This window comes from Anolis carolinensis, chromosome 2 (assembly GCF_035594765.1).
Source record: "Anolis carolinensis isolate JA03-04 chromosome 2, rAnoCar3.1.pri, whole genome shotgun sequence".
NCBI lineage: Eukaryota > Metazoa > Chordata > Lepidosauria > Squamata > Dactyloidae > Anolis > Anolis carolinensis.
In genome coordinates, this window is record NC_085842.1 from 236,493,136 (window position 1) to 236,773,922 (window position 280,787).

Below are 280,787 nucleotides of genomic sequence, written 5' to 3' on the forward strand. Positions count from 1 at the left end.
ATGCATTAATAAGAAAAAAGCAAAGCAAGCAAAAAAGTGAAAATTGTACATATAAAGGGATTCTCCTTGGTTAGGGATAGCTTTACCAAGGAATAGCTCTACTCAGTAGTTCCCAGCCTGTGAGCCGCAGTCCAGCAGTGGACCATGAGAACAAAAATCTGGTCTGCAAACCTCCTTCCTCTTTATTTAATTATTTAATTATTTTATTTCTGCTCCTTTCTGCAAAGCTGACCATTGCATTGTATAGACTACATCAGCTGACCATTGCATTGGATAGACTACATCAGGTCAAAGTGGTCCCTGGTCAAAGTGGTCCCTGGTCAAAGTGGTCTCTGGTCAAATTGGGCCCTGGTCAAAAAAGGTTGGGAATCACTGCTCTCCTGGAAGCCAGTTCTTAGATTTAATCTGTTTGTAGCACATTAATTCATGCTCTTCAGCGTTTCACAAATGAAAACTGGGACATGTGTGGCAAGCAACAATTCAGTGTGGTGGAGATGGCAACAAGCTGAGCCAACAATGAAGGTCAAAATTTCACTCTTTTCTCCTTTCTCACCTTAAGACTGAATTGAGTGCAGCCTACCTTTGCAATTTGAACTCTGTTTGCAGCAACTGATATAAGCAGAGGACAAAGGGAGAAGTGGGTGGAACAAAGAGAAACTAGGATATTTTACGCTAAAAGATAGGATGGCAAAGAATTAATCTGTCCTGTTCCTTCTAAATTAAGACAGTTGAAATGTATGTTGGTGCAACCAGAAAATGGATAGTGACATGATAAACTCAATAAGCCTTGTTCTTTGCTTTCCTACTGAATTTTAGACCATGGTGTTTAATGGCCACAGTCAAGAAGAATGCTGTGAGATGGACTAAATCTACTTATCCCACTGCAACAAGTTTGCTATTTCTTTAAAGTACAAGGTATTTCTGTCTTCAGAGTGCACAGAAGTACATTATGTTCTTTTTGGGAACACTGCAATATATGATCTTTTCTTTACATCTGAATATTCTGTCCTATACATATATTTTTAGTACATAAATGAAAATTAGTGTTCCCACAAAGAGACACCAGTAGAAATTCATCACCAGAAGTGCAATGCAATTCATAATGCATAACACTGCCAAGAAGTTTGTGCAGAATACAGATGAAATGTCTTTAGGCAAAACTTTCTATACTGTATTAATTGACAGAAGATTTATTATTTTTGCAATATCATCCCGCATAAAATGTTCTGTCTTGTTCTGTGATCTGTCACATTTTTGGCTTTCATGAGCAATTCTATAAATTACTCTTCTTCTGAAAATGGCTATATCCTTAGCAAGGAACTTTCTTTCTCACTTGAGAAAATACTTTGAACATAGAAGAATACAAAACCTTGATTCTCAACATGTTGGACTTATGGTGGGACCTGCAGGTTTATTTTATGGATAAAATTGTTCATGCATTGATTTGTGCAGCAGTCTGTACTATGCATAACAACGTATCTGATAAAGTTAAGTACTGTTATTTTTAGCAATATTTTCATTATCCATAAATGTATTACTGGAAAGAACTAACACCTTTGCACATGTGTATGTATAGTGAGGAAAAACTTTGCAGTAAACATGAAATTCCAGCCTTATGTATCATTCATTGGTTTTTTAAACTGTGAGCTGTTCATAATTTGGATTGTTGATACATTTGTGCTCAACAAGCCTACAGCAGGGTTGATTTTCAAAAACTTTGACTGAACCCTTTAAAAAAATCTTTGGTTATGTGGTTCTAGTGGATTACAGTTGGGCCAATGCCAGAAAGTTACAGACTCCAAGAAAGGTGAAAATCCCTCCCCACAAAAAAGAACGTAATTAATGCTGTCTCAACATTGTTAAGCTGCTCCAAATGTGTCTCTAAACAATATTCCCCTATTTCTCTGCTGGATGCCAATAAATGGGGGTCAACATTAATCCAAAGAATTTAAAATATACTGAAAGCAGAGGCTCATTTACTACATTTTATGAGGTTTCTGAGTCTCCAAGGGCTGCTTTCCTCTCTTTATAATGTGGAACTGCTTTGTTTTGGCCTACAGATTTACCGCTATTGAATTTGAAAAAAAAAAAGAGGGGGAGAAATTGAGTGCCAATTGCTGTTTGTTAATTTTGTGAAAATACGCTTAAGCTATCAAGGATTTGAAGCAGAATTCCAGAGATTAGTATTTGGGTCACTAATTTGAAACTTGCAGCAACTGCTCGCTGACCTAATTCTGCATCTACTACCCTATGCTACTTTCCTCTTTGTACCCACAGCGAGAGATGTGTGTGACAAATATTGAAATAGTACATGCCACTTGCTCCTTCAGAATCTTGTTAGAATCTTGTAACAGGCCAGTTTGTATAAATTAAGCAAAATTGCAGTCAATGTGAACATTCTTATATATACATGTGTAGGAGAGTTTTTATGCTGCAAAACCCTTTAGTGGGTGTGGTGTTTTAGTGTGCATTCTGCATCCCCTGGGGATGCTACAATATAACTGGGCCACACAAAATCAAAGGGTATGGGAGCAGTATTTACTTTTAACTTAACTGAGTCCCCAGTCACAGTCATGTCCCCAGCATGAATGAATAGTCCTGTCACACCTCAGAATAGTTCACCTTGCTGTTGACACCAAGTCACACACAACAATAGTCTTTTGTAATTTTATTAAGCTAAAGCAGAATATATATAATCAAAGCAGGCAGAAATAAAGATTCCAAAGTAGTTGCAAAAAGAGTCAGTAAATCCAAAAAACTTTAGTCAAAAAGCACGAGTCCATTTCCAAAGAAACATTAGTCCACTGGCTGCAAGGATTCAAAAACAGGAGAATTTCCAAAGCATGAAGACACATCCACTCTGATGAAGCGAGAATTTGCTTTGACCAAGAATCGTCTCTAAACACACACTTTTAAAAACAACCCAAAAATGCATTTCTCTTCCTTTTGGAGGCCTCCCATTTTCCAGCTAATCTCAGGCTGCGCCTAGGCATTTCTTTCCATTGCAAACGATCTGCTCTAGATAGAAATGGCACTCCTTGATTGTCAAGGTCAACAAATTCATTATCTTGCACCTGAATAGGAGCCTGAGACAAATCCAGCTCATTATTTCCCATGGGAATGTCTCCCTGGTTGTTATCTATGACAGCCTGTATAACTCCATGATTTCTCAGCCCCCTGACATCATCCTGGAATTCATCTTGCATCCCATCCTCTGGCTCCTGCATCTGAAACCCAAAATCCTCTTCCTCATCTTCACTCTGGTTCTGCTGCTGAGTCACAACAAGTTCATCCTCCTGGATGAACATGATTTTGGAGTGAATTTAATTGGCGGAATGGGGATGGCTGAAATGAGGTTTTGCATCAATCCTTGGCTATTCACCTCTGAAGCAATTCAATTTTGTCCCATATAGGGAAGGAAATCATTCCAGAGTTTGGAGTTAGGTTTCATAATTTGATTAATGATACCCAGCTATCTTCATCTGCTTGTGCCATGGAGGTTCTGCAAGACCTGAACCATCATCTAAAGCAGGCATGGGCAAACCTCACACCCCCCCCCCCCAGGTGTTTTGGACTTCAACTCCTAGAAATCCCAACCAGCTTGCAGGCTGTTAGGAGTTGTGGGAGTTGAAGTCCAAAGCACCTGGAGGGCCAAAGTTTTCCCATGCCTGGTCTAGATGCTGTGAAAAATTGGTTAACACTTGACAAGGGCTCCATCTGCATTGAGCATTTAATCTATCTTGAAGCAAGCTTCAAACTATTGTGGCCAGATAACAAACTCTCAGGAAAGTGTGCAAAAGAAAGCCTTTAATATGGAAGCTATAAAAATAGTTTTAAACACTAAAAATCTATTAACACACATAAAACACTACACAACACCCATGGCCCAATCTTAAAAATGTTCTACTGTATTGCTTTTAGTGTTGTTAGCCACTTTGGGCCTTTTTTTTTTTAGAGAGAATAAGACACATGAAAATAAATATAACAAATACCTGAGCCGAATATAAGCCGAGGCACCTAATTTTACCACAAACAACCGGGAAAACTTATTGACTCGAGTATAAGATGAAGGTGAGAAATGCAGCAGCTACTAGTAAATTTCAAAAATAAAAAATAGATACCAATAAAATTACATTAATTGAGGCATCATTAATTGAGGTATAGTAGGTTAAATATTTTTGAATATTTATATAAAACTGTAATTTAAGATAATCATAAGCCTTTAATAAGATAAGACTGTCCAATTCTGATTACCTATATACACGAGTATAAGCTGACCTGAACATAAACTGTCCAGGACCCTCACTCGAGTATAAGCCGAGGGGGGCTTTTTCAGCCCTAAAAAGGGCTGAAAACTCTGGCTTACACTCAAGTACATACGGTAAGCTGAAATGTGGGAGGGGGTATTCTTTCTCACTTACTGAGGGAGATGGAGTAAGGCACATCTAAGTATTCTCTCCTCCAGTAATATTCTTTTTAAATAACTTTTAAAAAAATTTCACAGACAAATGCTCACTTGCTGCAGTTCCTCATCTATAATTAGTCATAACTTTCCAAGAAAAGGGCAAGAACCTTCTTTTAAAGCATTGTTGAGCAAACGAGAGTTAAGCACAGGGTGGCAAGAAAGAGAGGCCAGGGTCAGAAGACTTGGGCCATAGAGATGAGTTTCCTCCTTCCTCCCATCTAGAACAAGGACAATAGAAAAGTTTTGCATAACTTCAGTGACATCACAAAAGCAGTCTGACTGGCTGAGTTGCCCTGTGAGATCATTTTGTGATCTCAGTCAACCAGGAATCATGTAGGAAGCAAGATGAAGAAACCTCATCAGTTAAAAAAATGGAGCCCATGCAGCAGCAGAAGGAGAACAGCCGGTTCAAAACAGCAACAAAATGTACAGAACAGCATAAGGTAAGATAAAGATTTTGAATATATATTTCCCTGCTGTGAAAGAGAAGGTTCATAATGAAGCCCATAAATTTTCAGAGTTGCATAAAATGTTGATGGCCCTCTTCTATGTTTCTATGATTTCCTTGGATCTGAGCATGTGTAGCTTGCCTGTTTTCAAGATGAAAAGATTTGGTGAAATATGAACTCCGCTTACATTGGGGAAGAGATTGGTCCCAGGAACCACATCATGTCAGGTGATGGCTTCCTCCACAAAGCCCAGGCTCCCGACATCATCTAGTCCATTCTGCTTTTCTCCACGCAGAGGGAGACATGAGGTTTCATGTTTCCTTTGTTGCTAAGGACCTGGCTAATATTTGGCGGATCTACTCTTCGAGGCACAGTTCAAGCTGTGTGCTGGCTTCACTTCCTGTTCGTTGCTCCAGTTGATGTGATGGGCAAAAGGAGTCAGGTGACTTCTCCAGAAGACAACTCAGTTGCAAAAAAGGTTACTTGTCAATCATCAAAGTATCATCTGAGGTTTGAGCTGGATTGCTCTGCCTATGCCTTCCACAGTCAGGGAAGAAGAAGGACTAGTGAAATGAATTCCACAGCTTCATTGGGAGTGCAAGGTGTGAATCCCAAAGTAGCTTCAATCTGAGAAGGAAGAACAAAACTGACAATGTTGAGACTGTGGTGTCCATCCTGTGGTACTCCTTTTCACTTCTGGGAGGGGTGGGGGACTCGACCTTTCCAAGATGGACATTCTCTTATCTCTTCAACTGTCAATATTAATAGCCACAAACTAAGAATTACCAAAATAGAGAATGAGATCATGAGATTTATAGGCATATAAAGCTTAGAGGCCTATAATATTATAATTTATAGGCTATAATTTATAGACATATAATCTTCATGGGAGAGGATTTGAAATCTAATGAACTGGAGGCAAACAAAGTATTGGAGAGCATTATGCAAGCTAGACCAGAAATTAGTTTTGCCTTAACTACTATCTAGACATTCTATGAGAGCAATGTATGTGCCTGCTTTCAACAAACATAGGCATGCTAAACTTTGCACAGACGTTTTGGAGATTTACTTTTAATGAGCAGAGCTTGGAGAAGATCCTTTTTTGGATCACAGTTCCCAGAATCCCCCAGCCCACATGCACACCCTATTGTACTTATGGGGATTCTGGGAGTTGCAATCCAAAACAGCAACTTTTACAATCTCTGGCAATAAGTTAAAAATCAGGGTATAGTGCCAAGCCTGCAATAAAGTTATACCAAGAACATATGCGGTTAACTGCACTACACTTCATCCAAGGTTCCTTTTCAAAGACGCTGGAGACGTGTCACCTGTGAGTCATGCTCATGGCTGGATGGCGGCCCATTATCACAGAGTGTTTGTTGGAGTCAGCACAAATGAGAGGACACTCTCGTCTGATTGATGGGAGCTCTCCTGGATGTGAACGAAATGAGATGCCTGCAGAGAGTCTCTCAGGCAACCTCTAGTTTTTTGTTTTAATTGGAAGAGGTCTCGTTGACAAAAAGTCCTCTGGAGGAGAATTATTTGGCTAGGCATTGAGACTCAGCATGTAGAGCAAGGACAAATGGTTTTCCTTTTACTATGTTTTACCCCTGCATTCTCAACACTGGTGAGTGCTTGGGGTGTTAGTCTTGTTTTATTCGAAATCCTTTTGCTTCTTAAACCAAGGGGGAAAGAATTGTGCTTTTCCTGCTTAGCTAGTCCCTTCTGCTCTTAATTTATTTTTCACTTCAAAGAGAACGCCACATTGAAGGTTGCCTCTGTAAGAGCTGTTTTGCCCAAGGTGTGTTTTAAAGACAGCTTGGGTAGTGTTTGCCACATCCTCGGATTGTCCTTCATAGGACTCCATTTCCAGAATTTGTAACCCTTATCCTGGAGATGTGAGTAAAGTTTGCTCACAATTTCCTCCTTGAGTAATTGGACCAGGTATCTCAAGATCCACTGGGCATTACCATAGGGAAGGATGGTTGAGAATTTTTCTTGGTTTATTTTATGGTAGGAACCTCATAAAATTAACAGATTTCTTCGTACATTCATGGAGACAATCTGAGATTTCAAAATGAAAATCCGCCCTATATGTTGGAGCAAGGGCAACAAATTGATTCACCCATCTAGACAAGAGAGGTTCACATGTTTACCAATTAAAATTCAGATTGTGAATCCTTATGCATGCAGCCATTCTTGTGGTGACATTCTACCCTCTTGAGCTCCTATTTTTGACCAGCTACATCACAGGCAAGTACATTAAACATGGTCCTCTCCTGCTTGAGAATGACTGTATCTATTGAATTTGGCTACTGATGATGCTCGAGACTTTTACCTGGTTTGTTTTTGGCAAGTACTTTCCCAAATTCTCTGATCTATTCAAAAATTTGATGGAAAAAAGACCCGGGTATTAAAAAAAAATGAATGTGGAAGAAAGTGAAACATAAAATCATAGAATTGGAAGAGACCACAAAAGCCATCCAGTCCAACTCCCTGCCTTACAGGAAAGTGCAATCAAAGCATCTATGTAGGATTATGGGTGACATTGCAGAATTAACATAGTTTAATACCATTATATTAGTAAAATTAAACTAACTACACCAAACTAACTAGCTAACACCATAAAAACAGCCTAACTAATTTCAAGCAAAGGAGTGAAATTTCTTTCATGATTTTTAAATTATCTAGGTAAATGCTAATGGAAAGAAAGAAGAAATGTCAAAAAGAAGCTGGTCTGATAGAAGGTGAGGTAATTTTAAATCACTTGTAAAGTAGAAGTGGCACTCCAGGGAACATGGGGGAATTGAGAAGAAATTAATTTCCAGGGTAAATGTCTCAGCACAACCACAAAATCGGCTCACTGTTGAGTAATGGCTATAACTGCAGGAGTGAATGGTGTGATTGTCATCAGTGATGTCACAGGCACTACCCAGCATTCCATACCACCATTGCTCCATTAGAGAATCCAAGTAAAAGCCCAACATTGTCTTTTCAATTCCCTGTTTGTCCCATTGGTCAGGTTATCTGGGATGAAATTAAATAAAAGTAGCTGATTATAGTGATGTCATTGAAACTACCGTCCAATCGCAAGTCTTCAATTTTTAAAAGGGACATGAGAGAAGCCTCCCACAAAGATGGTAAAAACATCAAAACATCAGGGCGTCCCCTGGGCAACGTCCTTGCAGACGGCCAATTCTCTCACACCAGAAGCGACTCAGGTTGCTCCTGACACGGAAAAAAAATTCAATGTTTTTAAATTAGTGGGTTATTTTCCATAAACAACAAACTAACAATGATAGATAGAAGGTAAATACAAATATAAGAAAGGGGAGAGGGAAGAGAAAAAAAGAAAAGAAAAAACACAGAACATGTTATATACATTTTGACTTCCATCTATTTTACGGTGTTATGTTACCTTTCACACATATCTAATATATTTTTAATTATTTCTTCAAGCATCCCTTAGCTTTGTCACTAATAGTTTTGGAACAATCATTTTCCTCCTATCTCTTTTGATTATTCAGATTGATATTTTAATATTTTCATTTTTTAAATATTCTTTGAACATACCAGTCAGTTTGTATTTTTTACTTTTCCCTGGTTTGGTGATATCAAATATGTCAGTCTGCCCATATTCATAAAGCCCATCATTTTCAAAATCCAGTGTTCCATTGCTGGTACCTCTTTTTCTCTCCAAAGTTTGGCATATACAATTCTTGCTACCATTACCATATAATTGAATAGTATTTCCTTGTTTTTATCTTTTTCTATATCTAGTAGCCCTAGAAGAAAGAATTAAACATATGTCTTCAATTTTTGATATTTCACCAGTTCTAGATATTGGGAACAAGAGATTCCCACAGTGTTACTGAAACACTGGCCAAGTGTGGCACTGATGACAGTTGATCAAACACAGTCCAAAATTGTAGCAACAGCAACCCAGAACAGTATATGCCTACTATAAAAGACTAAGATAGAAAGTCCATAAATAAAGTTGTTTTTTTTAACTGAGGTCTAAGGGTGTATCTTGATTGGCCAGAAACAGTGATGCAGATCCAGAGTGGGATATTCTAGATTAGCATTGCTGGAGGCTACACTGGAGGATGACACAACTAACTGCAAGCTAGTGGGTGGCCACATGGCTGAATGGTACAAGAACCAATCGAGTACCATTTGAACAGGACACTTTAACATGACAATTAAGCATTTGCGATGTTCACCAGGCATGAAAATGGCACTGGACACCTCTTGGCACCAGGAGTGACGACATGCAGAGCGATGAAAAGGAGCGATGCAGAGGAAAAGCATGAGAGGAGGAATCACTCTTTTCACTCCTCCAGTTGCCTCATTGCTCTGAGTTTTATTGCTCTAGGCACTGAGCAGCAATATCCAGCACCATTTTTGTGCCCAGTGGGCATTCATACTCCACATTGATGGTGTTTGTGACGTCTGTTAATATGGTTCAAGGCCCCCTTAAACTGAATCAGCTCTGTGCATTGTGCAACCACTAGTTTATTGCACCTGAAGTTAGTTTAAGTGAAGTGACATTCCACTTAACTCTGCAATAGATAATCTGCAATTTAGTTGATTGCTAAACTAAACACTGTTAGTTAAATCTCTCTTATCCTAAATGCTTGGGTACAGAACTATTTAAGATTTTGCAATATTTGCATATGCACAATACCTACTTGTACATGGGACCCAAGTCTAAACACAAATTCAGTAGTGTGATATCACAGAGCCAGTGTGGTGTAGTGGTTTCAATGTTGGACAAGATATCCCTGAAACCTGCTCAGCCATGGAAACCCCTGAGTGAGTGTGGATAAGCCATATCCTTTCAGCCTCAGAGAAAGGTAAGGGCAAACCTCTTTTGAAAAAATCTTGCCGAGAAAACCCCATAACAGGGCACCATAAGTTGGAATAAACTTGAAAGCCAAGATGAAGAATGAGGAGGAGGAGGGAGGAGGAGAAGATTGCAATATCTGCCTTTCTCTTGTAGAACTGAGTTAGCTTTGTCAAGGAATTGATTTAAAAGAGTACTGCAGTTATAAAGGGCATACTTAATTTAAATGCTACAAAAATAAATGATAAAATAATGCATGCATGATGGTAGACATTTACTTTTTTCAACAGCTGGGCTGTGGCGCAGGCTGGTTAGCAGCCAGCTGCAACAAATCACTCTGACCAAGAGGTCATGAGTTTGAGGCCAGCCCGTGCCTGTGTTTGTCTCTGTCTCTGTTCTATGTTATGGCATTGAATGTTTGCCTTATATGTGTGCAATGTGATCCGCCCTGAGTCCCCTTCAGGATGAGAAGGGTGGAATATAAATACTGTAAATAAATAAATAAACAGTAACAATACCACAGGCCAAAGCAAATATTCAGCAATGAATTACATTACATATTTTCTCCTCTCACACATTAATGAACAATATCAAACCATTTTTGTGGGTAATATTGTAAATATTTTTCAACATTGTCAGTGATTTTTCAATATATGTTTTAAATTTTGGAAATTTCTTTGTAAACAAATGTTTCACAAAATTCTTAATGCTTCTATAATAATCATGCTGGTTCAGAAAGTCCTCTTTTGCACAGCGGAAAGGGGGACAATGCAGTTTTTTTCTCCACAAATATTTTCCCAGAAATTTAAAATAAAAAACCTTGTGGTGACCATTTTCTCCCTGACAATTTTTCATCAAGAAAATGTGTGAACACAGCATGACCCTCATTGCTGCAGGAGACATGTTCTTAAACTTACCATGGAAGCAGAAATCTGTGGAAAAGTGAACCCTATTTGAATGAACAACTTCCACTGGAAATTGCTGTAGAATCTCACTCAAATTATTGAGGTCTTCCAGTGGAATTATATGGTAACTTGCCATGAAAGCATACTATAGAATCTCCTGTAAAACCTAGAAAATTCTAGGAGGACATATTTTGTAGGTGAAACTGTAATTACTGGGCCATACTGTAAAGCCTAAATACTCTAAAGCGGTGCTCCTGCAGGTGTTTTGGACTTCAGCTCCCAGATATCCCAGTCAGTTTACCAGCTGTTGGTAATTGTGGGAGCTGAAGTCCAAAACATTTGAAGGACCACAGTTTGAGAAATTCTGCTCTAAAGATTGCATATTCCTATTGATCTGAGAAGCTAAGCAGGGTCAGATTTGGTGCATATTTGGCAGGAATATTGCGAGGGAATTCCAGGTACTATTGGCTATAGTCAAAGGAAGACAATGGCAAACTTCCACTAAATCTACCTTGCCAAAAAAAAAACCCAAAACCCAATCATAGTTTTGCCAAATGTCAGAGTTGACTTGAAGGCCCATGACAATAATAATAAATTATTTACATGCACAGTTATGACAACAGTCAGGACATGCAGCTTTAGCTCACACATAGACTTCGCTGGGCCTGCAAACTGTAAGCTCCCTTTTTCCAACATAGGCAAGTACCACTGCAAATATAAATGGCCTCATACTACGAGTTGTTGATATTGCCCCTCTTATTGGACTCCAGTGGCTTTATTAAAGGAAAAAAACAAGTAAATTGTAACAAGAATCAGAGACTGGAAATTAAACCAAGATACAACGGTAATCGTGCTTACTTGAAATCAATTAAAAAAACAAAGAAAAAAATGTCAAGAATGAGAGTACTTATTTGAAATAAATTGTTCTTTATCTTTCAGAAAGCTAACATTTCAGAAGAAGCATTTTCCCTCAGAAACATCTTTCGCTCTTTCGGTGCCTCGTGCTGATATTTTGTTCTGGAGCCGCCACTACAACAGTTAACAAGAGACATGGGCATTATCAAGGAAAGCAAGAAAAGATGAAACATTGTAAAATTCAAATTCTAATAAAATGTAACCTCTTGGCCACATGAAGCCTTGACTTGAATAAAAATGCTTGGATCTTATCAAACAAACCAATTACAAGTTATATTTATTGCCTAAAAAGTCTCTCGAAGTAATGGTCACCTTAAATCAGTGTAGGCATTTTGTAATATCACTTACTATGTGAAGACATTTTCTGTTATTTCATAATTTAGTATAATGATTACAGTGACATCTACTGTTCCTAAATAAACATAAGTTTTGTACATTTTATTCTATAACACATGAACAAATTCTTGTCCTTATCTATTAATTTATTGGACAGATAATTCCCCTCTTCTCAAATGCATTTCATTTTATTATGTCAGAAAAGCTTTCTTGTTCCATGAAAAAGCATATTATTTTATGAGTTAATGTATTTATCTTATTGTGGTGCCAGGCAAAGAACGAAGGATTTTGTATGGTTGATGATTTCTCTAAATATTGAAATGATATCTCATTATTTGCAGTTTACTACTACAACATGTGTCTTTTCTTGAAAAGATTGTATTGCCTCCTGGCACAATCTAGTTAAGCCTGAGCATATTCATCCCATTTATCTCATGGGAGAAAATTAAACATCTGAAGATCTAGTGATCTGTGAGGAGACATTTTCAATATTGTAGAAATTTGTTTTTCCTATAGTTGTTCTCATTAGCATTCTCCCATGAAAGTATGTATATATTAAATGTTTATATGTATACATTTATGTTTGATTATGAAGGAGACTCTGGGCAGACAGAATGAAGGCAGGCTGTGAAAAGGAGCTATGGAGGAACACAATTCATAAAAAGGCAAAGGCTTTCTTTTGAGAGAAGACAGGGTTTGAAGTGGGCCTGGCAGGGTCTGAAGTTGACATGAAGAGGGTTTTGAGCTGGTAAAGAATTGGATTTCAGGAAGAAGGAATGGATGCTGATTTTGGGGTGCTAAAAGGATGGAGCATTATATGTTAATATATTGATCTACCTGTTCTTTTTGTTGCTTTGCAACTGTCCACGTGGTGAGGAGGGCCACCTTCATGGCAAGCAGAGACCTTGCTGTCGAAACAGGTATTTGATTATTGGTTATTGGAGGATCATATGGAGAGGAGTATATGCACTTCATTTTCTTAATCTGTCTTGTTATGCCTTTAAATGATTCTATAAATAATGATATTTTAAGATAGCAACTTGTTTAATTGCCATATTGTGGTTTCATTTCAGCCATAGGTTTCCTGCCTAAGTCATTCCTGCAGAATGAAAAGGTGGAGAGAAACCAGAACTTGGAAGTAAATAGTTACATATAACTTGTTACAAATATTAACTTCTGTGTAAGAAGTTCCTTTCTGCCATAATGGAAGTAAAATTACATGATGGTTTCAACTTGAGAAAATGACGTTGACATTGACATAGATCAACAATAGTATGAACAATATCAAGTTGCTGAGGGCAAACAATGCATACTAGGACTCTGGAAGAAAAATAAGGAAGTGAGGAGCAACAAAAACAGGGTTATAAGATTTAAGGCTAAATGCTACTGTTAATGCCTACTAGGATAGGCCAATTAAATCAATGTTAATTTGGTAAATCAGCTTGCATGTAACATTGGTTGACTGAATGCATCTACTCTAGTCTGGACTAACAATAGCATTCATGCTAGACGATTAAGAGAAGACTTGCAGTATTGTTGGAAACAATAGCTTGCTTAAAGTTGGAAGGAAGAGATCCAGAAGAGAGAAGTTTGGTGACGGAGTAACAGATGGCAGAATAAAAATAACAAAAGATAGGGTGGGAAGAAAATGTATGAAAGGGACACAAGCCAAGTTAATCATCTCCCCCCCCCCCCCAAGGGATCAAATATCCACACCAAATATTGGCACCCAATATACTGTCAACAAACAAGTGGGGGAGAAAAAGAAAGAGAGTGTTATGGCCATTTGAAGAAACAGGGATATTTATAAAAGAATGACAAGCAACAACCTGGTCAACAAAGCTGCGAACATACCATGAGAAAGTGATAAAGGAAAAGAAGAACAATGACAAATTAATGTTGGAAGCAGAAGGATAAGCAACAAGACAAATAAAATGAGCAAAACAAGATTGCTTAGTGCTAACAGAATAAGAGGAACCATAGTTTTACAATGAATACATTTCCAGAAAAATGAGATTTGTGCCAAATCCATTTGATGATGCTGATGATACAGAACACATGGTTCAGAAGAAAGTGCATAAGGAAAATGCAACTGAGAATAAAAAATTGTAGAATCCACCAGAAGAGGTATATAGACAAAGGACCATTGATCAAAGCAGAATGATTAAGGTTGTGAAATAAAGAAGAAAAAGCAAGATAGTTAAAAAGTAGAGGAAAATAAGATTCAACCAAGATTCAATAAAAGAAAAGAAAAAGCTTTGTGGGGAAAATGTAGCCCATGATATTACTTTGAACCTTATTTATATCATAGGATAAAAGCAAGAGAATCAAGGGAAGCATCTACATGGGCAGGAAAACCCAGAGCTGGTCCAGAGTATAGTACTCCGTCCCCACCCCAGGGACAGCCACACTGTTGTGATGGGACCAAGTCTTGGTCGTTCAGCAGGGCTGAACCTGAATCCCTCTCCAAATCGCATTGGCACACTTGCAAACATCAACAAATGTGCCCAGCAACAGCTAGGGGCTTTTTGGAGCTCTGTGGCTGCAACAATGGGCGCATCCACACAGGGTGGAAAATGAACGCCCTCCCACATTTTTACTTGTGGAATCCAAACAACACCTCAGGAAAACCCTGCTTTGTGCTAAAGTAATTTGAGAGCTGGAAAGGACCATGCCTTTCCAGATGTGGGCATTATGCAATTGGGCCTGGGGATCCCTGGGCCCAATCCACTCAGCTGTCTTGGGATTTTTGGGCTCCTGGAGCCCAGAAAAACTAAGACAGCCCCACCCCCTCTCAAAATTCTTTTTTAAAAGCCTTAAAAAGAAAAAAAATAACTTACATGTCCAGCATTTTCCTGCTGCCAGCCCTCTTCTGGCGCATAGAAATGACATGCCAAGAGAAAGGGGGAGAAGGAAAGTCACGCCTGCCCTCCCCCTCCTGGCGCATCATTTCTACATGCCAGGAGAGGGCCGGAAGCAGGGAAATGCGAGTCAGGAAAGTTATTTTTTTCTTTTGAAGCCTTTTCTGGGGCTTTTTGTTTTGTGTCCGGATGCTTTGCCGAAAGGTCTGGCAGGGCATCTGGACACTCCCCCCCTCCCCCCAGAAAGGCCTGAGTTTTCTGGGGCATGTGTAGACTCTAATGTGGGCCCAATCGGGTTTGGTTAGATTCTCCTAAAAGTAAGCATTCAGTTCAAAACTACAGTAGATATCATAATTTACTAATGAGCAATCAACCATTTTGCAGTTCAGATTTTGCCATGTTTAAGATTAGAGATCTAGGTATTATAGTGTTAAAAGTAATATGAAATTAGAGTTCTGACACATTTGAGTATCTCTTATAAAATAAAATAAGAGATTAAAAAGAACAAACTTAATGTAACAAATAATCAGAAGAGCCCCAGAATATCTTTTATATTTTATTGTTGATTCTTAGTGATAACTGTCAAGTAACAGATTGTTATGGTTAAATATGTCTTTGAAGTTAATTAGGAATTATTATGTGTAAGAATGGGTAATATTTTCTCTGTTTAGACTACTCTGAGTGCCAGATTGGTGTGAAGAAGCCCAGTTTGCTTTTTCTAATTTATTAGTCTATAGTAGATTTACTCATTGCCATAGCTAAGCTGTTTGTCTTCAGAATGGGTCTATCTTCATGAGTTGACTACTGGTAAATAAAATAGTTTCTTAGTGCTGCTGGGGCTGTACAACATACATTCAAATGAAATGAGTCCTGTCTGAAAATTGTTCCGCTTCTACTTTATTCATTGTACCATCTGCCAAATTTAATATGACATTAATCTTTTGCGTTTATTCTCTTTGGGTTTTCCCCAAAAGTCTATCAGATTTTTATTTTCATTTTTCTAATTGGAGACACACTTATAGAGCTTAAACAGATGTTTGAATTCTGTAATTTCTAGAGTTTGTGATTCCCTTTGCTAGCCTTAATGAGTTTCGCCAATACCACTGGGTTCCTAAAAATTGATTTTTTTTTTCACATCTCCCATCTAAAATGAAAAACAACTTCCCATCATAACTAATATTGAATTTTAATGGAAAATACTATTGTGAGGAATATGAATTTTATTGTCATGCTTAGATGCATATGGCTCAATAAAAGTATTAGACATGAAGTAAGTAAGGGAATTGCACATTAATACCATTGTGAGAGATTATTTTCCAAATGTCCCTATTTGATTCCCATGACAAATAAAACATTGCTGTACATTATGTCTCCACAAAGTTGTCCCTACTATATATATTTGCCTGCTTACAATATTAGCTGATTGTTTTAAATTCACTGATACTCTACATATTTTCTGCACATAATACGGTGGTTAAGACCATTTAGGCAGGCATACCCAGGTTAAAAAAAATCCACTGTTAAAGATGCTCCTTTCCACAAATTCGTTTTATGTATATCTCATTGTGGGAGTTCCTTTTAGTGGAACCTGGTTCAGCTGCACCATTTGTAGTTTTGAACAATAAGGTTCAGGGTAAATCTGACAATGAAAAATGTATGTGGTGCCCATCTTCCCTTACTGCCTTGAGCACGTGTTTCTTTTGTTTAATTGTTAATTCAGTCCTGTCACCAGGACACTTGAAAATGGCGGTTCCTTTGAAGAAATATGTCCCCATGTATACCTCTAAGGATACATCTTAACTTACTTTTTTGTGGGAGACTGATCTGCCTTGGTAGATGGCGGATCAACCCCCAAAAGACCCTCCACAGGGGCAGCTGGATCAGCTGTGGGGCTGATCTGGCTGTTGCAGAGATGGAGGGAGTCCTCACTCCACAGTGGTACTGAGCATGGTTTGGCACCACTGGGTGGTGCGCCTAAATGTCCCCACTCACCCCTTTTTTCCTGTGACCTCAGGCAAAGCACAGAGGGAGTGGGGAGTAGGGAGGAAATCCCCCCCCCCGGCTCTTCCCCTCCTTTTCCAGTGCTTCCCATCACCTCTGCCTGACATTGGGGCAAGTGACAGAGATTAAAGTGACATGTGAGGGCAGCAGGGAAGGCGACTGCCCTCCAATTTCCCCAGCCTGCTCTAGCTTGTTACCATTTATTAGTCCCATGTGGCCACTGTGGGGCTGATCAAAATCTACGTCAACCTAAGTGGTTAGTGTAGATCGGGCCTAAGATTTCACTGTGTGCTCAGAACTGAAGTGCAGGTTGCAATGCAGATATTACAGATGTATGAACACCCAGTAGAGAACATGATGCATATTAAATATTAGAAGCACAGGAAATGTGGAGGTGGGCAACTATCCAATAAGGGTGTGTAATTTGCGGTATATACCTCACAACCTCTGAGGATGCCTGCCATAGACGTGGGCAAAATGTCAGGAGAGAACACTTCTGGAACATGGCCATACTGCCTGGAAAACGCACAACAACCCTGTGATCCTGGACATGAAAGCCTTCGACAACACGGCGTGTAATTTGGTTAAACCCTGCTCTGTTTTCGGTATCCGGATTTTGGTGGATGTCTAGATCCATTTTCGGAAGCCTCCCAAATTCGGTTGGGAAAAAAATAGTTTTTCAAATAAATATTTTTATTAAAGGTTTTCATTCAAAATAAAATCATAATAACAAAAATGGGGAGATGGGGAGGGCAGGAGACATGAAAGGAAGGAAGAAAAAAGGGGTGAGGGAAGAGGGGGGTGAGGGAGGGTAGGGGGGGGAATTTGGCTTCCATTCTTCCTTTCAGTTAGGTTCCATATTTTGTCCTTTTTCCATTATACTTAATCTTTCTTTCCCTTTTTGTAACTGGTTCATTGTCTTTATTTCATCTTTTAAATTTGGTAAGACATTTTAATATATTTCTCTAAAGATGACCAATCCGTCATTTTTAGGCCTCTAACGTTATTCTTCTTTAGTAGGTAAATTAACCTATACATGTCCTTTATTTCCATAACTTTATTTAGCCAGATCTCCTTAGTTGGTAGTTTTTCTGTTTTCTATCTTTTTGCAAAGGCCATTCTGGCTGCTATCACAAGATATGTAAGTAGTTTTTCTTTATTAGAGTCTATAATAAGTTCCTTTTCGTATATTCTCAATAGATATGTTTCAGGTCTCATTATATAGTTTATTTCCAATATTTTTTAACTTTCTTTGTGTATCATTTTCCAAAATTCAATTGTTTTGTCACAGGACCACCATATATGGTAATATGTTCCTTCTTTATCTTTACATTTCCAACATCTATTGTCCATATTTTTATACATTAGTCCTAATTTCTTGGGGGTCATGTACCATCTATGAAGTATTTTGAGCCAATTTTCCTTTAGGTCCATAGCGTAATTAAATCTCAGTTTTCTTTGCCATATTTCTTCCAATTCTTTCATCATTATTGGTCTTCCAATATTTCTTGCCCATTTTGTCATTGAATTCTTTATTTTTTCCGATTCAGTAGCCCATTCCAGCAGTTTATTATATAGTTTCGTAATTAACTTCTTTTCTGTTTGCAGTTTATTGTCCCAGAAGTCTTCCTTTTCATTGAATCCAAGTTTCTTGTCTGAATTATAATGTTCTTTAATTTGTAGGTATTGGAGCCACATTACCTCTTTGTAATTTGTTTTAATATCTTCGTGTTTTCCAAGAATTACCCTCTTTTATCAACAGTTCTTTATATGTCGGCCACTTCATCCAGCCCAACAATCTCCTTTGACTTGATTCCAGTGGTGCCACCCATAGGGGCGTCTTTTCATAAAAAATTCATCTATATCTTTCCCAAACTTGTAGCAGGGATGATCTCACAAAATGGTTATATATTTTTTCTCTTTTGTGGACTCCCCATACCATAGGTATGAGTGCCACCCTTTTCTCAAGTCAAATCCTTCTAGTGTCAGTAATTTAGGTTTCGGCAGTTTAATCCATTCTTAAAACCAGACCATGGTGAAGGCCTCAAAGTACAGTTTGAGATCGGGGGTCCCAAAACCATCCCTCTTTTTAGAATCAATCATTATCATAAATTTTATCCTAGGTTTTTTCCCCTTCCATATAAATTTTGTCAAGTTTCTCTTGACAAAAAATTTAGTTTTTTGATCTGGCAACCAAAAGATTTGGGAAGATCTGGCCCACTACTGGCAATTATGAACTTACAAAGCTCCCCTTTCCATCATTTTAAGGCATCTGTTTTAAGAAGCCATCCTTTCTGGGATCCTTTCTCCTTAGACCCCTTAACACGTGCCACCGGTGGTACCCACCCTGTGCCCCTAACTATCCAGACATCCCCCTCATCACACAGAGGGAATCCTAAGCCTCAGTAAGCCAGTTGGGTTCAGCCTTTAAAAAGGGAGACCCAATTATTTCTCCTTCACTCACTCTTCTTTCCTAAGCTGCTTCAGGCCTCAAGCTGGCTGGGTCCAGGTTTTAAGGAAGAGGAGATCTGGCTATTTCTCCCTTCAAACCTCAAGCTGACTGGGTTCAGGTTTTAAGGGAGATTTGGCTATTTCTCCCTCCACTATCCCTTATTTCCTTAGCCTGGGTTTCATTTTGCCAGAGACAGCCCGCACTGTCCCGGCTTTCCCTTATCACATGGGTGGAAGTCTCTTTAAGACGGCGCAGCACATCTTTCCTTATGGAAAGACGGGAGGCCTCCCATCCTTCTGGGATCCTTTCTCCTTATATCCTTCAATAAGACCTAGGTTAAAGGCATCAGACTTAAGAAACCACCCTTTCTGGGATCGTTTGCCCTCAACACCTTTGCAATGAAGCTGAGTTAAGGAAGGCACACTTATTTTAATGGGACCCACGCCACCTGAAGGAACATTAGCCATTCTTTAAAAAAGATATAAATTACCTCCTCATTTTATGGTGGCTTTAGAAATGCTAAGATACATCCTCTACCCCACATTTGAAGCTTGCCTTGTGTGAAGGGCACCACCAGTGGCAGTTTCTTAAGTGTGCAGAAGGCAAACTGCTTTTTTAATGCTATTTGAGTCAAAAGCAAGCCAAGCCATGCAGAGTTGTGAGCAGCACTGAGAATTTAGATCACTGATCTGTCTTTTTCAGGAGCCTGCTCGCAACAGAAAAATGGAAGCTCAGCATGACTAAAAGACACTTTATTACTTTCTTCTGTTCTGATTGGCTCAACAGGCAGGGTTCATAAAGAAAACCCATGTGGCCACATGGTTGCCTCTCTGCACTCCACTTGTAGCTGAAAGAAACAGAAAGCAGTCATTTTCAGCAGCCACGTGGTCAGTTGTGGCAGGAAAAAAATGGCATCAGAGCTTGTGCCGTTACAGCTGGCTGAAAGTGCCAAAGAGCTGAAGCAGCCAGATCTCAATTTGAAAAACAGATCCATACACAACCCTACTATCCAAGCACAGATGACTCATATAGAGACAAATGAGAAGACCTGGCCTTTGACTGCTAGTTTAAGGTGTGCCTGACGATTTCATCATAGATTCCATGCTTTTTAGCATATACCCAAAATTATGAGTTGAAGTAATCTGCAGGTTTGTGCCCAAGAATAATCAGTAAACAGAAGGTTACTCAATTCTACCTCTCATTTCAATTACTCCCTGGAAAGCTATGGAACTCTTGAACAAATGTTTGGAAGTTGTTTTGAAATAGTGAGAGTTTCTCAATAGTGGCATCACAACTGTTTAATTCACTACTTTATCAACTGTTCTGGACAAAGTCCTAATTATTACTGGTTGTCAAAAAAGTCCCCAACAGTTACAGGGATACACTTTAAAAAGTCATTTTATCTGGGTTTCTTCTTCTCCTCTTCTTTGGCGTCTGATGAATGCTGATTTAAAAGCATTAAAACACATTTTAAATTCACCATAGATGTGTGTGTGATATTTTATTCTGGAACCTGCTTTGAGAATGTTTTTATGTTATAAAGCAGCTTACACATATTTTGAATAAATTAATAATATTTGCATTTTCTATTCACAACATTCCTTAGCTGGTTTTATAAAGGAAACTGAAAAAGAGACTCATCTTTTTCCATTTTAAACCCTCCCCTCTCTCTCTTTCTGAAAAACAAACAATCCCTTTCAGTATAGATTGCAGGAAGAGTTTGTCCAAGTTGCAAAGATATAATGTACGTAGCTGGAAAAAAAAGTATATTTTTACTTCCATTATAATGACTGAAACTATTAATAGAACGCAGAAGGAAAATAAATATGTAGAGAACATAATGTTATCACTTGGTTGAATCTCATGCTTTTTCACCATGACCGAAGTTAATCACCACACAGTTGTTTTCTAAAGAGGAATTTTGAAAGGCTTATTAGCTACACACTGACAATGAGTCATCTTAGAGAGATTAAAAGAAAAGCTTTACTGAAGTAAAGACTGTTTGCCCTAAGTCTTTCTGAAGCTGGATATGTTGTTGGTCCTTTTCTCTTAATAAACTGGTGTTTATTTGAAACAACTGTTGACTATGATGTGGATAAAAATGGATTTTTAAAAAGGTTTGAATTTGCTAGATATTATAAAAAGAGATTAAAGAAACATGCAGATGCAATGTAGATTTCATGTTACTTTTAAGGGCATGCATCTGGTGTAGTCCATGAAGATTGTAGTCCACAAAATGTTACACTAGATATTTATTTTCCTCCATCTCTAAAGTACTACTGGATACACTTTATGTCGTTCAATGTTAAAATGGACTTTAGCATTAAAATGGCTATCTCTTCTAATTCAATGTGGCTAACATGTTACCTTTAAAGAACAACTATCACCAAATAAAAGCAGTAACACATTTTTGTGTGGCCCTCCATTTGTGAATTCAAAATCCACAGTTCCACTTATGCATGTTCCAAAAACCCCCCGCAAAAAACACTTCCCCCTGGAAGCCTTTGTGGGCCTCTCTAGGGAGCCATCTATACAGCACCTAAAACAAGGGATTTCCTGAGTTAAAAGGGGAGTGGCTACAACATTTGCTGCAACAGATGAAAAACATGTATTTAAAGGGTCCCCTTATATCCCGATTCCAGCATGAAAATGCACATATTCACATCATTGTATAGCTCTGTACTCACAAAAAAAACAGGTTGTTTCCTTCCATCCATCCTGTGGAGACTATTCCAGCATATATCCACTTTTTAAAAACCCGAAACAGTTTTCCCAGCAACTTCCATTCATGGGTGTTTCATTCTGTTTGTTTCTTTGCGTCTGTGATGGTGTAGCTGTGCCAAGGCAGGATAAAACAGAAAGAAGGAGTTTTGGTAAGAAGGAAAGATGAAATTGTTCCAGCTCTTTTAGTCTCATACTTAACCACTCTAATTGCCAGTCACACAATTTTTAAAAACTTAAGTGCAGTCTTTTTAAAGACCTTCTCCCTATGCTTAAAAAAAGAAAGCAGAGGGGGGAAGGTGCGTGAAAATAGTGTGACAAAGAAATGAAAGGCCTGATTGTCAAAAGAAACTTTGCACCATTGTTTAGGAATTTGTGAAGAAGTTTTAGAAAAAATGTGATTTAATGAATCAGAGCAACTGGCCTTTTTCATTGTGGTTAAAACATTTTGTTTTAATCATTCAATCCTCTTTGATCTTAGGAAGCAGGTTTTGCAGCAGTTGGTACTGTTTGGTTGACCAACAGTGATAGTGGGGCAATAAAATATACAGCATTCATGACAGGAAGTAAAGCCTCTCTTGAGAATACTTCAACTCTTGTTAAAAAATCTACAGCAAGAACACTATTGTCTGTCCCCAGTGTCGATTTCCCATACACCGTCAGTTGAACAAAAGAATGTCAGTGATGAACAACAGAATTATTCCTTAGCGGCAATAGGCTTCAAAGACAGCAGGGGTACGGAGCAATTCAAATCATTCTGTGGTACATTTTTACATTTTTATTAACTCAAAAGGGTCACCACACTACATTAACTAACAAAAAGTTCTTCTGTCACATTTTAATTCATTCTGTTAACCTTCTATTCCTCTTTGCATGTCATCTTCCTCAACACCAGTCCATTTGGACTTTGCCTCTGCATTAACCTTCTGTTCATTTTCTGTGCACCATCAGGGTATTCATTTCTCAGAAGCCAGAATTCATATATAATATTTTACTAACAGTTATTGATAACGTATTTTCTTCACTGTTCCAAGATCACAGTTTAAGGTGCTGAATTTATAAAGCTTAGGATATGATATGGGGACTACAAACTCAAGAAGATTCCAAATGTCCATCTGTTGGCTGAAAAATCACATTCTTGTTTGTAGCATATAAATGATAAAATGTTCCCCTTCAAACCTGTTAGGTTTGCTTCTTAATTGTTGGTGTCTGGACTCCTTGTTGGACAAGCAGATGGGATGCTGGCAATTTTGCTTCAGAGTTGGACTTGGGTAAGAGGCAAACTTCTGTCATTGAATGTATAATAGAAGAGCAAATGGCCATTAGAGCTTCTCCCCAAAATGGCCGCAAAGAACTGTATGTTCTTTCCCCCTCTACCGGTATCTAGAATAGAGCAACTGTTTAATAGGACCAAAAAAATGTAGGGTTGTAATTTAGGGAAAGGCCCCCTAAAAGCCCATCACTAGCTATAATCCATAGGAGGCAATACAATGGTCTTGATCTATACATGGGCAAAAAATTCAATCATCCATAGATTCAACAATCCATGGCTTCAGAATATTTCTAAAAATCCAAAAAGTAAAGCTAATTTTTCCATTTTATACAAGGGATACTATTTTATAATGGAGCTTGAGCCTCTACAAAGTTTTATGGTTCCCGTCCCCTTGATCTGGTCATGTAAGTGTGATTTATTGTTATAATTGTATTATTTTACTTGTTTAATAATGTGTATTATGTTGTTATGTAATGTTTGTGTTTGCTTTTATGACTGTAAACTGCCCTGAGTCCCATCCGGGAGATAGGGCGATATATAAATAAAGTTTTATTATATCATTATATTTGTTATCCACAGGGATTCATGGACCAAAAGCCAGCAGATACCAAGGACCCAGTGTAGACATCAACTATATATTTATATTTTGTTACTATAATTCCCGGAATCCCTCTGGAAATATGAAAGTTGTGGTCAAAAGTTACTTTCCAAAATCTGCCATGCAGGTGTTTGGGTGCAGCCCTAGGTTTCTGGTTCATTTATCAATGTTCTTGAAGGAGCAGAATCTAGTGTCTGGCCATATTCCTAAATGTTCATTTAATATGTCTTTCCACATATAAGCCAGGGAAGGAGGGGTTACATGGAAACTTATAAATTCTTATTTACATGTTAGGTTTGTTTTTGATATTTAAATTAAATATCAGAAAATCTTACATTTTTACTTTATTATTTCACTCCCTACTCTTCCATCTCCCAATCTGCATCCATCGCAGATATGTCCTGTATATTCATTTGTTCATGTGAGGACATCATTTGGATCTTTTAGTCTGATAGCTTCCTCATCCAAGCTCCATCTATTTCATAGTCTAAAGTGGTGGTCAGGAGTGCAACTCTGAATTTAGGAAGATGTGTATTGCTGACCCTTATCAAGTCACATGTTCCACCTGAAGCATGCCCCCTGCCCTAAGTTCTTTCACCAGAAACATCTTTGCATTCAGCAGTCTGCAAATGGAGCATGTCAAATCTGTGGTCACCTTGGGAAGGCTGAACTTTTTTAAAGTAGACTTAATCTGGCCAAACCAGACATTCCTTTTAGGTATTTTGTGTCTGGATGATCTATGATAATGTTAATGGGCTTTGTCACTTATTTGGATGCACTACTCTGCCAAGGGCAAGGCCTGTGGTTTTAAACAATCGTGTTTGTGTGTAAAGAATTTATCCTTTATTTTCGTGCAATTTCTCGTTATTTTGTTTTGCAATTATAAATAATTAACATCCCTTTAATGATTTTTTTTTGCTCTACCTTAAGGGCTGCTACATTTCTTTCTTTAAAAACCCCAGGCACATGTGTAACCTCCAGCAGAAAATTAAGAGTTATGGAGTTATGTATCCAGGGGAAACTGTGTTCCTAAAAAATTCTTAAAAATGCAAATCTATGCAATACTCATGCCAAAATAGCTGCTCCAGTAAGTGAAACTAATGTGCTGTACTTGCCAGTACAATAATCCAAAAAATGGAATGCATCCCAAACAGAGAAGTTCTGAATTCTAACTTTTCTCAGTAGTAAACAAGGTGTTGGAAAACAACTAACTTACTTTTCTCTTGAGTTCGTAAGACCTACGAAATCATTGAAATGGCTGCCATTACATGCAAACTTTCAATTCTGTTCTGAAATTATCTATTTTGATTATACAGGTTCACATAGCACCAAACCACTTGAACAAACTTTTGTCACGTCATGTGCTTATACCACTTGCTAGTCTAGTCAGTAGGCTAGGTATGGTTGTAAATACTGAAAAACTGGGAACTAGATGTGTAACCACCATTTCTTGATTGTCTTCTCCTTCTTACAGGGACAAGGAAAATCTGGGCTATCAGATTGCAACTCATACCACCCCTAAACAGCATAGCCCATGGTCATAGATAAGAACATCTGGAAGACCACTCATTTTTCATCCCTGCCTCAGAGCATACATGGAATTGAAGATTCAGTCCATACAGTATTATTTATGATTCCGATCAGAAGGCAATAGTGAACATCTTAAAGAAAATGTCAGTGGCTCTGCTCCATTGAACAACAGTTGTGCATGAGATGTAGGGGATATAGAACATGGAGGACATGGAAAGCAGAAGAATACGTGCCTTTGAAGAAGTTCTCAAGACTGTGTTTCTTGCTTCAAAAAAGGTTCATATGGCTCCTTCTACAATTGTCCCTTAGCTCAAACTAACTTGTCATTGATTAATATGAGAAGAGGGAGATAAGGTATCTTACTCATTCCTCTGGCCATAAGCAAACCTTAGAATTGCCTGGAGGGCCTAGCAAATTCCTAGAGAAATCAATTCCCCCTCTAAAGCCATGGATATGGGTTTCAAATTAAGGATTTTTTCATAGTATAGTACTCATCATAGGCTATCACTCATGGCCGAGTATGTTTGTCTTTCAAGTGTAGGGTCTTGGTGGTAGAGACTTATCCTTGATCTGCATGTTCTTTCGCAGTGAGGACATTGATTTCCAGATGGAAGGTGGTCCTGACAAGGGTTGGCTTGACATGCCATCTTCTTGACACGTTTCTCCCTTTTGCTCTCCATTTGTGCCTCTTTGAATTCCACAGCACTGTTGGCAATAGCAGACTTCCAGTTAATAATAATAATAATAATAATAATAATAATAATAATAATATCAGTGAATAATAATAATAGTATCAGTGAATAATAGTATCAGTGAATGGCTAACAACTGGAAGAACATACCTGATACAAAAGGATCCAACAAAAGGAGTAGCACCAGGAAACTACAGGCCAATAACGTGTCTGCCCACTTTGTTTAAACTACTGACTGGCAACATAGCTGACAGAATTCAAGACTATCTTGAAGAAAAAAACATCTTGCCGGATGAACAGAAAGGCAACAAACGGAAAAGCAGGGGCACAAAAGACCAGTTATTGATTGACAAAATGATTCTGGAGAACTGTAAGAGCCGAAAAGCTAATCTTCACATGACGTGGATTGACTACAAAAAGGCCTTTGACTCACTCCCACACAGCTGGATCATCAAGTGCCTGGACGCCATCGGGATTAGTAAAAACGTTGGCACCTTCATTGAAAACATGATGGAGCACTGGAAAACTGAACTGTTTGTTGGAAATGAAAGCTATGGACTTGTCAACATCAGAAGAGGAATTTTCCAGGGAGATTCATTGTCCCCTCTGCTTTTCATTATTGCCATGATCCCTCTGTCAACAATCTTACAAAAAACAAATCTCGGCTACCAAACATCTAAGAATTCTCACAAAATTTCACATTTGATGTACATGGATGACCTGAAGCTATATGGGAAAACGCAAACTGAAATCCAGTCTCTGACCAACACTGTCCGAATTTTTAGCACTGATATCAACATGGAGTTTGGTTTGGACAAATGTTTGACAGTGGCATTGAAGAAGGGAAAAATCATTGAAAATGATGGCATAAATATGCCCAATGGCCAAACAATAAAGTGTCACCAGCCAGAGGCCTATAAATATCTGGGCATATTACAGCTGGACAACATCAAGCATGAACATGTGAAAACTGTGGTCAGCAAAGAATACACACAAAGGGTCAGAAAATTCTCAAAAGCAAGCTCAATGGAGGCAACACCATCAAGGCCATAAACACCTGGGCCATACCTGTCATGAGATATACTGCTGGCATTATAAATTGGACACAGGCGGAACTGGACAATTTGGACAGAAAAACAAGAAAACTCATGACAATTCATCATTCACTGCACCCTCGCAGTGATGTTGACCGGCTCTATCTGCCTAGAAGATCAGGGGGCAGAGGACTCTTACAAGTAAAAGAAGCAGTCAAAGAAGAAGAACATGCCCTGGCAGAATATGTAAAGCAAAGTGAAGAACCTGCTTTGATTGAAGTCAAAAATCAGAAACTCCTCAAAACACAACAGACAAAAACCCAGTACAAGAAAACTGCACTACAAACTAGAGCTGACAGCTGGCACAACAAAACACTGCATGGAAAGTTCCTTGACAAAATTGAAGGAAAAGCTGATAAGGAGAAGACCTGGCTCTGGCTCACGAATGGGACCCTGAAGAAGGAGACAGAAGGCCTGATCCTTGCAGCCCAGGAGCAAGCCATCAGAACAAATGCAATTAAGGCCAAGATTGAAAAATCAGCTGATGACCCAAAATGCAGACTGTGCAAGGAAGCTGACAAAACCATTGATCATACCCTCAGCTGCTGTAAGAAAATTGCACAGACAGACTACAAACAGAGGCACAATTGTGTGGCCCAAATGATCCATTGGAACTTATGCCTCAAGTACCACCTGCCAGCAGCAAAGAACTGGTGGGATCACAAACCAGCAAAGGTTGTGGAAAATGAACACGCAAAGATACTGTGGGACTTCCGAATCCAGACTGACAAAGTTCTGGAACACAACACACCAGACATCACAGTTGTGGAAAAGAACAAGGTTTGGATCATTGATGTTGCCATCCAAGGTGACAGTCGCATTGATGAAAAACAACAGGAAAAACTCAGACGCTATCAGGACCTCAAGATTGAACTTCAAAGACTCTGGCAGAAACCAGTGCAGGTGGTCCCGGCGGTGATGGGCACACTGGGTGCCGTGCCAAAAGATCTCAGCCGGCATTTGGAAACAATAGACATTGACAAAATTACGATCTGCCAACTGCAAAAGGCCACCCTGCTGGGATCTGCACGCGTCATCCGAAAATACATCACACAGTCCTAGACACTTGGGAAGTGTTCGACTTGTGGTTTTGTGAAACGAAATCCAGCATATCTATCTTGTTTGCTGTGTCATACAACATAATAATAATAATAATAATAATAATAATAATAATAATAATAATAATAATGCAGACTGTGCAAGGAAACCGACGAAACCATTGATCATATCCTCAGCTGCTGTAAGAAAATCGCACAGACAGGCTACAAACAGAGGCACAACTATGTGGCCCAAATGATTCATTGGAACTTATGCCTCAAGTACCACCTCCCAGCAGCAAAGAACTGGTGGGATCACAAACCTGCAAAAGTATTGGAAAATTAGCACGCAAAGATACTGTGGGACTTCCGAATCCAGACTGACAAAGTTCTGGAACACAACACACCAGACATCACAGTTGTGGAAAAGAAAAAGGTTTGGATCATTGATGTTGCCATCCAAGGTGACAGTCGCATTGATGAAAAACAACAGGAAAAACTCAGCCGCTATCAGGACCTCAAGATTGAACTTCAAAGACTCTGGCAGAAACCAGTGCAGGTGGTCCCGGTGGTGATGGGCAATTGGGTGCCGTGCCAAAAGATCTCAGCCGGCATTTGGAAACAATAGACATTGACAAAATTACGATCTGCCAGCTGCAAAAGGCCACCCTGCTGGGATCTGCGCGCATCATCCGAAAATACATCACACAGTCCTAGACACTTGGGAAGTGTTCGACTTGTGATTTTGTGATATGAAATCCAGCATATCTATCTTGTTTGCTGTGTCATAATAAAATAATAATAATAATAACAACTTTATTTTTATATCCCACTCCCATCTCCCCAAGGGGACTCGGGGCGGCTTACATGGGGACAAGCCCAGCATCAACAGACATTGAAACACAATCATAATTTAGAATGCTCGAGGGCCAGGGCCTCCCAGTTCTTGGCATCTATGTCACAGTTTTTAAGGTTTACCTTTAAGCCTTATTTATTTATTTATTTATTTATTTAAAACATTTATATTCCACCCTTCTTACCCCAAAGAGAGCTCAGGGCGGAGCACAACATATATATAGCAAACATTCCATGCCGGGACATAAAATAACTATAAATATATACAAACATTAAAAACAGTTATATCTACTGATCACCTGAATGAATCCAAATTTTGACATTTAATTGTATATCTTTACATTTGAAAATCTTGTTTATTTATTTATCTATTTAATTTATATACCACTTTTCTCACCCCTGGGGCGACTCAAAGCAGTTCACAGCATAATCAATGATAAAATTCAATGCCTCACATATGTAAACATCAAATATCAAACAATATATAACAATAGAATAAAAACCATTAAAACTATAAAACTGTGATGGCAATCACAGACACAACATAAAACATTTTAGCTACCGGTATTGCATCAATTCTGGGTGGCTTTCCATATTTCTTTCAATCACCGAATGCCTGCTTGAATAACTAGGTCTTGACATGTTTCCTAAATGCTAGGAGGGAGGGGGTCGATCTGATCTCATTGGGGAGGGAGTCCCACAGCCGAGGGGCCATTATTGAGAAGGCCTTGTCTCTCGTCCCCTGCAACAGTAGCAGGACTGAGAGCAGGACTTCCCTGGCTGATTTTAATCCTCTAACTGGCTCATAAAGGGAGATGCGTCCAGATAGGTAAGCTGGACCGGAACCATTTAGGGATCTTTAGGCCAAAGCTATAATTGTGCTTGGTAGCAGACTGGCAGACTGTTCTTTCATAGTGGCCTTTCTGACTCTTCTGATTTTTTGGCTAAGGCCTCCATTGGGACTGATGACTTGGGCCAGACCCTGGCTTTGGATAGGATTCCTGTGAGATGGCTCAAAACAGGCTGGAAGAAATTGAAAGAGAAAACAAGCCATTAAGAGGAGTGCAATCAGCAGCTGCATCCTAAGTGGCACAATTGTATTCCTTGAAGGCTGGCACAAACAAACCAGCTTTTGGGTTATTGTGCATTTTCCGGGCTATATGGCCATGTTCCAGAAGCATTCTCTCCTGACGTTTTGCCCACATCAGAGGTTGTGAGGTATATTGGAAAAAACTAAGCAAGGAGAGTTTATATGTCTGTGGAAGGTCCAGGGTGGGAGAGTCTCACTTATCCAACATTCGCTTATCCAATGTTCTGGATTATCCAACCCAGTTTGCCTCCCACCCCGATCCACAGTTTTTTCTCTAGGCAGCAAGGATTTAACTTTTTATGGATTTAATTTCAAACAATGTTGCTACTGTAAGTTCATTTTATGTTTTCAATATATTGCAATGTTTTGGTGCTAAATTCATAAATATAGTAATTACTACATAACATTACCATGTTTTGGACTGCTTTTTCTTTTGATTTGTTGTAAAACATGATGTTTTGGTGCTTAATTTGTAAAATCATAAGGTAATTTGATGTTTAATAGGCTTTTGCTTAATCCCTCCTTATAATCCAACATTTTCGCTTATCCAACGGTCCGCCGTGTCATGATCCCCATCTCATGCCATCTCCGGACACAGAGTGCTGCACAGAACACATGGCCATGGGCCAAAAGGGAGGACAGGACATATGAACTAGCCAGGCTATTGAATAATAATTGGCAGCGTTAATTATTATCATGTACGCTGGAACTCAATTGACAGACCCAGTTTTTTGAACTGAACACGCTTACTTGTATTTTATAATGTGTTTTATGAATACTGATGTAAGTTAATAATAATTTTTTTAACTGATTTATATTGTACTGTATAATTTTTATATATGCGTTTTATTGTAAGCCGCCCTGAGTCCCCTGTTGGGTGAGAAGGGCAGGATATAAATATTGTAATAAATAAATAAATAAATAAATAAAACTCAATTGCCCTGAGGTGGGGGTAAAGGGACTCTGGATTGTGAGAATGGGCAACCTCCAGGCGCCAGGACTCTAAGAATGGTTCATAACACCGTAGCTAGGGCCTATATAGATGGGCAGTAGAGTAGACTCTTGTATTCCGAACAATAAAGCCGTATGGTATCTTCACTCATTGTGTGTCTTGGTGTATTCTTCCGAAGAAGACTAACCCACAGCAACACAGCTGGAACTGAGAAACCTTACATGCCGGCCCGTTTCTGTTGGATAAGTGAGGCTCTACTGTACCTCACAACCTCTGAGGATGCCTGCCAGATGTGGGCGAAACGTCAGGAGAGAATGCTTCTGGAACATGGCCATACAGCCCTGAAAACACATAAAAACCTCATGATTCCGGCCATGAAAGCCTTCAGCAACACATTAAGCAAGGGAGGTTTATATATCTGTGGAAGGTCCAGGGTGGGAGAAAGAACTCTTGTTTGTTGGAGGCCAGTGTGAATGTTGTAATTAATTACCTTGATTCGTATTAATGGCCTTGCAAGCTTCCGAGTCCTTTCGGGGAGATGGAGGCCAGGTATAAAAATAAAGCTATTATTATTATTTTATTTTATGACACAGCAAACAAAATCACAAGTCGAACACTTCCCAAGTGTCTAGGACTGTGTGATGTATTTTCGGATGATGCGCGCAGATCCCAGTAGGGTGGCTTTTTGCAGTTGGCAGATCGTAATTTTGTCAATGTTTATTGTTTCCAAATGCCGGCTGAGATCTTTTGGCATGGCACCCAGTGTGCCCATCACCACCGGGACCACCTGTACTGGTTTCTGCCAGAGTCTTTGCAGTTCAATCTTGAGGTTCTGATAGCGGCTGAGTTTTTCCTGTTGTTTTTCGTCAATTCAACTGTCACCTGGTATGGCGACATCAATGATCCAAACCTTTTTCTTTTCCACAACTGTGATGTCTGGTGTGTTGGGTTCCAGAACTTTGTCAGTATCTCTGTGTGCTCATTTTCCAATACTTTTGCAGGTTTGTGATCCCACCAGTTTTTTACTGCTGGAGGTGGTACTTGAGGCATAAGTTCCAATGAATCATTTGGGCCACATAGTTGTGCCTCTGTTTGTAGTATGTCTGTGCGATTTTCTTACAGCAGCTGAGGATATGATCAATGGTTTCCTCGGTTTCCTTGCACAGTCTGCATATTGGGTCATCAGCTGATTTTTCGATCTTGGCCTTAATTGCATTTGTTCTGATGGCTTGCTCCTGGGCTGCAAGGATCAGGCCTTCTGTCTTCTTCTTCAGGGTCCCATTTGTGAGCCATAGCCAGGTCTTCTCCTTATCAGCTTTTCCTTCAATTTTGTCAAGGAACTTTCCATGCAATGTTTTGTTGTGCCAGGTGTCAGCTCTAGTTTGTAGTGCGGTTTTCTTGTACTGATTTTTTGTCTGCTGTGCTTTGAGGATTATTATTATTATTATTATTATTATTATTATTATTATTATTATTATTATTATTATTATTCCTGCCTGGGGGAATCCTTTGTTCTAAGCTTTTAACCTGGAAAATACATGCCAATTACTTGCTTTGTGGAAAGCAGGGAACAAAGAGTTGCATGTAGGGCATGGTGACAAAAAGGGGCCACAGAAATGACCAGATGAATGGGATTCCAGACAACTTCTTTCCCCACAAAAAGAGCAAAGCTCAAAGAAACCCTGGAAGAGGACTCAGCCCACTCTTTTCCTGTCCCTTCTCCTCCTGCCTTTCTCTCTCCCTCCTTCTTTCCTTCTCCTGCCTGGGTTTAAAAACAGAATCTAGGACAGCCTTGGCAGAACAGAATCGCGCTTTTCGCAGGGCACCTTCGGAGCCCCTCCTGTTGTGGCTGTCGCTGCTGTTGTCATGGTTCCTTCCTCGCAAAGCCTTGGAGGGAAAGGAGGGGAGGCGACGGGGCTTTGTGTGTGTGTGTGTGTAACGAAGAGGCTGGACCTCCGGCCGCTCCATGGCCGGGCGGGATTAAGTTTCATGGCTGGCTGTGTGTTTATCCCCCGTTACTTCAGGAGGGAAAGGAAGCTGAGGGGAATGGAAAAGGCTCCCCTTTAAGTCTTGACTCAAAAAGAAAAAACCCAGGGCTGAACAAAACAATAGCCATGAGATGAAGTTGTAGGGCGGAAGAGTGTGTGTGTGTGTGTGTGTGTGTGTGTGTTGGGGGGGGGGGTCATCTCTTGGAGAAGCAGCTGAGGGCCGAGCACGAAAATAACCCTGAACTTGGGGAGGGAAGGGGGACAGCTCTGGAGAAGCAGACCCGGCCGGGTAAGCGAAATGTGTCGTGTGATACATTGTGCAAATGTGTCTCTCTCTCTCGCTTGGAAGCTGCGCCAACATCCCGGCTCTGTCTTTTGTTCCTGCCGGGAGGCGTCGGAGCGAGCCATTCCCGGGCTTCCTCGGCTCCTGTTTCCCTTTCCTGAGGAGGGGGCGTCGTGGAGGCGGCTTGGCTCCTTTTTGCAGAGCTCCCAAGAGGCGCAGAGAAGTATGCCTTTCCATTTGGAGATGGGTCGAGGAGGGCTTGCTGCTGTTGGCCAGCCTCTCTTTTTGTCTTCAGAGAAGGAAGAGAGGGTGGGTGGGCGCTCTCTGGGAAAAGGCAAGGCCGGGTCTTGCATTGGTTGCTGTATCCTATGAGGGGAAAGGAGGGAGAGGAAGAGGAGGAGGGAGAAGAGGACGAGGAGGAGGAAAGCGCAGTGGCCGGCTGGAGAGGGAAAGGGCAGGCCGCCTGTTGCTTCTGGAGCTGGTTGGACTGGCGAAGTTCCAGCAGTCGGACATGAGGGAAGGAGAAAGGAGGTCCTTGAAGGGGGATGCTGGGAGGAGGGGGGAGGAGGAGGAGGGGTTAACCGGGGGCCACTCTCTTGGCCGCTGGAGGAGCCTGGCGGGATGCGGGTCGGTTCTGCTTCAGCGCCGGCCTCGGGTAGGAGGGGTTTGGGATGTCAACAAAAGCGATTCCTCTCGGCTGGGGAAGGGGTCGGGGTGTTTCTTTCTGTGTGTGGTCGAAATGGGAACACAATAACCGGCGTGGCCCCTTTTTGTGCCTCAGGGCCCTTCCACACAACCCTATATCCCACAATATCAAGGCAGAAAATCCCACAGTATGCGCTTTGAACTAAATCCACACTCAGATAATGTCGGATTTTCTGCCTTGATATTCTGGGATATAGGGCTGTCTGGAAGGGCCCTCAGGATCTCACTCTCCTGAGCCCATTGGGGTCCCTTTCTCTGTCCTCTCACCCTGCAAAGGCTTGACATGGGAAAGAAGTTGGGGGGCTGCGGGAGGAAGTGGGATGTGCCTCTGTTTCCTGAGCAGTTGAGTCACATGAGACAGAGCATCCTTCCTGGACCAGTGGAGTCTGGCATGCCTTCCTCTCTGGAATTCCCTATATAAGGTTGCATCTAGGCCAGGCATGGGCAAACTTCAGCCCTCCAGGTGTTTTGGACTTCACCTCCCACAATTCCTAACAGCTTACCCGGGCAGTGATTCTCAATCTGTATGTCCCCAGATATTTTGGTCTTCAACTCCTAGGTAAAGGTAAAGGTTTCCCCTGACGTTAAGTCCAGTCATGTCTGACTCTGGGGTTGGTGCTCATCTCCATTTATAAGCCAAAGAGCCGGCGTTGTCTGTAGACACTTCCAAGGTCATGTGGCTGGCATGACTGCATGGAGCTCAGTTACCTTCCCGCCGGAGTGGTACCTATTGATCTACTCACATTGTCATGTTTTCGAACTGCTAGGTTGGCAGAAGCTGGAGCTAACAGCGGGCGCTCACTCCGCTCCCGGGATTTGAACCTGTGACCTTTTGGTTTGCAAAGTTCAGCAGCTCAGTGCTTTAACATACTTCGCCACCAGGGCTCCTAGAAACCCCAAATTGACTGTATGAGGCAACTCAGCTTTTAAAATTATAAGGAACCATTTTCTTTAGAAGATGTGCACAGAAAATGGAATTGTTATCTTAAACCAGATGCAAGCAGTCCCCAAGTTATGAACAAAACAGGTTCTATAGCAGTGGTTCTCAACCTCTGGGTCCCCAGATGTTTTGGCCTTCAACTCCCAGAAATCCTTACAGCTGGTAAACTGGCTGGGGTTTCTGGGAGTTGTAGGCTTTTAAGAATTGTGGGAGTTGAAGTCCAAAAGAGCAGGAGGGCCGAGGTTTGCCCATGCCTGGCCTAGGCTGTACAATAGATGCACTCTGACACCAATGTGTTGTCGAAGACTTTCATGGCCGGAATCACTGGGTTGCTGTGAGTTTTCCGGGCTGTGTGGCCATGCTCCAGAAGTATTCTCCTGACGTTTCACCCACATCTATGGCAGGCATTTTTACAAGGTCTTTCCCTTCTCACAGAAGTATAATTCCCAGGATTTCATTCAACCGTAGCAGGTAAAGTGGCGTCAAACTGCGCAGATTTGACACTACTTGGAGCTGCCATGGCTCAATGCTATGGAGCTCCTGGAGTTGTAGCTTTCCAAGGTCTCAAGCCTTCTCTTCCATAGTGGTGGTGTCTCACCATATTACAAATCCCAGGATTCCATAGCATTTGGCCATGGAAATTTAAGTGGTGTCAAGTTACACAGAGTTGACATCACTTGGAACTGTCATTGCTCAGTGCTATGGAATCCTGGGAGTTGGAGTTCTGCAAGGCCTTGGGCCTTCTGTGCCAAAGACTGCTGGTGCCTCACCTGACTATAGATCCCAGGATTCCATAGCATTGAGATTTGGTGCCAAACTGCTTTCATTCTACAGTGTAGATGTGCCCTAAAATGGCTATAATAACAACAACAACAACAACAAGAATTTATTTATATCCCGTCCTATTTCTCCATAGGGACTCAGGGCAGTTTAAAACAAATCAGCAAACATTCCAGGTGCTGCACGAAGAACAAAATAACTAGAAATTTGGATAGAGGTGAAAAGTCCAGCATTAATAATAATAATAATAATAATAATAATAATAATAATAATAATACACTTTATTTATATTCTGCCTTTCTCCCTTAGGGGACTCAGTGTGGATTACAGGATTTACATACATAGGCAAACATTCAATGGCAGTTCAGCATTGACCTGAGCTGGAAGTATATACAAATCAGTGGAGGAAAGGCAGCAGAACATTTTTCTTTGGGACAGTAATAAATAAGTATATAATGTAACGACCCCCTCGCCCTTCCAATCATTTTAGGGCAACACATCATCAGCAACATTTTCTGTCTTTTAGGTTTATAGCCAGCAGTCAGAGACTCAATCAATCAATCATCAATAAAGTAGGAAAGTGGATTCCCTCCCCCTCAGCTCTTCCATTGCTTATTTCTAGGTCGAGCAGGGTTTTTAATTTCTTGTAATAGCAGAGCCTATGTAGTCAAGGAGCTGATAATTACTTCAGATTTAATTAGCCTGGTATGGGAGAGTGGATTTGTAGATTGCAAGAGCAAGGAGGCTAGCATTGCCGAGACATCATTCTGTGTTTCCACTCCATGTTAATTGATTCAGGATAGCAAGCGCTCTTGGATCTCATACTGAATATGAACCCTGCTTGACCTGTCATTTGAAAAAGAAGGAAAAAAGAGCCAGTGTACCCACATTGAACTGTGATGTTTTAAGGCATAACAAAACACTGTTAATTGATTTTGATAATCCACCATTAATTTACTTTTAGTGAATTTGTTCTGCCACCTTTGCTGTGCCTCTCTGAAAATACAGTTTAGAAACATTTCTTTGATGCCACATGAAAATGTTAGAAGCAGTGTATGTGGAAAATACAGTTGAACTCTTTCTTTAGCAGAAGTGCTTGACTGAAGAAGCTAAACTATAAGACTCAGATTAATCAAGAGTTAAATTCAATAGATGAATGAACTTTAGAGTGGTACAATAAGATCTATTCTCTTTGCAGACAGCAGAACTGCATTCTGCTGTTTCTAGGAAAAGGTAGGCAGTATAATTTAAAAGAAAGATAAGATGTAATTTGTGAATGCATTCATTTTGTGTCTGGATGTTTATACTGGTTTGCTACATTGGTATGTGTGGAATTCCTGCCCTGGTGATGCAGAATAAATCATACTGGAAGAGCTTCCTTGCTGGTTTTCAGGTTTCAGCACTGAGTTATGAGTAGCCCAGATTAAAAAAAAACCCAAAATAAATAAGGGCATGACCCAGCCAGCAGTACGTCGTCTTGAGGTAGACATTATCATGCATGTCTTCAGCCTGATATGTCTAGGGATGCTCTGTTGTATGCTGAAGAGCAAAATCATGTTGATACTCTTTATCTCTAGGGCACTGAGTTACAGACTTCAGCAAAAGTAGGCCTGCCTCTTGCTTGTGCTGTGCAGCAAAGGAGCATCTTGATGCTACAAGTTATGTATACAATTCAGATTGTTTCACTATGACAACACATAGTGCAAAGAAACATATAGGAAATGTTGGTGGATTTAATATAAATAATATAAACACTTTCAAAAGTCAATTCCCATGAATGGTTTGCTATATCGTGCCTGCTAACGTAGAAGCTATATAGTACATGCTAACATTGAACAGTCCCGTCCCCCCCCCCCCCCCCCCCAGTTGTGATGCTGACAAAATGCATATGTGAGAGTTTGAGTGAAATCAAATAAGAGCAAATTTTGTTTCACTGCAACATATTAGGATCAGGCTATTGTTTAGGATGAGGGGGCATAATGTATTACCCAAATTGAAATGACAGTGTTCCAATAAAGTGCCTTACCCACATATAAACTTATGTTTGATTAGATGCCTTGCTATTATCACTATTAGAGAAACATTTCTTTTATTCTTCTGATGCTACATAGTTCGATGTATGTGTTCCCTAGATTTTGTCTTATAGTTGATATTGACATTCTTTCCCATAAGAAACAAATATATTCTCCTTGCCCTAGGTTAGGGTAGAAACCTACACAACAGTAGTGAAATCAATATCAGGCTAGGGAAAGAATGATAGCACTATTTACAATGCTAGTATAGGTGGCTTTTATTTTTCTTCTAGCATTCTACATTTTGACATCTATAGGCAAGAGATCAATGAAGTTTGTTGTTGTTGTTGTTGTTGTTTATTCGTTCATTTGCTTCCGACTTTTTGTGACCTCATGGACCAGCCCACTACAATGAAGTTTATTATATGACAATTTAGTCTGAATGATATCTAGTAGGTTAATATCTTATAACAGAATGCATTTTTAAATCTTTAGATTAAATGCAGTTATAAGGTTTGCTCAGTTCAGGCAAGCAGCAGTAAAATTCAGACATTAATGGACTTCAGAAAAAATGTGTTATGGTCTTTGTAAAATCAATTGGATTATGTAAATCAGCTGCTTAGAGATTTTGATGTGTGTTCTTCTGTTTTATTTTTACTTTCTGATCTTAGCGCCTTTCTCAATTGTGCTATGAGTTTGTTACTGTACAAAAGGACTGCTTTATGTTGATTTCTCTGCCATTCCTCATGCAAGTGGTCAAAATCATCTGGTCAATTGCCACTTGAGTAGTCAAAAGGTGGTTAAATAGTGATCAACTATTTAAATAACTAAATATTTGAGCAGCAAGAAAGAGGCAGATGCATGTTAAATATCTGTTAGGAAACAGTATTGCATTCTACTCTAATATAATTGAAAGTTGTTAGTTGTAAATTATGGGTTCCAAATATACATGTATGTCAGCAATATTTTAGACCCTAAACAAATGTATTTGTATTTATGTGAAAGCAGATAAGTAAGTTATGTTAGACCCTCATCCTTCTGCCTTTGCTACTAAATGATCTTACAATATGGTTTTAAAAGGGCCATAGGTGTTATTATAGTCAGTTCATGGAATTTGAGTTAATAAACAGGTATTGTCAAATGTGATGATTTATCAGTGAACAATATGTGTTCCCAAATCCATTTTATAAATTAGAATAGAAGTGAGAGTGTATTTTTCCACCCAGACTCCTTACATAATAGATATCCAATTGAGAACATTACATTTTGGATGTGGCAGCTGTATATTTCAGTGTTTCTCAAACTGCTCCTCCAAATGTTTTGGACTTCAGCTTCCACAATTCATAACAGCTGGTAAACTGGCTGGGATTGCTGGGAGTTGAAGTCCAAAACACCAGGAGAAGCAGAGTTTGAGAAACACTGGTACAGTAGAGTCTCACTTATCCAACATTCGCTTACCCAACGTTCTGGATTTTTGTAGTCAATGTTTTCAATACATTGTGATATTTTGGTGCTAAATTCGTAAATACAGTAATTACTACGCAGCATTACTGCGTATTGAACTACTTTTTCTGTCAAATTTGTTGTATAACATAATGTTTTGGTGCTTAATTTGTAAAATCATAACCTAATTTTGTGTTTAATAGGCTTCTTCTTAATCTTTCCTTATTATCCAACATATTCGCTTATCCAACGTTCTGCCGGCCCGTTTATGTTGGATAAGTGAGACTCTACTGTATATATTATTTGAGCCCTTTTTGTGGGATTCTTCCCTAGACAACAGAAAGGAAGATGCCAAAACCCAGAAAGAAAATAGCAAATAAAGCTTATGTGAAAGTCATTGTTGACTAATTTTTGCTCTAAGTTTCAATGATCTTCATAGTAACTGAATTATTTTTATGGTATGATTAAATTGTTTACAGTATTAGTGAATATTCCATAGATGAAGATAAGTGGAATGGCTGAAATTATTATTAATAAAAATATTGCAAATTAGTGCATTGCTTGTGATATTCTTTAACTTTTTGAGATATAACTAACATAATCTGAGTTGATATTAACTGAGCGACAGGAAAAAATAGTATTTCCTATAAAAACTAAACAAGTTTCATAAACGATAAAATAATACCCTCCTCCCAAGATTTTTAATTTTATCTGTCCCAATTACTTTGTAAAATAAATGATACTTATTTCCACTCTGTTGATTCAGGAACGAGGTTCCAATACGGTGACTTCCCTGAGGCATTTTCCAGCTATCCATTGACTTTAGTAAACACTGATTAACCACAGTGTTTACTGTACATTATCTCAAACTAATCAGCTTTAATAAGACCAGCAATTGAGTTACAACTGATAAGACAAACAGATAAAATAAATGGATAAGATAAACAGTTGTACTGGTGCCATCGTTCATGTGTTTTGTGTGTTTCAAAAGTCATGCCATTAAGAATAGCATTTTAAAAATCTGTTGTATACATGGTAGGCTGAATTTTCTTGCTTCCCACATTAGAGCAAGCTCACTGATACAGTGGGATTTATATAAGTGTTAACTTGCCATTCTTGTCTAGACAGGATTCAGGTTCATGTATAAGTATTGAAAAACCTTGTCAGAATTGTTGGGGTTTTTTTTTGTTGATCAAGGTACGATTCAAGTTCATATTCTTTTGTATCCCTTAATGAATTTTGCACCTTCCCTTTATTCAGCTGAGGGAATCTGTACAGTCAGCCCTCCACATCCACAGACAATGGATTGAACTATCCACTTCTTGAAAAAACAAACAAACCCAAAACTCAAAAGCAAAGCTTGCTTTTCTCATTTTATATAAGGAACATTTTTACCACACCATTTGGATATTGTGGAATGTTGATATCCATGAGATGTTCAAGAACCTCAATGGCCACCAAGGACCCATTGTATATCTAAGCAGACTGCTGTACAGTGTTCCCTCACTTATTGCGGGGGATACGTTCTTGGACCACTCACAATAAGTGAAAATCTGCGAAGTAGGGACACTATTTTTTATTATTTAAACATTATTTTAGTAGTTATACACTATTTTAAGTCTTTATCAACCAATCGTGTGTTGATAAATCACCTCCTTCTCCTCCCATTGCCGCTTGGGCTCCTTTTCTCTCCCTTGGCTCCCTTTTCTCTCCTTCTTCTCTTCCTGAGGCTGTAAATTGTAAATTTTTATGATTTGTAATATTCTTTTAGAGTTTATTGAAAAACCATGAAAAGTGAACCACGAAGTAGTGAGGGAACACTGTATAGGTATTGTTATCAGTATTATTATTTGGCATAGAAATTATAGGCACAGATCGAGCATATTTAAACATGTATCTGCCACACTGATAAGACTTTGAATGCCTACATAAGATTAAATCTAGCATAACATAAGATATTCTTAAATCCAGTCAGTGATTTCAGAAGGCTGAAGCATTTCTAACTCTCTCAAAAATGTAGGCCATAGTTTTAAAAATGTGAGTAGAGTTGGGTAATAATGTATGACACTGTTCTGTGATAACACAGCTGCACTTAAAAGCTCAGAGGATAAAAGTTTCCTCCACCATAATGTTCCTGTCCTTCTTCACTGTTCATTTAGAAGAGTCCCCTCATTGCATAAGATCCTAGATTGTGGGGATGTCGGGTCGGAGGAACCTATGGAAACTGTAGCTCCATTCTGCAGAGATTTTCTCCTGATATACAGCAACAGTACAGCCATGTGCAGCCTTGTTTTCTTTATCCATGTGACTGTTAATGAGAGTGAACAAACTAGGATTTAATATTGCATAATGAAACTTGGGGTACAGCTACAAGGTAGAATTAATGAAGTTCGATACCACTTTAACTGCTCAATGCTACGGAATTCTGGGATTTGTAGTTTGGTGAGGCACCAGCACCTTTTGGCAGAGAAGGCTAAAGGCTTTGTAAAGCTACATTTTCTATGATCACATATGATTAAGCCATGGCAGTTAAAGTGGTCTCAAACTGCATTAATTCTACAGTGTAGCTACACCCTTGGTCACATAAAGTCTTTTAATGCTGGCCTCATTTGCTGGATAGAGCTTAAGCAGCACTTATTTGAGAATACTGTACCTTGACATATATTGAATAGCCCTTGTATTCATGTATGACTTTAAAAATTAAAAGTAAAAATCAGCAATTAACTTTGAAGTTCACTGACATGCAGAAGTGCTGATCTAGAACAGATGTTACACAATACATTATCTGTGGTTTGTCCTTGTCATTCTGCATGAGCTGAAGCTTCCAAATTACATTGAAGGATGGCTACACATAGTGAACACTTACAGTAGTCCATTGGAAAGCCACCAAGACATACATGGTGTCTATGAAGTACTAATCGTTATAGTTATTTTCCCAGGGACTACTGGGTAAAAATAAATAACTGAAGAATATGCCTTTTGAGGCAAGCTCCCCGCCTCAAAAGCAGAATTAGTAAATGGATTTCACACATAAATTGAGGCAATATTGGTTACTAGGGGATGTGCAAAAAGTTGTTTATGTATTGTTTGTCAGATCTATTTTGTAAGATTCATACGTATGACATAATATTAAACACCGGTGGCACCCATGCAAAAAATGTAAGGTTCAAAACACTGACCTATGACTTTTCGGAAGAGTTATGTAAGTTTTATAAGTGGCTCCAGGTCTCTGTCACACACACTGCTTCTCCCCCAGAAGGGCTGGTTTCCCCAAAGGGTCCCAAGGAGGATGGCGAGGCCCAGAGTTGAGGGGGAAGCCATGCGCTTTTCCCAAAGGCTGGATGGCCGGACAAGGAAGAAGCCCCTCTGGCCCATGGATGGCCCAGGGCGAGACAGGCAGAGACCACACTCATAACACTGAGGCTCTAACATGGCCAGTCCCGGTATTCTGAAGCGAGAAAAGGGACGGCCTTTTTTAATACTCTGGCACATGGTTCCTTGCCTTTCCGAACTACATTTCCCAGAATTCCTCCCTGAAACTGTTGGTGTACATTCTCTAAAGCAGGGGTTCTCAAACTGTGCTTTGTGTAGTCCTTGGGACTCTGCAGGTGATAGGGAGGGGCTCTGCAGTGCCATGCTGCTTCCCACCTCCTCATATTTCCTCCTCTTGAGAAATATAGAGAAATTAAAGTTTTGAGCTGTTGGAAACAACAACAGCGTCCTCCCTGCTCTAAAGGGATTTCAAGATAAAAGGGGATTGTTGGGAGTCGAATAAATCCTGTGAGGTATTTAAAGTTGAGAGGCCCTAACTCCAAAGTTTACCTAGTAGGCTTCCTATTATTTATTTATTTATTATTTCCATCATTTCTATCCCGCTCTTCTCACCCGAGGGGACTCAAGGCGGCTCACAATCTGGCAGAATTCGATGCCAATATACAATACAAAAGATTAAAACTTGAACAATTAAAACAGTTAAACAGATTAACAATATACAATAAATAAATTTAAAACTATACAATGCAAAGTACTTGAGCCATTCATCCAGAAAACCTTATTTCAAAGGCTGGATGAGCATCCGTTGAAGGAGCTTTGACTGTGTTTTTCCTACCTGGCAGAAGGGGGTTGGACTGGATGGCCCTGGGGATCTTTCAGTGAAATAGTACTGTTAAGTTTATGTTGGTTAAAATTCCCTAAAAATCAATGGATGTGCAAATCTTTTTGAAACTGAGGGAATGATACTCTGGTGATGTTGTTATCATGGAAAATAGAAATTCAAGGAGATAGCTCTTGTAGTTTTTTAAAATGTTGTTTATAAAACTCTTTAAAAATCTTCAAAATCAGTGGCTGCCATAAAGGCATAAAGGTTCTCGCATCCTCCTGGCATGAAAAAATGACGTGCAAGAAGGGGGGGAGGTGAGGAAGGATTTTTCTACTCACCCTTCCTATCTCATCAGGAGTTATTCCTTGCATCTGGAGGATGCAAGAATCTTTATGGTGACCTTGTAAGTAAGTTTTTGGGGCTAAATTTGGGGTTTGGAGGTGGCTTCATGCTATCCTGATTTGTCTTGAGATGGCAAATAGTCAACCCCCCTCACCCGGGAAAACCCGGAATTTGACCAGGGGAGTGAGGACAGGAACTCATGCTGAAGCGTGTTTTGGCAATGTCTGGAAGCCCCCTGATTGGGTTTCCATGGCTGAGCAGCGATTTGAACCCTGTCCTAGTCCAACACTCAAACTTTTATACCCTGCTGGCACAGTCTAAAATGCATCACTGATTATTGTGTGCATATGCAGATGTGTGTGTGTGTGTATATATATATATATGTTTATATTTGCTGATTACTGTACATTTGCATATTTATACATTGACAAAACCAAGACACCACACTCCTATTTGGAACCTCCCTTTTTAATGCAGGAACTGGGTTGTAGCAAGGTCAGATCTGTACTTTATGTCTTGAAAATATTTTCATCATAACTCTGAACAGGATGTATCCCATGAACAGTGCTGTCTGATACACTGAAATATATGTTTTGATACTCTTCCCCAACCTCCCTTCAGTTTATAAACTTTTTTTGTGATTCAAAGTTATTATTATGATAATCACTATTTTAATTTTCTACCTTTTCCTCAGTCTGGATTTAAGGTTCCTTATCAAGTTAAAACAGGTACAGGTTGAGTATTTTTTTTCCAGCATGCTTGGGACCAGAAATGTTTTGGATTTCAGATTTTTTCAGATCTGTATTTACATATATGTACATAATGAGACATCTTGGAGATGAAACCCAAGTATAAACACAGAATTGATTTACTTTTCTTATACACATTATACACATAGCCCAAAGGTAATTTTATACAATATTTTAATAACTTTGCCCATGAAACAAAGTTTGTTTACATTGAACCATCAGAAAACAAAGGTGTCACTATCTTAGCCACCTATGCAAACAGTTTTGGATTTTGGAGTATTTCGGAATTCCACATAAGTGATACTCAATCGGTACAAGTCCATGTTAGCAAAACATAACTTAAAATATATAATAGAACTGCAAATAAAACTAAAAGCAATATAAAGTAAGTTAAAAACATAAGCATTTAAGTACAACAATGACAAGTAAAAACAACACATCCTCTTATTAAAAGTTCTTGCCCCATGATCAGTTTACTTTGAAATGCCAATTGAAACAAAAAAAAGCCTCTTTGGACGGAGGGCTAGTAAGGCCATTTTAGCCTTACCAACCATCCCAGATTCCCTGAACTTGAGATCAGCAACTAAGAAGGACTTCTTATGTTTCTGCCAGTATTACACATAGGGACGACGGATTGCTTTTTAAAAATGCATTATGCATTTTTGTGTAATTATGCCTCTTCTGTTAGTGAATATGGACGAAGATTATGCAATACTTTAAAACCCTGCCCTGACACTTATTCTAGAAGACATGCTCAGTTTTTCCTGTCTTCTGTGGTTACATTATCAGCATTTGTAGAATTAAAAACATATTTTTTTTAAAAAACAGTAGTAAGAGAGCTTTTACTGGATGACAAATTTTAAATGATCAGAATATGCATATTCCAGGAGCTGAGCAAAGTTACTGTTGTCTATCGAAATAAGGATTCCCCCCAGTCATTTTTTCTTTCAGTCCTGCACATTTCTAGTAGTGCAGAATCTGTGTGTTGTCGAAGGCTTTCATGGCCAGGATCACAGGGTTGTTGTATGTTTTCCGGGCTGTATGGCCATGTTCCAGAAGTATTCTCTCCTGACATTTCACTCACATCTATGACAGGCATCCTCAGAGGTTGTGAGTGCAGAATCTCATTGAAAATTGTTCGCTCCTAGAGCTTTTACATTTGTTGCGTTCGCGGTCCCTTGGGAACTTTCACTGCCCCCTTTCTTCAGGTGTCTAAGCTGTTGTTATAATAGCTTAACTGAAGTTTTAAATTACATCAGTGCTAAAAATTTGGAGACCAGGGTTGCACCTATATTTTAGAATTAACGTAGCTTGACACCACTTTACTATGCGTCAATTCTATGGAATCATGGTAGTTGTTTTGTGAGGCACCAGCACTCTTTGGCAGAAGAGTCTAAAGACCTTGTAAAACTACAGATCCCAGGATTCAGTAACATTGAGCCATAGTAGTTAAAGTGGTGTCAAACTGCATTAATTCTACAGTGTGGATGCACACTGGAACAAATGTCATGGATGGGCAGATTTCCTACAGGGTTGACAGTGTCCTCATCCTCCCCCATAACTTCATACCTCATATTCTCTAACCATATGAAGCACTAGATTATTCTGATAGTTGCAAAGGCCTGATAGGACACTTTACTTGCATTCCAGTCATCACAATGTCTCTTACTAGCCGTTTTACTGGTGAATAGGGCAGGCAAGTTGTGTGCATAATAGTAGACAGAAGATGCCTGTGACTAAATGTTGCTGCTGCTGCTCAATCACGCAGTCGTTTCTGACACTTTGTGGCATTCCTTAATTATATTTGTTAGTGTGTGCATGAACACCTTATAAGTCTTCAGTTTGCTGGTCACTGTAAAAGTGGCAATGTAACAATCCCACAGAAAAAGCTTCCCAACTTGTATTCTGAAGGAAGGCTGCTTCCTTGTGATATCAAAACTACCTAAGGAGCCCATGGGGCCTGGATATCAATGTTAATTCCAGGGAACCTTGGAAAATGCCATTGCTGCAGTAACGGCTAAAAAGTAAAGCCTATTACTGCTCTTACTATTTTCGGCATTGCGTGTTTGTTAATCCAGTGCTATAAGCCTTATAGTTTCCAAGGTATTTATCTAAAATGGATTTGTGAAATGCGGGAGTACCCATTAATGAAGCACAGGGAGTCTTCTGGCTGGAAGTTACACAGACAAACACAAGAGGTTCTCATAGCTGTCTGTAAAAACTTGCAGACTTCTGCTTCCTTGTTGATTGAATGCTCCGTCTTCAGTGAAATAGTTTAGATGGTAGCAGAGTTACTAAATCTTAAGAGCTTTATCATCTGAGGCTCTGCACCAGGATCCTCCTGGTACAAAAAAGCAAGCTGTTTTAATTTATGATAGTGTTTGACCTTTGTTTTGTTATGCATATTGGACTTTCTGGCCTTTAGATTTATCATTTTATTTTATTTGCCTTGCTTTTATTTTTTTTCTTCCAAAAATGGAAACTGAAATGTGACTAAATATGATGTGATTCAAATAAACCCATGCTAAGAAGCAATGGAGATAATGAATCTCCTTGCTTCTGTCTTCTTTCCTAGCATTTCCCCCCATCACTCTGCATTATAAAAACACTACCACAGCTAAATGTGATGCAATATAATGTAATAATATATACACATTTACTTTGTTAATTATTAATAATTAGAATACATCAAAGTTAATCAGATAAGTAATACATTAATGTAATACAATAAATTAGCATGATATTATTCTCCTTTTACACAGGGAGGTCCTGGAACCAAACCCCAGAGAATACCAAAGGGCAAACATAGTTTATATATATTGCATTTCTGAATAATTAGAAATGACAGCATTAGTAGTTAGAAATATTAGACTTAGGTATAATCTTGAAAAATAATTGTGATTCTCCCTCCCCCATATTTTAAGGAGATCGTTGTTAATATTCTCTTTTTCTTTATTTTATTTGTAGGAAGAGCCTTATATTAACAGCTGTTTAGTGAACTGGGAATTAAGCACGTGAAAACCATGTTGGAAACAATAGGTAAGGATATAATACAGAATCAGATTTATATTACTTTAGAACAAGATCCCATTGAGAGCTGATGTAACATACAGGGACATGTGTGTGTTTGTATAGGAAATCAGCTTGAACAGACTGGTGAAAGGTGCAGCAAGCACATCACACATATCCAAAGCCCAAATAGGATTTTAGCTTGTTCTCTTGTTGAAAAGTTGTACTGAACTAGGTTTCATTGTGTTTGGAAATGAAACTCATGTAAGGAAAGATACATGAGCTGTTAACCAGTAAGCATTTAACTGAGGCATGTTGAGGTTCGGTGTCAAAGACTGTTGGCAAGGCATGATTCTATTAGTTTCTAAATAAAGTAGGAAAGTGAGGTACCACTTTTGGCAGAGAAGGCTAAAGACCTTGTAAAGTTACAGTTCCTATGAATCCATAGCAATGGGTCATGGCAGTGAAAGTGGTGTCAAATTGCATGAATACTACAATGTAGATGTGCCCCTAAAGGACCTTTTCAAAGACTTGCTGGAAGAGATTCAACAGCTGAATACACTCTGAATTTAAAGCAGCATTAAGACCAGTCTCTTCCAGCTGACCTACCCATATAATTTAAATTATGAATTTTAAATTATATACTGGTTGTTTTTGATACATATTAATGGTATATATTCTATTAAATCGATGTTTTAACTGTTTATCTATATATATAAAAGAGTGATGGCATCAGGGCAGCGGACAAAACAACAAAACTACAGGCCCCCCAACCTCGAAATTTGACAACACAACCCATCATCCGCGGCTCAGGTTGATACAACAAAAAGAAAAGAAAAATTAAGTCCTAATTAGAGGGAGAGGAATAATTGTTTTTATCCAATTGCTGCCAGTTAGAAGTCTAAGCTCTGCCCACTTGGTCTCCTAGCAACCGACTCAGCCCAGGGAACAGGCAGAGTTAGGCTTCACTTAGGCCACTTCCACAGATTATCTAAAGCCCCAGCTTCTGCCAACCCAGAAGTTCAAAAACATGCAAACAAGAGTACATGAATAGGTACTGCTCCGGCAAGAAGGTAACGGCGCTCCATGCAGTCATGCCGGCCACATGACCTTGGAGGTGTCTATGGACAACGCCGGCTCTTCGGCTTAGAAATGGAGATGAGCACCAACCCCCAGACTCAGACACGACTGGACTTAATGTCAGGGGAAAACCTTTACCCTGTACCTTAATTACCACCAATACCTCAATACTTTATTTCCCATACCACCATACTTCGCCACAGCAACGCGTGGCCGGGCACAGCTAGTGCATTATATATTTTAATTGATGATACATGTTGTGTGTTAATAATAAATGGAATTATAACAGGATTACTCATACTGAGACAGGTCACTGGCCCTCTAGAATCTATGCTAAATGGGATAACTCTTCGTAGAATTATAGAATCATAGAGTTGGAAGAGATCTCGTGAATCATCTAGTCCAACCCCCTGCCAAGAAGCAGGAAAATTGCATTCAAAGCATTCAGGGTCTGAGATGAAGGTACTTACAGCTTTAATTAGGTGAGTTCTTTACGAAGGGAGTTCCAGGACCTATTTACATACAAGGCATGGTCTCTCCCCCTTAGCTACAAGAAAGTCAATTTGAGTCAGGCAATCAAAGCAGAAATGGACTGTGAGAGCAGCCTTATTGGGGCAAACTAGGCACAAACATCCACTGGCAAGTAAAGTTAAGGACAGAAGCATCCTGCCAAACCTGCTGTGCTGCTTGGTGTCACATGGTCCAGCCAGGCTGAGACTACATCACCTCTCCTGGACCATCACCTCACCTTCCATGTTGCCATCACAGTTTCCAACCATCCACAGCGTTTTGTACAAGTTTTTGGCCATCACAGGTGACCTTTCTGACATTAGCAAATGCGCCCATGCAGTCTTCTCACCTGCTTCCTGGTTGTGTGGGTGCCTCTGTTGATCTTAGAATGGGGTGCCTAAAATGGCCAGGGGATTGCATGAAGCTCTGTTGACAGCTGGAAGTGGTGATGGCTATGACATGACCACCATAAATCCCTTTTTTCCTGCACCAATGATCCAGGAGTCAGGTTCAGGGTGAGTCTAGGTTTTCATGCTTATGTAGATTTACCTTAAGATACAAAGCAGGTAAAAAAATAGTGAAGTAGCAAATAAGATGTCATGTGGTGTGATGCCAGTTGGGAGTTTAGCTGAGACAGAATGCCAACAACAAGGTGGCCAGAGTCAGTCAAGTAGTTGTTACCTCTTTTCTAGACTTGTTCTCCTCCCTAACAAAGCCCATTCTGAAGAGCAGTCCACTGTAGGTTGATGATAAAAAGCAGTCATGCAAATCCATTGTTATGCGAATTCTCTCTTGGCTTTGTGCTGTGACAAACTTTGAAAGACTATATACAGTTCTCCTTTTAATGTTCAAAAAATGCTCCTCACTTTGCATATTTAAATAAATGTGACTCCATCCAGTTTGGGGAGTTGATAAATCGTGTGTAGCCATCCCTCTTTAAACAATTTTTTTTTCCAGATACACATCGGGCCCTCCAGGCAGTAGAACGCCTACAAGTCAAATTACGTGAAAGAGGTGATACCTCAAATGAGGAGAAATTGAGCTTACTGAAGTCAGTGCTGCAAAGTCCTTTGTTTAATCAAATCTTAAACCTTCAAATTTGTCTTCCACAGTCAAGAGATCAGGTAAGACAGGAGCACCTTGAGAAGCAAAGGGAAGTGTTGATAAGACTTTGTCAAATCTTTTTATGTGTGTTGTTGGTATTTGACAAAATGGATGTTGACAAGCAAAAGGGAATTCTTTGATGAAAGAAGGCAAATTTTGTATCCTTAAAGCTTATATATATACAATTATCTGTATGCTTAATAATATATGCGTGATATATCTTATTGCTACTCATAGCAGAAAATATAACTATTTTATCAACTTATTTTGGTAAATAATGTGAATATGTCACGTTATACCCCACACATTTGAAAAGAGAAGAAATCTGCAATCATGTAGATTTTGTTGGATAGTAATTGTCATCATCGTTCACATTGATTATGCATGATTAAATTGACAGACAAAAGCTGAATCTGTAATAGATTATTAAAGACTAAATTCCATGGAATACATTAAGAATTGCTTCTGCATAAATAGTAATATAGTTATGTTTTTTATGCTCAGGTGAGAAATTATACCAAATTCTGGTTTAGGTAGTTTAACCTTGGCTTGGCTTAATGAATGAATTAATCGAACGTAGCTTACAATGGACCATGGGTCAGCAGTATCACAAATGATAGGTTGAGATATTAGCTTACAAACTGTGGTTTGGCAAAATGGAAGCCGATGCAACAAACAAAAAGATCCAGAACATTCTGTAATACAAATCAGCAAAACAAAACAGAATTCTGAACACCTGCTTTGAATTCAGAATGACTCCTTTTCTTCCAGATGCTTCTGAGTTTTTATTATGTATTTGAATTTGTGACAGCATCACCAACATTTATGACTACATTGAGGACCAGAAAAATGCTTTGGGAGCCTGCTTCCACTTGGCCCCCAGACTACATGTTGTCAACCTGTTTGAGCATAATGTGCAGACTTGGCCCATGTTCCATGCATGTTCATATCAAAGATTAATAAAATTGTAGAAATACTCAGTTTTAATATACAGCTGGTCCTCTACATTCGTGGGTTTGACTTTTGCGGATTTGAGTATTCATAGATTTCATTAATGTGTTCACTCTTGGATTCTGTAGGAATTCTATTATGACTCTGTGGTCACACACTGGTGAAAGTTGACAATAGGGTTGTGCTGAAGGACTAGAGATTCCCAGATAAATATTCTGTCAGATTTCTTGTATTTATGGTTTTCACATTTTGAAGGTTCCTGGGCCCCTAAGTCCAAGAACCTTCAAAATGTTAAAACCATAAATACAACCATATTTGGAGGTTCCTGGGTCCCTAAACCCAGGAACCTCCAAAAATGGCATATGTGTTTTTGCTTCATCTTTGATTCCTTGTTTGCTTGACAGGTAACACTTTATTTGATTTCATTTGTGGTGTTTTAGCATTTTACATTCAAATTGCCACTGTGAGCAGTATATGTTTCATTTATTCTGAGGATGGGTGAAAAGGAATCCCTGGGTGACACATGCCTCTGGGAACGTTTGAATAAAGATGTAACTCTTGACCCTTTCAAGGAATGGAATTTACTCCTAATAAGAATTGTGAATCACTGAAATGCCTTGCGTCTTCAATGACATGTATGGAATGTTTGTGTGTGTGTTTTGTATAGAAGGGCATATTTCAGAATGTAAGTCAGAGAGGCCATCACCAGGTATGCACATGTAGTCACATCAAACAGTTAAACAGAGAACCAAGTAATTGTTAGGCAAAATGTACTGTAATTTTCCTTTTGTGTATCTCAGCCATTAAACACCTTTTGAGCAAGTGAGAACATTAAAACCTTTCACTGTTCTTTCTTTTTTGGTTACAGGCTATGACATCTTTGCATATCTAAGTTTAAGCTAATTATTCCCTTCTTAGCCCTTCTTTTTACAATGCAGTTCTTTTACTTGTTTGCTCTATCTACTTTCTATTCTCTTTTCATTTGTATTATTGAGGCTTCATGTGGAAGAATTCTTCTTGAGAGATATGGAATTCCCTTGTTTGAATGCCAAAAGGCTGAAAAAGATTAATATAGCTGTTGTTGACTTTGCTGTTGATGCTATGAATATTTTTCTCCTATGTTCAGATGCCTATTGATAGGTTCCTTATAAACCTTTTTATAAATAAAAAGAGCCCCAAGATTTTTTTGCTCATGTTGAGCATTTTAAATTCCAAATTGAGCAGATAAACAAGCAAAATCCCAGCAGTTATCAATTTGAAACTGAACTGAACCAATGTTCTCTCTGAGAGTGTGAAAGTGGTATCCTGCTTTCAGTGCTCATTTGCATGCTAGCATGCTAAAAGCAAGCACACATTTGTTTTTTTCCCTCTGAGCATTGCCACTCTTTACTGGCTGTCCACTTTCCAACTCTGATGCCACAGCAAAAGCCAGGCGCTTGAAGATAAGGCAACCAAAAAGCAATAAATAAAAATAAATAAATTCTGCTCTTGTGATATGATGAACTTCTGAAGTCTTAATTTGATTTTTGTTTGTAATTTGAATTATTTAAATATTTAAACATTAATCACTTAGAGCTGGCAGCCTTTATGCTATCAGTGTTTGTTTCCCCCTCCTTCTTCAGAATAGCTCAAAGCTGTGCTAATGAGAAAAATCCCTTCCCTTAGCTGGTCTACATTCTTGAAATATTTTTTTCCTTACAAGTTAGAAGATAGATTTTTACAGGCTGGAAAAGTACTGATTGCATTATAAGAACCAAGCCTGTCTTCACTGCCACATCCTTAGCTCTACTCTTTTGTTGTTAAAATAGTTATGAGATTTTTAATAGGGTCTAGAATAGGGATTGCATTGAGATACAGTAGAGTCTCACTTATCCAAGCTAAACGGGCCGGCAGAAGCTTGGATAAGCGAATAACTTGGATCATAAGGAGGGGTTAAGGAAAAGCCTATTAAACATCAAATTAGGTTGTGATATTACAAATTAAGCACCAAAACTTCATGTTATACAACAAATTTGACAGAAAAAGTAGTTCAATATTGTGATGACTCATGGGCCATGTAGTCCCGTTCCTAGTACTGTTGTGACAGATGAAGAGGAAAACTTGGGTTTCCCACCGTTTCTGCCGGATTTGGAGCCCTTGCAGCTGCAAGATGTTTGCCCACAAGAAGTCAGCCAAACAAGCCTTGAGCAGAAATCTCCCCCATTTTCTCGCCGCCTTTATTATAATCAAGATAGAAGCGCTCGGGAGGCGACTCGCAGGAGCGCCAGGATTGCTGCCAGACAATTAGATGATTAAGTCTGTTTCCCTTGGGAAAGTTTAAGGAGTCCTGCATCTGGACACAGAATAGGTTTCGTTTCTTGTTCCCCAGAGAAAGTGTTCTTTGGCGGGAAAACAAGATGCTATATAGGTGTTTGGCCACAAGGATTCCTTGCGGAGTCAATTCGTCAACTTCGGGAGTAGATTGTGTGTGGACTACGCTACTTCAGTTTCCAGGACCTTGTTCTCGTTCCCGCCTTGCCTTGTTCCCTGGACCTCGCCACGGATTTTTGCCACGGACCCTGTTCTTGTTCCTCGCTTCTTGTTACCTTGAATCAAGCCTTGTTTGCCAAGAATCTAGTTTGCCCTCCAGCCTTGCATCAAGCTCCATGGACTAAAGGACCTTGTCATGTCCCCTCACTTTGCTTGGCAAAGTGTGTGTTTCGGTTATTGGATTACAACTTTGGACTTTAATATCTCATATTGGACATTGTTTCCCTGGACTATATTTGACCTTTCCTGAAAGGTCTACTTCTGAACTATATTCTACACCTATTTTTATTGACTTTATATATTTCCTTAATAAAGATATTAGATAGATTCTGGTCTCTGTGCATGGTTATTGGTGCTCCGCAGTCTGGGTCCTGACAAATATGCAGTAATGTTATGTTGTAATTACTGTATTTACGAATTTAGCACCAAAATATCATGGTACATTGAAAACATTGACTACAAAAATGGCTTGGATCATCCAGAGACTTGGATAAGCGAGGCTTGGATAAGTGAGACTCTACTGTATAACCATTCCTGCTTTCTTTGGTTGATAGCCAATCTTCAGTTGCAGCTGAGAAAATTCTAGGGCTTGACTCATATTGGGAGTGGGACAGATATATGGAGTTTGTTATCCCCATAAAGGAGAGTTGATTTGACTGGTTTTATTGCAGGATGTAGGCTGAAATCAAGAACTCTTGATAAGCTGTTAGACTGCAACTCCCATCAGCCCTAACTAGCATAGCCAATGGTGAGAACGTTGGGAGTTGCGGTGTAATAACCAACAGTTCTCAAAATGTGCTCGGTGAAACATACTGAGGAGGAGCTTTCCTTCCTCTTTCCTGCTCCTCCCCCTCCCTCCACCCCCTTGCCATCAGCTTTGCTCCTCATATGCTCCTGGTTCGAGGAAATTGCATGCCAGGAGACCGGGGGGGGGGGATTTTCCTCCTTGCCCCCCCCTCCTGGCAGGTCATTTCTCACGCCAGGAGGGCACAAGGAGCAAAGTTATGGCGGCCAGGTAAATTTTATTTTATTTTTAGGGGGAAATTTGGGGGGCTTTGGGGTGGCTGAATGCCATCCCAATTCTCAAGGAAGAAATGAAATGGAAGAAACATTCTATGTCAGTGGTTCTCAACCAGGGGTCCCCAGATATTTTTTGGCTTTCAACTCCCAGAAATCCTAACAGCTGGTAAACTGACTGTGATTTCTGGGAGTTGTTGGCCAAAAACATCTGGGGACCCTAGATTGAGAACCATTGTTCTATGTCAAAGACAAATTCATGTATGCAGAGAGATTGTTCATTGAACAGCAGTTTGGATTCATTTGCTTCCAACTCTTATGATCTGTGATTCATTTGTGGACATCAAAACAGAAAAGTGGAAGGCTGATAAACCTGCCTCACTTGCTCCCTATCATCATGTTAAAAAAGCATTGATCTGGAAGTTTAGCCACCAAAATAGAAATCATAAGAAGTCATTTAATTTTACATGCACATATTATTAGTTTTATATGCAAAGTTTGCAGAAACATTGTGAACTGCTCTTTTTTGTTTGTGGATGTACTTATCCTTATTATTTCCATGTTATCTCTGCCTCTGGTACCAAGTTTTATGTTTAATAATAATAATAATAATAATAATAATAATAATAATAATAATAATAATAATTTATTTTTCTATCCCGCCTCCATCTCCCCACAGGGACTCGGGGTGGCTAACATGGAGCCAAGCCCAAGAACAAACAGTAAACAAAATAAAATGCCTATATAAAAAACATTGAACAGAAAAATAAACAAATTAAAACCACAATAATACGATACAGTACAATAGTAAAGTAATAAAATGATAAGATAATAAAAAGCAGAGACCACCATTTAATGGCAAAATAGATAAAATGGGAGGACTGTCTAGACAAAAGTGCAAAGATATGTATTGTAATAATGCTTTATTTATAGCCTGCACTATCTCCCCGAGGGGACTCAGGGCAGCTTACAACAAAATAAAACACAGTGGCAAATGTTAAATGCCAGAATAATATATAACAGATCAAAAATAAAAAAGCAACTTTAATAAACAAGACCTAGTACAGTTCCACAGAATTTGACATACCGTTGTATAAATCCTTAAAAACTCTTAAAATTTATCTAAAACCATTGGAGTTAAGATGGCACACAGGAAGAGATCAACTTGGTTAACCTGTATCTCTGCATTTCTTATCCTTCAACATTTCTTAATTAAAACGTTGTACAGTATTCCTAGCTGGAGGTAAAACAGTTCTGTAGATAAAGATTACTTGTGGACCCTTTATGGACTGGTATTGGTTGTGGGAAGAAATTAGAGAGTTAGAACATATCTGATTAGGTCCAGAGTACAGATATGACGGTACAAAGAAGGTGTGGAAATTTTTCAGCTTTCAGTTCCAGTGGAAAAACAGAAACTCCTGGCAATATACTGGGGGGGGGGGGGGGGAGATAAATATAGGAACATATTTTCTTTTAGGGAATGAATGATATGTTTTTTAAACAAGGTTTTATTCTTTTAAGTTTCCAGGAACTACAGTAGAGTCTCGCTTATCCAACATAAACGGGCTGGCAGAACGTTGGATAAGCAAAAATGTTGGATAATAAGGAGAGATTAAGGAAAATCCTATTAAACATCAAATTAGGTTATGATTTTACAAATTAAGCACCAAAACATCATGTTATACAACAAAATTTTACAGAAAAGGTAGTTCAATACACAGTAATGCTATGTAGTAATTACTGTATTTACGAATTTAGCACTAAAATATCACGATGTATTGAGAACATTGACTACAAAAATGTGTTGGATAATCCAGAACGTTGGATAAGCAAGTGTTGGATAAGTGAGACTCTACTGTACTTAGTATGAACATTTATATATAAGGCAGTCTACAAAGATAAAAAAAATCATAATATCTGTGCAACATTGAAATCTAAGATGTTCTTCCATCCCTAGTGTATGCCACCATCTTCATGTGATAAGCAGTTGCCAGAGAAGGAGTTTATTGCTTGAGTATTGTTGAAAGGCTCTGTATATACCAAATAGTTTTGTTTGCTAAGTAAGCAATAAAGAATTATTTCATATTATTATAGCCGTATAATAAATTTATATTTTATTGAAAATAATCATTTAATTTTTAATTTTTGCTCAGAAATATTTCCCTTTAGTCTGCATTTTCTATAAATGTTACATTTTCAGTCCAGAGCAACTGGAAATAATAGGACAGCAAGGATTAAAGTTCCATTATAATGAGTAAGTGCTGGAGAAAGGAATGACACCCTAAACATGTAATTTTAGAGATGCTGCTGTTCATGAGATGAAGTTGTTAAGATGTCTTCACTGTGAAATTATTGACATATTTATTATACTGTGGATGTGGAACAGCTATCATATTTTTCATATAGTCAAGCCAGACAAACCTATTTTATAGCTGCCACCCCGACATTTGCACTGGAGCCAGAAGCCACTTTGTCTGACATAGTCTTTTGCATTAAACTAATCCCCTTTGAACATGCAACTCGATTTCTTTAATTAGCTTTAAAAATGAAGATCATTAGAATGGAGTGCCACTATCAATTACTGCAGATGAGTTAGTTGTCAATAATACATCAAAACTCTGACACAGTCCATCCTAAAGCCTTAGAAAAAGCATCTAAAGTCTTACAATCTTGAACTAGAGTTATGTGAATTAAGATTCTTTTTTCATCCTTCTCTTCTAAAAATGATTTAGAGCCATACCCTCCTTTGATACTTCATATTTTAAGGAATAGCTAGATAGATTTTATTTCTTGCTCTCTCTCTCTCTCTCCTTGCATTAGCAGAAGCATGTTATGTTATCCCATAAGAAATGTGAACCCCCTATTGTATTTTAGGAAAGGCAGTAAGAGAACATTATGATATTTTGATTAATATTCTGTCTCCAGTAGGGGAGGAAATTAAACAACTTCCTTCTCCTTGGAGAATTATCCTATTCCAGTCACTTATTTGATATTTTTAAGACAGTGGTTCCCAACCTTTGGTTCTCCAGGTGTTTTGGACTTCAACTCCCAGAAATCCCAGCCATCTTAACAGCTGTTAAGATTGTGGAAGCTGAAGTCCAAAACACCTGGAGGACCAAAGGTTGGGAACCACCGTTCTAAGATTGGTCTGGATGTTATATTTCCTCAAGTCACAGGCATAATCCATTAATTTTGAAATTTTATTCTCTTACTTCTGTAGAGCTGTTTTGTATATGGGTTTATGTCCTGGAACATTACATTACTTAACTTTAGTTTGATAGTGCTGTATTTTTAAAAGTGTGAATATATAGAATTGATATATAAGTGTTTGAAGTTACCTACTTTTTAAATTTCATATTGATAGGAATTTTCCATATCTGCTGACTGAACCTTTTATTTCGAAGGAAAATATGTAAGATATCTACAAATTCTGTATATAATCAGTGTATCTACAGCTAAAAGTTTTAGCTAAAAGATTGACCCCTAACGTTAGTTGTGTTATTGAGTCAATGTAAGTAGTCTTTCTTATCAACAAAGGAACCATCTTCTTCTCTGAGGAGAGTGATGAAATACAAATATATTCTGCAAGAACCTAAAAGAAGCTTCGACCCCCCCCCCCCCCCCCCAAATCTCTCTGCTGCAGTGCCACTTTGAGCCATTTTTAAATGCCTGAGCAGGAAAATGGCAGCAGTGATTTTTTGCTGCTTCTTCTCAAATAATAACCAATAGAGTAGAGGTGGTGTTTCTTTTAGGTTCATTTTATAGGAGTTAATACTGTAGCATCATTTCTATCAAAAAGAAAAAAGAGCCATCCGCTTTCCTGAATAAAATGGCAAAAGATCTACTTGAATGCCTTGTTACATCAACGGCATGCAACTTACCTCCGAAGGCAGGAGCCCTCGGTGGCGCACTGGGTTAAACCCTTGTGCCGGCAGGACTGCTGACCGACAGATCGGCAGTTTGAATCCGAGGAGAGTGGGTGAGCTCCCTCTTTCAGCTCCAGCTCCCCATGTGGGACATGAGAGAAGCCTCCCACAGGGGTGGTAAAACATCAAGCATTCGGGCATCCCCTGGGCAATGTCCTTGCAGTTTCTCAAGTCACTCCTGACACGAGAAGAAGAAGAAAAACCTCCAAAGGCGGTGCGGGCATTTTCCCCTCTCTGTGGAATGACTATTGACTTATCCAAATCAAAACCCATAATTATGATCCCAAAACATGCTGCTGACTTATACATGTAGTTGACTTAAACACGAGTATTTACAGTAAGTTTTCCATTTATAGAATAATACATGAACTCTGGCTTGTGTGCCAATAGTGTGTATAATATTTGTTATACAGTGATTCTGTAGTTTGCTCTTAAACAGGGTCAGTGACCCTGACTCTATTTTAAATCTAGATGATGTATTGTTTTAGAACATGCTAAGCCCCATTGCTGATTTTGACTTACAGTTTTAACTGTCTCTTTCCCTATGTTTCACATCTAAAATCAATAATATTGTACACTATTTCTAGGTCAACATTGCACCTTTGGCCTCCTCTCCTGGAGAGATCTTGCAGCTTTCCCATCATGGTTCTTCACTCCCAAATGTGGGTTCTTCATTCCAGAATGAGTCCTATCTGTTGGCTCAGCCAAATGGCAGCCTTTCTAGCGGGCTGGGAGCAGGCATACGATCAGTCACCCCTCAAATTAATGGAAAGTTTACCAGTGATGAATTTGAATTACTCATCAGAAATATGGCACAGGTAAGAAGCCATAATTTGAAATTACAGTTTGACATTGCAACATGATTTTAGATGATTGGGAGCATCCTGTGGCTTTTCAGACTCCTTCCAGTTGCCTTACTTTTTTTTTTTTTTTGGCTTGGGTGTTTTTCTCTCCCTTGCACATTCAAAGTTAACTGAGTCTCCATCATTGTTAATGCTAGACATAGTTAATTCAAAACCCATTTCCAGCCAAGCCTAAAATGAAAATTAAATATTAACTATGATCAGATGCTAAATATTTTAGTTTTGAAACTGAAAGGGAACAGAAATTAAGGAATGAGATCACTATACTTGTGAAAAGAGGGGATCTGCACTTGAATTTGTGCAAGGTCCACATTACTTCTGTGTATGGATCTCACATAAGACTAAATTGCTACATTATTACTGTTTTGGGTGGGATTCAGTCAAGATTTTCCCACTGTTGGAATTTCTTCTGATTATGGAACCAGGAGAACTGTTTGACCTTATCCCTTTCACCATACCCTTGTTCACCTTCAAATTAAAACTATGGAGTTCTTTTTCAAACACCCTGTACATGTGGAATGGGAAACCCACCAGAGCATGTTTTCAGGCATAGGGTTTTGGGTACGGTCCTATATCATTGTTGTATTTTTGTTGATGTATCATTAAATCTAGATATCTTCGTTTAATTCATTTTATTAGCTATAAACTAGGTAAGGTAAAGGTTTACCCTGACGTTAAGTCCAGTCGTGACCGACTCTGGGGGTTGGTGCTCATCTCCATTTCTAAGCCGAAGAGCCGGCGTTGTCCATAGATACCTCCAAGGTCATGTGGCCAGCATGACTGCATGGAGCGCCGTTACCTTCCCACCGAAGCGGTACCTATTGATCTACTCACATTTACATGATTTCAAACTGCTAGGTTGGCAGGGGCTGGGGCAAACAGCCGGCTCTCATTCCGCTCCCGGGGTTTGAACCTGGGACCTTTTGGTCAGCAAGTTCAGCAGCTCAGCGCTTTAACACACTGTGCCACCAGGGGGGCATAGCTATAAACTACATGAACCTTAAAATCTGTTGTTTCTGAATTTATTTTATGTTTAATTCATTGTGTTTGCAAACAGGGACGTCTTGTTGAGACTATAGAACTTGTAAAGCCATCTAATGGTGGCCTGGGATTTAGTGTGGTTGGTTTGAAGAGTGAATACAGAGGAGAACTGGGGATATTTGTACAGGAGATCCAAGACGGAAGTGTGGCACAAAGGTAAGACTGTCAAGAGTTTTTTTTATATGTGTGTGTGTGTGTGTGTGTGTGTGTGTGTGTGTATATATATATATATATATATATATATATTGTGGAAGAAAAAAACTTAGAAGAGAAATGTAGCTGCTGTTTAGAAGTATGTTTCAGACAATTGCAGTTGTCTGAAACAATGATTTCTTTTTCAATTACAAAGATCTTGTCCAACTATTTGTTATTCCTTTCATAAATTCACACATATTGCCATTTTCCTTTATTGTAGAGACTGGGCTGCTGGAAGGCAATAAATGTGAAGACAGATAATAATTGTACTAAAAGTAGAACATATTTTGAAAAACTTTTGAAAATCCATGTTCTTTTTTCATATTTTGTTCACTTTAACCAATATAAAAATTATTTCACAAGATTTAATTTTTTAAAGTTTCTGTTTCTGAGTCAGTTAACATTATTTGGGGATCTTAGCAATTTCCCGAAGCATTTTTTTAATATTAGAATAAAACTTTGGGCTGCTGTGAACTATTACTTGTATCTCTATTCTATTTAAGTCATACTCAGTTATTCCTATTCTTTCCCTCTGCCTCCCTCTCCTCCTTTCCTTTTTCATTCTCTTTCTTATTGTTACCATTGTATCCTTGTCCCAGAGAGTTTCCCAGCCCCTCTCTTTGGGCTCATTTACAATGGCCCAAAAATCCCTTCCTTTGGGTTTGTCTGCAGTACTGGATGTCTATATCATTGCTTCTAAAACTGTGGATCCCATCCCCAATTAGGGTCCCCCTAGCTCAATGCTGGTTTTGTGAAAAAATTGGCAACAGTAAAAGGTTTCTGAATGTTGCATAGACATTTACCTAAATTTGTTAGCAACAACATGCAGTGTTTACAGTAGACTCTCCAAAAAATGCTTCAGCTGTACTTTGTAAAAATTCAAATCTGCCTGTTTATCGAGCCTTACAAATGCTGATTTATTTAAATGTTTAATTTTTATACTTTTATATACCAGCAGTTGCAAAAAAATCTCAGGTGGAAAGGGTTCATGAGTGGAAAAAGTTTAAGAAGTCTTGATCTATACAATGGTTAGGGACATCAGGACCTTAAGATTGGGTAAACCAGGTTGAACCTGTTTAGCCCCTCACTAAGGAAAGTGGGAGAATGTTTCTTAGTTTGGATGAAACTTTGGGGCAGCCCTGTGCTTTAGGCAGAGTGTAGACAGCATGAGTGGCTCTAATGCATATCAGTCAACTGTCCACTCAGGCCAGTGCTGCCATCTCCTTTTTGTCAACATAGGGAAAAGTTGATGGATGTCTCCATTGTCATCGCAGGCTGCCACAGAGCACTGAGATCACCCCTGTCTTTTCCCTTGTACTTTATTCATTTTTAAAGCAATTTAAAATGACTTAAAAGAACCTAACTTTTTCTACTTTGTTCTGTCTGTGTTCTACACAGTTAAGAGACTGAAGATATAGCTTTAAGTTTTTTTAGGACTAACATATCCATAGATTCTACTCACAACTTTACTTTAGTGAAATTTTGTGATTTCATAAAATACATTCTTAAATCAAATATGAATTCATTTGAAAAATAAATACAAAATCTTTATTAGGTTTTAAAATGTAGGTTCTTTCCTTTTATTATGAGAAAGAAAATTAGTCCTCCCACCTTATCCCCTGAAGATTTTGATGGAAGCATCTAGTAGGTAAAGTGTGTGAATTGATGAATATTCAGCACTTATAGTGTGAACCAAGTAAAACTTTTGGTCTGTTAAGCAGCCAGCTCAAATTCAAGAATGAAGTTCCCAGGCTATAGCAGGGAGAGCTGGAAGCAACCAACATGTAATATGCTTAGTCTCGGATGGGGGTGCAGAGGGAAAGAACTAGCTGTGGGGTGAAGCTAGAAGAGTGCAGCGGCAGGATTAGCTTCAAAGGGAGTTGATCACCAGGGTGCCAAGATAGCTGCTCACAGCAAAACTGCAGGGAAAGATTTTAAAAGTTGGTAGAAATAGAAGAACAGGATTATAAAAAACTACTTTGGGAAAATTGTCAAAAAAAAAGGTTGTAATATTTGGTAGCAACACTTACTTCGTTGTTTTTTATTCTTCATATGCCTATAATAGAGATGGAAGGCTGCAGGAAGCAGATCAAATCCTTGCTATTAATGGGCAAGCTCTTGATCAGACAATTACACATCAACAGGCTATTGGCATCTTACAGCAAGCAAAAGATATTGTTCAGCTGGTTGTGGCTAGGGGTTCTTTGCCTCAACTCATCAGTCCTATAATTTCTCGATCTCCATCAGCTGCTAGTACAGTCTCAGCCCATTCCAATCCGGTGAGTAAATCAAATGCATTGTGAAAAGGCTATTTCTTCTTTTCTCTTAACTCATGCATGGTTGCAGATGAGATGCCCTTTTCTGGACTTTCATGGGTCAGTTGTCCTTGTCCTCAAAGCAGAGCTACCTGCAATATCCTCTCCATTGATATTAAGCAGACAGTGGCAAAGGGTTGCATTGGAAAAGGAAGTTCCCCATGCTTTCATTTTTGTCTTTCAGTCCACCAGAAAATGTATTTGTAACAGTTGGGATCATTTTATGTACTTAAAGCAGTGCGAGTATTTACAAAATGAATTGTAGTTGTGTAGGGTGTGTGAGGCAATTAATGAAAGGGCTTATTTGTGGAAAGGTTTCTCATGTGGTTTAGTGCCACTCCATACTGATTCTAATGATGATCTACATGGAGAATTTCAATGATTTGAGAGAGATAGGGATGATTTACATGGAGTATTTCTGTGATTTGTCCCTCAGAGAAAAGCAGATATGAATTTAGTTTGTATGACATCACCAGTCTTTCATATGCTCAGTATTAGCTCACATAGACAATGACATCCACCATATTCATACTTGCTGTGCAGACAGGATAAAGATCAAGGTGAACTGCTGGTAATCTAATTAATCTCTGCTTAGAAAGGAGGAAGAAAATGTATCAAATTGCCACAATATGTGTCCAAATCATCCACATGCTTCTGATAATTTCTCTTGTAGTCCAAGGGTCCCATACCATGTGTGGCAGAACCTCTCTCCAGGTTGGTCCCACAGTTCCAATTGCTGAGCTCCTGTTGCTCATCTTGGCCTTTGACCCTTGGGTTCCATCCCTGGATCTGGTACTCAGACCTCAAGGAGACCTCTATACTTCACTCTGAGTCCCTAGGGGAAGATGGGACTGGGTATAAATAAAGTTGACTTGACTATATTTGATAACTGGTTATGTTAATAAGTGGATTCAGTATGGCAAAGCATAGCCAGTCTTCCCTTTTAGTTCTTAAATGTGAATAATCAGATACAGTTATAGAAATTAAAAAAGTAAAATTTATCGTGAGAGTCAATGGGATATAATGACTTGATCATTAGATAGGGCACTGGAAAACCAGGGTTTTACTTCTTGCTTGGCCATGAAAACTCACTGGGCAAGTCACACTCCCTCGGCCTAAGAGGGAGGTAAAGAACAAACTTGCTATGAACAAATTCTGCCAATAAAGCAGTGGTTCTCAACCTGCGGGTCCCCAGGTATTTTGGCCTACAACTCCCAGAAATCCCATCCAGTTTACCAGCTGTTAGGATTTCTGGGAGTTGAGGACCAAAACCTCTGGGAATCTACAGGTTGAGAACCACTGCAATAAATACTTGCTTAGCGGTCACCATGAGTTAGAAAGGACTTGAAAGCACAGAAAAACAACACAAACATTATATAATGACTCTTTCCACATTCTCAGCTCCCCAAACCCTATTCAGATATTTACCCTGTCTCTAACTGTCCTGACTCTGTTTCATTTTTTCCCATCTAACATTTTTAACAGACAAGCCTCTAAGCTATATGCCAGAGAGGCTCCACTTCACAGCATTTTGAAGGATGTGATTGGTTGACTAAGGTTTTCATTACACTCTATGCTTTATCATTTTTTTTTTGTAGAATGTTGTGGCAACATGCTTCCAACACCTTGTGTACATAATGTATGTATGTATGTATGTATGTATGTATGTATGTATGTGGATGGAGTTATTGTACTGTTGCAGAGCATTTCTATCCTTCGTCAGTGAATCTGATCCATCATAGACCCCGCTTCACAACATTTTGAAGGATGTGATTGGCTGGTTGCAAGCAGGCTTGCTTAGGGCTTCACATCACAGTATTCTTTAGCAAAAAGGTTTTGGTAGGATATTTCCAAAATTTCTTAGAAAAAATATATTTGGAGTTCTTATACTATGACAGAGTATTTCTATACGTATCTTTCAATGAATTTGATTGCCCTTTGTTCTTAAGAATACCACTGAAATGTCAAACTTAGCAAACTAAATAATTAGTCCTGTTATTTTTGTAGGAACTTCAGTAGAAGTCTTGGTCCATAAGACTACTTTTTGCAAACATGGACATATCTCCAAAATTGTTCAAGTAGTCTAAAAGTCAAATTTGCCAAAACCTAAATACAAACCTACACTATAATCCTCAAATCTTTAGGGCTATTTTTATGCTTTTTTTTGCACACATGTTAAGATGGAGGAACAAAAGAATTGTGCCTTTAGGCCTGGCTACAGCTGTTTGTATTTAGGGTCTTCAAGCACTATAGGTACTTTGGATCATCCTAGGATTCCTTATTAGACATGCTCTCCATTGTTTTTTTGGGTGAACAAAATGGTGTATTTCTTGTTTCATAATAAATTACATTCACTTTATACATCCATGCCTTATAAATAACAAATATACTGGTGGATCATGCACTGAATCTGGAGAGGGGGTCATGCAATGGTGGGAAGACCCCCCCCTTTTTTTTTTGCTTTGTCTATAAGCTGCTCAAGAGTAAATAGTTTCACAGCTTTAGCTGCAAAATTATATTGTTTATGGTGATTCAGAACTCAATATATGACAGGGCTGGCTGGATACCTTGGTTCTGTGGCACTGGAAAGAATATAATTGCTTCCTCTCTTTTAGTATTTGATGAATTTAATGTACTGTCTGTCTTTGCAGGTTCATTGGCAGCATGTTGAGACAATTGAGTTGGTGAATGATGGATCAGGTCTGGGATTTGGGATAGTGGGTGGAAAATCAACGGGAGTAATCGTTAAAACCATCCTTCCGGGAGGAATAGCTGATCAGGTACACATACCCTTTCATATTCCTGTTCTTGTTTATAGCATAATGTAATACAAATTTGTAATAGAAGCATTATCATTTAAGAAATCTTTCTTCTTGGGATTAAAAAGGGGGCATGAAGCTTTCTTCACCGCAGTATATACATCCCCACCATAAACCAGAAGGCAACACTTTTATAAAAGTCTATAAAAAACCCTGGCCAGACTCAGTGTGGTGGGCATTCAAAATGAATAATTAGGGATACATATAATTGTTATGTGAGCTTCCTAGGAAACATTTAACATATCCTGTCTTTTTTGTGGCAGTTCTATCCTACTGATCTGAATTGCCTAGCAAGAAAAGAAGGTTGAAGAAAGAGAGAAATGCTGTTTTAGATTGTGGACTATCTATATATTATACTCAGTATAATATTTATACATATAGCTTAGCTTATTATTATGAGCCTGAGACATTCTGTTATTCGTCATAATACATTGAGATTTAACCTTGCAGGCATGGAGTTTGGTTTCTCTCTGCAGGCTGGTTTGAGCATGATGCCACGTGCAATTCATGTCTCTCATTGCATTAAGGAGCTTGTACCAAGGACATTTATTGCAGGAGGGTAGTATCATGGCTAGCAGCAGTTGCAGTTGAGGCAATAAATACTAATTGTTGCATTTTGTTATGTTCTGTTTTACTACCTTAATGTTATAGCATAACCCAGTTGCTAATAAATAACTCACGCAGTATTATGCTACTATCCTTTTATAATAGTAATAATCTCTTGTTAAGATGCAGGTGTGGTACACTTGGTTTCCTTATTTGTGACGATTCATTAATTGAGCTCTTCCTCATCCAGAATGGTAGGCTGTGCAGTGGAGACCACATCTTGAAAATTGGTGAGACAGATCTGAGTGGAATGAGCAGTGAGCAAGTAGCCCATGTGCTGAGGCAGTGTGGAAACAGAGTGAAACTGGTGATAGCCAGAGGTCCCATAGAAGAGCCTGCACCACCAGCGGTTCCTCCAGGGACACCAGTACAGACGTTCATGGTAGATAACCAGGTAATATCGGGCAGCATAAATTGAGGAAATGACACCAGCAGCAAGAACTCCAGTGGCAGTTCATTATGGAAAACAGGGACTTACTGTTTTCTTACTCCAAAGGCATGTAAAAGCAGTGTTTACAATTGTGTATATATATATTTAAAGTCCCTCATAATCACCAGCAGGAAAGTCTGCCTAGTGGGGACTCTGGGGAGCCAGACATACAAATATGCAAATAGTTTCTAACCCAGTAACCTCAGTGTGCCACTTGAAGGGTACTTTAACAGCAGCTGAGCAATCAGTATGTTGCAACACCTCCCACTTACTCTGCGGCATCCCTTTCAGTCCAGCTGGATTATTAAAACAGTTCCTCCAATATGGCTTTTTTCTCCTGCTTCCCACATTTACCTCCTCATCCCCCGCATCCATCAGCCAGCTCCTTTCTGTGCCAGCCGGCACACAGCTGCAGCTCTTCACCTAGGTCAGCTGCCACAACTTCAGCTGCTGTGCATCATGTGCCAACTCCCCAGCTGCCATCTTCACTCCACACAGAACCTTTCATTTCTGTTTTGTCAATTCTGGCTGTCTTCCTTTACTCTCTGAAAAATCTCCTTTACGCAAACTCCACAACTCCTTGTGTTATTTTGTTTCTCTCTATTAATCACAAAAAACTTTCTTCTCTTAATGTTTTGAGAAGAGACCAAGGAGGAGCATGGCTCATAATATGAGAAATGAAATTTGATTTGACCAAACACCTTGGTGTATGCAAACAAACACATATCAGAAAGTGAAACTGCCTATATATTTCAGCCTTTCTTTGTGTCAAGCCTTGCAAGACTTTCAGCATCCTGTGTTGATAATGTGACAGCTGTTTTTGCAGGATGCTTCAGTTAACTTGATTTTATTCAACAGAATGAGCTGCTTTTCATTGAAATTGTGCCCAATTCAAAATACAGAAACAAATAAAGGGACAAGAAGAGTATTACGCTCATTCTCTTCTGTCAGGACATGATTTATTTCAGTAATTTCCTATGTTTTTGCTTTGCTTTTTTATGTTCTGTTTTCAAGAAGAATCTCCCAAACACAATTTGAACCACTCTTTCCTTAAGTAGTTTTTTTGTGGTAATTGCCTTTTAGTTTACATGTAGTCCTTTCTACCTTTGAATTGCTATTTGATTTTTTTGACTCCCAGAAGAATTTTCCGAGATGAGTTTAAAGCAGCGTGATAGGTTTTTCTGTTGCATATCTGGGAAGTAAACATAAAAATGCTATTATTATTGACACAACGACATAGTCTGACACAGCAAACAAGATAGATATGCTGGATTTTGTATCACAAAATCACAAGTTGAACACTTCCCAAGTATTTAGGACTGTGTGATATATTTTCGGATGATGCGCGCAGATCCCAGTAAGGTGGCTTTTTGCAGTTGGCAGATCGTAATTTTGTCAATGTTTATTGTTTCCAAATGCCGGCTGAGATCTTTTGGCACGGCACCGAGTGTGCCGATCACCACCGGGATCACCTGTAGTGGTTTCTGCCAGAGTCTTTGAAGTTTGATCTTGAGGTACTGATAGCAGCTGAGTTTTTCCTGTTGTTTTTATCAATTCGACTGTCACCTGGTATGGCGACATCAATAATCCAAACCTTTTTCTTTTCCACAACTGTGAGGTCTGGTGTGTTGTGTTCCAGAACTTTGTCAGTCTGGATTTGAAAGTCCCACAAGTATCTTTGCGTGTTCATTTTCCATTACCTTTGCAGGTTTGTGATCCCACCAGTTCTTTACTGCTGGGAGGTGGTACTTGAGGCATAAGTTCCAATGAATCATTTTGAATTATTATTCTTATTTGAAACACAACAAGATGAGTCCACAGCAGACACTCTGCTGGCTGTTGTATTGGATCACATGTCGGACACTTCCCAAGTGTCTAAGTGTCTGTGTGATGTATTATTATTATTATTTGCTATAGAGGCAGTTCCCGAGTTACAAACATCCGGCTTACAAATGACTCATAGTTAATAACAAGGCTGAGACAACAGGAAGTGAGAGAAATCTACCTTTTGCAAGGGAAATTCACTCCTGTCAGAGTTATCATAGCGAAGAGATGTCTCCACTGAAGTTTTATCACCAATCCTTGTTTTAGAACAAGTCAAATGTTTCAAAATCCAATTATCACAAGGACAGAAAATGAGATGAAATCTTCTGAACACAGGGGCAGAGACAGCAAAACAAACACCATGGGGGCACAGGTAGACTCTTCTCTGTTGACACCTTGTGCCCGCTTTTCTCGAACACACAGAGTACTGGATAAAAGATTTTTTATTTTGCTCCAGGGATTATCACTGAACATTATTCATCTCAGAATCCTTGCGTTGCTAGCAAAGTAGGGAAAGCTTTTTTTTCACCAGTTCTCTGTCCTTGAGCCCCCAGTGTCATTTCTCCACTGTTCTGGAAGCCCTTTCAATCCTGCAGAGCAGATTTTATGCATACAAATGGCACTCCAAGGAAATAGGGGAATTGTCGAAGAATGTCACTATATATGTTTAGCAAAAGCAATTGAAGTGCAACCATGAAACAAAGAGGCCAGATCCACACATGTGGTTAATTAATAGGCCTTTTATTGACCTGACTTGCAGTCCAAGCTATATGAAAGCCATCTGAGTATTGGGGAGGAGAAACCCCAATGAGGGTTTACTGCTGAGGGCCAAATGTCACCATGATGAGCATCTCCTCATCATCCAGTTTGAATCCCCAGATGCTGAGTGGATGCCAAACTTTCCTTCACCAAGAATTCTCAGAGGTGTTTCTGCTAGTTCCTTCCTCTGAAAGATTGCCTTCAGCACATGGTATTCATTTGCAGTCTTCCATCCAAGAATTAACCAGAGTGGATCCTGTTAAACTCCCTATATCAGATAGGATATGATTATAGATTAGTGTCTATTACAGAATTACCAGAAATGCTTTTGGGGACACTAGTGGGATTAGGTCTGCACATTCTGTAGATCCCTAACTTGCTCCAGAAGACTGGAAAATTATCTGCAGCAGGGTTTCACCTGCAGAGAAAGTTGTAGTGGGAAGGAGGAATTAGAAACCCAGGTTGTGCTATAGAAACAGTAGATTTTCACATGCTGGAGTTAGGTAATATTTTAGAAGGATACAATCTATATATATAAAAGGATAAAGTTGTTTGCACAGTGACTATAACAACACAACTAAATGCCCCAGAAATACAAAACTTGGCAACACAACGCAAAAGCCTTGCCTCCCACTTGTAACAACACAACCACACCACAAAAACACAATCTGGACCCACAACACTCACAACAACGCGTCATGACTATAACAACACAACTAAATGCCCCAGAAATACGAAACTTGGCAACACAACACAAAAGCCTTTCCTCTCGGTTGTAACAACACAACCACACCACAAAACCACAATCCGGACCCACAAAACTCACAACAACGCATTGTGACTATAACAACACAACTAAACCGGATGGCCATCTGTCTGAGGGGTTTGGGTGGGGTCTTCCTCCATGACAAAAAGAAAGAAAGGGGTTGAACTGAATGCAAACTACAAATCCCAGCACCCCATGGCATGGAATCCATGCATTTCAATTAGAGGCCTCTTCCTTTTCCCTTTCTCCACCATCCAACCCACTGACCCAGTTCCATGGCTCTGCAGGCAGGAAAGGCTGGGATGGATAGAACGAAGGAAGGAGGGAGGGAAGCCAAGCGAAGGAATGCTAAGGACAAGAGCCCTCCCTGACAAGGCCATTCAGTGCTCATCCACCTCCCCAATCCCTACATTCACACTTGGCCTCCAAAAAAACAATTACAATAATAACAATGACAACAATAACAATAAGAATCAACACCATCACAGGCAAGAAGCAGCCAGGCACTGAGGCTGAGAGGCCAGTCAGTGCTACCCTGGGCCTCCAAAAAAAAATACAGTAGCATCTAACTTATCCAACCTTCATGACCACTACAACAACAACAACAATAAACACCTACACAGGCAAAAAAAGACTATTGTACCACAATAAAAATAAAAACCGCACTCAGCAGAATCAGACATCACAATTAACAACAAACCAAAGACAACAGGGATCTCAAGCAATTATCAATCAACACAAAAATTGAAGAAGGTAACAACTTCAAATACTACTACTAATGTGAGTCTAAAGAAGGGTGGAGGTCACAGCATAAAAACAACCTAATGTAGACTGACCAACACCACCAGACTAAGCCACAGCAACGCGTGGCCAGGCACAGCTAGTTTATTATAAAATACTGGTATATCCCTTTTATGCAAGCATTTTCAGGATCTGTACTTCTGTTTCTGAGTTGTTTTATGTATTTCTTCATCTAAAACTGTTCTGTTGTAGCTATGTAAGGAGTAGGAAGATTCCCAACCATATAAGTTCAGTTAAAACAATTTATGTTTACTTTTTAAGCCTTTGAACTGAAAGTTTCAATGTTTATTTGTGTTTCTTGCATATGTTCTTACTTTTTAATTTTTCTTATATGTATATTTTACTTTGAAGCATTTCAGTCATAAAAATAACAATGATAATTTGACTCTTACCTCTACCTTGATTATATGACATGAAAGCGGCCAATGTTCTGTTAAAGTTTCAGATTCTTCAAACTTCAATACAGTTTTTTATGGCGCCATAAAATTGTATGAAGAAAGGTACATAAAAGACTTGAAATGAAAAATAATATTAACTGTGTTAAAGCTGTGGTGGCTTTGTCAAAGTCATGCCCTCTAACAACTATCCAAGTTGTATTCTGACAAGTAATATTGCCTATTTCCAATCTCTGTGCTTGAATATTAAGGCTTAGTTAGTCAATTCTGATAAAGACTGCTTTTGAGGATCATAACCATAGGTAGAGTCTTGGAGGACCTTCATTTGATCCTGCCACCCCTGAGGCACATTTGAGAGGACATGACAGAGAGCTTTCTTAGGTGGTCTCAACACTTACTTCATTTGTCTGGAGTAGACTGTTCTAGACATGCCCAGATGCAGCCCAGAAATGTCTCCTGTGCTCTTTGACTGTTGAAACAAATGGACAGCCAAGGATGTGTTGGGGCTGCTGCCAGCATTGCTAGCTACCAGGAGTTCTCTGGCAGGGCTTGTTGGCAACATCACATTTTGGTCACATGGCTGGGTGCCCTGGTGTGACCTCACCAGAAATAACATTGTGGGCAAAACTTAGGCAGAGAACTGATTCTGGTTGGCGGTTAATATGTTGCACATGGGGATGGTGAATCAGACCTGATCTAGCTGTACTTTGAAATCATTGGAACTTTCTGGAAGCTCTGAAGTAAATCCCTCTAGAGTACCTATGTCAAACTCAAGGTCTGGGCTGAATGTGGCCTGCCATGTCATTTTATGTGGCCCTCCAGATGCTGGACTACAACTCCTATATGCCTCATAATTAGATATCATGAGTAGATTCTGATACACTAACAACACGGAGGTTGCAGTTCTGTTTAGTCAGGGTCATGAGGTATGAATTTAGGTACAGATGATGTCTGAGTTGGTATGGCAGATCATCAAAATTGGTATGGCAGATCATCAAAATGAGGGGAGTTGTCAGTCAGTTACATCTAGGGTCACAAATTGGGTAAAAAGGCAATAGCACTTACCACTATGTAAAAATATACATATAGTTGGCCTTCTGTCCACAGATTCTCCATCCATGGATTCAACAGCTCTTTGAAGGCAACCATGAGGCCCTTGATGAAAATGAGTTTGACACCTCTGCTCTTGTGCCTCATTAATGGCTAGATGTAGTGCTTCTGATGTGAATCCAGATGTGCATTGTCTGGAATTCCTACATTATTTGAGGGCAAGTCCACTTTATTTAGGCCACCTAGACACTGACTTGGTGGCTGCTCCCAGGTTTTAGAATTCTTCTAAGCTGGTCTTTTCCCTATACTTCAGCTGGCAGGCAAATACCCTTTCATTCAGACAAGCTTTTGCCAAATAACTGGTTACTGGGAAACAGACTTTCAGTGGGTGGGTGTTACACTTTTTACATTATAATGGCTTTAATTGCTTCTCACCCCACTGGATTTAATTCTTGCTCAGTTAACAAGTTAAGTCTTATTAATTATTTTCAAACTGATAGAAAGTGATGTTGACCAACATTGTGTCATTAACTGAATCATACATAAAGATTTAATTAGTTATTTCCTAGCTCTGAGAAAAGTGGAATATTAACCAACTAACCAACATTTATTGTTCTTTTCATAAAAGAGAGAGGAAGAAACACAAGTTGATACTATTGCAGATGGAAACACCTTTGACGTGACACTTACGAAAAACATCCAAGGATTAGGAATAACTATTGCTGGCTACATTGGAGACAAAACTTCAGGTAACGTCAAAAGTATATATTTGTAGAGATTCTCCCCTTCCTAACCTTTTTTTCTCATTTTGCCGAGATTTTACTTTAGCTTTTCAAATCACAATGTAAATGTTTAAAAATATAGAAATATTAAATATGTGGAGTAACTGTTGTGAGGTTACTCTTTTTGAGTTCCAAAACTGAATTTAATTTTGGTGGCTGGTTTTAATTCATTAGATATGGTTATGGATATTCCTACTTTGATTGTATTTCCAAATGGCAAGGCATTAGACTAAATCACCCTCGTGGTCTCTTCCAACTATGTGATTCTGTAATATTGTTTGGAATCAAGGACTGATGACACCACTATACCCTTTTTCTTTTAAATGCTCACATAACCCAATACCCTTTGGTTCACTTGATCATAGTATTTATAGCATGTGGCCATACGCACCAATACTGAAAAGTACCAGGATAAAAAAATGCATGTTTGGAAATTTATGTTCTGTTTTCCCAAGAAGCCAGACTGATAGCATGTTTGTGTGCCTTCAAGTCACCTGTTGATGTATGGTGGCCCCATTAATTTATAGGACTTCCTTAGGTAAGGGATGCTCAGAGGTGGTTTTGCCAGTTCCTTCTTCTGAAATGTAGCCTACAGCAGCTGTTATTCATTGTATGTGCTTATGTGTTGGAATATAATTTTGACTCATTAATGTGGCTGTTGAGGAAAATGTGACATCAGTGAGATTGCAGATAAAACATTATGCAAAATGTGTTGGGGAGTCATAGTAGAATGTTGGCACACTGTGTTTGTGGACTCATTTCATATAGGCTCACCTAGCAACAGCTGAAATGTAATTTTAATCATTTGACTTCCCCTTTTATTTTGCAGAACCCTCTGGGATTTTTGTGAAGAGTATCACAAAAGGCAGTGCAGTTGAGCATGATGGTAGAATCCAGGTTGGAGACCAAATTATTGCAGTGAGTAATAATGGAGGAGTGCTTTTATTGACTTTTTGGTTTTTTACTGTTACTAGCTTTTTGTTTTACTATCCACTTTAATTGCCTCACTGACATATTGAAAATTAACAAATCACTGAGCCAAGATGGAATGTTTTCATGAGTTTCCAAGCTGAGCTTTATTTTGCTGACCAAAAAGAAAAAAAGAAAGAGTAACCTATTCCAAAGTTTGCTCTCCATATGAAAAACTGGAAAATGGCCACTGTAATGCCACTCTTTAAAATGAGATCAAGAGAGAATCTGGGTCATTAATTTAGGTCATTACAAGCTTGTTAGCTTAACATGTGCTCTGGATAAATTGGTGGAATTGTTAAAGGTCAAATTAACAAGCATATAGAAAGACAAGTCTTAATGGAAGAAGAATCAACATGGCTTTTGCAAAGGTTAAGTCCTGGCTCATCATGTTTTCAGAATTCTTTGAGAGCATTATGAAGCATGTGGCTAGGAATGATCCATTAGAAGACACTGTTGACTTAGACTTTCGCAAAGCTTTTTTACAGTGTTGTTCCGTGATGACTCCTGAGAAAACTGAGTATTCATAGAATAAGAGAAGAAGTCTCCTTGTGTGTTGCTAACTGGGTAAAGAACAAAAAGAAGAAAGCAGGAATAAATTGCCCATTATCACAGTGTAGGGACATAAATATTTGGGTTTCCAAAACATATGTATTGGGACTGGTGCTTTGTGATTTTTTCATAAATCATCTGGGGCTAAGATTGAGTATTGAGATAATCAAATGTTCTGATGACAACAAATTACTTAATGTGGTGGGAAGAAAAAGAGATATCAAAGAGCTAGTGGATGTGGTCTTTAGAAACTGAATGAAAAGTCATTAAATTGGCAGAATAGTACATTTATGGCAGTATGAAGTGATGGATATTGGGGTAGAAATTCCAAACTTTGCCTGATGGGGTCAGAGCTGGCAGCAACCGAGCAGGAAAAGGATCTCTGGGCCTATCTACACTGAGCAGGTTAGCTTGATATCAGTCCGGCCTGGAACAGCCCCAGATCCAAAACATACATGCCGAATCCTGGACTGCTATTCATTCTTTCTGTAAACTATGCATGCCATGTTTATTTATAGGCAGCTGAAATTTATATAACTATAAATGTGTGGTTTGGATTGGCCTCAATTGATGCCTCCAATATTAAGAGAACTTTCGATGCACGTAAAGCTGCAGGGCCAAATCTGAATTGTAAGAAATGTTTCAGGATATAATTCCCATGTAGCTCTTAGAAGTGTAAAGCACTCTTGCAAAACTGAAAAAGGCAAAAACTTCATAATAAACACCCAATACAGGCAGTCCCCGAGTTGCAAACACTTGGCTTACAAATGACTCATAGTTAAGAATGAAGCTGAGACAATAGGAAGTGAGAGAAATCTACTCCTCAGAAGAGAATTCACTCCTTAAATAATTATTATGAGGAAAAGGTGACTTACATACAAATTCAATGTAAGAACAACCTATAAAACCTGTCTTGTTCATAACTTGGGGACTGCTTGCATCTGATTTAAGATAACAATTCTATTTTCTGTGCACATCTTCTAAAAAATGGTTCCTTATAATTTCAAAATCTGAGTTGCCTCATACAGTCAATTTGGCATGGGCTGAATGGTCAAATTGCAGTTGATGAAACAATATTTGCCACAGAGTTCTAACTGCTGACGTTGTTGGCAAAATACTACCCTTTTTATAAAGTAAGAAGCCAATACTGTCAATTTAGACAGAGGTGCTAGAAATGAAGTAGTACAGTTGGTTAGCACGCAGTCACTTATAACACCATACTTTTTGTCCAAGAGTATCAACCAAACGGAAGCTGTAATACAAAATGTTTATGGATACTGTTCCTTTTGCTCTTAGACCATATTTATATAAATGGTATAAGTGGAATGTATTTTTCCTGGGATGTAAATAATCAAACACAGTAAAGCAAAAGAGAAAACATCTTAGCCGCTGGAGATCAAATCAGATCTGACATTTTGAAACCAGCTAAAGAGAAGTTTGGCTCATTTTACTGATACCATTTTTGTATCCTACAGTGACCTACTGAAAATTAACATAAGTGTAATTCTTTAGGTGGATGGAACAAATCTTCAGGGTTTTACCAACCAGCAAGCAGTTGAAGTTTTGCGGCGCACTGGCCAGACAGTTGGACTCACATTGGTCAGAAGAGGCCTCAAACAGGAAATTCACATTCGGCCTCATGAGGACTTCAGTGGTGCTGTTGAAAAGGATTTAATTTTTCAAACGATGGATATTGGCACAGGCAAAGGTAGTTGTAACTGGATTTGATTCAAATTGTTGAATTTTCTTTTCTTTTCTCCAACATGTAAAATTGGGGGAAATGAACCAAATTCACCCTCAGAGTCTATATTCTATTTACATTGCAATTCATACAAGATTTTCCTATTTAAGAAAGCTCTGCCCTGGTCTAGTTTTTATTTTGTTTTCTCTGATGCTTAGAGCCAAAGAAAGTGTCAGTAGAGAGTTTGGTATTTAAGAGGTCAGGCAAAAACATCTAAGAAAAGGAAAAGAACACTGGAGATCATTCTGATGTCCAAAGTTCAAATCCTGGTTCTGGACCAGTAGAGCTGCAGGGAAGGTGCCAAATTTGTAGGTCCCAATGGGAGAGAACCAGGAGTTAAATGTTGAGCACATAGTACTGTGACTAAGGATGTGGGGGCAGAGCTAGAGGGTTTTATAGGTTCTTATTTCCTTTCTCTTCAACGTCCTCTTAAACATCACTTGTGCAGTATTAGCATTGCTGGCTGCTTTTGGTCTGCATAGGAATTTTCTCTAGGAGCCCCCCCCCCCGCCCCCACAGTGTATCTTGGGAAATTAGCTTATTGGCTTATGGTGGTCTGCAAATAGACAGTCACCTGGCAAGTAGTAGTAGTAGTAGTAGTAGTAGTAGTAGTAGTAATATAAGATTATTTTGTATACCCCTGACACTTGCTTGATGAAGGAAAGAAGTCTGAAACTTCCTCTGTAGGTCACAGGGTATGGGAAAGGAGACTACCATTAAGGACTGGGCCTGGAAGACTGCACCCTCATTTTAAGTCACAAGATCTGGGGGATAGATTCCCAGATTTGTCTTCCAGCAATGGGCCATCCAGGGAGCAACTCCGTTATTGGATTGTCCTTGGGGTTCTGGTTTTCACTGAGGAGAAAGTCTAGTGGATACACCCTGTTCTCACTTGCTCCTCACATAGTTTAACACAGTTTAATAGATTAATGAAGTGGCCCTTATCCACCAATCTCATGGTAGGTCAGCCTTTTGAAGATAGGTAATATCTCAGTGGAAAGGAACATTCTTTTCTCAAAGGGTGAGACAGGTTTGATCCTAAGAATGTTTAGTAATTTTTTATTACGTAACAAGGGTAGAAAATCTCCCCCAAAACCTTGAAATGCATTACTAGAATGCATTTCATACATTTAAATTGCTTACCCATTAAAAACAACCTTATGGTTATTTGTAAAAGAATGGAGAAGAAGAATAACACAGAAACATGCCGGGTCACAATAATTATGTTGCTAGCCTAAAATCGGAGATTTAGGCTGGAAACTTGTATATATCCTTTTGATAACAATGGAATATCATTATAAGAGTGATATGTTTGGAGAGTGACTTTTTCTTTGAAAGTTTTGCCTATGAAATGATAACTGTTACTGGAATCCGAGGAAGCCCCTACACCAGTGGTTCTCAACCTGGGGTCCCCAGATGTTTTTGGCCTATAACTCCCAGAAATCCCAGTAAGTCCCAGAATTAAAAGACATAGTAAAACAGTATCACTGTTCAATACATTAAAATGAATATTTTTATATTTACGATTCACAAAGGCCAAACTTTGCTGACAGGCTTCCTTCTCTTTTTGAATAAAAATGTGAGTCCTGTGTATTATAGAACAATCAGCACAGTTTACTCACCAGTTTTATGCATCCACAGTCTTCAAACACACAGCCTTGCTGTTGAAGAATGTCAGTCGAATGGAGTGTAAATGTTGAAACACAGAATGATCGTTAGTGGGTCTAATTTCTAGCATATCTGGAATATTTAATAGAAGTCAAACTTATATTGTTACATGTGACAGGTATTGTGATAGAAAGGACTGTTGATTAGGGTGTAATTAGCAACCTACATGTCTGCTCAAAAGTGTTCAGTTCTATTGACTTTAACAAGTATGGGATTGTAACCGTATTATATAAAGGTCTCTTCTATATCCCAGCCTTTCCTGTAAATTAAATATTATTTACTTTATTATGTATGTATGCACACACATAGTACTTTAGTTGGAAAAAAAGCACATCTTCAGTCTGAAACAGGAGCCCTTATTCAGTGAGAGCAGGGATGCACATAACTTTTGTTTTTGTAGAGCAGTGTTTTGCCCAGAGCTGCTGAGGGTATTCTTCTTCTTTTCCAGAAAGCTGTGAAAGAGAGCAGGAATCTCCATTACTGTCATGCAGTACCAGTGTGGTTCACATTGGAGAAGACATTAGTCCACAACAACCAGGTCCGAGTTAATAATAATTTGTAGTAGCATACATCTTTTTCCTGTGGAACACACTGGCTTACATTTTTGACTTTGACTTTTCTTTCTTCTATCTCCATTTTTGTATGTTCTCAAAAGTTGTTCCTCTGTCCCCAAAACCTATGGAAAGGTGTTTGAGGTGTAAGGCATAAATACATATTCTAAGGGAAATTCTGAAGTTATTTCTAAAAAAAAAATAGATATTTTCCTTTGGAATAAATAGTGTGCACATTATCCAGAGATTATATTTAAATAATAATAAAGCAGAGGAACAATTTCAAAAATATTAACATGCATCTCCACTACATACTAATTTATTAAATTTGATCTTCTCTATGATAGGCTTTTCTACTTTATTCTTGAGACATTCTACCTTTGCATCTTGGATGTTGTAACACTTAGGCATAACATTGCTTCCATTTAACAATAGCAGCCATTCTCTTTATTTACATCTATACTCATTGGCTATATTTTCTAGGAGAGTTTGTCCTAAACACTTTGATTGTACTGATTTTGATGTTATCTCTCTTCATCTTGTAGTGCATTTAATAGGTTAAAGCTTACTAAAACATTCTTATTCTGTATTGCATCTGTTTTGAATGTTAAATATGGGATGTCAAAATGTTTGTATGTTATATTTTTGACATACATTTTCCAGTAGTGGTGAAGTTTTATTCCTACAGTGACATTACACGCCTAAAAGTTGGGAGACTGTAAAAAAAGTGGGAGACTGTGTAAAATTGTGATTTTGTCTTTCAGTCATCTACAAGCTAAAAATTAATAACTGTTAGTACTGAAAATTGTCATTTTTATGGCTGTGAATTACTTTGTGGGGCCAGGTGCCAGTTTTCTTCCTTTTGACCCACCTCTCTTTGTCAGAGAAGGCATTTTCACAGTTTCTTTAGGAATGTTTCCCCATTTTTAAGAGTTTTCCTCTGCAGTTTGTGGGTAAAAATACACATAAATTGTGCCTTTTAAAAAGAAAAAGTGGTTCTGGGTCCCAACAGCTGCAAAAATGACAATGTGTAGCACACAAGGCTCATTTTGCCCTTATATTATTAGATGGTATTTAAACACACTAAACAATTTTCATTTCAGTGATATTTAAATACTTTACTAATATATTGCCTGAGAATGAGACTTTTAAGTTTTGTAGCAGCATCATAGCTCAGTATGAGGAGAAATATATGTCACATTGAAGGCATTGGAAAACCTCACATAGTTTTTTAATGGAACCATATTCATACACTTAAGGATCCACATATAACTGGTTGCAGTAATCCATGTCTTTACTTTTAAAATAAGTGCTGAATGTAATACATGGGCTTCTTATGTGAAGTACCACCAAGTGTTTACATATATGGGGACTGTTACATATATATCATATACTTAAACATAAGTTGTAATAGTTTTTTTTTCCTTTTTCTTCTCTAGCATGTTAATCATGCCATCCTTTTTTCTTTTTATTGTTTTTAGTTCTGCAGTAAGTACATTAAATTATTTGGTATTATTGCCTTGCTTTGTTTCTTGCTGCATTTGTTCACTGTCCTGCTGTATTTTCTGAAAAACCTTCACACTGTCTTACTACTAGGTTTCAGGAGGGTACTTCTGTTTTTAGATGAGCTACATTTCACAGAAGTGTACATTATTTCATGAAATTGTGTTCTTTCACTGCCCTCTAGGGACAATGTCTTAATAGTACTGTCTGAAATTGAAGTCAGAGATTTTGAGTGGCAAAATCTTAAGTTATTCATTTATAAAGAGAAATGTGGATTTTTGAAAAAAGAGAAACCATTTTAAAATACAAGTGTATTTCTTTTACTCAGCAAAGCACCAATTCTAAAGTCTATTAACATTACTAGGAAGGTTTTGGATGATGTGACTACAGCTTGTGTACTAGATTTGCATTTTCTGCTATGATGTAAAAACTGAATATATACCAGTACTTAGTTGTACTATGGTTTATTGTATATATGTGAAACATTAGTTATATTTTTAGAAATGAAAGCAAGAATCTTGTTCATAGCTTTGAGCGAGGGGAGGTGGAAGCTGAAAATTCATTACATTCTGAGCATCCCTTGTCCAAAATTTCAGAATCTGAAAAATTGTTCATGTGGGTGGCTGAGATAATTACACCTTTGCCTTCTGATGGTTCAAATTTGTTACATGCAAAAAATATTTAAAATATTTCTTTTCCAGCTATGGGTATAAGATATATATAAAACATACATTACTTTCATGTTTGAACTTGGGTCCCGTCCTCAAGATATTTCCATTATGTATGTATATGCAAATGAAGATATTCCAAAAGAAAAACTGGTCTCAAGCATTTCAAATAAGGGATACTCAACCTGTTGTACTTTCCTTTCAATTCCAGCTCTTTATAGAAAGAGAAAAATATATGTACCTTGTATTTTTAAAGCATTGGAGCATTGTAAGATGGCAGATTAATAAAAAGTAATTTGGGGAACAGTTGTAGCAAAGGAAGACAGAAGGTGCACATAATTTCTGTATTCAGGGGAAGAGGAAGGTGCAGCAGAGGGTAGCCAGAGAGAAACCTAGTTATTCAGGAAGCTGGCTGAGCACAATTAGCATTCTTTGGAAGAGAGGAGATGAAAGAAGATCCTTGAGGTAATGCAGCTCTGAACTGAATAGCCGGAGTAAGTGCAAAAAGGCTTATCCTTGAGGTGATGCAGCTCTGAACTGAATAGCAGGTGGAATTCTGAACTGAATAGTGCTAAAAGGCTGTTTAAGGTTGTTTCCAATACAAGGGATGCCAAATGAGATTTAAGGAGTTCTCCTTAATATAGTCTCACCACAACCTGCTCATCTGGTGTGAGTGATTTTGAAAAGAACTACTCTGAAAGAACAAAAAAAGTTATGAACTGTACTTGAATGCAGTATATCAGAATAGTTCCACTTCTGTTGAGATTTCTATTTTTAATTTTCATTTTTTGAAGAATGAAATCAGAAAAGGATAGATCCTGTGTGTTCACGACACTGCCTTTTTTTTTTTATAAACTGTGACAAATGCTAAATGGATGCAAATTCTAGCACATCCTATTTATGACATGATGGTAGGAATGTTACATTTTTTCCTGTAGTTAACTATAATATCCCATTTTTTAGGTTTTCAGATAAATTCCACAGATGAAGAAATGCCATTACATAACAAATGGCAGACAATTTTGGGGACAAATTATGAAGTTGTGGTAGGTAAACTCAATACCTTGCTGTTTAACTCCCCCCAAACCCTATTTATTCAATGTTTTCCCTCTTTTCTTTTCTCAAGTTTATTGTATTTGTGTTATTTAAGATTGTATTTTGTAAATTAAAAACCATAAAATGCTGTCTTATGGAAACTTTAGAAACAATAAGGTGATATGTAAAGCAATCTAGGCATATTATAAATAAAACACTTGTTTGTTGCAAGCTTCTCCGAGTCACTTCGGGGAGAGAGAGCAGGATATAAATAAAGCTTTGTTGTTGTTGTTGTTGTTGTTCCTTGAAACTCCCTAGATTGAAACCATTTTGGAATTGTGTAAACAATGCCTCATGTGTTAAATATATAAACATGTTTTCATCACTGCTCTATACCATTTGAATGTGTGGTAAGGAGACAGAGTTCCTTAGATAAAGGTAAAGGTAAAACCCCCAGTCATGTCCGACTCTGGGGGTTGGTGCTCATCTCAATTTTTAATCCAAAGAGCCGGCATTGTCCATAGACATCTCCTAGGTCAAGTGGCCAATATGACTGCATGGAGCGCCGTTACCTTCCTGCAGAAGTGGTACCTATTGATCTACTCACATTTACATGTTTTTGAACTGTTAGGTTGGCAGAAACTGGGGCTAATAGCAAGAGCTCACTCCGCTTCCCGGGTTCGAACCACCAACCTTTTGGTCAGCAAGTTCAGCAGTTCAACGGTTTTATCTGCTGCACCACCAGGGGCTCCACAGAGTTCCTTACATAGTTTATATACAATAAATGCTTCAAACATAAGCTTTCCACAGTGATAAAATAATGAAGAAACATTACACCAGTCCCATACTAGATATAATATCAGCCATGCAATTAGCCATCTTATGTACTTGGTACTGGTAGCCTTTGAAAACAAGGAATGGCATGGATTTGCCATAGAGAAGCAAAATCACTCTGTCCCTTTTTCACCAGTGCACTTAATGCTCTACTATTAGCTAATGGGAGAGATGGCTTCCTGACTTTTGTATCCAGCAAGAAAATATAGGCTTCCAGTTTCCCTTGGCTTAAGGTGTTTTTCTGCCATGGGTGAAAGGCAATATCATGTGTCTCCTTTCTATGTGCAGAAGCTAATCAATGGACAGTTGAATCTGACTGCCACTCTGGTGGTGGTAGTAGAGATGTGAAGGTTCCAAAGGGAAAAGCTGTGGTTGTTGGAAGCTGGAGACATAGGGAACATAAAGGATTCTTGAATGCCTTGGAAGATTTGTTGGTCCATAGGGCTGATGATTTAATCTAGTTTTTGGTTTCACAATGGATCAATAAAATGAAAGGACCATTGAAACAGTTGTTGCCAAATATCCAATCTGGTGTTGTGAAGCCAGCCATTCCTTGGTTTATAGAAGCTCTGAAACAGATTGGGCAAAGCCAGAGTGAGGTAGCATAGGGCACGGAACAAGTGTGATTAAATATCAGTGAGGATTTTTCAATGTGAGGATGTGCCAATCGTGTGTCAATGACATTAGCCAACACCCTCCCCCCCCCCCCAAATCTTATTATGTTTCTACTGTTTTTCAAAGGGCTTTAGGGCAATTGGGATAGGGTTCAGCGATTGTAGGAGTGGAACCCTTGCATGCATACTATGATAAATGTGTTAGGAAGATAATGGTTCCTTTGTGTTCCTACTTTAATGGCACAGTTATCACAGACATTGAGTCCAGTGTGCTATCTGGTCAGTTATCATGGGTTCACATTCATTTGCTGCAGCCTGATGGTGTGGACAAGACAAATGAATCAGTTCATCCCATCACATAGAAACTAGATCCTTTCTTCCTCTCTTGGCTGATAAAATCTGCCAGAAATTCATTTATTGGCTGGGTTTAGGAGTTGGTAAATGCTTCACTATGTCATGAAGAGAACCACTACCCTATTTCTATTTCCCCTTTTTGTGCAAGGTACTTGAATATGTGGTGGTTTGGAAACTTTAGATGTTCTTGGGGGAAATGGAATAGCTGAACTTATTCTAGGCTGCTTCCAGCTGAGGGCATGGTACTGAAATTGTCTTGGTTCCCTAATTTATAACCTACATTGGGTGAAAGGCAGGGTCTATCCTTCCTTAAGGGCTTTAGGACTGCTTTTTGCTTTGTGACAGTTTCATCTTATTCCAGACATGGGCAAACATCGGCCCTCCAGGTGTTTTGGACTTCAACTACCGCAATTCGTAACAGCCCACTGGATATTAATAATTGTGAGAGTTGAAGTCCAAAACACCTGGAGGGCTGAAGTTTGCCCATGCCTGTCTTATTCCATCATCATGTGATTCTGGCTGCCAACATTATATGATTCCTCAGTTCTGTGCAATGCTTTTTCTTGGTGGCTTTCTCAAAATGGGCAAAACTATACCCATATTGGGGTTGTGTGGTTTCCTGGCAGTATGGTTGTGTTCTAGCCACATTTTCTCCTGATGTTTCACCTGCATCAGTGGCTGGCATCTTCAGAAGAGGTGAAATGTCAGAAGAAAATGCAGCTAGAACACAGCCATATAGCCCAGAAACCACACAACAACCCATTGATTCCAGCTGTGAAAACCTTCGACAATACATATACCCATGTTGTTGACTGTGTTTTTTGGAAAGAAAATACAACTTTTTAGTAAGTCTACCTGCTCTTGTCATATGATGATTAGCCTAAATAATGTTAAAAGTTCAGTATTACTTCGTAAGCCCCCCATACCCCAGTAAATAAAGGAATTTTAAAGGTTGACCTTTTCCCATGTGATCTTGCACATTCACTGGATGAAAAACAGCATCTCTGTTTCGTATCTGGCTGCCATTTTAAGTAACAGATACTTTTCATTTGTGTTGTGGCAGGTTGTGAAACACCGGATCTAAGAAGTTTAACTAGTTTCTTTTTCACTGGTGTTTTAAATTGTTTTGGTGTGTTTTGGGGCTGGTTTAGTTTTTCTCCCCCTTTGAGTTCTTGATATTGGTTGCTGATTTCTCTGTGTTTATTACTTGTAGTTGATTGCTTTGTAGGACTTCAGTCAAAAGTGCCCAGAAGATGTTCAGTATACATCACAATAAAGTTTGTGCTAAATATCCAATGCATCCTATTTAACTAGGTATTGGTTACTTCTGTTTGAGGCGAAGAATACTTGTTGTCTAGTTCCTGTGACACATTTTAGAATTTATATCAAGTTCTGTGCTCCAGGCAATCCAGAGTTTGTATTTGCTGTGATGCCGTGAACATACATATGACATTCAGGGGAGGGACAATTTACATCTCCAATTCATTGAATAGTACAGCTGTTCCTACACCTGGGGATTAGTAAACTTTAGAGGATTATATAGCCAGGGGCGCATCTTGTGCATGCTTGACTGCTCCCAGAGGGTGACAGCCGGTGTGCATGCAGTAGGAATCCTGGGCTTGTACATTGCATTGGAGACATTTCCGCTTTAGAATACTGTATTTGCTACCCATTGTTTCTGTAGCACTCACAAAGGCTGACTTCTGGTGTAACAGGAAGTGCGGGACCTTTGATTGTGTCATTTGTTCCATTTATCTTACACTTTCTCTGACTACCTTTCATCTCTCAGGCAGCTGGAGCTACAGCATCTGTTACCCTTTGCAAAAGAGAATAGGAAGTTACAGCTGGCTGCTCCCTTTCAGCTTACATTGTGATTCCATCTTGTTTTGATGTGAGAAATCAATGAGCGCGGGTGATGTTTGAAAGGAGGCAACTTGTAGCTTAGAAGAAGAGCATCTGTGGCAAAATGTTATGGTTAACTGCTTTTAAGTCTACTGTTCCTTTGTATATCAGTCTGAGTTCAGTTTTTAAAACAACCAGTTCTTTAGTGTTCTAAAGATTCATTATTTTTCCCCTTTCTAGGTAGCTCACGTGAACAAGTTTAGTGAAAGCAGCGGACTGGGGATAAGCTTAGAAGCTACAGTGGGACATCATTTCATCCGATCTGTTTTACCAGAAGGGCCAGTTGGAAGATGTGGCAAGCTGTTCAGTGGAGATGAATTGCTGGAAGTATGAATAATTTCTGCCTTGTGTAGTCTCACTTCTTAAAGGAGATTTTTTCTCCTTTAATAATGGTCCCCTTTGTAAAATTAGCACATATAGAATGAGATAGACCTCAGTTAAAAAACCTTTATTACTTTAATAGACAATTTGGTTCCAGAAGCAGAAATATCATAGGAAGTATAAAGTTAGATTCCTATATTGCACAAAGCAGCAGTTCAATATATTTCTGCAACCCTTTTATTCAAAACATAACAATATGCACATGTAAAATCGAACCATCAGGTAAGGCTTGCATAAGTAAACAAAAAGTGTTTTGAACTTTCTAGACATCTTGAACTTTATTACACTTCATTACATATTTATTGCAGACAGACCATTGCAACAACACTGAAAGTCTGTGTTTCTCCAGCTTTCCTTCACTATTTTCCCAGTGCGGCAAAACACATCCTTCTAGTAAGAGGATAAGGAGGAAAGAGGGGCCTATGAGAGAAGAAAAAGACTTTGTAAAAAAGGGTTTCTTTGTTAGGGGCTTTGTTAACTGAGATATGTTCATATTGCATATTTTGAAGAAGATACTTCTAGCAATGGTCAATATTTCTTTCAACTAGAGCAGAACAACCAGAACATAAATAATTGTCAAATGATAAGTCAATATTTATATAGACCAGTGTACTGTGATTGGGAGTAGCATTTTATTTTGACACCGGTGAATTTATTAACTATGAAAACATGATTTATATGTGGAATTTATTCACAAAACTTGTCTCATTCATTGGGTATATGAGATGGTAATAATATTTTTATTGACTTTGAATTTCCAAGAAATGTTTGAACATTGCAACTTGCTTTGCTATAGTACTATTTCTCCAGTGAATTCAGGGCACATACACGTGTGATCTTACTGTGGTACATACCATATTTTAATATGTTACATTCATTGTTTGCTTTCTTGTTTTTGTAAAATGTATCTTCTCTTGGCAGGTAAATGGAATATCCTTGCTTGGAGAAAACCATAAGGATGTGGTAAATATTTTAAAAGAGCTGCCCATCAAAGTCACAATGGTTTGCTGCCGTACAGCTCCACCTGCAAAGCACTCAGTCTTGGAGGAGTCTCATATGATGGAACAGGTAACATTGTGTCAAAGACTGCATGTATCAGGATGCACAAACTGTAGTTGGTGTGGTCACTGAGATGCTTGTCCATGCAATACTGTCTTGAATTTTTTCTCTTAACTGGTCTGTTCCTAGCCCTCCAATGTAATGTAAGAAATGTAAGAAAGCTAGGAATCCTCACCCTCTTTTGCCATTTAATCTTGCCTAGTGCTTCATACTGTGCTTATTTCGAAGCAGACAGGTTTTCCTGTCTAGTAGAAAATCAGTGCTTTGACCATGCTTCTTAGTTGAGGGAATATGGGGTTTTCCAATACGGATTTGCACGGATATACATTGCAGATGGATTAATTGCAGCTTTGTGACTTCATTAGGAATATTTACGTTCATTTGAGTAGCAATCTATTTTCCCCATTGGTTCATGAAATCATAGTAAAATGCTTCATGGGTTTTCCAGTCCAAATCCTTGAGGTAGTACTGGGTGTTCTCTTCACAGGAACCAATGTATATTGATAAAAGTGCTCATCTCCCTTCTGATATGACCCTCAGTATTGGGCTCTACTGATTTTTAACACATTCCTTCTTATATCCCAAAGGTTCAGTGTGAGCTAGGTATTATTACTGGTTATTACTCATACAGAACATAATGATTATTATTTTAGAGAACCCAGAAGAGAATGTATAAGGCATAGCTGATGTAAATCATATCAGAAAAGCGTGGATGTTTTTATCTGAAGAATATCCAGTACTGATTGGATCCATATCTAATACCTAGGAGCTTCCTTTTCTCCCCCTCTTCCAATTTTTAAATGCCTGAAATTTATGGCAACACCCCAAATACCACCTCAGTTTTTCTGCCCTTAAAAAAAGAAAAAAACTTCAGAAATCTTAGCAGTAGTGTCTCACATTCATATGGGACCCAGAGTGGAATCTTAGTGCTTGAGAGAGCCATCTCCCATATTCTTGTTGAGCTATATCCAACCTTACTCTAAAAGAGCTCTGTGGGGCTGACCTTATTTCTGCTAGAAGTATTTTACAAGTGATATCTCAAACAGGCCTCTCCCATTTTCCTTCATTTTCTTAAACTCAGGTATCTTACCAGCAATGATTTATTCTTCTCCTAGTCTCCTGTCTTTCTTTCCCTTGCCTCAGGAATTTTATCAACAATGCCTCCTTCACATTATACATTTATGTTCCACATTATGATTCCACATTACCCGCAACAATCTGTGGAAACCTAGGGTCTGGAGATTAGGGAGACACCCTGGCTGAGAATTCAAAATTTGTGCTTTCAAGCCATAGGGCAGCCCTCAGTCATTTTGTGTGACTCATTTAAGGTCACCCAGTGGGTTTCCATAGTTGCGTGGGAATTGAACCCTGATCTGCAGAATTGAATTGGACCCTGGTCTCCACCATGCTGGCTGTAAATATGCTTCCCTAAACTGCAGACCCCAGGATTCCATAGGATGTTCCCATAGCAGTTATAGTTGAATCATGCCACAATAATCATTTGGGGTGTTAGGGCTCTAACTTCTAGCTGAATTATAGCAGGGCTGCTTCTTTTGCTTTTAGGAAGCCCTTGTTTAGAATGCCAGAGTCATTGTAACTTGGATAAAAACAAAATTGTTGTCCAATGTTGTCAGATTTTGAAGTGTCTGCTAAGAATCCTGATATACTTTGGCTGCCAGAGATAGCCAGAAAATGGCTGTGTCTACAATGGCCAAAGAAAGTGGTCTCAACTTGCAATCTGTTTTACTTGGCCCTTGTAGACCAACTGCTGCAAAGTGTCTACATTACATATGGTTGATTTTAGAGCAGAAGTTTTGCTTTCAACCAGGAATGCAGAACAAGGGGACCAAAATTTACTCTGGAATTTCTAGTGTGCTCCAGAGAGAGCACATTTTTGAGATGTGAACAGCTGTATCTACCCTGATCCAGAACCCATGCAGCCAATTGATGTCACTGGCCAGAAGGAACGTCCTCCCTCTTCTTTGTTCTTCAAATATGGGATTGCATGAAAGAGATAATTTTTTGAACTTCTTCCTTTCCTCCATCCTCTTCATATCCAGCAGGCTTGTGGAGCTAATCATTTCAGACAACAGAAAGATGAATGAGAAACAGCACATCACTTATGTTTTCTGTAGTCCATCTTCTCAGTGACCAAAATAGCATTTAGATTGCAGTTCTGCATGGGAATACTTTGCCATTCAAGGCCAACTGAGTAGGATCAAATTCAGCCTGGTTGAACGTTTCTTACATTTGGTTCTTATTTTCTTGTAAGTTCTTTGGAAATACATCTTCGATGTGGAGACATTAAAAGATGAGTGGGTAACTACTAGATATCTGGAGGCCGCACATGCCCCTCATGGTCACCTACAAAACAGCAAGTGTTCTGAAGCCTTTTCTGGTTCATAAAAAAAGACTCCTCCTAAACCAAAAGAGTCCAAAGAGGGCAACAATATAACAAAGAGAACATGAGAGCATTCAGAGTAATTTTAAATAATTAAAGGTCTGACTGTGAGGTGGTGGTGGTAGGGATAGCTTTCAGAAGTCATAAAATGGTACTGGAGAATGTACTTGTAGATGGCTTTACCTTTGTATTAGAGTAATACTGTTTAATCCTTTGCTTGCCACAAAATTTATAATGCTTTTTAAAAAATCTTACAGTTGGTATTAGCTACTATTCAGAAAGTAACGTGGAACCTTTCTAGCAATAATATGTGTGATAAATAATACGTATAGTTTCAGCAACACAATGTTCACAATTTAGTTATAAAAGTAATTACGGTTTTTTTTTTCACAGTCTCATATAGACCTTGGTGGACTGCCTGGCTCTTCAGAGACAGAAGATACGAACTTGGAAACGCCTGATATGGGCCAGAATACAGATGAGGCTCAAGGATCCTCTTTGGCAATGTGGGAAACGGAAGTACAGCAAATTGAATTAGAGAAAGGGAGCATGGGACTAGGTTTTAGCATATTAGATTACCAGGTAATTTATGCACTGCTTATTTTTACAGGAGGAAAAAGGAATATTTTGAAACAATGTAAAACTCAGACATTACTGGTAGAGATGCTACTCTGAGTAAATAAGCCTGCTAATCTGATTTTATGGACCTTCATTTTATGGGACTGATCTTTTCTTCTAAATAGGTTTGATGATTTCAAAAAGAAAAACACTTGTCTGTGTAAACAGTCATCTTGCAATTAATTTTCTATCACATTCCTAGACAACAATTACATAACAAACTATACAACATATATCTCTGGTTACATATAACACTAAACTACAAACATATACACAAATTAATTTGAAAAGTGGATTTCCAGCTTCCCTTTTGTTGGTTTCTCTATAATTTAACATTTTTTCCTTCCTTAAAGCTAGCATGCTATCTCTGTAATGAGATTTGAGTAGGGTCCCCACTGTGGAAGCGAAGCTGGAAAGGCACTTGATATTTCTTGTGCCTTTCTTACCTCGGTAATGCATATTTCAGAAGGTGGTGAGAAATGCCTATTTCAGTGCTGCTGTTTGCACTAAAATTAATATTTCTTTTAGCAATTAACTAATGAACAATTATATGACATTGTGCATGTAAATGAAAGGGTAGGAAACTTGCACAGAAGTTAATACTCTTGAAATAACCGAGATGCCATGCGGTAGGTCTATGGCCTTCTTACACCATAGATGGAAACAGTGCAAATATTCTTACAAACAAAACAGCATATTCTATGCATTGATACCACACACAACTGCCTTTTCTTATATTAGGCTAGCTAGATCATCATACATACAAGATAAATCTCAGGGTGTGACATATCTCAGTGCATCATCAGTCTGGTAGAAATCTAACTATGTAAAGTTGCTCTTAGAACTTAAAACATTGATAAAAAAATATGAGAACTTGTCAAATGACTGGAAATTTTCCCAAATTAAAAATCCAGAAAGAAGAGATTAAGAAACCAATCACACTACACCGTCAAGCACTATACTCCACTTTAACTGCCATGGCAACAAGCTGTGGAGCTGTAGGATTTGTAGTTTAGTGAAACCCAAAGTAAAGTATCTGGAAACTGCAGATCCCAGGATTTCATAAAATGTTGCCATGGCAGTTAAAGTGGAATAAACAGTCAGTCCTTTTCTTTCATGGGGTTTGGAGCCCTGGTCCCCTATGAAAGTGGACAAGACACAGATATCTCTAGACCCCCCCCCCCCCAAAAAAAAACCAAAAAAACCCCAACATATTTAGCACACACAAAAAGTACATGTATTGGAAGGACAGCCGGGCCTGACTGTGTGTATATTTTTTTTGCTCATATATCAGAATGGGAGGGGAGGAAGGAGATGGGATGGAAGAGCATAAAGAGGGGGAAAGGGGACACCTGAGCCTTCCCCCTTCTCCTGCCAACCTACATGAGTAATTAAATGTGCATGTGTGCCCTCCTTGTCTCATGGTTCCCCCTCCTGTCCATATGTGCAAATACACTTGCCCTCTCCTATCCAATTCCCTTCCCTCTCCCCCCTGCATAAGTACACAAATGTGAATGCATAATACCATCTTCCTGTTCCATTCCCATTTCTTCTTCCTGCCCAAATGAGTGAATGAACACAAAAGGCCCTTCCACTCTGCTAATTTGTCTCAGTGACCCTGGTGTTATTGAAGATCATGTTAAAAATGGCATAGCGTAACAACGGAGGTGGCCACAAATAATTTGTGGTGCTGTAGCTATGTAGTGTCATAGGTTCTTAGTTTCACCATCTGCTTAACATTTTCCCCTGGCTGGCTGAATTTGAAACAAATTCAGACTTGCATTACCCACTTAATTTTGAAATAACAGAGCACCACTGTGATGCATCCACTACACAAACCATCATTGCCAAAATCAGTGTATTACTCTTAAGAGGCGATTCATGGACTGGTGCTAGACCACAAACCAACTAGTCACCAGAGAGTTTCTAGAAAAGATAGGAGGAGTTGCAGTTAATGGGCTTGCGTCTAATATCAATCTTTTACCCATTGGTAACAATTATTGCTATTTTCTACATTAATATTTATTTTATTCATAATCTACCTTTCTCATAAATGGGACTCAGCGGCTTACATCAGCTGGATTAAAAACTATGGTCCTAAATTGGTTTCTCCAACTGTGATTCAGGTTGAATGTTTCATTGAACACAAAAGTTATGTTTATAACTTGGCAGCAATTACATCAGTATTCCTTGTAAATTCCCGAAAAAAGTATATAAGATACACATACACACCTGGCTGCTCAGTTAGCAAGAATGAACTCATCAGACTAGACGTTATAGAAATGCCAAATGTTTTATAACCTGTTTGAACAGAGATGCTTTTCATTTCCCATGAAGTAAAAACGAAAAGCTTTTTATTCTTTATGAGGTTAAAAAAGTGTATGTAATCAGACTATTGAGAGGGAGTTTTATCCTAAATCCAATTTACAAAAATAGTTTGCAATTTTAAATATTAAATTTATCACTTTTTTGACATTCATACTACAGCATGTGCTTCTTAGATTTACTTGAACTATATGTGTTAAACTGCTGCTCTAAGCATACGGATCAAATGATACTATATTTCAGCTAGGTTCTTCTGATATCACATGACTGGATACAATCCACTATGCTCATTACAGTCATTAGTTGATTGTTGTCTAAATTTGTCACTCTATTAGCATGCTACATGTACTGTATGTACCTATATATACCATCAACTGACATACATATATGAGGAAATGTTACTGTTGTGTGCACATATGTATTATTTGTTGACACTATTATTTCTTACATCGCAAAACAAAATGAAATAATATAGATGCTCCATGTGTGTTTGATAGTTGTTGTGCATGAGTAATAAAATGCTTTCCTTATTTTGTTTTTATGTGAAAGAACTGACAATTTTAAAGCTGTTCCTCAACTAGATGGGATCATGAGATTTTTTTTGCATATTTTTGCATCTTGGGGCTTTTTAGTAAAAAATAGTTTGCACAAAATATTTTTTTTAAAGTAAAACACATGGGGAGGGGTTTGGCACAATATATATACAGTATAGGAAAGAGTGTATTGTATAAATATTTTTTCAAAATGTTCCAAAATGTAAAAAAAAAAGAAAAGTGTGGTTACCTGTTTTTCTATAGGGTGTCTCAGTGTTGAGTCGCCCTTTCTCATTGAAGGTAGGAAACGTATTATTCTGCAAGTATTCTTTATATCCATAGTGCCATGCATACATGCTGTTATCTTCCATACAAATGTGCACATCTGTTAACTTCAGCATTATGGTGAGGCCATGCCTGTTTGAAAGTGGTTTCCATTTTCTTACATAAGTAAAGCTTGTTTGCAATATTTTTTTTACAACTTGAGAATTCACTAAAGCTGATTTTCCTCACTTTCCCCCATATTTAAAAGGACCCAATGGACCCTGCAAATACCGTGATTGTGATCCGCTCTCTAGTTCCTGGCGGTGTTGCTGAAGAAGATGGCAGACTTCTCCCAGGAGATAGGCTCATGTTTGTCAATGACATCAACCTGGAAAATGGCAGCCTGGAGGAAGCCGTGCAGGCACTGAAAGGAGCCCCAATGGGAACAGTTGGAATCGGAGTCGCTAAACCACTGCCTGTAAGGATGTTAGCTTTATGTATTTGGGTTACAAAGAAACAAGACAGAAGCATCCAGATGTGCATGTACTCCATTTATTTGCTCAGCAGTGGATCACAAAAGAGTTGAATAGCTTGTTTGATGTGCTATGGTACATAATCTATCTTTGGTTTTTGTACTCCAAGGGTTAGGTCATGCAGGTGCAAGTTCTCATTTGATCCATCAAGCGATGAACATGTACCTTTTAACCAGGCCACAGTATCTTCCCATCTGCAAAAAGATTTTGTGTCTGTCCTTCAGGAAACTTGTTGACCCACTCAGCAACAGTTTTGATGTATTTCAGGAATAAATTACATCATGCAGAGAAATGTGAAAAGGGAGGCTAGAACCCTCATTTCCTGGAAAGAATAAAATTTTGCGGTGCTCCATTTGAAATGAAGGAAAACTTTCTTTCCCCTTTCTTTCTTTCTTTCTTTCTTTCTTTCTTTCTTTCTTTCTTTCTTTCTTTCTTTCTTTCTTTCTTTCTTTCTTTCTTTCTGTTGATTTCTCCATAGCCTAAAATGCATAGATATTCTTATACCAAAGTCCAGAATATATTCATTTTCCAGTTGTTCCCCTACAAACACAAGTTTCTCCTGTTTCTGTGATAACAGTTGGGTAGATCACTTTCATAAATACATTTTATATTTGCAGAAAGGGATGAGTTGTACTGTTGGCACCACTTTCCCCAGTTTTACAAAATGGCTGGAAAATTTGCACTTTACGGCTGGCAATATTGTACTCGTAGTGGACAAAGCTGATCTGATTTGGGACTCTGTTTCTGCTAATGAGTTTAATTGATTAGCAAGAAAATAGATTTGCTTTCTAGTTTTAGGGCGGTAGGTTGGGGGGTTGTGTTTTGTTTTTGTGAATATATGTATGTCTATATTCTTTGTCTGAGTCCTGTTTGAGTTCTTTTCTACAAGTGTTGAATGATGCTTTCTTTATTCTTTTACTGAAGAGAGCATGTCTTCCTTCTAATGAGATAGAGTAGGTCAGTTTCGTTAAATGGAAATAGTTTTTACATGCATTTAATGGGCTGCTTATCAAACAAGTTTGCATTCAGTAATACCAGAACATTTAATAAATTGTTGATTTAGCTGTTAAAACATTATATTTAGATGGTTTTTTATTCCCTGTCTCTAAAGTAGAGTTAAAAATAACAAGTGGCTATAATAATCGTTATACAGTAATATACTTTTATTTTAATAGGAATGGTAAGAAATAATTTGAAGAAGTTTGAAGGAGTGCATCTTTTGTTTCTAATAAACAAAATATGCATTTATTAGAACTTTGTATATGTTCTTGTTGAAATTTGTAATACTGTAAGGGAAAACAGTATTTGTGGCATGTTTGTGACCATTTACATTCCAGTGACTTATAGCTAGATCCATAAGTCAATTAAGTATAAGTACAGTAAAGCTAGTTTACACCTCTCTTCAAGCACCCCTTGGATTAGACCGAAGTCTAGCAGTACTTTCCCACAATGGCGAGACAGATGCTTTTGGAATCCCACAAGTTTAATGATATTATCTTTTATTCCCCAGCAATTAATATCCAGAAACATACAGCTATTGATAATAGTGATAATAAAATAGTCATCATGAGTAGTATCTATCCATTGATGGTCTTGACCTCCATGGCATATTTACAGACAGTTTAGTTGAGGAGGAACCAGTAAGTGAGATTGACGTCGATGGCACTAAATAGGCATTAATCCAATTTCTTCGGCTTAACTACATTAAGAATCAGACTCTTAAGTGTGAAGGGAAAATATAAAGGGGCAAATACAAATTGTCATTTGGGCTGGAAAAGAATTCCAAAGTAGTAAGTGTCCTCATCTGAGTATCAAGCATTGAATATTTCAAATTCAAGAGTGCCATCAATGCAATTTTTCCTTCAGCCTTATACAGTAGAGTCTCACTTATCCAACACTCATTTATCCAACGTTCTGGATTATCCAACGCATTTTTGTAGTCAATGTTTTCAATACATCATGATATTTTGGTGCTAAATTCGTAAATACAGTAATTACTACATAGCATTACTGCGTATTGAATTACTTTTTCTGTCAAATTTGTTGTATAACATGATGTTTTGATGCTTAATTTGTAAAATCATAACCTAATTTGATGTTTAATAGGCTTTTCCTTAATCCCTCCTTATTATACAACATATTCGCTTATCCAACGTTCTGCCGGCCCATTTATGTTGGATAAGTGAGACTCTACTGTACATTGTTATTTAGACCCAGGGCAATAATATGATATTTAGCATATCATGTTAATTCATCAACATTTTCCTTGACACTATGCAACACTGAACGCTGGCCATCACCCAACTCAAAAGAGGTTCATTCTTTCTGCAGCTTTCACCAGAAGAGGGCTATGTTTCTGCTAAGGAAGATTCCTTTTTCTACACTGCCCAGTCCTTTGAGGAGGAAGGGCTAACTGATTCAGCCCTCTTCCATGCTGAGCTGGCTCTGGTTAGTGGCCACTTCCTTACCATGATAATGTTTGCAAACCCTTTTGATCTGTTTCTTGATAGTAAGCAACATTTTGTTTGACAGTAATGCAGGAACAGCCTTTGTTGAAATGTAAAGACATAATTAAATAGTTAATGGAGCCTTCTTTCTAAATGCTTAGGTTATTGGTTTTTTGGATAGAGGATACCAGAAAATGTTCTTATAGTTCATCAATAAATGTTCTTATAGTTCATCAATTTCATTTTATCTGCAGCAAAATGAGAGCGTATTTCGGATTAGATTTCCAAAACTGAGACAGTTTATGCACATTATCCCGTTTTGAAAAACTTGTTTCTCCATAGATAAATGTTAGATACATTAGCTTAGTAAGCAAGATAATTACCTTTCAAGTAGTTTTGTCTGTCCTTGAAAACAATGGGAAAACATCTACAGTATAATATTAAACTATCTTTTAAAACCGAGGACTATGGAGAAATAGTTTTTCAGGAATTCAGTGAAGTTCTTATCAGCAGATTCAGGAGAAAGTGATGTCTTTTCTCCCAGAGTTCTCTCTGTCGTCCTAACATCATTTCCAACTCACCGGAACAGGTAAAATAGATTGCCTCTTGGATCCAGTGACAGTTTCTTCCTTCTGTCAGTGCACTGGATTGGATCCTGGGTACTGTGTCTGCATCTAACAATATTGTAATCCCCAATGATTCTTTGGATTAAGTCATAACTCTTAAAACTACAATGAGAAATTAAGGTTTCATTATTTAAAGTAGTGTGCTTCTGGACATCATGGTTTGCAGAGATATGTTTGTAACAGTTAAACAGTTTGTAACAGTGGTAAAATTGTTTGCAGCTAGTAAAGATATCTAAGAACTAGGGAGTAAACACAGGTAAAGATATCAAAATCCGACTTTGGATTTCTCATACCCAGAACAATATTTAGAACTTCTTTGGTCAATTCTGGCACTTCATACGCTAAGACCTTTGAGTTAGAGGTTTTTGTGCCGCCGCCTCATTGTGTTAGAAGAAATCAGTCTGTTTAAGGCAGCATCATATTACATTGTCTATGTAGCTGTGATTATTATTGCCATGCCAAAATCACTTGCCCTGTGGCGTTCTCCCGCTTTTGCAGATATGAGTTGTAATAACATCTCATTCCTCGGGTGGTGGAAGCTCTGTGTACCGCCAACACACATATATGCCTACATATACATAATGTAAATATACACACATAAATATAGGTGATTTCAGAAATCACTATACTAGACACTAGCTAGTTGTTTCAAAATTTCCTTAGTTGCTCTGGTAGTCAGAAAAAAATACCTTCAATGGCCAATCAAAATGCAGAAAACACATAATGCAAGCTATTGAAGCTTCATTGATAGAAGTCTACTTTATAAAAATGTGAAAGCTGAACTTTTCAAGTTATAAAGATGTGTGCTGTGTAATGGAATTCAGTATTTGCACATCACATGGAATACCCTTCTAGTAAAAAGCACCTTAATTTACAGAAATGGCAGTTAAATGGCCATTTAACTAGGAAATTATGCAAACTATGCAAAAGTGCTCAGGTAAATCCATTCTGGAGAAGTTCCGGGTGAATTCTGTTTCAGGTCCATTTTGTTGCCTTTGATTCATTTATGTTGACTATATTTAACCAAACAGGAATTTGGGATTGTCTGCATGGAATGAAATTGAATTTTTCACCTTACTTCAGTAGGAGCTGAATTGCACTTACGCTATTTACAATATGAAACATTAATTTGGTATCAGGAAGGGACATAGTCCTTAGATGTTTAAGCAGAATTATATGAAACTCTATTCTACTGTATGTCTTAGGTAATTTGAAATGATTACTGGTGATCTTTACATTTTTGAAAGAAATATTATAAGATTGTAAATTACTTGGAATCTTGATATAAATATGTAAAACACATAACACATGTTGAGCAGTTTTTTAATCTAGAATTCCAATATCTGAAATAGTCCAAAATAGTCAACATAGGTGCCTGAGATAATAGTAACACCTTTGCTTTCTGATGGTTCAATGTACAAAAAAAGTTTAAAGCACAAATTTATTACAAGTATTGTGGATCAAATTATTTTCAGGCTGTATGTTTGGGATGTATATGAAGCATAAATATCTTCATGTTTAGACATGGGTCCTATCACCCAAAAAAGTCACTATGCACATGCATGCAAATATAGTTTTTCCAAAATCCAAAAGAATTCAAAATCCAAAACACTCCTGATTCCAAGCATTTCACAGAAGGGATTCACAATCTGAATAATTTTAATAGAAAATTGCAAGAAATATTTTTTTTTTCGTGCGTCAGATCAAGCCTAGAATTTGATATACTTGTAAATTGAGTTCCAAATTACATTCTCAGCTCCTGTGCCATTTTGCAGGTACAGGCATAAAGATGAAAATGGAAATAGACTTATTATATGCCAAATACTTTTCATTGAGGGAATTGAAAAGAAAAAAAATTACGAGGCAAAGAGGCAGGAATTATTCTGCCGCAGATGCAAATGTTTGAGGCTTAACTGATACGAAGGTTGCAGATAGCCAGACTGATTAAATTGCCTTTGCTATTAGGTGGACTCAAGTGAGGCAGATCTAGCGGAGGAATCCACCTTTGAATCTCAGTATTCCCCAGACAATGATGCTACATTCCAGTCTCCAGTTTCAGCTCTACATGGCAGCACCTCTGTGGATGATCTGAAGTATAATTCCTCTTCAACTCCCAAGGTAAGAAGCAAAAATGATCATTTGAGTGATGGCGATAAAGCAACTGTTGTGAAAATGTTTGAAGCGTTATTATATTGGATGTAGAGTCAATAATGTTGCTACAGTTGCTTCCATCTGTTCACAGGTTTGTTATTAGATTAAAGCGCAATTTCATTTAAATAGGAATGTTGATTGAGCACCTTTCAGACTTTCTGAAACAAACCATTTAATGGTCCAGATAGATTTTGTATTTTTAGGAAGACAATAAATGTTTGAGTGCTGCATTTTTTAAAATATGTTAAAATGAATCTATATAATTAAGGCATACTTGTAAAAAAGATTTCTATAAGATCTAAAGAAGTACTGCATAACAGTATAGGCATGAAAAACATACTGATTTTCTCAGTTTTAACTGCAAGCAATTACTTACTATATGTTCCATTGAAAAATGGCCTCTCAAAAGGATAATAAGATTAAATTGGCACAAAAGAGCATCAGAATGTTGGAATTTTATTAGATTAATCAATAAAAAACCATATCTTTAAAAATGTATTGATTTCATACCCATATACAATTCATTTCTTTAGCTTGATGGTGTCTCTTATTTTCTGTCCCATGTTAGTTTTTCCTTTCCATTTCTTAGTAGCCTGTTGGTTTTTTTTTTTAAGGTTTGGATTATTCCATGTGCTGTCTTTAATCACTTGTGGTGGGTCCATCTTCGTCAAGTTGATTCATTTTCTTTGGGTGGCTTGCACTGTGTATTCATGAAAAAAGATGCATCCTTTCGTTCACACCTGAGATTCACCAGCTGGCTGTATCCCTTCTGGAATGTATTTCAGCCCTATTGGTCATGAAGCTGACAGACGGAGTTTATCTCCTAATAGAATTTCCTAATCCACAACAGAATGTACCTTTGCTGTGCCAATGAGACAGATTGCATTGTTTAACTTAGTAATTGTTACTTAAAGGGATTAGGAAGAGGGCATGCTGGGAAATGATCATTCTGCAACACATCTGGTCTTATCAAAGATGTCACATTGGCATTCCTGCAACCCTCTCTCTTCATTCTTTGTAGGATGATCACAGTGAAAATGGCCACACTCTGACTTGTTAGTATTTTATATTTTGCTTGGTTGAAATAAACATGGAACCATGTAGTTCTGTGTCTATTATCCAATTACCTTCATGTGTTCATAGTGAGATTTTCTTGTTCTCCTATAAGAGCTAAAGAGTATATGAAGCAGGGAATATCTACTTGGGAAGAACATGAGATGAATTTGTTCATACTGAGAGAGAAAAGCAACTACAGCTGTGTTTGAAATGTTGTTGGGTCTCTGTGCTAGTATAAATAAACTGGCATAAGCAGCATCCATGCAGGCATTATAAGAGTAGCTTGCTTGGAGTCAGAAAATTTGTTGTCTCTTTCCTTATAATTATTACATACCCCCTAACATAAAAATTGGGTTCTGCCCATAACCTGTAGCCCCTTGCACTCTTATTGTAGTTTAATAATAATAATAATAATAGTAATAATAATAATAATAATAATATATTTTTGTCATCTGCCTCTGCTCATGGCACAACACTGTTGAAATATATCATCATAATGCATATAGTAAAACATTTCTATAAAATATACATATTAAAATACATAGAGCGAATATTTAAATGTAGAATGTGAATTTTAAAATCATAGTTAAAAGTTGACTGGGTAGGCCTGCCAGAAAAGATAGGTTTTCAGTTGTAAAGCTGTGTTCTCAAGTTGCTTCTGACATGATAAAAAAGTAGGAGTTGAATTCAGCTATTTAAGTATAAATATAGATTGGCATATTACATGCTGTTCAGACAATTGTCTGCAGTATCTCCTGTTCATTATGAGATTTCAATTAATTAGATTATGCTGATTAGAAGCATTTAACTTTGCTCAATTTACTTGTCACATTCTTGCTGGAACAATAATTAAGTTGTTTTCATCCTTCTTTTGAAAGCCTTGTAAGATATTTTTCTACTACTGCCGTTTTATCAGTTACTTGGGAGTTATTATATGGAATGGCCAATCTGTAAAGTCTTTCTGTGTCAGTGCTGAGAAAATGCAGCCTTGATATAAAGTGTATTTCTTATTTTGAGATGTACAACACTGGAGCATGTGTGCATTATAAAATTGTGATATTGTGCCATTTTCATTTTCAGAAATTGTATCTTTCAAATGCAATGAAAAATGTGTAATCAGAAACTCATACTAAGGTGTACATATATCTATATTTCTTGGGAGAAACCCCCATGAAATTACCTGAGATTACATTTTGCATTGGCTGGTTTAAAATACAGGCTTGATCCAGCAGTGTATTTCCGCTCATGTGACTGCATCCCTTGTGTACCCACAAAATCCACTTCATAGTGCTATGAAATCCTTTAGAGCAAGTTTTTGATGATCTAGGGGTCTGCAGTTACCAGGAGAGGGAGTCCTGTTGCCCTAGCATGCTTACTTCATCTACACTATTTTAAATGTTAGACACTATAGTGGAACAGTTTTGTTCCCTGGTTGCACTTTTGTCTTTCAAAATGTCTCTAAAAAGTTATTGACCTGTATTGGCCCCTGTGCAGTTTTAAATAGTTTGTCTGAATTTGCCTACTTACAGTAAATAGTTTTTCCTATTTTTAAAAACAACAGACGAGACAATTTTTTTTATTTTGCTTCTTTTCTACCTTGCATTTTCTGATGCATGTTCTACATATACAAATGCTCCTTTTTACATTGGAAATTTTTGTATTCGGCAGTACTTTGCAATTCTTTTTTGTCATCAGAAAATCAAGCAACTTTGGGTAACTTAGTGCATAATAATTAAAATACATATAATTTTCAGATTTGTAACAGTTCAGTTACTCTTCAGGAAAATAATTCGGAATAATGTATTCCTTTTTGGAATGGGTATAGGGTCTTCAACTATTTATCTGCACATTTTCATAGCTATTTGTTCCCCAATGAATTGTAACAATTGAAAAGCATTCATGCGTGTGAAGGTATCTATAGTAAAATGTAAAAATAAAAAGGATAATCATGGATTCTTTTACTTCCTGTGACATAATTCTTGGTTAGGATTGAAACAATTGTATGGTATTTAAAGAGAATATATTACCAGAATAATAATTATTGTATTTGTGAAGATGTTACAATGTCTCAGGACTTTTTTGCCTTTATTCTAATATTAACCATTGGTTTCACTTTAATTAATAATCCTGATTATTTTACAAGCATTCTTTGAGTTTGTAAAAGTAAGAATTAAATACATCTATTGCTTGAATAATAACTTGAAAGCTTATGCAATTACCTTTACCTTGTTTGATAGACGGTGTGCAAAGAAAGTTGTGATGCTTCAACCATTTATCGTCAATTGTCTGACCAGAACTTGTACGCTATGGATCTAATGCAAAGAAGAATGGAGAGTAAATCTTCTGTAGATGTGTGTGTGGAAGAGTCTGCTGGATCTTGTCTTGTGAGCCCAACAACACATTCTTCTAAGAAACAAGTTGAACATGAAAACACAAATATTTGGAAACAGTCTTCATTAACACCTGAACTCTCACACAATGAGGACTTGACTCTCAAAGCTCCATCTGATTCTATTGGAAAGGTAAGTATTTCAGTGATGCTAGTCTGTTCAATTATCACATTAAACAAACAAAACTAAAAAATGGATAGTCCCTTTGAAATTAGTGAAATATCTGAAGTTTCACCATATTCTTTACCACATTATTGGTCTGACAGACCTGAGACCATGAAAATGCTACTCATGTGTATTTTCATGGCCTCCCAAAGATCTTCTCCTGATCATTTATCAGGAATGAAATGCGTACAAAATACTCACGCTGCTTATTTCATGAGTTTGTTGGATTAGGGGTGGAACAAGCTCATGGTCTGAACTATAGCATAAATACAAGTATGATCTCTCCCTTAATTGACTGCAGTGGAACTTGTGTTTTATAAGTAAACCACCTTGTTAAAACATAAAACTCTGTAAGCAATTTAGAATATGAATTTTCTTGTTACATGAATGAATCAGCATGGAAGCCATCTGTAAAAAGAAAAGCAAACAGTGTTTTCCAGATAACTTCACTGAGAATTGACATTCTTCTTCTTTTTTCTAGGAAAATAATAGTCTAACACATTCTGGGAAATCTTCTGGAATCCTTAATACAAACAGAAATAAATTTGAGAAGACTATAACTATTGCAAAAGGGAACTCGAGTTTAGGTAGGATATTTAGACTTTAGTCTAGTGGTGTGCATTTGTATGGAATTGTTTGTTTTGTTTAGTTTCATTCATTTCGGCTCATTTTCATTTTTGTCTTAGCTTCCGAAAACAGGGCGCCTATCTGAATGGAATTTTCGTCTCGCGTCCGAAAAAAACCCTAACATTTTCAGACCATTGAGAGAAAATAATTACAGTTCTCCTAAGGGCCACTTTTAGAGAGATACTGGTTTGACTAGAGACAGGAGCCCAACAATGTCTTTGCTTTCAAATATATATGTAATCTGTAACAAATAATAAGACTATCCTATTGTATTTGTTTTCTAACCAGCCCAAAGGAGAGAGAGTACCATGCCACAGGCAATACAGAGAGATAGGGAGAAATAAAGGAGTAGTTTTCCAAGGGCCAATTATAGAGAGAGAGATGGGTTTGATTTCCAAACAGAGAGGGGAAGCCCAACAATTTTTTCCTTTGAAAAATATTTCTTTTTTAAAAAAAACAATAGCGGGGAGGAAGAAGGGGTTTTTACACAAAGAATAAAGAAGAAAAGCACCACATGCACTCCCCAGCCAAATCCACCCCTACCTCTTCAAAAATCTCAGTCCTTCAAAGAAAAAAATATATGCCAAGCAGCCAGGCAAAAAATAAAACCCAAATCTTTGCCAAGCCGAGAGAGAGAGAGAGAGAGAGAGAGAGAGAGAGAGGGGGGGAGAAAGGCAGCCAGCACCCAGCAGCAAAGGACGTGACTGCAATGGCTGCTTTCGGGGCAGTCCCCCCAATATACCTTCCCTGTCCAATTCACAACACTGTTTCCTTGGCCTCCAATTGGCCAAAAATCACCTCCTCCTCTGATGTATGAAGAAGAAGTTTTCAGGAGTGGATGCCACACGGCTCGAAAACAAAAGCAAAGCACGGTGTTTGTGTAGCTTTCTCTTTTGTGTCGCCTTTTGTTTTTTCCAAAAATGGGGTGCATCCCATTTTTTTTTCTTTTTGTGCATCCGAATGGACAATATGAAACAAATACATGAATGAAACAGGTGAAACACATTCCGCGCTCAGCACTACTCTAATCACTTCTGTTGTTCTTTTTATTTCTGCCTATTTGCTCCCCAAAGAGAGTTAAGCCATAGCAATGCTTACTCTGTTTTAATTGAGAAGCCCACATTTCACGCATACTTCAGTGAAGGGAACAGGTATTTGAAAGAGCCGGTGAATGTAACATACTTTTGTCTGTGATCTTACTAGTTCATGGATTTCAGACCTTCCTGATAATTAAATATGTCTCGGTTTTCAAAATAGAATAAAGAAGCATTCTTGAAATCGATTAATGTAATGTATCCTTTTATCTTTTAATATTTTAATTAAGAGCTGTAGTAATCATTAAAGTGGCTTAAGCCTTATAAGACTGTCCAGCTTCCCTCATAAAGGCATATTAAAGTTGCAATACTATATCCTTTCACCTGCTCTATTTACGTCATTTAAGCTTAAGTGTAAAGCTGGATAATATTGAACTATAAAATTAAGTCTTGAAGTTATGGTTCAATACCTAAGGACCAAGTTCAAAGAAGGATTTTAATCTTCATTTTATGTCAGACACCTTCCAAGAGGCATAGAATCATAGCCATGTCCCCATTTATGGAGAAATATATAAATATCAGTTACTTGCTCAAATCATGGCATAACAATTAGTTGATTTATATAAGATTAAATGTAATGCTTGATAAGGCTGGTTTTTAATTGACAAAAAGAAACAAATCAAGTAAAAACCTAAGTTTCATGTTGTTCAGAACTGAGGTCTTATAATGGGCCAAAGTTTTATATTATGGTAGCTAAGTGCAGATCTCACTTATTTTTCTTTTAAGGGATGACAGTAAGTTCCAATAAAGATGGCTCAGGAATGATAGTCCGGAGCATCATCCATGGTGGTTCTATTAGTCGTGATGGACGAATCGGTGTAGGAGACTGCATACTGTCTATTAATGAGGAACCTACCACTAATTTAACCAATGCACAGGCACGGGCAATGCTAAGGAGACATTCTCTCATTGGACCAGACATAAAGTAGGTAGAGTGAAGCAGATTTTTTTTAATATTCAGAAATAGTTGTGGGAGGGCTGGTGTGTAGTGATATCATTGTGTCGTCATCATTGGATATTGTATTCCATGTTTATTTTTATCTCACTGAATAACATATGCAGGAGGCTAAGTTGACATAACCTTCTTGAATCTAGCAAGAAAACAAAAGAATATGGTTCTCACCCAGCCTTCAAATCATAATTAGAATTTGCAGTCTGAGACACCAGTCCAGTTAGATACTTCTATCTAGTGATATATAGCACTTATTGCCATCCTTCCACATTTGTGGTTTAATTTTTTTTCCGATTTGCTCATTCATGGTTTTGATTAAAATGTTCTCTCTAGGAATCTCTAGGTTGGCCAGTGTGACGCTATGTTTAGATTCCTCTAGTCATGCTGGGGGACCTGTAGAGAGCACCTCACTGGGAACCTCTAAGAACAGTGGTTCTCAACCTGTGGGTCACAAGATGTTTTGGCCTTCAATTCCCAGAAACCCTAACAGCTGGTAAACTGGCTGGGATTCCTGGGAGTTGTAGACCAAAACACCTGGGGACCCACAGGTTGAGAACCACTGCTCTAGAACCCCCCAGTGCAATTGCATCCAGTGGACGTTGTTCACAGAGTTGTGCTAGAAAGGTGTTCTCTCAGTTAAATAGCATTTTTTTCATTCATGGTTTTTCACTTTCACAGGGCCTTATGTTATGGAGGACTGACTGCACATCAGTAAAAGATGTAGCTTCCTGTGCACATCCCTTAAAGCAATGGAACATTAAAAAGACTGTAGAATAGGCATGGGCAAACTTTGGTCCTCCAGATGTTTTGGACTTAAAGTCCCACAATTCCTAACAGCTGGTAAACTGTCTGGGATTTCTGGGAGGTAGAAGTTCAAACACTCGGAAGCCCATGCCTGCTCTAGAAGTTCAAACTGAAGTTCAGAAATGATACCTACCTTTATGTTATATCCTTAAATATTTTCCCAAAATGAAAACTTGCAGCTTTTTCTTAAAACGTGAAGCATTGCTTTTTGGCGATTTTCTCTGAAGAGACTGACTGTACCATAGCCGTATCTAGGTATTTCAGTCTGGCAAATTTGTAAGAGGAGGAAATGGCACTTTAAGTAGCAACCTTGGCTCCAAGGGTATATGAGGTAGTATCCTCATATAGGTAAATGGAGACCCTGTTTATGCCACTCATGCATATGGCACTTCACTCAATTCAATGAGTGATGGTATTGCTAGTTCATCACATTTGAAAAAAGTGATTCCCTTTTTAATGGTCTTCATAGTTTTTTATTTCATATTTAATTAAGAGCGCATTGCTGCAAGCTTTGTTTATCCACTGCCAGGGAAGTCCTTCAGTTATATAGCAGAAAATATGGAAGTCTACGCTCTCTTTTTTTTTACTACAATTCTCAGTATTTCCTAGCTAGCATGACTAATTTCTACACCTGGACACAGACTTTGGAGGAAGCAATAAACAATAGAAATGGATGCAAATTATACCAATCTTTTTCTCTTGTCTCTTGCCAGTTAAAAATAACATCAGATTGTGAAGGCTGGACAGGGAAAAGCAGAGTAGCTTGAGGCTTTCGAGGTTTGGTTTTGAAAGAGGAGCACAGCTATTGTATATTCTTAACCAAAGAACAATATATTTCTTCTGTCTGGACTGGTCACCCCTTTTCACACAGCTTTGGGAGGGACGCACATGGAACTTGTTAGTTGGTAGATTTTGAGGCTAAGATGACTGCCAGAGCAATGATTATTGGGAAATACATTTTTATATTTCTTGGCATTAGAAACAAATGCCTCCAGCACTTTGTTTGATGAGGATGATAGTTTCATTCTAAAATATTTTAGAATGAAAGAAAGAGGCATGCATTGGCAGGGATAATGGAAATCATACTGTGTACCCATAACACATCTTGGTTTCAACAATTTCGTCACTAGTCCTACTTATACCACAAGCAGACATTGATCTTCTGTGCATCTAAGCCAGGGGTCCCCAAACTAAGGCCCGGGGGCCGGATGCGGCCCTCCAAGGTCATTTACCTGGCCCCCGCCCTCAGTTTTATAATATAATATTTTATATCATTTTAAATAATATAATATATTGCATATACATATAATATTGATAATAATATTATAATGTTATACAATATAATACTACTAATAATACCATATAATAATTATTATTATATGTTGTCGAAGACTTTCATGGCTGGGATCACAGGGTTGTTGTATGTCTTTCGGGTTGTGTGGTCATGTTCCAGAAGTATTCTCTCCTGACGTTTCGCCCACATCTATGGCAGGCATCCTCAGAGGTTGTGAGGTATGGATAAACTAGGTAAGGAAAGGAAAGAATATATATCTGTGGAGAGTCCAGGGTGTGGCAAGAGTCCTTTGTCACAGGGAAGCCAGCATTAATGTTTCAGTTAATCACCCTAATTAGCATTGGAAAGGTTTTGTCTCTTGCCTGGGGGCATTATTATTAATTATTATTAATTATATGTTATATATTACATATAGTATTACAGTATAGTGGTATAGTTCAATATAGTAATGTATAATGCTAATATTGTGCTATGCTAATAATATAATATATTGTATGTACATACAGCTGCTCTGAGTCCCCTTCGGGGTAAGAAGGGTGGGATATAAATGTAGTAAATAAATGTAGTAAGTAAATAAATAAATAATGTTAGACTTAGGCTCACCCAAATTCTGAAATGACTTGAAGGCACACAACAACAACAACAACAACAACAACAACAACAACAACAACCCTAATTAACTTGACTATCTCATTGGCCAGTAGCAGGCCCACACTTTCCATTGAAATCCTGATAGGTTTATGTTGGTTAAGATTGTTTTCATTTTAAAATATTGTATTGTTCTTTCATTGTTGTTGTTGTTGTTGTTGTTGTTTTGCACTACAAATAAGACATGTGCAGTGTGCATAGGAATTTGTTCGTTTTTTGTTTTTTTTCCAAATGATAATTCGGCCCCTCAACAGTCTGAAGGATTGTAGACCGGCCCTTTGCTTTAAAAGTTTGAGGACCCCTGATCTAAGCAATGGTGGGCAAAGGGGGGGGGTCTTTTTTGCTGCCCTTCAACCGTACCATCCCATTCTTTAACATAAACTTTTTTTTTCAAAAACAAGATTTACAGTCTCTTCTGTTTTTTGTTGTTCTGGTTTTGTATTTTTGACACTTTGTGTGGGTCCCAGAGGGTATCATGACAGAAAATTGGCTCCCAGGGCAGACATAGTTGCCCACCCTGCTCTAGACCATCTCAACAGGTTCATTATTTTCTAAATATACCTCACAACAAAGAAAGCATAAGATCTCTGGATTAAGCACAAAATCTGATGGATCTCAAATGTGCTTTTGGACACCATCAGTCACCCAATTCTTGTTGGAAACCTCTTTGGTGACAGATTTGCCATGTGTGTGTATTTGCCATATATATGTATTTCAGTATGCCTGCTAACTTCTGGACTGGCCTTCTCTCCAAGGATGTTACAAATACATGGCTATTGTAGCTGTCTATCTGAGGTCCCTTGTTGCCACGTTCTACTCTGTATAGACAAGTGGTGTGATGACCCATGGGCCTTGTAGTCCTGCTCAGGACATTGTAATTCCTGATGAAGATGAAAACTTGGGTTTTTTACCTTCCCAGTCTGAACTGGATTCCTCTCAGCCAGATCTTTCCCAGGCAGATCTGGGAACCTTGCACCTGCAAGAAAGTTGTCTCCCAGAAGTATGTCAAACAAGCCCAGAGCCTACTTCTCCCGTATTCTTGCGCCGGGAGTTTTGTAAACAACAGAGAAGTTTGGATTCAGCTTCGCGCAGGAGTGCGAGGATTGCAGCTAAGAATGTGGCCAATTAAGACTGCTTCTCGTGAGAATCTTTGGGGAGTCTCACATCTGGTCTCAGAGTTAGCTTTCGGTTCTGATTCCCAGAGAACTGCTTCGGCGGGAAAGCTAGACTCTATTTAGGTGTTTTACCCGCGTAGTAACTTCGCGGAGTCAATTCGTCAGCCTACGGAGCGAGTTGTGTCTGGACAGCGCGCTCCGATTCAAGCCTCGCTCCTGCTCAAGCCTCGCCTTGCTATCCAGCCTTCGCCTTGCTACCCAGCCTTGTTTATCCACGGACCTTGCCTTGTTTCCCAGGATCAATCCTTGCCTTGTTCCACGGATTTTATCAAGTTATTCCACGGACCTTGTTCTTGTTCTTAGTTACCTTGTTCCACGTTCAAGCCTTGTTTCAAGTATCGAGTTATTTCCTAGCCTCGCTCAAGTTTCATGGACTAAAGGACCTTGTCATCTCCCCTCACTTTGCTTGGCAAAGTGAGTGTTTCGGTTATTGGATTACAACTTTGAACCGTAATATTTCTCATTGGACATTGCTTTTTTGGACTAATTCTGACCTTTCCTGAAAGGTCTAATTCTGGACTATTTTCTACACTTGTTTTTATTAACTTTATATATTCCTTCAATAAAGATATTAGATAGATTCTGGCCTCTGTGTATGGTTATTGGTGCTCTGCAGCCTGGGTCTTGACAGTTTGACTCCGCCACCCTAAGCACCAATTAACCTCGGCCAGAATGTCTACCGGAGTCGTACCTGGGCCGAGCGGCCAGCCGATTACCTACACCATCGACAAGGATGAGGTGGACCGAATCCGTGATAAGCTCAATGCACAGGATGGGGAAATAAAGGGTTTGAAGGAACGCGGAATTCGTCTTCCGGCCATGGCGTTGCCAACCAAGTTTACTGGAGAAGCTTCTAAGGTTCATGTCTTCCGTCGCCAATGTCAAGCTTATCTAGAGGCCCGTGCTGCCGAGTTTCCCCAAGAAGACATCAAAGTGGCGTGGGTTTACAGTCTTCTAGACGGGCCAGCGGCCAGCTGGGCGACGGCACTGTACGACCAAGCCTCTCCACACCTAAGATCAGCGCAACGCTTCTTGGACCACCTCAAGGAGACTTGGGGAATCGAGGACAATTTGGAGGCAGCCGGTCACAAACTCCGTCGCCTTTTCCAAGGAGACAGACCTATGTCTCAGTATATAGCCGAGTTCCGAGTGCTGGCCCACAACACCGGCTGGAACGATGTAGCCCTCAGGGGTCAATTCCGGGAGGGTCTCAACATTGAAATGCTGGAAGAAATCTCCAAGGTGGATCCTCCCCAGACCCTCGAGGCACTCATTGATCAATGTTTACGGGCTGAAGTCATGATTGCCAACAGGAAACAGTGGGTTCGAGGCCAGGGCGGTAGAGCCGGGGCAAAACCCCCCGCTCCCGCCAGCGTTCAGCCACGTCCGGTCTGGAGACCCCCACCACCAACCCCATACCCCAGAGGAGGCGAGGAGGTGCCGATGCAGTTGGGCAATGTGCGCCCCAGACTAGATGCCGCCGAGAAGGCCCGTCGGCAACGCTTAAACCTCTGCTGGTACTGCGGGAACGGGGGCCACTTCGCCAGAGAGTGCCCAGCCAAAGGGAAGCCTGCCGCCCGTCTTGCGGCGGCGTCCTCCACGGAGACGAAGACGTCTGAGCCGACTGGCACACAGCCGGCGGGGGAAGCCAACGACCGGGTGTAGAGAGGCTCGCCAACCCGGTCAAAAAATCCATCCAAGAGCCGCCAACCGGGGTCCTGTTCCTTCTCGTGGTCACATTATGGTCAGCAAAAAGGGGACCCGTCATGATCCACGCCATGATAGACTCTGGAGCTACCAACAATTTCATCGATAGAGAGTATGCCGACTCTCTGGGATTACAATATCATGATTTCAAGAATGCCCGTGTGGTGCAAGCCATAGACGGCCGCCCCCTCAAGACGGGCCCCGTAAGTCAGTGGTCGGAACCCACCAGAATGTGGATAAGGGAACATATGGAAGAGATTTCCTTCTTTGTTACCGAGGTTCCCCATTTCCCTGTGATTTTGGGAATTCCATGGCTGACTCTCCACGACCCTAACATCTCCTGGTCCAACAGAGAACTGCAGTTTGCTTCACCGTACTGCCAAAACCATTGCCTCGTAGCCAAGGTATGCCACGCCACAGACACCGAGCCCATCATCACCTTGCCAAAGAAGTACTCCGAGTATTGGGATGTATTCAATGAGAAAGAAGCCGAAAAATTACCCCCACATAGACCTTATGACTGTGCCATTGACTTGGTGGAGGGGGCCCCGATCCCGCGAGGGCATCTCTACTCCCTGACTGAACCAGAGCAAGAAGCTCTCAGGGAATTCCTAGAGACAAACCTTCGCAAGGGATTCATCAGACCCTCTCAATCCCCAGCCGCCTCCCCAGTGATGTTTGTGAAGAAGAAGTCAGGGGAACTACGCTTGGTGGTGGACTACAGAGCATTGAACAATATCACCAAGCGGAACAGCTATCCCCTGCCCTTAATCTCGGATCTACTGGATCGGCTTCGAGGAGCCAAGGTTTACACCAAGCTGGATCTTCGGGGGGCTTACAACTTAGTTCGCATCAGGGAAGGGGACGAGTGGAAGACCGCCTTCCAGACCAAATTCGGATTATTCGAGTCCCGAGTTATGAATTTCGGTTTATGCGGAGCCCCCGCAACGTTCCAGCATTTTGTCAATGACATCTTTCAGGACTATCTAGACAGGTTCTTGATAATCTACCTGGACGATTTTTTGGTGTTTTCTAGATCACAATCAGAACATGAGAACCACGTCAAAATGGTGTTACAACGATTGCGGGATCATGGACTTTATGCCAAGCTAGAAAAATGCGCCTTTGACCTACAAGAGGTAGATTTCCTAGGTTACCGCATCTCGCCTCTAGGGCTTTCCATGGATCCAGCCAAGGTCTCAGCAGTATTGGAATGGCGGGCGCCAACTAACAAGAAAGAGGTACAGCGTTTCTTGGGGTTCGCGAACTATTACCGCAAGTTCATTCCAGATTTTGCCCGCTGGTCCGACCCCATCACTAGCTGCATTCGTGGAAAGCAGCCTTTCCGCTGGACTGATCAAGCAGAGAAAGGGTTCCAGCAACTAAAGAAACTATTCACCTCCCAGCCAATTCTACAGCACCCAGATCCTGGAACCCCTTTTGTGGTGCAAGCGGACGCCTCTGATGTGGCAATTGGGGCTGTACTCTTACAACCGGTGGGAGATCACCTCCATCCCTGTGCCTTTTATTCTCGTCAACTAACCACACCAGAGAGAAATTACACCATTTGGGAAAAAGAACTACTGGCCATAAAGGCAGCCTTTGAAACTTGGAGACATTGGCTAGAAGGGGCCAAATTTCCCATTGAAGTCCACACTGATCATCGTAATCTAGAACATCTAAGAACTGCCCGCAAACTAAATCAGAGGCAGCAACGTTGGGCTTTATTCTTTGAACGTTTCAACTTCCAGATCCATTATGTGACCCCAGCCCAAACCAAGCAAGCAGACGCCCTGTCACGTAAACCGGAATACGCTGCAGGACGCAAGGAGACCTTTGAATCCCAACTGCTACAACCCGAGAACTTTGCCACGCTCACGGTGGGGAACACCAAATCCATTCCCATTGGTTCAACTTCCCCTACTCCAGGACCCATCTGTGCTCAAGAAATCAGGGCTAGTCAGCAAGCAGATGCCTGGGCGCAGGACCAACTTCGACAAGGTCTGCACTTTCCCTTTTCGCTTAAAGATGGGCTGCTCTGCTATAGAAATCATGTTTATATCCCACCCGGACCGGGTAGGGAAAAAGCGCTTCGTCTGTGTCATGACTGCAAACCAGCAGGGCACTTCGGACTATTTAAGACTATGCATTTGATCCTAAGGGATTTTTGGTGGCCCAAGATCCGCAAGGATGTGGAAAAATATGTCAACACCTGCCCAGTATGCCAGCGCTCCAAGATACGAAGGGAGAAGCCCTCAGGGCTTTTACACCCCCTTCCTACCCCATCTCGCCCATGGGAAATAATTTCCGCGGATTTCATCACTGACCTACCACCTTCCTGTGGATTCACCACGATCTTGGTGGTGGTGGACCTTTTCACCAAGTTAGCCCATTTCATTCCCTGTGAAGGCCTCCCCACGGCCAAAGAAACTGCGGATCTATTTCTTCAACATGTTTTCAGACTACATGGATTGCCCAAGAGTTTAGTCACAGACCGTGGATCTCAATTCACCTCTCGTTTTTGGAAGGCACTACAAAAACTATTGGGCATAGACTCTCGCTTATCTTCAGCTCATCATCCCCAAACAGATGGGCAAACGGAACGCACCAATGCCACTTTGGAGCAGTATCTTCGCTGTTATGTAAACTACCAACAGGACAATTGGGCTTCTCTGTTACCACTGTCTGAGTTTGCCTACAACAATGGAGTTCAAGCTTCTACAAAAGAAACGCCGTTCTTTGCAAACTACGGCTTCCATCCACGTTTCTTTCCCCCTGTCATTGAAACTTCAGAAGTTCCCGCAGCAGAGGATTGGCTGCAGGAACTCACAGCGGTGCAACAACTTTTGCTCCAGCAACTGGATCAAGCCAAGGAGGACTATAAACGCCACGCTGACAAACATCGCCAGCCGGGCCCCGAAATCAAGGTAGGAGATCGGGTTTTCCTGTCCACTCGCTTTCTGCCCTCCCACCGCCCTTGCCGGAAGTTAGATGCCCGTTTCATTGGTCCCTATCCAGTGGTGGCGCAATTAAACCCCGTGACTTTCAAACTCCAACTTCCGCGTTCAATGCGCATTCACCCAGTGTTTCACCGTTCCCTGCTCCTTCCGGCGGATGGTGTGCGACCTGATACAGACCAACCGGCCCCCCCTCCTGTTTTGATGAATGGGGAGGAGGAGTTCGAGGTTGAGGACATTTTGGATTCTCGCTTTCACCGCCGCCGCCTACAATATCTCATTGACTGGGTGGGTTTTGGCCCTGAGGAACGCTCTTGGGAAGACGCCTCCACAGTCCATGCTCCTGATCTAACCCGTCGCTTTCATCAGACCTATCCCACCAAACCACGACCTCGCGCCTCGGGGAGAGGGCCCCAGTTTGGGAGGGGCCTTGAGGAGGGGGATAGTGTGATGACCCATGGGCCTTGTAGTCCTGCTCAGGACATTGTAATTCCTGATGAAGATGAAAACTTGGGTTTTTTACCTTCCCAGTCTGAACTGGATTCCTCTCAGCCAGATCTTTCCCAGGCAGATCTGGGAACCTTGCACCTGCAAGAAAGTTGTCTCCCAGAAGTATGTCAAACAAGCCCAGAGCCTACTTCTCCCGTATTCTTGCGCCGGGAGTTTTGTAAACAACAGAGAAGTTTGGATTCAGCTTCGCGCAGGAGTGCGAGGATTGCAGCTAAGAATGTGGCCAATTAAGACTGCTTCTCGTGAGAATCTTTGGGGAGTCTCACATCTGGTCTCAGAGTTAGCTTTCGGTTCTGATTCCCAGAGAACTGCTTCGGCGGGAAAGCTAGACTCTATTTAGGTGTTTTACCCGCGTAGTAACTTCGCGGAGTCAATTCGTCAGCCTACGGAGCGAGTTGTGTCTGGACAGCGCGCTCCGATTCAAGCCTCGCTCCTGCTCAAGCCTCGCCTTGCTATCCAGCCTTCGCCTTGCTACCCAGCCTTGTTTATCCACGGACCTTGCCTTGTTTCCCAGGATCAATCCTTGCCTTGTTCCACGGATTTTATCAAGTTATTCCACGGACCTTGTTCTTGTTCTTAGTTACCTTGTTCCACGTTCAAGCCTTGTTTCAAGTATCGAGTTATTTCCTAGCCTCGCTCAAGTTTCATGGACTAAAGGACCTTGTCATCTCCCCTCACTTTGCTTGGCAAAGTGAGTGTTTCGGTTATTGGATTACAACTTTGAACCGTAATATTTCTCATTGGACATTGCTTTTTTGGACTAATTCTGACCTTTCCTGAAAGGTCTAATTCTGGACTATTTTCTACACTTGTTTTTATTAACTTTATATATTCCTTCAATAAAGATATTAGATAGATTCTGGCCTCTGTGTATGGTTATTGGTGCTCTGCAGCCTGGGTCTTGACAAGTGGCTTCTAGTTTCCAACACTATCTATCTTGGACTTAGTGAAGTGAAGGTCTTCTTTCCCTTGGTTAGAGTAGGCAAGCTCATTGCTATAACTCATCATACAATACAATAAATAGTATGATACACCAGCTACAGACTTTTGAGGAGGTAATAGCAGACATTATCTGTGCTGTACTTCTTAACACCCTTATACTTCAAGTATTGATTCCTGATCATTTTGAGTCCCAAGAGTAACAGCCTTCTAAAACAACTCTACATATTGAGGAATATCACTTTTTTCTACATTGCTGAGTGATTCAGGACAGTCTCATAGTAGGAATCTCTCATATATACTTGGTATTCATTGAAGTTGATGAGTACCCCTGGATGACCTTATAATTATTACAAGTGTTTCTTGGTGGTAGACCAATGCTGTATAAAGGCACTAGAGCAGGAGTCATTCGAGCATGGCCCATAGGCCGTTTCTGGTTTGCCAAAGTGACTTACCCAGCCCCTAGTAATGAGAGATGTGCAAATGCTTTTACCTGCATTCCATGGAAGATGTAAGGAAATTTGTAGTACAACAGCTTAGGCCAGTGGTTCTCAACCTGAGGTCCTCAGATGTTTTTGGTCTTCAACTCCCAGAAATCCTAACAGCTGGTAAACTGGCTGGTATTTCTGAGAATTGTAAGCCAAAAACAACTGGGGACCCCAGGTTAAGAACCACTGACTTAGGCCATGCCTTGCACTTTCACAAAATACTATAGGCTAAACTTTTTCTACTCGCAACCCTTTTTTACCTGAAAAATGTTTACATGACTCCATGTATGTAAAGGACAGTGGGAGGGGGAAGGGGAGAGAGACCCATGTGTACACAAGAGAGAGGGGAGGAGGGAACAGGTGTTTGTGTGTGAGAGAAGGGAAAGCAGAGAGAGGCACACCTGTAATAGAGAAAGGAAGCAGAGAGAAACTTGCACACAGGAGAGAAAGGAAGGCAACCCCAGTTTGGGGTCCTGACCCCATACTTTAAGTAAAGTTCTGGGCTAGACAAATCCAACTGAACTAGTGCATCGTTTGGTAGTCCTGTCAAATTAATTAATTTTTATCACCTTCTCTCGTATGTTCTATTTAAGATAATGTAATTTCCTTTCATAGATGGCTTCTCTGTTGGCTGAGAATGACACATTGACAACTTACCATTAAAGTCCAACCTAGCCAAGGAAAAGGGGCTGTTTACCCACATCTTGGGTGGCAAAACCACTTTGCTTTGTCTGGAGATCTTCCTTTTGTCCTTTTCCACGTTCTTGATTTGGGAATGTATTGAGGAGGAGCCAGGAATCCAATAGGACCCCATGTACACTACCATATAAATTTCAGATTATCTGTTTTGAACTGAATTAAATGGCAATGTAGACTCATATAATTCAGTTCAAAGTTGATAACGTGGACTACAACAACAAGAAGATGACTTTATTGTGGTCTGTGACCAGCCCAGAGTGGGTCACAAAAGCCCTGGGAAGGGGAAATGCAGTTCCCTAAAGAGGCAGTCATAAAAAGATTAGAAAATAGGTTTTTTTTTTTAAAAAAAACATCACTGTTTAAAGACATGGTTAACACAGCAGGCATGGGACTGAGGGGGGGAGCTACCCCGATGGCGTAGTGGGTTAAAGCCTTGTGATTTGAAGGTTGGGTTGCTGACCTGAAGGCTGCCAGGTTCGAACCGAACCCGGGGAGAGTGCGGATGAGCTCCATTTATCAGCTCCAGCTCCATGCGGGGACATGAGAGAAGCCTCCCACATGGATGGTAAAACCACAAAAACATCCGGGCGTCCCTTGGGCAACGTCCTTGCAGACGGCAAATTCTCTCACACTAGAAGCGACTTGCAGTTTCTCAAGCTACTCCTGACAGGGAAACAAAATGGGACCGAGAGGGGGAAGTCTAATAGAAAAACACTAGAGGAGCACTAGAGGGAGAGGCAGAGGCATATTATAAATTCAGCAGCACCTTAGCTACAGATAATGTGGACTATTGGCTTTAAAAATCTGGATTATATGGCAGTGTAGAAGGGGCCTAGGATAGAATGTCTAAAACAGCAACTGATTTCTAGCCGCCTCATGCACAGTGACAGGAATTAACTTGATGATAACTCGTTGTCTTTGGCCAGAATGGAATTTCAAGCTCTCCAATGTGCCAAACTTGTGATGAAACTGTTGAACTAGTAGATGTTTTGCATGACCATACATACTAACCAGGCAGCACTCCTACAAATATGCTTCACTGTTGTTCCTCTGTTACCTGCTCCACTTTCTGATCTGTATACACTGTTACCGGCCCTTTTGGACAGACACTGTTCGCCTGCTCCTGGCAGACCTGGGGTCTTCTCAGTAGATTATAGCCATCTGAGCAGGCTGATAGAGATGACTTGCTTTATTGTGATATTGCCTAGCTTGCATGGGTGGCACAACAATTGCCTCTTCATTTTGCTATTCCAATGGGGGAAAGGATTGTGCATCCCATAGGACTGACGCCTTTTGTTTGGACAGGAATAGTGCTGGCATTTCTTTTCCTTTCTTTGACGATTATTTCAACAATGGAAATGTGTGGTTTTTACAGGAGCTCTCAGTACATATTTGACAAATATCAGTAAAACTGTCAGTTCCATTAGTTTTGTTTCACTCTGTTCTGAAGGATTAGGGCTACGTAGTCTGTTGTTTAAAAGAGATACATAAAATAGAAGATTCCAAAATATAGCTTGTTATCACCTTACTTTTGAAAGTGTTTTTCTCCTTAGCATATCTGCTATTAAAATAGTAGTTTTGTTGCAATTGATGTTACATATATTATTTTATCTTAAGTTAATGGACCAAATGTATCTTATATAGGCAGACAAAAGATTTTTAGTGGCTACTATAAAGGTGCCATTGAATCGGTTTTCTTCCTAATACACCTCATGTTCATTAGTTTGTGCATTTGAGATCAGAGTAAAATGATTAACTCCATGTGTGTGCATACACACACGTGGCTGTCTGTTGATTGATCTAATTGTCTTTCTACCGCTCATACAACTATATACTTATTTTAAAGCAGAAAAACAGATGTGTGGCTTTACCAGAATGTGTGGCTTCACTACTCACCTTACATATCTGTAATAATATGTAGGGCTTTGCTTTTAGCAGCAGTTGTAACAGCTGCCTGTAACATCTGCCAGATAATTACTGAGCTGATTCAGAATTCACCTGCCTTAACCAAACATGTGGAGATGAATCTCTGATCAAGGAATAAAAGATTGATTGCCGTTCCATTTTTCATGCTTGTTAATAATCACCGCTATACACTCCAATAAAGAGCAGATGCTTTCAAATGGGAGGTGTGGAGAGAAGGGAGGTGGGGAGGGGGTGAAAGGGAGGAAAATAGGAGTGCACACTTTTAACTACGTGTGTATCCATCTTGCATTCAGCACAAGTCACTGACATTTGTTAACACTATTGTAAAAAGATGCTGCGTCGTATGCTTCACATTCTAGATCTTCTCCAGCACCTGCTGATGATCAGGCCCCCTTTTATGTGTGAGTATTGGTGATTCAAAAGCTCATTAAAACTCTATGTTCCAACTTGTCTGTTAAATCATTTATGCTTTCATAACATCCAAAGTAGTTGGGATATATCCAGATATAGGTACGGCACTATAGACACAGATGCTTTCATCCAATTATGATCCCTTACTGGAATTGATTAGCAGTTTAATTATCCAATTATATTGAGCATTACAATAGATAGGCATTGTTTTGGCAACATTTAATCAAGATATCTTTTTTGTTGTCTTCTTGAATGCCATTGTCATTTAACATTGTATGAAGAAATTATTCATCTTTAAAGGTCAGAGCTCAGTTTTATGATTTCCAAGAAGTCCTTTTTAGTGAACGTCTACCTACCAACAGACAGGTATAAATCTGTGCCAGATATCCCTAGAGGATCACTTCTCTACGGTGCAGAAGCTAAGCAAGTGAAGGTTTCAATTTCTAGATGAAAGGCTGACAAAGAACTGCATCTTTTCCCCCCTTTAATCCAATGAAAGGGGAAAAGTTGCGGTGAAAATATACTGAGGGCCAGCATGCTGTAGTGATGTCAGTGTTGGACTATGACTCTGGACACCAAGGTTCAAATCCCTGCTCAGCATGAAAACCCAATGGGTGACCTTGGACAAATCAGCCTCACTCAACCTCAGAGGAAGGCAAAGCAACACACACACCCTGCACAAATCTTGCCAAGAAAATCCCTTAGACAGGGTCACCTTAGGGTCACTGTAAGTCGAAATGACTTAGAGAGACACAGCAACAGCCTAGCTATGCAGCCAGCCCTCCACATTCACTGGGGTTAAGGGCATAGGACCTGTGTGAAAGTGGAAAAAATGCAAATAAAAAATACTATCACACTGGAGAGTTTAGATATTCTGAGATTATCTATCCAGAAAACTCTAGATTCTCCAGTGTGACTCTAAGGGTAATATCTGGCAGAAGCTGACCATCAAGTCATACTGGAGAACCTAAAGATTTCTGAAGAAAACTTTTTAATCAAATCCATGAATAATCAAATCTACAAAGTCAAGCCTGCAAATGTAAAGGACTGACTACTAACTTCATTAGAGCTAAAGTCCAAGCATGACAAGACTTCTGTTCCTTCGCTTCCATCCCCATCCCATAGCAGCCCTTCCTCTTACCCACCCAAAGAATTTCAGCTCTGGTTGCTCTCAGGCTGAATAGGTGACAGTGTTTACTGAATTGAAGGCACATTTTGAATGAGTAGATAAATGAATATAAACTCAGTAAGCTTCCAGAAGATGCCCAGTCATCTTTTTTTCAACTGTTGGCTCAGTTAATACTATTTTACTGCATTTTCTTGAATTCACTGAGTAATACTATCGATCTTCTTGAGGCACTAGGTACTGATACAGTCATGGGTGTACTGATATCTGGATTAATCTCACCGCCTTTTTCTGTGACACTAATCTTTTATTTTCTCCCCTGTGTAACCAATATGAATCTATATAGTTATCAAACCTGCTGACTCTATACTGTAACTTGCCTATATGTAATCAGAAAATTATTTTATTTCTTATGCTTTCTGTTGTAGTATCCACAGAAGGTTTGTGTGGCTAATGAATCATGCATGCATCCTGTTTCCATTTGTATTGCATGCTGCGTCACGTGTTTATCACTTTCTTCTGATGCAGAATATCTTTACTTTGCTAAATTTTTTTGGAAGGTGAAGCCGATGTGATGTGTAGTTAGTTCAGTCTATTTCTGCTTTAGCTTGACAGTTGTCATGGCAGCTGTAACGTCTAAAATACAAGGGCTTGTGAGCCATTTTTCATTTTATTGGGTCTTTCTTCCAAATTTTCTTTCACCAAACAGCAACTGCTGTGCAATTTAGCACAGCTGTCCAGTTCTGCTGCTATTTTCTGTTTGAGCCAATGATTTGGAAATTGTGAAAACTGTCCCAGACTCTAAGGGGAAATTGTTTCTGATAATATTGGCTCCTAATTATTGGCTACCAGTCTACAATGTTTAATTAAAATCAGTACTAGAGTTTTCACATAGTTATCATTCTGACACATTCGCCCTGAGTATAGGGAATGGCAGTGTTTGAATCCTAGTTTCCTAAACTTTTCTCCTTTTCATCTAGTTCAAATTTCAGTGAATTTGATGTTTTCCAAAGATATTTTCTGTCCATACATATCATTTTTCCCCTTGCCCTACTTTGTACATTTGATTATTTTTGTCTTTTTAAAATGAGCAGTTTCAAGGGATAACCTTTGGAACAACAAGAGGGCATTTTAGTTGGAACTGTTGTCTGCAAATGGTGTTGATAATTTCATCTAATTTACTTGGATACTGATGAATTGGAATGATGAAGTGTAGTAATGAAACTTCACCAGTTTTAAATGATTCATTTTTCATACTTATTTGTTCTCTTATTGAAACATTCAAGGTGATGTGTAAAGAAGAAAAGGTTTTTTGAAAAAAATACAACCCATTAAAACAGTGGAAAAATCTAGGCAACCTAAGTAGGCAGGGAAGCTTTAATTGATCATCTAAACAAAAAGCATTGTTATGCTAAATCTCCTTGAAAGGTAAAATAAAAGGGATAAATAAAAGTGTCCAAAACACGAGTGCCTTGGTTTGCACAAGAGGAAGCATTTATACGAGCACAAAGACATCCTTTGCTGCAATGTAGGGAAAACGATAGTTTACAATGAAACTGGATTTTCACAGTTTTCTTTCCAGTTTTATATATCACACCTCTGAATAATAAGTATAGCATGTGTGGTATATCAATAAAACAAAGCAGTGGTTCTCAACCATTGGTCCTTCAGGTGTTTTGGACTTAGTTGTTGTAGTTTATTCATTCAGTCGCTTCCAATTCTTGGTGATCTCATGGACCAGCCCACGCCAGTGCTCCCTGTCTGCCGGTTCCAGCCCCAGCTCCTTCAAGGTCAAGCCAGCCACTTCAAAGATAACATCCATCTATCTTGCCCTTGGTCGGCCCCTGTTCTTTTTTCTTTCCATTTTCCCCACCATCATTATCTTCTCCAAGCTTTCCTGTCTTCTCATTATGTGGCCAAAATACTTCATCTTTGCCTTTAATATCCTTCCCTCCAGTGCGCAGTTGGCCATTATTTCCTGGAGGATGAACTAGTTTGATCTTGTGGTCCAAGACACTCTCAGAATTTTCCTCCAACACCACTTGGACTTTAGCTTCCACAATTCTTAATAGCTGGTAAAGATGGCTGGGATTTCTGGGAGTTGAGGTCCAAAACACCTGGAGGACTAAGAGTTGAGAACCACTGCAGTAAAGCATAACATACAATAAGATTTATTACTCACCAGTAGCTATTTTCACTGTATGTAATCTGCCCTGTATCAATTCTTTGTTGAGGCTTGGCTTTTGATTCTTTAAAGTTGTTGTATTCCAAGGGATGCTTGATGACTTAGGAGCCAAGCACTTTGGCTGAACTAAGTTGTGGATCACAGTCTTAAAATCTTAACTGGTCATTATCAACCAATTGTCAAAACATCTACAGTATCCTGAATTCATGTTTATGTTTTTTTATTGCAGTATTAGCTATGTGCCAGCAGAGCAATTAGAAGAGTATCAGGCTAGTTTAAGCCAGCAATCAGGAGTGATGTCATTAGATGTTTTCCCTTCCCATGCTGTGAGGTAATGTATTATAGTATGTTATTATAACCCACTGAATCCTCTTTCCTTTAGCTCTGTCTGACCAAATGTATGTTGTAGCTAGAATGTTTTATTTGTACACTTGCTGAAGCAAACAGTTTTTTTAAAAATGCCATAAATGTTCTTGTTTTTCTGTTTCTATTACATTCTCTAGATGAGTTTATAGAATTTATAAAATTAAAGACAAAGAAGAGCCCAGGTTAGCTGATGAACAAATTCCACAAATAGTTCTCCTGATACTATTTTCTAGGATTATTTATAGTTTGTGTTTTCCTTATACCGCTAAATATAGTTCTTTGATTGAATTTGATAGGATTCTAAGGCTTAAGTCTCATGAGCTTGTCCATTGTGATACCAGCTTTTGTCTCTTGTGTCGCATGAAATGCTCACTGCTTTTAGCATCCTTCTAAGAGTGTAATAATGGCAGAATAGAAAGCAGAGAATTCTTGTTAGCAATCAAATTACCTCCTGAATTCAAATTAGAAGTCCATCAGACACAGAAGAGATAAAATCTTATCTTCTTACTCAAAATGTAATTTTTATATTCTTATCACCCATATTGTTACAGTGAAAGCAAGGTGATATAATTGTCAAAGGGGCATGAAAATATCTTAAAATTAAAGGACTATAGATTAATTTTTTACTTGGAATATCTCTACTATATATGTTCCTCTTTATGATTAATTATTTTGCTAATAATATACAACCTGGAAACCCTTTTTGTTCAGTGACCACACATTGACAGTAAGATCATGCTGTGTATAATCCTTGATTTAGTGCATCTTCTAACTTGTTTGTGCTTTGGCTTAGAATAGCAGTAGACCCAACACTTAATGGGAATCCTTAATGTGATCATGCTTCCCAATTGCATGTACAGGTTCTACCTGTGTACAGCAATTTGTGTATATTCTCACCTGTAGCCTAACACACAAGATTTCGGGGGACTCACCAGATAACAGCAATGTGAGACAATTGCTTGTCATTTTATCAGTTGCATAAGATGATATGCAATTTCATGCCATTTCACTGAGAAGCCAATTAACATCATTTTACCATTTCTTTCTGGCCGTATTTCAATTTTTTGTATGATTCAATAGCTGTGCTATTTACTTATTTTTCTTTTATCTCATGTTAAACTTTTGGTTGTCCTTGGACCCTTGTGGTTGTTATTGTCTTTTTAAAACCACATATTTACATTGTATTTTATTCAACACCCACATTTACACAGAGCCCAAGCATTTAAGAATCCCCTTTTAACTTCCAAGTTACTATACTGTGACAAAATTGCTTAATAGTGGACTTTTAGTTTTAAACAAAGGTATGATTTCACTACATGAAGAATAACTAGAAGTGATTCTTGTTTGTAGGCTTCAAAAACATGTGTCGTGTGATTTTGTTTATTTTCAGAGAAATCCCAGAACTACCAGAACGTGAAGAAGGGGAAGGAGAGGAAAGTGAACTTCAGAATGCTAGCTATAATAACTGGAACCAACCAAGACGGTAACCTGTGATTTTGCTACTGTAATAAGTCACCCAGCTCTTTGATTTGTGAGCAAATTAGGAATATATCTCTAGTATATCTGGTTTTAATACCATGAGCCCCACTCATTTCTGGAAATTAAGAAAAAATAGATGTTTATTTAATGAACACTAATATACATGGAAGGAAACAGTTTTAAATGATATCTTTTTATGCATTTAATTGTGTCATGAGTCTCATACTAGATGACTTATTTCCACTATGCTCCCTCCTTCCATGTCTTCCTCTTTACATTAGTATTTATATCCAGTGTTTGCCATTCCATGGATAGAAGATGCCCGGCATTGGTTTGCAAGAGCGATTGTATATAGACTCCTTTCTGTGGTCTGGCGGTACATAAGAGGCTGTACAGTGCATAATAAAAAATTATCCACCCCCATACTTGTTTCAATTGACAGATGTGTTCCTCCTGTTGCTAGTCCTAAATTGAGTATGGCCATAGAATAGTGGAAATTTCCTATGTGTTGACTAGTCTTTTAACAAGTGTTGGAATTGGTCTTATTCTAGTTGAGAGTGATCAGGAATCCAGCTTATATCTTTATTAGGCTTCTCAATTCATTTTTGATTAATCTCTGTAGATCTCTAGCTTGTTCAGCATTGCCACATAATGTAATAGGGAGAAAAATTGACTCCTAGATAGAGATGTGTGCGATATTTGTTCCTTTTGTTTAATTTGTGTTTCTGTTTCGTACCATCCATTCGGATGGCATGAAACGGAAAGCCCCCCCCCCCCCCCCCGGAACAAAAACCAACTCGAAATGAAAGACGGGGGGAGCCGGTATCGGCTCCAAGCCTGCTTTTCAGATCAATCGATTGCAGGCTCTGCAAGGCCCAGGTGGGTAGGCCCAAAGCCTGTACCCATAGGCCCAAAGCTCCCAGGCCTATGGGTGCAGGCTTTGGGCCTACACACCCGGGACTTGCAGGTCCTGCAGCCGATTGTCAAATAAGGAGCGCTCCTTACTCGGCAATTGGCTGCAGGCAATTGGCCGGGTGCATAGGCTTTGGGCCTATGCACCCGGGCCTTGCTGGGCTTGCAGCTGATTGCAAAGTAAGGAGCGCTCCTTAGTCGGCACTTGGCTGCAGGCCCAGCGAGGCCCGGGTATGTAGGCCCAAAGCCTGCACTCGTAGGCCCAGGTGCTTTGGGTTGAAAGAAAACAGATCTTTAAGCCCGAAAGATTAAACAGAATAAATGTCTAACCTCCCAACAGTGGAGCATATTGGCATATTACATAATGCTTTTCCTTTTACATATTCATTTACATACTAGGTTTTTGAAGATAACTGTAGAAAACTCTTCTGAAATAGCTGCAATTTGTATATTAGTGGCACCTTTGCAGTGTGCTTTCAAAAGGCTTCTTTTTGCAGAAACTATAGTAGCAGTTCATTTATTGCTAGTGTGATTTCCTTTTAAAAAAACAGCTCTTCAGTGTTGAATGTTGTGATATCTAGAACAGATAAATCTAGCAGAAAAAACATTTATAATAAAATGTTTCTTATTCAGATTATCATAGGATTACAAAAAGGGAGATGAATAATGCATTACAAGATCAAGTTATTGCTAATTCAAAAATGTGATGATCACATACAGGATAACATAATATTGCTGTTCCTTCATTCAAACAATGGGTAGGAGATCTCATTGGCAACCTGGAATCTACTCCTGTCTTGGAAGATCTACCACTATTTAAAAATCTAATTGATTCTGCTAGAAAACATAGTATTCATGAAGTACATCACTTCTTTTATAGCAGAAAGGCCTTATAATAAATTACAAAGTTTAACGAAAGCCTTATCATTTAGCTTTGCTGATGGTATAAACCAGTGATTCCCAAAGTGGGTGCTATCGCCCCCTGCTGGGCACTGCAGCGATCAAGGGGGGCAGTGATGGCACCTATTAGGACACGGGGCGGGGCCAGGGGAGGGGCGTGGCTTCTTCCCAAGAGCCCGAGACAGGGCTGAGAATCTATACCTCTCCTGAGGCTCTTGTTGGAACACAGAGGGCGGAGCTAGGGAAGGTGGCGGGGCCTCCTTCCAAGGGCCCGAGACAGGGCTGAGGCTCTATACCTCTCCTAAGAGGCCTTTTAGGACTAAAGGGGGACCAGGGCGGGGGCGGGGCCTCTTCCCAAGAGCGCAAGACAGGGCTGAGCCTCTGTGTACCTCCCCTGAGGCACTTGTTAGAACACGGGGGCGGGGTATAGAGGTTCAGCCCCATCAGGCACTTGGAAAGAGGCCCCGCCTCCTCCTCTAGCCTCGCCCCCTGTGTCCTGGCAGGCGCCGCAGGACAGGGATAGAAGCTCAGCCCTGCCTCAGAGCTTGTAACTCCGCCCATCCCAGTCCTGACCACCCATTTGTGGCCCTGCCCACCTCCCGCTCCCAGCCCTGCATTTTGGACTAGGGGAGAGGCTCAGCCCCACCCTCTTGAGCAGGAGCCACACCCACCCCTCTTATCCATGCTCCTTTTCCAGGGGGCACTGAGTAATATTTTTTCTGGAAAGGGGGCGGTAGACCAAATAAGTTTGGGAACCACTGGTATAAACTGTCCAAAGCCCTCAAAGTGCAAGGCACACACCAAGAGTTTTTTGAGGAAATGATGGAGTATTAATTAAAGGAAATAATAAATTACTGCTATAATAGTTTGCTAAGATAGCCTTTGTATATTACTATATGAATAGCTAATTTTGCAGTACCGAATGCACTTACCTTAAATGTAAAACTCCTGCAAATGTTCATCACATTGAAATTCAGACAGTGTGGGTGATATTTGCAAATTGGTATTAGAAATGTAGCCTGTTTCTGTTCCTGTTTATAGTGTTGAGCTCTGGAGGGAGCCCAGCAAATCCCTGGGAATCAGCATTGTTGGTGGACGAGGAATGGGAAGTCGCCTGAGCAGCGGAGAAGTCATGAGAGGAATCTTTATTAAGCACATTCTTGAAGACAGCCCTGCTGGCAAAAATGGAACCTTAAAAACAGGAGATAGAATAGTGGAGGTATTCTGTTGCTGTTAATTTAAAATGCATGTTTAAAATTTGTATTCTCCTTCCACATGCACACAGAATTCATTATTTTGTTGTATGGAGCTTGATTTCCAGAAGCAAAATTCATGCAGAGGAAACAGTTCATTGCATAGCTAATAAAGGTTTTATGAGTATTGTATATATGCATGTATAAGTTGACCTCATGTATAAGCCTATGGCACTTTTGGGGCCCAGAGATAAGGTGAGGTTAATTCTGCAGAGGGGGGAATATATTAGTGGCACTTGAGGGGTGAGTTGCTCCTTGCTGCTGCCATTTTCCTACCAAGGCATTAGTAAAGACAAGAAATAGCACTATGGTAGAGAGAAGGGGCCAATTCTTTTAGGTTCTTCCAGGACTGACTAAGCTCTTGCCCCTCACTATTCTACTCTGAGATCATTCTCTTTTTTTATAAGAATGAAAATACAGTACTTACATGGATCTGTAGCTATGTCAATCGAGATTTTGGGATGGGGTGTCAATTTTTTAACTAATGCATGAGTATATACAGAATTCTTAAATAAATTTTGCAGTAGTTAATTTTGATCAGTTAAGTTCCATTGTTTACCCTTCTGGAAGTTTATAGACACAGGTATTACTTAGTTGTTGTTGTTGTTGTTGTTTTTTAAAAAAACAAACAAACTAAAGAGAGTGAGGTCATTTCTTCCAAATAAATCTCTCTAATATCCTAACTCCTACTAACAGCGGATGTGCTTTATCTTGGCTTCTGGCTTTTGTAGTGATCAAATCATGAATAACTTTCTAACACTGACATTTTAACCTCATTTTCCTAAGGTGCAGAACATATTTAGAATTTTTAGTCCTACATAACTGTACAGTTAAAGACCTCCTTTCAGGAAATACTAGATATTAGCCTTCATTGGTAAGGCTGTATGTATTTCCTTTAAATAGCATAGGCTTCATAGGAAGACTGAAATCAGAAAAGTCATGATCACTGATTATTTTATGTCTTGTTAGATAATATTCAAGTAAAATTTCTAGAAGCTGCTGTACAATTATTTTTAGCTCCATATTCCATTGTGTAAAGCTTAGGCCTTGCGATTGCAGGTGGACGGGATTAACCTCAGAGATGCGAGCCACGAACAAGCTGTGGAAGCCATACGGAGGGCAGGCAATCCTGTAGTCTTTATGGTACAAAGCATTATAAACAGACCAAGGGTAAGCATATAAACTGTGAAAAAAGATGTACAGAGCCAAATAATGCAGAGGTATTGAGCAAATTTCCAAAGTGGTGTTACTTTGGAGAGGAAAAGAGTCTTCACCATGCAAGTCTCATATCCACAAACTAGGACCAGAATTAGGGTTCTCATTTGTCCCTTGATGTGAAATATCCCAACTGCACTGTAGGTCAGTGCAGATTTCTTTTTCAAATCAAGTGATGGGAATTGGCAACATAATCAGTTTATTTACAAACAATTTTTATTGAACAAATTTTAATCTTTCTGGAGAAATAGTAGTAGTGTTGTGCTATGTGATTGCTCAGGCAGTAGCACCAAGGTTCTGTGATTCACTGCCTAACAGCTGGAAGGAACCTTGGTTTGCTCATGGGCTGCACAATTAATATTAGGCAACGTAATTGCAAATTCTTCCTACAAAAGTATAATATTTAATTAGTAGCAGTTTTTTCCTATATTTTTATTTTACTATGAAACTCAAAACAGGAGATATTGAAACTTCATGTGAAGAGGAAATACAATCACACAGAGATACATGTTTTGCTTTACACTTTTAGCCACTTGCAAAGTAGTTTTAATATAGTAGCTTGCATCACCTGAAACCAGTTTTCTTCCTCCTTATAGATTTGCTACAAGCTGCATGTTTGATTTACTAGCTGTTTCACAACTTTTGTTTCCCAGCCAGAATCTCTCTATAGCTCTTTATCGTCTTCTGCTCCCAGTGGGCAGAAACCTAATAATCCATTTTACCACCAATCATCACAGGTAAAGTTGCATGGAGTAGCTTTGGTGAATGTTGGTGATTTGTATGCAGGGCACTGATTGAGGCTTGCGCATTTGCTGTGGCATGGTCAAATTCTATTTGCTTGGTGAATGTTTATGCTACAAAACCAGACTCTTTCTTTCAAAATTGCTTTCTTTCAAAATTGCTACTGTTAAGAGTAGGATATTTTAAGGGGGTTTCCACTGTTCAATCTTTCAGAGAATTCACCATATTTTACATTGTGAGTTACCTTGTACACAAAGTCCCCGAGTTACAAACATCCGAATTACAAACGACTCACAGTTAAAAATGGGGAGGAAGGGGTGAGATAACAGGAAGTGAGAAAAATCTACCCCTCCGAAGGAAAATTCACTCCTGAAAGAGTCATCATGAGGAAAGGGTGTCTCAACTGAAGCTTTATCACCAATCTTTGTTTGTACAACAAGCCACATTTTTCAAAATCCAATTATCACAGGCATAGAAAGTGAGGTGAAATATACTGAACAGGAGCATAGACAGCAAAACAAACACCACATGAGTGTTAACCCTTCCCTATGCTATTCAGAGCTAAAAAAGAACTATTTTTGCATGAAGTTACACTTTAAAAATTCACCTGTTCCGACCTATCTACAAATTTAACTTAAGAACAAACCTAGAGAATCTATCTTGTTCATAACCTGGGAACTGCCCATAATTTTGTTTCATGAAGAAAAAAAAAATCATCAGCAAACATGGGTGGAAAATTATTAGTGTGGCCCCTGGATACTGACAATTATCCAGTATCCAATTATGCCTCTCCTATCAGATCTGTGTCTTAACACCTCCTTATTGTTGATGTTTGATTCACATTTTATGTTCTGTTGTGCATATTTGTAAAAAAAAAAATGAACATCACAATGACAAGTATTTTACTAACTGCTATTTTATTAATGTTTCGAACATACAATTTAGATATATATGTGTAGGTCTTGTCAGTTATAACTGCAATTATTATGCATAGCTGTGTGTTGTTGTTCTATTCATACAGAAGTTATTTTGTTTAGTAGTTAAGTGAGCAGCAGTAGAATTGGTTCAAAGGAATAGAGTGCCCCTTGAATGTTTTGTACTTTCATTCTTTTGCAATTGTAAAACCTTTCCCTCTCCTCTCTTGCATGAAATCCCCTTCTTTTTCAGTGTTTGAGTTGACCATGTTGTGAGGTTACACCCATCTCTGTGCTAGTCACATTCAAGTCACCCACTTTTAACTGTGGCTGCATACTTTGACTTGGCATTAGCCACAATTATCAAAAGAAATAGTGCAGACAAAATATGACACCATTATCACATCTCCAAACATGGAAAGGATTGAGACAAACCACACTAGCAGTTTTCATCATCCATTATTCTTACTTAACTAACTGGATAGTATTACTGTATACTTGGTCTTTTTTATATTCTCATCCTACCTATGTTGGATCAGCACTAGTATTCGGTTGTATATGCACTCCACTTTGTAAAGATGGGCTAGCATTGCTAGTGAAGTAATATTTAAAAAAGATCTATGTTAACTTCCATACATGTTCCAGATGGTGAAAATCACAGAGATGCTTCTCAAGGAAGAGAGCTTCATGAATAAAGATTGATTCCTGCAATCATGCACATGTATTAAATGAAATCCTGTCACTTGCAGATTTTCAGTTTGAATGTGTGGACTGCTTCCCTTGAAATGTTTTGTGCTTGAGATGTTGTGGGGTGATATAGAATTACTCTGTAGTGTTTGTCCTTTGGCTACTGCTTTATGCATACAGATCATCATTTGATGCTTGTGCATGTGTGAATGTACCCTGAGATAACCTGCCTTTTGGATAGCAAGCCCCTTTCTGTTTTTCTTGTAGAATCTCCTTATGCCTTACCTGCAGTACAACCCTTTCAGTAAGCCTCCTGCCTTCAGCAGCACTAACCCTTTTGTTGATCCTCTCCAGTTCAACACTAACAAGGTTGGATGATGCCTGTGTGTCTGTGATGGACTCAGTGAACATTTATGTGTTTATCTCCATGTATCCCCCCCTCACATATTACATTTATTTATTTATTTACAGTATGTATATTCTGCCCTTCTCACCCCGAAGGGGACTCAGGGCGGATCACATTACACATATAGGCAAACATTCAATGCCTTTTAACATAGAACAAAGACAGAGACAAACACAGCTCCGAGCTGGCCCCGAACTCATGACCTCTTGGTCAGAGTGATTTGTTGCAGCTGGCTGCAGATGACTGCTTATCAGCCTGCACCACAGCCCGGGCTTCAACAAACTTTTGTAAAACAGTGTTTTGCTGGGAGCAAATACTCTCCATATCTGGGATAAGCCTAACATCTGCAACCAATTTGCCCCCTAATTGCCAGAAAATGTCTCCCACAAATATGTAATGACATAGTCGCAGCAGCGAAGCTGTAGTGAGGCATTGATGGATCACGCGATGTATATTCAGGAATAGTAACATTATTTGAGGCTGTAGAACTTGGAGTCTAATTGAAATTAATTGGACTTCTTAGTAGAAAATCTGATTGAACTGTAAATGAATTAAGTAACTGTAGACCTCCTCCTGTCACAAGTCACTAGGTTGCATTCACCTCTCACCTCTCAGTCACAATATGGTTCTGTCATAAGTTAGCAGCATGAACACATTTTTAATCCTTGCTGCAGATGTCTAATGCTTACAAGGTTTTCAATATTCAGGACATAAACTGGCTGTAGATCTAACTGACTGGGGCCTAGATCCACCCAGTCACACTGTCACCTCCAGAAAGTGGCCTTAAGAATCGCTGTAAGTCAGACACAAAGTGAAAGCACACAGCAACAATAGGTAAATAATTTCTTTAGGTTGTTAAACACATAACAAAATAACAATTATTTAATTGAAACCTGAAAATAAAAGTAACTGCATAATTGTTTACTCTCATATTGTGGAATTGTTTGTAATTTCCCATCCAAGAAATAATTTTGTTGCTCTAAAGTTGGTGGACTTGAGGCCCAATTTCCCCACTGAACCTATTGCTATATACATCTTCACTGAATTTTTGCAGCAGAATGAAGGAGGAAAGGACCCTGGAAATGTTGTTTTAAAAGGGGGAAGTGTTTCTAGTTTCTCACCAAAGTGGCAAATTTGCAACAAAAACAAATATATCTTTTAAAACTAGTATTGTCTGCTTATTTGAAAGGGGAGTTTATGATTTGCCATCAAATTTTGATCGTGTGTGCAGGATATATTCTGGTAGAAGAAGGCCAGGCATGCAGTAGGCCTGCTTTAAACCCTTTGCAGGTACATATTGCATTAGTAACGAGCAACTGTCCTAGGTCTTCTAAGGGTGGTTCTACATGAACACAATATCCTGGGGAAAATCTGGAGTTTTAAACTTCAAATGGGCCCCGGGATACTTCCTAATGCCAGCCCCAGGCCTCCAACTGTTTACATGGGCCCAAAGTTGCAGTTTGCACCAAATTCTCGGAAATTCCAGAGCAACCTGCGACTTTTAACATAGTTAAAGGCCTTGGCCCACATTAACCCAAATCTGCTCTGTGTGTCATGTAGCCACCATGGAGCTGATGTGCGTTGTCCCATTGAGGCTAAGTGTCCATGTAGATATGCCCTAAGAAATGTAGCATTCCAAATTCAAAATTCATTAAAATGAATATTTGCCTAAAAACATTCCCTATGTAGAAGGGTTTTTTCAAAAAACATTGCACAATCCTGAAGTAACACAGCATCAGGGAAACCGCAATAAACAATCTGCTGTTTTCTATTATCATAGGACGTGCAGCATCCAATTAGATTTACCTCCAGTTGCTCCCCATGTAACCCCTTTGCACCTACACCATTTAAGGTTTGTCTTAATTTGTAGTTACTGTCCTAGATAATGTGTGTATCATATTCCTTGTGTGCTCTCTTGCCCCCACCTCTCAATATGATTCTCTCATCTTTTCAGAAGGGCCATCTGTTCTTTCCAAATGTACCCGCTGCTGTCAAAGTGATGCTGTGTACTCTCTCCCTCTCCCTCTGTGTGTGTGTGTGTGTGTGTGTATGTATCACATGCTATCATCCAAATTGTCAGATACCCACAAGGTATTACTACTACCATGGATCCAGATTTTTTTTTGCACTTGTACTTGACACACATGAGGCCTATCTTCTTTAGGATATTTTCAGAGTATGTCTTATGTGCCTGTATTGAGATAACCCTATTCAAATTTCCTAATTCTCCTATTTATATATTTTCACATGGGAATAACTTTTTGCAGCAGGTACCTATGTCTCTGAATGGTGGTATCATATAAAGATTAGGTGCTTAGGTCTTTTCCACTTGATCATTGCCTTTATTGGCAAGGTGAGTCATAACCAGATGAGATGGGGAATTCAGTTGACCTTGATAAATAAAGCAGTCCTGCAGATTATGGGGCTGTACTGTATTTGTATCTGAATACAGCCCAAGGTATGACATACAACTTTTAGCTCGTAAAGATTAATATTAATTTGTCCAGAATTAGAAGATGTGTACATGAAATAAAAAGTAAATGATAGAAATAGGCACACATTAAAATAATGGCTTTGAACCAGTATCCCTTCCACAAGTCGTAGGTCTCCTTCCATTTACAGAAACTATTTATTGAACAGAGGATCCCAATGGATGTAAAAAAAGTTTTTTTCTCTGTATCCTCCTTTCACGTGACTCTGCGCTTCCTCCTATACATACTTTTTCTTTATGCTTTCTGTCCCTCCGGAGCAGCTTTTTATGAGGAAGTAGTAACTGATGAAATTTACCTCTGGATGCCTCATTGTCCATAGGTAGAGTTCTGCTCATATGAACTATGGTTCTAAACTGATGTCAATTCCAACTTAGTTGTGTATTTTCTCCACACACCATAATAATCAAAGATACTTTTTAATATGAATCAGTTAAATAATCTATAACACTTTTCTTTTAGAATCAGTGAAATACAAAAAGTTGGTTGGAAAGAAAACTTTACGGGTGTGTCCGGGAATCATAGGTTGCACACACATAAATCTTCACTGAATGTGTTTTATAACATTTGTCCTGCTTGCTTAAAATGCATTTGAACTCTTTTCCCGCACTCTTTTTCCATTTATGATTGCTTTTCTATTTTCTTCCTGCTCTGCATTTTGAATTCAATGCACTAGCCCTTTCTTTTTCATCATTTCATACATTTTGTTTGCCCAGCACCAGCCCGCATGTCCTCAGCCACTGTTATTTTTCGTGTTCTCCACAGGCATCCAGTCAGTCAGATTCAGAGCCAGAAAAGACTTCATCTTGTAATTTGCCTCTGCCTCCTCCTTCAGTATCTTCAGGGATGAGTGGGGAGGTGGTGCCGCAGTCCTGTAACAAACACATGGAAGACAGGGATAAGGAAGACGAGTTTGGATACAGCTGGAGTAAGTTTTACTTTTGAGGTAGCCTTTTAGGGCACAAGGTTGTAATGCCCAAGTGGTACATCTGCATCTGTATAAGGGTAACGATTTTGAGTCTGCTTTCTAGGTCGTCCTTGATCAAGCTCATGTTGTGGAAATAAACACTTTTTTTTGGTTTGCATCCTTTGCCTTGTAAATTTGGATTCTATTGTGAGTCTATTATACCCATGGTTTTTTTTACATGGTTGTTGTTTCGCTTACAAGTCTAAAATTTGCTGTTGGAAGGAAATCGTATTTTCAGAACTGTAAAGAATTTTGTATTGTAAAGAAAGCATTGTGCGCAACACAAATATTCAAGTTGTTTATGTAATTATGAAAAGGAGAGTGGAAGATATAGTTTCGGCTCTTAAATTAAAATAGGTAAGAGGCATTTCCTCCCAGCTACAGTCAATTTCATTGGAAAAGAAGTATAGATCTGTATTTTAATTGTTTCAGTCTGTCTGAGATTATGTGTTTTAAAATAATGATAAAGTTTCCAAAAGTCAGCGCTGTCCATGTCACCCATCAGAATTTTTCTCTTGTTTATGATCAGAAAAGATCAGTCACCGGTATGGTAATCTATCTGGAGATCTGCACATGATAGAATTGGAGAAAGGGAAGGCTGGCTTAGGACTTAGCCTTGCTGGGAACAAAGACCGATCCAAGATGAGCGTTTTTGTTGTGGGAATTGATCCAAATGGAGCAGCTGGAAAAGATGGCAGGCTGCAGATTGCAGATGAGTTACTGGAAGTAAGTGTCTGGTAATTATACTTAGAACGAAGCCTGCTGACTCTGAGGACAGAAAAACATTTGATTATTGGTGTAAAATGCAGTCTTTAATTAACAGCATATTATTTTCATCAGTATGTCCCTTCTGTGTAATCATGATAGCTTTTTGTTATGAATGTTACATTTGGGTCTAGAATTGGTTTTCAACTATGATAGTACTGAGGGTGAATGTGGTAAAAGAAGAAAGTACTTTTGGTAACATTTAGACAAAAGAGTTATTTCACAACAACAAAACCCCACTTTAGGCTATAATCTGTACTTGCAATACAGCCACTGAACATAACAGGACTTAGTAGATTAATGACACATCTTTGGGCATCTCTGTTCAGAACCCCCAATTCCTGAAACATCTTGTCCTGATCTCCAGATAATGGATACCCTTCTACTAGTATTCAGATACTAATAATGTAGAAGTAGCCAGCAGATTTTCAAATTTCATTGTGTTGGTCTGAGATAAAGGGGTATATGGAGTGTATCATACATTGAATTGTTTTGAATGGAGAAAAGGTGGAAGCTATTTAGGAGTAAATAAAAGGTAAAGGTTTCTCTTGATGTTAAGTCCAGTCAACCCCCATGACTCTGGGGGTTGGTGCTCATCTCCATTTCTAAGCCGAAGTGCCGGCGTTTTCCGTAGATTCCTCCAAGGTCATGTGGCTGGCATGACTGCATGGAACGCTGTTACCTTCCCACTGGAGCAGTACCTATTGATCTACTCACATTGGCATGTTTTCGAACTGCTAGGTTGGCAGAAGCTGGAGCTAACAGCAGGCGCTCACTCCGCTCCCCGAATTTGAACCTGGGACCTTTCGGTCTGCAAGTTCAGCAGCTCAGCGCTTTAACACACTGAGCCACCGGAGTACCTATTCAATAAAAGGTGTCAGAGAACTTTGTGGATACAAGAAGCTTCCATTTGTTTGACTGGTTAGGGAGCAAAGCATTGTCAGAAAGTAGAATTCGTTGAAAAGTTGAACAGTAGTTGAAATCACAATAATTAAGCAATGTCTTAAATAAAACAAGAAGTTAAAACAATAGTAGCACATGATCTCTAAGATGCATGGGAACATAACATTTTGCAAAGTTTCTACACCAAAAGCTTAGTTAAATAATATTTTATAGGCGGTTAATACAGTATGTATTTTATAACTGAGAAGACCCATTAACTTACAATCAGTCAGCCAAGGTGAGTAAAGTCTGGACTTCCACAGACAATGCTATCTCTAGGTAACAAGATTGCCAGCCGGAAAGTAGATAAGTTGCTTCCAACAACTGGTACCAATTAGAATTGGTTTCCACATGGGCCCAGTAACTTACAGACAATCAGCTATTCCAAGTTGAGCAAAGTCTGGGGATCCACGGACAATTTGTTACCCCAAGGTATGCTGTGAGCTTCTCCCCTGTTCTGGCTCAACTAGCACACACTTGCAGACTGAGAGAGGGAGGAAGCAATTAACTCAGAGGCTTCCAATACTGGGATTCTTCTCTAGGACAAGGGGTGCATTACTCTTTAAAATTAATGCAGTTTGACACCACTTTAGTTGCCATGAGTAATACTATGAATCCTGGAATTTGGAGTCTGGAAAGGCACTGGCAGTCTTTGGCAGAGATTGCTAAAAATGGTAAAATTACAACTCCTATGATTCCAAAGAATTGAGCCATGGCAGTTAAAGTGGTGTCAGACTGCATTAATTCTATAGTGTAGATGCACCAAATGTGTACTTTCCTTGTTCTAATACAACAGGTTTGTGTATTTATTTATAATTGGGGCCTCCATCTTGTAGATGATGTGCAGCAGACCCAAAACAGGTTGGATGATTCAATGATTGACAATAAGAACTGGAAACAAGATTTATTTTTTAAAATAACTCTTTTTTATTATTTTCATAAATAAATGCTAAGACTCAGTGGTTATTTCCAATCTTTACTTGCATTTGTAAAATCTCCCCTAGTTCCTAATAATTGAATTGTTATTGAAGTCCTGGATTAATACAAAAAGGATTTGTGTTGCATTCTGACAAATTTATGTGAATAATCTTGACCGCTCAAAAGTGTTCAATCTAAAATCATTTTAAACACATAATAAACAGATTTCTTTAATGCATTTTTGTTTTCATTATACTGAAACTATGCTATTAATGTGGAAAATGTAAACACATTATTGAAATACTACGGAACCAAATTTATTTTTGTGTCATTTGGCCCATAAAATTATTGCAAATAAATGTATTTTATTTACTTTCATCTGTTATTAGCAATCTGCTCTTCCATGCCTTTCTCTTTCATACAATAACCAGTGAGTCACAAGATGATCAATTAGTTGTGGAAATTGATGATGATGTTCCCGGAATCAGCCAGCCTGCTGTAACCTAGCAAAGGACATTGTCAACTCAGTAAGCGAGCCAAAAACGAACCAACAGCTGGTGGAAATGTTGTGACACAGGGGAAATGTTTATAAACCAAAGCAGGATTATATAGAGAAATCAAGATTACTGCATTGCAATTTAATGGTTGAAGGGTGATTTTAATAAATAGTTAAAAACCAAGTATCCTTTTGTCTATGAAAGAATCGAATTAACATAATATAAAGTTGGCATTCTTATCTCTTCATGTTATTCTGATTTATTTAGATAAATGGACAAGTTCTATATGGAAAGACTCACCAGAATGCATCTTCAATAATTAAATGTGCACCTTCTAAAGTAAAAATAATATTTGTCAGGTAAGTGATTTTTCACATTTATTATTTTACCATTTATAAATATTTAACTGCACTTCTGTATAATCCGGATTCTGTGAAATTGGTGAAAGTTCTCTGGATTTTGAACTTATTTGCAAGACCAACTATTATAAGCAATCCTTTTTTTTAAAAAAAAGAACATTTATGTATCAAAATGTCCTTTCTTTAAAAAATGGCATTTTGATACTGTCCATAAATATAAATAGGTGGCTTTAAGTTGTACATGCTTCACATTGTAGAAACAAAGATGCTGTCCATCAGATGGCTGTTTGTCCTGGGAATTCAACAGAGACCTCTACTACATCTTCTGGGACTCAGCATGATGAGGTACATTATTTGACATTATTCAAATGAAATAACATTTTTAGTGACCAAAGGTTTTGTCTAATTTTTTACTGACTCGGCGCAAAGGTCAAAATACACTTTGACAAGGTGAGCAAATTTAATAGATATGCTTTAATTTAAGACTGAAATAAGAGGGAAATTGTGTATTCTGCATCTGTACTATTTATAGTAGATGAGATGTTAGATTTTTTGCATATATGTATGTTTTGATATAGGTTTCTTCTTTTTTTTAGGGTGAAGTGAATCTTCAGAGTCCTGTTTCATCTGTAGATTTGAGTTTATATAAGAATATTCAAAATGTGGAACTGCCTAAGGTAAATTGTATGGATGAGTTTTGTTTGATGCCGATCTTACTGTCCTTAAATGCATATCTGTTTGTGATTTCTTGAGTGTTAGCTGAGGGCGACCACTGCTGCTAAAAATTAGCAAAATGTCCACAAAAACACTTTTCTGTAAAGTTTCATTAACAGAATTTGTGTGGATCACTTTTATCTGACCATGTTTAATTATCTGGATTAGATACAGTCTACTTACATAGAAGACACCAATTTTGTGATTCTGGTAACACCTCTAGTATCCTGATCCAATTGATTCTCAAAGAGCCAACAATTGAGACTGAAAATTGCATGTGATTTGTGAATATAATTTGACTACCCCTAGTTTGTTCATATGCATGCAATAGAGGTTTAATGCAAATGTCTTAACTTTAAGTAAATTAACTGTGTTCTTTGGCATAGTCCTAGATTCAAATTTGAATGGAGGGGCAACTGAACTAGGCTTTGATGTAAATATCTTCTTGCTTTATAAAATATGGTTTTCAAGGTTTTTTTTCTGCCTCAAGCTTAGAATTCCCAAAGTTTTTTTTAATCAAAATGAAAAGTATCACTGCTAGCTAGTAATTAATCACATATGTTCACATATGAATTTAATATATGGTTCTAGGGAAAAACTGGGTAGGCGTGTTAGCATCTTTTCCAACAACAGCCCCCCTCCCTGGCAAGTTGGACTATAATTTTTGGTTTTGTAATGGACCATACATGTTAAGCTTCCTTGTTTGTTGACAAATATATTGTTCGGATACTCAAGAATTGTCGAACTGTGAGTCAAAGGCAATATCTTTTTTCTGGCTCTACTAAAAAAGGCTGACATAAATGGCCTCAACAGTGCTTTGAAAACTGTTTAGCTATGAGCTTGGGAGACTGTTTAAATGAGCTAACTATGTAGGGTGATCCTGATCTTATGGATGCAATCTATATGATTTCCTTCCTCTTACTCTGAACACTCTATTTAAAACGATTTTTTTCTGAGGAAGAGGTTCATTGCTTTTTTTGTATTCTCAGAGCTGGGATACCACCACCACTGCCCATGGAGAATCACTTCTCTAAACAATGGTTTACCTTATGTCCAAATGCAGTGTTCATTTGTATCTGTAACTGTCAAAAGGAAAACATTTTAAACTAAATTGCTCTAAAATCCATATAGCTTAGGTGCAAGAAGATCAATGCATTCAACCAAGAAATAAGATCTATCTATCTTTAAGTTTTAAAGGACAATAAAAGTTAAATTATAAATGTAAAGAGCTTAGACCATCCCAAGAGAACATAAAAGAAGCACTTGCCCTCTGCTCTCATAACACTCCTTTGAGGAAATGTATCAGAGCTGCACCCACTATAATCATTTTCTTGTCCAGGATTTCAGAAAGGGCAGAAGGATCTCCACTTGCTCTTCTCCACTAGAATAACTCTTGAGTTATCAACTGGTCATATCAGAATCCATAATTTTGCCCCCAAAACGTATCAAGTTACACATATAATCAACTTATACCCAAATGTATCCGGGTATGTTACAGTTTTTTTTAACAATTACAGAATGTATTAAATATATAGGTTTCAGGTGTGCACATTAGTCCAAGAGTTGCAGATCTAGTGATTGCTCAAAAATGAGCAGAGATGGGTTTTTTATATATCTATATATACTATAACTGAATAGTGTAGATTAATGCTCTTTCATAACTGTAGCTGTCTCCTGATTTATCTTAGGATCAAGGTGGCATAGGCATTGCCATTGGCGAAGAAGACACATTTAATGGTGTGGTTATTCAGAGTTTAACAGAGCATGGTGCAGCAGGAAAGGTAAGCACGGCGTAGTCAGGAAAGAAATTGATAAAATGTATAAGGGGTGACATCTCTTTCTCACTTCTGCCAAATCTCACCTTACTATGTTTGTTTTGATTTCAGGATGGCCGGATTAAAGTTGGAGATCAAATTTTAGCAGTTGACGATGAAATTGTTGTGGGATACCCTATAGAGAAGGTACTTGAGTAATGAATATGATGTGCTGATTATTATTATCTTTCTCCGCAACTGTTGAGGTGCTATGAAGATAAGGACCAAGACAACTTTAAGTAAAGTTTAAAAGAAAAGATGAATTGCACTAAAACTGTTCCCGACTCTCTTCTGAGCATATATTCCTGACAAAGAGAATGTTTTTGTAGGTTTGTATTATAGAATTTGAAAAGCTAATTGAAAACAAAATCTTATAAACATAGCCCAGTACACAACAATGAAGGCTTGCATACATGTTTATCCCTTTTCCTGTGGAAATTCTGGATCTTTAAATAGCAACAGGCAAATAGGGAAATTACACTCCAGCTGGGCCTCTCAAGCAGCTGTTTGTGGCAGAACAGATTCAGAAAGGCAAGATATAGAATAGAGAAATACAGCTGACATATTTCTTCAAAGAAACAGGATCTTCTCTCCTCTTGCAAGTCTAGTAAAATAGTCCATTAGAATACACTAGCCTAAAAATGAAATGCCTCTATCTATTGGTTACCTGATTGCATATTCTATTTGTTGTTCATCAAGTTTATCAGTTTGTTGAAGACATCAAAGCCCACAGTGAAGCTCACAGTCAATTCAGTAGAACAGGAGATTCAGACAGCTGCTCAGCCACAGCCACTGAGTTACAGTACTACTTCGGGTGAGAAAAATAATATCCAGCAGCCAGCAGTTGTTCCACCTTCTGAATCACCAGAACCGGAGTCAATTAAAAGTAAGAATCTTCCACTTTTCTCAGAATTAAATGAAATTAAAGAAAAAATGGGTTGGTACACACACACACACACAGGTTCCACGCATGTACATACAGAGAGTATTGAGCCAGTCATATGTGTCTTAGTATTCCATGAAGATACGAATCATAAAACGGTAATGCTGTTGAGCAATTTGTTACTGAACAGGAAGTTCATGACTATTTTCTAGAATGTAGGAATGCCCACATTCAGTGGGTTACCTAAGTAAGACATTTCTGTAGTGATCATTCACCTACGTTGTTTTTTTTAAAAAATATTTTCCCCATGTTTACCTCTTAGCAGATTGCATACTGGCTTTGTAACTTGCCCTTGTAAAATAGAAAGATGGTGATAGACCGGGCATGGACAAACTTTGGCCCTCCAAGTGTTTTGGATTTCTACTCACACAATTCCTAACAGCCTACTGGCTATTAGAAATTGTGGGAGTTGAAGTTCAAAACACCTGGGGGGCCAAAGTTTTCTCATGCCTGTGATGACTCATGGGCCTTGTAGTCCTGCTCATGACATTGTAATGCCTGATGAAGAAGAAAACTTGGGTTTTTTACCTTCCCAGTCAGAACTGGAATCTTCTCAGCCAGATCTTTCCCAGGCAGATCTGGGAACCTTGCACCTGCAAGAAAGTTGTGTCCCAGAAGTATGTCAAACAAACCCTGAGCCTACATCTCCCGTGTTCTCTCGCCATGAGTTTTGTAAACAACAGAGGGGTTTGGAAGCAGCTTCGCGCAGGAGTGCTAGAATAGCAGCTAAGAATGTAGCCAATTAAGCCTGCTTTTCGTGAGAATCTTTAAGGAGTCAAACATCTGGTCTCAGAGTTTAGCTTTCGTTTCTGGTTCCCAGAGAACTGCTTCGGCGGGAAAGTTAGACTCTATATAGGTGTTTTACCCGCGAAGTAACTTCGCGGAGTCAATTCGTCAGCCTCCGGAGCGAGTTGTGTCTGAACAGCGCGCTCCGCTTCAAGCCTCGTTCCTGCTCAAGCCTTGTCCTTGTTTCCAGCCTTCGCTCCTGTTTCCCAGCCTTTGTTTACCTACGGACCTTGCCTTGTTTCCCAGGACTAAACCTTGCCTTGTTTCACGGATTTTACCAAGTTATTCCACGGACCTTGTTCTTGTTCCTCGTTACCTTGTTCCACGATTCAAGCCTTGTTTCAAGTATCAAGTTATTTCCTAGCCTTGCTCAAGTTCATGGACTAAAGGACCTTGTCATCTCCCCTCACTTTGCCTGGCAAAGTGAGTGTTTCGGTTATTGGATTACAACTTTGGACCTTAATATTTCATATTGGACATTGTTTCTTTGGACTAATTTTGACCTTTCCTGAAAGGTCTGCTTCTGGACTAACCTTTACATTCGCTTTTATTAACTTTATATATTTCCTTAATAAAGATATTAGATAGAATCTGGCCTCTGCGTATGGTTATTGGTGCTCTGTAGCCTGGGTCGTGACAGTTTGACTCCGCCACCCATAAGCACCAATTAACCAAGGCCAGAATGTCTACCGGAACCGTGCCGGGCGGCCAGCCGATTACCTACACCATCGACAAGGATGAGGTGGACCGAATCCGTGATAAGCTCAATGCACAGGATGGGGAAATAAAGGGTTTGAAGGAACGCGGAATCCGTCTTCCGGCCATGGCATTGCCAACCAAGTTTACTGGAGAAGCTTCTAAGGTTCATGTTTTCCGTCGCCAATGTCAAGCTTATCTAGAGGCCCGTGATGCCGAGTTTCCCCAGGAAGACATCAAGGTGGCGTGGATTTACAGTCTCCTAGACGGGCCAGCGGCTAACTGGGCGACGGCTCTGTTCGACCAAGCCTCCCCACATCTAAGGTCAGCGCAACATTTCTTGGACCACCTTAAGGCGACCTGGGGAATCGAGGACAATTTGGAGGCAGCCGGGCACAAACTCCGCCGCCTCTTCCAAGGAGACAGACCCATGTCTCAGTACATAGCCGAGTTCCGAGTGCTGGCCCACAACACCGGCTGGAACGATGTTGCCCTCAGAGGACAATTTCGGGAGGGTCTCAACATTGAAATGCTGGAGGAAATCTCCAAGGTGGATCCTCCCCAAACGCTTGAAGCACTCATCGATCAATGTTTACGGGCTGAAGTCATGATTGCCAACAGGAAACAGTGGGTACGAGGCCAGAGCGGTAGAGCTGGGGCAAAACCCCCCGCTCCCGCCAGCGTTCAGCCGCGCCCAGTGTGGAGACCCCCACCACCATCCCCATACCCCAGAGGGAGCGAGGAGGTGCCGATGCAGTTGGGCAATGTGCGTCCCAGATTAGATGCCGCCGAGAAGGCCCGCCGCCAACGCCTAAATCTCTGTTGGTATTGCGGGAATGGGGGCCACTTCGCCAGAGAGTGCCCAGCCAAAGGGAAGCCCGCCGCCCGTCTTGCGGCGGCGTCCTCCACGGAGACGAAGGCGTCTGAGGCGGCTGGCACACAGCCGGCGGGGGAAGCCAACGACCGGGCGTAGAGAGGCTCGCCAACCCGGTCAAGAAACCCATTCAAGAGCCGCCAACCGGGGTCCTGTTCCTTCTAGTGGTCACCTTATGGTCAGCAAAAAAGGGACCCGTCATGATCCACGCCATGATAGACTCAGGAGCTACCAACAATTTCATTGATAGAGAGTATGCCGACTCTCTGGGATTACAATATCATGACTTCAAGAATGCCCGTGTGGTGCAAGCCATCGATGGCCGTCCTCTCAAGACGGGCCCCGTAAGCCAGTGGTCGGAACCCACCAGGATGTGGATAAGGGAACATATGGAAGAGATTTCCTTCTTTGTTACTGAGGTTCCCCATTTCCCTGTGATTTTGGGGATTCCATGGCTGACACTTCACGACCCAAGCATCTCCTGGTCCAACAGAGAACTGCAGTTTGCTTCAAGGTACTGCCAAAACCATTGCCTCGTAGCCAAGGTCTGCCATGCCACAGACACCGAGCCCATTATCACCTTGCCAAAGAAGTACTCCGAGTATTGGGATGTATTCAGTGAAAAAGAAGCCGAAAAATTACCCCCACATAGACCTTATGACTGTGCCATTGACTTGGTGGAGGGGGCCCCGATCCCACGAGGGCATCTCTACTCCCTGACTGAACCAGAGCAAGAAGCTCTCAGGGAATTCATAGAGACAAACCTTCGCAAGGGATTCATCAGACCCTCTCAATCCCCAGCCGCCTCCCCAGTGATGTTTGTGAAGAAGAAGTCAGGGGAATTACGCTTGGTGGTGGACTACAGAGCATTGAACAATATCACTAAACGGAACAGCTATCCCCTGCCCTTAATCTCGGACCTATTAGACCGACTTCGAGGAGCCAAGGTCTACACCAAGCTGGACCTACGGGGGGCTTATAATCTAGTTCGCATCAGAGAAGGGGACGAGTGGAAGACCGCCTTCCAGACTAAATTCGGATTATTCGAGTCCCGAGTTATGAATTATGGATTATGCGGAGCTCCCGCAACGTTTCAGCATTTTGTCAATGACATTTTTCAGGACTATCTAGATCGGTTCTTGATCATCTACCTGGACGATTTTTTGGTGTTTTCTAGATCACAATCAGAACATGAGAACCACGTTAAAATGGTGTTACAACGATTGCGGGATCATGGACTTTATGCCAAGCTGGAAAAATGCGCTTTTGATCTACAAGAGGTAGATTTCCTGGGGTACCGCATCTCGCCTCTAGGGCTCTCCATGGACCCGGCAAAAGTTTCAGCTGTATTGGAATGGCGGGCGCCAACCAACAAGAAAGAGGTGCAGCGATTCTTGGGGTTCGCGAACTACTACCGCAAGTTCATTCCAGATTTTGCCCGCTGGTCTGACCCAATCACCAGCTGCATCCGTGGGAAACAGCCCTTCTGCTGGACTGATCAAGCAGAGAAAGGGTTCCAGCAACTAAAGAAATTATTCACATCCCAGCCAATCCTTCAGCATCCAGATCCTGAAACCCTTTTTGTGGTGCAAGCGGACGCCTCTGATGTGGCAATTGGGGCTGTGCTCCTACAACCGGTGGGAGATCACCTTCATCCTTGTGCCTATTATTCTCGTCAACTTACCGCACCAGAGAGGAACTATACCATTTGGGAAAAAGAACTATTAGCCATAAAGGCAGCTTTTGAAACTTGGAGACATTGGCTAGAAGGGGCCAAATTTCCCATTGAAGTCCACACTGATCATCGGAATCTAGAACATCTAAGAACTGCCCGCAAGCTAAATCAGAGGCAGCAACGTTGGGCTTTATTCTTTGAACGTTTCAACTTCCAGATTCATTATGTGACCCCAGCCCAAACCCAGCAAGCAGATGCCTGGGCGCAGGACCAACTTCGCCAAGGTCTGCATTTTCCCTTTTCGCTTAAAGATGGACTGCTTTGCTATAGAAATCATGTTTATATCCCACCCGGACCGGGCAGGGAAAAAGCACTTCGTCTGTGTCATGACTGCAAACCAGCAGGGCATTTCGGACTATTTAAAACCATGCATTTGATCCTAAGAGATTTCTGGTGGCCCAAGATCCGCAAAGATGTGGAAAAATATGTCAACACCTGCCCAGTATGCCAGCGCTCCAAGATAAGAAGGGAGAAGCCCTCAGGGCTTCTACACCCCCTTCCTACCCCATCTCGCCCATGGGAAATAATTTCTGCGGATTTTATCACTGACTTACCACCTTCCTGTGGATTCACCACGGTCCTAGTGGTGGTGGACCTTTTCACCAAGTTAGCCCATTTCATTCCCTGTGAAGGCCTTCCCACGGCCCAAGAGACTGCAGATTTATTCCTCCAACATGTTTTCAGACTACATGGATTGCCCAAGAGTTTGGTCACAGACCGTGGATCCCAATTCACCTCTCGTTTCTGGAAGGCACTACAAAAACTATTGGGCATAGACTCTCGTTTATCTTCAGCTCATCATCCCCAAACGGATGGGCAAACGGAGCGCACCAATGCCACTTTGGAACAGTACCTTCGCTGTTATGTAAACTACCAACAGGACAATTGGGCTTCTCTGTTACCACTGTCGGAGTTTGCCTACAACAATGGAGTCCAGGCTTCTACAAAAGAAACGCCGTTCTTTGCAAACTACGGCTTCCATCCACGTTTCTTTCCCCCTGTCATTGAAACTTCAGAAGTTCCCGCAGCAGAAGATTGGCTGCAGGAACTCACAGCGGTGCAACAACTTTTGCTCCAGCAACTGGAACAAGCCAAGGAGGACTATAAACGTCACGCGGACAAACATCGCCAGCCGGGCCCCGAAATCAAGGTAGGAGATCGGGTTTTTCTGTCCACTCGCTTTTTGCCCTCCCATCGCCCTTGCCGGAAGTTAGATGCCCGTTTCATTGGTCCCTATCCAGTGGTGGCGCAATTAAACCCCGTGACTTTCAAACTCCAACTTCCGCGTTCAATGCGCATTCACCCAGTGTTTCACCGCTCCCTGCTCCTTCCGGCGGATGGTGTGCGGTCAGATGTAGACCGGCCGGCCCCCGTCCCTATTTTGGTGGATGGGGAGGACGAGTTCGAGGTTCAGGACATTTTGGATTCTCGCTTTCACCGCCGCCGCCTGCAATATCTCATTGACTGGGTGGGTTTTGGCCCTGAGGAACGCTCTTGGGAAGACGCCTCCACAGTCCATGCTCCTGATCTAACCCGTCGCTTTCATCAAACCTATCCCGCCAAGCCGCGAGCTCGCGCCTCGGGGAGAGAGTCCCAGTTTGGGAGGGGCCTTGAGGAGGGGGATAGTGTGATGACTCATGGGCCTTGTAGTCCTGCTCATGACATTGTAATGCCTGATGAAGAAGAAAACTTGGGTTTTTTACCTTCCCAGTCAGAACTGGAATCTTCTCAGCCAGATCTTTCCCAGGCAGATCTGGGAACCTTGCACCTGCAAGAAAGTTGTGTCCCAGAAGTATGTCAAACAAACCCTGAGCCTACATCTCCCGTGTTCTCTCGCCATGAGTTTTGTAAACAACAGAGGGGTTTGGAAGCAGCTTCGCGCAGGAGTGCTAGAATAGCAGCTAAGAATGTAGCCAATTAAGCCTGCTTTTCGTGAGAATCTTTAAGGAGTCAAACATCTGGTCTCAGAGTTTAGCTTTCGTTTCTGGTTCCCAGAGAACTGCTTCGGCGGGAAAGTTAGACTCTATATAGGTGTTTTACCCGCGAAGTAACTTTGCGGAGTCAATTCGTCAGCCTCCGGAGCGAGTTGTGTCTGAACAGCGCGCTCCGCTTCAAGCCTCGTTCCTGCTCAAGCCTTGTCCTTGTTTCCAGCCTTCGCTCCTGTTTCCCAGCCTTTGTTTACCTACGGACCTTGCCTTGTTTCCCAGGACTAAACCTTGCCTTGTTTCACGGATTTTACCAAGTTATTCCACGGACCTTGTTCTTGTTCCTCGTTACCTTGTTCCACGATTCAAGCCTTGTTTCAAGTATCAAGTTATTTCCTAGCCTTGCTCAAGTTCATGGACTAAAGGACCTTGTCATCTCCCCTCACTTTGCCTGGCAAAGTGAGTGTTTCGGTTATTGGATTACAACTTTGGACCTTAATATTTCATATTGGACATTGTTTCTTTGGACTAATTTTGACCTTTCCTGAAAGGTCTGCTTCTGGACTAACCTTTACATTCGCTTTTATTAACTTTATATATTTCCTTAATAAAGATATTAGATAGAATCTGGCCTCTGCGTATGGTTATTGGTGCTCTGTAGCCTGGGTCGTGACATGCCTGTGCAGCTAGACCATGAAAGATGCAAAGTAATGCTTCCAGGATTCAACACATAACCAACTATAGGTCTATAACAGTTAGAGGTGTGTAATACATTAAGTGAGAGCCAGCTTGGCATATTGATTTAACAAAGATTCTAGAGAACTGGGCTTGAATTCCTTCTTGGACATGGAAACCCACTGGGGTGATCCTGGTTAAGACACTTTTTCAGCCGAAGCAAAAGCAATGGTAAACTCTCTCTGAACACATCTTGCCAAGAAAATGCCATGATTGGCTCACATTAAGGTCATTCAAGTATGGAATGATTTGAAGACGCACAAGAACATCAATTTACAATATATTTGACTGCAAATTACATCCAAAACAAATACATATAGATAGAAACAAATATATAATAAATATATTTGGGGCTCAAATATGTTGTGGTATCCAAATTCCATTGACAATGCAAGAATTTGTAGTCCACAGAGAGTATTGCTTGTATGCCCTGGATTTATCCAAGGATCCCAGAACAATAGTGGCTTCCATAGTTGATTCTGAAAAAAAAAAATCAAATAAGTATAAAAGGAGCTTATTTCCATATTCCTGCTAAAGCCCCCTTGAAATTAATGGTATTTAAGCCATAACAGCAATTAATTTGTCCCACTGATGCCAGTGGAATTTAAATATAGTTAATGATTTCTGCATTTGAGTTGTGTAAAAAAAATCACTTCAGCTCACTTTTTCTCCTTCCTTTTCTATGGTTATCTTCTGACACAGTTGTGCGTGTTCGTACATTTAGTTCCTTAATTTAAAGTATCTTTAAAATTGGTTTCCTAAAATACCGCATATAGCATTTCTTTGTTATACTAATATTTATCTGTTTTCAGACACAAGCAGGTCTTCAACTCCAGCAACATTAGCTTCTGACCCAACAACATGTCCCATCATCCCTGGCTGTGAAACTACAATTGATATTTCCAAGGGACGTACTGGTCTCGGCTTGAGCATTGTAGGAGGAGCTGACACCTTGCTGGTTAGTAAAGACAGGACTTCACAATCTGTATAATCTAGAGATGAAACTTGTTTCATGAAAACTTGGTGCTAGCATAATCCTAAGTATGTCCGCTTAGAAGTAAAGTTCATTGCACTCAGTATTGGTCACCGAAAGATAAATGTATAGTGGACTGCAGTGGTAGACATATATTGTGTTAGCGGAATAAATGGAAAAAAGCCCATACATGTCTGTTCTCAAAAATGCATTTTCTAACTATAAACAAACTGGACAAGTTTTTTTTAATAAAATTATTCATATTGATTCTTTTTTGTATTGAAGAGTATTTGAACATCTACATAAAAGTTACCAAATATTACAAAATATGTTAGTTGCGCAATCCTTTTTGATGTCATTTTAAGTAATATTAGTATACCCCTATAATATAGTATAATTGTTTTTGCAATATAGTATTATATAAAACGGGAGCCCCTGGTGGCGCAACAGATTAAACCGCTGAGCTGCTGAACTTGCTGACCAAAAGGTCAGTGGTTTGAATCCAGGGTGCGGGGTGAACTCCCACAGTTAGCCCCAACTTCTACCAACATAACTGTTCGAAAACATGCAAAATGTGAGTAGATCAATAATCAGCTCTGGCTGATTACTTGGGGTTTCATTGCATTTTACATCCTTGTGAACTCTCCCTATTTCTTAGGTTTGGCATAGTTTCAGTACACACATATGTTGTCTAATACTACTGCCTCTAAATCTACAGGGAGCCATTATTATCCATGAAGTTTATGAAGAAGGAGCAGCTTCCAAAGATGGAAGACTGTGGGCTGGTGATCAGATCTTGGAGGTATAACATAAAGTGTATTGTTCATCTTCAATGTTGTAAGCATGCATTGTTGGGTGCAGGGAGGAAAATAACTAAAAGAGTTATCCAGTGTCTTCTTCAATTAAAGTCATGGACGGATTCAACTTCTTATGTCTGCCATTACATTTATTTTCCAGGTGAATGGTATTGACCTAAGGAATGCGACACATGATGAAGCCATAAATGTTCTCAGACAGACGCCTCAAAAAGTCCGCCTCACTGTTTATAGGGACGAAGCCCAATATAAGGAGGAAGACATGTATGACGTACTTAGCATAGAATTACAAAAGAAACCAGGAAAAGGTCTTGGACTCAGTATTGTTGGGAAAAGGTACGTTCATGAAGAACTTTCTGAAACTGTAATGTCTTTGAATAGAGGATAATACCAGACAGAAAATATTAGCAAGAAGGCAGATTCATCACCCCTTATGTTAGGTTTCAAGTATGATCCAAACAGCAGAAAACTGGATCTTGGCTTCAGAGATCTATTTTCAGCCCACCCTTCTTTCTTTCTGGTCCATGTATTCTGCAAGTCAAACTTACTTTCCTTTCTGTGCAGTTCAAATTAGAGCACCTACAAAATAGAACTATATAGAAGAAGAAGACAGATATAAGGAAATGTTGTTCTGTTTGCAATGGTGTGCTATAAATAGTTATCACAGCTTCCTCTTTGCACCAGATGGCAAACCTACTCAGAAAACAGCAAGGGCCTGTTATGTTTGTACCACTTGCGTGCAGAAAGCCTTAAGGAATAATTTAAGAATGCACCTCTTAAGCCCCTTAAGAAATATGGAGCCCCCTTGATCTAAAACATTGTTATACTTGAGAATTCCCTTCCTGTTGAAACTCAGATAGGAAACAAAGATAAGATGGTGCTATTACTTCATAATAGAATATTGTTTCATTATGGCAATACTAAATGCGTTACAGCCTTGTCACTCGCGCTGGGCATTTGGAGTCAACTTTGCTTCAACAAGCATTTCAAGTGGGTATCTGAAAGACTAGATCTCAGACCAACACATTATTGGGAAATTATATCTTATCCCCCTCCCAACCCATCAGCTTTGTGGGGGGAGTGATATGGAAAATAACTGCAAAAGAATCAGGACATTTCTTATATATGTTTCCTCCCCACCAAATTCCCAGTGAGATTATTGTGTAATGTATTTTAAAATAAAAATATGTGTTTTAAAAACCACGTTTTAAATCATTCTTAAAAACTGGCTTATTTTCTTTCTCACATGCTGCAGTCTGAGGGATATAATAATCTCACCTTTTAAATGCCACTATTTTTTGAAGGATAATGAGACACAGCTAGACAAAATCTACCTTTCCTGGAGTCTGTGACTCTTCCGCCCTTCTTTTCACACTTGCTGTTTGTTAAATGGAACCCAGTATTTATTATATACATGGAATCTGGACAAATCCCTTCCTGTGATTTTTAAATTTTTATTTTATTTTTAGCATACTTATCCCTTTAAGAACATAAACCTTTTGAACACATAAACCACTCTCTTTTGTGGCATGATGTCAGTTTTTAGCATTTTTGGACTGCAGGAAGAAATTTGTTTTTGTTGAATGAATTAAGAGCTTGGAAAGGTTAGTTCTTATGCTACAGCTTCCTCAGACAACATGATCAGTGGCCATGCTGGCTCAGGGATTCTGGGAGTTGTAGTCCAAAAGGGCAAATTTCCCAAGCTCCTGGGTTGAAGTAATGGCATGACATTGATTCTTACGTGTACCCCACCTGTCAGCATTACATGCACATACATGCATAAGGTCTGCGTGTGCAATGCTGTTGTGCTAGACTGTTTGTGCTTGGAAAAGAGGAAGAAAGAATTTGTGTCCATACAGCAAAATAATGCAACTCATTTTCATGCAAATGTGGATAGCAATGAACCTACTGGGAGGCATACACTAACCAATATTAGATTTTTTTCATTACAAGTCATTTTTTATCACAAAACATTATAGAATATTATAGACAAACCATCAAACCACATAAATCCGTATTGTAATTGCAGAAATGATACTGGAGTATTTGTATCAGACATTGTCAAAGGAGGTATAGCAGATCTAGATGGGAGATTGATGCAAGGCGATCAGATATTAATGGTGAATGGTGAAGATGTTCGAAATGCTAACCAAGAGGCAGTGGCTGCTTTGTTAAAGGTAAAGACAGAACAGTAGATAAAAAACTATTACATTATTTCAGACTAAGACCTATGCTTTATTGAATCAGTGCTTATCACTGTCTTTTACTACTTTATTTAATATGATTGGAATGAATTATTCTGCTGTCATTCTAGAGACAATCTAAAGCTTCAACTATTGAAGTTCTCTTAAATTTTAGATGTACTACTTCTCTTATTAGATTTTTATATGTGACACCGAGATTGGCATTTGCATCCCCCAAATTTATAAAGCAAATAAAAGTGCTGTGTTTTAGAAATGACTCCAACTTACATTTATTATTTCTTTCATCACACCCAGAACTAACTTTCTAAGATTTTATAAATGATGTCTTCTGATTTAGCACTAAATGGTTCAGCAAATGGCTGTGAAAGGCTATGTTCTAGGCAAGATCTTCTTAGCATTTCCACTAAAAAATTTGGGTTGTATTTTGTAGTGTAAGAAACAACTGGAAAGCATCATGTAAATTGTGTTGATTTTTCCTACTTGGAAACAAAGAGGGAAAGACCTGGTGTTTTGTATGTCCTATTTTTGACAGAATGGTTAGTAGTTAGACATCAGTGATCTCCTGTATTTCATTACATATATTGAGGCCAGTGAAGATACCTATTAGGGCATCCTTGCTGAGTATTTGGATAGGAGCTAATATGCTGGACTCAGAAAGAGCCTGCTGTAGTTGACTCTGGTGTTGCTGGAATTTTGAATTGTGAGCCCAGTTTCTTCATCTGGTGAGCATTTAATGAAAACTGATTCACTCTTGGCATATTCACCATTTGAGTGAATTGCCTTTCCCCATATGTTACATTTAGATAAAAACTTTGACTCTAAAGCACTGGAGTGAACTGGCAGTACAATTTTGTTAGAATTTTGTTAGAATCTGAATATTACTGTGCCAGTTGCCATGAAATTCATCTGATTTTTCTGTCCCTTTTATGAACTTTCTCCTGTAGAAATCTCATTTATGTCGCTGAGCCCAGTTGGCAACTGTGGACAATGTCATGGTTTTAGATCTGGTCAATGCCAACGTTGGTTTAGCATGTAACTGTCAACACAACAGGGTTTTCTGTTGGTAACTGTCTGAATTAGTCTTTGATCTTCCTTTTTAAGTGGGATGTGCCTTTAATGATCTTGGGTTAAGGAATCTGTGTCTTACAAATAATGCCTGCTCTCTAGTGCTCATTAGGTACAGTCAGACTAGAAGTTGGAAGAATAAAGGCAGGTCCATTCCATTCGGAGAGGAGAACGTCTCAGAGCAGCCAGGTTTGTAACTGCTTGCATTGGCTTCATTTGGAACCATCACAAGCACTGTTAAATTATATAAGCAAATAAAAAGGGAATTGATTTTGTAGTGCCAGTGATTTTTCTGCGGAGACCTATCGGAACTGAAATAAAACCGAAAGCCAAGTACATAAAAAGCATTTTATGTACTCATTTCCATGCTGGATTTATCCTACGTTTTGTTAAATAGCTCTGATTCTCAGAGGTGAGATGTAGCAGAAACCTGATCAAAAGACAAGATGTAGCTAAGTTATATTGAATGTTAAATTGACAGTTAGATATACGACTTCTGCTATCATAGTTAAACTTTTAGGGCATGTTGTTTCCACACACCCTGTTTTTTCTGTCCCTTCCTGTGAGCAGTGCATTGTGTACAGGAATATTCTTCTTAGTGGTGTGACTTCAAGTCATTTCTAACTTATGGAAACTCTAAAGTGATCCTTCCAATGTAACTTACCCAGAGTCCCTCAGTGGGTTTCCCTCTGGTTTCTGAAGTTATAGTCCTGCATGTGCTTTAGTGGTTCATGTAAAAAAAGGGACATGGTTCATCATCATCTTCCTCTTACAGTGACTTTGCTATGCTTGCAGTCAAGGTAGCTGTGGAAATTACTGATTTAGTGAGGGCAAGCTTGCAATATCTCATAGAACTAGGAATTCTTTTCTCTCTCCCAATAAATAATTTCCTGGTGCACAATATTTTATATCGATCTGTCACAAATTTACTCTCACTACCCTTATATTCAGCAAACAGTCATAATTGCAGACCCATGCATGTGCTTTCGCTCCTTAAGAGATCTTGAGTCCAACTGATAGGCATAATTAAAAAATGACAAAAATATGAGGCAACATTGGTAGAAATTCATGTGGAAAGAAAACAGGATATAAGGACCTAGGAATTATTCTCCCTGGTATTTTTCTCTCTCTCAGGTCAGTGAAGGAAGTGGCAGCCTCTCATCCTTCAGTTTCCCAGGTTCTGGATTGAATGCACCTGAAAGTTATGAGAACACTCTGAAGAAGAATTCCTGTAAGTTTCAATCAGGGGAGACATGAGCTTGGAACATTCTTATTTGTTTGTTTGGTATATTTATTTTGGTAGTTATTCAGTTTCTGTCACACTATTCTTTCCTTTTTGCAGTGGCATCTGAAATACAAGGATTACGAACAGTGGAAATCAAAAAGGCAAGTAGAATAATAATAATAATAATAATAATAATAATAATAATAATAATAATAATAATAATAATAATAATAACAACAACTTTATTTTTATACACCGCCCCATCTCCCCAATGGGGACTCAGAGCGGCTTACATGGGGACCAAGCCCGAAAACATACAACAATAAAATGATAAAACAATTATACCAACAATAAAACATCAATATCAATAAAACCAACATAGTAATCAACATATAGCATAAAATATTAAAAGCAGGAGTAAAACAAGGATCTGGGCCAAAGTGCAAAATATATCAAATGGGAGAGGTAGTTTCTCAATAAAGTGCAAAATAGTAGTGGCAGAAAAAACCTGTAGTTGAATGGGCAGATAGTTCAACCTAATAGTTAATATTGTAGTTAATCGTAGAATGTATCTTGCTAAATGCTGAGTTTACCAACTGGATGACTTTGGGCAAATCACACTGTCTCAGACTAAGAAGAAGGCAAGGGCAACCATCTTCTTAGCAAATGGGATTGTAATAGGTTAGAATCAACCAAAAGGCAGGAATATTCTTGTTTTGATCATCACAATGAAAGGTGTGTTTTTTTCTACCAATTTTAGTAGGGAAAATAAACATTTGATCATTAATTCTTCAAAATTGGAATAGTATTTTCTTAAAGCAGAATTTAAGAAAGGCATAGCTCACTTGTTGCTTTTCAGATTCTCTGGAACAAAACTAGCTGTAAATATTTAATTGGGAACACAGTTTTCTTTATATAGCATAGCACTGTTACTTCCATTAGAAAGGTTTTGGTTTTTCAAGTGACAACTTGTTTATAATCAGAGCTATTTTTATTTACAAATTTCCTACTTTCTTTTCTTATGGATGAGTTAAAAATATGTTGGGAAGTTAGACAAAATATGGTATAGGATTTTTTAATCAACCAAGGAGTGTTAATGTAAGGGTTAAATAGCTTGTTTGCCCAAGCCTATCCAGAGCTTTGAAACATTTATTTTTGGGCTACAGTTTCCAAAATTTCCCAGCTAGTGGCCATTGTGGCTAAGGGAGTCTGCAAATTGTAGTCCAAAACTATAATCATTTTCATACGTTCTGATATCTTATTGGAAATTGTAAAGGTGCAAATGTTTTGAAAACTGAGATGGACATCCTGCAGATGGATCACATCTCTTTCCATTGTGAGACACTAAGAGGTAAATCATTTCTCAAAATATTTACCACAAGGGCTGTGGTAGTTCCCCATTACTATGATCCGTTTTTGTTTTCAGTACATATAAATAAAATATAAGATATTCTGCCCTACCCCCCATTTGTAGATGGTGGGTTTTTCGGCAATATAGTCACTGTCTTGTAAACTAGGTTTGCCGAAAGGAGTTCTTCCAGTACAAACTGTGGAACACTTCTTAGTGGGAAGTAGCATGAAGCTTCGATGTCCATGAAGGCTGTTGCTGTCTCCGCTCAAGACTGAATGAGACATAATATCTCACCATTGTGTTACTTTATGGAAAGTCACAGTACTGGCACCGGCTGTTATCTGAAATGATGATCTCCCAATATTCATCTACTGTGATTTAAAACTTGTTCAAAATATGTACAGAATGTATCAAACATTACTGTTTGTTGTTCTTTACATTTTCTGCCACAGGGCCCTTCAGATTCTCTGGGAGTTAGTATTGCTGGAGGAGTTGGAAGCCCTCTTGGAGACGTTCCCATTTTTATAGCCATGATGCATCCCAATGGAGTTGCAGCACAAACGCAGAAACTTCGGGTAAGAAGAAAGCAATAAAAAATGATCTAGCTTCAAGTATCTTGCAAAAGGTTTTGCTGCTTTTATCTGCTTGTTAACTATATAAGAAAATGTTGCCTTAGCGGGCAAGTGGGAATTATGTGGCCTGTAGACTGATTGTCGTCTTTGGAGAAATTCTGTGCAACCCTTGATGCACTGAGACTTCCCTCTCAAATATTTTTTTAAAATGTCAAAATGCTTCAACTATTTGCAATCAAACAACATCTCATGGGAATAATTGAGACTTTGCTCAAGTCCAAAGTAGCAATAACTCCTTCAAACAATAGCTCCTTCAAGTTGCAGAAAGTGGTGAAAGCACTATGGCCCACAAAGGGTCATGAAGTGCTGAAAATGGCCCTCCAGTACCATGTGCCTACTCCTGTCTTAGTAGGCAAGCAAATCTTTGTATTTTGGTTTTTTAAAATGTATTTAGTAGTCTGAAAAACTCCCAAAACATTCTACTCATTTCACTCCTTAGCAAGTAGGCATTATTTTTCCTTGCGGAATTGATAATAATTCAGTCTCAGGATATTGAAATGAGAGCAGCATGGCATAGTGGTTTGACTATTAGACTATGACTTTGGAAAGCAGGTCTAACTCTCTTCACTTCAGAGGAAGGCAAAGGCAAACCCATTGGCTGGTTTCTTATCATTAGTTAAATGCTAAAAATGAGGTTGGGCAGGTGTACAAAGGCTTTGTCAAAAGACACTTCTTTTTCAGGTGTTTTTAAGCTTCTTTATGTCTGCACTGTCTTTGTTGAAAACTTGGTTATTATTGATGTCTGATTTCTCTTTTACTATGACTCCGTTTCTTTATAGGTTGGAGACAGAATTGTTAGCATTTCTGGAACATCTACAGAAGGCATGACTCATTCTCAGGCTGTTAGTTTGCTGAAAAATGCTTTGGGCACAATTGAAATACAGGTAAAATTAAAGCATGTTTTCATTGATCTTCAGAGAATAGATTCAAGCTTTATTTTCAAGCTGTGAACATAAAAAGGAAATCTGTGAAGTTTAGAGAAGAATCTGGCTTTTGATGGCTATTATTTTTGGTGTGTTTCATTTGTCTTATGATTTATCCATATTGTTAAAAGCGAAAATTGCTTTGTTGCACTTTTTTCTGCAAAATATCCAGAGATTTGTAATCAGTATGTTTCTGAAGATGATTTTGGGTAGTCATGGGCTGGGGAAACAGGGGGAAGAGTGCAATTGGAAGCATTTGAGAGTGATCACAGAAAAGCATTTACCCAGTCTTGTCTGTAAAAATATATCTGTCCTTTATGTGATCATCTACTGTATAAACATTTTCAAAATACTTTTGCATCAAAATGATTCTGTCCCAGCCATACTTACTGCTGCCAAGGTAATTTCATGTCTCATTTCTGATATATAGGGGACAATCATTCAGAGTACCACTACCTTCTGAAGAACATGGTCCCACCCCCCACCCCCCCACCCCCCAATGAATCTTACTGACTTTAGTCTACACAGGCCTAAATCTGTTTGCAGGTTCCAGCTAGAATACACTTATTAAATCAATGGGATTTATATCGCTGTTGATGTAGACTATAAAAAGTGATTCAGTGGATCTACTCCAGTTGGGGCTGCATCTATGCAATGAACTTGCTGTAGACCAGAAACCCTCCCTTTCTAGTCAGATGTAGAGCCAGAGAACTGCAATGGCCGACTGTCCCTTGCAATAGTCACAGAATGCTTCACTAGAGCAGTGTTTCAAATATTTATGTATTTATATACCTTATTTATACCCCGCCTTTTTCTACTCCAAGGGGGACTCAAGGCGGCTTACAAACAACACTTATACAATGCCTTAAGGCATAAAACATAATCATTAGATAAACATAATCATGAGATAATTAATTTTTGAAAGAAAAGATGCACTAGAAAACAATTTAAAAAACACCCAAAGCACTTGAATTAACGTATTATACAAGCAAAAAGGCAACATTCCACCTGAATTAAGTATAAGGTAAAGGTAAAGGTTTCCCCTGACGTAAAGTCCAGTCGTGTCCGACTCTGGGGGTTGGTGCTTTAACACACTGAGCTACCGGAGGCTCCGAATTAAGTATAGGGATGGGGAAAACAAATTGGAATGAATGTTTAATTTAGAAGCTTTCAGTGTTGGTTCCATTGTTTAATTCAGATTAATCATTTAGGATTGAAAGACTGAGAAAGCCAAGCAATACAGAGCATGAGAAAAGAGAAAACCCTGTTTATAGGAATATCTTCATGTTTCCTGTAAGAACAGTCAGAGCTCCCTCTCAAAGTTCTTAAGTGACCCACAAATGGTAGCATGTGTTAATTTAAAAATTCAATAATTAGAAGCTTGGGGATGTTGCTGTCTGGTATGTAGAATTCCATTCTGTTTCACTTTATAATCTGGATACACATTTCCTTTACAAACCTGCAGGTTGTAGCTGGTGGAGATGTCAGTGTTATAACCAGCCAGCAACAAGATCCACCAACATCTAGTCTTTCATTTGCAGGACTAACATCAAGCAGCATATTTCAAGATGATTTAGGGTAAGCACTTTAAAAATACATCACTTTGAATGTGCTTTCTCTTAATTCATCAGTAAGCAAACTAATTTAAAATAGACACCATCCTATATGAAAGTTGTTAAAGTTTTGAGGGCCTGAATGCAATTGGGATTGATGGCTTCTGTGTCGATGGAGCAAGTGAATATCTTCCATGTTTTAGACTAAAGGTCCATAAAAGTAGCCAACCTACACCCTTCAATACTTGGGTCTCCACAAAACCAACATATTGGATTAGTATGGATATGGAATGTATTTGAACTCATGACTTGAAAATCGCATACATTATGAGGAACTACAATCCCATTTCTGCAAATTTTGTTTGAAAGCATTCCCTTACATTGCACATTGGTCCACCATCACATTTCTTGGAAACTCTTGTCAACATTCAGTTTCTGAAAGCATTCGACACACTATCATGGGGGTGGAGTCAGGGAGGATGTTTTTTCAGGTGCCATTCTTTTACAGTTGTGACAGTAATGTACCACCGAGTGTGTGTGTGAGAATCTTGAGGAAATGGTAGTGAACATTCCGGGTTCTAGCTCTGTGAAAATATGAGAGCCTTGTTGAGTAAGAACCTGAAGTAGTGAGATGTGACTACTACTAGGCTTCAAGCATCAGAGAGGAACTCACCCCCACCTTCATTACAGACCTCCACAATACAAAACCATCACTCTGGATCGAGGACCAGATGGCCTGGGCTTCAGTATTGTTGGTGGGTACGGAAGTCCTCATGGAGATCTACCCATTTATGTTAAGACAGTATTTGCAAAGGTAAGAGCAAAATCAGAAGATTCATATTGTTCAGTATTAACATATCCGATACATTCATATCGATCTTAGCCAGCGGATAATGGGTTAACTCCTGCCACTGCCCAGGCTAGGTAAGAGAACATGTTATTTTAAAATGAACATCTGATGTCCTCATCTCTTCATGCTTCAGTTGTTCTTCCCTGCCTCGCCCAGAAAAAGTCAAATGTCTGTCTCCTCCACTTTCTCTGGCCTTATTTCTTCAATCTAATTCTGCTTCCTTCAAGATTGAAGATATTCTCGAATTCCAACAATCAGGACTTAAGCCAGACAGCAGTACTAGCATTAATTTTGTCTTAATCTAACCTATATTGAGAGATTTCCCAATGGGGCAACCCTCTTCTATTCTCCTGTGATCCATAGGTTTCCCTCCTGGGATTGCACAGTGCTCAAGTTCGACCTAAGCCTTCCTGTAAACTACATAATACTACACCACTCAGGACTCTCACAACACCTTGTTTCCCATTGCAATCATTTGAATCAGAAGGTTTTCACAACTCACTGCCTTGTCCATTATTGCATCTCAGAGCAAATTTAAAGCTGACACAGTTTCTCTATGGCTGGATCCTTTTTATGGTCCAAGATAAACTATGTCTCATCTCTCTCAGCCCATACTTTATTATTTCTGTCTTCCCCCATCACATTCCTTGGAAAAATAGTGGCACAAATCAGATGTGAGAAGAGTCCTGAAACTATATTTCAGGCGTATCAAAGCATTCCGAAAATCAGAGGCACTTTTTGTATCCTTTTTTTCCACCTCTCTGAAAATGAAGGTATTGTTGGCTACTAGCCAGATGGATCAAAGCATTAATATGTTTGGCCTGCAAGACCCTAGGTCTCCAAACTACAGAATATAATAGCACACTGAACTAGATCAAATGTGCCTTCTTTGCTAAGGCACGTCTAGAAGAAATCTGTCAAGCAGCCACGTTCACCAAGCACTGTAAACTAGAATTGATCACAGCCAGAGCCTCCTTCAGTAGAAGGGTTTTACAACAGGTGGTGCCTCGTTGAAACATATTCTTGTCACCTCCTGCCCTAATGTACATGTCAGCTTGTCTACAGCCCATTCCTGGGTGGTTCTTGCTTTGTTGGCTTAGAATAGCACACTGATGGACTTACCATAGAGGTCCATTCTTGCCAAGGAGAAGGAGCCATCTAGCCACAGCTGGAGTGGCAAAACCTTAACTCTTTTCTGGGCACGAGGAGCCTTTTCTGTTCTTCCTCTGTCTTGGCTTGTGAATCAACTAAAGCAGAAAGAAATTAGGGCCAATAGAGCTTCATTTTTAAAATACTGCAATACCTTGCCAAGCCAGGGCAGAGACAGAAGTTAACCCATTCACGGATGGCTCCTTCTCCTTGACAAAAATGGACCTTTCCCTTAAGTCCTTCAGTGTGCCATTTCATAAGCCATTTTCCATCTCCCTGAAAGGCACATGATTTGAAATGGTGACTGGATGATATTCTACATACATTTGCACCCTCTGTTTTTCATGCATTGTACTGTCCTCATTGTTTCTGATTGTATGTTCCAGCCTATATGGAATATATATTCATATACTTAAAGGGTATTTTCTACTCAGTCTCTGGTTCTTCTTGTTTTCATTCTCAGCTTCTTTTAGCCAGCATGCATTTCCTGTTTTTTCATGACCTTCTCTTCAGTACACTTTCTCTGTAAATCCATGCCTGTGTAATGACCTCCCTGCTTGTTTGCTTGTTTGCTTTCTTGTTTGTGTGTTCAGAAGTACTTTAGTAAAAAGATAGCATTTTATTTTTTACTTGAATGCTTTAACCTTTAACAAAACGTTGAAGTAAAGGGGTCCAGGTTGTAGGATAATGCCAAATAAAGATAAGTGCAAGTAAACTCCGAAGCAAAATGAGGGAGGAGGGGAAGACAATGCATGCATAGCTATCACAACTTGATAAATATTGATATTGCAGAGATATATTGATATATATTGATATAGTCTGTAAACAGTTTTTTTCAAAATGGAATAAAATGTGTGTGTCAAAAGAATGATGCTTTTAAGGAAGAGATGGCAAAATGGAAAAATAGTTTGATTCACTGGAGAATACTAGTAGTATTTGCAAACAGGGCAATGATTTAGGTCCTGATCGAGTAAGATTTGCTTTTCTTTAACGAGCGCAATATCATAATATATTTCTGGAGGTACTAGGGGCCCCTCCAGATATACGGTATTTCATGGCATAATAGTCACCATCGCATAGTAGATGCATCCCCCCTCCCTTGCCTGGGTGAGTGAACTAAGGGTGACATTACTGTTTTGGTGCCATGATGCAGGGAGGTAAGTCAAGTCCTATCTCCAAAAGGTGCTGTCCCCTTTGAAGGTGCAGCCATTCAGGTGGGTGAAGCATACTCGCTTGCGCGGTTCTGCCCTCACAGGGACTACAGTTACACAGTGAAAGAAGCCCCTCAAATGGGGCCTTTTTCACTGCATAAGAGTTGCCATTGCATAATAGTTGCACCCCCCTTTCCCCCAACAAATGGGGTGGTGAGTGTGCCTGTTATGTGATGAAAAACAGTATTTAATATTCCAGGAAGTCAGAACAATACAAATTGGAAACATATGATTGCTGAGCCTTTCTGCTTTATTTGGGGGCAGAGAGGCGAAAAGTATGAACAAGTGAGCCAGTGTAGTGTAGTGGTTTGAGTGTTGGACTAAAGCTCTAGAGACCAGGATGCAATTCCCCACTTGGCCATGTAAACCCATTGGGTGACATTAGGTAATTCACTTTCTCAGCCCCAGAATACACTGTGATAGGTTCACCATACAATCATTTTGAGTCAAAAACAACTTGAAGGCACAAAAGCAGCCACATTTGCTAGAGAGCCCAGCTGCTGTGCAAGAAGCTCCCATTCAAAGTACTGTATCACTTTGCATGTGCAAACTAGTACCTTGTTATTTTGTCCTTTGCAGGGTGCTGCTGCAGAAGATGGACGCCTAAAGCGAGGGGATCAGATCATTGCTGTCAATGGGCAGAGCTTGGAAGGGGTCACACATGAAGAAGCTGTATCTATTCTGAAAAGGACAAAAGGAACTGTCACATTGACTGTTCTCTCTTGAATCCTCTACCCAAAGGGGTCAGCACACAATTCCTCTGTCCAAATTTGTGTAGCAGAGAGAATGGACATGTTTATGTAGCTCTCTTGTGGTTGCAAATTGTCAGGTTCTTCTACATCAAAGGTGAAAAAATAACAAATCCTATTTTTATAAACAGTAGAAATATTTTCTTGCGAAGGATTTCAAAGATGGGTTCTGTAGTGTAGGACTGTGACAGGAGATCTAGATAACATTAGTAGAATCACAACAGAGGAATGTGGAGACAGCGTGGAGTATGGAGACAGAATAAAAGGACCAAAAAAGAGAGATATTTTGATAATGTTGAGACACATGGTGTTGGGTGTAATAAGTTAGGTGTCCTGGATTTCTAAAAATGCACAATCCTTGGGTGTTTTTTTTTAAATACCAGCATTACATAAGTAATGCTAAATTAACAGACAGAAGTTTTAAAAACATGGGTTGATCAGGCTGATTAAATTGTACTACTGCTGTTATTATATGCTCAGCAGTGAAATGTGAAGTTCCAAACTCTTTTCTGTAATAACTTTGGATGGGAAACAACACATTTTTTAAAAAAAAGAAAAGGGTTTATAAGCTTGCTCAGCATTCATGAAAACTGTAATTCTGGACTGTTATTTTTATTCACTAGTAGCAAAATGCCCATCATTGCAAGCAGTGCCTCTGTTATGTCCCAGGGATATAGGTCACCTCCTCTTCCTTCTCTGTACAGTTTCTGGCTGTGATAGCTAGGCCATGCAAGGTCAAAACTGCATCGAATCATAGAATCATAGAATAGTAGAGTTGGAAGAGACCTCATGGGCCATCCAGTCCAACCCCCTGCCAAGAAGCAGGAAATCGCATTCAAAGCACCCCCGACAGATGGCCATCCAGCCTCTGCTTAAAAGCCTCCAAGGAAGGAGCCTCCACCACAGCCCGGGGGAGAGAGTTCCACTGTCGAACAGCCCTCATAGTGAGGAAGTTCTTCCTGATGTTCAGGTGGAATCTCCTTTCCTGTAGTTTGAAGCCATCTGCAAAGCAGATTTTCCTATTTGCATTGTTTCTCATATTCTCTACAGGAGTGGATGTTAATTGTTACACAGATACATGCACACATGCATAAATGCACACACCTGATAGTTTTTGGTGGAGATTTTGATCTTAAACTCTGGCTTTGACCCTAAATCTTTAGATTAATTGCAGAGGAAACTTCGGAAATGTAGACAGAGAGTCTAGAGGATAAATGTAGAGGCAGTTATTTTTAATAATTTTATGTACTTAACTATATAAATTTGGCCTCTGCTGTATGATATTTGGAAACCCCTGTATGAGTTACAGCATGACTCTCGTATCTTTGGAGAATGTATTCTGAACTTAGAGTGAAAATGTGAAACCACTGATAATAGTGAGTCATACTGAAATGAACAACTTTTGGTGAAAATATACTATAGAATTGCACTAGAGGACCTAGAAAATGCCTAGAAGAAATATTTTTTTTCAGATGTGTAAGTGAAATCGCAGGTACCAGTCCTATGAATACAGGGATCATACTGTATATGCAAAAGTGTATCTGGGATCTTTTAAATGTGAATCCCAAGTATAGAACTTTAACCTTCCTTTGGACAAGACATCTATTTTGCCAGTGAGCCTTTCACCCCTGAAATATCACTGAATATCACCTATTATTTTCTTTTTTCATGACACCTAGCAGTAGAGGAGGATGAGAACTTCATTTCAAGAATTGGGGGATATGAATTTACCAACATTTGAAAATGTCTTCATCTGTAAGATGGAAGAGTTTAAAACATTCTGCTATGGTAAAAGATGAAACTGATTTGTTCTTCCAAACTTTGAACTATAAATATTGAAACCCTCAGAAGTCTGGATTAGAACTCTTGGCTTTTAGGGCTGGATTGGGGTTGCCATCCCTTTTATATGTAAGCAGATACAACCTAGTACTCTCCAAACTGAGAGGTGAATTTACTGAGGTGGGGAAAAAATGTTTGAATGATTTGCAATTAAAATTCATATATTTCTTTTAATTCATTTTTAAACCTTTGAACTCTAGAAAAAGCCAAAGTGATGTATTTCCCATCCTTACTCAGGAACCTGAGTTAGTAATAGAGTATGAAGTCAGATGTCTTAAGGAAGGCATTGCGTTAAATCATACTTTAGTTTCTCCCAAGTACAGTTTAGAACATTTCGTTCTTGGAGCTACAACTCTCAGAAACCTTTAGGCAACATAGCAAGCCCTCAGCCCTATGTTTCCATTCTTACACTGTCATCGTTTGTATGAGAGGTTGTGTATGCAATTTGGGAGATGTCTGTAAAATTAAAGAGTAGTTTTGAGATGTAACCCAAAGAGAACTATAATCACTATTGCCAGGAGCCAAGAGGAATGAGAGATCACATCTGGGGCAAATTTTAGAGAGCTGTCTGTGCCTGCTGTTTTTATTTGATGTATACCTGAATTCACAACAGATAGATTATTTGCTCTTTCTTATCACTACAGTGAGACTTTATTTCTGTGAAGATTTATTCCTCATAACAGCATACTTATATTTTGTGGTTGACAGGGACAAATGCTTCACATCCCCAGCCATTGTTTAATGCTGGATGTTGTTTGCTCTTGTTCATGTCTAGTATTTTCATTCAAATGCTCATAAAATGGTTAATATCAGGACATAAGGAACATGTTAGGCTTCCACCATGATCACACCACATCTGTGGAGAACAATAGTCCAAAGAGGATCACAGTGTCTATAATGGAGCTTCTTCATGCAGTCATGAATGTTGATGAGCAAAGCAGAGATTCTCCTGTTCAAACTATCACTCCAAATCTGAAAAATGATGGATGCAACAATATGGTGACGTCCTGCAATGCCCCTGTGCATACATTAATTTTAAACCTTTTTGTGATTATTGGTATAGTGCTTAACTTTGTGCATATTTAAACAATACTAAACTCTAGGGCACATTGTTTTGAGAAGCATATGAGTGAGAAACATCCAAAGAGTAGCTCTGTGATGCAGAAGAAAAACAAGGAACAAAAATAATTTGCAGTTGAAAACAGAGGCAGTTGATATTCAGAAATCGGTGAGGGAGAAGCAAAAGCTTAAAGCATAATCCTAAGTATATTCACCCAGACCTAAGGCCCAAATTGAATTGACTTAGACTGTAATCCTATACACACCTAAATAGGACAAGATCTTGTTGAACTCATTGGGGCTTACTTCTGAGTGGGTGTTTATAGGATTGTTTTGCCATTCTGTCTCCTGTGAGCATCTACTCTTTCAATCTGTATGTAATGTTGTATTCATTTCTTTAACTTTTCACCTTGCCCCACAGCACAGTTTTCTATGGCCATCACAGAACCCTCTGTATCTTATCTTATTCTGCTTATCCTACATTAAAAGTTTAAATTTCATAAGAGTAGCCCAAACAAGGATTTTGTGAGCCCTTTATTTTCTCTGTAACATGTACCTAGTTTTCAGAGAGTAAGTAGTGGTTTATTGTCATATTTCAAGAGAGAGAGAGATATTGCAGAATAAAGTACATTCAAAGAAACACAGCTCCTTTTCCTATCTATCCTATACATGCCAAGGTTTTTCACTGTTCTCAGGGCTTGCAGTTTGTTTGTTTATTTCCATCATTTAGATCACATTTTGTTTAAAGCAATCCATTTACCCTTTTTGTGGAAATCATTTTGCATCCCTTTGTGCTTTACTATGAATTGTTTTTTTTAGAGGAATGGAAGCTTCTTTAGATTCAAGGCAATCTAGAACTGCCCCCATGCTAAATTATCTTGGTAAGTCATTAATGGCTGGCAATGCATTGCTTCTACTAAGAAGAAAAGCTAATTTTCAAGTAAAATAGTGCACCAGAAGAGAAGTCTATAAAAGCACTGAACCAGCTTGAAAAAAAGGTTAAGCATGTTCAAGTCTAGCAGGAAACATTTTCCCCATCCCCAAATCCCTTTCTTATGCTGGAAATAGCCACTATAGAATTTCATAAGACAGTAAACTTTCACAGCCAAATTAAGAAAGCTATCCAAATGTGTGCTATTTCCTTAGAACATTGTAATGGAAAAAATTAAACTTAATTTCCTAGAAGTGTGTTACTCTTGTTGCTAAAGTAATGTCAGATCTTTTGATGCATTCTCTCCTGAAAATATAATGGAAAAGTAAGGTTTCTCATTCACCAGAACAATGATTTGTCATCAGTTTCCTATTGTTTTCTTGAGTCTTGTTGATTGCTCTGCAGATGTTCAAAATAATATAAGAGGCTATCGATTGAATTGTTGATGTTTAATGAAAGAGGAAATTTAAAGACAAACCAGTTAGAAAAATAGGAGAAGCACAAGTAGCTTTTCTTCAGAATGAGGGGAGAATTAGGAAGTTATTGTGATATTTTTAGAAATCTGGTGGTTAATAAAAACTTAAATGAATGAGGTCATTTGGTATCATTAATTAATTACAGATGTTACATGGGCTCGCCCCCATAAAATACAGTAACTGGAAGCAATCAGTGTTGAATTACTGTCTTGTATGCACTAACAACTTAGAATGTGTTATGGCTACTTTACAATATGTGCAACCACTTGAAATATTCTCTATATTTGTAACAGATGTAGTGTACAGATATTTTATTACTGCCATTGTGTCTAAATGCAGAATTAGTTTAATAAATGTGAAGCTGTCTGTGGTGAACAAATTTCAGGTGTCTTAGTGATTTCCTGGGGTTGATTTTACGGGGCTAACCTTCAGAAGCACTGTGATATCAATTCTGCCTTGCTTGGTTAACAAAGAACTGTAATTATTTTCACAACACCACATCTTTTCTGATTCTTTTGGAGGTCATCATAGCTACCAGAAATGGCTGCTGAAAACAAGCTAATATTTACATATTGAGCACTTCAATTTTCTAATCCTGAACATCTGTAAAAGATGATAAATAACCAACATGTCATGGATGATTTCATAATTCTGGATTTAGTAAATATAAAAGTTGTCCAAAAGAATGGCAATAGATGCATTCGGTGTTTACTTTTTATACTACACTACCCAGAAACCTGAGTCAGCAAGGTGTTTTATTTTTTTAATATATAACTTTGCTCCAAGCCACAAGTAATCTGATAGGACATTTCAGCTCCATAATTACTGAATAAATTCCATGTTCACAATCCATTAAGAGCCATGGCACTTCTGTTAAAGCCCTCTAAAAACAAGGTTTTGTGCACAGGTATGTTGTGAGGGAGCCATAATGTGTGAAAACTGCTTAGTATGTGAGGAACTGGTTGGAATTTCTATTTCACTAATGGCAATTAGCAAATAATACATTTTAGTGTGGTTGAGAATGATCCACATTTTTCGCAGTTTTCAAACATTTTAGATACATGAAAGTAATTAAATAGTCTGACTATCAGATATATTCAGGGCCTAAATACCCTGAAGCCCAGATCCTGTCTTATCTTGGAAGCTATGCAGTGAGTCCTGAATCATAAAATCATAGAGTTGGAAGAGACCACATGGGCCATCTAGTTCAACCTGCATGTAGGAAAAGCACAATCAAAGCACTCCTGACAGATGGACTGTTTAAAAGCATCCAAAGAAGGAGCCTCTACCACACTGAGGCAGTGAGTTCCACTGTTGAATGGCTCTTACCATCAGGAAGTTCTTCCTAACTTTCAGGTGTAATTTAAACTCATTGCTCCAAGTCCTAGTCTCCAGGGCAGCAGAAAACAAGGCTGCTCCCAATTCCTTACGACATTCTTTCACATATTTATACATGGCTATCATGTCTCCTCTCAACCTTCTCTTTTGCAAGTTAAACATACAAAGCTCTTTAAGACACTGTCTTCATAGAGCATGGTCTCCAGACCTTTGATCATTTTTGTTGCCCTCTGGACACCTTCCAACTTGTCAATATCTCTTTTGAATTGTGGTGTAGTCAGAGTCAATACCTAATACCAGAAGTTTATCTTTTCACTTGGGCCCCATCTAAACTGCCAAATAGTGCAGTTTGAAACTACACTTCCATATAATGCAGCTTGGAGACGTGGATGAAAGCAAGCAGTCTAGTTTGGGTTATCAGATTTATGGTGGAGGATACTCATAATTTTCTCATGTAATATAAATAGTACATGCAGCTATACGTCTTCCAACAGCTTCTGGATATTTGCATTCTCAAGTAAATAATTCAGATTGCAGTAACTTACATGTTGTCTTCTGTACACAGTTGCACCTCCAGTGTGATCATTGAACTTAACCTTCCTCATCAGGTATTCTTTGTTTTGAAAGAGCTCATGCTTGTGCCTTGCTAGTTGACATGGCCTTTGAACTGAACAAATACAGAGGAGTTCCATGCAAACATGTGAACACCAAGGCTGCCTTGTCAATACATTTTGGGACACTGTTAAAGGGAGAACAAATATTGTTTAAGGATTCAGATCTCCCCCAACTATTGGTAGGAATGGCAATTGTTCAATTATCTTCAAAATTATAATTGCTCTGAAAATCAGACAACTAAGATGGCAGTCCAAACCCAGATTCATTTGATTGACCTAAATCCAGTTGCTAGTCCCAACTGGCATTTATCTACCCAGTCAATTTTAAATTGTGAATTTTAATCTGCATTTAATCAGTGGATTTGAACTTGTATTTTAACTCTGTATCTTGCATGTCTTTTAATAGTGATTTATCTTTTGTTTTAATAATGTTGTACCTCACCTTAAGCTGCAGGGAGAGACGGGTAATAAATTCATTATCATTATAATCATTTTCAATTGCTGAGTGATAAATTTACAATTGCTTAAATCTTATTTGTCCAGTGGGTTTATTCTCATTGTGATTTTATAACTGGGTTTTGGCCACTAAATTCAGTGGAGCTTCCTTTGGCTCAAGCATGTTTATGGTTCTACTAATAAATGTTATATTCTAAACATTCAGTGAGTGTTAGACCTTCCAAGTTATACTTGGCTTGAACAGGATTGAAAGATACCGCATTTGCCTTCAATCAGCTGAATGCATTTTTTCATATGAACACTAGAGAGCAGTAAAGAACCAAACTTTGTTTTGCTGATCCTTTCATGCGTGCGCGTGTATTTCTTCAATTCGAAGATGCACCCCCATATAAACACCTTTAAAAATGGGGTGTGTTTTAGAATAACGGGTGATTCTGTTGATAGTGCTGAAATTAGGGTGCATGTTACAATCAGAGACATAAAGGTATCTTACTTTGGCATGTGTCTTTGTCTCAGGTCAGGCAACAGTGAGAGGGAAAATCAGCAAAAACATTTTTCTATCTCTTGGTTCACTGACGCATAATCTTGATCATGATTATGAACACATACTTAGTTTATCTAGCAACACATTCTTAGATCATCAAAATATGCTGAGGTCGGGGTTCACTGAGTTTCAGGGGCTTATAAAGCTCAACTCAAAGACGATACAAGATTTTTGAGCCCCAAAGGTATTTTCTATTTTCGGATTAAGAAATCTGAGATGAAGAAGAATTCCCTGCTTCTTTCTCTCTCCAAAACACTCTTGTTGGAAGTCCCACGATCCTCAAAACAACCTTGAACATAAGCTTTGCAGCAATGAAAGCAGCAGTAGCATTGCGGGAAAAGGAAACTTGTGTTTTCCACTCTGGCTTTCTTGTATGTAGATTATCAATCTATCACACCACAGAATTATAACATTTTGATTCCACTTCAACGGATTTCAGGTAGAGCTCATCTAAGACCTGAACAAGACCTATAGCACAGGGAGAGAGGATGTGGACCCCACCATAGTACCAACAGTTCTGTCTTTCTCCTTTCTCCTAGGAGGCCTAGGTATCTAATTGTGGATAACAAGAGCACATGGAAGAAAACCTTTTAATGTCATGTACATGATCAAATGCCATAAAAGGGAATATGGGCGATCTCATAACTTGAGGGAAATGATAAACAAAGCATGTTGTGTTACCCCCTCCCCATTTCCATTTCCTCATACTGTGTCATCAACTTTTTCCAATTGGATTCCTGGTAGAAGAAAGCTAAAAGGTCACCTACTCCTCAAATAACCAATCATTTCAGTGTCACTAATCATTATCATCAGAGTTAGCTGGCTGACTTAGCTGACTCATGCTCTAGGAGAGGGACAATGGGCTCATCTACACAGGCATTAAAACCCAGACTCACCAAGTTGGCTTTTGACAATCGTCACACCAGTTCTTCATTTCCAGTAAGTATCATGGATTAATTTGACCTAGCCTGATGTCAGTAAAAGTTGGAGGATATACAGGAAATTGCTTGAAATCTAAAATATCCTGGTGACTTCAGAGCTGCGTGGACAGCCAGATTGAGTCCAATTGGACTGGTCTGCTATCCATATGGGGCACTGCCATAATCTTTTTTTCTCTGCACCAGTGTTTCTCAAACTCTGCTCCTCCAGATAGTTTGAACTTCAGATCCTACAATTCTTAACAGCTGATAAGCTGGCTGGGATTTCTGGGAGCTGAAGTCCAAAACACCTGGAGAAGCAGAGTTTGAGAAACACTGCAAGTCTGCACCCATCAGATTGGCTCACTCCTTTCTAGTCACATGAGTGCCTGTCATGGGTACTCAGAAAGGAGTACCCATGACAGCCAGGAGTTCACACAGATCTCTGCACCTGGTTGGCAGCAATGATGGCAACACTGGAGCCTGAGCTGACAATCCAATGGAGCTGACATGGTCTTGGCCTGATTGAATTGTATATACTCCAACCCACCACCGTTGCAGATTCGGAGGGGGTGCTTCCTGGGACCATCTGGTGCAATGGTTCCCAACCTTTGAGCCTCCAGGTGTTTTGAACTTCAACTCCCACAGTTCCTAACAGCTGGTAAACTGGCTGGATTTCTGGGAGTTGAAGTCCAAAACACTGGAGGGTCAGAGGTTGGGAACCACTTATCTGGAGCATTTCTACTCCAGAGAGCCACCAGATTTACTAGCCAGTGTAGATATGGCCTTATCAGGACAACATCAGCATTCATTGCTAAGATTGAGCAACTGACACATTTTTTTAAATCTTTGTTTTTTTAGAACCAACAAACTTATCTCAAAACCTTCTGGAGTCATTTGTCTATGTTGTATCCCACCTTGAACCTTGATGAGAGGAGGTGAAAAAACAAAATAATTCTCCTCATCGTTAGGGCCTACCATGTCTCGAATTTAATGTTTTGGGGTTTTTTTTTGGTTTTCTAGTACAAACCATTGGGAGAGAACTAGTTGCTCAAATTCCCAGATGAACATTTGGATTGGGGGTATAGTTCAAAAGAGATTGGGTCTGGATCAATTGGGAATGAATTGGGCCCAGATCTGAACTGCATGATTGGGATCTGAACCAAATAGGGATCCTGGACATGCCCCATTGGAAGCCTGCAAGCTATTGGGAGGAAAGTGGGATACTTGGTATGAGGAAAAGGCCAAACAACCAAATGCTGATCAAACCCCAAAGGTTTTGCGTAAGAGTGGGAAATAGCCAGGAATAAGTTCTTCATCTCACAAAGAGCCACAATAAACCTCTAGGGGCCCTTCCACATAGCCATATAACCCAGAATGTCAAGGCAGAAAATCCCACAGTATCTGCTTTGAACTGGGTTATCTGAGTCCACATTGCCATATATTCTAGTTAAAAGCAGAAAATGTGGGATTTTATCCAGCTGTGTATCTTGGTCACATAGTTCTATTGACAACTAGACTGGAATTAGCATGTGTGTTTGGGTTAAGGGATATTTTATGACATGTAGGTGACAGGCAATTATAAGGCTTGAGTTATAGACATTTAAACAGTTAAACATTTTAACAGCATGGGGAAACCTGTCTTCCTTTTTTAGGTGACTCCTATAGCAAAAGATGCAGTGTTATCCATGAAAAAGTGACCAAATGGAGAAATTTAAGAGCAGTGTGCGCATCTGTTTTACAAATATGCCTCAAGATAAATATCTTAATTTGATCGTCTCCAGTTATACATTCCTCCCAACTCCTTTTGCATTGTGGGAAGACCCATGTATTATATGACTGAAGAACTGAAAACTAACCTATTATTCCCAGTTCAATTGAAGTTAATAATCTCCCATTCCCTTCCCAGTTTTCCCCTCTGTAGTTTGGAGAGGGAAACCTTCTCTGGTGATAAGAATCAATTAAAGCTGTGCTAAATCAACATTCACTGATCATGCATGAATAACCAATAGTATGCTACTCAACACCAGACTTCTGCATGCTGGAATCAGAGTCCAAGTTCAAACAAGATCAAGGCAAAGGCTTTGCAAGAAATGACTTTCTGACTTTATTTATCCACTTTGAGTCACCCGAGCTCTGTTTTTCTCTACTAGCTTTACAAATTTAGAGAACCTACATTCTTATCCCATTGGTATGTATATTTGACAATGAGAGACTTTTGGCTGGCACTGTTGTTAAACAAATAAAACTTGATTTCTATCAAGATTCACACCCAGGGAAAGTAAAAGTTATTATGTTTGCTTCATTGAGTTGTTTCTCCTAAAGTTTCTCTTAAGACATGATCAGAATATGTGAATTATAATAAGCAGGAGTTTTCATAAAGCTAATGTGGGGAATCAGCAGCACATCATTCCTTACTATTGGCTATGTTGAAGCAGATGTGAGTTGGAGTCCAGAAATATTTAGAGGAATTGCAGGTTCCTCACCCCTGCTATAGGTAAAAGTAAAGTTTTTCTCCCAACATTAAGTCTAGTCGTGTCCGACTCTGAGGGTTGGTGCTCATCTTCATTTCTAAGCTGAAGAGCCAGTGTTGTCCATAGACACCTCCAAGGTCATGTGGCTGGCATGACTGCATGGAGCGCCGTTATCTTCCCACCGAAGCGGTACTTATTGATCTACTCACATTTGCATGTTTTCGAACTCCTAGGTTGGCAGAAGCTGGGCCTAACAGCGGGAGTTCATTCCACTCCCCAGATTCGAACCGCCGACCTTTCAGTCAGCAAGTTCAGCAGTTCAGCGGTTTAACCCATTGTGCCACTGGAGGCTCTACCCTTCTATAAAGCTTAATATTTATCATGCTCCAACAAGTAGACAACAGAGCACAGAAATCTGGACTGTCGTTCTGTATTACAATTGCAGATTCGTAATGTAGATCCATAACTGTTCTATATTAAATAAAACTACAGTCCCATCTACACTGTTTAATGCAGTTCGAAGCTCACTTCAAACTGTTGTAGCCCGACACAAAAGCACACAAAAGAAAGTCCTTAATGCACATCAATGCTCTGTGATTTGTGCAGTTGTCATCCAGGCCTCTAACTGGTTCCAGGATTTCCTCTGTACAGTGAAACCACTTTCTTCAATACTCGTTTGAGGGCCCTACATATTCTTACTGTACGAATATGTAAATACCCTCCCAACAGCTGCATTGGATGAAGAAGGCCTATTCAACTGCTCATCGGGATGCAAGCAGAAGGATGTTTCCAACTGCGTCTCCCCTGTGAGTGAGGCTTCAACTATGCACTATAGGACCTCTAACATACATTCTTTTCTCAGCCTCTTCTGATGTTTCATATCTGGAGATTTTTCCTGAATAATTTTACTATATTTTTAAATGCTAACATTTAGATTTTTTACAAACCAAGACTCCAGGGTGCATACAATTCTTATAATGGCAATGGCAATATAATTCCATGTTAAACTTTACTAAAAGGAAACCGCTAGCTATAGAATTCACTCACACTTGGATTTTCCCTCAAAACATGCTCATCAGGCCAAAAGATACTTGGCAATAGAGAAACCTGCTTTTGATTTAAGTTGTAAGCTTAAATGTGCAGGGATTGTTGCTCAGTTCATCTTTGCAATACGACAAAAATAGAGATGGTTCCTTTAATGAAGAGATCTAGGAGCTAAGAAAAGCAGACTGGTGGATATACCACTGTGAGAGGTTGTGATGACATCCAGAAATAAAGTCTTTCTCAGCTTTAAACGACAAGGCTCACTATGACTGACCCACTTTGCAACTGAATAATGCACCAAAGGGAAAGGGGGGAAGATTGGATAAAAACCCACCCTAAACCATTTCCAAACTTTACAAATTTGTTCATTAGAAGCGAGATATCAGCAACTCTTATGTGTCAGTTAATGCAAAGGAGCAAATGAAAGATTTCGTTTAGACCCAAGATTGGTAGAAAAGGCAGAATTTAATCATAAATGGCTTTTTCCACCACGGGGGGGAAAGACATAGGACAGGGTGGGTCATACCTAGTAAAAAGTCTCTACTGAAATAACCTAAGAGCTTTTAAGCCGCTGACACTCAAATTAAAATATCCAATAGCTGTTATATTTTGTGTGTTTAGTTGTCATTGAATGTATAGGCCCTACAACTGAGGGATGTCCAACCATCTAAACTCTCTTTTCTCCCTCTGTCCTTCTGCCTCAATACTTTGGCCAAGCCTGCACAAATAACAGAATGAGCATGTGTCAATGCATTTTAAGATACTCCATAGGATCACTGTGATGTCATGGTGTTTTTAATGAAAAATGTTGTTTTGAGTATTAAATACTAAGTTAATAAGGTAGGCAACTGGTGAAATTAATGAATGTGGTGGAGCCTCTTCTTTGGAGGCTTTTAAGCAGAGGCTGGATGGTCATCTGTAGGGCATGCTTTGAATGTGATTTCCTGCTTCTTGGAAGGGGGTTGGATTGGTGAATAAGAAAGTATAGTTAAACGAAGAGCAATGTGGCATAGTAGTTTGAATGTTGGGCTGCGACTATGGAGTCCAGCAGCCTCATCACATTGGGACTAACACATGCAGCCCTGGTATTCTGAAGCAAGCAGAATACTGGGAAATGTAGTCTAGGGTGGGGTCTTTTGAATTCTCTGCCATAGGGATCCTCACCTTCCCAAACTACATTTCCCAGAATTCTGTTTGTGCAAAATGTTTGGGGCTGTCTGCACTAAAGCCTTAATGTGATAAGGCTACAGCATTCAAATTGTGACTCTGCCATGAAAATCTACTCTCAGACCTAGAAAACCCTGTGATAGGATGTTGTTTACTGTAAGTTGGAAACAACTTGAAGGCACATAACAATAGTTAAAGAGTTATGGTGTGGTGAAGTGAATGCATGAGTGAGGATTGCAACTGAATGAGTAATTCATTTAGGTGTAGGAATTAATGAGTGGTGCATAAGAGTCAGAGGGCCCATCTACACTGACTACTTGGAGCTGATATGACAAAGCCACTGAACACCATGTTAACTGAGGAGCTCCCGGTGATGCAGTGGATGAAATCCTTGTGCTGACAGAACTGATGACTTGAAGGTTGGGTTGCAGACCTGTAGGTTGTCAGTTTGAATCCAACCCAGGGAGAGCTCCCGCTCCGTGTGGGGACATGAGAGAAGCCTTCCACAAGGATAGTAAAAACATTAAAAACATCCGGGAGTACTCTGGGCAACGTCCTTGCAGAAGGCCAATTCTCCTCACACACACACACACACACACACACACACACAACCCCCCCCCCCCCCCCCACCACCACCGTGTTAATTCAGACTTGGGGCCCTTTTGCACTACACATTTAAAGCACTATTACTCCGCTTGAATTGCCATGGCCTCATGGAATCTCAAGATGTCTAACTTTGGAGGGAGATGTAGAATTCTCTCCCAGAGAGCAATAGTGCCTCCCCAGAGAGCAAACCCAGGACCCCACAAGACAGAACCATGCCACTTAAAGTGGAATTGAAGTGCTATAATTATGTAGCTTTCACGGGCCCCAGGCCTTGGTCATAGCGTGCTTTGAGCAACTGCTGAGAACGTTTGTTTGGATTCTGAAATGTTCAGCTTGGTTCCTTATCTTGTGTAATCATGACATGAGATCCCCTCCCATTCCTTCTTCCAGAATACTGTAATTCACTATTTGGCAGGTAAGTTGTATCGCTGGAGTTAAGGCAAATAGTCTGCAGCTGCTTTCACGCTGCATGATTAAATCAAATAGTGTAGGTTTGGAGCAGATTAGGGAAGCATTAATTTTTCCTGACAGCAAAATTGACTGAATAACAACTTTAATCCACCCTATGCCCAAAGAGCTTCGAGTGCTCTTTATAAATAACCCCCTGAAACTGGTGTTATGAACAATAAGCCAGTAGCCTGTGATAAATTGGGCTGCCAGATCAAAAAAGAAAAACAAAACCCTACAAAGGGGCCTAAGCAAATAATCCCAAATCACGTGGTGTAACAGTTCTGCTGCAGGTTGGCTGAGAGCAAAGCCTGGAAAGAAAACACAAACTGAATTTGCCAGTCTGAGGTCCTTCATCAAAGAACAACCTGTAAAAATAGGGTAGAATTTAACCATGGGGAAAAATGGCTTCTTTGGCATATTCCTCTGTCTGTCGCCCGTCTGTCTCTCTGGGCACGTCTGGGCACCACAAGTCAGTTTCAAACCGGTCGTGAAGAAAGTGGTGTCTGTGTGCAGATGATTACATAGGAAATCCTGGAACCAGTTGGAGGCCTGGATAGTGATCATGTTGGGGATTGTGGATGATAGGTAGAAGCTCTTACGTGTGCCCATGAACCCAGAGTCACCCTGCAGAATGATGCACCACTCAGCTTTGCAGAACAAATAACACAGGAACTTTTACCAAGTCCAAGAGATCAACAGAACAGTGGTATTTACAATAGTCCCTCTGATTGCTTACAGAAATCAGCATTCATAATTTATTTATTTATTTACAACATTTCTACCCCGCCCTTCTCACCCTGGGGGACTCAGAGCAGCTTACAACAACCGGCAAAATTCAGTGCCAACCAGATCAGTAAAAACAGAAGTCCTTTCTTTGTCCATACATCGGCTTCAGTGAAGATCAGCAGCGAACAAGGCCTCAGAAATAGTCAGGCCTCTCTGAGTACGGAGCCATCTTCTTTCCAGCTAGTACTCAGTAGACTCTCTATCACACACAGAAATCTGTTCAAACCGGTTCTCCAGCAGCAGAACAGCAACAGTTGTAAACTGATTCCCAGGTCCTTGCAAACTCAGCCAATCAGCTTCATGCATTTGATTTTCCACTTAACATGCATATAGTATCTTTGCACACGACGACAGACACACAAAGCACAAAGAACTGATGCACATTCAGGGCTTTTTTCATGCACTTTCATGGGTGTTTGTTGTCTAGCCATCACAGTTTGAAGCTATATCCGAAATGTCAGTGCAGATAGAGCCTTCCAATGGAAGCTATCCCACCCAGCTTTATCCAAAGGAGATGACAGGCAACACAGTGCCTCCCGTACCACAGTATCTAATTGAGACTGTAATTTTTCTGGCCCCTGCCCTCCTGAAAGGTTTCAAAAACAGCACAGATAGAAATCCTATTTTTAAAGCCACATAGAATCATAGAGTTGGAAGAGACCTCAAGGGCCATCCAGTCTAACCCCCTGCCAAGAAGCAGGAAAATCGCATTCAAATCGCCTCCAAAGAAGGAGCCTCCACCACACTGCGGCAGAGAGTTCTACTACTGAACAGCTCTCACAGAAAGTTCTTCCTAGTGTTCAGGTGGAATCTCCTTTCCTGTAGTTTGAAGCCATTGTTTCATGTCCTAGTCTCCAGGCAGCAGAAAACAAGCTTGCTCCCTCCTCCCTATCACTTCCCCTCACATATTTACGACTATCATGTCTCCCCTCAGCCTTCTCTTCTGCATAGATGGGAGCTGGATCTGAGAGGAAAATTTAAAAGGCCCCAAATCATTTCAATGTGCACAGCTTGCATTCAGAAAATGTTCTCAAAGCAGTATAGGAAGTGATTAAAATGGAAAAGCTTTTGATCGCCCACCCACCCTCATATACACATACAAAAAGGAACAGCACCAGGCATGATAACATGATTACGGAATGATACAGTGGTCCCAAGAAGAAAGCCTGATTTAAAAAAAGTACCTTCAAAGTCGGAAAAGAGTTGCAAACTTCTTAAGGAGGATGTACAAAAGTCTGGCTGCCACAACCATGGAAGCCATATTTCTGTTAACCAATAAGTACAGGCATGCTTCAGGTAACAATGCCTCTGATGAAGAAGATTCTTTTTATAAAGCCCCACATTTCACTTTCTTCTCTCTTTTCTCAGGGAAAACCTTTACCTTACTGCCAAACTACAGATCCCAGGAGTCCATAGGACAAAATGGTCACAGTTCAATTGAATATCAAACTGCAATAACTATAGTGCAGATACGCTCCGGGAAGTTTAGCATTCTTGGGGGTTGGGGGGTAGTTTTGTATTTATACGTAGTTTTATTATTTTTAACCTTTTGAACTGCAATTGCTACCTCAGGTGTCAGCAGAGAGGCATTTTGTGGATAAATGCCAAGTAGCAAATTCTCTAGAAAATCTAGGCTTCAAGTAGTGTTGACGTTTGGTTCATATTAAGACATTTCCACCCTCTTTTGCATTGATTTAAAGGGAGCCATGCCATGCTATTTCTAAGCAGTACATTTCAGTCTAATCTTATCTAGGCATGCTGTTTTGCTTCCTGCTATAACAATTTTGCCTCATGAGTCAGTTTGGATTTCTTTAGATCCAAATTATAGATAGAAAAGAGGAGCTACGGCCAATAATATCCAGGCAGGGCCTGCTCTCCGAGGTGTTTTCTTTCTTGTGAGACATTAACATCTCCCACATAGAGCTGAAAAAATCTCCAGCTCATGGCGTCTGTTTCCAAGCTCAATCATGAAGCATTGCTCCCTAACATTAAGAAAACAAAATGCCATGCTGCTTTCTGTTGAATAATGTAAATATCTCAGCACCTCATGAAGCAAATGCCGTTTTGGAGATCCTATAATTCAGAATCCCATTATCCCACCCGTATTTTCTGAATTAATTAGCTTGCCAGTGTCTCCAAATTTCATGCTGTTTCTCTCCATCAGTTTGTGGCTATGAACACTATTTTGTGTGTTAATAATTTTGTGCACATGCTCATGGTCTCACAGCTGGGGTTTTTAGGGCTGTCAAATTGAAAACTAGAGATCGCTTTTGTAAGTTTAATGGTTCTCTAGAGGGATGTCAACAGGTATTACAAATCATGTCAAGAGATTTTTTAAAATCATGTCAGAAGTTACTTGAGAACATACTGCAAGTAGCTTCTGGTGTGAGAGAATTGGCTGTCTACAGAGATGTTGCCCTGGGGATGCTCGGATGTGTTACCATCCTGCTGGGAGGCTTCTCTCATGTCCGCACAAGCTAGAACTGACAGACAGGAGCTCACACCGTCTCGCAGATTCGAACTGGCAACCTTCAGGTCAGCAGTCCTGCCAGCACAAGGGTTTAACCCATTGCGCCACCAAGGTTCATGCCAAGAGATAATAAGCAATACCTGCTGAAATTCCCTCTTCTACAGAAGCATGAAAGGTACATGGTTCTCAATCTGGTGTTCCCAGATTTTTGGCCTTCCACTCCCAGAAATCTAACAGCTAGTAAACTGGCTGGGATTTCTGGGAGTTGTAGGCCAAAAACATCTGGGGATCATAGGCTGAGAACCACTGTTCTACAATGTCAAAAAAGGAGGTATGGGTGCTGCAATAAACTTAATACAATCTGCTCTTTTCACTCCTGAGGGGTTGCTCGTTCCTGATCAGTTGGATTTGATGTCTGAAGAGACTGGCCCTCTTTGAGAAATAGCACCGAGTTTGCCTTCTAATCGGAGACATTGATGCAATTGTTATCATTACAATTGTCACCCACATTTCAGGTTGTTTCCAGAGGGATGGCAACTACTGAATATTATTTGTAAAATGCTGCCAGAGACAGCATAGCAAAGACATCTCTCACCCACCCAATTCAAAGTGTGTAGCGGCCGATACCAGCCAAATTATTTTGGCACACGAGGTAGAAAATCCCAGAAGCTTCTCTTTTCACCTGACAGCAGAAATACCTCAGAATGTATTAAAAATAACAATTCTCTCTTCTTTCATGATATCTCATATCTCCCATCTGGGGTATGTGCCTCATTTTGCCTAATGGTATGACAGTCTCCACTTCAATAGATAGGCCAACTCGAGTTATTCTGGATTTTTATCGACCCCTTGTCAATCTTCAGTTTTGTTTTTGTCTCTCCCCTCCCCATACTAGCAAATGGGTGAGAGAGAAAAAACCTCAGCTGCAATATTAACTCAGCTCCAGTTACTGTCAAAACAATTCCTTTTGAGAAACGTAGGAATAGTATAAAGGACATTCACACCAAGGGGAAATGCACTATACTGCTTTTTCATGTTCCAAAAGAAATCCAAGTAGCTATGTATTTTCAAGCCTGAGTAGGAACAATAGAGGCTTGACGTGCCTCCTCAGAAGCCAGGATGATTCTAGACTTATTCTGCAGAGCTTGGGAAAGTTACTTCATTGGATTAGATTAAAGGTAAAAGTTTTCCCCTGACATTAAGTCTAGTTGTGTCCAACTCTGGGGGTTGGTGCTCATCTCCATTTATAAGCCGAAGAGCCGGTGTTGTCCATAGACACCTCCAAGGTCATGTGGCCGGCATGACTGCATGGAGTGCCGTTTCCTTCCCGCCGGACTGTTACCTATTGATCTACTCACATTTGAATGTTTTCGAACTGTTAGGTTGGCAGAAGCTTGGGCTAACAGCAGGTGCTCCCCCCGCTCCCCGTTGGATTACAACTCCTCAAATCCCCCAGTGGGTATGGTCATGTAGGGATAGTTATAGGGAAAATTCTAGAAAGGCATAGCCTGAGTTTTTTTTGGAGCAAATAAGAAGCAAATTTCAAATCATTATACAAAAACTTACAGTGCTTGGGGAAGTTACTTTTAGGGCTTCTCGGTTCCTGAATCAGCAAACCAGAGTTAGCAACTTTCCCAAGATCTGAAACCACAAAAAATAATGGCTTGGCCAATATTTCTTTACACGTCCTCGTTGTTTTGTGGGCATTTTTGTGAATGTTATAGCTAGCTATAAACAAAGATAGCTGTTACTTCCTGAGCACTGTTGAAATTGTCGTGAATTCTTGAAGATGGAAAAAATAAACAATATCAAAGGATGTATTGAGAGAGCAGTAGATTACATTTGGAAAAAAGAGTCCCTTGTTGAAATATCATCAACATTTTTTCTCAGGGAAAAGAGAGGTGTTGTCTGGAACAAGTAGCCGAAGAAGCAAATTTAAAAGGAGATAAGGTCAAGCACTTGATAGGTCTTTCTGGAAAAGGAAAACCCTGAGAGTGGCAGAAATGTTTTCTGGACCTAACATATGTTTTCCATCTCTTACTTTCTATGAGACTAACAGATGCTCCAGAGAAGTGAGAATGTTTATCTGTTCAGGCTTTGGCATCCCTGTGCCAGATATTTGACAGGCAAGTTGCTATGATTTTTTTTGTGATTCATGTTACAACATTGTGTTGAATTTAGTGGTTGAAAAATCACAGCTGGTTTGTTCAAATCTACTCTGCAGACTTCCCCACACAAACTCTTCCCACCACTCCCATGCTTATTTTGTGGCAAGCCACTGCTAGAGGTAAATGTCAGGCAGATGGCACATTGGCAACAAGATCCATCAACGGATTAGTCTAGGATCATGCCATCTATTCAATGACATCACTGTTGTTGTTTCCCTTTTCCATTGCAGAGGTGCAACCACTCATATTCTTGGAATAGAGAGCATCCATGAAACAGCCTTGTGAGCTGATTCTACAATTAGAATAAGGCAGCAACTTAATTGAATATCAGAGCAGACACTGGGTATGAGGGAAGAAAACTGTTAGCTATTTATTTAAAACAATTATATGGTTTTAGTTCCCCCCCCCCCCCAGTTTTTTTACTTTCAGAGAGGGGTGCATGAAAAAAACCAATAATCAGTCTTGGATATTATGCACTCCAATGCATGGACACCATTTGTTGTTCTATCTCTGATGGAAAAACCTATTAAACCTGCGAGAAGGAATGTTTTTTCATTATGTAGCAAATATTGGGATTCTTCTCCTGCCTCCCAATATCTTTAAAGAAACAGTGAAATAGAAAGGGTCTATGTCTGATGCCTACTTTCCTTTGGTTCGAAAGAGTCAGTACTTGATCAAATGATACAAATAAACCAAGGCTTACATACACTGTGATCTGGCACTGTGGTGCTGCATGTGTCTCTTTATCCATGGAGTAGAGAACATATTGAGTTGCCATTTGTTGTAGAGAATTTGTTGTCAGAAATCTTTGGGGCAGAGTCTGAAAAGGAGGATGAGGCATCTGCAAATCCAGAGAATTCTCAATTGTAGAATTAATGCATTTTGAGGAGGGATGGCTAATTCTCCAGAGGACAGGATCAGAACTCAAAGTGACCTTAATAGAGTAGAGAGCTGGGCCAAAACTAACAAAATGAATTTCAATAAGGACAAATGCAAGATAATATCACTTAGGCAGAAAAAATGAAATGCAAAGATACAGGATGGGTGATGCCTAGCTCAATAACAGTCTATGTGAGAAAGGTCTTGGAATCTTTGTGGATGAGTTTAACATGGGCCAACAGTGTGATGCAGCAGCTAAAAAAGCCAATGGGATTTTGGGCTGCATCAAAAAGAGTATAGTGTCTAGATCGAGGGAAGTCATGGTGCCTTTTATTCTCCTTTGGTTAGACCTAACCTGGAATACTACCGGTATGTCCAAATCTGGGCACCACAGTTCAAAAGAGATATTGACAAGCTGGAAGGTGTCCAGAGGAGAGTGACTAAAATGGTCAAAGGTCTATGAGGAACATCCCCTATGAGGAGCATTGTTAAAAAAAACCGGGCATGTTTAGCCTGCAGAATAGAAGTTTGAGAGGAGACATGATAGCCATGTATAAGTATGTGAAAGGATGTCACAAGGAAGAGGGAGCAGGTTTGTTTTCTGCTGCCCTTGAAACTTGGACTCTGAGCAATGGGCTCAAATTATAGGAAAAGAGATTCCACCTGAACATTAGGAAGAACTTTCTGACCGTACGAGCTGTCCAACAATGGAACTCTCTGCTTCAGAGTGTGTTGGAAGCTCCTTGTAAACAGTGGCTGGAAGGCCATCTGTCAGGGGTACTTTGTGCTTTTCCTGTATGCTCGGGGGGGGGGGGGGGGTTGGACTAGAAGCCCATATGGTCTCTTCCAACTCTATTATTCTATGACGCTATGACACTGTCAGAACAACAGAGGATTTAGCTATTTACCTTTGGTAATACAAATTCCTTTTTCTTGTTTTTCCTCTGAGTTTCTGTGTTCTTCCATCTAAAGATGGCAGGTTTAAGAAGGAAGACTTTACCTAATTTTTTTTCATTAGATAGTTGAGATCTCTCTATGCATATGAAAAACATGTAAAGCTTTTAGTAAACCTTTAAGTTAACAATCTAGTACGGTCTGCCTTTTTGTTTTTTTATATCAGACGATGAACTCAGGAACATAGAAAACTGAGGCATGCTTTGCTTGCTGCTGTGGCTCAGTGCTATGGAAGCATAGGAGTTGTAGGTTTGAAAAGTCTTTTACCTTCTGTGCCAAAGAGTGCTGATACAAATCCTGGGATTAGGTAGCATTGAGTCATGTCAGCTAAAGTGGTGTCAATCTGCTTTACATCCTCAGACTATCCATTGTTGTGTGCCTTCAAGTGACCCTAAGACAAACTTATCACAGCCATTTCTTGGCAAGATTTATTGAGAGGGGATTTGCTATTGCCTTCTACTGAGGCTGAAATTGTTTCTTACCTAGAGTCATCCACTGGGTTTCCATATTTGAGTCTGATTTGAACCCTGGAAGTCCAGTACTCAAACAAATACCCCACACTGGTTTGGTATCATTACTAGAGGAGCATTAATCTCTCCCAATGGGCTTGATCCAGTCTTTGGGGATAGCGATTGCCTGGATACCCAAGGGTAGCTGGACAATTCTGGGCACCATTCCACCACTTGACCACTAATTGGTCATGGAGGTACATCATGCTTTGGTCTCAACCACATCACTTTCTGCCATGGGAGCAGATGGCAGAAAGTGATGTGGTTGTGAAAGTATTTATCCTGGAACAGAAGTTCAAATACTCCATTTGGTTGAATTACTAAAGAGCAGGACTGAATTCCCTGGGCTTTGCAAGAGTTCATATACATCCAAAGTATCTGTTCCAATGTGTTGTATTAGATAGTAAATGAAAATATGAAATCCTTTGTGGAAATCCCATTGCATGGGAAAGTATAGATCTCTCTGACCTTATTGGTGGAAATTATGTTCCAAACTACTGACTCAGGCTACATTCACATAGATGTATTGTACACTCTTACAGCTGGATAATGGCTTGAGTTTATTGCTGCGAGATAATAGATAAAAACAAAGATTGTAAAGGGAAAATAACTCAAGTTATAATTGCAGAGGTTCTTTGAGGAATGCAATCATTGAGTTTGTTCTTTGAACTTGTTTCAGTAAGTATTGTTTGCAATAAATGTAATTAGTGAGAAAATAATCGAGTGCTTGTTTCCAAGACAATTAAATTTCAGATCTTTTCCCAAGATTGTGTGTTATTATTCTCAGGTAATGGTATTAATAAGATATGATGCAAGAGTGCCAACATTTTTGCTGATTCCATCTGCATTGTAACTTTTCATGAAATAAAAGGGTTTCTTCTTAATATTGAGGCAACTGCCTTTCCCAATCGACTAATGTTAAAGCTTGGGAAAGTTACTTTTTTGGAACTTTCTGTTGGTCTTCTATTGGGCACCATTTGGAAAGTATTTCTTTTTATTAACACAAAAACTTGTTAATAGTCTCCTTTCCAGCTATTATTCCGCCAGGCTTTCTTGAGTGATGGTTTAATTCTGCTTTGTTGCCTATTTGGGGTGACCATGGGGTACTAATTGGAATACTTTGGGTGCAGCTTAGATTATCAACTGAGGAGAAGAAATAACATATCACTTTTTACAGAGGGTCTCTCTTGCTTCTGCCCGGAAGGAAGGAAGGAGGATCAAACCAATTAGCGGGAGACATTGGTCACTCCTTTTGCCCTCGTTTTCTTTTTAATACAAAAGACTGAACTATTGACATGCTTAAGAAAGCTGGAGGGCCAAGAGAAATGCAAAGAAGCCAAGCAGACTGTAAAATCTGACCAGAGTGAATTTATTTCATTTTTCATACCAGAAGTGAACCAAAGGTACAGCTGTAATGTATTTAAAAACATAAACAAAGTTAAAAACTTGGCATTATACTAAATGTCCTTTGACCAGTAGCTGGGCACTTGGAGTCCTCTGGTGTTGCTATAAGAAAGTCCTCCATGCATGTGGCAGGGCTCAGACTGCATTGCAATAGGTGGCCTGTGGTTTGCTCTCCTCCACACTCGCATGTCGTGGACTCCACTTTGTGGCCCCATTTCTGAAGGTTGGCTCTGCACCTCGTGGTGCCAGAGTGCAGTCTGTTCAGCACCTTCCAAGTTGCCCAGTCTTCTGTGTGCCCAGGAGGGAGTCTCTCATTTGGTATCAGCTATGGACTGAGGTTCTGGGTTTTAGCCTGCCACTTTTGGACCCTTGCTCACTGAGGTGATCCTGCGAGTATTTCTGTAGATCTTAGAAAACTATTTCTTGATTAAAGGCGTTGGCGTGCTGGCTGATATCTGAACAGGGGATGGGCTGGAAATGTCACTGCCTTGGTCCTTTCATTAGTTGCTGCTACTTCTCAGCGGGTGTCAGGAGGTGCAATACCGGCTAAACAGTATAATTTCTCTAGTGGTGTAGGGCGTAGACATCCTGTGATAATGTGGTATGTCTCATTCTAAGCATTGGATGCTTAGTGAATGATTGGGTGGTAAGTGGGCTGCCATTTCTTATGAATAATAATAATAATAATAATAATAATAATAATAATAATAATAATAATATAAAACTTTATTTGTATTCCGCCCTATCTCCCCGAGAGGACGCAGGGCGGATTCCAACATACAATGACAAACATTTAATGCCTCTGTAAACAAACAAATACTGACATACAGTAGAGTCTCACTTATCCAACATAAATGTTGGATAAGTGAATATGTTGGATAATAAGGAGAGATTAAGAAAAAGCCTATTAAACATCAAAATAGGTTATGATTTTACAAATTAAGCACCAAAACATCATGTTATACAACAAATTTGACAGAATAAGTAGTTCATTACACATTAATGCTATGTAGTAATTACTGTATTTACGAATTTAGCACCAAAATATCACGATATATTGAAAATATTGACTACAAAAATGCGTTGGATAATCCAGAACGTTGGATAAGTGAGACTCTACTGTATTTGTATACTCTCTCACACACTTATAAAGCCTAGATCCCACAACTAGAACTCTTTCCTTTTTCCTTTTGAAGTATTTTCCCAAGGTATTCCTTGGTTTGTGTGTTTTTTTTAAGCATTCAAAAAAAGAACCTTCCCCCACATACATACACAATGTGGATCATTCCAAAGAATGAGAATATGCAGTTCCCCACTTCCAGGAAAAAAGGCAGAAGGCTTGGATAAATATATGCCTTTTAAAACATAATCTTTTTTTCATTTATATTTTGTGTGTAAATGTTGTGTTTCTGACAGTATTTGTAGCTTACATTAGAGATCAATTATTCAAGTCAGGTAGGGGAGGAAGTGGGGGTGACCTTTGGGAAAATGAAGCCAAATTAGTCAGAGTTGGAAGTAATAGGTGGGCAGTCCCAAATGCTGTGTGTGGTCAGCTTTTATAGCAAGATTCCAATCCTGGAAAGGTTTCGAAGGTGCGGTCGGAAAATGAGCAACCTCAACTGCATAGTGTTGTTAGCATCAACACTATTTTAGCAAGAAAAGAACTTCATATGATAAAACCCTTTATGTTGTAACTTTCATTTTTAAATGAAAAACATCAAGAGGGTATGCCATGGGTTTGGGAAGAAAAAGTCAGGATCATGATCAATATCATCCTGATACTGATCTTCACACAAGTTGGGAAGCTTTACTTGACATCCAAAAACGACCTTCCATCTCAAATAGCAGCTGAGCCATAGGAGCAAAGCTAATCCTATCTCTTTCCACTTGCACTTCGCTTGCCTAATGCTTTTTGGGGGCCTAAACCACTACGAGCATAACCACTCTTCCCAATGCAGCTCAGTCTTGTCTTGTTACATGCAGCCTGCCCAGCTGGTAATGCATGCCTGATTTAACCATTACAAATTATAGGGCCACAGAAGCACTCTATGTTAAGGGTGAGCACGATGAATCATTCTAACCAGAAATGAGCTGGAGAGTGTAGCTTCTATGGCTTACACTCAGACAGTAGTTTGACATATTGAACTGAAACTTGGCAGTACAGGAGAGGACCTTTTGAGGGTGGCCCAGGACTGTTTTAAGACAGAAAGGATAATAAATGGTTTATTTATAGGAGTAGCAAGTAACGTCCAGTGGTAAGCTGGTTTCTCCTCTTGCGGGCCAAAATCCAATTTTGTAAGCCTCAAGCAAAAGATGTGGGTCATTTTAATGGAGGCTTGGTCTTTAGACCTAGGGTCTTTAAATATGCAGTGTTGTCTGAACAGAAGAAAAACCTTATACCAACATTAACCTTTCCTTCTCAGTTTTCTCTGGATGTTCCCCTTCCCCTGAGAAATGAACCTTTTAACTTCCATGCCTTCCTTAGATGTTATTCGGGTACCACTTACATCAGCTCTAACTACCGTAGCATAGCCATTAGCCACAGTCAAGTACTGGTGGAAGTTGTACTTGCACTTTGTCCATCTGAATTTCTTGTGCCTTCCCAAAATGGTGCTGTCCAGATGTTTGACTGAGGCTTGGGGGAGGGGGATGAAGTCCGCTGGGAGGCAGGAGTTGCAGCTAAGTGTCATAAACAATTGGGTTGCTGTCTGAGTATTCCTCCTCCTTTAGTGGGTGCCATGGAGCCCTGAGGCTGCTGTCACCAGGAACAGCTTTGTTGCCGCCTGACTCCCCATTTAACCTTCAGATCTCCAGGCCTTTTTATATAGGTAGGTTTACATTCACAATTCTAGTGTGCCATTGAATCAAATGTGCATCTCAATAATGACAATGTAATTTAGTCCCCCCAAAAGTAAGCATTACACTCAAGTAACTATGGTAAATGAATATTCTGTAGTATCTTGACTTAGATGAAGGGTTAGAAGGCATGATCATCAAGTTTGCAGAAAACACCAAATTGGGAGGGATAGCTAATACTCCAGAAGACAGGAGAAGAACTCAAAGCGATCTTAATAGATAAGAGAGATGGGCCGAAATTAACAAAATGAAGTTCAACAGGGACAAATGCAAGATACTCCACCTAGGCAGAAAAAAATGACATGCAAAGATACAGAATGGGTGATGCCTGGCTTGATAGTAGGACGTGTGAAAAAGATCTTGGAGTCCTCATGGACAACAAGTTAAACATGAGCTAACAATGTGATGCGGAAGATAAAAAGGCCAATGGGATTTTGGCCTGTATATATAGGAGTCTAGTGTCTAGAGGCAGGGAAGTCATGCTACCCCTCTATTCTGCCTTGGTCAGACCACACCTGGAGTACTGTGTCCAATTCTGGGCACTGCAATTGAAGGGAGATGTTGACAAGCTGGAATGTGTCCAGAGGAGGACGACTGAAATGATCAAGGGTTTGGAGAACAAGCCCTATGAGAGCGGCTTAAAGAGCCGGGCATGTTTAGTCTGTAGAAGAGAAGGCTGAGAGGAGACATGATAGCTATGTATAAATATGTGAGGGGAAATCATAGGAGGAGGGAGCAAGATTGTTCTCTGCTGCCCTGGAGATTAGGATATGGAACAATGGTTTTAAACTACAGGAAAGGAGATTCCACCTGAACATTAGGAAAAATTTCCTAACTGTGAGAGCTGTTCGGCAGTGGAACTCTCTGCTGTGGAGTGGGGTAGAGGCTCCTTCTTTGGATGTTTTTAAGCAGAGGCTGAATGGCCATCTGTCGGGGGTGCTTTGAATGTGATCTCCTGCTTCTTGGCAGGGGGTTGGACTGGATGGTCCATGAGGTCTCTTCCAACTCCATGATTCTATGATCTATTGTAACATAATTGTACTGTAGGCACAGCAACGTTGGTGCTACATCTGTACAATATGGTGGTATCAGCAGTAGTGGTCTTGTGTGAAAGATGCACTGCAGTTAAGCATTGGGAGATTACCTTCAAACTGTTGTCATCTCATGTTAGTTATATTTATAGTGGATTGCATTGAAACATTAGCTGGCATCCTGTCTGGTATTCACATTTCTGGTTGTAAACAATCAAATGTGACACCCTGAACTCTATAGCTAAGGAGTTGCTCTTCTGAAAGGGTTATCTCTTTGGGGGAGGGGTGGGGGTGGCATTGTGCATTGTGTCTATAGTAATGGAACTCTGTCATCATAGTTACATTGGTTGATACAGGAGTTAGAACATTACCACATGAAAGCTAATATCCTGTAGCATTTCCACAATGTGGAATAGTGGCTAACTGTGTGATTGTGATCCTCAAAAGTGTGAAGCTGCACTCTGGGTGGGCGGCTTAACACCCTCTCGCTATTTTGCTCCCCCCCCCCCTTTTCTTATTTCTTTTTTTAAAAAAAACACTTTGCAATTACACAGTGTGATTTTTTTTTAATTCAGAGGAGATCCAGAATATCTCTGCATAAGTGCCTGGATTTCATTGTGCCAGATAAGTCCCAGGAATGTAGGGCCATCAGAGCCTATTAATGAACTTTACCTATCAAAAGCCAGGGATTGCTTCATCATGGGGAGCTGGCAAACTGGCAATAGATATCATGATGATCCTGCCTCTGTGCCAGTTTCTACCTCCATGTGATGAAATCCCTTTAGAATTAGCACAGATAACTAATGGAAGAAATACTTGCCAACTCCTATGCATGTATATAGAGGGAAAGTGTTTCAAAGCATCAGGACAATCCCTACCGATAAGTAGTTATGAAATATGTAAAAAAGGAAGCTGATTTAAAAGTTATCAATAACGGATCCTAATTTGTGAAAGGGACAGATGAAATTGATTCTGAATGTACCGGTAAATTAGAATTTTTCATGGGAACTGAAAAATCTATATAAATACTATAAAAATCCCTTTGTGGGGACCTCATGTCTCCCAAACTACTTCACCGATTGCTACTAAAATTGGACACAATATAGCATTTGACGAGTGTTTTAAGGTGTTCACATACCTGCTATCACAAACCTGTAATACCTGAGACTGGTAAAGACATGTCCCTTAGCAACAGCCAATCAGTCTTATCCTCCCTTAGCAACCATTGTAGCAGCTGGTTCCTCCCCTTAGCAACAGCGCTAGCAATGGCCAAGCAGTCTCCTCCCTTTAGCAACTGGCGTGTGCCAGCCTCCTCACCACTCAGTTCGGCTTGGCAAGTTACACGATCCCGAGGCTCTGTGGCCTAGCCAAGGAAAGGAGGGATAATGACAGTGAATATCCTTTTCATGGGCCCCAGTGAGGTTAGCGAAAGATACCACTATTGAACAGACTGGGGAGAATTTACTATGATTTATAGAAATTGTAGGGACTGGCAGGGCTGTAGCCAGATTTGGGGGGGGGGGGGGAGGTTAAGGTTTCAACCCCCCCCCCCCCAAACCTGGTTTACTCATGAATTTTATCTTATAAGTAAACCAGGGTTTTGTGTTTTTTTATTTTACTTTTAACCCCCCCCCCCCCCCCCAACCAAGCTACGGCCCTGGGGACTGGGATGTATAGTTCATCAGCAATCTAGGACCACTCTGAACTGCACCAATGATGGACCTGGAACTAACTTGGCACACAGACCCAACATGGCCAAATTTGCATACTGATGGGGTTTGGGGGTGATTGACCTTGACATCCAGGAGTTATAGTTCACCTGTATTCAGAGAACACTGAACCCATCTGATGACGGATCTGGACCAAATTTGGCATACAGACCCAACATGGCCAACTGTGAATACTAGGGGAGTTTTGGGAGGACTGACCCAAAATGTTTGGAATTGTAGTTCACCCACATCCTTATACATTTTCTAATGGGAGCCTTCATAAAAAAAACAACAGGAAAGACTGAGTTGTTTTTTTTTAGAAATAGCGTAACATATGACCAAACTGAGAATGTCTAACATTCAAAAACAAACAAGGCCCTTTTCAAATAAACCCAGGCATCGCTGAGTACCCAAGCTACTTACAAATAGATTGGTCTCATAAAGAGCTTTAGTCTGGGTTGCATTAGCAATACATGGCCCTAGTGTGTGTGTGTTTTAGTTTATGTGTCCATTCCTCATCCCACAGTACTCAGACTACAAGGCATTGGTGCTGTGAAGTGAAATAAGGTGCACCATCTATTAGAATCTACTGCGGCATATAAGCAGAATATAGGTCATAAAAGATTTCACATTTCCAAATATTATTTTTCACTACCAGGGTGTTTACTGAGTTCCTCACCATCTCATGAAAGTATAGATGTCTACTTTTGTTTATGGAAGGCAGCAGAGTCCAAAAATAGATTCATTTCCTCATTCTGTCATATTGTTCTGCACTGAGTTATGGACAAACACAAAAGAGTTATGCTGCTGGATTCAATCCAATTTTTGAGTGAGCATGAGCAGACTACCTAATAAGGCTGCATCTTTTTCTGATGTTCAGGTGGCTTCATTTATTGTCATATTTTGGCAGGATGTGTTGCCCTTATCCTGAGGCTGGAGGATATTTCTCAAACTGTGTTATTGCCATAACTGATACCAAGATATTTGTTCAAATTAACCTGAACCTATTGTAATTATAAAGTTCCTATGGAAGAATATTGTATTTATTAAATATTTTTCTAGTCTACTGGTCTACAAAACAAGTGTAATGGTTAGCTAGAATGAGGTAGCTACCATGGCCAAAAATTCTGGGTCTCATTAAAAGTAACAGTTTTGATTACGACAGGTTGAACACCCTTTATCCAGAATTGTGAAATATTCCAAATTGTATACATGGTTGGTTGAGGTAGAATCATAGAATCATAGAATCATAGAATAGTAGAGTTGGAAGAGACCTCAAGGGCCATCTAGTCCAACCCCCCGCTAAGAAGCAGGAAATCGCATTCAAAGCACCCCCGACAGATGGCCATCCAGCCTCTGCTTAAAAGCCTCCAAAGAAGGAGCCTCCACCACGGCCCGGGGGAGAGAGTTCCACTGCCGAACAGCTCTCACAGTGAGGAAGTTCTTCCTGATGTTCAGGTGGAATCTCCTTTCCTGTAGTTTGAAGCCATTGTTCCGTGTCCTAGTCTGCAGGGCAGCAGAAAATAAGCTTGCTCCCTCCTCCCTATGACTTCCCCTCACATATTTGTACATGGCTATCATGTCTCCTCTCAGCCTTCTCTTCTGCAGGCTAAACATGCCCAGCTCTTTAAGCCTCTCCTCATAGGGCTTGTTCTCCAGACCCTTAATCATTTTAGTTGCCCTCCTCTGGACGCTTTCCAGCTTGTCAGCATCTCCCTTCATCTGCGGTGCCCAAAACTGGACACAGTATTCCAGGTGTGGTCTGACCAAGGCAGAATAGAGGGGGAGCATGATTTCCCTGGATCTAGACGTTATTCCCCTATTGATGCAGGCCAAAATCCCATTGGCTTTTTTAGCTGCCGCATCACATTGTAGGCTCATGTTTAACTTGTTGTCCACGAGGACTCCAAGATCTTTTTCGCACACACTGCTGTCAAGCCAGGCGTCCCCCATTCTGTATCTTTGATTTCCATTTTTTCTGCCGAAGTGAAGTATCTTGCATTTGTCCCTGTTGAACTTCATTTTGTTAGTTTCGGCCCATCTCTCTAGTCTGTCAAGATCGTTTTGAATTCTGCTCCTGTCTTCTGGAGTGTTAGCTATCCCTCCCAGTTTGGTGTCATCTGCAAACTTGATGATCGTGCCTTCTAACCCTTCGTCTAAGTCGTTAATAAAGATGTTGAACAGAACCGGGCCCAGGACGGAGCCCTGCGGCACTCCACTTGTCACTTCTTTCCATGATGAAGACGACGCATTGGTGAGCACCCTTTGGGTTCGTTCGCTTAGCCAATTACAGATCCACCTAACCGTAGTTTTGTCTAGCCCACATTTTACTAGTTTGTTTGCCAGAAGGTCGTGGGGGACTTTGTCGAAGGCCTTACTGAAATCTAGATATGCTACATCCACGGCATTCCCTGTATCGACCCAACTCGTAACTCTATCGAAAAAAGAGATCAGATTAGTCTGGCATGACTTGTTTTTGGTAAATCCGTGTTGACTATTAGCAATGACCGCATTTGTTTCTAAGTGTTTGCAGACCACTTCCTTAATGATCTTTTCCAGAATCTTGCCTGGTATTGATGTGAGGCTGACCGGACGGTAATTGTTTGGGTCGTTCTTTTTTCCCTTCTTGAAGATAGGGACCACATTCGCCCTCCTCCAATCTGCTGGGACTTCTCCTGTTCTCCAAGAACTCTCGAAGATGATTGCCAGTGGTTCTGAAATAACTTCCGCTAGTTCCTTCAATACTCTTGGATGTAGCTGATCTGGCCCTGGGGACTTGAATTCGTTTAGAGTGGCCAGGTGTTCCTGGACAACTTGTTTCCCTATTTGGGGTTGGATTTCCCCCAATCCTTCGTCCATTCCATGTTGCTGAGGTTGAAGATGGCTTTCTTTTTGTGAGAAGACCGAGGCAAAGAAGGCATTAAGCAGTTCTGCCTTTTCCCTATCCCCTGTCACCATCACCCCATCTACTCCTTGCAGTGGCCCTATCGCCTCCTTTTTCTTCCTTTTTCTACCAACATAAGCAAAAAAGCCTTTTTTGTTGTTTTTTATGTCCCTGGCAAGCCTGAGCTCATTTTGCGCTTTAGCCTTGCGAACCTTTTCCCTACAGGAGTTGGCTATACGTTTGAATTCTTCTTTGGTGATTTCTCCCCTTTTCCACTTCTTGTGCATGTCACTTTTGAGCTTTAGCTCAGTTAGAAGTTCTTTGGACATCCATTCTGGCTTCTTTGCACTTGTCTTATTTTTCTTCTTTGTTGGCACTGTTTGCATTTGCGCCTTGAGTATTTCACTTTTGAAAAACTCCCATCCATCCTTAACTCCCTTGTTTTTTAATATCGGCGTCCATGGAATGCCGCTCAGTAATTCCTTCATTTTTTGGAAGTCAGCTCTCTTAAAGTCCAGAATGCGTGTTTGACTTGTCTTAGTTTCAGCATTCCTTTGTATTGCAAACTGCAGGAGCACATGGTCACTTGCCCCTAAGGATCCAACCACTTCAACTGTATTGATCAGGTCTTCCACATTTGTTAAGATTAGATCAAGAGTTGCTGATCCCCTTGTTGCCTCTTCTACCTTCTGGACCATAAAATTATCTGCAAGGCAAGTGAGGAATTTGTTGGACTTTGTACTCTTGGCTGAGTTTGTTTTCCAGCAGATATCGGGATAATTGAAATCGCCCATGACTACTATATCTCTTCTTTGTGCCTGTTTGGTCAGCTGTTGACAGAAGGCTTCATCAAGTCCTTCATCCTGACTCGGAGGTCTGTAGTAGACACCCACGACAAGATCTTTTTGAGTCCCGGTTCCCTTGATTCTTATCCAGATGCTTTCAAGCTGGTTTCCCGGATTACAGTCTTGCATTTCTTCTGCAACGTAACTGTTTTTGACATATAAAGCTACTCCCCCTCCTCTCCCCTTTGTTCTATTTCTGTGAAAGAGGTTATAGCCCTCAATGGTTAAATTCCAGTGATGGGAGTCATCCCACCAGGTTTCAGTGATGCCTATGACATCGTATGTGTGGTGCTGTGCTAGGAGTTGGAGTTCGTCTTGCTTATTTCCCATGCTCTGAGCATTAGTGTAAAGACATGTAAGCCCCTGTGACCTCCCCTCGAACTGTTTATTTGGGATTATTGTGCTCTCTGTACTTGGTCCTTGCTGTGTTTGTGCAGCCCTCCGTTTAGCCTTACGGCGGTTCCCTGTGGTCGTGGGTAATATAGTGTTCGCCAGGCTGTTGTTCCCCTCCCCCAGTGGATTTAGTTTAAAGTGCGCCTGATGAGGTTTGTGAGTCTGTGTGCAAAAAGATGTTTTCCTACTTGTGTGAGATGCACCCCATCGCTTGCCAGTAGTCCATCCTCTTGGAAGAGTAGACCATGGTCAAGGAAGCCAAAATGCTCCTCTTGACACCATTTTCTGAGCCAGTTATTGACCTGTACTATTTTTCCGGCCCTTGTAGAGCCATGTCCTACAACGGGGAGGAGGGATGAAAAGATCACATGTACATTATACAGTTTTAGCTTTGTTCCCAGAGCTCGAAAATCATTTGTGATCTTTTGAAAAGTATGCCTAGCGGTGTCATTGGTACCTACATGAATCAACATAAGGTGGGGAGGGTGATGGGGCTTTAGGAGCCTGCTGAGCCTCTGAGTGATATGGTGTATTTTTGCCCCCGGGAGGCAGCATGTTTCTCGAGCCATCCCATCCGGTCTGGAAATGATGGCTTCCGTTCCTCTAAGGAGGGAGTCACCTACTACCAAGACCTGTTTCCTTTGAGGATTGACAGGGTCCCTTTTGTGCAAGACAGTGTGTATGTCCCCTGAAGAGTGTTCCTGTTGAAGTGAATCATGTAGGTGTAAAGTGTTGTCCTCCTCCTCAACATCCCCAGTGCATTCATCAATGACAATCCATTGAGATACATCCGAGAGCCCATTACTCTCCCAAGGATGTTCCTGTTGCTCCTGGTCTATGATTGGGGATGGAGCATTTGCATGATTACATAAGTGTGACTGTGGTGATGCACTGTCCCTGTCAGGGCTATCCCCTGCGCATTGATCCAGGATGGTCCACTGAGTGGTATCTAAGAAACTGTGGTCCTCCACAGGTAGCGAAGTCTTTGTTCTGTGCATTAAAATATTTTAAAATGCTGTATTTAAATTACCTTCAGGCTAGCTGTATAAGTGTAATATAGTAGACTCTCAGTTAACCAGCACCCATGGGGATTGGTAGATGCTGGATAAATGTAGTTTCGTTACTTGAGAGTTACTATTAAAAATAGTCCTAATATAATCCCCTATACCAGAGGTCCCCAAACTAAGGCCCGGGGGCCAGATGCAGCCCTCCAAGGTCATTTACCTGCCCCCCGCCCTCAGTTTTAGACTTAGGCTCACCCAAAGTCTAAAATGACTTGAAGGCACACAACAATAACAGTCCTACTTAACTTGATTATCTCATTGGCCAGAAGCAGGCCCACACTTCCCATTGAAATACTGATAGGTTTATGTTGGTTAAAATTGCTTTTATTTTTAAATATTGTATTGTTCTTTCATTTACCAATATTGTGCTATGGTAATAATATAATATATTGTGTATACATATTATATTATTATTAATATTATAATGTCATACAATATAATTATACTAATAATAATGCAATATAATATTAATTATACATTATATATTAAATTTAATATTACTAATAATATTACCGTATAGTGGTATGGTACAATATCTATATATATAAAAGGATAAAGTTGCGGGCGCAGTGACTATAACAACAAAACTAAACATCCCAGAAATATGAAATTTGGCAACACAATGCAAAAGGCTTGCCTCCAGGTTACAACAACACAACCACATCACAAAACCACAATCCAGACCCACAATACTCACAACAACGCATCATGCGATAACAACACAACTAAACGCCCCAGAAATACAAAACTTGGCAACACAATGCAAAAGCCTTGCCTCCCAGTTGTAACAACACAACCACACCACAAAACCACACAGGACCCACAAAACTCACAACAACGCATCGTGACTATAACAACACAACTAAACGCCCCAGAAATACGAAACTTGGCAACACAACGCAAAAGCCTTCCCTCCAGGTTGTAACAACACAACCACACCACAAAACCACAATCCGGACCCATAAAACTCACAACAATGCAACGTGACTATAACAACACAACTAAACGTCCCAGAAACACGAAACTTGGCACACAACTAAACGCCCCAGAAATATAAAACTTGACAACACAACGCAAAAACCTTGCCTCCTGGTTGTAACAACACAACCACACCACAAAACCACAATCCGGACCCACAAAACTCACAACAATGCATTGTGACTATAACAACACAACTAAACTCCCCAGAAATACGAAACTTGGCACACAACTACACGTCCCAGAAATACAAAACTTGACAACACAACACAAAAGCCTTTTCTCCCGATTGTAACAACACAACTACACCACAAAACCACAATCCGGACCCACAAAACTCACAACAACGCATCGTGACTATAACACAACAAAACGCCCCAGAAATACAAAATTTGACAACACAACGCAAAAGCCTTGCCTCCCAGTTGTAAGAACACAACCACAACACAAAACCACAATCCGGACCCACAAAACTCACAACAACGCATCATGACTATAACAACACAACTAAACGCCCCAGAAATACAAAAGTTGGCAAAACAATGCAAAAGCCTTGCCTCCCGGTTGTAACAACACAACCACACCACAAAACTACACCGGACCCACAAAACTCACAACAACGCATCATGACTATAACAACACAACTAAACGCCCCAGAAATACGAAACTTGGCAACACAACACAAAAGCATTCCCTCCCGATTGTAACAACACAACTACACCACAAAACCACAATCCGGACCCACAAAACTCACAACAACGCATCGTGACTATAACACAACAAAACGCCCCAGAAATACACAATTTGACAACACAACGCAAAAGCCTTGCCTCCCAGTTGTAAGAACACAACCACAACACAAAACCACAATCCGGACCCACAAAACTCACAACAACGCATCATGACTATAACAACACAACTAAACGCCCCAGAAATACAAAAGTTGGCAAAACAATGCAAAAGCCTTGCCTCCCGGTTGTAACAACACAACCACACCACAAAACTACACCGGACCCACAAAACTCACAACAACGCATCATGACTATAACAACACAACTAAATGCCCCAGAAATACGAAACTTGGCAACACAACACAAAAGCATTCCCTCCCGATTGTAACAACACAACCACACCACCAAACCACAATCCGGACCCACAAAACTCACAACAATGCATCGTGACTATAACAACACAACTAAACGCCCCAGAAATACAAAACTTGGCACACAACTAAATGACCCAGAAATACAAAACTTCACAACACAACACAAAAGCCTTGCCTCTCAGTTGTAACAACACAACCACACCACAAAACCACAATCCAGACCCACAAAACTCACAACAACGCATTGTGACTATAACAAATACAACATTTGACAACACAACTCATCCACCTCCCCAATCCCTACATTCACACTTGGCCTCCAAAAAAACAATTACAATAATAACAATGACAACAACAACAACAATAAGAATCAACACCATCACAGGCAAGAAACAGCCAGGCACTGAGGCTGAGAGGCCAGTCAGTGCTAAACTGGGCCTCCAAAAAACAATACAGTAGCATCTAACTTATCCAACCTTCATAATCACTACAACAACAATAATAATAAACACCTACACAGGCAAAACAAAAAAAAGACTATTGTACCACAATAAAAATATAAACCGCACGCAGCAGAATCAGACATTACAATTAACAACAAACCAAAGACAACAGGGATCTCAAGCAATTATCAATCAACACAAAAATTGAAGAAGGTAACAGACTTCAAATACTACTACTAATGTGAGTATAAAGAAGGGTGGAGGTCACAGCATCAATACAACCTAATGTAGACTGACCAACACCACCAGACTAAGCCACAGCAACGCGTGGCCGGGCACAGCTAGTAGTAATATATAATGCTAATATTGTGCTATGCTAATAATATAATATATTGTATGTACATACAACTTGTAAGCCACTCTGACTCCCCTTCGGGGTGAGAGGGGGTGGGATATAAATGTAGTAAATAAAAAAAAATGTTGTTGGGGGTTTTTTTGCACTACAAATAAGACATCTGCAGTGTGAATAGAAATTTGTTCGTATTTTTTTTCAAATGATAATTTGGCCACTCAAGAGTCTGAGGGACCATGAACCGGCCCTCCACTTCAAAAGTTTGAGGACCCCTGCCCTATACTGTACCATAAAATCTGTATTGAGTTGATATTAATATTGAAATAAGCAATTATAAGCAAATTAAAACAAATGTAATTTAATGTAACATTTCTACTAAAAAGCATTGTTTCTTTGATATTTTTCGTCAGTAGCTTGAGTTCTGAGCAACGGAGAGTTTATTATATGAAACATAATTTGAATGTGTGTTTAGTATTTGGTCCCATCTCCAAGAGATTTCATTATGCATATATATTAGGCTTGGGCTTCATATCCGGAAATCTCATTACTTGGAAATAAAGTCTGAAGTTTTTTAGATCCGAGTTGGTTTCCGATGCACGCACACACATCAGAAGCACACTTCCGATTTTGAACCATTTGTCCCTCTTCATCGGAAATAGCTCGGAACCGTTTGGAAGTCTGACTCAGCAAACTGTGTTACCAGGTGAGAGTATAGCGGAATCAGTAGCATCCAGATAACACCAGGTGCAAAAGACTCAGACCAGGCAGAGGAATAGAAATGAACAAAGGAAACTTTTACTCGTGCTTGTAGAGTTGAAATACAAAACAGTTCTGCAATCATACAATGGCCATGTAGTTGCATAAGATCAATAACTAATCAATCAGCATCAATATATACAGCATAGTAGCTAGAGAGCCTTTCTTCCCAATGCTCTCTCTAGCAAGCTCAAATCCCAACTGTCAAACCAGCCATCTGCCAGCAAAAGATACATTGTTGTTTTGAGGCGTGGCTTTGCCTCTGCAAAAGAGCTCAGCTCTCCTTTTGCAGAGATCTTTCTTGCAATAATTTCTTTACACACACACATACATACACATTAGCAATTTGGCGTAATAAACTGTGCACTCTCAGTCAAGCCTAATGGCTGGGAGGCGAAGCCTATCTTGGGACTTGCCTCCCAGCCAATCAGGGCTTACGTTTGAGGGAGGGGGTGGGGTTTGCTCGCCATAACGCTAAGCCCTACCGCATGCCGGAAAGGCTAATTGCGGCCAGGAAAGGGACTGTGGTGGGTGGTTTGGCTGCCTGTGTTTGCTGCTTGCTTGCTTTTTTTTTTTTTTTTTTTGAAGGAAGGAAGGGGAAAGAAGAAGACAGGGAGAGAAAGGAAGAAGGTGAGAGATAGAACAAAGCGAGAAAGAAAGCTGGGTTGTTTTTCAGGCTGTAAGAGAAAGAAAGTTTGTTTTGGGGGTAGGAAGGGGAAGGGGGCTCTTTTTAAAAAATAATAATGTAATTTATAATTTTTTTTAAAAAAAATCCCTAAAAATTAATGGATCATCCAAACATTCTGAAATTCTGTAAGCTAACAGTGGATGATGTGTTGTTCTACTCTGTAGCAAATTTGATCAGGATAGCTGAAAAAATGAGGGCAGGAGAACCCCCTGAAATTTCTCTCCTGGCAGTGCTGTTTTTCTCTATTGCGCATGCGCATCCGCCATTAACAAAGCACTTACGGAGATTCAGAAGTTTCATAAAATTTTGAACTTTTTACCTTTAAAAATCGGAAATAACTTTAGAAACAAAGTGCCAGCACCCCCTACTTTTGAACACATTTTTTGTGTGTGGATCGCACAAGCCTAATTACAAGGGGTTGGGCTGGATGTTCTTCGGAGCCCCTTCCAATTCTATTTGCCATGTGCTTCTACTTAGGAGTCCAGTGGTGTATCTTTTTTTCTGGAGGCTGGATGGCCATCTGTTGGGAGGGATTGGATGGTGACTTCCTATCTGGGAGAAGGAGGACAGGATGGCCTTTGTGGGTCTCTTCCAATTATATGAGTCTGATGATGATAATAGTAAAATAGATGATAATGAATAATAATATAGTGATTCTAGTTTCCTTCCTGATAGAAAGGAGTGGACTGGATGGCCTTTCGGGTCCCTTTTATTATTCAGAGGCTGGATGTCCATCTGTTGGGAGGAATTGGATGATGTCTTCATATCTGGGAGAAGGAAGAATGGATGGCCTTTGCGAGTCTCTTCCAATTATATGAGTCTGATGATGATAATGATGATGATAATGATGATGATAATAATTGTCATCATCATCATCATCATCATCATCATCATCATCATCATCATCATGAATATCAGACTCATATAATTGGAAGAGACTCGCAAAGGCCATCCATTCTTCCTTCTCCCAGATATAAAGACATCATCCAATTCCTATGGCTCACAAATGGAACCCTGAAGAAGGAGACAGAAGGTCTGATCCTTGCAGCCCAGGAGCAAGCCATCAGAACAAATGCAATTAAAGCCAAGATCGAAAAATCAGCTGATGACCCAAAACGCAGACTATGCAAGGAAACCGACGAAACCATTGATCATATCCTCAGCTGCTGTAAGAAAATCGCACAGACAGACTACAAACAGAGGCACAACTATGTGGCCCAAATGATTCATTGGAACTTATGCCTCAAGTACCACCTCCCAGCAGCAAAGAACTGGTGGGATCACAAACCTGCAAAAGTATTGGAGAATGAGCACGCAAAGATACTGTGGGACTTCCGAATCCAGACTGACAAAGTTCTGGAACACAACACACCAGACATCACAGTTGTGGAGAAGAAAAAGGTTTGGATCATTGATGTTGCCATCCCAGGTGATAGTCCCATTGACGAAAAACAACAGGAAAAACTCAGCCGCTATCAGGACCTCAAGATTGAACTTCAAAGACTCTGGCAGAAACCAGTGCAGGTGGTCCCGGTGGTGATGGGCACATTGGGTGCCGTGCCAAAAGATCTCAGCCGGCATTTGGAAACAATAGACATTGACAAAATTACGATCTGCCAGCTGCAAAAGGTCACCCTGCTGGGATCTGCCGCATCATCCGAAAATACATCACACATTTCTAGACACTTGGGAAGTGTTCGACTTGTGATTTTGTGATATGAAATCCAGCATATCTATCTTGTTTGCTGTGTCATAATAAAATAATAATAATAATAATAATAATAATAATAATAATAATAATAATAATAATAATGATAATTCCACTGATCTGATTATGTGGCCAAGCCAAACGCTGGGTCTGGGGTGCATAGGGATCCGGGGACAGAGGCCGTTTCTAGTTTCTCGGGTCCTCTGTCCTTGGTAAAACTATAAATCCTTGAGTTCAACGTATGTACTGTATATCTTTTATTAGGGGAGGTCTGGGGTTTTCAATAACATAAAGGTGTTTTGAATTTGCTCTTACTTTGGCACATGTATGTATGTAAGTATGCATGTCAAAATATGCAAGTAATTTTGTTTGCTAAGCGTCAACAGTGTCGTGCAGAAACTTCAAAAGGCCAATGTTGATCCTAGGCTGCATCCATAGGAACGGAATGTCTGGATCGGTTCTGGATTTTCAGTCACAGAAGGCCAGGAGAACGGCTCCTTTGTGACTCGTTTCTGATTCAGTGAGAGATGGTTGGGAGAGATTCCATTTCACAGGTAGAAAGGTGGAGTCGGATGACTGCAGACTCTTGTTGCTTTATTTTTTGGTGGCACTTTCTTATGGTCCTTGGCTATGTCATCTTCAGGATGAGAAAATGTAGTGCGGCCGCCAAGACTTCGACGAGCAAGACGGTAAAATTTTCTTTGCCAGAACAGGAAGAGGAAGAAGATGAGCTCCTGAGTTACTGCGCTTCTGTAACATCTTTGGAGAGCCAGGAGCTGGAGACTATTGAAGAATAAGATGAAGAAGAGTGATCCAGGTATTGCAGTTCATAGATGAAATTATAGTGTAAATTGGTCTAGTGTGTTTAATTAGGAGGCACACACACACACTCAATTTGCTTCTCTGTTTCCCACAGGGGCTGCTATCACATTGTGTTGTATGTTTATACAACATTTCTGCAGCAGGCTTTGTCTCATAAATAGCTGAGGAGATCCTGAAAATACAGGCATGCCAATAACATCTCGGTTGTGCTCAAAAACAGAGAGATGTACACAAGGCCAGGGAATTCTGCTGCACTATGACTAACAGATTATATAAACACGGCCAACAGAGGTATTAGTCAAACTGTCTCCATGTTACGTAACCATTTTCACTGTATTCGAAAGTTTGTGTCTTGCTCTGGTGCTGAACAATAAAAGGCAGAAAAGGAAACTGCTCATCCAGTGAGATTTCACTTTGTACTTTAGCAGTACTTTCAACATAACTGTTACTATTTACCACGTTCCTACTCACGAAGTAGAAATGGCTGGAATTCATATATTTTTTCTTTTTTTTTCTTTTTTTGCACTACAGCTTTCAAAATGCCCGAGTACCATGGCTAGAGACCAAGCTCCCTGGGGGGAAAGACCTATCTCTTTTGGCAGGCCTGCCCAGTCAATTTTAACCCATGGATTTAAACTTTCATTTTCCTGATATAAATGATTTTAATGTGTATTAATTTTATGTTTGTCTCTTGCTATATGTGTTTTAATGGTCTTGCTCTTATCTTCGTATTTTAACTGTGTTGTACCTTGCCTCGTGTTTTGAGGAGAGACAGGTAACATAAATTATTGTTATCGTAATCATTATTATTGGATATTTTGTGTAAATGACAAAAACCCCAGCAGAACAGAAAAAGGATTTGTTTTCAAAGTTGGAGGAAACTTTCCAAAATAACAATAAAGTCCAGTCCAAATGCATGACAAGCAGAAAGTCGCTAGCTATTAATATGGTATATAAATTAAAAAAATTAGCTGTCAAATGAACACATTACCCACAACACAAGCTGTAACGAAATAAAGTTGTGGGCTTTTTATTGCCACCATTTTGTTGTTTAATGGCTATTATTGTTCTATTATTGAAGAAGTGGAGCGACATAAAGGTCTGCAGGGGGTTGAGGTGTCTGCTGTGCTGTTGCATAAGGGACCAGAACACCTCTAGCCAGCCCTTTTGTTGCTGCCTTCGGAACCTGGGAATTACTTGCGAGGAGACCGTAACTCCAGGTCCCTTTCCAGCCGGATGCGGAACATTTTTTGCATTAGGTAATTTTATAAACTTTAGTATTTCGCTAGTTTAGTATCTTTTAATTTAGCATTTTAGTATCTTTTAATCTTTTAATCATCCAGTGAGAGCCAAAGCTTCTGGAAAGTTTTTGGAAAAAGCACAAAGCATAGGAGGACTGATCCATTTTGGTTTGGTTAGCTAGACAAGCTTTCAACCACTAGGATGGTCTCTACAAGGGCCCAGCTACGCAAAGCTTCCACTCTGAATACTGTGCCTAACCTAGTACAGAAGTCAATTCTAGAATACTATGATCCAACAAACACTGGGGTAGAACCAGAAACAGGTGAGCACCAGCTGGATCATGATTCCATGAATTTGACTGCATTGGTCAGATCGGGCACTCTAAAGACAAAATGTATAAATTGTATAACAACAGAGAAAAAGGATGAGGACGATGAAGCTGAGTCTACTGGTCAAATTTCCCTTAAGGAAGAAGCTGCTAATTGGTCCATTGACCCAGGTTTGATGGAACTGACCTCACCACTTCCATCAAAAAGAAAATTGGCTGCTTACAAAGAAATCATAAACACTCTTAAAGATAGGATTGGCAGACTTGACTCGGTACCACCGGAGAACGTCATCCCTTCATTGCATGACCTCATGCTTTCTAGTGGAGCAGATAGCAGAAAAGTTATTTCTGAGAATGGATATGCTGCAAAAGGGAAATTTCTGGCCTAAAGGCTAGTATGGGAGCTTTGGTTGGTTTGGTGGAGCTTGGGATTATTGTTCTGGGTGTGTCGGCAACCACGCTGCCTGGGAAACAGACAAAATTTAATATTAGGGGCACAGCTGAAATGGAATCTTTTCGTTTGCTCATAAAATCATACTCCAGAGAAGCTTTAGCCTGCACTGTCAGTATATGATATTACAAGGAGGTGCACCCTTAATAGTTTGAGAGAATATTTAGAAGTTCATCCGCTTTGTGATTTCAACATGGTTATGGCGCATATTGGAAATAACAGTGGTACACTGAGCAGGTACCTCACCAACCCACATATGTGCAATCTCTTTTTGATTTGGGTCCTTAGGAGGAAGGTGAGCTGACTTTCCTTCATGGAGACTTTATCCAGGTCCTTGACAATTCTGACCGCCAACTGGTAGAAGGGAGCCTGCCACGGACAAACAGGGATATTTCCATGCCACTGTGTGACCCCGGTGAACCGGAACATTTTGAGCAAATTTTAAAGATTATTAAAAGAAAAAAGAGAAACAGTAAAATGCACATTCTGAATCTAACAATAGCCTGTGATTTCTAGTCATCAGGCCATAAAATCTGTGTCACCCTCTCTGCAGAAGAGAAATACCTTTCTTCATTCAGAATGGAACTTTGTGGGAAGGGAACAGTAAAAGGATCCAACTCATACACCAAAACTTAATTTTTAAATTGAAATACATATCAGTAGATTACCCTGGTTATTTCTAGGTTTCATGTTTTCTTCACTCTTCCTTTCTCCCCTGACACTGACAGAGCAATTCATCAGTCCATGATCTCTTTAGTCTAAATCAGGGGTCCTCAAACTTTTAAAGCACAGGGCCGATCCACAATCCTTCAGACTGTGGAGGGGCCGAATTATCATTTGGAAAAAAACCCCAACAAATTCCTATGCACACTGCACATGTCTTATTTGTAGTCCAAAACAACAACAACAACAACAATGAAAGAACAATACAATATTTAAAAATGAAAACAATTGTAACCAGGATTTCAATGGGAAGTGTGGGCCTGCTTCTGGCCAATGAGATAGTCAAGTTAATTAGGATTGTTGTTGTTGTGTGCCTTCAAGTCATTTCAGACTTTGGGCGAGCCTAAGTCTAATTATTTATTTTTTCATTTACTACATTTATTTATTACATTTATATCCCGCCCTTCTCACCCTGAAGGGGACTCAGAGCAGCTGTATGTACATACAATATATTATATTATTAAAATTATATAAAATATTATATTATAAAACTGAGGGCGGGGGCCAGGTAAATGACCTTGGAGGGCCGCACCCGGCCCCCGGGCCTTAGTTTGGGGACCCCTGGTCTAAATGAAGTCCATGCCATGATGTTAAAGAAGATCAGGAAGCTTCATGCATATTGATGTTCTTGCAAAGACTGTCTTTTTGAAGGGACTAAGAGGGGAACCAGATCCGTACGGCAGTTGAAAAACATGTTTTTGTTAACCATGTTCGAGTTTTTCCTTTAAGTATATGGATGAGTGCATAGTTGCATTTTTCCATTAATTCCTTTCCCTCGTTTTCTTAATTTTTTTCATTAAAAGGACAGTTCAGAGCTTTCAGATTTTTTCCTCCTGCTTTTATGTAAATGTTTAATGAACTGAATGGGAGAATTGTAGCTTTATTATTAAATGCAGAGATCTCCACAAAACACATCAAATTTAACACATGTTTGAGCATCTGATGTTCTTTATTATCAATTGGGGAAAGGCATAAAATTATCCATAAGAGGCAAGACCAGAACAAAAAGCCAGGAAACTGAGTGGGAAGGGAATATTGTACCACTATGAAACATGTGGCATATTGTTCGAAGCTGTGGTGGGACCTAGTGGCAAAACTCCACAACCACGCCCCTCTTCTGAATTGCTAGCAAAACTTATGAAATATAAATATACTATACATTTGTTTTGAATTATGTGTAAGCAAACTAAGATTTGGGTTGCTGTGAGTTATTCGGGCTATATGGCCATGATACAGCATTCTCTTTTAACGTTTTGCCTGCATCTGTGGCTGGTGTCTTCACAGATTCTGAAGATGCCAGCAACAGATGCAGGTGAAATGTTAGGAGGGAATTATGCTGGATCATGGCCATACAGCCTAAAAAACTGAGGCCCAGGGATTTTTAATGATAATGATAAATGTTGTTATTTCATGACTTGGCATTTTATATGGTTTTAATCTGTTAATTGATTGATATGTATTTTAATTGCTTATATGTATAGATTGTTTACATTTTGATGAGATGTGTCTTATTGTTTACCTGTGTGGCATTACATTTTTGCTGGATTTGTAAGCTGCCCGGAGTCCCCTCTGGGGTCGAGAAAGGCAGGGTAAAAATGAAGTAAGTAAATAAGTAAGTAAGTAAGTAAATTATTATGTTTATTTTATATGGTTTATATAATGTCTCTAGATAATGTGTTTGTTTATGGTTTACTTGGTTGGGTTGGAGGGATGATGTTGTGTTCTTGCGTTATATAATGTTGTTTTTTAATCATTTGTTCACCGCTTTGAGTCCCACCTATGGCAGAAAAGCAGGATAAAAATAAATAATAAAAAAAATCTCACAGCAACCCAGTGATTCTGGCTATGAGAGCCTTCAACAAAAGTAAGATTTTCCGATAATTCTACCTCTCTGTACCCAGAAGTAGATAATCAGGGAGTGCAGGCTTTTATTATATGGCAGAATTTTCTAAAAATAATCCAACAATGTATGCAGTCTTTTAACTATTCCTTTATTTTGTTTCATCCAACAGATGATCACACTGTGCAGAGTCCCAGTACTGAGTGTTCCTCAACCTCAGGGTCATCCTCGTCTTGTCTCATCATCGGTTCAAATGTTGAAGTCGGTGATTTGCCAGTCCAGCCATCTGTCCTGGTAGGCTCTTTGGAATTCCCTCCCCGAAGAGGTTAAAACAGCCTCTTCCCTAACATCTTTTTAGAAAATAGCTAAAGACCTTCCTGTTTGCACAAGCTTTTGATGAAGATACTTAGCTGTACTGACAGGAAGGCTAACTTTTATTGAGTCAAGCTAAGATCTCCATCTATCTTGTTGAGTTGCCTGCAATAACTGTATTAGACAAAAGTGTTTAAATGTGTGGTTTATTTATTTCTTATTGTAAATTTGTTTTTATAGGCTATTGTTTTACATATGTATATTATTTTGTATTGTCTTTTATATAAAGCTGTGAGTCGTTTTGGGTCCCGTTTAGGAAGAAAAGCGGGATATAAATAAAGATTTATTATTATTATTGATACAAAGACAGAGTATGACACAGCAAACGATATACAGTAGAACCCCGGTAGTCCGAGTTAAATGGGCGGACCTCAACTCGGTCAACCAGATAACTCGGATTACCAGGCGGGACGCAGGCTGGATCGGGAGGCGCTACAAACGCCTCCCGATCCAGTCCTCGTCCCCATGGAGAGGCCTCTCCATGGGTACGGAGGCTGGATCAGGAGGTGCTGCAAACGCCTCCCGATCCAGCCCTCGTCCCAACCGTGGTGAGGCCTCTCCATGGGGATGAAGGCTGGATCGGGAGGCGCTGCAAACGTCCAGCCTGCGTCCCACCTGGTAATGCGTGTTATCCGGTTAATAAAAGCCTGCACTCCCTGATTATCTACTTCTGTGTACAGAGAGGTAGAATTATTGGAGAAATCTTACTTTTGTTGAAGGCTCTCATAGCCAGAATCACTGGGTTTGCAAATGCCTCCCGATCCAGTCCTCGTCCCCATGGAGAGGCCTCTCCATGGGGACGAAGGCTGGATCAGGAGGTGCTGCAAACGCCTTCTACATGAAGCCGTTGGGTGAGATCATCCGTTGTTTTGGAGTTCGGTGTCATCTGTATGCAGATGATGTCCAACTCTACCACTCCTTTTGCCAGCTTCCAAGGAGGCCGTCCAGATCCTGAACCGGTGCCTGGCTGCTGTGTCGGACTGGATGAAGGTGAACAAATTGAAGTTGAATCCAGACAAGACAGAGATACTCCTGGTCAGTCACAAGGCTGAACAGGATATAGGGTTACAGCCTGTGCTGAATGGGATCACACTCCCTCTGAAGGCGTAGGTTTGCAGTTTGGGAGTCCTCCTGGACCCATTGCTGAGCCTGGAACCCCAGGTTTCGACAGTGGCCAGAGGGGCCTTCACACAACTCAAACTTGTGCACCAACTGCGTCTGTACCTTGGGAAGCCTGACTTGGCCACAGTGGTCCACACTCTTGTTACATCTCATTTGGACTATTGCAACATGCTCTACATGGGGTTGCCTTCAAAGATTGTTCAGAAGCTGGAACTAGTTCAATGTTCCACAGCCAGGTTACTAGCAGGAGTGTCATTCAGGGAGCATACAACTCCTCTGTTGAAGCAGCTTCACTGACTGCCTGTTAGCTTCTGGGCACAATTCAAAGTGCTGGCGTTGACCTACAAAACCTTAAATGGCTCTGGTCCAACTTACCTCTCCGAACGTATCTCCCCCTATGAACCGTCCCACAGATTAAGATCTTCGAGTGAGGCCCTGCTCTCGGTCCCGCCAAGGTCATAGGTGCGGTTGGCAGGGACGAGAGACAGAGCTTTTTTGGTGGTGGTTCCACAGCTGTGGAACTCCTTGCTAAGGGAGATTAGGGAAGCCCCCTCACGTCTTTTAAGAAGCAGCTAAAGACCTGGATGTGGGACTAAGCCTATGGCCCATTCTAGGATATGGGTTGATATGACATGATGGATTCTTTGGATTAATATGAAGTTGAACATGGACTAGCTCTGACTTTTGGCTCAATTCTAGTACCCCTGTTATAACAGTCACACGGATTTTATTGTTGGATATTGGCTTTTAATTGTGTTTCATTATGACTGGTTTTACTAAATTTTGTATTATATGTGGCATCTAATTATGCCATTGAGTAAAACTGCTTTGGGTCCCCCTGGGGGAGAAGAGCGGTATATAAAATAAATAAATAAAAAATTGCTTACTTATTTACTGTTAGATTTTTTTCTGTTACTGGTAAAATAAATTGTATTTATTGAATGTGTGTATTCATGTTGTGCTGAGGAAAAGCTATTTTCGGATTTTCTAAACTATATTACTACCTATATTTGAGATATATTTTTCTAATTGCTTTTGGTTTTAAAAACGGTGGCTACTGTCGGAATTACAATCCCACACTTCCCAAGTCTGCAGTCCTCAATGAGGAGCAGTTAGTTCACTTAGAAATAGGCTGAGGGAATCCCTTCCTCCCTGACTCCTGAATGACAGTTGGAATGTATCTATTTGTTCTCTCTGCTCTCCTTCTGATTGGTTATGTAGAATGGATACTTTGCAGGTGCATGCCTTTGTTTCAGAGTTCTACTTTTTACATCGTAGTATTGAGATCTCACTCTGCTTGTGTGTGTCAGGGAAAAATCTCCAGGCACTACATTTCCCCTATCTTTTGAACCCATGAAGAGATGGAGTTAGAGAGTAGCTCAGACCCAGTTCTTTACTATTGAGAAATGTAGTTAATATTTTTGTAAATAAACCTTTTGCAACTTTAAAGATTGAACCCTGCATCTTTGCCTCCTAATCTTGAATATATTTTTCTGGCCACAACACTTCGCATTCTGCTTGCTTTGAGCTGAACAGGATGCTCTGCTATTTTTGGGAGTTTTTCCTAACAGCTACAAGCTATGTTGTAATTTTAAGGAACTTGATTAAGTTATTAAGATGTATCTTATCACTTGAATTTTCTATTTACAGCATCACATTTATGTTTGTTATATAATAAAGTTGTCTGATATATTCCAATATATTTAAACTAGGTTGTTTATTTGTAATTGCTAATTCAGACACTGACCAATTGTGTTGTCAGTTTGGTCCAAGGCAGGAAGTAGGGAAAGGGACTGAAGCCCGAATTCTCCCATTGCAGCCCTGTTTTCCCTTTATTTTGGTAATGTGTACTTTCAAAATTGAGTTGTGTATTACATTCAGTGGTGTATTATACTCAAGTACATATGCTACACAAGACCATTCAAACACCTATACTTATTAAGAGACAGACCTAAGAATTAAACACATCAAATTCATTTGTACTCAGAAAATGTAAGTTTAAATTGAGTTGTCAAAGGCTTTCATGGCCGGGATCACTGGGTTGCTGTGAGTTTTCCAGGCTGTATGGCCATGTTCCAGAAGCATTCTCTTGTGATGTTTTGCCCACATCTACGGCAGGCACCCTCAGAGGTTGTGAGGTCTGTTGGAAACTAGGCAAGTGGGGTTTATATATCTGTGGAAGGTCCAGGGTGGGAGAAAGAACTCTTGTCTGTTTGCGGCAAGTGTGACTGTTGCAATTGGCCACCTTGATTAGCATTGAATAGCCTTGCAGCTTAGAAGCCTGGCTGCTTGAAGTTTAAATTCAGTTTCAATTTGACTGGGTAGGCAGGTCTTTAATTATTTTTTAACAATTTGATTGTATATTTTCTTTTTTGTGAAGCAAAAGATACACACATAATTGCAGTAAGTGCAGAAGAACTGGGTGACTGATCAAAAAGGACAAACAGCCCATCCAATGCTTCCAGCTCCCCATGTAGGCCTCAAACTACTGGTGGTGGAGAACTGTGACAGCAGCAGCCATTTTGTGTGTCCGCTACCATTTTATTTAGTCATTTATTAGTGATTTAGAGTGTTTATACCGTGCTCTTCAGTCATGAAAGTTTTCAGCGCTTTCCAATGTAAATAAGATGTAAGTTGTAAATGAGACACAATGGAGTTGTGGCTGACTCCCACTCTCGTTGTATGTTGCTTGTGACTGTCTCTTGAACTGTCAAGTATGTATCCATATTATAGCCTTTGGCAGTCTAGTTATGTAAGCACTGGACAAGCCCAACTGATGTTTATAGGATGCTCTAATATCTTGTCAGCAGAAAAACATCAAACCATCTTTAGCTCGATATCATGGGTGTCCCCTGGACAATGTTCTTGTAGATGGCCAATTCTCTCACACCAGAAGTGACTTGCAGTTTCTCAAATCGCTTCTGACATGAAAAAAAGCAGAAATTATATAAGGCCTCAGTCACTTTTTGTAGGGTGCATTTACATTGCAGAATCGATTTGGTTTGATGACACTTTAACTGTTATGGTTCAATGCTATGGAATCCTGGAAGCTGTAATTTTACAACTTTGGCAGACTTTCTCTACCAGAGTGCTGGTGCCTCACCAAACTACAAATCCCAATACTCCGTAACATCAAGGCATAGCAGTTAAACTATTCTACAATGTAACTAAATGCACATTCACTCACTCTCAAGACTGTTTAAACTGAGGGCCCTTCCACACAGCTATATAACCCAGAATATCAAGGCAGAAAATCCACACTGCCATATATTCCAGTTCAAAGCAGATAATGTGGGATTTTATTCATCTGTGTGGAAGGGGGACTGAGGGGGAGGTTTGATCTTTTGGCCCAAAGTGTATGTTTTCTTTTCAAATAGATAAAACTCAGTTTTCTTTACCACTTGGGGATGACAGACTTCAGCAATTTAGTTAGGCAATTTGTGCAGTTTATGTAATTTGGACAAAGGGTTGCTAAACTCTTCCATGAGAGAAAAAAATTATTTTATAACTCCAAAGTACACATTAGTGATACATATTACTGCATGTAAGAAATCAGTTAATGTGTGTGTGTGTGTGTCAATTGCAAAATAAGATGCATGAAGCTCATTGGTTGAGCCATGTCTGGAGAGCTGGCGTTTAATAATAATAATAATAATAATAATAATAATAATAATAATAATAATAAGACAGACTACAAACAGAGGCACAACTGTGTGGCCCAAATGATCCATTGGAACTTATGCATCAAGTACCACCTGCCAGCAGCAAAGAACTGGTGGGATCACAAACCAGCAAAGGTCGTGGAAAATGAACACGCAAAGATACTGTGGGACTTCCGAATCCAGACTGACAAAGTTCTGGAACACAACACACCAGATATCACAGTTGTGGAAAAGAACAAGGTTTGGATAATTGATGTCGCCATCCCAGGTGACAGTCTCATTGATGAAAAACAACAGGAAAAACTCAGCCGCTATCAGGACCTCAAGATTGAACTTCAAAGACTCTGGCAGAAACCAGTGCAGGTGGTCCCGGTGGTGATGGGCACATTGGGTGCCGTGCCAAAAGATCTCAGCCGGCATTTGGAAACAATAGACATTGACAAAATTACGATCTGCCAACTGCAAAAGGCCACCCTGCTGGGATCTGCACGCATCATCCGAAAATACATCACACAGTCCTAGACACTTGGGAAGTGTTCGACTTGTGGTTTTGTGAAACGAAATCCAGCATGTCTATCTTGTTTTCTGTGTCATACAACATCGTTGTGTCAATAATAATAATAATAATAACAACAACTTTATTTTTATATCCCGCTGAGGGGGACGTGGGTTTAAAAAGAAAATTTTCAAATATATTTCAAATGACTATAAGTCCCATGTGTTTTGATTGACTTAAGTTGCCTTTGCAGCCCTCCCTGTTCACCCGCTCATACTCTGGCTCCTTCGGCAGGCTTTTCCATAATCCCTCCTTATTATCCAAGATATTCGCTTATCCAAGCTTCTGCCGGCCCATTTACTTGCAACAAGGAGAAGATAAACAGGTACAGAGATCATAGTCAATAACATGAAAGCACCATTGTCTAAAGAGTCACACGTTACAGCATAGAAAACAAATGGAATTGCATGGTGGTTAAGATGCCTGTGACGTGGCCAATATTAGATGAATGGGGTAAATGATCTTTGTAAGCCAATAAGAATATACTTATTACTTTCTGTAGAAGTGATAAAAAGCATTGCAACCATTTTGTAAGTGTGACAAATCCTTTTATTGTATTGATGTATGCATGTTTTTGTCATTATTGCTAAGCTCGTAATAAATAGCTTTTTTGCAGTTTGAAGATCCAACTTTCGTGGTGTCCTTCCTTGCCCTCTCCACTGAAAGGGGCCTCCTGCTTTGACTTTGGATTAAGAGAAATATTTTTACATCTTTGCCCCTTCACCGCCTCCATCTCCCCGCAGGGATTCGGGGTGGCTAACATGGGGCCAAACCCAAATAGTCACAACAGAACAGAATAAAATACACAACATCATCAACAAATGTCCTTTAATAAACTCAGAGCCACAGGTGCTGTTGATTTGCCATTCCCATTATCTCCACTTTGCATGGCGATAAGCAAAAAAGATGGGAGTTGTCATTCGATAACACATGGGGACCCTAAAGAGGATTGACCACTGTAATGTATTTGTCTTGCATAAGGAAAAGTTAGTGTGTGGCCTACCTTGGGTTGGTTTGCGAGCAGCCATTTTGTAAAAAAAAAAGAACCAGGCAGACATTTTGTGTGGCTCCTTTCTAACAGAATCCAGGGGGAGGAGCTAGATAGAAGCTTTTTGCATGAGGTGGCCTGATTGGACAGATGCAAATAAGTGGATGCTAAGGCACAAGAGAGGGGCGGAGCTAAAATGGCTATTATAGCAGTTATTCCTGAACATTCTAGTTGGCTTTGAGTTGGGAACAGTGAAGGAGTCAGCTGGTTCCCTGGAGTTCAAATATTGTGATAACTGAGACAGTTACTGGTAGGAGCTGGTGGTTAGCTAAGAGCTCAGGTAGGACAGAGTGTCCTAGTTTAAGTTTAAAAGTCAGGTAGTTGAGCTGGGGCAGCTAAGGAAATATCTGGATCCCTAAAGTTCAGTCAGAGAGTTAGCTGGGATAGCTAATAGCGATAACTGAATAGCTGAGAGCTAAAGAGAGAACAGATAGTCCTAGTTTAGATTTGAAAAAGCAGTTTAGTCAGGACTTCAGAGTCGAGTTCAAGTTTTAAAAATCAGTTTTCAAAGTTATACTAAAGGTTTTTAGGAAGGAAGGCCAAGGAATTTCATAAAAGTTACACAGAAACGTTTTGAAGTGATAACCTCTTTGGAAAGCATTCCAAAAACATTAATTGCTTATGTTTTATTCTTTTGTATTGTTGTATATTGGCATCGAATTCTGCCAGTTTTGTAAGCCGCCCTGAGTCCCTTCGGATGAGATGGGCGGGATAGAAGTGATGAAATAAATAAATAAAAGTCATTTGTTATCCATCAAGGATTTTGTACCATATGTATGTTCCTGAAACCGTCAAGCATATGCGCCTCGAAAGAGTCAAATAAATAAATAGTTCTTGTTTCATCATATAATACGTCTCACTCTCATATATAAACCTCAAAGAAATAAAGCAAAGTTCCTCAAAAAGTTGCAGAATAGACTTTCCCCTCAGTGTCTCTTTACATTGCATATGCGCATGCACTCGCACAAGTGTCCAAGGAAGCAGCGGCTGGGGTCTTGGATTAAAGATTGCCCCCTGCCTTATTGAGAATCTCATGGGTGCCTAGTATGTTACATATGAAATGGTGGCAGAAGAAAGGTATTGAAATTCCCTCCCTGTCAGAAAAGTTTTGTGCCTCTTGCACATGCATGTGTTGATGTAAAAAATTATAGTTGGCCCTCTGTGTCCACAGATTCTCTGTCCATTGATTCAGTGGCCCTTTGAAGGCAACCATAAGGCTGCTGTGGCCCTTGATGAAAGTGAGTTTGACACCTTAGTATTAGTAAATATGTGAGGGGGGGAGTCATAGGAGGGAGCAAGCTTGTTTTCTGCTGCCCTGCAGACAAGGACACAGAAGTATGACTTCAAACTTCAGGAAAGGAGATTCCACCTGAACATTAGGAAGAACTTCCTCACTCTGATAGCTGTTCAGCAGTGAAACTTTCTGCCCCAGAGTGTGGTGGAGGTTCCTTCTTTGGAGGCTTTTAAGTAGAGGCTGGATGGCCATCTGTCGGGGGTACTTTGATTGTGCTTTTCCTGCATGGCAGGGGGTTGGACTGCATGGCCCATGAGGTCTCTTCCAACTCTATTATTCTATTATTATGAGAGCTTTCCATTTTGGTGACAAGAAATCTTCAAGTAGCACAGACATCCCTCTTTGCCCATGAAGACAGGTCCTTTTAGCTGTTGTCCTGGGAATTGAGGATTGCTCTCTGAATAGCTTACAAATTCTGGAATTGATTTATTTGGTTATTAAGGCCATAAATTCCTAAAGATCACCATTACATTCTATGCTGTGAGGCAGGTGTGGAGATCTTTTCTGACTTCAGCATTCCCATTGGCCAAGCCTGCATGAACCGTGGTGAGCAATCATGGGAGTTCCTGTAACATCTGGATGGCCATATGTTCTTCATCATTGGGATGCTATAACAAATCAGTGGAATTTAGCAATATGTTTTAAATAGCAACACAATCACTTATGGCTTGCTTAGAATAAAGGTACCTAAATATGTTCCAGTGAACGGTTTCATGAGAGGGAGGTATTTTATTTATAATGTTGACATTATTGTGTATATTTGAAAATATTTCCATTGAATAAATGATAAAAGACTGCACGCTTTTCATTTGTTTGTAAACAAATATTAATGTTTCTTATAAATCTTCAGGGACCAAATGGATGACCAGCCTGCAATCTCCCCTTCCCTCAAAGTGGAAGACATTCTATTCTGGGGACTTCATCAGATTACACTGGGAAGTGTTCAGAAGTGTTCAGAAGAAGAAAGTTCAGTCTAACTCCATTCCCTAATAAAAAGGAGTTTTTCCCTACCTTGGAATCACACGTTTTAGTGCACTCATTTGTCTTGCATATTTTCAATGAAGAGGCTTCCACACTGCAGACATTTGGCCCCGCCCACCACTTTTTGATACTTCAACTCCCACAGTTCACAAAAGCAGGGAGGGAGGGAGGGAATCCCGTTTGGAAGGTCAGAAGCAAGGAGAGGCTCAGCTGGTGTTTTGGACTACAACTACCACAATTTCCAAAAGTAGAGAGGGAGAAAAGTGGTGGAGAGAAAAGGGGTGGGAGGGAGGGAATCCCATTTGGAATGGCAACAGCACTGGCCCTCCCAACAGAAGACACAAACAAATCATGGAAGGAAGGAAAAAAGTACCCTAAAAGGCTATCTTTTTTTTTTTTTTTGCAAAGTAGAAGCGTTATGAGGTAGCTTACAACCAAACCTTCTTGCTTGAGAAGCATAAGGAAATGCCAGAAATTACCCAAAAAAGTTTATTTTGGCTCCTTCCACAAATTGGGTGATTCTGACCTGAGAGCAACGAAGGCTACTTCATTCAAAATTTGGCAAAACATCTGGTGTTTTGAGAAAAATTCATTTCCTCTCTTCTTCCTGATACATTGGAAAAAATGGCTGCCCTTCACATTTAAAAGACTCAAAAACTGCACTTTAACCAAAACGAGTGTAGTGGACCCACAGAATACCAGATTTAAGTTATGTGATGAAGTGAAGTGGATGGTGTTAGTCTCCTTCGCCCAAATAGGTCTAAGAAGGCTGCTTACTAAGCTTGGCATATATTGTTACAAAGAAAAGCTGAACATCAATTATAATAAAACAAAGGTGATGGTGTTCAGAAAAAGACACCCACAGTTCAAATGGTCCATTGATGGCCATCAGATCGAACAATGCAGGGAATTTAAGTACCTGGGTGTACATTTTTCAGAGACTCTATCATGGAAGCTCCATACAGAACATAGCAGAATAGTGGCGCTAAAATGTATTGGAGGAATCCTCAGATTTTATAACACAGCAGGGGGCCATCTGGTTGCCCCAACTCTGAAAATATTCCAGAGCAAAGTTATTGCCCAGATTCTGTACGATGCCCCAGTCTGGGGATGGGATTATTTACAGATACTGAAATTGGAGGCCATCCAGAATACATTTCTGAAGAAACTTCTGAGAATCCCACCTGGCACTCCAGCAGCCTTGGTCAGAGCAGAGGTTGGTCTACCCTCCATAAGATCCTGCATTCACATTTCCCTATACAACTACAGTAGAGTCTCACTTATCCAACATAAACGGGCCGGCAAAATGTTGGATAAGCGAATATGTTGGATAATAAGGAGGCATTAAGGAAAAGCCTATTAAACATCAAATTAGGTTATGATTTTACAAATGAAGCACCAAAACATCATGTTAGACAACAAATTTGGCAGAAAACGTAGTTCAATACGCAGTAATGCTATGGAGTAATTACTGTATTTATGAATTTAACACCAAAATATCACGATATATTGAAAACATTGACTACAAAAATGTGTTGGATAATCCAGAATGTTGGATAAGTGAGTGTTGGATAAGTGAGACTCTACTGTATTGGAGAATCATAAAGGATTCCTCAGCTATGGTTTTCCCAAAGCTATGCTTTGAACATCTATCAGAATGTAAAGTTTGGAGCTCAAAACACTAGAAATTGCTGAAAGTATATCCTATCCCAGTGATGGGCAACCTTTTGTGCTTGGTGTGTCAAAATTCACCAAAAAACCTAGCATGATTTGGGTGGTGTGTCACTTCGAGAAAAAAAACATAATTTTGCAATATGTATAGTTTAAATAACAAAAATGTATAATTGTAATACAGTGTTCCCTCACTTATCGCGGGGGTTACGTTCCAGGACCACCTGCAATAAGTGAAAATCCGCGAAGTAGGCAACTATATTTATTTTAATATTTATACATTATTTTAGTAGTTATACACTATTTTAAGTCTTTATCAACTAATCGTGTGTTGATAAATCAGCTCCTCCTGTTCCCGCTTGGGCTCCTTTTCTCTCCATGCAGCTTCTCCTTCCTACCTACTTTAGGCTGTAAATTGTAATTTTTTATGATTTATAATATTCTTTTAGAGTTTATTGATAACCGCAAAACAGCAAATCCGCGAAAAGTGAACCGCAAAGTAGTGAGGGAACACTGTATATAACTGTATTTAATTAACCAAAATCTATTTAACTTACCTGCTTAGTGAGTTCGTTTCTTTGTTGGTCTTGATAGGATTTAATTTGTGTGGGGTGCTGTGAACTTATGTAGATAAGTGAGGGGGAGGCAGAATTCTTTAATTAACCTGCCTATTAATAACTTTTTGTTGCTGAATTTCATTGGCTAAATCTTCAATTGAAGGCTGGTATTTGTACACTTCAAGCCCAAGCAAGCGCTACTAACTTCATCTGTCAATCTGTTTCTTTTGTTGGTTTTGATATTATTTAATGCTGAGAATAAAGTCTCACAAAAGTGCGTAGAGGGAAAAATTGTGAGTAAAGCCATTGCTATATTTTTCAGTGTGCTAAAAGTGTCTGGTTGTGATGCCTAGGGCATCTTTGGCCCCTGACCCTGTGGCCATTACTGTCCAGGACGAAGAAGACTTTGGTTTTCTTCCATGTCAGCAAGATTCAACTTCTTTCCAGATGCCTTCTGTTGACATCTCCAAGCCAGAGCCAATTAAGGATGCCCTTGAAACAATGCCGGTTCTCCCAGATTCTCCTGAAGGTTTAGTGTTTGATCGTAGGGCTTTTGTGAAAACAGAGATTGCAAAGACAAAGCTTGCGGAGAAGCGCCAGATTAGTGGAGCGTGGTGACTATGGCTAAGCCCTGTTCTCTTGGGAAGAATTTGGGAGTTAGACACCTGGCGCGGTGACTGTGACAAGCTCAGTTCTCTTGGGAAGTTTTAGGGAGTCAGGCACCTGGTTTGGGGGAACTTATGAACTTCAATAAAAGTATTACGCTGGGTACTTTCCTTCGCGGTATCAACTTTACTTCTTACTGGGAAGCATCATCGTCTCTAGCTCTTGGAACCCAAGCGGCCTGAAGGTGCGCTACTCTTGAGTAAACCGGGAGCCGGTCTACCTCCTTGCCCAAGTTTGGACTGCGTTTCAGCCCCTGTTCATCTAGTTCATGCCTTGCTTTGAAATCCTGCTTTTGGACATTTACTCCTGAGAACTCTTATTGCCTCTTGGATCCTTTTCCCCACTCAATGCTCGAGCTGAGTTTGAGTGTGTTTCGGTTTCTGGACTTTGGACTTTAATATTGGACATAAGACTTTCACTTATTGGACTAATTTTGATCTTTCCTGGAAGGTCAATTGCTTATTCAACTTTGCTGCTTATTTCCTTTTGGAACTTTAATTGCTTGAATAAAGATATTATATTGTTATTGGCCTCTGTGTTGGTTTCAGTGCTCTCGTTGCCTAGGGGTGTAACACTGGTAATCGTTTCTAGGCACTCCAAATTTCCTGTTTGTAGTGGCACTCCTCTTGATTCTCCAAGCAACACCTTTCCAGATTCTCAAGCTTTGACCTCAAGTCGACAAACACCTGAGCCCAGATACTGTCTTGAAATTCTGCAAGTTGCATCTCCAAATCATCAATTTGCATCCATTGGAAACCATTTAATTCCAAACTACTGTTGGCTACTACATCAGTATACTTCATTATTTTCATGGTCTGGTCTAGGCTTCTAAATTGATTAAATTTATTACTGAATTGGTCAAGTAACAAGCCTAAAACATGCTGGTACTTTATATGCAAGGGTTCCATTTCATTTTGTACAACTGCATTGGCCTTCTCAAAATTCTTTTTTACTCGAGGAAAATACGTATAAGTTTAAATTTCTACATCTTGCTTGAAAATTTTAAGTTTACTTTCAAAAGCTTTTATGTATCCAAACATAACGTCAATACTTTTACCAAAACCTTGTAACTTTAAGTTCAGTTCATTAATATGAACAGAGAGATCTGTAAAAAACATCAGGGTGTTGACCCACTTATCATCATTGAGCTGAGGAAAGTTTCCCAGAACCTTATCCTCAAGAAATACCTTAGTTTCTTCAAAGCACTCCACAAAGCGCTCAAGAACTTTGCCTTGGCTCAGCCATCTTACGTTATTGTACATCAGCAGTCCACTGTAGGTGGAATCAACCTCCAATAAAAGTGCAGAAAATTCTCGCTTGTGAAGGGGGCGAGCAGCTATTAAATTAACTATTTTTATAACAACTGACATTAAGTTGTTTAAGTTGGTGAATTCTGCCTTGGCATATAAAGCCTCCTGATGGATAATACAACGAAAAGGCACAATCGGATGTCCAATAGCTTCCGTAAACAATTTGGCAAATCTAACTTTTTCCCCCATCATGTTTGGTGCCCCATCTGTTGTCACTGAAACAACTTTAGAGATATCAATGCTTATGTCACAGAATGTTTGTATAACAACCTTACATATTTCGCTTCCTGATGTACTTGTTGGCACTGATACTTACTTTATCAACTTTTTTCTCATTGTGAGACCATCAGAATATCGACCAGTAATAGCCAACTGAGCAGGTAATGTGACATCAGTAGTTTCATAAAGAGAGATCGAAAAATATTTACAATTACTTATGTCTCTCTTTAATTGATGTTGTACATTTGTGTTCAGTCTCATTATTCGGTCCTTTATGATATTTCTACTGAGTGGTAATTCAGATATTCTCCTAATAATTGCATCTTTATTCTACATATCGTGAAATAGAACTGGTGCACATCTTAAGAGAGTTTTTTAAAAAATAAATTCTCCCTCACTGAGTGCTTTTCCATGCTGAGCTATAGAGTGAGCAATGCTCAAACTTGCAGATGTTAAATTTGTAGAGCCTTTTACAAATTTAAGAATGGAATTAGATTGGCTCTTATAAAGGTGTAGCTGCCTGGGAATGTATTCTTTCCTTTCAGCCTCACTTTTTTTCAAGAGCTGGGAATGATTCGTTTCAAAATGTCTGTTAATATTCAACGTTCTGCTTCCTATCATTTCAGTACATAGAACACAAAATGATCTGCCATTTTTTTCTATAATGCCATGCATCTTGGTCCATGTCTCTTGAAAGGGTTGGCTACTGCTACTACAACTTTCTTTACTTAACCTTGGGTTTTTTTTGTTTTTTGTTTTTTTAAAAAAATTAGGGTTCTCCATCAGGGGGGCAGTGACAGATGTCTGCCTGTTAGCCCTGCAGGCAATTAGGGGTTAACTAGCCTAACTGGCCACAAGATGGCACATGTAATTGTCTTTTAGGAAAGGGCAGGGTTAATAAGCAGAAATAGGGGTTAATGAGGATACACAACAGCAATAGTGGTGAAATTGAGTCTTCACTATGCTGCAAGATGGCGATCCTTATGTAAATTAAGATGGCTGCTGCTATTTATAATGGCAGGAAATGGCACCTATAGACAGGCCCTTGCCTCTTCCAGCCTCCTCCTCACTTATATCAGTAATGATGGTCAATTAGAAATCCATGACACCCCAGAACAGCAGATTGGATGATGGTTGCTATGATTATGTGGTTGCAGGTAATGCCGATCACAGGGCACACAGAGATGAGTCCCCTGCAGAATTCCACTGCTTCCTGCCCGCTGAGAGGAAGTGAGGTCAAAGATCCCCTAAAGGCCTAATTGGAAGTTCCAGAACTAGACGCTCTGTGCCGGAGTTCTGTTGCTTTGGTCTACAGACCTCTGGCACAGAGTGTCTACACTACACTACAGCAAATGTTTCATCCTTGGCTACTGCACCTGACCGTGCAGGAGCCAAGGATGAAACGTCCTTCTTGGCATGTAGCCATGTGTCAGCAAAAATGGCTAGGCATGTGAGTGCTGACACGCGTGTCATAGGTTCGCCATCACTGATCTAGCTCATCTTTCTCCTTTTCTAATTCTCTAAAAAAACAAGGAAAAATATCTACATACTCGTTCTTTAGAATTCTGTCTATGGTCTTCTGAGAAAGATGGGCACCCAGTGATGTTGCCGTCATCGATGGAGTTGCTTGCAAGGGCCACTTGGCCATTCCCCAATACTGGTTGGCTTCCTCAGCCAGCGCCTTATCGGCGCTGATTGGCATTTGTGAGGCTACCTGTTGACTGGCTGGAACACTAGAAGCGCTAAGTGTGCTTGTGGCTGCCTGTGTAGATGAACTTCCGGTCGCTTGCTCTGACTGACTTTGGTCCCATGACCACAGAAAAGTTGTATTTGTACCTGTTGAAGTGGTGGGATTGCCCACCACCTGCACTTGAATTGGAACGGAGGGAGCCGCCTGCTCACTGGCCACTACGGGTAATGCAGTTTGAACTGATGACGCTGGCTGCACTGGTTCTGTGTGGCCCTAAGATGGGTGCAGAACCTCCTGGGAATCCCCAGCCACTGGACCGGGCTGCCCAGCTTCATTTTGGGACCTGCTACTCCAACCAGCATCTATAGCACACACATGAGAATGTGTTTACTTGCCCGACATGCTGGCTGCGGGCTAGTAGTAGGGGTGGCTGCCCCTAGCTGCTTTTCCAATGTGCTGATCTTAGCTAAAAGCGTGTTGTAGTCATCTGCTGTAATTCCCTCATCCTCCGATGAAGGCCTACTGGGAGGTGGGTGGGCTCTTAGCCAGTGTCTTCTTGGCTGGGCTCTTGCCCTTCAGTCCACCGACGTTCTTTTTGGATGCCGTCCCGTAAAAAATGGAATGGCCAAAAGATGTTTGGAAATACTTTTTGTATCAGTTCTTGTTACAATGTTACAATGTTGCAGAAGTTATGAGGCAGTGTAATTCCTCCTGTGCTGTGTTCTACTGGTAGCTTGTTGTTTCCTATATCTAGCAATTGATGGGTGAAATTTTTAGCTGGTTGGTCTTTCTGGAGTTGGACTCGCATATTTGTTACACAAACATGGAAGAAAATCAGGAGCAAGTAACAACCATTGTGGAATTACAAAAACTGAGAACAAAGGTAGAAATAAAAAGACTTGATAGAGAAATGGAAAGGAAAAGAACTGAGTGGGAGAGGAAGAGAATAGAAATAGAGAGTTAGAAATAAAAAGAATTAAGAGAGAAACTGAAATGAGAAGAATTGAGTGGGAGAGAGAAAAAGAGAGGAACAGAATTGAGAGGGAAATTGTGCCTGTCGAGAGAGATGGAGTGGCCCTCCACCATGAATGGCAAGGTTCTCAAACCCTCTACCACAGGCTTAAACATTCCCAGGAGTCTTCTCCTATGCAATGCCCATTGCCTCTTCATGAGCTGGTGTTTGTCGTCATCACCTTCTTCATCTTCCTCCTCCGAGGAAGACTCCAGCTCCTGGCTCTCCAAAGATGTCAAAGAAGAGCAAGAACTCAGGAGCTCATCCTCTTCATCTTCCAGTTCTGACAAAGAAAATTTTACCACCTTGCTCTTTGAAGTCTTGGCGGCCGCACTACATTTTCTCATCTTGAAGATGACATAGCCAAGGACCATAAGAACGTGCCACCAAAAAATAAAGCAACAAGAGTCTGCATTCCACAGGGCGAGGAAAGGGCAGTCATCTGATTCCATCTTTCCACCTGTGAAATGGAATCTCTCCCAACCATCTCTCATTGAACCAGAAGTGGGTCACAAAGGAGCCGTTCTCCTGGCCTTCTGTGACTGACAATCCAGATCCGATCCAGACATTCTGTTCCTATGGATACAGCCTAGGATCAACATTGGCCTTTTGAAGTTTCTGCACGACACTGTCGACTCTTAGCAAACAAAATTACTTGCATATTTTGACGTACATACATACATACGCCAAAGTAAGAGCAAATTCAAAACACCCTTATGTTATTGAAGACCCCAGACCTCCCCTAATGAAAGATATGCAGTACATAAGTTGAACTCAAGGATTTATAGTTTTACCAAGGACAGAGGACCCGAGAAACTAAAAACAGCCTCTGTCCCCGGACCCCCATGCACCCCGACCCAGCGTTTGGCTTGGCCGCATAATCAGATCAGTGGCATTATTATTGTAATAATTATAATACTGCAAATGACCAGCCCAGCTGATGCTCAGCCCTATAGATGTATATACTGTATATGTAGATCTTTGGGTCGAGTTACACTGAACAATGGACCTGTTCTGAGTTTTCCAACTTGAGAACTACCTGTATTCCTTCTTGGGGTCTCCCATCCAAGCATTGACCAGGCACTGCTTAGAATCCTAGAGTTGGAAGAGACCCCCAAGGGCTATCCAGTCCACCCCCTTTCTGTCAGACAGGAAGACACCATCCAAGCCCTCCTGACATCTGTTTCAATGCCTCCAGGGAAGGATGGAGACTCCGTTGTACTCCCATACACTCCATATTCCATTAGAGTTAGAAGGGTCCCCCGTATGCCATCGAGTCCAACCCCATTGTGCCATAAAGGAAGATACAAGCTAAAACCCCTTTCGATAGATGGCCATCCAGCCTCTGATTAAAATCCTCCAGAGGAGAATAGAGACACCATTGGCTCCCTAGTAGTTTATATTCCACTCTATCTTGAAGGGAACCCCAAAGGCTATCTAGACTATGTTAATAGAACCCTATAATCCTAGGGATCCCCAAAGGCCATCTAGTCCAACCCCCTTCTTCTAAGGTGGGTTTGGAAATTGAGTTTACTTCATTTTAAACTGTGGTGAGGTGGGGAGAGTGGAAAGCCATCTAAAAGTTGCATCGACTCCTGGAGTTTCCCCTTTTTCTTTGCTCTGGAAAATAGTCTAGGGAGGGGCACATGCTTTGCTCACCCCCACTTCAGAAACATAAATGGAAGGAAAGCTGGAATTCTTATCTTAGGAAGAATGTGAAAACCTCACATATTAGACTGGAAACAGATGCTGTAAAAATCTTGGCAACCATTTGCAAATTAAAGGGGAATATTACTTTTTTCTTGCGCAGCAGGGAAAGAATTTGCCAAGGGGTGGGGAGTTCTCATCAGGTACATAAGATCAGAAAAGTGGAGTATTCCTTTAAGTTAAAGGGTGAATCCAAAATGAGCAAAATAGCATGGTTTAGAATAAAAACCACATTTTCTCCCTGATAGGACTGGAAAGAAAGGAAGCAAAGCAGGATGTAGTTTAGCTCTAATACCTGTTAAAATCATAAATATACCTCTCGTATTGAAGTTTACAATGCAGTATCAACATGTTTTATAATAGCATACCTGCCATGTCTATTAACAACATTTTCAGAATGGTAATGCTTTAGTGATGCCAATAATTCTAGAGTAAAGGGATCCTGCTTCCTTTTATAAAGAGACCGTAAATTTCAAACCAGTGGGGGGATATCTACTAGTAAATGTTTTCCTCAGATTCAGTTTTGGAAAGTGTTCTTTTTCTTCACCAATGTAGCATTCTGATGTACTGATTCTGGAGAGCTAGGACACCTTCAAGAGTTGGCATACGCAGTGGGAGAATCAGAGGAAGGGGATTTTGCTACGTTGGAGCTAGAGCCCCAGTACAATATTGAATTTTAGCAATGAAAGCAGTTCAAGTCTATAACCTAGGATAGAGTGGGAAACGTCATTCAAGTTGAATATTAAATTCAGTTTTAGAGAAGACATGGCTGCATTACAGCGGTGGGTAGAAACTAAATGAGGGAACCATACCACTAGTATATTTTAGCTCCAGAACAATGGTAGATAATGAGTATAAATATTTTAACAATCCCTGACACACTGGGGGATAGGAATTACAATTTCCAGTTTTCTGAAGCACTGGCTTAAACTCTTATTGCCCAGAAATAAAAATTTAAGATCGTGATTTCAGTTTTTCAAAATGGGAATAAAGCCATCTGAGAAATTATTAGAACAACAGTATTGTGGGGGAGGGAGTGTGCTTGCCCAAAGAAGCCCAGACGGCTGGAATTGATCCCCAAAAGGACAAGGTTCAGCCCTAGATTCCCTAGCAATGACATAGGCATGTATTGAAGGATAATAACTGACAGGTTTGAGCATCAAACTCACGAGGAGACTCTTGTTTTATATTTTCTTGCCTTGATGAGTCTTGTTCCCCTTACAGTGAAACACTCACAACTAGTCATCAAGAGAGCCCCTAGTGGCACAGATTAAACCACAGAGCTGTTGAAGTTGTTGACCGAAAGGTCGGTGGTTCAAATCTGAGAGTGGGGTGAGCTCACGCTGTTAGCCCTAGCTTCTGCCAAACATACAAATGTTAGTAGATCAATAGATACTGCTCCGGCGGGAAGGTAATAGTGCTCCATGCAGTCATGCCAGCCACATAACCTTGGTGGTGTCTACAGACAACACCGGTTCTTTGGTTTAGAAATGGAGATGAGCACCAACCCTCAAAGTTGGACATGACTGGACTTAATGTCAGGAGAAAACATTTACCATTAGTCATCAAGAGTGGTCTATACGGATAATATTCAGGAGATGACTTCTTCAGTGCTGTACTACACCTGAGTCAAGATAGTGTGTCAGCAGGTATAGCTTGACAAAAAGGAATAGTCTAAATAATTATATTTCAAGTGGAAAGAACATTTTCAGTGAACATAATAACCACCCTGTGTACTCATTGCAGTGAGGTCTGTTGCCATAACATTTCTCTCAGCATCCTAGGAAAGACAATTAAATGGTAAATGAATATGTTGTCCCATATTCACATCAGTCATGCTGGACTATGTAAATAATTGAATCCTATTTCCATAACAGTTTCTAGTTTCATGCCCCCCCCCCCCATGAACTGCCCAGTAAACTATATTGGAGCAGAAATCTAATGTTTCATAAAGCAAATGAGAGTTTAGTTGAGTTTGTACTGTCACCCAGGCAACAGCTGTTTGCAAGGAACTTTATATATTTATCACTGCTCATTTAATGTGACACAGTGTGCCCTTTTGTGGCTCGTAAATCTGATTGGAATGGAGCAAAATAGAGGCCCCCATTCCAATTTATTAAAATACTTACCATTTGATGCAAGACACAAATGCATATTTCAGTTCATTTGTCACTATCTGTGACAGATGGCCTTTGCTTTCTCAAGACCTCACTGATTCCATGTTTGGAATTGGAAAAAATCTTCCACCAAAATCATGCCTTGCATCTCTAGGCATTTTTGGCTTCCACTTGCTTTTTAAAAGTATTCCTAAATGGCTAGCCTCCTGGGACAGAGATAGAGAACTTTTATTTCCACCTAGAAGTCAAATTCTGATTTGGAGAGCAATTCAAACTGCAATGGGTCATCCAAGGGCATAGAATGAACCCAAAGCAAAAGGGCATGTACACATGAGTACCTTACATTTTCTCACCAAGCATTAACACACAACTCAATTCTGTATATACCCATTTCAGAGTAAGTCCTCAGCCTACAAAGCCCAATTTAATTATATTCATTCAGGTGTACACATTTTTGCACTCACAAATGGGAAGTAATTGAAAGATATGGAGATTATCACATGAGGTTTATGGCATATGTTTGAAACTCCCTAACCATGAATGGAAGTCTTCACAATCCCATGATGTCATTCTAAACTCATTTCAAACCAGTTTGCTGGCAATTGTCAGGCTGTCTTTTTCAATAGATCGGGGATCTTATTTTGAGGCAGCAGAAAGTGCTAACTGGGCTGAGTTGGTGCAAGGGGTCAAAAGTTTTGCTGTAACAAGTTTGGGACATGCACGTATTGTTGAGGGCATCACTTTCCACCACTTCACTTCTCTGTCCCCAAGTTGCTCTCCATTCCACTTCCAGTGAGCACCTGGTGAGAACCTCTGGCTGCAAAACCATAACTGCATACTTTTGGACTGTTCTTTTAAAATAATTCAAATAACTGTGCCATTTTGTAGGTAATTCTGGTACTTATTATGGATTTCATTTGTTGATTATGCATTCCTTCCCTCTTTTGCAGTGTCTGTTTTGCAAATTTTTCAGCTCATGCATGCCCTTGCGGCCCAAAGCAAGGTTTGGCAATCACAGGTGCAACTCTCCCTTGCAGAATACACAAAATAGGAAAAGGCTGGGAACTGCAAAACACATCTTTGAAAATTAACATTTTAAATGTTTGTAGGGACAATTCTAGTGTTCTTCAGAAATGTGGAAGTGATTAACTGCACAGCTGCAAACTCATTCAGAGACGATGTCGAAGTCTCCTCAGATCAGACTTGTACCATTCTTCTGGGGGGAAAGGAAGGCATGGACGAAGTCGGTTGAGACGAGTTACATCCCAATTATTGTGGTAAACCGAAATGCTGTCAGCTAAATGAAAATACTTTCAGCAGCCATCTGTGTGATAAGAAGAGTGGCTATCCTGGCATGCTCCAACTCTCACAAGAATGGGTTGTAATACTAGAACTTGTTTTTAGGCCCATGTATGGTTAAGTCCTTAAACTGGGGAAAACCATGTAGAGATGGGTGTAATCCATTGTCAAAATCCCTCCCTCCACTTCCACACAGCTTTGTACAGTTTTGAACATAAAGGAAACCTTTGGAAAATCTGATCTTCTATTGTTCAGCTGTCTTTCAGAGCAGACAGGAATTTTGCTCATAATCTCTGACATTATAATCCTGAACAGCTGTCTCTTTGTGCAGTAATTAGGTACAACTTTTCAAACAAGCAGAAATATCTGAAAATCTCAAGGTTTTACCATAAGTAATTGTTATGACATCATGTTTCTGTACTATATATTTGATGCTTTCAACATGACTGCTTTATAAAAGGTTATGTGGAGATAACACGCATCCTGTACTGTAATAATCGCACCTGCAGATATAGCAAATTAATCATTACTGCATGGTGATTAAACCTTTTAAGTTAATTTTATATATTTTGTGAATCAGTTGTTGATCTTAATTCAGCAGTTATCTATCTAGTTAACAGTGAATTTAGTTCTAAGAGAACATGTTGCAAATGGCTGATAGTTCAATAATATCCAGCTATTCAAAGTTAGCTTCTTTGTCACTGCATATTAGCTTGCACTGCATATGACTTTTTATATTGGTGAAAACAAAAAGAAATCAAAGTCGTCGTCATCATCATCATCATCATCATCATCATTATCATGGGCAATCACTTATGGCCAAGTATGATTGTCCTTCAGATGTCTTGGTGGTGGATCCATAAGTGACTATGATGACATATTCTGGATCCACATGGTCTTTCACAAAGAGGACATAGATTTCCAGATGGAAGGCAGTCACGACAAGAGTTCGCTTGATATGCCTTCCTCTTGGCATCGTTTTCCTTTTTCTCTGTATTCTTCCCCTTTCAAAATCCATAATACTGTTGGTAATAGCTGACCTCCAGTTACAATGCTTGAGTGCCAGGGCTTCCCAGTTTATACCACATTTTTTAGGTTAGCTTTAAGCCCATCTTTAAATCGCTTTTGTCATCCACCGACATTCCATTTTCCATTTTTTAGTTGAAAATAAAGCTTTGGGAGACAGTGATCGGACATTCAAACAACACAGTCAGTCCAGTGAAATTGATGGCAGAAAATAATCATTTCAGTGTTGTTAGTCTTTGCTTCTTCCAGAATTTTGACATCAGAAATCAAAGTACTCTTAACAGAATGAAATGTTGCTTTGTCTTTGTCATTGACTTTTAAAATTGAGACTAAAAGTTGGAACAGATTCACTCTTCCACTGGCATGACATCTGTAAACTGACAATAACAGCAGGGAACACAGTCTGGAAATATCTTTTGCAGACACTCTGACACTTAGTTCTATGTACCGGTACATTTTCACCTCTTTCCAAGAGATCTTCCCTCCGATTTGGGTTTTTCTGTGCCAGTAAGGAGTGTGATTTCTAACCTCCACGCAAATTATTTCATTACTGCTATAAGATAAGCTTTATTGGTTTAACAGATTGTATACAGCAGAGTAGCATTTCTGCCCTTTCATTGATGGTATCCAGCATCTCTTTAAAATCAACTAGTTCCCTAAACAACAAATTCTAACCAGACAATCCCTAGCCAGTGATAATATTTCCTATCACTGGCTAAGTTAAATCCATGGGCTTGTGGGCACCCCCTTCCATCAGTGTGAGGACAATGGAACCTAGACTCTCAAATGGTATATAGTGCAGAAGCAAAAATAAAACCAAAATGCACACCCATGACATATATGGCTGACCCAGGCCATAGTTATGAGAACTGGACAATTAAGTTAGCAACAATTAGCAACAGAAGAACATTCACTCCCCTAATCCATTCACAGCCTTTATATCTTATATATCACAGCCTCAAATTACCAAGTTGAGGCAAAGAATATCATTTGAATAAGGTTACTAATTAATGCTTTCATTGCACTGGACAGCTATTAACATTTGGCTATGATGGCAACAGGGATTCCAAATCCAATCACTACGTGGGAAGAAAGGAATTTTATTAGACAAAATACTACCACATTTTTTCCTACCAATCAAAAGATATCTTTAAGCTTTGACTTATATCCCAATATATCTGTCTTCGTATTAGATCAAGGAAAAGCTTTGTATACATAAGTGAATGCTTTGGCCTTGTGCCTCTTTTCATGCCATAAATCCACTAGTCATTTGTTTTGCTACTATTTTCCTACTTGCTGTGCCAATCACTAGGCTTGAAGTCTGGTTGGAATCTATCCCATATAATTTTTAATGGTAAAATCTGGCATGAAGCCAGCTTGAAGGTCGAAATCCCAACATCTGGTGAATATACCTTCTGGCACAAGTGGCAGTCAAATTGTTTCCTTTCTCTGTTGCCATGCCTTGATCCATCAGAGCACCTGGTAAAAATGTGGTTTCTGGCCATAAATTACTTCAGAATTATATAAGACACAGCGAAATTCATGCCAGTTGCATTCTATTAACACTAAGAATAAAATCTCAATTGTTTTCCTTTTGGAGTTATATAAAGTATGTTTGTTTCTGCCTGACAGTGTCTGCATGTCATAACTAGAATTAATATTTTTTGTAAGTGCTTCAAAGAACACTTTCAAGTTTTCCTTTAAAGCTACCTTTTTCATCTTAGAGTATATGTGGAACGCCAAAAATGTATTGCTACTGCAATTCTTAAATAAACTTAGTGGGGGCGGAGGGGGGGGATATATCCCATTGAACTCAATGGGTCTTTATTTTCTGAGGAAGCCCATGAAGAATTGCATTGTGAATTAGTCTGAATGATAAAGAATGAGATAAATGAAGTAATCAATAACATTTTACAACGGGGTACTGTTTTTTCTTTTGTTTTACATTTATCATTCACTGCCCCCATCTTTCAAGGCTCTCAGGACGACCCATTACTCTATAACAGGGATCCCCAAACTTTTTAAACAGGGGGCCAGTTCACGATCCTTCGGACCGTAGGAGGGCCGGACTATAGTTGGCCACCAAACAATAAATAATAATAATAATAATAATAATAATAATAATAATAATAATAATAATAATAAGGGTTGGAAGAGACCCTTTGGGCCATTGAGTCCAATCCCCCTCTGCCTTTGTGCACTGAAAGCACAAGCAAAGCACCCCTGACAGATGGCCACCCAGAATCAATGTTAATATAGTAGAGTCTCGCTTATCCAACGTAAACGGGCCGACAGAACTTTGGATAAGCGAATATGTTGGATAATAAGGAGAGATTAAGCAAAAGCCTATTAAACATTAAATTAGGTTATGATTTTATAAATTAAGCACCAAAACATCATGTTATACAACAAATTTGACAGAAAAAGTAGTTCAATGCACAGTAATGCTATGTGGTAATTACTGTATTTATGAATTTAGCACCAAAATATCATGATGTATTGAAAACATTGACTACAAAAATGCATTGGATAATCCAGAACGTTGGATAAGTGAGTGTTGGATAAATGAGACTCTACTGTAATAATAATAATAATAATAATAATAATAAAGAGGGTTGGAAGAGACCCCTTGGGCCATTTATTCCAACCCCCTTCTGCCTCTGTGCAGCAAAAGAACAAGCAAAGCATCACTGACAGATGGCCACCCAGCCTCAATGTTAATAATAATAATAATAATAATAATAATAATAATAATAATAATAATAATGGTTGTAAGAGAAGAATAGACCCCTTGGGTCATTTAGCCCAACCCCCTTCTGCCCTTGTGCCGTGGGGGCCGGATAAATGGCTTCGATGGGCCGCATCCGGCCCCCGGGCCTTAGTTTGGGGACCCCTGCTCTATAACATTTAATAAAAATATATTCCTATTTTCCTTCTCTTTTTAGAGTTAGCCATAGTTGTTCTTATGCAGATGCCAATTTTAAGCAATATGGCTGGCATTCTGTATTGCAGTTTTGAATTTGTGACATATATTTACAGATCTGCAGCTGTATTGTATGTGAAAAACACGATAAAGAACAGAATGTAAATGCCAGGGAAGATCCTACATCCATATAGTAGAACATAACATTCTGCTAAAATGGTTATGTAGGACTGCGAATGGAAGGCAGCTTCCCAGAGGCAGATTGCACTACAGGTTGGGCATCCCTGTTCCGGAATCTGAAATCCAAAATTGTTCACATGGGTGGCTGATATACTGAAACCTTTGCTTTCTGATGGTTTATTATACACAAACTTTATTTAATGCACAAAATTATTTAAAATATAGAGTATAAAATTACCTTCAGAGTATGTGTCTGAGGTGTACATGAAATATAAAATAATTTCAAATTTAGACATGGATCCCATCTCCAAGATATTTTTATGTATACATATACGGTAGAGTCTCACTTATCCAAGCCTCGCTTATCCAAGCTTCTGGATTATCCAACGCATTTTTGTAGTCAATGTTTTCAATATATCGTGATATTTTGGTGCTAAATTCGTAAATACAGTAATTACTACATAGCATTACTGTGTATTGAACTACTTTTTCCTGTCAAATTTGTTGTAAAACATGATGTTTTTGGTGCTTAATTTGTAAAATCATAACCTAATTTGATGTTTAATAGGCTTTTTCTTAATCCCTCCTTATTATCCAAGATATTCGCTTATCCAAGCTTCTGCCGGCCCGTTTAGCTTGGATAAGTGAGACTCTACTGTATATTGAAATACAGGTATTCTTAAAAAAAAACACCCAAAAATCTAATATCCAAAATTTTCAGGTCCCAGGCATTTTGAAGAATACTCAACCTGTACCACAACTATTCAGTGGTCACAGAGGGTGAGAGAATCAAAGAGTGGAAAAGTTACTTTTTGGATTACAACTTCCAAAATATTTTCCAGCCAGCAGAGCCTCTGGGCCTGCTGACAATGGTAACTGGGGAGCTCAAAAACTAAGCTTTCTAAATTTTAGAAAATGCCAACTTCTTTGTTGACAAACCTGCGAGACACAATATCTTACTTACTTTAAAAAAAAAGCTGAATGTGCCAAAAAAGTCATTTTTATAGAGGTGACTTCTACAGGTTGGTGGATTGTAGCTCTCTTCATATATCCCCTTTGCTGGCTCAGGATGAAGAGAGTTGCAGCTCAACAATATTTGGAGGACCTCATGTTTGCTGGCCTATGTTTCTGCATGGTACAATCATGCGTTGTCAATGAAATCTTCATTGAAGAATTCAGATGGCTTTTCCTTCTTAATGTTCAGCTCAACCCATCATGGAATTCAACCCACACCCTAGAATTCATCAAAATTGCATTTTCCATTGATTTAAAGAGAGGAATTTGGTTAGTGCATTTTCCTATGTGCTGGGAAGAGCCTCCCTTTACAGGACAACATTTTCCTTTCCATACATAGAAGAATTGTAATGCAGCTATTATCTGTGAATAATTTTGTAGCTGAAAAGGGCCCTTTGGGGAATGGAGAAATCTTGAGTTTCATACTTGCAATCTTTTCTGCTGAAATGGTGTGCACAAGCATTTCCGTGCCTTGATATCATTGTCCACTTGTCAGAACAGGATTTTCCAGTAACAATTTATGAGACACAAACTCTCTTCTCTCCCCACTTGATGACATAATGCAGTTGAGTTTCTCAGTTTTAAAATATGTCCTCCCCATAGTTTAATACCTGGCTTTGCTGCTTTCACATCATATTTAAGTCACACATGGAAATCAATTTAGCATTTTAAAGTCATCAGGGACCTTAAAATTATTCTGCTATTTCACTTACATTTTTTCTTATTTCTTTTACGGATGTGCCTCAATCCCTGCACTGTTTCTCCCAACTCTTTCCTTTTCCCATTGCTGTCTCTTATAGGTTTCATTCCTCAATCCAATATTTTAGAAGCCTGAAGCTCTAAATTAGGTATGTTTAGTGGGCTTTGCCTCCAGACACATGTACATAGTATGGAGTCCCTTTTTTCATGTCAGGAGCCATTTGAGAAACTGCAAATTGCTTCTGGTGTGAGAGAATTGGCCATCTGCAAGGACGTTGCCCAGGGGATGCCCAGATATTCAATGTTTTACCATCCTGTGGGAGGCTTTACTCATGTCCCCGCATGGGAAGCTGGAGCTGACAGATGGGAGCTCACTCCATTCCCCGAATTCGAACTTCCAACCTTTTGGTCAGCAGTCCTGCCGGCACAAGGGTTTAACCAATTGTGCCACTGGGGGCTCCATGGGGTCCCTTGAAAAACTTATTTCTAGCAAAACTGTTATGAAACTGTAAAGGGAGAGATTGTCATCAAGGATAAGGAGTGCAGATAGAGCCAGTCTGACTTTCCTTGGAAGAAAGTTCTACAATAAAGGTGCCATTTCAGAGAAAGCCTTGCCTCATGTACTCAACAAATTAGACTTTGGATCAGACCCATAACAAGATCCCTGTTAAGAGTCTCAGAGTTTAGGCAGATTCATGTATAGGCAGGCAGCTGTTGAGGTCCTTGTAGATCAGGGATCCCCAAACTAAGGCCCGGGGGCCACATGCGGCCCATCGAAGCCATTTATCTGGCCCCTGTGGACTAAATGGCTCAAAGGGTCTCTTCCAACCCTCTTTATTATTTTTATTATGATTATGATTAACATTGAGGCTGTATTTATTCCTGTTTTGTTTTTGTTTTTTACTTCAAAGTAAGATATGTGCAGTGTGCACTGCATAGGAATTTGTTCATAGCTTTTTAAAAAAACTATAGTCCGACCCTCCAACAGAACTGGCCCCCTGTTTAAAAAGTTTGGGGATCCCTGTTGTAGATCATGAAAGACTGTTGTTTGCTCTTGAAGAAATTGCTGCACCACAACATTTGATTATCCTAATATGTAACCTGTATTAAGGACAAGAAGCCACCACTGAGACAGAGTATGGAGAAACAAAATGAGTTTCCACTGGCAAGTGCTAGGACAGGCAAGGCAGCATAATATCTGACTATGTAATGTGCAAAATTGAATGAAACTCTGAGAAAGAAAGTGTGAAAATTGGAATAAGGAATATCAATGGTTTAAGATATACAGATGACACTGTACTAGCAGAAAATAGCAAAGATTTGGAATGACTACTGAAGAAAGTCAAAGAAGACAGTGCAAAGGTAGTCTGAAGGATCCCCTCTCTAGTCTGGCTCCAAGTTCCAAATCCTTGGGCTTTAGTTACTCACTTGGCTCTTTCCGCCCTCCAGATCCATCTCTGGATCATGTACTTGGGCCAATCATGGACTAATGGATGTCTTGTTCTGTAGTACTGCATTAATTCTACAGTGTAGACACACCCTTAGTTCCTTAAGCCAATGAAAACCTAAGCAATAACCAATGAGCAAGCAAAGGGTTTTGTAACTATTGCTGCCAGTTGAACTTTGTATAATGTTGACATTTTCAGTGTATTAACACACAAACGAGACTTTAAGATGCTAGTTTTACTCCTGTACAACTCATAACCATGAACAGTATTCATAAGGGCTGTAACCGAAACTAAAGCCCCAGAGAAAGAGGCACATCTTATCACAAGGGGGAAAATAAAGAATAATTAACCAGGGATTTTGGCTCAAGGCCTGATAAATACAGTCTGTGACTCACTTTGATTATATGACAATGAACTTCTGTACAATGAAATCGTTGTTCATTGAATGAAGTTGGAAATAAATGTTTGAAAATCTTTCAGTCCACTTACTCTTGGTAAACCTATGACCACATCTTGTTTGAACTGAATGTACCTACTTGGCTGGATGTCAAAACACACAGAATGAACAAAGTCGAAACTCGTACATGTATTCTGAATATAAACTTACATGTAAGTAGAATAATACAAAATGTATTGGAGAGTGTTTAGGTGACAAAGATTTTATATATCCTTCACAGTCAACAGATGCCCATAATATGCATTTTTTTAAAATCAACAGTGCACTACAATATCTGGGGAATAACTCCCTGAACTTACCTTAGAAACAGGAAACAATGTATAATAGTGAATCCTGTTGAAATAAACATTCCATCAGAGGTTTCCAAAGCATCACTGGAGAGGACCTAGAAAGTGAGAACATATTTTGCTGGATTTATGTAGGTAAAATCACAGGCACTGGTCCCATGGGCATGGGGTTTCACTTTATTCTACTTTAACAGTCATGGCAATATCCTATGAGATCCTGGAGTTTGTAGTTAGTGGAGGCACTAAATATCTCTGATTGAAAAGTAAGAAAAACCCTCCCAGAACTACAAATCCAAGGAGTCCATGGGATGTTGCCCATAGCAGTTATTGTGGAATATAGTGCTATAATTGTGTGTAGTGAATGGCCCCAAAATTCAAGTGGATAGTGCAATCGGGTCTTACATGGAATAGGTGTGTGTGGGATGCCATTTTGTCATTTGACTCAGGCAGTAAAATGTATTGGGCCAGCTCTGCTTAGGTTTTCAAAAACTCCTCTCTTTCATCTAATCTGGGATGCCTGTTCATCTCATGACCAGGTGATGAAGGGGAATTGGGAGCATTACAACTATTTCTGTCCCTCTCCCCAATGAAATTTTCCTTCAATCCCCAAATGTCTTGTACTGCAGTAATTTAGAACTTTTGCTGAACATCTGGATCTACAGTTTAAGTGTCCAAAGAAAAGTAGCAAACAAAGTTACTAAGGGAACACCAACACAATAAATAAAATGGTTTCACGTGTGAATGATTTCAGTGTCTCACTCCTTTTGATCCTACTGCTACTCCCATGACCAACCTTATTTTGTAGTAGGGCCAGAATTTTCCCTAATATAGGAATACTGTTAAAGGTAGCCAGAGGGAGGGGAAAAACCATCTTTTTTTCCTCCTTGTCTGCCCCAGAGTATTCAGAAACATTGATAATACCAGCCATCACACTTACCTACACAGGACTTTAAAGATCCATGCTCTAGACACCAAAAGTCTTGAAGCTCACTGAAATACTTTGACAAATCACTCCCTTCCAGCCTACCTTATATTGTTATATTGTTCTTATATTGTTTTCTTTATTGGTTTTACTTTGGTTGTTTATTGATTATTGTTCATCTTTAGTATTGAATGTTTCCCATTTTTGTGTTGGAAACTGCCCTGAGTCCCCTCAGGGTGATAGAGTGGGTTACAAATAAAGTTGTTTTATTATTATATTGTTACCTTACAGGGTTGTGTGATGATAAGGGAGGAAGACCAGCACCAATTGAGAAAAGACCAGATATACTGTAAATATTACTAATTACATACTGTAAATATAACTAACACTGCTACCAATAATGAGAGACTGGCTTCCAGCACTACTCATATGTTGCTATGCCAGTGACATGTTGAATACACATTGTTTCATCATGGAAGCAGAGTACATTTCCCCCTAAACATGCTGTAATAACCATGTGAGTTTCTTACTATGGAATAGCGCCACAGTCTTCCAGAGAAATCTTACATTCTCATCTGTTCAGATGTCTCCTGACATTTCATATGGCATCAAAGCATAGTTCAGCAAATGCAGAACAACGCCGGATCATTGCTATGCAGTGACCTTTAGGTTTACCTGTGCCTTCTATAGTTCTCACAGGAAATTATTAGCACCAAATTTCCAGGTTAGTTGCATCCTTCATTTTGTAAAAGGAGTTGCATTAAGCCCCTTTCCATAATAATGTGCCTTTCATTCAAATAACTGCAAATGTTTCACCACCATTAGTCATTAACATAATGCCTGGAGGCTATTGTTGATGCTGGTTCCTGAACCATACTACCATTTCATAAATTAGATTCATGTTGCCTTAAACGTATTTTGAGAGGAAAAGTCCAATAAGCGAGAAAAGTGAGTGTTAAGGGTAGCTAAACAAGCATCAGCTGCAAGGACAAATATTGTTACAGGCACCACCCTTATAGACATCCACTGATTTTCTTTTCCTTGCATTTTTCCATTTCATTTCTATACAGATATAATTATGTGTATAATTAGAGGGAATGTATTCTAAAAAGAGCTATGCACATGAATCTCAAAAACAGTTGTCTTTCAACTGGTGTTCCTTTTTACGCTTTGAGCGTCTTTCGAGCTACTTGGCTGTACTTCATGTACTGTTGCTACACAACTCACTGTGCAAACCTGCAGTTCCTTTTATAGCAAAGGCCAAGGGACAAGTTGGAAAGTCACCTCTGAGGTCAAAGACATACCTCTGAGCTTGAAAGAGAAGATTCGATCTCAGAGCACTTATCCTTGCAGAATCACCCAAACTCCTTAACCAGAAATAGATCTCTGATGTCAGAGAGATGGTAAAGAAGAAGGTTTAAGGGTACAATGTGGACTAATAAATGTGGTGTAAAGGTTGAGCATTGGACTAGGACTGGAGACAAAGGTCCGCATCCTTGTAATAGTGTTATTGGTAAATTTCTGTTTATTTTGAATGAGGGAAGCATTTGGGAATTGTAATATTTTCTGCATTTTATTTTTGTGAGGAAATCCCTTTTTCAAGATCTCACATCTTTGTCACACCTTTTTAATATGGGACCTCTCAAATCCCACTATGGAAGGAGGCGATCCTTATTTCAGGATCCCAGCCACTGCCAGCTATAAACATTTGAACATGTGCGTGCATATGTTCAGTGCAAAGAACACTGTCTTTATTAAAAACAAAGAAATATTTATTTATGGTGTCTTTAGTCCAATAAGCGTAACTTGTTACAAAGGTTTCCTTCTTCAGTTTCACTTGTATATAATACAGATAATATCTTTCATTCTTTAACATCAACAACTTGACTGAAACTTTGTCTCAACAGTATTTCTTCCCCTCAGCTTTACCACTAAACCCCATTAAATAACATAGACAAAAATCCCCAATAAAATAAGGCTTTCCATTACATACGCCCTTACCTCTAAAAATATTGCGGTCGATGAGTATAAAACTCATTGGAAGCAATATACAACATTAACATTAAAGAAGGACGTATAAAACATTTATATTAACATTTGTATCATTACATCTTCAACATAAGTTGTACTCCACTAACATACTCTTACATTATATCATATATAAATATTCATTGTATACCACTTACCAATGCTTTCCTTCCTTACACAAACAAATCCTACTTATAACCGTTTAATTTTTATTCTGGGTTGTCTTCGAATCTTTATTCATACACTGAACCAATCAGCCTTTCGATATTCGGTACATTTCGTAGGGATCTTCTTCCCCCTACCACCTGGTACAGTTTATAGACGTTTCACACTGTGGCAACAGTTAACAGTGGTTAACATGTTGCCAGTGACAATTATATTTATTTTTCCCAACAACTTTGTGACTTCCCTTTGTCCCAAAATGTCTTTTACAAAACTTTAAAAAGTTATTTTGGAAGTCCTGAGAAACATAGTTCATGTAGTACTGTGGATCTTTAGAAGCAAATTGCCTTTGATTGGAACTGTGATATCCTGTCATGCAGGGGTCCTTGAAGTCCTCTCTGCCATGGCACCACTTCTGCATGTTCCCTTTTTGGCTGTGCTTGGCAATGTTCCTCCGGCTCCAGAAGTTCGCCTTCTCTTTCTCTCCTGCAAAGGTGTTCCATGAGGCTCCGGTCATCGCTTTATCTTTCCTCCAAAAGTGTATTGGTCCCTTGGGCTCTTCTTCGATAGGAGTGACAGTATTGGTTTTGTTGATTGTGAATAACTTTGTATCTTTAACTTTTCCTGGAGATTCTGGTAAGGTGCACAATCACCCTTTGAATTATCACTCTTAACTTCTCCTTTGTCAGGCCCTGAAATGCTTGATTCTGCCATTTCCCAAAATTCCCTCAAAACTTCATCTTCCTTCTCTCTCTCCCATAAGGCCTCTAAAGTCTCTTCAGTTCTGTGTTCCTTTTTAAATGCCTCAGCTTGCGTACTACTTATTTTTAAATCTACATCATCCCTAGTCTCACCTACGACCAGGCCTGTAGTGAGGGGGGGGGGGTTAGGGGTTCAACACCCCCCCCCCCCGAAATTTTTCAGGTTATAAAAAAAACCCTGGTTTACTCATGAATTTTAACTGGTTAACCAAATCCCCATGCTAAATCTATGAGACGCAAAACATTAAGAGTCCCTCCAGGCACTATCTCAAGCAGATATTGACAGGTTTGTAGCGGGGGTGGGGGTGCTAGGGGTTCACCCCCCCCCAAAAAAATTTTCAACCCCCCCCCCCCCCAAAAAATTTTTTTTCTGGCTATGGCCCTGCCTACGACACTGGAAGGCATTTCTTCTGCTGATCTCAAACTGTCTTCTTTCAATCCCTGTCTACTTATAACTACATTCACCTTTTGATAGTTGTCACTCAAATCATTCCCAATAACAACTGGCACTTCTAAATCATTCATTACTCCAACTTGCCACACTCCTATATAATCTCGAAATTGAATAGGGATTTTAGCTACTGGTGTTCCAAATGCTGGTCCTTGTATGCCCTTCAACAAAAACTTTTTATCAGGAACAATTTGATCTGATTTTATCATTCTCTCATGCAATATTGTCGCATCCGATCCCATGTGCCTATAACCAAGCATTTTCTCATTGTTTATAGTAATCTCCTCTCTATGTCTGTGATCAATACCTTTATGTACTAACCGCACTCTCATTATCCTATTAGGTTTTTCCTTTCGCTCCCCATCCTCACTGGACCTCTTTTCTACCTCCCTTATATCACCTACTCTCTGTACCATCCTAACATTTCTCTGAGGTAAATGTTTCTGGGCTTAACTTTGGACATTTGGCTCTAATATGCCCTTGCTCTTGACAATTAAAACAAACAATCTTTTCAAAGTTCGTTGTCAGTATTTCTCTCCTGGAGTAGTTATTATGACTCCTTTCACAATCTCGGACTAACATTTCTTCTCCATTCATGTTTCTATTCCCCTCATAGTACCGGGTCATCTCTCCTCCTCTCAAGGAACTTTTATCTATAAAGTTTCCTGCTTTTTCCCTGTCACTCTTCTTATAAAGCATACTCACATTCCTCATTTCACAATCTGTTTCCAATTCATCTAAAACAACAGATACTTGAGCTACACTCTCAATCTTCTTATCCTTTATATACCAACGCTTCTGCAGTGGGACCATTTTATAAAACTGTTCTAATGCCTCACAACCTCTGAGGATGCCTGCCATAGATGTGGGCGAAACGTCAGGAGAGAATGCTTCTGGAACATGGCCACACAGCCCGAAAGACATACAACAACCCTGTGATTCTGGCCATGAAAGCCTTCGACAACACATTGTTCTAATGCTATTAACTGCTGCAATTGTTGAAATGTTCTAGCTTTGCTACCCTCAATCCATTGGTCCAAAGCCTTGTCGAGCCTAGCGCCAAGTTGAACATAAGTCTCGCCAGGTTTCCTTTTGATTTCCTGGAAATTCCTTCTGCTTTGTGCCAGTGTAATTCCAAATCTAACTTTAATTCTTTCTTTAAATCTCTATATATAAATGAGTAATGGGGTCCCCCCCCCCCACTAAACAACAAAAGTACAAACCCCAAAACCTAGAAATTTGGCAGCACAATCCACCATCCTTGCCCCTAGGTTCCGACAATAAAAATAAAAGAAAAATAAATTCCTAATTAGAGGGAGATGAATAATTGTTTTTAGCCAATTGCTGCCAGTTAGAAGGCTAGGCTCTGCCCACTTGGTCTCCTAGCAATCCACTCAGCCCAGGGGACAGGCAGAGTTAGGCCTCACTTAGGCCTTTTCCACACTGCTTATAAAATACAGATTATCAGATTTTAACTGGATTATATGGCAGTATAGACTCAAGGCCCTTCCAAACAGCTATATAACCCATTTATAATCTTATATTATCTACTTTGAACTGGATTATCTTGACTCCACACTGCCATATAATCCACTTCAGTGTGCATTTTATCCAGTTGTGTAGAAGGGGCCTCATATAATCCAGTTCTAAGCAGATAATATAGGATTATAAATATACAGTACAATCTCACTTATCCAACATAAACAGGCTGGCAGAACGTTGGATAAGTGAATATGTTGGATAATAAGAAGGGATTCAGGAAAAGCTGATTAAACACCAAATTACGTAATCATTATACAAATTAAGCACCAAAACATCATGTTATACCACAAATTTGACAGAAAAAGTAGTTCCATGCGCAGTAATGCTATGTAGTAATTACTGTATTTACAAATTTACCACCAAAATATCAATGAATTTCAAACACTGACTACAAAAACATTGACTACTAAAAGGCAGACTGCGTTGGATAATCCAGAACATTGGATAAGCGAATGTTGGATAAGTGAGATTCTACTGTAATATGAAATAATTACTGTGGTAGAATAATACAGAATAATATAATCTCTAAAACTAAGACAGTAAATAAAGAACAACACTCTGAAAGCAGGGAAATTGGGAATTCCACAAAGGAAACAATCAGGGCTAGCTAACACCTCCCAAGAAAGGATTCTTCCAGAAAGGAAGCTGAGAAGGGAGTGAAGCAGTGTGTATTACCAAAGTCATTATTATTATTATTATTATTATTATTATTATTATTATTATTATTATTATTATGAAAATGAATACAATCTGGCTCCAAGTATTCAAAAACACTTAAATCGGAATATATAAAAATTACTGTGGTATAATAAAACACAACAATACAATGTCTAAAATCAGAACACTAAATAAATAACAACATTCTGAAAACAGGGGAATTCCACACAGGAAACATTCAGGGCCAGCTAACACCTCCCAACAAAGTATTCCCATCACCAAAGTCTGGCAAATCCTCTGTTTTCTGAGGGCCACAGACAGTAGAAGAACATAAAATATCACAAAGAACACCACTCTGAAAACAAGGAAATTCCAGACAGGAAAAAACCAGGGCCAGCTAACACCTCCCAACAAAAAATTCACTCAGGGGGGAAGCAGCCAGGATTTAAAGCTGCAAGGCCATTACATGCTAATCATTTTGCCTAATTGCAGCATTCATACTTCCCTCCAACAGACAAAAAAAACAATTAGAAATATTGTATATTCACAAGCTTTAGGAAATAATATCCCCTGATGGCGCAGCATGTTAAAGCGCTGAGCTGCTGAACTTCTGGACCGAAAAGTCGCAGGTTTGAATTGGGGGAGTGGAGAGGGCTCCCACTGTTAGTCCCAGCTTCTGCCAACCCTAAACTTCAAAGACATGCAAATGAGGGTAGATGAATAGGTACTGCTCTGGCGGTAAGGTACCAGCGCTCCATGCAGTCATCCCACATGACCTTGGAGGAGTCTATGGACAACGCCTGTTTCCATCTGCTGCCTGCCAGCACAGGAGAAGGGAGTCCTGCTGACCCACCTCTGGCCCTGCTACTCTGGAGTAAGGAGGAAAGGAAGAGAGTGGAGGAAGCCCTTAAAAACTCCTGCTTCTGGACTCTTCTTGCTGTTTCCATCTGCTGCCTGCCAGCACAGGAGAAGGGAGTCCTGCTGACCCACCTCTGGCCCTGCTACTCTGGAGTAAGGAGGAAAGGAAGAGAGTGGAGGAAGCCCTTAAAAACTCCTGCTTCTGGACTCTTCTTGCTGTTTCCATCTGCTGCCTGCCAGCACAGGAGAAGGGAGTCCTGCTGACCCACCTCTGGCCCTGCTACTCTGGAGTAAGGAGGAAAGGAAGAGAGTGGAGGAAGCCCTTAAAAACTCCTGCTTCTGGACTCTTCTTGCTGTTTCCATCTGCTGCCTGCCAGCACAGGAGAAGGGAGTCCTGCTGACCCACCTCTGGCCCTGCTACTCTGGAGTAAGGAGGAAAGGAAGAGAGTGGAGGAAGCCCTTAAAAACTCCTGCTTCTGGACTCTTCTTGCTGTTTCCATCTGCTGCCTGCCAGCACAGGAGAAGGGAGTCCTGCTGACCCACCTCTGGCCCTGCTACTCTGGAGTAAGGAGGAAAGGAAGAGAGTGGAGGAAGCCCTTAAAAACTCCTGCTTCTGGACTCTTCTTTTTTTTTTCCCTCCTTTGTGTGTGTGTGTTTGTGTATGTGTGTTATACAGAGTCGGGAGTGAGAAAGTTTTTATCTTTACTCAGGGAAACAGTATTGACCGTGATAGGTAGCGGGTTCTTAACCTGGTATTAATGTCATAGGAAGTATTCACATAGGATTTGAGAGTACCGTGAGTTTACTGATTGGTAATTGATGGTTTAGAATGTGAATTGATGGTTTGTGTATGTTGGTGTATGTACTGTTGAGTGAAAGCTTTGACAGAAAGAGACAACAGGATTGAGGTGCTAATTTTGAAAGATTAGAGTGGTATACTATAGGAAGGGTTTTTTTTTTGTTTGTTTGTTTGTTTTGAGAAGGTAATAAGAAATGAGTTGGAAGGAAACTCCGGGCAACAATGAACTCTCGCACTTATGTGATCTGTTGGGAAAATCGTTCGGTACTGTCTTGCAGCAGCTGGAAATACTGAACGCGAAACTTGACCATCTCTTCAAAGGAATTTCCCTGATTGTGAAATATCCTTCTCCTACAGACACTATAACAACTATACCAACCAGGCTTATTAACTTGAATGAGGAATTAAGCACTCCGGAAGGCCAGGGAGGAATTAAGCTCAAGGAGCAGAAGGTAGTCGTCGGATCAGGCCTTGGAGTGACTGGAGAGGAGGGTGGGTTTTTATCTGGGGGAGTGGGTCTGGGGAGGGTGGATGGGAAGGAAATCAACAATGTCCTGCAGAAGTCGAACAATGAGCTGCCCTCTGAATTGGTCGGACAATCTTTGGATACTTCCTGCAATTCTCAGCATCTTTTACAAACAAATAAGGTTGCAGTGGAAGTTTCAGACTCATTATTGAACAGAGGCAGGTGGACTTCTAAGCGAGCAGTCCAGATATCCCTTGCACAAATTTTATCCATAAGCTGGTCGGAGGTAAAGATCAAGACTATCGACTGGCTTTGTAGAGAGTATCAATCCTGGGACCGCTCCTTATCTCTTATCATTGGCTTGGAAGATAAAATATTAAGGGAAAAATGGTTTTTGTGTGAGCCCAAACTGCAGCAATGGGGCATCACTCTCAGGAGGGTTCTAGTAGACCCACTGATTCGCCCCCTCGACATCGGGCTGAGCATTGATATTCAAGATTCCCCAACTCTAAGTCAGACTTGTTCTACCTCCCAGGCCCACAACAAGACCCCACTCTTGCTTAGTCACCTTCCTATTCATGATGATGCCAAATCAACTGTCCCCTCTCTCCCATCAGTGGAGAGAAGCTCCTTTTTTAAAAAAACAAGTACCTTTGGAGGCTTTCCTTTCCAGGACAGCTGACTAGTCCCGGTAATTGGCAACTCCACCCAGTTCTTCCATCAGGGGGAAGAGGGCTCTCATGGAGGTGGCCCCATTGAGGTGATATGGGGGAGGAGAAAGCACGGTCACTATCAACCCAGGGAGAAGCGCAACAGAGTTTTTGCGACCCTGGAGAGGTTTAGGTGTGGTAGTCTTCAGGACAGACCCCCCAACCTTAAGGTCCTGCTTCTAAACGCCAGATCCGTCAATGGTAAAACAGCTGTCATCCAGGATTTGATCCTGGATGAGGAGGCGGATCTGGCATGCATCACCGAGACGTGGCTGGATGAGCAGGGAGGTGTGAATCTCACCCAGCTGTGTCCTCCAGGTTTCGGGGTGCATCAACAGGCCAGGGTTGGGGGGCGGGGAGGAGGAGTTGCGGTGATCTTTCGGCAGTCCATCGCCCTGATCAGATGCGCCGTTCCGCAATCCCCGAGGTTCGAGTGTGTTTTCCTGAGGGTGGGAGCCCGAGACAGCTTGGGGATTCTGTTGGTGTACCGTCCACCCCGCGACCCAGCAGTCTCTCTGTCCGAGCTAGCAGAAGTGGTCTCCAATGTGGCCCTTGTCTCCCAACAACTGATAGTTTTGGGAGACTTTAACATTCATGCTGAGACCACATTGACAGGAGCAGCTCAGGATTTCATGGTTGCCATGACAACCATGGGGCTGTCTCAAGTTATATCTGGGCCCACACATCAGGCAGGACACACCTTGGACCTTGTTTTTATTGTGGACGGTGGGACAGTCAGAGTGGAAGAGCAAAACATTCTTCCATTGTCATGGTCTGACCATCATCTGATCTGTTTAAGTATCGCCGTGCCTTCTAACCTCCGCAGGGGTGGTGGACCCATTAAGATGGTCCGCCCCAGGAGACTGATGGATCCGGATGGACTTCTGAGGTCTCTTGGGGATCTTCCTGTCCTGGAGACTGGCGATCCTGTCGATGTCCTGGCTGATCGCTATAACAGTGAGCTATCAAGGGCATTGGACACGATCGCTCCCGAACGTCCCCTCTCACTGCGTAGAATCGCGTCGACTCCTTGGTTCACCGAGGAGCTGGCTGTGATGAAACGTAGGAGGAGGGGACTAGAGTGCATCTGGAGGAAATCTCAGGACGTGTCCGACCAAGCACGGGCTAAAGCCGCTATTAAGGCTTACTCCGTGGCTCTGCAAGCAGCCAGGAAAGATTTCACGACTGCCCGCATAGCGTCTGCAGCCAACAGGCCATCGGAGTTGTTCCGAGTTGTTGGGGAGCTCCTGCGGCCTCCTGAGGCCCAGGGGTTTCCTGATGACTTGGCAACTCGGTGCAGCGATTTCGCGCACCATTTTGCAGGCAAAGTTGCTCAGATACGCCGTGAGTTGGACTCCAGCTTAACTGTGGTCCCAGCGGAGGTAACCGAGGTACCTGTCTGTGCGATCTTATGGGATTCTTTCCGGCTTGTTCTTCCTGATGACGTGGAGGGGATTCTTGGGTCTGTGAGGGCGACCACCTGCGCTCTGGATCCTTGTCCTTCTTGGCTGGTGAAGCTGGCCAAAGATGGGTTGTTGGATTGGTTTGTGGCTATTATAAATGCCTCCCTGGTTCAAGGGTCAGTTCCATCCTGCTTTAAGCAGGCGGTAGTAAAACCATTATTAAAAAAGACCTCATTAGACCCATCTGTATGTAACAACTACAGGCCAATTTCCAACCTCCCATTTCTGGGCAAGGTTCTGGAGCGGGTGGTTGCTACGCAGCTCCAGGAGTTCCTCGATGACACCGATTTTCTGGACCGCTCGCAGTCTGGCTTCAGGCCTGGGCACAGCACCGAGACGGCTTTGGTCGCCCTGGTGGATGACCTCCGCAGGGAGCTGGACAGGGGGAGTGTGACCCTGCTGGTTCTCTTGGACATCTCAGCGGCTTTCGATACCATCGACCATGGTATCCTTCTGGGGAGGCTCGCCGGGATGGGACTCGGTGGCACAGTTCTGCTGTGGCTTCGGTCCTTCCTGGAGGGCCGTTCCCAGATGGTGAAGCTGGGGGATACCTGCTCGGACCCCTGGCCATTGACCTGTGGGGTCCCGCAAGGGTCTATTCTATCCCCCATGCTATTTAACATCTACATGAAACCACTGGGAGAGGTCATCCGGAGTTTTGGAGGGTGTTGCCATCTCTACGCAGATGACACACAAATCCACTACTCATTTCCATCTAACTCCAAGGAAGCCCCTCGGATGCTGAACCAGTGCCTGGCCGCTGTGGCGGACTGGATGAGGAGGAACAAGCTGAGGATCAATCCTGACAAGACGGAGGCCCTCCTGGTCAGTCGCTCGTCAGATCGGGGTATTGGGTGGCAACCTGTGCTGGACGGGGTTGCACTCCCCCTGAAATCACAGGTCCGCAGTTTGGGGGTCCTCCTGGATTCAGCGTTGACGCTTGAAGCGCAGGTGTCGGCGGTGGCCGGGAGGGCTTTCGCACAACTCAAACTTGTGCGCCAACTGCGACCATACCTCGTGAAGTCTGACTTGACCACGGTGGTCCATGCCCTAGTTACCTCTAGACTGGACTACTGTAATGCGCTCTACGTGGGGCTTCCCTTGAAGACGGCTCGGAAATTACAACTGGTCCAACGCTCGGCTGCCAGATTAATAACTGGGGCGAATTACAGGGAGAGATCTACTCCCCTGTTTAAGGAGCTCCACTGGCTTCCGTTCATTTTCCGATCCCAATTCAAGGTGCAGACCATCATATATAAAGCCCTAAACGGTTTGGGACCCACCTACCTTCGTGACCGTATCTCCTACCATAAACCTGCCCGATCTCTGCGATCGTCAGGGGAGGCCCTCCTGTCGCCACTGCCTTTATCCCAGACCCGCCTTGTAGGAACTAGGGAGAGGGCCTTTTCTGCTGTGGCCCCCCATTTATGGAACTCTTTGCCCATTGAAATCAGGCAAGCCCCCACTCTTTCAGACTTTAGGAAAGATCTAAAAACATGGCTCTTCCGATGTGCTTTCGGAGAGTAACTGTTACATGCTTTTGTTACGCCCCCATTATTTATCCTCTAGACTGTCTGCTATCTTTTCCTTAGTTCCCTGTGGTTTTATTCTTATCCTTTTTCTTATCCTTTTCTCACCCCGAGTTTTAACTGAGTGTCAGTGCGGCCTGCCCTGTTATACTGCTCTTTGGATTTTGTGTTGTACTGTATATGATTCTTTATTGTATTGTTGTAATTGTATTATGATATGTTGTTTTTATATTGTGTTATATTGTATTTTTCCCGGGCATGGCCCCATGTAAGCCGCCCCGAGTCCCCATTGGGGAGATGGTGGCGGGGTATAAATAAAGTTTTATTATTATTATTATTATTATTATTATTATTCAGCTTAAAAATGGAGATGAGCACCAACCCCCAGTGTCAGACATGACTAGACTTAATGTCAGGGAAAAACCTTTACCCTTTACCTTAACTACCACCAATTCCTCAATACTTTATTTCCCATACCACCAGACTTCGCCACAGCAACACGTGGCTGGGCACAGCTAGTAGTTTATAATCCGTCACTTCATCATCTCTCATATCAGCAAACACTTGGGTTAGCTCTTCCGATATTAAAGTTTTCAAATAAAACATTTTATTCTCTTCTGGAATTTCTAATTCCATACAAGTTCTTTCAAATGATAACAGAAAGGCTTCGATATCATCCCCTTTTTGATATTTAGTAAATCTCTTTACATTAGCTGAGAATTCACTGTATCCATGCACACTTGTATTCACACTACCCCTATCCCTTTCTTGTATTCTCAATTTCATCATAACTCTTTCATGTTCTCTTTGTTCCTTTTCTGCCTCTCTATCTTTCTCTCTTTGTTCTCTCTCTCTTTGTTCTGCCTCCATTCTAGCTAACTGTAACTTCTCCTGAGTCTCTATTTTCTTCAATTCAATTTGTAGTCTTAATCTTTCTAATTCTACAGAGGTTGTTTCTTGTTCCTGTCTTTCTTCCCGTTCCTCCATCCTTTCCTCCACCAATTCTCCCTCAGAAACAGTTTTCTTGATTTTAGGTGGGGCCATTTTTTAATGAGGTAAATCTTTGCTTTGTCTTTTGAGGTAAAACTTTGGCTTCACTTTTAAGTTACTGTTCCAAGTGTTACACAAATCTTGGTGTTTTAAACCACTGAATTTAGCTATTACACTGATCCCGATGCTTCAAATTACTGGATTTAGGAACTCTTTTCATATCCCGATGCTGCCACCATTAAATGCAAGGCTCACTTCAAAAAGGCACAAGAGAGGCTTTTCAAACAGGAAAGGGAGGAAATCACTTTTTCAAGATCTCACACCTTTGTCACACCTTTTTAATATGGGACCTCTCAAATCCCACTACGGCAGGAGGCAATCCTTATTTCAGGATCCCAGCCACTGCCAGCTATAAACACTTGAGCATGTGCGTGCGTATGTATTAATGATGTGACACTGAGGGGAAGAATGAGACAAATCTTTCACTGACTCTATGTAGAGCAATTCACCACTCAAGAACACTGTCTTTATAAGAAATATTCATTTATGGTTTCTTTAGTCCAATAAGCGTAACTTGTTACAAAGGTTTCCTTCTTCAGTTTCACTTGTATATAATATAGATAATATCTTTCATATTTTAACATCAACAACTTGACTGAAACTTTGTCTCAACAGTATTTCTTTCTCTCAGCTTTACCACTAAGCCCCACTAAATAACAGACACAAATCCCCAATAAAATAAGGCTTTCCATTACACCTCCGTATTCCATTGTTTAAAAAGATACACAAGGCAACATTTAGCAAAACAAAGAGCAAACAAAATAGCATAACTAAAATCACAAATAAAACTAGGGCATGTTGTTGAGGGTTTCAGAGAAAATGTTTTAAAAGGTTGATGTAGGAGGTGAAAAAAAGTTGTAAGACCTATTGACCATATTTGTTTACAATTATTCAAGCAGAACAGAACTGAAGGTAAACAGGGACTTGCAATGGGCATGAAATATCCTCCAGAGACGAACTTGTTCAGCTGCCCAATTCATTAAGTATTAATGTTATCATAATGTGAAGTATGCTTTACTTACTCTTTATATCCATTGGTCCTTGTTGTTAATTGCTCCCTGTTGTGATATCAATCTGATTCTATGCTAATGGATGGTTATTATTTTTTAATATACACTGTATGTTCCATTCAACACATTTTTAAAGAAGATAAGAACTTCCTACATTTCATGTACTGTCATGCCTTTCTTGGGAACTTTTGCCACCAGCCTTTTCCTTTCTCCCAAGACACCAACTCAAGATTATCATAAGGAAAATAATGTGGTCTCATCTCATTTTGGAAGCTAAGCAAAGTCTGCCCTGATTAGTACTTGGATGGTAGATTTCCAACAAGTGTCAAGTGCCATTGGCTATATTTCAATGGAAAGAGTTGGCATTCTTTCTGAATATTCCTTGCCTGAGAAAACTGTATGGATTTCATGGGGGTCAGTATAAATCAATAGCAACTTTGAGATACATATCTCTCCCCCCCCCCCCCCCCAAAATGAGCAATTATGTATGACTCTCATTTTGCCCAGCTGATCCAAAAAATAAGTCCAAAATTTCTCTTTACAAAAATAGACTCTGGCAATGATGAAACACCAAAGCTATAGAATTTTTATTTATGGGTTTCCCTTGCCACATTCACTATTCTAGGTGGGCTGCTTGTCTGTACGCAGCTCACCCTCTTACAGTTGTACCTATTCTGAATACTTCTCTGAATTTTGCCAAGTTTCTCTCCGCCTACACTTCTTCTTCTCCAACTGACCAGAGTCACACTGTTTAACCATAATACTATTTGCTTCCTCTGCTTATCTAAATCATAGCTCACTGTCTTGCTGTCCCTTTTTCCTTTACAGGTTGAAATGCTAGATTCCCTACTCTCCATATGTCTGTGATAGGCAGCTCCTCTGTCCATTACAGCTACCATCAAGTAGACTTGAGGTAACTAATTCAGGAAGCAGTGCTGGAGGCAACAGTGACATGAAATTCTCCAGCTGTTCCTTTTAGGTTTCATTTACACTGCTCTATAAAGCAGTTTCATAACGTAACAGTGTAGACATATAATGCAGTTCAGTGCAGTTAAATTGCATTATGAAACTGCATGACATCGCAGTGTAGATGGAGCCTCATATGGAAAACAGAGTTGTACGTGACACATAGCCTCAACTAGCCTGTTGCTCTGCTCACAGTTCAGTGGAGTATACTATCCCATTTCAGTACTGAATTATTTTATTTAATTTTTTTAAAATCCTCTGCTAGTCTCTTTAGATTCTCTAAATAGACTGAGAAGCCTCAGATAGCAAAATATTTTGGGACAGAATGTGTAACATTCTCATTCTCTGTGAATGCTGAAGATTCAGATAGAAACGTTGTGCAGAAGAAGGAATGGGCTGTAACTGGCAAATGGGAAGGTGGAATGAATTTCCATATAGCTGTTGAAAGAAGGAAAGGATAGCCTCATTGTAAAAATATTCATCATCCCATCCACAGAGTAGAACGGCCAGTTTGAAAAAGTATTTTTAAAGGAATTCAGTCGAAAGAATAATGTTGTTTAATCCTTTAGAGATTACTTGGGAGGCACATTAAAATGTAAGAGAATGAACAGTTTAATGTCATGAGAACGTCTATTTCTGGAAGGAGCTCAAAGTAAATGCAGATGACTCTGCTATAGGCATGTTATTTTTCTTTTCTTTATTATTGAGAGGATAGCTTGATCATTTCAAGCAGGAATTGGGGTGTTTTGGTCAACTGCTCCAAGGGATCTCATCCAGCCTCAAGCTTCTTCTGTTATTATTTTCAATCTGTGATTGTAGATAAGAGGCTATTTCAATTCTGGGAAGCCTTTATGTGGAACTGAGCTGTGTTTTGCAACCTGGAAAGTTGTTGTATAGCCCCACTCCCTTAGTCCTGCCCATGTGATTCCTGAAATCCTTCCCTAAGTGGAATTTGGGCCACAAGCCAGAGAGAGATTTCTTGCCCCTAATTTAAAACTTTCATCACCTAGTAGCTCCCTGTAGGATTTCCCACAATCTCTCTACAAGCAGTAGCTGTCAGTAGGAAGAAAAAAGCAACAACCTTGATCTTCTCTTCACTGAGTAAGAGATATTAAAAACAACTTGGAAAAGTTACTCTCTGGATGACAAATCCTTTAGCCACTAACTTTTTAAAGCTTTGGAAAGAATAATTCTTAATCAGTTTCACAAATACGGACTTTTGATTTTGTTACAGTATCATCATTTCTATCTGTAGAGTTACAGGAGCCCCAGTGGCAAAGTGTGTTAAAGCGCTGAGCTGCTGAACTTGCGGACTGAAAGGTCACAGGTTCAAATCCTGGGAGCGGAGTGAGCGCCCGCTGTTAGCTCCAGCTTCTGCCAACCTAGCAGTTCGAAAACATGCCAATGTGAGTAGATTAATAGGTACCGCTCTGGCGGGAAGGTAACGGCGCTCCATGCAGTCATGCCGGCCACATGTCTGCTGACAACACCGGCTCTTCAGCTTAGAAATGGAGATGAGCACCAACCCCCAGAGTCGGACATGACTGGACTTAACGTCAGGGGAAACATTTACCTTTACCTATCTGTAGAGTTAGTTAAATATTCAGCATTTGAATTTCCTTTTACTGTGCTCAGCCAATATTTCGCCCACTCATAAGTCAGACGAGTCTGCTTAAGTCTAGCACTCACTTCTACCACTTAAGTTACATGAGCTACTGTGGTTTTTGTTGATGCTGTTGTTGTGTCCCTTCATGTTGTCCGACCGACAATTACTCTGTCCTGTGTGTGTTGCATGCCTGCAAGTCATTTCTAACTGATGGCAACCCTAAGGCAAGCCCATTACTGAGTTTGTTGACAAAATTTGTTCAGAGGAGTGGGTTGCCATTACTTACCCCCAAGGCTGAGATTGTGTGACTTGCCTAAGGTTCACTTACTGCAGTCGTTCTCAACCTGTGGGTCCCCAGATGTTTTGGCCTTCAACTCCCAAAAATCCTAACATCTGGTAAACTAGCTGGGATTTCTGGGAGTTGTAGGCCAAAACACCTGGGGACCCATAGGTTGAGAACCACTAACCTAGTGGGTTTCCATAGCTAAGCAGATTCAGACCCTGGTATCCTGAAGATCAGCCCGAAATTCAAATCACTACACTATGTTGGGTGATTTTTCATGAGATACATTCATATTGCTTAATGAAGGATTATGGTGTTTGTTAATGACATGGCAGTTAACCTTCCACATTTTCAGGTTGGGTTCCAGTCTGGAAAGGGTTTAAAATTTGGCTGGCAAAATGTGACAAAACCTCACATAAAATAAAAGGGCCAAGGTACTGCCTTCTTCACAAGCTTTTTGATCTCTAACTGCTTCATATTTTAATTTCAAATTAATTTTGAAAAAGTAGCAAAGACTGTATGGTTAAAAGAAGACTTCTGCAGGACAAAAACTGTAGATGGTCATAAGTTTGTGCGTAAGGCCCATAAACATTATCTTGAAGATGGTTGTACTGTAGAGCAAATAAGCCAGGTCTCATCCAAAAGCATGAGTCATGGGGCTTGTAGCATATGACATTCAGCAATGGACTACATTTATTATATTGTTTAGCATCCTGTGATACTATCTTCATAGAGGTAGTCCATCTGTCTGTTGCTCAGTTTTATTAAAGAGATTGTCATCAATTATATCAGGAAGATAGCAGCAATAAATATAATTTATTAATTAATTACTCTCCATTTTCCCAGCACAAGATAAGTAGTTCATCATCCACATTAAAAAAACAGCTGGCAATCTCTGTTGGATCTTCTTTGTCATCCAAAGCAAAGGCAGTCACTTGACTATTAAAGAAGTGTCCACACCAGCAAGAAATTTCAGTTTGTTCAACCGAGGTTCTACCTGACATTCTTTTCCAGGAAAAAGGGCAACGATATAACACTCTATTTTTGAAACCCCATAATTAAAAAGATTTTGAGGTATAACATCCATCTCGATAAGAAAAGTGTATTTCTGAAGATATATGTCTGGAAATGCCTTTGTCCTTCTGAACCAAGTCAAGAAACTGAGAAGGGGAAAGGAAAAAAAGAAAACGCAAAGCATAAATCAATAAATGGAAAAGGTGGAAAAGGGGTTGAACATCTGAATTCGATTTATTGCTTAATTTTCATGTCACAATATAAAGAGGAGTTTTGGTCTCCAGGTTATTTACATTTTTAAAAGAGCCAATGAACAAAAAAAGGAGTTCGTTTTTCAGAATGAACCAATTAGAAATGTGGAGAAATTCATCACACTGGATATTGTCTATTCTGACAAAGCCAGTAACATGCCAGATCAGACACATGAGCATGCACAGCATCTGCAGATGGAAGGATAGACTTGGTAGTCATGGGAATATACATATACAGTAGAGTCTCACTTATCCAATACTCGCTTATCCAACGTTCTGGATTATCCAACACGTTTTTGTAGTCAATGTTTTCAATACATTGTGATATTTTGGTGCTAAATTCGTAAATACAGTAATTACTACATAGCATTACTGCGTATTGAACTACTTTTTCTGTCAGATTTGTTGTATAACATGATGTTTTGGTGCTTAATTTTTAAAATCATAACCTAATTTGATGTTTAATAGGCTTTTCCTTAATCTCTCCTTCTTATCCAACATATTCACTTATCCAACATTCTGCCGGCCCGTTTATGTTGGATAAGTGAGACTCTATATAGAAACAGATGTTAATTCAGTCACAAAGTATTATGGAGCTTTTTCAAAGTGTCTATACCTCTGAGTATTCCTTGCTTAAGAAAACTGTGTGAAATTCATGAGGTTGCTATGAGTTAACAGATGACTTGAAGGCAGTTGCAAAAAGTCTTTCAGGTCCCATCCATTCCTTCCATAAAGTATTCATCTTTCCACCTCTTTCCTTCATCTTTCCTTCTTCCTGGTCCAGGAAGTGAGACACCACCACCACATGTATCCATGCATACATGGATCCTTGCAGACTTATGGTGTACATAATAATTCAATAGGAGATTAGGTCCTGCCACAATCCACTGTCTTTTAACAACAGTCTTTTAAGAACCAGGTGGAGTTTTTTTATTGCTTTACAGTTTGCGTGGACATGGTACACCTCAAAGAAGTTTTAAATTTACATTTAAAATCAACTCACCATTCGGGTTTTTCCTGACACGGTGTGAGTGGATTTATTTGTCTATTTCTGGTTGTAATTCTGGCTGTAAATTTGCTCTCACATCGCTTCAGCCTTGACAATCTGGACAATCCCAACCCAAGCAGCAGTTTAATCATGTTCACTAAGAAGCAAACAGAAGGTAAATTCATTTCTTTACCGTACGAGAGAAGCCACAAAACTGCTTATTGGCTCCCCTTCCAAGTTATACTTTCGGGAATGTGGAAAAATCCACATATAACTTCATAAACTGTCTGTTGGAAAGAAACCAGTAAAACTGCAGCATGGATTGTGGTGTGGACAGGAGTAGATATTCAGCCAGAGCATGTGCTGGATGAATTTACAGTAGTGCATAAATACCTAGAATAAACTGCCCAATTTAATCTAAAAGACAACTAGTCAGCCTAAATACCCTAAAAGCATATTATCTTGGAAGATAAGGATAGGTTTACACTGCCAGATCATCCAGATTATCAAAATACATAATCCAGATTATATTTTAACTGGACTGTAGGAGACTACACTGCCATATCATCCAGTTCAAAGCAGAAAATCTGGATTTTATAATGCAGTGTATATGGATCCTAAGAAGGTTAATCTCTGATTGGTACTTTGAAGGGAGAACTCTAAGGAATGCCAAGTGCTGTAGGCTATGGGGGCCGTTCTAACCTCTTTTGGGAGGGAATTCCAGAGCTGTGGTGTCACCACCGAAAAGGCCCTCTCTCTTGTTCCCATCAGCCACGCTTGAGATGATGGTGGGACCAAGAGTAGGGCCTCTCCTGATGACCTCAGGACTCGTGTGGGCTCATAGAAGGAGATGTGGTCTGACAAATAGGCTGGGCCCAAACCATTTAGGGCTTTATAGGCTAAAGCCAGCACCTTGAATTGCACCCAGGAACAAACTGGTAGCCAGTGCAGAGGGGTAGTTCTTTCCCTATACCCTGCTCCTGTCTGGCAGCAGACCTTAGCAAATACCGAAATGGGAAAGTCCTGATAACAGCTGTCTTTTGGACCTTGGTTTCCTAAGAAACAATTCCCACACTGGAGATGGCTGGAAGTCAGCCAGTGAAATGACAGGCTACTCCATTTTACTATCCCTCTGTGGTCTCATTGGTCTTATAAAAAGAGTTTAAGTCTGGTAGCCTTCAGGCTATATAGTATGCCCCCTGTATCCATGGATTATATATCCACATCTTGAAAATATATATTTTAAAAACTCATCCAAAAAACCAAACCTTGATATTGCCATTTATTTAAGAGGGGAAGGAACTGGTGAAATCACATCTGAATATTCTTTGCCTACAAAAATTTTATGAAATTAATAAATCAATAGGCAACTTGAAGGCACATTCACATTTTGAAACAGGGTCACAAAACTGATTTTCAACTTTAAGTTCTCTGCTATTAGCTTTGAAGGAGTTAAGTTTTCTTTTCCATAGTTTGTTGGACTATAATTTGAACTAGGGCCCTGGTGTGGTGGGAATGCAATGTTTTCAAGGCTGTGGAATCTGCAAGTGGGAACAGAGCTGGTCTTACATGTTGTTGCCTGAGAAGAAAAGTTAGATGGGATCCCTTCATGTACAAAAATGTACTCAACTTGCAATTGAATAACTCTTCTTCAACAATGGTGATACAAGAGAGTAACTGAAAACAACAGGCTATCATAGCAAGTGTAGAACAAACTGAATTGCATATAGTTTTTCCATCCAAAAATCTGATGCTGCCTCCTAGCATCTGCCGCCTGAAGCAACCAGCTCATTGTACCTAATGGTAGGGACAGTACTGTGTGGGAACAATCTTGATTAAAGTTCTATCTGTGTACGTTTTACTGTGTACGGTTTTATTCACAAGCATTTTAAAATACCAAATGAAGATGGCCTCTTAGAACTGACTGCATTGATTCTCACCATCTCAAGCTGGCCAGGACAAAATCCAGTTCTTATCGGGAGCATATAAATAAATCACAGCTCAATGACTTTAAAAATATTTCATTTTGGCAGAGTTGTAAAGGAGGGGAAATGATTCCATCAGGGGAATAACAGAAATATAGCAGACAAAGTTTGGGATTGTGTCCATCTAAAAATATTTCTGTTTATTCTAAGATTTCCAAAAAAGGCTCTCAAAATGTATTGGTTCAACAGAAACTGCTATATGATCCTCCAGTTGCGAGGAATGGAAAAAGCAGAGAGATCAAAGCCTATGTATGTCTATTTGTAGACATTAATCCTCTTGAACCGCAGTGGCACTATAAGACTACGAGAGACCAGGGTTAGACTCTCCATTTAGCCATGAAAATTCAGTGGGTGACATTGGGCAATTCCAAGGCAACCCCTCTCTGAAAGAATCTTGACAAGAAAACCCTTTGATAGGGTCATCTTAAGATCTCCATGAGTCAGAAATGACTTGAAGGCACACAACAACAACAACAACAACAACAACAACAACAACAATTCTAGCTCCTTCCTCCATGGCCCAAAAAATGAATATTCTGTGATATTTGCTCTATCTACAACACAGTCCGTTTGAAATGGATGCAAATGGGGGGGGGGGGGGGAATCAGTTTTCAGCAAAGGATGGATGGCAGAATTTGGTTTGGTTATTCATGGTTTTTGAAGCCATCTTCTTGTTTTAATATGTTTCTGACTTTGTCATTTGTTTTGCCTGGTTTCTGGGCTCAATCCTACATAGTGGGAAGCTGGGTGAGATTAACATACAAAATTCAGCATATTGAAAAGGTCAGATGCACAGTAGGAGGCTGCCAGTGCCAACTCATTGTTATGGACCACATGGTGATGAGAATTGGGAAAGCTACAGATGACCTATATTAATAGATGTTCACTTCTGTGGAAATGACAGCAGGAAACTAGTTTAAGACGTCTAATCTTCACTTGCTCAGAAAGAGATGTGACAGACTTTCGGAGGCCATGAGCCAAACTTCTCCACTTTCAGGCTCCTCTAGGAATCTCACCTGTTCCCTCCTCTAGAACAAAAACCCAACTTCTACAGTAGTTTTTATCTTTGTTTTAAAAAACAAACCCACAATTCGCTCCAAAAAGATGCAGCAAGCCGCTCTCTGTTTAGGAGGGTAATCACCATTCCCAATAGCTACCAGAACAGCAGTTCTCCTTTTTGCACTCAACATTGTTTTAGCTGACAAGAGGGAGGCAGGACCTTCCAGGCAAAAAAGGCTTCAGGCTTCTCACCCCTGTTCTAAATCAAAAGCCACACGAAGAAAGAAATGAAAGGCGCTTGGATTTAAACCACTTTAGATCCTTGATCTGTCCATGTACATTTCTATTAGGAAGGGTACTGTGTAGTACCCTTCCTAATGAAAGAACTGTGAGAATAAATACTCCTGAGCTTTCTGAAAGAATCGAGTCGCTCATTCAGAGATGTTGGGCATTTAGTCTGGTTTATTCATGGTTTTACCTCTTTAGGTGATGATCCTCCTCATCCTCGTCCTCCTCCTTCTTGGTGTGTTCTAATTGTGTTGAAAAATCTGTTCTAATTGTATTCTCATTTGGATCATTACTGTTGTACTAGCAGCCAATTTTGGCAGAAAATGGAATACTAAATAAACAAACAAAGTAATACCATGGCCAAAAAGGAAAACTTTTCTTTTCATAACAGTTCCCATTTTGACATAAGCTGTCTTTAGCTCAGGTGAAATGATCCCAGTAAGCCCCAGGCGTCTCTTAAACCAACGATGATAGAGAAACCAGTTCATCATCATGTTGCACTTCATTAGAATTCTGCAAAAATCATTTTTCATGTTGGGAATATACATATTTCTCTTCTGAAATGTGGAGGTTAGGATTGATGGTTTAGGTTCCACTAAGCCCATCAACACTATTCATTAGGTCGATCTAGGGGAGGCCAGCAGTTTCAGAGATGATTACTGGATGTGTCAAAACAGACACAGAAACAGACACAAAATAGGGAGAGATTGGGGCTGACTGGAGAAGGTCTTTCTCTGTTCTAATATATTTTGCACATGTCTCTGCTTCTTCTGAGACTACGCTGGGAGATACAGCAACTACACTAGTCTGCTTTCCACCTTTCTACAAACCAGTATGACAAATAATTCATTTGATGAAACTCTGGAGAACTTCATTTCTCCTCAATTGTTTTTTTTAAACCACTATTTTAAAATTCCATTGCACAAGTATTTTTCTTGCATGAGTCCTGTAAACAGCTGCAAAAGTGTGGTTCCAGAACTATGGGAATTAATATTTATAGCTGTGATTGTACTTTAAAAGACAGCTTTTTTGATGCTTTCTCAGTCTCTGGCATGTGATCAGAATGGAACTCAGGACAAGGCTTGACAGATAAAGAAATGGTTCAATTTTCATTGATTTATATGATGTTTGCTCTCACACCACACAAGTACAACCCTATGCTTCCACTTTAACTGCATTGACTGCATCTTATGGAATCCTGAAGTGTGCAGTTTAGTGCTTCATCACACTAGACCATGGATCCATGTTAAACCTGGTTGCTGCCTCCTGCGAAATTCTAGTGTTTGTAGTTTAGTGAGGCCCAGGACCTTTCTTTCGGAACAGTTTAAAGGCCTCTTCCTAAACTACAAATCCCAATGGAGCAAGCACACTTCGATGCCATTTCCCCCATGTGATGGGAAAGCATCACCACTCAGGTGCCATGGAGGCTGACAAAACGTACGGGCAGGGGTGGTTATCTGTGTCATGACGTAGTATGTGAAATGGTTTAAGCATTTAAAATCCTTTATATGCAAATAGGTTTTGGATCTGTTACTGCTGCTGCTTGAAAGAGAATGTCACATTCCTTTCCTACTAATTTTGACTACCACATTTATTCGAATTAAGGTCTTGTCCAAAATACTGCCCCTGCCTCCCTCACTGCCCAGCAGGCCCGGCCCTAGGTAATTTCGCCTAGTAGGCGAACCTAGGGCCACCCCCCCCCGAATTGCGCCCCCCCCCCACATACTGGCAGCGGTGGCGGCTGAAAAGGCCTAGCTGTTCTTGTGAGGCCTGGTGAGATCTCGCGAGTTCTCGTGGGAACTCACAAAATCTCACAAGAACTCGTGAAATCTCACAAGAACTTGCGAGATCTCGTCAGGCCTCACGAGAAGAGCTAGGCCTTCCTGGAGGCCTTCCTCCTTCTGCGGGGCTTCTATCGCTCGTGCGGACGCGTGACTGGCATGTCCGGCGTGTCCGCGCAAGTGATCGAAGCTGCGCGCCAATGGCAGCGGCGTGGCGGAACCTCACCGATGGTGCTATAATTACTCAGGGGCGCTGTTGAGGCCTCAACAGCTCCCCCCTTCGACGTGCATCCCAAGCAGTGGCTTCAGCCGCTTCAACGTTGGACCGGGCCTGCTGCCCAGACTCTTTTCCATGCCACCCAGACCTTTTTCCTGCCTCCCTTGCTGCCCAGACTCTTTTCCTTGCCACCCAGACCCTTTTCCCTGCCTCCTTCTCTGCCCAGAATCTTTTCCTTGCTGCCCAGACCCTTTCCTCCCACCACCTTAACTGCCTAGACTCTCTTCCTTGCTGCACAGACCCTTTTTGCGTGCTTTCTGCTGCCCATACTTTTTTCCTTGCTGTCCAGACCCTTTCCCCACCGTCCTCATTGCCCACACTTTTTTCTTGCCCTGGGAGAGGCATGAAGCAGTACTCATTTGAAACTCTATGCCCCACTCTTTCAAGCAATAAAAAATTCATTCATGGGTGGTTCATAATCACATAAATATAGCGGGCCCATCTTTTGGAAACATTCTGTGTGTGCATGTGTACACACACATTTATATAAACAATTGAAAATCAATTCCAAAAGGATAACCCAACATATTAATATCTTTACAGGGTCTAAGAATTATCTTCCAGGATTTATGGATGTTGTTGTCCAATGCCTTTGGAGGGTCCTAGCTGACACTTCTGGACTAAGATTAACACTGCTAGTTATCACTTTGTGCCTTCAAATCATTTCTGACTTGTGGCAACTCTAAAGCTTTCTGGGGCCGAGAGTGTGGGACTCACCCAAGGTCACCTAGTGGGTTCCCATGGTGAAAGGGCTTCAAACTCTGATCTCTAGAGTCATAGTTCAAAATTCAGACCACTCACTTTTCCAAAAATCAGTGCCTTGGTGTCATTGCATTTGCCTAGATGCCATTTCCTTTCAAAGGGTTATTCTATTATCTTACCACTTCAGGAAAGCTTAAGTCTAAAAAGTGCTTTTGCTATAATGAAGCTTCTCTCATGGATAACCGGAAGCGGGGCTGAGATAAGGAAGGGGTATTAAGTTTGTATTTCATCAAGCTTCAGACTATCATCTCTCAAGAGCCTGATTAAAATACTCTGGGTATTATGATTAATATAGTTTATAGCTTGTCTTGAAAGATAACACATTTCTGGTCTTTTGGAGTGGGGGGGATATAAAATCCCAGGACAAAAATGTTAAGTGTTAAACATGATCAAGGCAATATTATGTCATTTCAGTATCTCTTGTAGCACACAAAGACTTGTTACAGTTCACTGATCTAGTCAATCAATTTTTAATTAAAACCCTTTGCTGTTCCAAGTTTGTACTAATCCCTGAGTATTTTAGATGCTGAGTGAAAGAGAGAAGGATGGAGGGAGATAGAGGGTGGATAAAAAAAAAGGATTATTGATGACAATGCACCCTTAAGACAGTTTTGGATGCAGTTTCAGTGTGTAAAACAGTCACACAGATTTTTCTGCCTTCTGTTAGCCCTATTTCCTAGTAAAATATTTTACTAAGACAGTGGTTCTCAACCTGTGGGCCCCCGGGTGTTTTTGCCTACAACTCCCAGAAATCCCAGCCAGTTTACCAGCTGTTAAGATTTCTGGGAGGTGTAGGCCAAAACATATGGGAACGCACAGGTTGAGAACCATTGTACTAAGATATTAATGGTAAACTCTCACTACAAGTGGGTTTTAAAATGAAATTAAAATAGAAAATAATATCTGTCTCATAAATCACTTAATTTGAAAGAGTCATTCTTCTGGATTTTCACACAAGATCTATGAAAATCACCAAATTTATTGATTCTCCAGAAGACAATTCAGATAATAAAAATCCTGATGTTTGTATCAGGAAGCATGCATCTCATATATCCAGTATAGATGTTCTAAAAAGAACACGTACTTACTGGACAGAGAGAGGGCTTCAAAGACTGGGCAGTTTGGGCATCAAGCCATCTTCTCCCTTTTGCCGTCTCATCTACTTTAATTACTATAGTCATGTTTACTGGCAGTTCTCTCTTTCTCGATTATAGAGAAGGCTAATAACAGTTCTATGGTTTTCTTTCATGGATAACAGCATAAGTACATATAAGAAGAGGACTGAGGAAGAATCTTGGACCCCATCTACACTGCCATATAATGCAGTTTAACTGCATTGAACTGCATTATATGGCAGTGTAACTCATTCAGTGCAGTTCAGCGCAGGTAGACTGCATTATATGGCAGTGTATATGGGGCTTTAAATGTTTTTCAGTAGATGTGTAGGTCCATAAAATATTGTTCTCTCTTGTTGTTAACATAAAAAAGCATGGTGACATATTTCATGTATTTGGCAAGTTGCCCCTTATTTCTGAGATCTGGAAAATCTTATTCCAAAAGGTGGGATGGTGGGATGGAAAGGCGGACTGTGATGATGTAGTAGAAAATGTGATGGCAACAGTCATCAAACTATAGCCATGTTGCCTTTCTAGAAGTTACACACTTGACATGGAAATGTAAGGAGCCCTAACTCAGATCACTTTACACCATTCAAAAGAATAACAACATATTCTTGGACTGTAACAAAAAACCAGCCTTTGTTTTATTATTTAAAAATACCCACTGACATATTCTAATCTTTTTTTCTGTAGCTTATCCCATGGAGTAATGTATTAAAATAAGACAACATAAATAAACACATTAACAAAGCATGAGCTGATCCCAAAACAGCATGTGTTAAGCACAGTTTATTTAGCATGTCCCCCAGTTGTCTCCATTATTTATGAAAGATTATTCATATACATTAATTTCAAAGTTTCCTGGCTTTAACATTGGTAACATTGGGGGATACTATGAAGTTTGATGAAAATTCTGAAGTAGTATCCCATCACGACAGTCTGTACAGGTGATAATCAACACAGGGAGAGGCGATAGCTTATCCCTGTGTCACTGCTCCCCACTGGCCACAGATCTCTGATCATCATGTTCATGTCTGCGATGCCACAATGGGGTGCCTGCACAACCAACAAGAAGGAGGGGGTAATTGTGTCCTTCTTCTGGCTGGTTGCATGGGCACGCCATTGCGACATCACAGATGCAATAGGCAACTGCCAAGCACTCACACAGAGATCTGTGGCCAGCAGGAAGTGGCAGTGGTGACATAGGTCCCATACTGTCATATAATGCAGTTTCCTAATGCAGTTTAACTGCGTTATATGAGTCTACATTGCCATATAATACAGTTCAATGCAGTTAAATCACATCATGAAACTGCTTAACATGACAGTGTAGATGGGGCCATAGATGACAATGTCATGGTCTAGCAGAGCTGATAGAGTTTTGACCCAGCTGAACTGTGTAGATGCCAATACAGTGCCCCAGTGGGTTCAGTTCGGTGTGTGTGGCCATCATCATGATCACACCAGGGCCAATCCAGAACATTAATGTTCTGGACTGGCCACAGTTTTAGCAGACAATGTAGGTTTTTAGGTTGAATGTTTTTATGTTGAATGTTTTTATGATGAATGTTCTTTATATTGTGGAATGATATTTTAAATTGTAAGTCGCTCGGAGCACTCTGGTGGAGAGTGACTAATTAAGAAATAAAGTGAAGTGAAGTGAAGTGAAGTGAAGTGAAGGTTCGCCCCTTGACTCATCACCACAATATGGAATTACAATTATGTCACACCCAACGTAGCAGTTTCATCTTTTGAGTTTTACTGTGAAGACTGGCTAGTGTTTCACCCCATGACACTAGAGTCAAATTAATGACAACTTCAGTAAAGACAGTATTACAACTTACTTACTTGCCTCAGTTATATGTGCTACCCCAAGACTGGGCAACCAGATGTTCTTAGGCTACCAGTTCTATTATATCTGACCAGGATGGCTGGGGCTGTAAGAGTTTGAGTTCAAGAACAGATGAACAATTAGGTCCTCCTCCTTTTTGCACCCAATTATTGTGACATAATATTAAGAAAAAGTTCTGAATCAAGCCAAAGCCAAGCTAGTTCTGCATTTGATACAAACAGTGGGCAAGCATAGGTCCCTGGAAACTCATAAGGAAGGCACTGAAATGACATCTTGTTTTATCTTCATTTCTTCTTGAAATGTTGAGTTCCATTTAAGTATTATAAATAATAGCACTCAATACAGCTATTCTCTATTGGTTGTTCGAATTCCCCCTTAAAACTAAAAAAAAGAAGAAGTCATCACCATACATTTAAAAGGTTTTACACTATTGCAGTATGAATCGGAAATGTAAGGAAGTGTAAAAAAATTGGTGGCACTAACTACATGGGCAGTGGATCAGCAGTATTTTAGCTTCACTAGCAATGTGGCAGGATCATTTGTAAAGGATGAATTTCATCACGAAACTGGGAAAAGTGGGAAATCACCAAAGAGGAATTCAGATGAATAGCCAGTATGTGAAGGGAGAAAATGAGAACAGCTAAAATGCAAAATGAGTTCAAGCTCACTAGAGAGATTAAAAAAGAACAAGTATTTTTTTGTTTTTATGTCAATAGCAAATAAAAAATAAAATATGGTAGGAGCACCGTATGGAGAAGATGGCAAAATGCAAACAGGGAACAGAGAAAAGGCAGAACTACTCTATACCTTCTTATACCTTGGTCTTCTTTAAAAAAAGGGAAAGCAGTGCTCAACCAGGGAGAAACTGAGCTGTGTAACTACACCAAAACATTGTACCCAGTGCCAGTCAGATCAGTTTGGCACAGAAATAAAATCCCATAGATATATCTTCTTGTTCCTGGCAAAAATAACCAAGAATCTGCTGCCTTTCAGTGACACCCCAACCCTGAGGCCTGAAGGAGTTGCCTCTGTTAGACTATGGCCCGTTCTACATTGCCATATAAAATCCAGATTATCTGCTTTGAACTAGATCATCTGGCAGGTTAGACTCATATAATCCAGTTCAAAATAGATCATGTGGATTATCTGCTTTGATAATCTGGATTATATAGCAGTGCAGAAGGGGCCTAACAATAGGTTGGTTTAACCATAAGGTAAGGACTACTGTGTTTGCTTTTGATAAGGTGATCATGCTTTTTCTTGGATGGTGACTGAGTTGGGAAGATTATCTTTCTGCGTCCTTTAATTGTATGATAGATAGAATTTCCATCTCCAAAGATTGCCTTGGAGTTCCACATATTTCTTCATCATCATAATCATTCCTAGTGAAAGCCTTTAAATGTGTTCTCCTCAAATAATTTTGTGGAGTACATTGTATTCTTCATGATACAGTGGCTTTGACAAAATACCAATGTCACCTGTTCATCTGTATTGCATGATTGATTACCTTTGCCAAATACGCCATCCAAGAGTGAAATCCAGCACTTTAAACTAGTGGTGCCAAATCTTTTTCCTCTTCTAAGTGAAGTTATGCCAGGCAGTCTTCATTCCTTCAAAATAACAAGCTATTCCACTCCTATTACGCTCCTCCAAGTCTTGTGAGAAGTACTTCTATTATATAGTTTGTATGTTTGCTCCTGCTGGTTCTGAGTGTAATTATCATACTATCGCATAATGAATGGTTGTCATTATATCATATGTGAAGGGAAGTTATGTTTCAGTGCCAGATTCCAAGGAAGTTATGATTGCTATAAATCCTATTTACAAAAGGGAAGAATGAGAGAGAATGAGTGAGTGAGCAAGCAAGAGTAGAATTAGCTGCGCTGGATGACAGCTAATTTTTTGCATGAGAGATGCAACAAAGCAAGCCGTGCAGAGGGTGGCCTGAAATGAATAGTAATCAATATTGATGAAAAAAAGGGATAGGATAGAATTTAGACCAAAATAACAAAATAGCACATCCTAAATTTTTGACAGAGTAGCCCCATCTGCTGTTCTGGAGACATCTATAGAAAACATCCAAGCTATTTTTAAGTGAGGGAGATGTCAATCATTTGCTTCCTCGACTGTTGTCTGTCCAACCATTGGTTACAATGACCTGTACCTAACAAAATAGCACATCCTAAATTTTTGACAGAGTAGCCCCATCTGCTGTTCTGGAGACATCTATAGAAAACATCCAAGCTATTTTTAAGTGAGGGAGATGTCAATCATTTGCTTCCTCGACTGTTGTCTGTCCAACCATTGGTTACAATGACCTGTACCTAAACAGCAAAAATCCCCCTAGGACTGGCATATCTTTGCTGCTATTTAGACTTAATAGAGACAAGAAATTTTAATTTTTTTGGCCATGTCAGTGAGGGGATTCTGGGAATTGTGGACTAATAATAATAATAATTTCAGGCTCTGCACTTCAGATCCAGGATTGCATTCTGCTGTCATAACACAAAACACATTCATTGTTTGTTTTCTCAGAAGGCTAGTTTTATTCAGTGGGGTTTGCTACTTATGAGGTATTCATAGGATTGCAGAAATCATCATTCTGGACAACATGATGACTGTTGGTTTGTTGAATTGTATGTAACTTTGGTATCTTGAACCTGCAAGCCTTTGGCCTCTGCCCTTTATGAAGCACGTGAAAAAGAAGTTGTATTTTTGCTGTGACTATGGCAGGCTATTCTTATTTGGAACAGTTTTCACTATTTGTAAATCAATTGATTTCTTTTGTTGAAAATTAACAAGAACACATATTTTAATTGTAAATATGGATTTTACTGCTTCATGATAAATATGCACAAATTTTAATTATGATGACCCTTGAAAAATCCATTATTTGAAGTCAATGACAAAACATTAATTAAATTAAAGGAAAGCTTAATTAATTTCAGAGGCATAGAACTAAACAGATGTAAGTTCAATATTTGTTACTTATGGTCAAAGAGTCACTCAACCATCCATGTGTAAAAGGGTCATATTGAAAAGATCAATGATCCAGAGGATGCCTGCTAACATAACATGCTATCAGAACAGCACATTGAGAAAAACTGTCACAACCCCGACAGTCATATGAATCTCTGCCTTTAAAGAGCAATGAAGAAAATGTCCATGTGGGATAATGCTTGCATGGAAAATATTGTGTTTTCTGTGCAAACACAACCTATGTATTATATTAATTGAGATGATGATGATGAGGTTTATTTCTTACCCACTTCTTTCTATGGATTGAGACAGGGAACAACAACAGATTGGAACATAATACCTGGCAACAACACAGGACCCCAAGAGTATATAAAAGCAATGCATATTAAAAACAATCAATTCATACTTTAGAATTCATAATTTAAATGTCATCTGGATAGGTCTGCTGAAGAGTCTTTAATTCCATTTTGAACTCAGGCAGCATATCTACCTGATGATTCTACAACCTGGGGATGGCCGAAGAAAATATCCTCTGAATAATTGCCTAATTTGGGGATGGAGGAGACAAACTGATCCAGTGTTTTATCATACCAAGCAATTGTATTCATCTGTTATAGCAATATGTGAATGTGTCATAATTATACACAGCAGTATGTGTATGGTAGGTATGCCTACAGTCTTTGGAAAGCAGTTCATGTGGAATTTATATATAGTGGGTCCTCCCTATCTACAGGATATGTAGATTCAACTAACTACGGATTCAAAAATATACAACATAATATGCACAACACAAGTGGCATAGTATACACTGTATTTGCGAAGCTGGAGAGAGACATGAGGCTGGAGAGAAATGAGAGCCTGGTGAGAGACTGAGGATCTATGAAATGGTAGAAATCTAAGTGTAGTCCTTGGCGCGAATCCTGCCGTTTCAGAAATCCTCACATCTCTCTCTAACATTGTGTCTTTTGTATCTCTCTCTTCAGGCTGCTTTGCCAACAAATGAGCCAGATCGCTGGAGCTGCCTCCTTGAAGGCAGAAATGGGCATCTAGTGGACTGACCAGAGGAGGGGGAGACTGAAGAATGCATGCCTGGCAGTGGAGTTTATCATTTTCCCCCACTGCTGCCCTATGCCATGTTATAAATAAGGGACTTCAGCATATATGCTTTTGGTATCTATGTAGGATTCTGTAAGAGGGCTCTAACTGTAATAAAAGCAGTTACTCTCAGGCTCATGAGTAGGAAGTCTGTGCTTGATAACTAGCACTTAGTCAGTTCCACCCCCACACTGTCCATGGTGTGCCTGTAAGCACAATACATCCAGAATAGTTACTACATTTAGGAACTCAGGCCTCATCTCCCCATATCCATGTCATATTATGTTATCTATTTCTCAAAACTTTGTAGGTGCGGTTGGCATGGGTCATGGATCCAGAATTGGGTAACCAGCATCTCTCGGGCATTGATCCCGTAATAGATAGCGCCACCTTCCCACCCAGGAGATTGGCTTTGGGAACACAAGAAGGATCTGTCCAGATGGATCCTTGCAAATCATTCCAAGAACTCTGAGATTGGCTCAGAGCTACAGGCTCATTGATCAACACTGAATTGGTTGATGCCTCAATCTGGACCCGTGTGGGTCAATCTTATCTATAACTATAACCAAATAAAGTTGCAGCCTATTTCTATCCAAAAAGATATATTTGTGGCCATCTGATTTATGTAGAACACAGTAGACCTCTCCCCTGTCCACATAATTTTATTTTATTTTTTGAAATAAAAAGTCTCCAGTTTCACTGGGAACGGGATACAAATTAAGATCGTATAAATGTTTCAGACAGATGCCAAATTCTGAAGGAAACTGGACTGGTTCAAGCTGCTTTGAATCAGACCCAAAGCCGGTGAGGTCAGCTGGATTTTAAACCAGAGTGACTCAGCCTGGTTTGAAATGATCCGAAACAATTTGACCCAATTCAGCAGACTAAAGAAGATACAAGTTTGTCTCTGACTATACCACATAAGGAAAAATGCTATGGCATTGTGAGGGGTAGTGGGAAGGGGTGGTAGATTTTGCAATTGAAAGCTCTAGCACCCAATCTGAAGCAAGGATCTTATCAACACTTTGCAGGTGCAGCATTTGCAGAAAGGGGAGATAGTGTGAAATGACAGACAGAGACATAGCTCTCCCACAAATGTCTGCTCTTTTTTCTAGATTTAGCTGGCAGAAACCAATCTGTCTGAGCATTCACTTGGTGTCCACATTGCCTTAACTCTCTTTATCATCCCTCTTTCTGCTGTTAAATAGCTTTCCATTCATGCTGCAACTGAAGGCAGGGAAATATAAGAACAAACCTGTTACTGTTTCTCTTTCTATAGGACCTCAGTATAGGCTTTGCTCAATATCCAGAACTTTATCTGCCTCCACATTTCATCTTTTCCTCCCACAATTCTTATCTGCATTCAGCCTGAAAACTTGGATTACTAATTCCCCATGTTCCTTAGATCAAGTAAGGAATTTAAGAAAATGAATGAATAAATGAATGAATGACTGAATGAAAGAGGCAATTGTTCTGTGAATTCTATAATGGTGGAGGTGTAGCCAAAAAATGTCTTTCTTTGGAGTTCAAAAGGAATCCCTAGCTTTTTGGATATTTAAAGAAAGAGGGGAAAGAACATGAATCAACAGCTATGCCAGTCTGTTTCCAAATAGAACATTCAGTTATGGCGCAGTGTTTCGTTCTCATGATTTGAATAATAGCGCTCCCTTAACACAGTTCCTTTGACCAAAAATTTCCCCCCCCCTGCTTTTACTGGATTTCACTAAAGCATATTTTAGTGTCACAACAAAGTGAATGGACTTAACAGCATTTTGGTGATAGCCTTACAGGACTGCACTGGAATTAGGAAGGTACGGAATTCAACCTTTGGTGACAATGATCAAAGAACTTCCTGTTGTCTCATTCTGAGAAAATGCATAAGAGGTAAAAATGCCCTAACTAGTAGGTCATTTTCCCAGCGGGCTATTGCTGAAGACATCTGGCATGCTTACAAAGAAACCAGAAACTTAGAAAGACAAACATGTTTAACAGGTGCCACAAAGTGCCGTATTCTACTAGTAAGAGTGCCTGCTGGTTGCCAGCAAGAGCTAAGTGACCCCTTGAGAGTTCTCTCTCTCTCTCTCTCTCTCTCTCTCTCACTCACTCTCATCTATCTTCACATAGTTACCAATTATCAAAATTATTGCCAAAGACACAAACACTCATTCATGCAAAAACATTCCTTTAAGAAAGAAAATGAAAACATGTGTTCTTATATCCTTTGATTAATTAAACTAGCTCCATATGTACTTTGAGTGCTATGGCCATAATTTTTATCAGGAGTCTGGAAAAAGGTGTCACATGACTTTTATTTTTTGTCTATGGAAGTCACATGACTAAACAAAAAAATAAACAAAGCTGAAAGTGGTGCTCTCTTTTTTGTTTGTTGACAATTCATTAGCACACTAATTGGAGAGGCACTTCGAATAACTGAACTGATTATTTCTGCTCTCTGAATAATGCAATGTTTGGATCAAATAACTCTTTGGTTTAAGGACATCATGTTCCTTTGATGAAAATCTGGCATACTGAAAGTGAAGTTCATTACTTAGGAGAGGAGCTTCCATATATAATATAATTTTTAAAATGATGGGTGCACCTAAAAATTTATCACACACCTTTCTTATATAAAATGAGCCCTGTGTTTAATATTTTGCACCTGGTATGGTGAGCTGGTAATAAAGAGCTGGTATAAAAGATCATCAAGAGCTCAAAAGGGACACAATAACTCATCAAGGTTGCAGAAGATGCTGAAAGGTTCCTTAAGACAATACAAGACTATTCTTGGTTTTTTAATGGAACATTGCTTGCAACCAGATCTTCCCGTTCCTGAGTGAACCCATATTTATGGACAGATTCTTTTTCATCTGTGGAACTATGGTAACAGAACTTTCTGAAAGCCAAATAGGTACTCCAGTGGTGACTTTGGACTTTTCCTGTTGCTGCTACTAAGGTCAAGAGACAAGGGGGTCATAGAATCATAGAATCATAGAATAGTAGAGTTGGAAGAGACCTCATGGGCCATCCAGTCCAACCCCCTGCCAAGAAGCAGGAAATCGCATTCAAAGCACCCCTGACAGATGGCCATCCAGCCTCTGCTTAAAAGCCTCCAAAGAAGGAGCCTCCACCACAGTCCGGGGCAGAGAGTTCCACTGCCGAACAGCCCTCACTGTGAGGAAGTTCTTCCTGATGTTCAGGTGGAATCTCCTTTCCTGTAGTTTGAAGCCATTGTTCCGTGTCGGGTGGAAATTGGGGAGAAGGCAGCAATGAGATTTTCAGTGTTAGCCTAGACAGTTTTCTATTCATTCTACTCAGATGACAGATGATGAGCAGATATACCTCTTGCCTTTCCTAAGTTATCAGGCAAAGGATGTGTACAAAATATGTCACAGCTCCAAAACAAATGAAGTCAGCTATGTGATAACTGGTAAGACCTTAGTGGGTCCAGGAGATTTAGGAGTAGTTATTGGAAACAGGAATTATTTAGAGATACAGTTGTAATGTAAAATAATATGACTTTATTTGAGATGCCCAGTGAGTTCTCTGATTGAAACAGATTAATAGGAAGATTGGCCTTAATTTTCCACCTCCCCTTCTACTCATTCATTACTTCAACCATGTATGTGTCCAGACTATAATCCAAGACCTGTGTCCACCTTACCCTGAACAGTTAGGATAACAGAATTAGGCACAAATATGTAAAGCAACAATGGAGCATACGTATCTTGCTGACTATGATTCTGAGGGAACAGTGAAGTCAACCTGGATGTTAGTAATTGTTGCTATGATCCACTACACAAAATTGTAACAATTTCTAGGGTTTTTTTTTGTTGAGCATTCAGTCCCTTCTTCTTTTCAGTAAATCAATTTTGAGGTATAAGAGGAAAACATATTATGTAAATATTGTATAGCAAGTAGCAACCCTCACTATCCAAGTCATTAACTCTTTTGTTTTAGGCAGTAGAAAAGTGACACTGCAGCTTTATTTCCATTTTGCAAGCAAAATAGAGAACACAGTGAGTAATTATCATTCCCCAAAGCCAACCAGTACATCCATTGCATTGCTGTAAAGTACAGCATTGTTTAAAGTTGAATCCAGGTTTCCCAAGTGTATTCTGTCCATTAGATTCAATATTTTTGACACCATTGAGCAATTGGTATTCAAGTGCCAGGCAAAGAAAAGTCACCTCTACAATGGCTTTTGTCCATTCTTTGATTGACCAGCTCTGTTCTCTGCACACATGCTGAGGTCTCTTGAAGATCGTCATCCAAAAAGAGGACATTGATAGAGTTGTGTGGGTGCATATTTATTTTCCAGACCTAGTTGTGTGAAAAATTCAGACAAAAGGAAGGAAAAAAGAAAGAAGACAAGAAAAAGACAAGAAAAGAAGCATGTACTTCATTCTGAGAACATGGCATCCACCCAACAATATGTCAAATTTGTCAAGTGTGACAGACTGAAGTCCTTTTATTATCACATGCTGTTGAAATGATTTGCCCAGAGGGAAATGGATCATTAATAAAGGGATGAATTGCTCTTTGTTCTTAGATGGCTAGCTTTGTAATGTTCTTCTGTGCTTTGTACATTCCAACATCCATTCAGACTTCATTATCTGGTTGATAATTACATTATTAGAACATTAGACTGAATCTGGGATAGGCACAGGTAAGTGAACATTTCCTGAGATATCCCAGAGGAAATGAATAATATGAAGAAATCTTCCCACAATCAGTGGCCTGAATGCTGACATAGCAGAAGTAGCTATGCCTTTCCAATTCATCACCCACGTAAGATTATTAAAATCCAAATGGACATTGTGATAATAACTTTATCAAGCCAACCAAAAATGCAAGATTGATTGCACACGCTTTTGAAGCTCATAGGCTTCTTCATGAGACATGGACATTAAAAGTAATGGGGATGGATGACAATTCAGATATACAGAACTTCATCTTTCTTGAGATGTTAACACTGAATTTAGCATGGTGGTGGAAAGAGGTCTGATGCAAGTAAAGGCCAAACTTCTTCTGGCCGCAATCTATTCAGGACACAAAAGTAAAGCAAGGCAGGAAACTTTTTTCTCCATTGTTTAGAGGCAAAGGGAAGCCCCTTTGAAGGTAGAACACAGTGAATCCCTTGAAATGCCTCTATATTAAAACATCTGGGACACATTTAGATGCAGTAAAAGGTGAAATGTAACAGTGATTGCCAATTTCAAATTGTTTTCCTTTAGCTGGTGAAAACCTCTGAAAGTGAATTCTTGCACTCCCTCTCATTCTAGATCCCTTTATGTTATCAAACCACAGCACCCCCCCCTCACCAAAAGTCTAAAAACAATAAGAGGACCAAGCAAGAAATATGATATTTTTCTTTGTTTCTAAACGTTTTTCAGCAGTTTTAAAGTTTCAAGCCGCTAGAGGCTCTGGAAGAACCTAACAGCAGCTGTACCATGAACACTATCAAATCTAATCTCTTTAATAAATGTATAGAATTATACTTTCTGTGTAATCTCTATTGCTTGTATACTGTATCCATTTCTGGATGTATAAACTTGTGTCAAATGTATCTTAAAGGCATTTGCTGTCCCTGTGCTCCCTGTTTGTATAAGCTCCTGGGAACAGATATTGCTATGCAGTTAACAAAATCTTTTTACAATTAACAAAAATCTCTCCTAAGCCAAATAAAGTCAAACCCTTTGGGTACTCTGCATCTATTAGGCATGTTTGATCAATAAAAATGTTTTTAAAGTCATTACAAAATTAGCGGGCACTGGCATTTCATTTTAAAAGTATTTCTAAAGTATAATTAGTGGCATTTTTGTTACTATAATGAGAGTAATGAAATTTTGTTACTTTTTCATTATAGTAATTGTGCATAATTAATTACTATAATTGGGGAAACTTCAGGGGTTCCTTTCTCCTTCATTTTTATAGCTATTGGGGTGAAACTTGCTGCAGTGGTAAAACACATTTACCACTGTTAGCTCATTAAATTTCAGAACGTTTCACTTCTCCACAGAATTTTGGGGAATTGTCAAAGGTTTTATAAACAACATTTAAAAAACTACAAGAGCTATCTCATTTAATTTTATATTCAATGACACAAGATAATGGGATCATTTCCCCCAACTTTCAGAAATATTCATATATCTACTGGTTTTAGGGAATGTTTTAGTTTTGACATATTAAAAAACTCCACCAGAACCTGTCTTTCCAGCCTGCCTTCCCAGTGTGATTTGAACACAGGGATGCATGACAGGATGATGGACAATGCTTGGTGGGATATTCTGTCCATGAAAGGTACCTTCATTGCCTCCCAAACTGCTATATCTTATCCAGAGCCGGCCCTAGGTATTTTTCAAGTGTAGGCGAACAGAATTTTGGCGCCCCCCCAAACCAATCACTGAAAAATAAAAGCGTTGGATAAGCGAAAATGTTGGATAATAAGGAAGTATAAAGGAAAAGCCTATAAAACATCAAATTACATTATGATTTTAAAAATTAAGCACCAAAACATCATGTTTTACAACAAATCAATAGAAAAAGCAGTTCAATACATGGTAATGTTATGTAGGAATTACTATATTTGCAAATTTAGCACTAAACATTGAACAGGGATATAGGGCAGTGTGGACTTAGATAACCCAGATAGCCCTCAGTATTAAAAAAAAACAAACCTCTAAAATCAGGACAATAAATAAAGAACAACACTCTGAAAACAGAAGAAATCCAGACAGTAAACAATCAGGGACAGCTAACTCCTCCCAAAAAAAGATTCTCCCAGGCAAGAAGAAGCCAGGCCTTGAAGCCACAGGGCCATTAAATGCTAATCAAGGTGATTAATTACAACATTCACACCTGCTTCAAAGAAAAGTTCTTTCTCCCACCCTGGACCTTCTACAGATATAAAAACCCCACATACCTAGCTTCCAAGTTCCTACAGACCTCACAATCTCTGAAGGCCCCAAAGGTGGGCTTGCGTGGTGCGAAGGTGGGTCTGCGCTGGCCGGAAGGCCCAGCGCGGCCGCTGGAAGGCCCGAAAGAGAAGGAGGTGGAGAGTGGTGCCCTCCTCCCAGGACGATGGTGCCCCCGGGACGATGGCGCCACAGGCAAATGCCTATTTCGCCTTATGGTTGGACCGCCTCTGATCTTATCAATATACCTTTATCTAATCAATATATCTTTACCTCACAACCTCTGGGATGCCTGCCCATAGATGTGGGTGAAACATCAGGAGAGAATACTTCTGGAACATGGCCATACAGCCTAGAAAACACACAACAACCCTATTTTATCTTCCCACCAATACTCCAAGTAATTTAAAGCATCTTAAATTAAACATAAACATTTACTTATTAATGTTCAGACACCACTATAAAAAACCCCTGACATTATTAAATCTTCTAATAAAAATCAGAAGGCATAGTTCCTGAAATGTATAGAGGGCATAACTAAATAAGTCACTATTCTGGAATTTCATTATTTAGCCCTTATTTTTGCCAGATCTTTCTGATCTTTCATTTTGCACAGATTTAGACTCAATGGGTTTGGATAGAAGCATTTTGCACAGATTTAGACTCAATGGGTTTGGATAGTGCTTTTTTAAAACAACAACACTAGCTAGACCCTAAGATTTTGTTGCTTATTTGTTCAGTTGCTTCCAACTCTTTGTGACCTCATGGACCAGCCCATGCCAGTGCTCCCTGCTGGCCTTCCCCATGCCCAGCTCCTTCAAGGTCAAGCCAGTCACTTCAAGGATACCATCCATCCATCTTGCCCTTGGTTGACCCCTCTTCCTTTTTCCTTTCATTTTCCTCAGCATCACTATCTTGTCCAAGCTTTCCTGTCTTCTCATTATGTGGCCAAAGCACTTCATATTTGCCTCTAATATCCTTCCCTCTAGTGAGCCGTTGGGCGTTATTTCCTGGAGGATGGACTGGTTTGATCTTCTTGTGGTCCAAGGCACTCTCAAAATTTTCCTCCAACACCACAGTTCAAAAACATTTATGTTCCTTCGCTCAGCCTTCATGGTACATTTAAAAAATGTATTTGTAATGTCAAGTAAACAGTGGATACAACCATAGTGGATATTGCTGTCTTAAGTTTTTAATTCATTCCCAAAAAGTATTTATATATGGCAAATGTTAAGAAATTATATTAGTTGATAATTCCACAATCATTTATGTGCTACACTGCAATGTGACTGCAGTAGTTATGTAGCTAGCTATGTGGTGACACACAATCAGATTCTTATTCTATCCCCAATCACCTATCCCTTAAATGAGGGGATATACAGATTCTCAATACGAAGCAGTCATAGATGTGTAGCTGCCTCAGTTGTACCTATCCATGAAGATGCTGGCCAATGTTTTCTTGAAGCATCTTCCCACCAACTCACAAGAAGTATAAGTTTCTAGAAGTGTTTAGCAACTGAACATGGAGGAATTATGTGGCATATTCTGGGAGCTGTAGCCCCAAAACTACCTTTTCTAAGTGTTGTATAGTGATAAGAAACTTGTCTTTGCTGATAATCAGACAAATGAGAGACATTACAGCTGATTTTGCTATTGCAAACATATTTTGTTATAGTATTGTTATCTGGGTAATTTTGGGAAACAGCAAAGAACAAAATCAGATATTGGTCCATTGATATTCACAGCAGACTGAGACCCACTGTGAAAGGACTCATCACGTGATCCATTAAATCAGGGTAGAAATTATGTAGCCATCCAGTTGTTGGATTATAACTCTCGGTAACCCTAGCCAATGTGGCCAATGATAATAAATGCAAGAAATTGAAGTTCTTCAACATCTGGAGAGCTGCACAATCTCAATCCTATTTTAAACCGATGGAAACCACACCATTTTTCAGTTTATGTTATCTTTCAAATTCATCATCCTGTGTTGAGTTGGCCACATGGCTCTTGCTACCTTTGCCTGATTGATTCAAGATTAAAAGAGGTTAAGGCAAAACCAAGACTGTGATTGGTTCAAACCTGGCTGCCCAAACATAGGCTCTGAACTCATCATGTCAAATAGAAAATTACTGAGAACTCTCCACCTCTAACTGGGAACTCACATAACCAGTTTTGTAAGGCAATAGTTTGTACTTATAATGCAAGCCTTTGTAACTGCTATATAGCCCAACATTCATTTGGCAGCAGCCCAATGCCATTCATCAGGACCAAAACATTAGATCCAGTCAAGACATCTAACCAATTGATCTATAACTGAAGAAAGGATCAAACTATTTAAGATGAGGGGAGAGTCTGAATGGATAGCTCCTCATGTTGGCAGTTGAACACTATTCCATTTTTCACACCTGAACAGATTCTCTGTGAGAAGGGATGAGAGGAAGCTGAAGAATTATTAGGTAGGTCTGGGAAGATAACCAATGGGAGACAAGGTAAAGTAATTTGATGAATGAGTCAGGATAATTGTATAATGGAAGTATTGTTTTGAACAATTGCAGAATCCAGACCTACTGCAATTTCACAAATGATCAGTGTTTACTGGTGGAAATTGGTGTGGTAACAGAGGAAGACATGTCAAAAACTTCCCCCGAGGGAAAAAAGAAGCATACAATCCAGCACTATGGTTTTTCTTTTCTATAAGACACCATGGAGGCATTGCAATTCCACAGTCAGTTGAAACAAAATTAATAATAGTTTTAGTATTTACCAGAAGAAGAAAGAGGACAAAGATATCCACCCATTGCACACAGGCTACCATCTATGAAACACTGCACAGCCCAAGGTATTTTACTGCCTGAAATAGATGACAAAACAGGGCTTCTGCTTCTCAGAGCTTGGGACAACTTATTCTAAATTAATTGATTGTCCTGTGTGTTAATTAACTTTAAACTCAACTAGGGTTGAATGTTGCCAAAGTTGGTATCTAACTCAATGCAGAAGAAACCAGTTGCGAGCAAAGGTGTTTTTAAAGGCTGGCTGGGAATCAAGTTGCTTTGTTTGCTCAGTACTCTTCCACACTCAGGTGTGGGAATGAAGAAACAAGGTTATCTGTGAGTTTTTCAGGTTCTGTTGGCAGTGAGGCGGGTGGAGTGTCAGTGTTGGCAAGTTGGCAGCGAGGCATGTTCTGTTAAGAGATGCTCTGAAAATGCCAGCCATAGATACAGGCAAAGCATTAGGAGAGAATGCTGCTGGAACATGGCCATACAGCCCGAAAAACTCACAGCAACCTAGTGATTACTGCAATGATAGCCTTTGACAATACATGGATAATGTCATTGGCATATTTGGGTTGCTATTAGATTATAGAGTTCAGAGAAGTTTAAAATGGTGTGCAAAAATATCTGATTGAATCGGACAACACTAAAATAATTTCAAAAGGTGCCATACCTATTAAAACAAGTAAATTTATTATGAACATGGAACATAGGCAAAAATGTATTATTTCAGACTATGGCCTTGCTCACCAGAATCAAGAACCTTGATTTGGATGACTGCAGGAATGGAATGTCTTCATTCTCAAGATTTTGTTCAGCATATTAGATTCAAACAAAGGACCTCATCAGACAGAATTTTTTAAGGGAAAATAACGCTGAGCTCCACTTTTTAAACCTTATTTTATGGCCTCACACGCTGACCATCAGAAGAAGCAGGCCATGGCCATGCCCCTTTCGTGAAGCCCCGGCATTGCAAGGAAAGGAAGCATGGGCCTGTGGAAATTTGGTTATCACAGGCAGTGCCCGTGA

At 39.8% G+C, this 280,787-nt stretch overlaps 1 protein-coding gene and 1 long non-coding RNA gene across 23 annotated transcripts; one reads left to right on the forward strand and one right to left on the reverse strand.

Annotated features, from left to right (window-relative positions):
* The first annotated feature begins 32,960 nt into the window (after positions 1-32,960).
* Positions 32,961-167,482, forward strand: mpdz (multiple PDZ domain crumbs cell polarity complex component). 22 transcript variants are annotated; one of them, XM_008103128.3, is made up of 50 exons: positions 32,961-33,348; positions 47,380-47,451; positions 49,969-50,135; positions 59,126-59,356; positions 60,459-60,598; positions 62,703-62,916; positions 65,604-65,732; positions 66,568-66,771; positions 73,031-73,151; positions 74,014-74,102; positions 76,218-76,413; positions 78,563-78,652; positions 81,800-81,882; positions 85,756-85,902; positions 86,878-87,024; positions 89,810-89,998; positions 93,425-93,634; positions 96,021-96,137; positions 98,728-98,880; positions 102,207-102,491; positions 103,006-103,111; positions 104,972-105,170; positions 118,704-118,745; positions 122,296-122,397; positions 123,823-123,915; positions 126,765-126,942; positions 128,036-128,146; positions 128,845-128,928; positions 130,801-130,902; positions 132,720-132,791; positions 134,194-134,356; positions 134,925-135,121; positions 137,785-137,876; positions 138,134-138,221; positions 138,473-138,553; positions 140,279-140,371; positions 140,477-140,551; positions 141,104-141,290; positions 148,911-149,056; positions 149,790-149,873; positions 150,029-150,222; positions 151,916-152,063; positions 153,258-153,344; positions 154,290-154,386; positions 154,498-154,541; positions 156,184-156,306; positions 157,143-157,247; positions 158,752-158,864; positions 159,530-159,653; positions 162,629-167,482. In XM_008103128.3, exons 2-50 carry the CDS (start codon positions 47,436-47,438, stop codon positions 162,773-162,775), a joined length of 6,405 nt encoding a protein of 2,134 aa, XP_008101335.2. In that variant the 5' UTR covers positions 32,961-33,348; positions 47,380-47,435; the 3' UTR covers positions 162,776-167,482. The 22 variants fall into 22 exon arrangements, with proteins under 22 accessions (XP_008101335.2, XP_008101338.2, XP_062827996.1 ...); XM_008103131.3 differs by lacking the exon at positions 32,961-33,348 and adding an exon at positions 33,417-33,565; XM_008103127.3 differs by lacking the exon at positions 32,961-33,348 and adding an exon at positions 33,719-33,873.
* A 48,815-nt stretch (positions 167,483-216,297) lies between these two features.
* LOC134296598 (uncharacterized) lies at positions 216,298-239,221 on the reverse strand. The gene is made up of 3 exons (XR_010003393.1): positions 238,625-239,221; positions 237,431-237,516; positions 216,298-216,763 (listed from the first exon to the last, which is right to left on the reverse strand). It is a non-coding gene; the product is annotated as an uncharacterized LOC134296598 (long non-coding RNA).
* Between the last annotated feature and the right edge of the window lie 41,566 nt (positions 239,222-280,787).

Coding starts and splice junctions, on each gene's coding strand:
- mpdz (XM_008103128.3), top strand. Junction 89,999..93,424: donor TTAGCATATTAGATTACCAG/GTAATTTATGCA, acceptor CATATTTAAAAG/GACCCAATGGACCCTGCAAA. Junction 98,881..102,206: donor ATTCCTCTTCAACTCCCAAG/GTAAGAAGCAAA, acceptor CTTGTTTGATAG/ACGGTGTGCAAAGAAAGTTG.